Below are 288358 nucleotides of genomic sequence, written 5' to 3'. Positions count from 1 at the left end.
GAACAACAACGATGTATCTACATATGAATGAACGGCTCAACTGTGTAATTACAAGGCCGAACGTACGAGGACACAACACAAGGCTGCAACTCAAGTGAACTTAGTGTCAGACTTACTCGCTGCAATGATGATGCCCCATGAAAAGTTGTTCTCTCAGGCAACTTCTCCTCCTTGTTCTCCTTCTCCTTCTTCATCAGCTTAGACGTGCATTACCGCCACCAACTGGCTGGGCTGGACCGGAGTGTGGAACAACAGTTTGTGGGTGTTGAAAGTGACCAATCAATCAAGCGGAGAATTCAGGCACTGGCCCCGCCTCCAAAGTCTCAAAAGTCAACTTGACAAGCGAGCGAGCACAGGGAGGGCCGAGCAAGCGCCCGTCACACCCCCCGTGCTTGTACAACTGCAGTTGTGCACACTGAGCAGAAATGCTCCCTGACGAGGATGCTGTGCGCACGTGTCAAGTTCATGTGCATGGTTTTTAAGTGCGTGAGTTTTGACAATAAATATTGTTGGTGACTTTAAAGACACATCATAGAGAACTGGGAAGCCAGAGGCTGCTACAATTAGCTTCTCCTCTGTTGCGTTTAAAGTTCATTCCTGTGGGGCAAAGAGTTGTAGTGTCAAGCATCAACTTCTGAGGCTGAAAACTGAAGCCAACACGGACGTATCAAAACCTGCAGTTCCTCTAATGACCACTAGAGTCTGGCTCCAACAGGGAGTCAAGACTCACATGTAGCAGAAATAAACATGTTTACAGCCTGGTGCAAAAACAATTTTGGTCTCTAGAGCTAATTTCCTCCTTCATGACAACTTTATTGTTGAGTTTATATAACTCACCTGTTTACATTTATTAAGGCTTAAATTTATGTATAATTGAGGGCGTGGCCTCTTTGAGTGACAGGTGGGTGGGTGTATGATTGCCACAAAGCAGTATACACTCAAGTCTCAGCTCCACACACGCCCCTCCTCTTTGCCCATTCTTGGATTAGCTGGGAGTTAGGGGCGGAGTCAGGCACTGCCAAGATGGCAATGGTAGAGCAGCTCACTCAGAGCTTCAAAACTGCTCTTCAGAAACCTGTGGGTGACGTTGCAGAGGCTACGTCCATCTCTATTTACAATCTATGGTCTGGACACCAGCTCTAGAAGAGTCCTGGTTCCAGACTTGTTCCTCTTCAAAGTTCTTGTTCCCATTGTTCTCCTGGGAACACTCAGGGCTTTTTGTCCTGAGCTGTGTTTCACCTGATCAGAGAGGTCTGCAGAGAGTGCACTGAACTTCATGGTCTTTGTCCTGATCTGCAGGTTAATCGTGGGGCCTGATATACACAGGTGTGAGATCTTTCTAAACTATGTGCAGTCAACTCAGTCTGACACAAGGCTCAGTGCCAAAGAAAGGGTCTGAATACTTTTGTAAATGAGAAATTTCTTTTTCTGATTATTGATAATTTAGCAAAAACTTCTAAACACGTTTTCACTTTGTGCTGTGGATTTAATTTTAAATGTATATATTTTCCCATCAATCTACACACAATGACAAAGTGTGCAAGGGGTGTGGACACTTTCCGAAGCCGTATTTACTGTTAACCTGGTTAGTAACCATTGCTAGTTGTGTGTGATGTGTTGAGATGAATCATCACAGCTCAGACCATAAACTCATGTTTCATGAAATCTGCCATTAGACCAGACTCAACGTTGTTTTTTTTCACTGTGTGACTGCAATCTTCTACTGAAAGGCACATTCTTGCTAACGCTAACTTTGATGGATCTGGTGCATGAATTGAGAGGCAGCAAATGTTTTCCTCCTAAGCCTAAAATATGTGTTTGTGTGTGTGTGTGTGTGTGTGTGTGTGTGTGTTTGTGTATATATATACATGCAACATATATGTATAGATGTAACCAAATGTCTGAGACTTTCCCATCCATTTGACTGGGAATGTGGTCTTTTTTATAGACTTTATTTCCCCTGCTGTGGAGTAACTTCAAACCATCAAAGTGAAGTAATGTTTGATGAAAAACTCATTTTCAAGCTCATGAAGAAAAGCTCCAGTCTGCTGCAGAATCTGCATTTTATTCCACCATTTGATCAGAGTGGGAGCACTGGGGGGAAAATGACTGGCTGAACGGGCCAGGGAGTTGAAACCAGATCCCCTTTTATAGCCTTTTGCAAAACAACTTCTCTTTATAATATAATGCAATGTTGATCAGAGCCCCGCTGAGCCAGCAAGCTACAGAGGCATTTTTAATTGTTGCAGGTGGTCTGGCTCAGGGAACATAGCTGTGATACTCAGGGATCTGCAAATAAAACTCCAAAGCATGCATGTGTGAACGGGTACACAAACAATAGAGCTCCATCCAAGACAGCTGTGTCTGGGATCGCTGTGCTGAGGTTCAAGGCCTGAGGTAACAGCATGGCCTCCTTTTGCCTTATGTCATTTGTTCAGAGTCATCAGCAGATGGCATGTACTCTGTTGTCATGGAGATGGTTTAGTTATCAGGTTATCTAAGTGCAGACTTACAGCTGCTGTCTTTAGGAATTCACCATAATGTTACTGTTACTGTGATTTCAGATATCATATTTGAAAACATAAACAGTTTGCGAATTCAAAAGTTCAATAATCTGGGTTCAAGTGGATCTCTGAAAGGACGCACCTCTCCAGTTTATGTTTGTGGTGATAAACCAAAGTCATATGATTCCAGTTTTGAGTACACAGGTGAAACAGGAGCATAGTGACAGAACTTAGGATACTGGCCCTCACAACTACTGGGACAAATTCTGGTTGGCGTCTGCAGCAGTGTCTCTGTCCCGCCCCTCTCTATGTGTCTGTCACATGGGGTACGGGCCGGTCGCAGGGTCGCAAAGATTTATTAATGTTACAAGAAGTTCTTGCACCAAAGTCTCCATTCTTTTCCATCTGCTTCCCTATGAGATCACGTGAGTTGCTCCCTCTGGCACGATGATAATGTCCTGCAGAGTGTGATGCACCATTGTTTTGAAATCTTGCAGTGTGTTTGAGAGAGAGAGAAGAACAAACGTGAAGTTTCTCCTTATGATGCAACCCAATTCCATACATGTCCCTGTGGACGAGCATTTGTAAGAAAAAACAAAGAGAACTCAAAACAGCCTTTCACACAGGGAACATGCCACAGACAAGCACTGTCATGAACACCTCCTGCCAGAGGGGGCAATCTACCAACACCACTCCCTCAGAGACGTACTGGATCTCAACAGTCAACACAATGACACCTGCTGGACTGAATAATGATTTCAGCCTCATGGAAAGAGAATGTGTATCACAGAACCTGAAACCTCAGTTAAAACTGCTTCACCTGCTTTTATAAATTGGCAAATTATCAAGAAAAGATTAGGAATTCAATAACCATGTGATCATTTCAGCCAATCAGCTCCCAGCTCCTGTCTATATGATATGATTTCCAGTTTCCCCCATGCACTGATGAGGGCAACTATAGGCCCAATTCCAGTGCCCCCCTTAAGGCCTACGCCCAGAAACCCCACAGACTCAATTGACATCACCTGGTGGGTGATTGAGTGTGAGAGGCTGCAAGGGCTCAAAGTGGTATAAAGAGGAATAGGGCCGCACTTTGTGACATATCATGTAACCTTGACGACACCAAAACATGTTTTGTCGTATTGTGGGTTCAGGACTTTTGATTTTACATTTTTTACTCCTTCGCTGTAACATTCTTTTTTTTTTTTATGTTTCCGGGTGTACCCTGGTAACCAAGGTAACACAGTGTTTAACATCACAACGATATGAAATGTGGTTAATTCCCTCAGGCAACGTCTGCAGAAATGCTGACTTATGGAAAGTGTTCATGATGGGCCCAAAATGTCTGTGAGAAAGACCTCATGAACTTGATGGCTTCACAGCGGGACAGTCCCAAGACCTCATGGACTTGATGGCTTCACAGCGGGACAGTCCCAAGACCTCATGGATTTGATGGTTTGATAGTGGGACAGTCCTACTTTATGCTGTAACAGTGCTAATGTACATGTAGTTCACACTGAGTCAGAATGAACTCTTATAATAATGTATGTTCACGGGTGACATTTACTGCGGTCCCTGAATGCAGCACGCTTCCCAGTGTGCATGAGAGATGTACTTTGTCTTGACAACACACTGTATGGAAATGATTTGAAAGAGCCTAACCAAATGCATTAGTTCCACTGTGTCCCATACTGATGCTACAAGCTCACATGTGCATAAGAGCTCAACATCTGTGAAAGGGAGAAAAATAACCTTTCCACTCTGTATAGTATACTCTATAAGTTTTCCCTTCCAGGATGTGTGTTTACAAACTGGCTGCAGACAGGATTTACATCTAACCTCCACAATGTGATGATACTCCTTAAATTAAACATGTGCTCCTACTTGTTATTGCTCATGTTTGGGTGTGGGGACAATCATGTCATCGCCACACTGCTTTCTAAACCGAGCCATTTCACTGGCTCACCCTCCAGCTCCACCTTCCCTCCACACCACTCATCTCCACATCACCACCCCCCTGTAAGTATCCCCGTTGCAGGGGGAACGCAGAAATCTAACCTGCTTGTTAAGCGACTGAATTATTCTCCACTTGAATACAGAAAGAAGCTGTTTTAAGTCCCATGAAAATATTCCTCTGGCTGTTTATTGGGTGTAATTTGTAACAAAAAGCATTATTTTGCCACTTGTCATTAAGGTGAGGTTCAGGGGTCTGGCCTGCAGTAGGAGCATGGCAGCTATTGCTGATGAAATGCATGCTGCGTGATGAACAACTTCCCTTTCCTGCCGCTCTGCAGCTGTAGCAGGGCCCGCAGCTCCTCGGGGCTGTAAATCAGAGCCTTTGTACTCCAGAAGGATCCTATCAGCCACAGGTGTGGGCTCTGCCTGGGGAGTAACAGCCCAGCGCTGGAAATACAAAAAACTGGAGAGCAGCGACGAACCTCAGCCAAACACAGGAGGAGAGGTGGATAGTGAGACAAATGAGGCAAAATCCAAAAGAAGAAAGTGCCAAGTATGTCAGGCAGACTGGTGTTTCAGTTATACAAACAGTTCTCAGAGGCAGAGCTACTCAGGAGACACTGAGGCAAACATCAGTGTGTGGAACGAATCAACCACAGTTTCTCTCTAAAAGGTGTGGTCAGTGGTTGTACATGACTGATGTTTTCTGATTCACTCTGGTTAAGGCTTGGTGATGTTTAGATAAAACTACTAAAACTACTTCAGAAAGATCACGGTCATGGTTCAGGTCACTGTCATTGCCAAACAGCTTTTCTATTTGAATGAATGCAAACATGATACACATAGTGGTGCTGTCAGACAGTGGTTACAGTGCAACAACCTTCAGCTACTTAGAGTCTGCGCATTATGCTTTTTGGGTTTTTTACCTTACAGTTAATGTGTTATATGTATTTTTACGCCTCCGTGCTGGTGATAGCCTCTTCACATTTGGTACAAACATCCATTAGGACTTATGAACTGATTCAATTTTAGTAGTTAAAGGTCAAAGGTCAAAGGTCAAGGTCGCAGTGACCTCACGAAAAGCGGTTTTGGCCTTGGCTGTTGTAATCCAGGCTTCTGTTCTGTAACTCATCTACGTCACCGTGTAACACATTGATATAATAACCTGAAACAAAGCTAATCAGAGTGGAGGCCAGGAAGAGTTGGGTTAGTTTTAGCCTATTCCTATTCTATTCCATGCTGCAGGTTACTGTACAGGTGTTTGGTGACAGAAGAATAATATTTTACTAGCAGCTTTGTTGTGTCCTGACAGCAGCAGTCGGCATTTAGGCACATTTCCCACACATATAATTACTAATGGGAAAATATATAAATACCTTTCAAATACAGATTTTAACTGAGAGACTAACTCTACCCTGATGTGACACAATAATTACCAGAGACATCGTGCTGTGTGTCCACTCTCAGATTCAGGATCAGATTCAGCCTCTAACAGATGGATTTGAGAAGATGCCATTTCCAGTCAATTCTGTTCTGTTTCTTAGTTTTAGTTACTAGTTACTTAGTTTAGTTAGTTAGTTAGTGTCACAGTTTGCTTTCTGAACCTCCACACCAGGAAGAGTGTTGAGTGCTGCCCCTCAGCAGGCCTCCGGAAATTTGGCCAATCAGAAGAGAGTGGGCTTTTAAGGATCCCTGAGCTAATGTTGCCTGTTTCAGTCAGAGGCTCATGGGGCTGCATGACAGGCAATGAGAGATAAATAAGGACTTTTATTGAGCTGTGAATCATGCAGTCTCTATTGGAGTCCCAGAATAAAAAATATGGAGCAGGAAATGAGCATAAAAAGGAGAACAGATAAAAAAAAAGAAAAGTTTTTTAAAAAAGTTTATCTCTCCAGTTAAGTTAACGTAATTTTTTCTATCAAAGTCTTTGGTGTCAGTATGTTAAAGTAATTAAATGTTGGACTTAATTCCTGTAGTTATTCACAATCTGAACAACACAAATCCATCATGTCCTTTTCATTTAGATGAATGGAGTGAAAATTATGATGAGAGCACAGAGATTATCCTGGAGATCATCATCAATTCAACAAAGTATGAAGCTTCAGTGTCTTGATAAGAGGTGAAATGTGGCAGCTGTGGGGAACAGAGACAAACAACATCATCTGTCTGTGAACACCAGACCAAAGCCCCTCACAGCGTCACTGGGAAGAGGTCAGTGACCAGGAGAAAGATCAAGGTCGATGTTCACATCTGACACCAGAGACCGGAGCTGTCTCTCAGTCTGCGTTCGTCTCTGTTCTTGTGAGACGTCATCAGTCTCAGCGCATGTACTGTTCCAATTCAAACTCAGCATCCAGCCAAGTACAGATCAAAGATCCAGAACTGTTCTCACTGCATCCGTTTCATTGAGGATGCATCGATACGTGACTTGTGCGGACTTGGGACAGCTAAGTATCCCAGAATGCATTTCACACCAAATAGCAACAATGGCAGAGATTCTGAGCCAGGCTCCAAGCTGAAACAATTTTTTCACCCTAGAACTGTTATTATATCACTTACGTAAGTTTGCGACAAACCGGCATGAGCCGAAATCTAAGCTCCACACAGGCCCCACCAATTGACCAATCTTTGGATTACCTAGGAGTTAGGGGCGGAGTCAGACACCGCCAAGATGGCAATGGTAGAGCAGCTCACTCTGAGCTTCAACACTGCTCTTCAGAAACCTGAGGGTGACATCACGTCTTTATTTACAGTCTATGATATGGACCTTGAGGTGATGTTGAATGATGAAATACATGAGCAGTTTGTAGAATAGAAGCTTTGACAAACAACCTGTTTTATTGCTGGTATTTTGTTCATGAAGACACATGCCTCCATCCCCCTTAACCCCACACATCCACACAAACACAGCAGATTCGGTGTTGACCCCTCACTTGTTTAAATCAATTTTAATATGTTGCTTTATGGTGTGGAGGTTGCTGTATAACCTGATACCGCAGAAGCAACATGAACTGCAGAGCTTTCTACCTCAGAGGTTTAATGCTGGATTGCATTTTGTTGTAATGTAAAATAAAAAGTTATTGGCAGAAACATTCTTTAGCTTTCTCTTTGCCAAGTCAGTGAAGAAAACAACCCCACCCACTGAAGTTTAACTAAGTCATTATATCTGCCACCAGAGCAGCCCGGACACCCACAAACGTTGTAGAACTTTAACTTGAATCTACATACCAAATGGTGAGGGGAGAGTCTGAGGCAAGGTGGGGGTTATGAGGACTGTGTGTAGACATGCCTGCTTTCTGGACACCAGCGAGGGGAAAATTCACAGATGAAATGTGGCACAGGCCCAGGGAATGCAATTTCAAGCTTCCACATCTGCAGGAAAGATGAAACCAGGTTCCTAATTTTACAATGATGATGTCAGTGAGAATACATGACAGCATTGGGTCAGGGTGCCAAGTCCTGCTCCTCATGTTTTCTCCCCCTATTTTCCTTTTTTTCAATATATTTATTTATGTATTTCACCAGGAGTGGTTGCTGGGGAGGTATTACAACACACAGGATTTTCTCTCTCATGAGGGAAAACAGGAGCAATAATGAAAGACAGGATGAACTGCAATTTGTAAATCTTGAAACTCTCTACATTTGAATAAAAGTAATAGTAAGTAAAAGTAAGAAATGTGTAAAATGTTTTTTTTAACCAAGCATCAACCTCAACCTCAGAACCAAAAGCTGCAGTTCCTCTGATGACCACTAGAGTCTGGCTCCAACAGTGAGTCAGTCCCCACAGACTCCCATGTTCAAATGTCCAACTTTACAGCAGAAATAAACATGTTTACAGCCTGGTACAAGAACAGTTTTGGTCTCTAGAGCTAATTTCCTCTTTCATGACAACTGTTTATATAACTCACCTGTTTACATTTCAGCTCTTTCAGCTTTTCAGCTCTTCAGAAACCTGTGGGTTTATTTAGAGTCTATGGTTTTAACATATGCACAAAAATAATCACCAATCACCAAACAGTACAGTTTTTTCTCCAGCACCCTCTATATTGATGTTGTGGTGGTGAGTTTTTGGTACCACTGACAATGTCAGTACTGTAATGTGATCTGTGTTCTGAAAACTCACCTATCTCTGAGAGATTAAGCAAGCTCTTCATTGTCTATCACCACATATGGATCCAAGACAGAGAAACAGCTGACACTACCTAGTCTTTTACAAAGTCTTTGTGGATCACACTCATGAGGTTGTAAAGGGTTTGACATGTTTAGATGAAGAGGCATGACTGTCACAGTCTGACGAATAATTACAGAGTCAAACCACAAAATAATAAAATATACAACACAAATAAACAAATAGTCCATTTCAGTTTTCCCCACAACCGTAAATCAGTTTAGTTTAGTTCAATCAAGTTTCAAAGGGGGTTTTATTAGATTGACTTTATTGAAAATGATAGTGTAGCAAATTATGAACTAGAAATTACATGATAAAAACTATTATCCTTGTTTCAATGTGTAAATCAGTACAGTTTCCATATAGCCTTCTGACATGCAAACTGTAAAATTCCAACCTTTTATGTACAAACACATTTAGCGATTCCCACTGGAACCTGAGAGGATATCACTTATTCCTCTTTATACCAGAGGTTTTATCAAAATATTTCTGTAGGAGCCAAAATAATTTTTGCTTATGTTTATATTTGCTTGGGCTGCACGTATTGCATCACTTCCGTTGATTGACACATGGGTGTGGTTACCCCTTATTTTACCTGTTCACTTGGGTGGCGGCGGCAGATTTGGACAAAGGGAGTTGGTAGAGCTCCGATATGTTTTCTGTTGACCTTCACCATCGTCATCATTATCACCATCGTCTTTCATCACTTTATTCTCACAGTCGGATCACATCAGGTTTTATATTCTTGTGGAACAAATGCTTGTCAGTCCTTTTTGATTTTTTGATTCAATAAACTTCAGTAAAACGTCATTTGGATTTCAGTATGATTTTGTGGACGTGTCACAGACAAGAGCCTACTAAGTCTCTCAGCTGCCTTTTTGAAAAGTAGTAGTAATTTCTGTTATTTTCAATATCCAGGACCTTATTGGAGACACATATCCCATCCCAAATGTGCTCTATTCCAATGAACATACTGAAAATGTTTATCCTTTGTTTCTTACACTTCAAATGGCATAGGATTTCAACAATCACGAAATGACCTGCTCATAACACCCTAAAGTCAAGTCCTTAATCCTTTTAAAATCAAACTTCACTTCCAGTCACTGGGTTGAGACTCTTGAACTGGGACACCGAGGTGCTCCTTAAGGCTTGAGGACAGCATTACAAAGCTGGTGGTGATGTCTCCTCTTAGAAACATTTCCATCAGCGGAGTGTCTGAATTCCACCCTCGGTTTTTGGCAAACTTGTAAACACATCCAAAGAGATCAGGAAATATCGTCATCACATCAACTTGGGCTGCATCCTTAGCACTGCAAACAAAAAGGAACATTTTATAATTGGCTCTATTAGCTTAAGTAGTGGTTCTCAAACTTTTTCACATTAAGCACCACTAAACCGACACAAATTAGACTACAGATCCCCAAATCTATTTATCTTAAAGGCGTTTGAGCCCTGGAACCCCCTCAAGGACTCCTGGGGGTCCCCAGACCCCACTTTGAGAACCATTGAGCTAACGTACTTGTAAAATAAAAAAATTGACAAATTTAGAATCAAATTCAGTGCCATGATTTTCTTTTTGATTGTCTTCATTTAACTATAAAAAAAATCCCAAACTCTACTTTGTCAGGAAGGCTTTGTTATCAGAACAAGCAAACAGTGTAATGTAATCGTATGTGAAAAAATAGTATGTACACTATTCTTAATACTTATGTGTCTTAAAGCTGAACCACACAAATCTTGTAAAAAATTCAAGTGTATAGTTATTGCTTCTGTCTAGTGATATTTTAAGGCCTTGCATTATGTTTTGGTTTCACTCACTAATGCTCATGGAGGTTTCGTATGAAGCGCAGTAATCCCAAAGTGTTTTCATTGTAGGCTTTCTTCTTGCCATCCATCTTCCGGACCAACTCTGGTGGAAACTGCAAGACCACAGAAGTTAGACCTGAAGTTGTATTTAGGAACACGGATGTAATATTAGTTTTTCTCACCTTATTTTTCCACAGTTTGAAAGATCCATCCCCAGCCCATTCTTCCAGTGAACAAATCAGTTCCTGGTCGGCATTTCGATAGTTTGCCACCTCCTCCCTGTTGCCAATCCTTCGCAAGTAATCTACTCTCCTGAAAAAAAAAGTTTAAGTAAGCCAATGTAAATTGCAACAAAAAAAAAAAATCTCATGATACTACAAAATAGTGTTCAAAATGAAAACTGGTCTTTTACTAAACCCCTCCTCCAAATAGCAGTTGTTATTTAGCAGTCCTAACCAGGCATGACCGGCCCAGGCTCAGAACCAGGCAGAGTTCAGGGTTCAAATCTCTTAGAAAAGGAGGAATTATCGTTCAAAAAATAAATAAAGTTAGTTTAAAAAAAATCCCAATTCCATCGAGGTCGAGGAGAAGGGGTTAGAAAGGAGATTATTTTGACTTTTCGACCGCAGCCTGAACACACTAGGAGGTGAAGCCAATCAGTGTGGAGCAGACAATCACAGCAGCAGGAAACACACGAGGGCAGCAAGTGAGAGGGATCTGCACTGAGAGGACATGTGAGTGACCAAATGAAACAGGAAATAATGAAAATATATGAAACCAGGAAAACATGACCTTAAAGCACAGAGCTGGGCATAACAGAAGATAGCTTTACTCAGCAGTGTATCGCGTGATTCACTCCATGGCTTATGTCTCACGTTAGTTCAGACATGAACTAACGTAGGATGGATCCTACTGCTTTTGGTATTTCCCCAAGATGTCCTTGAGGATGCGCTAAATATGGTAAACATTATGCCGAACATCAGCATTAGTGCTAGCAGGCTCACATGTTCCTGTTCAGCATGTGAGCCTGCTGAATGTAGCACAACCTACCACTGAATATAGCCTTACAAAGCAGCTAACATGACTGTCCACTCTTAGGGCTCTGTTTTAACGGTCCAAAGCACATGGTCTGAAGCACGTGGCGCAAGTGCATTTAGGGCGTGTCCATGTCTTTTTTGTTAATTTTACTGCAGAAAAATCTGTTGCTTCTCCAGGCGCACAGCTCAAAAGGGTTGTCCCAATTGTTTATGGGAGTGTTTTGGGCGTAACACCCAATTAAACAATCACAGTGCATCTCCCATTCCCTTTAACCTCCTAGGACCTGGCGTCCACATATGTGGACCTAACATTTTGGGTTCTCTAGACCACAATACTAACTTTTTCTCAACAAGGGCCTGGTGACCACATATGAGGATATTATACTGCCACTCAGTAATCGAAATTAAAAACTAATGTCCTCATATGTGGACATCATTTTTCTCAGGTCCCAATCAGCCTAAATAGCAAAGAGAAATTAAAAATGCACGCCATGCAAGAGTTCGGGTCTTAGGAGGTTAAAAGCCAGGCATGCTGCACCTTGGCGTATTGCCAATGGCGATTCCTGTGGCCACCCCAGATCTGATAGGTAGTTGGTCAAGTTCGTCAACACTAGAAACAAGAGAAATGCTGTCAATCGATGATGACAGCTGATCAACTGATTTAGGGCCAGTTTTACATTTTTAAATAACACAGTAATGGTCGTACTGAAGCTTTCTGCTCAGTGGACGTTTGGCCATGCAGGTCAGGTGCAGGACCAGCTGCTGCTGCTGCTGGTCCGTGAAACAGGAGGACGGTCAAAGTGACAACGTCAACAATACAACAACGATAAAGACGCTGAAATCTGTCGATTGAGAGGTACGGTAATTTAATGTTTAGTTATATCGTAGTTCCCTCTGAATGTGTAGGAAAACTTTATCTAGCACTAAGTAGCAGCTAAAAGACGAACTACACTGCACTAACTGAACAGTCTAGATTTAAGTAGCTGTAACACAAGAACAAGCTGTGACTTATTTATTTGTTGCATTCAAATGCCACAAATGCTTGAGATGCAATATGTCTTAATTGTGTTATTGAAAGTGAGTGGTAAGAGTGGTAGTTATGTAAAAATAAACCTTTGTAGATCCTATAAATAGACATAATTAGGCACATTGTTGACACCTCCTTTCTTTTTGACATTTTAATGGAGTCAAAGCAGTTATTTAAGGGGTTCCAGAGCCCCACGAACACCTGTATTTTGCTCACTGATTCTAACCCAATTTGACAATGATCCTGCTTGATGTTTGTAGTTATAGCTATTACTTCAAAGTGAATAGACTGACTGATTGATTGATTGAATTACATTTCCCCCAGGGTGTGACATGCAGCAAAGGACTGGGATTCGAACCGCAGTTGGCTGCGTACGTATACGTATTAAACTTCGCTATGCCATGGCCACCCCACACTAGCTTTGTGTCCCATCTTGGCCACCCCAGTAAAAATTTCCTGGATACACCACTGCATATTGCTATTATAACGGTGCAGTGTTTCACACGGTTTCACATACATGTTGTGACTGGCCAGTGAGCCCAGCCCTGACCAGCAGGTGGCTATTGTAGCAGGCTTGCCTTTGAATATGTAACATATGTTGTATGAGAACCATGAATGTTTGTATCACATTTTGTGCCATTCAGTCGAGTAAATGAGTGAGTTATTTCGCTCTGGACCATCCCACTGAAAAAAAATCAATTGACAAGGATTTTAACTGGAATCAATTTGTCAGTCCATTTTATAGGTATTTCTTCCTCACCTTTCCTTGGTCCAGAAGAAGGGATGAATCAAGCATTGTTCCACTTCAGGTCTTTTCTTTGGTTCTTCATGGATCATCCACTCGATGAGATCCTTTGCCACCATGTCTTGAACGCGTTCCAAATTGTACTTCCCTTCATGAATGTTGTACTCATACTCATAGGGTTTATCTCCGAACGGATGGTGTCCTCCAGACAGGATATAATAAATCAGCATCCCTGCCACCTAAAGAGTTTACAGGACATATTAGCAATTAGGGAAGTATTTTTCACCTAGTCATCAATAAAGTTTGTGTAGCTGAAAAACTGACCTGTATATCAGTGCTTGACTTGTACGGTATGTCGGCTTCAACTGCTAAAGTCTCCCTGGCCATCCAGCATTTTGTTCCTGCACTGGCTGTGCGCAAAGTCGTTTGGCCTTGGAGTAATCGTCTACTTATGCCAAAATCAGCTAATCTTGCTCTTCCGGTCACATCTGCAGGACAAATCACGAAGGAAAAAAAAAAAATCTAAATATGCATGATAATTACAAGTTGAAATATTTTGCTTTTTTGAATTCAGTATATTTCTAACTTGTCTTACCAATCAAAACATTTTGTGGTTTGAGATCCCGGTGAAGAATTGGAGGATTCTGACAATGAAGCACACTTAAACTTTCGAGAACCTCCCTGACAAGTTTCTTTATCAACAGACTGTCATCAATTTTTCTGATATATTCTTCCAAGGTGTATTCACAGAGCTGAAGACAAAGATATCCAAAGTTCTCGTCCTCTGCAAAGTCAATGTATCGTACAATAAAATGGTGATCCAGCTCCGGAAGTCGTAGAAGTCCTTTCTCATTCTTCAGCACTTGATAGTTGCTTTTAGACATTCTCTTGATTGCAACTTCAGTGTCGTCATCTCTCAGCCCCAAGAAGACTTCCGTACCATCACTTCCCTTTGCTATGCGGAATTCTGCATCATTTACATAAATGATGCTTTTAATTTTGGTGACTCTACTTTCATCAGTGTTCATAAGCTTCTCTAGTTTTTCCCTCCACCTCTTGCTCACTGGTGGCCATGTTGGGGTAGTGGGATTAAATTCAGATGGCTTTACATCTGTAGTTGATTCCACAACAGGAGCTGCTTCTGGATCAGTTAAAGTACTGCAAACTTCATCATTTGGGTCTTCATGCTTTTCTGACTCCTCCCTTTTGTACTTTTTCCTGGCTTCAGGTGCGACTCTACCCTCGTCACATTCCACATTTCGTTTGCTGAAGTGATTTTTCAATCGTCTGAGAACTTCTTTCAGCTTGTCATTCATTTTCATTTCTGCAGATGTCAGTATGTCCTTGGGCACTGAAGTTATCCCCACTGTTGTAAAGATTTTAACAGCATTTTTAACTATAAGCAAGTTTGCAAATATGCCATATGTGTAGACTCTAATGTCAGAAGAGTATTGATTCTTCACATAAGGAGCAACTGTGTTGCATAACTTCTCAATGAAACTGGGATCCCATTCATTTGTTCCCTTTGTTTTCTGTGTTATCACATATATTGTTTGCTGAACAGCTTTCCACAAGTCAGGTCTGTTTTTTGTGTCAAGGCATTCTAGTAGTTGGGGGATTATAGCTAGTGCTTGCTCATTTGGTATCTCATCCATTGTGCAGAAAACTGCATGTAAACTATCGATTGTTAACTTTACATTTGGCACAGAGATGTGCGGAAAGCGACTGATGACACTATCAATGAAGGAGTTCACATTTTCAGTGTCCTTCAGCCATTCCATGCTTCTCCGGCTGTAGTTTTCTCTATCTGGCCCATTTACATTGAAGAGCATTTCAATCATGGTCATATGGTTCTGAGGATGCTCTCGCAACATGTGACTTTCAGCAATTCTTAACACTTCTTCATATGTTTTCTCTTGAATGGCAATGTGTATATCCAGAAAAATTGATATTTTGGAGCACAGTTCATCTCTTTTCAGTGCAAGGTTACGAATCATCTGAGCTATTTGTCTGTTGCAAATCTTATGGTCACTGTCTTTTACAGTTAACAATGTAACCAATGCACCAGCAGATACGAGCTCTTTCACAACATCCTCCCTGTGATTGACAACAGCAGTTTGCAGTGGTGTGAATCGCTGCGGTCCTTTAAATCCATCTGGATTAGCTTTTGCTTCAAGCAGTTTCCTGGCAAATATAGGTGGTGTTTTGAACAATGAGACATAATGCAAAGGTGTAAAGGTTTTTCGGGAAGCTGTATTTGGGTCTGCACATTGATTTAGAAGGTAAGTGAAAATATCCCATTTGTGATTTACAACAGCAGCAATCAGAGGGGTGATAAAATCATCGCACTTTCTGCATGGGAAGGTTTCATTAATGTCACAGTCTTTCAATAATTCTTTGAGGTCCTCAAGCTTTCCATCAATTATACACTGTATTATTGGATGCGTTTCTGTGGTGAATTTATTCATTTCTGTGCTTCAGATTAACTGTGGGAAAACAAAATGATATTATTGTTACAACATATTATTATATTGTAAACTTTAGACAAACAGCTAAAAAGCTATAATTAGAATTTGATCTCAAAGGATTGTTACATTCACAGCTGCTTCAGACAGCTTTTAAAGTAAAGTCTATATCAAAGTTGTCTGAATGCCGCTGTATTTTATTTTGATGTGCAATTTTTCATTGTGTTGAGAAGCTTAAAGCTAGGGTAGGTAATCTGTTTCAGAAACATTTTTGTTATATTTCTTTGAATTGTCTCGACATCCTGGTAGCAATGAATTAATTAAATGATCTGACAATAAACAGACAACAATCCACCCAATGTGAAAGTCACAGGACTGTAAAAAGTCCTTGTATGGAAGCCTATAGGGGAATATATTCAAATGATAATTTAATTCCACAATAGCATTTTCATTTTACATGTATGTGTTATTTGATTAAAAATTTAAAAAGAAAATGCAATAAATCAATTAGAATTTTCATTTTCACATACTTGTATGGGCATTCTAGGACCATATTAAAATTAAAATGAAAAAGCTGTATTTTCAAAGTCATACCCTGCTGCACAGTGGACAATATTCAAATGTTAATTCAAATTTGAAAATGAAAATGCAACATAAACAATTTAACCTCATTTTACAAATAGGCAAGCAATATTCAGGTCACAATTTGAAAATGAAATCGTCAAATGCTGTTTTCATTTTCATTTTCAAAGTCTTAACCTGGTTTACAGTGGACAATTTTCAAATGCAATACACAAAACAGCGCCCCCATTCCATTCCATTTTCATTTACATGTTACCACGCTACTTTGGGTTCAACATGAAAATGCAATCTGTAAGATTTACTCATGAAGGCAAGTCTTCAGTTAGGATGTCACTTTGTTGTCATTGCCTGTCACTGGGCAGTGGCTAATGGCTGGTTGTGCAGTGAATGGGCTTCGCCACTGCTTTTGTTGTTTTCTACCAAGTAGTGGCTGAAGCTTGCAGAATGTTGCTTCGCTCACTTCATTACACTCTTTGGGGTTGAAACTATGTGAAAGGAGCAGAGGAGACAGAACCAGACCTAGGATAATAAACACACGGTCATTTACAGGTGAGTGAGTTAACTCTTAAGTTATCTGTGTTTGTGGTTTTGTTGTGTGCTTGACATCATAGCATTTATGTTTAGTTTTCCTGCCCAAAAGCAATTGTTAGCCGGCTACAGAAGATAGCCAGTGTGAGTTAATCGATCTGGTTGACAGGCAAACTGGTAGATGACACATAGCTGTATGCTAACGTTAGTAGTTTATTATTACTGTCAGCTCTTCTACATCTCAGAGGGTATTCCCCAAAGGCTGTGTGAAATTACTTAATTTACTGTATGAGTTAATTAGCCTCATCATTAACATCGCAGCTGTAACGGCTGCACTGACTTTGACAGTTTAAAGTTATTGAGCTCTAGTGAGGGCTTTATGTTGACAAATGTGTATGTTACCAGCATCATGTGTGAGGATGAAGACTGTAACCAAAGAATTGTTTGGACTAATTCAATAAATTACCTGTGTTTCTGTTTGGTAGGTGTGGGTCCTACAAAGCTGATGTATAAAGTCAACCATGTCAAAGGCCGTCATCGATAACATGGATTACTGAGGCTACATACTGTACGACTGCACCTGGATAACTGGAGAGTGCAAGGCTGAAACTGGCAACATGTTAGCTGAGCACTGTAGAGCAGCTTATTACTTTGAAAATGAAATGTCAAATGCCATTTTCAGATTGTTTAAACATTGCATTTTCATTTTCATTTTCATTTTGCAAAAAAGTGTGAACATGTAAATGAAAATGCAGTGGTAATCCAATGTCCAATGTGGAATTACATTATCATTTGAATATAGTCCCCTATAGGCTTCTATAGTGGGGTGCCTAAAGGGAGGGGGTGGGATTCTTTCAGTTGGATGGTTTCAAAATTTGGTTAACTCATGCTAATATCTCCAGGATTACCTATTCCAGCGTTAAACAATATTCCATTTACCATTATTGTATTTAGGTGAATAATTCAAAACTGACACTTGCATTAGAAATCATCCACATTGTAACAAACCGTGATAAGTGCTGTGATTCACAGCCCCTTTGAAAAAGAACTGGCCTGTATGCAAAAATTCCCCAACTTGAGAACTATATTTACTCTATTTACAGAAAAAAGTTTGCAACAGGTCGAGCAGTAATTTAGATATGACTTAGATATGAATTTCTTTGCATGGAGAGTGTCACACCCTGCCCTCGCTGAGAACTTCCTGTGTTGTCGAAGTATGTCTCCCCCTTTGATATGTGTTTCTACTGCACTTAACTGGACTTTATCCTTAAACCCGATCACTTATTCGTGCTACACCAAACCATAACCTAACCTAGGCCCTAAGCCCAACTGTGGAAGGGGGTGCTCTGTGAAACACAGTATGAAACAGTATCTGAAGGCGGAACAGACTGCAACACTTCTAATAACACAATGAACTTACCGTGTTGAAGTGGAGTGTCGCTTGCAGTATGAATTGTATCTTTCAAAACTTAACATTCTGTGCTTTTCCTGTATTTGTCTCTTTGTCTCTCTGCCTTTGTCTTCTTGTCTTTCTTTCTTTCTTGCTCCTCCAGTGCAGCAAATGGCTATATTCTCTATACAGGAAGGAAGTGACTGTGAGAGCCCCCACCCCACCCCCCCACCCCCCCACCTTTGTTTTTCTGATGCTTTTTTCCAGAAGTTGCTATACACATACTACGTAAAATACAATATTGCCCCATTTTTTACACTTAAATTAGTTAATAAAAAAGTTGTGTTATTTGCATTTCAATTCTGCAAACATTACTGTATCTGCCTTTACACTAAGGTTTTGTGTTTGCACAATATTTATAAAAGTTTACACTGTGAAATGATGTGAGGATAATATGCTGTTCATTTTCCTCCAAAAGCTTTCTTTTTTTTTTTCATGGTCTCTCTGTCACACTCTGATGTTGGCCTATTGAACTCAGCTATGACAAAATGACCACTAGAGAAGCCTGTAGATGTGTGATAAAGAGATGGAGTTCATTTGTCAGCACTGACTGAAGTAAAATTTCTAACTTGAGAGATATCTATATATCTTATTTCTAAAAAAAAAAAATGGTAATAAAGCACTTCAAAGTTTAATTATGAATCTTAATACTAAAACAATGTTTTAAGTCATGATTTACCACAACCAGCACCCCACCCCTCTCTTGGGCCAGTGGTGATTGGCCCCCCACGGAGCTGTGCCCCTGCTGGGGGGCCGCCTTTATTTTTCTGCATGGAAGGTGGCAACGCTAGCTACAGACAAGCTGCTTTACCTTATTAGTGAAGGTTGTTGGGTCCGTCTGTAGCTTAAGAGGGCAGAAAAAAGGTAGTTTATAATTAATATTTCATAAGTGATATTTTCCTTCAAAGATGCATAGGCAATCACAACATAAGCTATATTTCTAATAAAGAAACAAAAAAACTTCATATTTGAATCATACTTTTACACATTTATTTTGATACAAAACTGAGTAAACTTACAGTATATTTTGAGAATAACATTCAATATGCTTAAAACATCTGGGTAGCTAGAGTCAGAAGAGACAGAGGCTGGGGCAAGAATTCTATGGTGATCAAGGATCCAATTTTTCCTCGCATTTGTTTGCACAGGTTTTACAGCAGCTGAACATCAAGCACAATCAGTCCTCTGCACACTTACACAAAGTCAGGGGACACTGGAGCAATTCCACCAGGCTTCAAAATCTTTGTTGTGTGTGTACTGTGTTGAGATGAATGCTGACTGGGAGGGTGGGTTACCGTGGTTGCTGCTGGCAGTGAGGGAGGTAACGTAGGAGAGCACAGGGAACATGATCGATTATGTGATTGGCTTTAGGCAGCGGCTTTACTCGGCTACAGACTTGGCACAGCAAAAATTGTCCTTGACAAGTGTGCTGAGCGTTATTCTCTCAGTCCAGGTGACAACATTCTTGCTTTATTGCCTATAATTGGGTCACCTTTTCAAGCCAGGTATTTGGGCCCTTTAACAGTAATGACCCAGCTTTCAGAACAGAACTGCCTCATTTTCACCCCTGAAAGTCGTAACCATCACCAGTTACATCATTTGAATCTCCCAAAGCCATATAATGTCCATGCGTGTAGGGAGCCGGGAGCTCTGGTGCATTTTCACTTGTCTGAGCCGCAGCAGGTAGAGTTGGCTGAACTGAAGTGCTTATCCCAGCTTGATTGGAAATGTTCTGTCGCACGCGTGTGATAAAACATGACATTGCAAAGGAAAAGCGAAGCCTATTCCGAAGCAATACTATTGGGTCAATCCTGAGAAATGCAAGTTTTTGGATTCAGAAATTGATTATACTTCTGAGCCATTCTCCTGGAGCTGGGCTTCGCCTTGTTTGATGGTGCTGAAATCAGATAATACCCCTTGTTGTTCTAATTGGAGGAAATATAAATAGTGTGACTAAACCTGACTCATTTCCTCTGCCTCTCATTGATGACTGTATTGATAAGGTTGGTGCTGCTAAATTTCGATCTATTGAAAAGGTATTGGCAGGTTCCTTTGTCTAAACAGGTGCGTGACATTACGGCTTTCACTACTCCAACTGGGCCGTATTTGTATACTGTCGTGCCTTTCGGGTTGCACAGTGAAATTGTAACGTTTCAACAGTTAATGAACCGATTTCTGGTGATTTTGACGGGTGTGAAGTATCATTTACTCTGATTCCTGGTCTTCCCATACGGAGTGCATCAAGGCAGTGATCCACTGTTTGACTGAGGCGCATCTGCCGATAAATCTGGCGAAGAGAGAGTTCGCCCGAGCGACTGCGATGTACCTTGGCAGGTTGGTCAGGGCATGGTGCAGCCTCTGTGGGTGAAGGTGCAGGCAATTGAGCAGTATCCACCACCAGCAACCAAGACCTAATGAGATTTTTGACAGAGCTGTTGGAGGCAAAGGAAAAGTATGTCTGGTTTCAGGCTTGTCAACAAGCTTTTGACAGTGTTAAGGCAATTCTTTGTTTTGATACTCTCTGCTCTTTCACCTGTCCACCTGGAGCCAGCAGGTGGTGGGCGGGGCATAAGGCCTGATCCAGATTTGCCAGATAAGCTTCAGACCCAGTTTTCCTTTTTTTCACTTTTTATGTGAGAAATTCATGTTTTGTTAAACAAAATATTAATCATAGCAGAGGTGTGATGTCTGAAGAGGAACATAAATATCTTTTTATGATGGCCAATGAAGATCTCATAAAATATATTGAGTGAGTTGATTTTGTAGTCTGGTGCTCCTCCTTGTGTTTCTTTTGTGCCTCCATGAGTATGTGAAATTTCATCCAGTTTAGCCACAGTGTTAGCCTCACTGAACTCAGTACTCCATCCAGACTGGAACGGCTCCCTATAGGGACAAGGGTAAAGCTGGCGGCTCTGAGACAGACAAAGAGATTCACACCGCATATGGTTTTTTTTTTGTTGACTTCAGAAACATTTGCTTACTTTTTAATCCACAAGGTTGTCATGACTTTTGACTTTGCAACAGTTTACAAGTGAGATGTCACTGCTGTTACGGTGGCTTGCGTTTACCTACAAATAGTGTTAGTCTATATAATAATTGAGGCATGAGCCTAGAAGTGCATGCAAAATCTGTAAGTTGTCATTTTTTTTGTACCATTCATGGGAAGCACCAGAGTTTTCCCTTTGGACTCTAGAATAATGCAATAAAACCACCAGGCACATGTGGTGAGAAGCTCAGAGATGACAGCATTGTTATCCCATGGTGTATCATTACACACCACAACAAAATAGAACAAGATGGCCAACAACATCCATAACAATACAACACAGAGGCAAATGAGTCATAGTTTAAGCAAACAAACAGGTGTGATACCATAAAATCCCTCCTTGAATACAAACAGCAGCAGGACCACAAGCTGAGACCTTCAGTCCAGTTAAGCCATGACCTCAGACAGAGCTTCACACACTGAGTCACTTCACAACTATGATGTCGTTATAGACACAAACACAGGGTTTCAGTGGACAGACCACGTGTCCATCATGAAGGTAGCTATCCAAACAACAGCGTGAGCAGTAAAGAATTACCTGTGATGTTGTTTTACAACCGGAATAAACACTTGTCTTTTGGTCCTGCTAAATGAATTACGGCTCCACAAGGCCGACACATCAAAGTATGTGAATAAAGTGGATGAAAACTACAGTGGCCCGGCAAAAAAGGGGCACACATTAGAGTGAAAGCAAAAACAGGGAAGGGAATTCACTCCAGATCCAGAAATACAAGAAAGTGGAAAACACAATCAAACAGGGAAAACGCACAAAGAACTGTGACACCGGAACAACTGGGCTCAATGTGGAGAAGCAGTAACATTGCAGATGCAGATGTTCTGCTCTGCAGCGTCTTATCAGGGCACTCATGGTCATTTCCTGCAGCATCTGTGGTTTGCAGCATTTTGAAATATAATTCCTTCTGGAAAAGTCTCATAGTTGAAATATAAATTTTTGTTGTTCAGCTGAATACAAGTCAAATACATGTTTTATTGGACAGTTTAACAACAGCACTGCCTCTGTGGACTTTGGGGTTATTATACGTATTTCAGTAAAAAGAAATAATGTTTATAGCTCATTAAGTAAAATGATTTTGTCACAGCTGGTATCTGGTAAAAACGTTTTTGGTTAAAAAAAAAAAGTTTTTCTGTGTTTTGTCCTTAAGGGCCACTGTACATAACTGTGCAATCCAAAAACATGCCTCATACAAGTATTTGATTTCAAGCATTGGTGCATTTTTAGCATTGTTGGTCAGTATTGATGCAGTGGTAGCAGTTTCTAGGAGCAGTTAACGTTTTTCATAATAATGAAAGAAATATGTCGGTTCAAGAGGTTTTAAAACTATAATTCAATTTACAACATCTGTAACATCTGTGTCGATGACTGTCATGCTCACCGCACATTCTCCGCTCACCATTTTTCATGTAGCCAGTTAGCTTAGCCTGCTATGAAGAACGATGACATCACATAGCCCTGCCTACAAAGATCTTATTGGTCAATCTAAACAAGGTAAAGCAGCAGCACCGGACCTGCAGACATCTCTGACCAAGGCTGATGCTGTCTCTAACAGTGTTTGTCCGCTCTAGTCTTCACATCTGTAGAAGTTATAATATGTTGACAATCATTACATTTTGACGGAGCGATTTTAAGCCTAACTCCCTGACCCCCACCCCCCACCCCACCCCACTGAAATAATGACAAGAATCTTTTGTCTCATCCCACTGTAAGAGTTAGTGTTTTTTTCTATAGTCTTTATAGTCTTTATGTGGAACATACTTGTTTATACCACTGGTACATGGAGTTAGTAGAGAAATCCCCCCCTGTGTTTGCTACCCATAAAACATTCCTCCCTCTCACTGACTTTACCACCACATGACTTGAAAACAGATGCAGTCATAAAAGCGTTTATTAGGGAGGCACTGGTCCCTCTTTAATGTGAAGGTTGCACCTGCTAGCCTGCTAGCCTGATATGATCCCTCCTTTGCTTTGCAGGAGAGGAATCCTGGTGTTTTAACACCTTCTGGGAGTCCCAGGTGCATGCTCCAGCACTTGGCCCTATTTTTACTCTTCGTGGTTTTTTCTCTTTCATTTGAAGATGGCAGATAACAGCGAGGAAGCAGTAGAGTGAAAGAGATATATGTTGCACAGGGCCTGTGTTAGAACATGAGTGAATGCCTTTTCTGTTCATTTACTGTCAGTTGAACTAATATTTCTGTGTTTTCAGTAAAACTTTTATGTTTTCAGTACCATACTAAAGACTTGTAGAGGCAATAAAAATTCACTATAACCCTAAATATGAAATGGAACTGGGCAAAAACAAACAGGTGATTTAGCTTTTCTCAGAGCCTAAATAATGTTGGAGCCCCTGTAGAGTGAGACTGAGGCTAATGGAGTTTACTACAAGTGAACATTTTTGTCCAGTTGTTGCTGTAGGGAAGACAGAGTCAGAAAAAGGAGTTTTCATCCTATTTGTACAGCACATTTTTCTGGTAATCTAGACAGTAGTTTGCAAGATACAGTACCTCATTGAGGACCAAGGTGAGACCATTCTAAATTTCATACCAATCAAAAATCCATCCATCAGTGTTCAGCCACCAGGTCCTGATGCTGCCAGCTTTACAGCAGACTACCTGAGACATCCCTGTATCTAGCAACTTTGTTCAGCTCCTTCTGGGGGATGCCAAGCTGAACCCAGGCCAGCTCTAGGCCTGCCTCAGGGTCTCTTTCCAGTTAGATGTGCCAGTATCCCTCCACCTCCAGATGTCCAAACCACATCAACTAGCTCCTTTAATGAGAAGGATCAGCAGTTGTAGCCCAAGCTTGTTCCAAATGTCTGAGCTCCTCACCCTGTTCCTGAGGCTGAGCCCAGACACTCTGCAAAGAAAACCGATGCTATGAGAAACAAAGCTCATGACCTCTGATGAGACAATAGAAACATAGATCTACTGGTAATCGAGATGTTTGCCTTCATTCTCAATTCATTAGATGCTGACTGAAATGCATCATAAAGCATCAGGATCACCACTCTACGTGTCGCCCTGCAGGTCACAGACTTCCTCCTGTGTTAGTTGGACTCTGGAGGACAGACAGAACATGATGCCAACCAGGCTGCCCAGTCACATGAGAGTAGCGTCATGGCATGTTAATGGTATATCACGGCATCAACACTCATTTCACCACAGAAGTGTTTTATGGGTAATATAACGATGTGCATGGATGTTGTTAATTAATAGGCAGAGGAGCCGAAGGAGCATGGGGGACAGGGGAAGGGGTGTTAGATAAGAGTTTAATAATAACTAATATAGTGGAAACTACAAGCTCATGACTGATTTAAGTGCCACATTTAACCCTCTGACACATGTTCTTGCAAAGTAAACAATGCTGTTCCCATTTTACGAGTCTGAGTCATAGCTTACTTAAAAAGCCTTCACTGTGCACTTAAATCCATAACTTCATCAGGGGCCATCTGGGGTGATTTGATGCTAACCATCTTTACCACTCATTACAGACAGTACACGTTTCTGTGCTGCAGGGAGACAAATCAGAGTACACTGAAATGATCTGTAAACCACGAGATGTCGCACTAAACCACCAGCATTACCATGATGGCAATGCTGACAATTAGCCAGCTAGCAATTGCAACATTTGCTGAACGAATTCATAATATAGGTAACATTAAGTTAACTTATGTTATTATGCCTGCTATAGCCATCACTAATGAAAACAGACATGCAGTATTGTGAACCATCAAGTTACTGACACATGGAGGAGAAGAAAAAACAGTTCTGAGACCAGGTGGACCCTTAAGCAGCTCGTAGGGTTTTCCTCTCCGTAAATCCAGACCAGTATGGACTCCACGGTCAGACTGGGAAAGAAATTCAGTCTTGGACTTATCTGCTGGGACCGGCCGTACAAATGACACTGATGGAGCCTGTAAAGACTTATTAAACTAAACTTTATAGATGTTTTGACAGTCTACAAGCCAACCAGAATTTGAGCTGGTAGTTCCATGGTCAGCCCACATGTGCTCTGGTTGAATCTTTCTTTTGTCTGAGGCCTTTTTAGATGAAAACATGGTTTCTTCTTCAGCGGAGGAAATTATGGAAGGTTGCATTCACCTGAACACTGCATACTGCACTGAGCCATCTCACCTGTGGGTTATTATAATAAATAATTTTAATATTAATGTTAGTAATGTTAAGGTCTCGTTTACAGAACCTTTAATCTTACATGACACTAAAAAGACAATTAGTGAATCTGCTTCATGTTTTTGCAAGACACATTCCTTTAGGAAACATTTTTTTAAAAATATATGTGAATATATAAAATGATTCTGGTCGGTGTTGATATCATTTCTGCAGATTTGTCAGCTGCACATTCAAGCAGTTTGAGACGACTTTAGCTTTGAGACATGGAGCATGATCCTGATGGAAGAAGCCATTAGAAGATGGTGAACTGTGGCCAGCAGCGATACTCAGAGAGACTGAGACATTCAGACCAGGATTGATTGGTATTAAGAAGAAAACATTCCCCACACCATCACACCACCACCACCAGCCTGGAGTGTTGACACAAGGCAGGTTGGGTCCATGGATTCAGATTCTGACTCTACCATCTGCTGCCTCAGCACAAATCCAGATCCATCAGACCAGGTCTTCAACTGTCTTTATTATTGTTTCACTCCCTGCTGAGCTTCCTGTTTCCTTGTGGGCAGCAGTTGAAGTGGAAGTGGTTGCTCGGACAGCACATTTGATTAATAGGTAAATATATCTGAGTTTCTAAACAAAGACCAAGACAGACGAGCACGCATACACACACACACACACATACATACAAACACACACACACACACACACAATTTGATTTCATTATCACGGCTTCTTTAGGCCTAATTTCAGTCCTGTTTATGGTGCTATGATGTCACCTAGTGATCTTGATGAGGTAATGCAGCCTTCACTGACCCAGCCTCACTGGTAACTCACACCCTTTCACACCAGCAGTGATTCCATAAACAAATATTCACCCCTTTTTCCACATGTTGCTGAGGGTTTTGTACAAAACTCTAAACACATCTGTTCATATAATTGTACAATGTGCTCATTAAGAAAGTACTACCAGTTCATAAGCTTCAATTCATCATCTCCAGCTGCAGTCTTGACTAACAATACCTTCTCCAGGTGCAAACAATCAGCAGCAGTGGTGGAATTTAACCAAGTACATTTACTCATGACCTTTACATTTACAATTTGAGGTACTGTCAGTGTTTACTTTTTATGCTACTTTTTTTTTTTAACTGCCCTACATGTAATGTTTGCAGGAATAACTGAACCCAATTGCAGGTTTAGGTTCCTTTTCATAACAGAACGAAGTTTACAAAACTGGTGACACTGCAGAGAACTGAAAATCATGAAGGTGAACAGGGGCAAAACGGGAGTACAACAGGATATAAACAGAAGGACTGACAAAGACAAGTGGGAGCACAGAGACTAAATACACACCAGGGATGCGAGGGTGATTGAACACAGGTGAAACACATTAGGGGGGGGCAGACAATCACAAAGGAGGGAAACGTAAGACAAAGACTGTCTGTGGACATTACATTTTTAGCTATAAATTAGAGCCTGATGATCACACTGAATTGGCTTTTCATTTCAATTCAGTCAGATTAAACTACCCAACATTATAATTAGAGTCTTGTTGTATTATTCTCTCTGAACTGGTTTATATTGGTTTCATCACATCATTAGCAACAAGTGTGAACATTTTTGAGTTGCTGTGTGTAAGCTATGGCATCTGTGTTGAAACTGTGTTTACCCTCCGCTACCTGTGTTTATCATTATGCATCAGAGTGCACAGTGTGTTTTAATGAGTGAAAATGTGTTCATAGTTTTGCAAAACGGTGAAATGAGATGTGTTTTATTACATATGAATCACTGATCTCTTGTGTCTAACCAGGTGGAACTTGTTTATGGTTTTGCAAAAACACTGAGGATCTGGTTCAGAGGATGGGATTTAGTGTTTTTGCAATTTAGAAAAAAGTGTAATCTGAGTGTAGATACTGCCCATGGTGTGAATACACAGTCAACTCTTGGACAAAAACCCTGTTATATATTTGGCTTGATGGTCTTTGTCATTTCTGATCATCACTTCATTGGTTTTACTGCATCTCACAGGGTTTGTGTGTGAAGATTGCAGTTCCCTGTATTCCTGCTGGAGGGGTCAGCTGCTCTCTAGTGGTCACTATGTGTCCTGTTCCAGCTGCTACACAGGATGCAGTGGTGGAAGCTACTGATCTCAAACTAAAAGGGAGCTCCTGTACACACAGGAGAACCAGGTTTACACACACACACACACACACACACACACACACACAAACATCCTGTATACCAGATAATAACCTTAATAACATTCATTCACCAGTACATGAAAAACTTGGCGTACAGTTCATGAATGTGTGCTTGTATATTCTGTGTGTGTGTGTGTGTGTGTGTGTGTGTGTGTGTGTGTGTGTGTGTGTGTGTGTATGTGTGTGTGTGTGTGTAGCTCTCCCAGGCAGGGGTGAGAAGCCTTGAACTCTTTAATGTCTCTGAATAAATCCTGTGCAAGAACGGCGATAATAAAGTTTAACTAGATGTGAAAATTGTCAGAACAACATTAAGATTGTAGACTTTAACATGCATTCATTTTTGTTTTTTACCACTTGGGGGCAGTGCAACAAGATGAAAACATAACCGACATGTAGTGTCCTTATTAAGCTGTTAAGAGGAATCTGTAAGCAGTTGCATCATTTACACATTATATTATATTTATTCAAATTATGTTGAAATATTATCATTCATTTAGAGCCCTGCTTGCATTCACCTCATGAACGCGGATGATCCAGTTTTCAGTCGGGGAAATATCTGGATCTTTAGCTGCTTAATGCTTCACTGTGTTCACCAGCTGATCTCTGCCTGTGTCTGTCTGTCTGTCTGTCTGTCTGTCTGTCTGCTGTCTGTCTGCTGTGGCCTTTAATGATGCAGCATGAGTTTGAAAACAGCTGCCTGCTGTGAATATATCACGGTTGGTGGGAGCAGTAAGACTGAACCACAACAATAAAGTTGCTGACTGTTAGACCACAACAATCAAAAACTAAAAAGATGCTCCGCAGATCTGAGAGTTCAGCAGTAACGAATCAGACGTGTTAATGATCTAAAGAGCCCCTCAAACAATGAAGACTGCATATTTACACACTTGAGCTTTATTTTACTGGCACACAAAACAGTATCAAGACACAGATTAGATTTGTGAATTATTCATATATCAATGATCATATAATAAATATAATTAAATAACAGTGCAGCTCATGAAACTATACGTCCTGCTTCACATTTTTTTTCTAAAATCAAGTAAAGTCAGTAAATCAATGTCATAATTAAACAGGATTAAAAAATAACCTTCATAATTAAACATTTATGTAAACAGTATTATAATATGTAAATACAGTATCACTTTTCTTAACAATACATTTTAAGGAAGCAGTTTAAAGGAACTCCACTATATTTTACATATGTTTATATGTCTTTATGTAAACTTGAAGATCATTGAGGGTAAAGCCCTTCTTTACCATAAAATAAAAATACCAGTTAAAAAAGAACAATTAAAACAAACATATGAATACAATGAGATTATAAAGTTAGAGATTAGGAATCTAAAATGACCAAAAAGGTACCAACAAATTCATTTTTCAAGAGCTTTGTAGTGAGTTCAGGGGCAAAGATCTTCCAAGCACAGTATGAACTCGAGGGACATGTTGGCGATATGTCTGTATATGTGAAAAGAAAAGTTGTAAAGAGCCTTTTGTGGCTCCAGAGGGAGCTGTGTGACGTCTGATGAGTCGTCTCATGTGCTGTTACCGAGTCAGCGTCAGTTTTGAGCTGAAGACGACAAGTTTGAAGATGATTAAAAAAAATCCGGGGGTGGAGTGAGGAGGAAATGAGCTCCCCAGACTTCTGTAGCTGCTCTTCAGCATGATAGACAGCCAGCACTAAATACTCTGTTAACACCTGGAGTACAGGCTGTGGGAAATTGTACCGTATAAGCTCCAAACGTCTTATAGGGTCCATTGCAGTGGCACCTGCAGCTGTAATCCTATATGCACTGTGTTTTTTTTAAAGGATTTTGTTTATCTTTAACGTAAAACTGTGACAGCAGGATATCCTGTCTTATTTCTGCTGCCCAGTGTTGACACTGCAGATGTGGAGCACTGATGAACATCCATCATCATATGTGAACTGATGTGGAGGCTGTTCTACATGAGTTTGATGTTGATGATGTTGATTGTTTATTGTAGCAGCTTGGTTTGGTCTTGATGTTGCATGTTGCTATTACTATCTTTAGTAGTTAGTTAGACAGCTGCTCTCATGATGATGATGATGATGATGATGATGCTAATGAGGGAATCTGTTGCTTAATGCCGACTTTTACTTTTACTGCACGTTTCTCTGGGATATTCAATATAGTGTAATAGAAAATTGTATCATGTTATTCAGCTGCTGCTGTTGTTTCTCAGGCTAATCAGAGTGTTATGGTGATGTTGTGTCCTCTGTCTATCTCTTGATCGCTCACTTGTTCGATGAGGAGACATTTGTGTGTGTGTGTGTGTGTGTGGGAAACACATAGGCAGCCTACAAGTGGACAGGCGGTTCTCGTGCGTACTATGAAATATACACCAATCCGCCATTACATTATGACCACGTGCCCAATATTGGGTAGGTCCCCCTTTGCCGCCAAAAGGGGCGGGTCCATGGATCAGACTTATTTGTCCAGCACATCCCACAGATGCTCGGATTGAGATTGGATTGAGTTCTGGGGAATTCGGAGGCGAAGTCATCAACTTGAACTCGTTGCTCCTCAAACCATTCCTGAAGCACTTTTGCAGTGTGGCAGGAGCATTATACTGCTGAGAGAGGCCACTGCCATTAGGGAATACCATTTCCATGAAGAAGTGGACTGGGTCTGCAACAATGTGTAGGTAGGTTGTACGTGTCAAAGTAACATCCACATGAATGGCAGGACCCAAGGTTTCCCAGCAGAACATCGCCCAAAGCATCACACTGCCTCCGCCTGCCTGCCTCTTTCCCATAATGCATCCTGGAGTCACTTTTTCCCCAGGTAAGCGACGCGACCATTGTGACCATTGTGACAATTGTAGGCGCTTTTGACGGTGGACAGGGGTCAGCATGGGCACTCTGACCTGTCTGCAGCTACACAGCCCCCCATACCCAGCAAGCTACACATGCACTGTGTGTTGTGACAATTTTCTGTCAGAACCAACAGAAACTTTTTCAGCAATTTGTGCTACAGTAGCTCTTCTGTTGGGATCGGACAACACCAATGATCCTTTACTCCCCACGCACATTAATGAGCCTCGGGCGCCTGTGACACTGTCGCTGGTTCACCGGTTGTCTCACCACTGCAGACCAAGAACACCCAATAAGACCTGCAGTTTTGGAGATGCTCTGACCCAGTTGTCTAGCCATCACAATTTGGCCCTTGTCATTTTGCTGCTTCCAACACATCAACTTCAAGGACTAAATGTTCACTTGCTGCCTAATATATCCCACCCACTGACAGGTGCCATCGTAACGAGATAACCAGTGTTATTTACCTCACCTATCAGTGGTCATGATGTTATGGCTGATCGGTGTAGTCCTGCCGGCACCACTGAACACACTGTGTAGAAGTGAGAGTGACAGTTCTCTCTATGTAACCTGTGAAAGCCACGTCGAGGACCAAAAGTGGTCAGAAAGTTCAGCAGTGGTGTAATTCTGTCGTCTGCACATGATGGTCGTTTGAATGTTGGCTCTTATCTGTATAAATGGAGAGGTGAAACCAGATAGAATTATCAGGAAATAACACATCAACCTTTATTTGTCAGTGATACATTCCTAGATTACGAGCACAGAGACACCAGGGACACTAGCTGCAATGTGAGAATGGGTCATTTAATCTTATTTTATCTTGATTATAAATGACTTAATAACAACTATTTGATCAGCATATACATTTTTAATCATCACTCACCAAACTACCACCTGTAAAGAAGTGTTTAACAGGTTACAGTCAGTATATGAGACGCTAAAATGCTCACTGTACAACCCTGCAGGTGCACTCTGGTGTGTTTTGGGATATGAAGTGGGAATACTGGTGACCTGCCCTTGGAGGTGGATGGTTTGACCTTTCACCCCACACATTCTGACATAATCACCAGACAACTGGAAGTCATCGTCAGCTCCAGCCCTGAAAACCCTTGATCAATTCCTCCATTGTATTTGGTATTTTAAAAAGTGAATTATCTAGCCCTTAATACAAATCACTTGGATGGCTGAAACCTTTTAGATGTTAATGCTTATTTGTGTCAGATACACACACACACAATCAATGTGCCAATGTGTGAAATTCTGTTTCCTCTCTATTTAGACTGATGAAAGGAAGTGAGAGACAAAGGAGAGAATATAAAGAGTGTAGCATGTGTGCGATTGTAGATGCTGCCGTGGTTACCTTTCAGCCCTCTCCCTTGACGACCACTGACAAAGTGAAGTAGACTCAAGTAAAAAAAGCTCTCTTTTCTCTCTCCCTCTCTCCTCAATTCTGTGCTCCCTCTGCAATGAATAAATCAGAGCTCTGATACTATTTTGATTCCTAAAAGGGGAATGAAAGTTTAAAAACACTTTGTAATGGTAGAGATGCATCATTGTGTTGTTGCTGACTGATGGTAGCTGCTGATGTGTGAACAGATATTACTATGAGGTGGTTTGGCAGTTCCCAGATTTATCTTGACACTGCTTGTTCTGTTGTAGCTCACAGCTGTAAATAATAATAATAATAATGATAATCATTTTTTGTAAAATACTTTCTAACTGCGTTTTGACAGGTGTTATAAATAAAGCTTGAGGACAAACAATAAAAATGAACTAGAAAATTCCACGAGAAATTTTGAATGTTCCTGCTGCTTGATGCATTTACTTCACTCCTCACGTTTCAATTTGACAAAGGACATTACTTTCAGTTTCATTCATGTCATACAGACTCATCCTGACGCTGACCTCAGTCACTGCAGATGTGCCTGAAAAAGCCTTCTGAAGCTGTCACGACTGGCCAAAATAACCTCACACTGATGTTTCAAACCCAAATTTGTCCCCACAACCATAGCAAGACATGTACACACACACGTACACGCCCTATCAGAAGTTGATCTGCAATAAAGCTATACCACTATATCCCCATCTAGACGATAGCTTCTAAGATCGAACTTTTATCACCTACCTTACCTCTTACCTTTTTGAAAGTGTCTGTGCTTCTGTGTTTGGCAGTATAAATTGCATAAGGTTTTGTATTACTAATTTATTTTGAAGCTTAATCCAAATCATGGAGATAGTGTTTGTGTGTTTTCTGTCAATATGTGTGTGTGTGTGTGTGTGTGTGTGTGTGTGTGAACCTCCAGTAAGTTCTTTTTACCTGGTTGAGACACTTATTTTGAAGGTGAATGTAGTAAGAATAGTAATATGGTGTATGTGTGTATTGTTGTGTGTGGCAGTAGAGCTGTATACCATAAGTGCCTCTAAAAAGCTTGTGTTACCGGGTTGAGACAATTATACAGTTAATATCCTTATGGTGGTGATAGTTTGTGTGTCTTTCAGTGTAAATGTTGTCAGAACCAGCCAACGTGACCTCAAAATAAAGGTTTTTTTGAACCAAAATTGTCCTCAAAATTATAGAAAGACATGTACACACATGCAAAGAACCACACACCCCATCATCTTACCACAGCGTGATATAGGCTGTTTGTGTGTGTTGTGTACTGACTTCTGGATGCATATGAGCTCATTGCGGTGGCATATTGTGCGCGTGTTTTTCATGGGTGTGGGTGTGTATTTCTGTTTCAGTGTAACAGGAAAGCGCCTGAAACGCAAGTGAGGACCGTCATTTTTAACAGCTACTACGCAAAACTTTCTTGTGAGCATGCGAAACCTGCATGTGCGCACGTGAAACTTTCTGGTGCACACCAGAAACTGGAAGATCCCCCCCCCCCCACAAGATTTTTTTCCTGTGCCTACATGCAATCAAAAAATGCCCCCCATAGCATTTAGTGCACTGAAAATAATTTTAAAAACAACTGTGGCATTATGTAAACAAAGTGGCATTTACATGCTGAATTTCACAATGTGCTTAACAGCTCTTGTGTTTCTTGTACATAACACACAGGGCACCCGAGGTCATCCTGGGCCATGTGGGGTCTTGGCTGTGCATTCATGTTCTTGTACTGCAGCAAACACCTGTTTTCAATACACTGTACCAGTAGTAAGTAACTAAGTACCAGTCAGTGAGTAACCAAATATGTATAGATTTAAATGCAAAGACAGTTACATTCTGCACCAAACACATGCTCAAACCCAATAAGGGGGCTTGATGCAGGATGAAGGCTGATGTGGTTCTTTATATTGTCTCCTCAGCTGAGAGGCGTTGTGGACTAAGGTGTCGCCTACTTTGTTTTTCAATCCAGCACTAACCAGACATCCAGGAACCCATTGAACTGGAGGATCTGTCAGCCTCCTGAGATGCCTTCTACACACAGATCCAGGGAGGAGGATCACTCCAGAGAAGGCTCTCACACACCTTCGTCACAATGGCCCATCTTGAGGATGAGAAAGACATCAGTTTGTAGTAAGTGACTGTGTGTTTTGGTTTGATTGGGGTTTGTGTCAGGATCCTAGTGTTTTTCTGTCTGGAGCTGGGCGGAGCTGAAGTCACCACTCACCTGCACACCTGCCAGCCATCAGGAATCAAGTCGCCTTCACTCCACTCTGCATATAACCCTGGTCCAGTTCACAGCTCTTCGCCAGATTGTCAGCTTACCTAGGTGGTATAGTGAATCGGCTCCCAGTATTTTTCAGTGCTCTCTTGCTAGTTTTATAGCTCAGTTTCTGATCGTGTGTTTTCCCTGTCTCCAGGTCCTGCTTTTTGCCGCTACCCTTCTGGTCCTCACACGCCACTCCACCTGACCCGGCCTCACTCCGCTTTCTGCAGACTCACCTGGATTACCTCTGGACACCTCCCAAGACCCAGCAACCCCTGCCCCCCTCCAGCTGCTCCAACCTTTGTATAATAAACTTTTGCTGTTGCTACAGCCATTCAGTGTCTTGTCTGCATTGTGGGTCCAGACCTCCATTCACCATGACAGTTTGATAGATACATGACTGGATTATTGGAGTAATTTGTTCACTGTTTGAGTGATCTGTTGTCATGTTTTATTCAGTGTCACAGATTCCTTTGAGAAAATGCTGGTGTGTCGAAAGAACGAGTTGGCGGAGGAGGCATCTCCACCATCTCCTGAGGGTGCCACTATTTAGTCTCCAGTTTTCCACACACTCACTGCCAGAATGTTCTTCACTGTTTCCCATGCAAGACTTTCCCACATTCACGTTTGGATCCCCCGTTGCCGACTCAGCCTGTCTTTGATTCTCCTTCATCACCTGTTCCCCGGTAAACGACCCAGCCTTCTGAACCCAACCTTGAGACTTTCCCCTGCGTTTTTTGGTTCAAGACGCTTCATTTCTTATTATTTCCTGTATTTGTGACACATGGGTTTGTCCTGCCCCTTTAGGTGACCAGAAGCAGGCCTGAGTCCATTCACTCCAATGGGCGAAGTGAACGAGATCACATAATTATGACAGATTCTTTCGCTCCGTAGTCACCGAAATAAATATTGGATCCATTTTTCACAAGCCACACGTCTTCCGAACATTCTGACATCAAAATGACATTTTTCAGATGAACAGATCAGAAGAACTTTATTGGAGACCTGCCTCTGTCTCAGTGCCATACTCTCACGAGATCTGTCAACTGCCGACATCGTTGGCCAACTGATAACCAGATGTTTAGATGGACCAGAGTTATTTTTGGATCGACTTACTGATGAGTGAAACCATGGATTAAATTTTAAAACTTAAATTAAACTTGTTTCATTGCTTAACAATTGTTAAAACAGAGTGTAAGCCTATTAAACTGACATGACTTTGTACTGGGCTGACCAGATGTCATTAGTAGATAAAAACAGCCAGACATAAATAGGAGACTTAGGTTGAGGATAGAAAGGAAACTTCAGGTCACTTGGCACCACTACTATGCCCTGGCATGCCTGGTTTGGGGAAATTCCATGAGGGCTGGACGCCATTGTTCCCATGGCATTGATAGGTTCGCTTTAGAAAATAGGTGGAGAATCCACCTAAGAAGGAACTATATATGATTGTGCACAGGCACTCTGTCTTCAGTTCAGATCCGGATCTGATCTCGCTTTTTGTTCTTGTGAAAGAATAAATTCTAATCGGTTTTGTAGAAAGTTAAGTCTTGGTAAAGAGGTCTAGACTTGAGCTGGGCCCATAAATTAGTGTTAAAAATGCCCGAGCTTTGTGCAGCAACAGGCTGTAATAACAAGAAAAACGTATCTGTCTTTTCTTTCCCAAAGGATGCAGAGAGGTAAGTTTAGACAGGGATAGATTTTCATATTAGCTACTGTCACATTTCATGCCGGTTGCCTTCGCTTGAGGGAGGGGTTGATGGACAACGCCCACTTAGGAGACCAGAACTGTGTCCCATTTCATACCAGTGGTGCTGCCTGTAATGCAGCATCTTCTGTATAGAGGATCTTTGGTATTACTGACAGCTCTTGAAGCTCACGGTTCTGCTCTCAAAGACAAGGGAGCTGATATAACATACGTTACCTTGTGAGATGTGACGTGACGTGATGGAGTACACTACTAGTGTGACGAAACAACTAACAGCTTTTGTTATTGAGAGGGACAGAGAAAAGGAGATGGAAAAAAGGAAAAGAAGAAAGAGAAAACAAACATACATGTTTTCTCTTTTCCTTTTCTTCTTCTTCCTTTCCCCTCCACTTCAGAAAACAGGTACTTGGGATAGGGGATGGGGGAGTCGGGACCATCCATTGGTGGGGGAAGTGTGCATTACTGGGGAGCTGGAAGTTTGTTTTTTATTATGGTCAGTGACGTAGGCGGGGAGGTGGAATGTGTTTGGCTGCCCTCTGCAGTGGTCACGCTCCTGACCCTTGTTCTGCTCTCAATTTGCTTAAGACGGACTGACGAGTGACAGTGACGTGCTCCGCTCAGACATCAACACAGACTGTCAACATGTTCAGCTACCACTGGCCTTTCATTTTCAAACTGGAAAAACTTGCTGCCTGATTTTGAATTGTCAAATCTCAGCTGAAATATCCAGAATAAGCAGTTTAGGTAGTGAGAAATAGACCGTGTCCCGTTTTTAAAGTTAGTGAAGTCATAAGAGACAGATTTTAAAAATGATCAAACATATTCTTGTACTGAACTCGTGCAGCGTAAAATTGTTGTACTGCACCTTTAAATATCTGTAACATGTAGTTAACATAGTTGTTCTTTGTGGTTCAGGGGTTTTCAGGAAGTGGTGTCGCGCCACCATCTGAACTGCTCTGGCTCAATCAATTCTCAGTAGATGTTTTCCACACTAAGACCTAGAGGCAAGCCACTCGTCATTCAGTCTAAACAGGAGGAGAAGGAGAAGCTGCCAGTTTTCTGCATCCATGTTTACTGGGGTCCCAAACAGAGGTTTTAAAAAGAACTAAATCTAAGGCCATGAAATGCTGCATTTATACACAACTCAGTTTGTCCTGGAGGCTTCCTCAGGCACGAGCATGACTCTGACTTCCCTGTGAGGGTGGCAGTTACTCTGTCTATGGAGGATTACAGCCAGAAAGATATACGTTATATTTATACACCCTGTATCTCTAGTGTTTAAGAAGTGCAGTATGAGACCCAACACCAGAAACAGATCGAAGGTGTCAGTCTGCAGAAAGTGAACTGACCTCACTTTTCAAAGGGTTTTTATTCTGAATTCAGACAAAAGCATCTCAACAATATAAAAAATATGTTGGTGCTACACTGATGATGTGGAGAGAAGAAACATTCCAGAGACTGATTAACAACTTCACGTTATGGATATATTCATTTTTATGAATTTTAATTTCACTTAATTATATTGATTTTATGTGACTATGATCCTCTGATGTACTGTATAAAGCTGACAATGGACTGCATGCAAACACGAAATAAACACATAACAAATGAGCTTTTTAAGCCTTTTTAAACCTAGTTACTGACTTAATTCAGGTGCTACTGTGTTGTTTTTACTAAGACCTGGTTAATTCATGAAATTTGATTGTAAATGCTTCTAAAAGCTTCTTAACAGAATCCACAGAGCGAACTGAATGGAAACTTGTAGTCCATCACATCAATTTATTATGACAACGAAACACATCACCAAAATGATGGACCAAAAGATGGAATTCAGAGTTCACTGGTCTGTTCAAGCCAACTCAAACAGACCTCTTCACTGTCCCATATAGTCCAAAGCAGCCGCTCAAAAATTTCAAAAACAGAAATGTAATTTAAATCGTCTCTTCACAATGCAACAAAAAAAAAAAAAAAAGAATCCAGGAACAGTAATGCACTGTAAAGGAAAAAGGAAAAAGGATCAAACTCACAGGATGCAGCACTGGGGTTTAGTACTGCAGAGTTGATCTCATCATGATCCTCAGCTTCAGTTATTAAACCCCTCCACTCACAGAATTCCCATGACCTCCATGAGGATGAGGCTTCAACACCAGAGAGCATCAAAGCCTTCTCAGAGCTCCCCTGTCTACCACCATACACATTCACCCACTCTCTGTCTTCCTTCACCAAGCACTTCACCCTTCCCTGTTCTCCTGGCCACACCCCCCCACCTGTGAAACCGCTTGCCACCTGTACCCTGGAAGGGAACCTTGCAAGGGTTTTCTTTAATATTAAACAGCCTAATTTATATTAGTTGAAACATGATGATACAATCTGCACTTTAATAACAGCTGGGTGGGATTCTGCTAATTGGTGCCAGCTGTTCTGACTGAATTACAAATGAAAAATCTGAGGTATGCAATGCATCCTCTCTTACTGATGTAATCAACCCAGTAGTAGTACCAGAGTTTCTTTGCGGTGCGAGTTCATGAGGAGCTGCCGACATATTCTTTGTAAAAGTCTGTACTCTGCACCGACTGTGCTGTGACCTTCATAATCACAAACACTAACACAAATCAATTTTGACTAAATGAATCTGACCTGCGAGTGTGTGGTGGTGGAGATTGCGCAGAAAAGCCCTGTGGACTAGGATAACTGCCATCTCTGTTAAACAAGACTAGGTCCAAACTTAGTACATGTCAAATCCTGACTTTGTAACTGTGACGTTGTCACCGAACACATCAGTTAATGACAAAGACATGTCATGTGATTTCAGTTGTATTTACTGTAACATGAGAAAGTTAGGAGACAGACTGGCTTCCTTATTTAGTCTCTGTCTGTGATCCACAATAGTTTATTCTTTATTTGCTTCAGCTCCAGAACGTGACAGACTTTTATTAGAGGCAGGTCTTTCTGTCTGACTCCCTCTGTTTGATATGTAGAGTTGGTCATAGTCGTTAGTACGAAGCCTCGTTACCAATGACTTCTCTCTCTCCCTCCCTCTCTCCTGCTCTCTCTGCTCGGTGTGTCTTATGTTTATTTCTTCCTCTGCCTCCTTTAGTAATAATGATACATGGAATCAAAGTAGTTTATTTGCTGTAATGGAGGAGAGGCTCAGTGTATTGGAAGTGCTAAACCTTAAGCCCTTGGGCAGCATCCATACATGGTCCAGACCTGAACCAGGTTTATACCCAGTCTGTTTGAAACAAAGTCTCTAAATCCAGAGGCAATGAGCTGAGTTGTTAACACTAAAGCTGTAAACACATAGAACCAGTTTGTACCAGAAACTCAAACTCAGTGACGAGGCACTCCGCTGACCACTAGTGGAAATATGATCACTCAGTCAGTCAGACACATTCCAGATTATAGGGCTGACCCTGCTGTTGCGTCCAGCCAAAAAGGACACAGGCTCACAGAGAAGTTTAAGTTATCAATAAAGACTAAGTTGTGTGAGGAGCATACAGACTGTGGCCATGTGTGGATGCTGAGAAAAACCTACTGAAATGTCTCACACCTCGTTGGAAAGATCAAGTTCAAGACGAGTCATCAGAGATTCATCAGAGAGGGAGTCTGAATGGAGTGTGAGATAGAGGAGCTGGAGTGTTAAACTTTCTTTTTTTTTCATCACATGTTCATCACAGCAACACAGACAGTTTGCTTTAGATCTGACCTGCACAGTTTGTGTCCGATGGTTGTGGTTTCCACTCCATCTACATTTGACCAACAAAACAGCATGTGCTTTCTAAAGGTGTGTTCAACAAATTGTTTTATCCTTTTCATCTTTTGTCTTTTTTTCTATTCACATGATTGTAACAGCTTGTAGCATTGTTTGAAGATATGGAAAGCTGAATGGAGCAAAGTACTGAGATATCCTTCATGAAAACCTGGTCCAGAGCAATCAGGACCTCAGACTGGGCAATGACCCGAAGCACAACGCAGGAGTGGCTTAGGGACAACTGTGTGAATGTGTGAGTGGTTCAGCCAGAGCCCTGACCTGAACCCATCTCTGAAAATGTCTGTCCACTGACAGAGCCTGAGAGGAACTGCAGAGGAGCAGGGAAGAAAATCCAGGTGTGCTAGTTAAAGTCAGGTTACATCCCTGTTTATCTAGAGTCATTTAAAATATGAAACATTTGTGTGAAATTTTGTCATAATTGCTGAGGGAAGTCTTGAGTTATGGCTAAAAAGTGTTTTGTGAGGTCACACTGACCTTGACCTTTGACCTTTAGCACCCAAAATCTAATCAGTTCATCCTTGAGTCCTAGTGAATGTTTGTGCCAAATCTGAAGAGGTTACATCAAGACGTTACTGACATATCGTGTCCAAGAGAATCCGAATACGAAGCGGTTTCTATATTCTGCAGCAGGAGGAGGTGTTGATGACAAGATGCTTATCAGGTGTGAAGGAAGACTCAGGAGCCGACGCCCAGCTGCGCAGACCAACACACACACACACAGACACAGACACAGAGGACAAACTGGGGACAAACAGACACAAGAGGGAAGGGAACACAGCAGGGAACACAGGAACAATCTCAACAACAGTGACTCAGTGACAAGTTTCCTGATTTCTTTAAAATAATTCAAGTTGATAACGTTCCTGTTGTATTTCTGTTACTGTTCTGCTGGGTTACAGTAAAATCACACTGGAAACATAAACACGTGTCACAGTTAGCTTGGCTGAATGGATCAGGAATTGAGGCAGTAGAAAAAGAAGCGAATCTAGTAAATATTTCATGATGTAACGAGGGCCAGTTTCAACAAACTTCTCTCTGCTTCTGTTTCGTCCTGCTGTTCTTCTCATCTCCCTTCATCTCCGTCTCTCAAGTTACCTCTGACCCTAATATTACCCAAGTTTAATGTGACTTCCTGCTTGGTGACAGCGGCAGCCAGGAGCAGCTGATATTGCCAAGATTAATACAAACACTCTCACACACGCATGCATTTTCTCCGCGACCACGCACACACATGCACGGACCTCTCAGTACACAAAATCCACACTATTTCAGAGCTTCTAAAAAACACATACACACACACATTTAAAGTCCTCTTGTGTCTGCACTGTTTACATACTTAGAGTAAACACACACACACACACACACACACACACACACACACACACACTACTTCATAAGTACCTCCAGAGGAAGGATGCTGTTACAAAAACAAATATGATGACACACAAAGAACATTCTTGTTTTCTCACACAGTCGTTTTCATTTTCACCTGACAACTGCATTTATTAATCTCCCAAAACCAATAAACACGGGTAACTCACATCCAGCCAACCATAACATCACACCACCAAGTGCTGAAATACAGAGACAGAACAGCTGTTAACAGAACCAGAGTCACTCAAGAAGGAAAGTACGGCGACTCAAAACCTTCACTCAAGCACAGAACCTAGAGGAAAAGTGTTTCCTTTGTGTGTGATTTTTCTACAACAATATAGCAGAGCAATGTTTCAACAGCAAATTGTAACATGTAATCTATTGATGAAAACTAGTAATAATATTAATAATAGTTACGACCTGGCTCGCTGTTGGGGAAGAGGGAAGCAACATAACCAGTTGGAACCGGTCAAAGTGTGAGGATAACTTAAACAGGGCAAGCAGATGTTGTCTAAATCAAAAGCTAAATACAACAGAAAGAGGACTCAAACATGAGTTGGCGGTTTTATATTCTAAGGTAAAAATAAAAGGAGAAATAAAAACCTTTCTGTACTCTATGAACACAAGAAGCAGCACCCCTGTTTCTAGTGGCACTAACAAGCCTTAGGCTACATGTGGGTGCAATGAAAACAGAGTGGCTTGGGTTTGAGACAGGCCAGTGGCCCTTTGCCTCGTTCTCTCGCTCTCTCTCTCTCTCTATGACTGTATAGAAGGCAAAAGCATGAAAAAAGAAAGGGTTAGGGGTTTTTTTTTTGCTAGTTTTGTTTTTATGAGGAGATATGGGGAGGGGGAATGGGGGACTGACATTGTTATATACTGTATGTAACCGTGCTCTCTGGGGGAGTGGTGGGTTTAAAGATGAGATAATGTTTGTAGTGCGATGTGTCTCTCTTGTGTTTTATAAATAAAGAATTGATTCAAAAAAAAAAATGCAGTTCAGACTTTTCTTTCAAGCTTCACTTTAACAGCATTTCCACACAATAACATACCGAAGTCATTAGGATTCACGCTCTGGAGATGTTCAATGTTTGTACAAAAATTTAATCGCATTTCATTTAAGATTTTTCAATCTGCACCGAAGCGACCGGCCAACACGTGTAGAGCTGTAAATACAAGAGCGAGAAGGACATGTAGACAAACAAGAAGTCACACCACACAGACAGCTCCGGGGCACCAGTGTACATCTGCGTAATCAGCAAGGGCCTGCACTATCGGTCCGCTGCATCACACTCTGCATGCGTCAAAACGTACACACACACTTCCTGCTGTTAGCCCTGCAAGCGTCAGAGTGAGAAGTCTTTTGGGTCACACTCAAACCACATGCACATAGACCACAGTCACAGATACACACACAGACACACACACACCACACACACACACCACACACACATGCACAGCAACAACAACACAATTAAAAGCTTTAGCTGTTCTTTTTAGCACACGTTTTCAAACTTTTATAAAAGAAATATAAAAAAAAATATTCCGTGTCACATTCATCACTGAAGATATTTCCTCTGACAAGATGATGTGATCATCACGTTGTAGTTCCACTACGACTGAAGCTTCGACAATAACATCATATCTATGTAACAATTTGAATTTATAATGTTGAAAATTATGACGATAAGAATATAGTGCCGTCCCCATGCATGCAAATAACAATATGTAAACACTGGAGATTGTTTTTCCTGATATTTATCCTTTCACAGAACAGAAGCAGACCAGGAAGAGCAGATACAAGCTAATATTAACAACCACACTGCCCTTTTCTTTTTAAAGCCCATCTTCATTCACTTACACCAGTATGGAAATTTAAAGTCACCCAAATGCAAATTATGCAAAGTATTTGTCAAAAATATTTAAGAATAAATAGTAACACTTTCTAAAAACAAATGCAAGGTGTTACAAACCTTCAAAGTTCAATTCAGGGTTAAAGTTGTGAAAGAAGCACAGAGGGAAGGTCAGTCGGGTCAAATGGTTCAAATGATGAAGAAAGAGTGTGTAGCTTTTGACAAAATAAACAACAATCTTCCTCTTCCAAATAAAAAGTGGAATTTATATCTAATGAAACATCCTTGCTCAGTTCAATAGACTATGGAGTTTTATACTTAAGTTATTATTTTCTTTATTTTTTTGCCTTGATTCAACAGCGACGGTGAGGAGTCAGGAGATGAGAGAGAGCAGCTGGTCAGGAGCAGAGCCGGGAACCTGCTGCTCAGGGCTTTCACACCCACCCAGCTCTCAGGGCACCCTGGACTGTTTCTGCACCCTGACTCGGTCTGGTATGAGCAGTAGCTTATGGTGGCTAACGGGAGCTACCCTGTAAGTAGCAAATACAAGGTAGATATTGCTGTGTAGCAGACATTACTGGGTCAGCTGGCTGACTTGATGACTGTTGTGTACATGTGCTGCTGTTACACTGTATAACAATTTGAATCGCAATTTTGAGAATAAAATCATAATATTTCAAGAAAAAAAAAGTCCTAATATAACAAGAATAAAGCTGTAATTTGAGGTTCAGTGTTGTCTTGGAGGGGAAATGTCAGAAGCTTTAAAATGAGGAACATGGAGCATCGTGTGAAGTTACTTTAGCAGAAGTTTCACAAAAATATGTATTTCTCAAAAACTTGGTGTCTCAAAATTTTACATTTTTAATTTTCGTAATAATACGACTTTTTTCTTGAAATATTAGGACTTTTTTTCTCATAAAATTATGACTTTATTCTTGAAATTTCTGATTTCTTTTTTTTCCTCAATGTGGCCCTAATACTCTGTTGTATGTGTATTACAGAACACTGAAAGAAACACTGTAGATGTTTGTAATTAAGACTTTTGTCCTGTTTTAAATGTTCACAGCAACAACAACTATACCATTCACCCACCTAATTTACATGATTCTTTCCCATCAGACTCAAACATCAGTAAATTCCTTAAATTTAATGTCAGTAATTTTACAGCTGCACGATCTGTATTTAACCTTTTAATTTAGCGCACTGTGTTCATGTATTGATCAAAACTATTAACCATGAAGCACACAACATGTGCACAACTTCAAGTTTTTATGAGATTTGTTCTGATATTGTTTGTTGTGTGCTGTCGCTGGGTTGAATGTCAGAAAGAGTTGTGTATGAATTAAGCCAGAAAATGAACTCATTTGTCAACACTATTAAAGGGTTTCTGCCTGCACTGACATCATTATAAATACAAGATAAATCACACCATTTAGCAGTGTAATTAGAAGATGACTGTGTCCCAGATTTGCAACATTATAAACGACTTGGACAGAATTATGGAAGCAGTCAGTGGCTTCAGAAACTATTCAAACCCTTTCATCTTTTGCACGTTATATTGCGACATTTCTGCCCATCAATCTACACTCAGTAACCAACAATGAGAATGTGAAAACTATTTTTGCAAATTCATTATAAATCAATCAATCTGGCAGCAAATACCAAATAGTTATTTTATCCATTCATAATTAAATGTACGACGCAATAAGGCGTGCAGAAAGGGAAGTGGTCTGAATACAGTGCTTTCTCTATTCATCTTGTAGATGTACATGCTGTATGGCAACATGGCTGTCGACATACTTGGAGTTCACTGACATCTTTTTAAAGGAACACTGATACAACTTTCTAGTAAGTCACTCTTTATTAAAAACTAGAATCACGTCCTGGCGGTCGTCTGCCTCCGCCACTCAGACTAGTTTCAGGTTACATCCCTGTTTATCCACAGTCAAGTTAAATATTTGTGTGAAATGTTGTCATAATTTTGATCACCAAAATCAAATCGGTTCCTCTTTGAGTCCAAGTGAATGTTTGTGCAAAATCTGAAGAAGTTCCATCAAGGTGTTACTGAGATAACGTGTCCACAAGAATGGGACAGACCTGAAAACAATACGCCTGTGGCCGCCGCCGCCGAGGCTTTAGAAGTTACACTTTCTAACTGATAATAACTAATAAACTTTACTTTTTACTCATTAATAAACCAGTAATAACAACAACCCAGAGTGTAAATAAATGTCTTGCCAAAATTTATTATTACCAATTCAGCCAGCTGCTACTTTAATCCAGCGGTGGACACCTGCTGGACATTAGGATAGAGCCCGGGTGATGTATGTTCCAACATGAATGAATACCCTGGTCACGTGACATGACAAGCTCAGTCCCATTCTCAGACTAAGATGTGGTGAGGGAGTCAGTCTGCCCGGAGGCCGGCTAGCACAGTTCCTGATCGCTTCCTGGATCCCTTCAGTTGATGCTTTTGTCAGTCTCCTCGGTCCTCTCTGTCTTTTGGCTCTGCTCCTCCATGGCTATCACACAGCTGGGCTTTCCATCACCGAGCACATATTTGTCATTTGTGTTAATTAAGGGCATTATAGTTTTTTCATCAGTCTGTGTGATTAAAAGTGTGTTATTGCAGGCGGGGTCTGCTTTTATGTTACTGAGCGTGCTGGTGTGTGTGAGCAGCGTCACAGTCGGCTGGCCGTTGTACTCGTCAACGGCGACCTCATGGGAATCTACGGCCGGATTGGCGGGGCTCACGTTGCCACGGCGACAGCAGCAACAGAATATCCTGGCAAAGGGTCGGATAACGGCTCTGTACAGGCCGCGGCGGGCGCTTTCGCTGACGAAGCAGTAGAGAGCAGGGTCAGCGACGCAGTTCAGGGTGGTCAGCAGCAACGACAGGTGGTAGTAGTTAAATACTCCTAGGAGATGAGAATACAGGCCGTGTGGTTAAAATGAGTTTTCATTCTTACTCACTGGAATACTTGTGGAAAACCGGAGAAAGCAGTACCTGCAATAAAGTTGCAGTCCCGCTCCAGCAGGGTGCGCACTAACAAGAAGACATGGTACGGTGAGAAAAAGACAAGGAAGATGAGAATGGTGCTGCTGACTAACTGCCTGATCCTTATCTTCTGAACCAGCTGTGTCCCGGCGCTCCGACCCACGGCCCGAAGGACGCACAGGTAGCTGATCTGGACAGGAAAAAGATAAGTCATCAGATCCATCGGGGTCATGCTCAAGAATACAACTCTGGAGTCCCCTGGAAACGCTGATGTTGTGTTGTGAGTCTTCGCCGCTCATGTGTTGTCAAACTTATGAAGATGTTTTCTGATGTCTTCTGTTTCGTCTGTTTGCATATAAGTGAATATGAAGTGTGGCATTTTGATTACAGACACAACCTAACACCAGTTACATGTGTCAGTAAAAATACTGACAGGCTTTGCACGCTCACACAGGTGTTCTCAGATCAGACCTGTAACCTCAAGTTAAAGGGGGTCGGAGCTATGTTTGTTTATTATGTGATGTCACAAACCTCTATGAACCAATCAGAATGATGCCCTGCCCTAGAAGGTGCTACATGAAAAATATGATTGCAAAATATTGATAAATGAACTCAAATGTGATTACAATGCAATAAAATGCCTCTGTGACTGTGTCAAAATCTTTACGATGAAATATGATCAAAAATATATTTGTAAAAATCTTATCCTACCGATAAAATGGCCAGTGGGAACATGAAGCCAATGGTGAAGCGGTAGTAGTTGATGGGGTACTCCCACGGCTGCATGGGGTAGTGCTCGAAACACACCGATTGGTTCTTGCGGTCTCTGCTCAGTTCTTTGTGGCGGAAGAAAACCACGCCGACTGCGATCTCCTTCAGCCAGATGATTGCGCTAACAATCCACGCTGCATTCATGGAGCGGAGAGAGCTGAACCTGGAGACATGGAGATTAGAAAAATAAAAGAACAAGTAATAAGTAATGAATAAGAAGCTTATGTAACACGCGCACACACACACACACACACACACACAGTTATTTATAATCTATGAAATTTGTTTTGATGTGTTGTTTACCCGTCAGTGAAAATAAAATAAAGGGTTAGGCGCCACCAATCAAAAGTTTTGTATTACCAAGAGAACTCTCGGATCTTATCTCAGAGATGCTTTTCAGCACAAATTATAATACTGATACTAATAAGACACATTGCATCAGCACAGAGTAACAGTGGTGAAAGGTTGAAGGAGCTGAGGAGTAAATAATCACAATGCTGTTTCAACATTACCTTAAAGGATGGACCACAGCCAGGTAGCGATCCAGACTGATGCAGCACAGGAAACCGATGCTGATGTAGATGTTCTCGTAGAGCAGGAAGCCACACAGCTTACACAACCATTCCCTGTGTTGCCAGTCATCATCCTGAAACAACAACACTTCCTAAGCTCAAAAAGCTATTCAATAGGAACACCGTGCTAATGATGGGTAGAGCCTCTCTGAACAACAAAGGGTTTCCATCCACAGATGTTTTTTTTCACACCACTCTGAGTAAGAACTCTTAGAGACTGTTGTGCACGACAATCCGAGGAGATCAGCAGTTCAAAAATAGTGAAACGAGCCTGTCTGCACCAACAATCATGCCATTGCCAAAATACTGAGATCACATTTTTTTCTCCCATTCAAATAGACAAAACAGAAACTTTCTCTCTCTCTCACTGTCTCTCGCTGTGAGTATTTGCAGCTCATGATCTTTCCTGAAGTTGTTTGTGTTTTGTCAATTTGCATGTTTTCTGCCGTTGCAGTGCGTTGAGCTCTCAGCGCCCCCCCGTATCGTTCTGATGTTTGAGGTGAACATTTAACATCATTCATTTAACATCGTTCTAAAAATTCGGACCATCCAATGCATTCAGCAAATCAAACATATGACAGAACTAATGGTTGCTTTTTTTTAGTTTACCTGAAAGATGTACTGGAGCCACATTGGTAACGACGCCAGGTATAACAGGTCAGACACGGTGAGATTCATTAAATAAACTCCCAGCTCATTCTTCTGCTTCAGCTGTACAGCAGCGTGGTACAGAGAGTACAAGTTGGAGGGAACACCGATCTAGAATCAAGAAGATCATTCATTGTGATTATTTTCATTCGCTGCTACAGGCAGTTTTCTTCCACATTACTCTTCCCTCTCCTGGAGCCTGTGTGACTCGCTGCTTCCTGCAGCACCACCGCCGGACATTGGCAACGGGTGTAAATTATGAGATGAAGAATCGTGCAATATGGATGTAATTCCCAAGCAAACCTGACTTGCGGAGCCTTTAGGGCTTTTTAGTGATATAATGCATCTTTTGGTGGACAGAGTGGAGGCTCACAGCTGAGGGTCACATGAGATATAAACGGCTAACTGCATTTAAAGGTAACACTTGCGAGTTGCAGAATGGCGAGTTTTCTAAACTGATTTTGGATCACAACCCCATCTCTTCATCCATCCACTTTCTCTACTTGCATATTCCCTGCAGTGTTGCAGAGGGCTGGAGAATAAACCCTTGACCCTTTGGTTAGCACAGCACTCTGTAGATTCTTCCATGATTTGATGAAATGTAAACTTAAAGAAAAAGAAATATCTTCAAAGGTATTTTTGTGAGTCTACCGCCTATAATGCTGCCATAATGAGGTTTTGACAAGGAAGAAGGATGCATTGAAATAACAAAGATTAGATCTTTGGTTCTGCTGCATGAATTTTGATCATTCTTTAAACATTTTTTTAAACTGTCCATTGTGAGTCTGATATTGTTAAAGGAGTGAAATGTTCATTTGGTGGAGTGCTCTCTTCTCTATTATATTTAATTTAAGTGTTGGAAACATTTAAATCTTCCCCGACATTCCTGACACCACTCCAGAAACAACCTGCTACTGAATAGCACATAAAAAAAAAGTGTTTTAACTTGTCCCCTATGGTTTGCATAGAGAGCGCTATGTTGAATCACAGTGTAACAGGTGCTGAGGTTCACACATGAGACCGGACACACCTCTGACAGTGACTCACTATCTCCTCTCGGGGAACAAAGTTGTATTACGAGGAAAGAGCCTGGAGCGACCTGTTTAGCATGCTAACTTCAGTAGATGCAACACACACAGTAGATGCAACGCACAGTAGATGCAACACATGCACAGTAGATGCAACACATGCACAGTAGATGCAACACACACACATTAGATGCAACACATGCACAGTAGATGCAACGAATGCACAGTCGATGCAACACACACACATTAGATGCAACACATGCACAGTCGATGCAACACACACACATTAGATGCAACACATGCACAGTAGATGCAACACACACACAGTAGATGCAACACATGCACAGTAGATGCAACACACACAGTAGATGCAACACATGCACAGTAGGTGCAACACACACACAGTAGATACAACACACGCACAGTAGATACAACACACGCATAGTAGATACAACACACGTACAGTAGATGCAACACACACACAGTAGATGCAACACACACACAGTAGATGCAACACACACACAGTAGATACAACACACGCACAGTAGATGCAACACAATCAGTTCAGGGGGGTTGAAATATTTTTACTACTTTCACCCTAAAGTGGACCATACTATTTCTAAACCTTGATATTAGCTGCACACCTTGTCTGCCCCCCCCCCCCCCCCCCACTGTCATTTCATAAATCGCACTCTGAACACAACACATAGACGTTTTTGACATCCTGTTGATAATTTTAGTTAATGTTGTGACATTTTAAACTACGAGACTTACATACAGCACCTTTTAGTGTCGGTGCTGTAATGTTGTGTTTTCGAGGAGGAGGAGGAGGAGGAAGGCTTTCTAGAGCCTGGGACATGATTGTGTCACACTGACTTCTATTTGGAAACAAGTCCTTCCCCTTTACAAACCTTTTTCACACTTACTATGCACATTTATAAAGTATTCAGATACCTCAACAGACTTACCAATAGTACAAGGATGTAGACACAGGAGAAGACGTACTGGTGGATCTCATGACTGATGGTGCAGTTAATCACTTCCTCCTCAGACATGTTGTAACCATCCATCACACTCACATTCATATTACTTCACCTTTAACATGGACTCTCTCTCATGAATGTTTTCCGACATGTTCACAGATACACACACACACACACAAATCTTCATGCTGGTTGGAGCGCTCATGTGGTTGAGTATTTGTGTGGTCAGATTGGGTAGTTTCATCAGGCCACTGTGGAACACAGGAGAATATGATTTAGTAGAGATTATGAACATGATTATGAACATCTGTTTATCAGACTCGGTGCTGTCACTGTGATGCTTCTTTGATACGACGGATGTGATGCAGCATAATTCCCATCAGAGCTTAACAAGACAACCACACTAGCAGCTGTGTGAAGCTGTCCTTAGGTACCGTGGTGCTTCCAACTAAGTGATAAATAAATAAATAACTTCACATTTAAATAACTTTAAACATCAACATGCTCATGATGACAACGCAAATTTATATATATTGTTCCATAATTTAACCCCAACAATAGAATCTTCTTTTAATCCCTTTGTTTGTTTGTTTTTTATCTTTTTGTACAGTAAACTTACAAACACCTCTCAGATCATATTTGCCCTCCTGTATTGTAAAAAAAACACTTAAGGCCACAGTCTGGGAATGACTTCGATTTAGCTCTGAACATTATGTAATTTTTTTATAATAAACTAAATCATTACTGATAATGAGAATGACTGATAATGATAGCGACTGATAATGACATCCGGAAAGCTATGCCATTGGAATGACTGAAAAACTAAAATTATCTGAATATAAAGAACAAAATCATGTTGCCATAACATCGCACAGTTCTCTGTGCCATGGTTGAGACATGGGAAATCTAAGATTAAGAAATACTTCAACTTCCTGTTAAGACCACATCTGCATCCTGTGCTTGTAAGTCATTAAAATGTGTTATAATGTAATAATATAATTCAAATGGTGAATGCAACAGTGATTAACATCTGTCAACAACTGTCATGACCGAGTTGGAGTTGGAGTCCATTTACATTTAGTTGCATGTTTTTGCTGATAGTAGAATGTTCACATGCAGACATCCACAGGTTGTGGCACAGTGTTGAAGTCTAGACGTTATTATCATATCAATAGATGTTTATCAGAGACACAGTGTGAAATGGCTTTTGCTTTGAAGATCATATTGTGAAGCAATATGCAAAAAATGAAACGACTAGAATTACCACCTCATGGTTGTAGGCCATCAACAACCAGCCAAGTTACAGTCACACTTCTCCTACCTGAGTTACAGCATTGAATGATGTTTTGAACATTGCACAACTTTATGATGTCACAGTGAACTTGACCTTTGACCATTAGTTTACAGTTATGGTCAAAAATGTGTTTTCTGAGGTCACAGTGACCTCGACCTTTGACCTTTTGACCACCAAAATCTAATCAATTCATCTTTCAGTCCTATTGAACATTTGTGTCAAATTTATAAGAAGTTCCTTCCAGGTGTTACTGAGATATCGCTCTCACAAGAATGGGACGGACTGACAACCGGACTCTGGCTGTTGCTGGAGCAGAGGCATAAAAATGACACCCTTCACCTTGGACCCTCAATGCGATCAACGCAAAACTACAAAACTCCGATAAATTATAACAAGAAATAATAAGAAAGGATTAGAAAGGCCCTCACACAGCAGTTTTACAAGCATCGTGGCAAAAAGAGGAAAACAAAGTCAGATTTACTCTTACAGGCAACAATACACTCCTTAACTTCACAACATCTCTACCAACAGAAAACACCCTCCTCAGTTCAGCAGTGCAGACCCCTCTGTATGGTCCATATACAGTATTGTATCCACACCGGTTACATCACTGAAGCAGAATATACAGTAGCTGTTTCACTTCCAGAGAGCCACGTGTGTCTTCTGGCTAAAAACCTGCACCAGTTCTACAGAGAGCAGCACCCGTTGTCAAGCCAGCATTATTACAGTAGAGACATCTCTTCACGATGCATCTATCTTACCGTGTCTATGTCAACGGGGGCCAATAGTCCTCCATCCTCTGTCTACACATACTACATCACTACTGTGAAATAGCTACTGCTGAGTGTTGCAGGTTATTTTGTAACATCACACAACAAGAGGAAGTTCAGATGTCAACCAATTCCTCCCATCCTCGCACTGCAGACGCTCTTTTAACTTGACAGCGCTCAGTCACTCACTGGTTAGAGTGACTACTGACATACGACAATGTGTCACCAATTAAGCAGATGATCTGCCCTAATATCACAGAACACACTGAAACAACAGAACACACCTTTTTTCTTTTTTTAGACTATACAACCGAAACAGCTGAAACTGTTATTGATGTAACCTGAACATAAATCAGTAGATTAACTGAAACGTTGGAGTGAAATGAATGATTGAACACACGGAAGACCCTGGTAGTGATGGAAAACACAGCGTGAAAAGGAGAGGAGCGACCTTTACACACAAGACAGGGCCTCGGGATGAGGTAATAATACAGGTCATGGCTCAAGGTCCATACAGTGTTAACCAACAAACTGAATCAAATTACCACACACTAATCGCCACACTGTGAAACTGGACACAGACCTTCAGTGTGCCCAAAGGCTGAAGCCGTGATTACGTATTGGTTCAGTCCATACATGGGGGAGTAACATTACTGACATTAATCATAGCTGCATTCACCCACACTGTAGATTTTGTAATATTGGATATTGTTCATATTATAAATACCGTTTTAGGTGTTGCCTTTATTTGGTAAAGTAGTTTAAAATATAACATATACCAACGCCAGCAGAGTTATCAGTATAACCTCAAAGTATTAAATGTGCAGTCTTTACATTTGTTTTCGTTGAAACACAGTTTACAGTTTTGCATCTTGCATCGTATCTTTCCACCCACCGCTCTGTTTTTCTGATGGTGGCATAAAGATAGACAGAGCGCACAATCGAATGGAAAACCGCTTTGTGGTGCACCTCAGTGGCTTAGCTGGTAGAGCATGTGCCGCATGGGCTTGGTCCCAGTCACAGCAGCCATCGGTTCAAAACCAACCTGTGGTCCTTTGCTGCATGGCATCCCCTCTCTCTCTCTTGCTGACTTTCCTGTCTGTCTCAATAAAAGCAAAAACTCCCAAAAAAATAACTTACACAAGAAAAAACTTTATATCCCTGACTTTGACATTTCATTTTTTTGACTGTGTTGTAGATGTTTTGAGTTACTTCCATTGATGCTGTGAGAATAAACCAGTGCAAACTGAATTTATAAAAAGCATCTACGGCCGCTTCAGAAAGTAGTCAGACTCCGCCACGCTTTGCACACTTCATTGTGTTGTAGATTTAACTTTAAATGGACAAAATTGCCATTGCCAACCTACTCTCAAAAGCCCATAATGCCAGGGTGAGATATTCCTGAGATATTGTGTCCACGAGAATGGGACGGAAGGACGGACAACCTGAAAACAATATGCCTCCGCTCCGGCTCTGGCTGTCACTGGAGTGGAGGCATAAAAACTCTTTGCTGTGTGACTCCAAATTGTGGTCAGGTGCATCCTGTTTGCATTAATTATCCTTGACTGGAGTCCACTTGTGGCAACTGAATTGATAATGATGTATGTAAGGTCGCACAATTCACACTGCCTGTCAGGACAAGAACTAAGCCATGAGGTCCAAGGATCTCTATAGTCCTTTGCATGTGGCATCGATAAAACACATTTCTAAAGAGTGTTGCCAGGAGCACAGTGGCCTCAATAATTTTAAAATGGAAGAAGTCTGGAACCACCAAGTCTCTTCCTGGAGTACAAAGAGCCTTGGTCAGGGAGTGTGGTAGGGTGTCCAAGAACCCAACATTTCACTAACAGAGCTGCAAAAGTCAGGTCCCATTCCCATAGTGTACAGCCAAGAAAACACTGGAGTGGCTTTGGGACAAGTCTCTGACTGTCCTTGAGTGGCCCAGCCAAAGCCCAGACTGACAGTTTTTGCCCGTTGCTTGAACACTATAGACCCATGCTTACACTAAAGTAACACAACTTGAAGCTTTTGTTACCATACGTCAAACACATGTACCCATACCTTAAACAAAAGCGCTGCTTTGCACTCTAGTTGCAATTCTGCAACACACTTACTCCTTTATGCAACACACTTGGTCCTGCATACTACACTCTATTTCATACATAAGACACTTTGTTCAAAAATGAAATCTCAGGGTGCCATTTGGAAAACACATGTATCCAAAATACAAAACACATTGGGTAATTGCAACCACTCAAATACACACCTGAAGGCACTTACTTGCAAAACTGAACACCAATCAGCCAGCTACAAAAAGCCCTCAGTTTAGCCATTTCAAGAACTTTGCAAGCATGGATGGAGGGAGAGCGAGAGGCAGAGGTAGAGCAAGAGCAAGAGCAAGAGGATGAGGAAGAGGAGGAGGAGGACAAGGTCCAGGTCCAGGTCGAAGAGGCCATCCACGGACCCCTATCTCTGATGATATAAGAGCAACTTTGGTGGACCATGTCATCAACCATGGCCTGACTATGAGGGAAGCTGTGCAGAGAGTCCACCCACATCTAAGCCGCTTCACAGTGGCATCTGTAATAAGAACATTCCGACTGGAAAACAGGTATGTCTTCACCTCTCTACCTTCTACTCTGCTCAGATGGTATTTACAGTACTGTACTACAGTATATCACATTACCACATCACGTGTACAGGGTATTGCAGGGTGCTAATCCTCCTTTTGCAGCCAAAGTGGTAGTTTTTGTGAAACATACCATGATTACTTATATTGAGATGTTTCAGTACAGTGGATGATACAGTATATACAGTAAAGTACAGTATATATAGTACTGTAAGAAAAAGAAGCAAACCAATGACAATGTGGTTGTATTGCTCTAGAAAGACTAGAAGACCTTCTGGGGGAGGACGCCAATGCCTGTTCACACAACAGCAGGAACTTGCCGTTGTGGACCTAGTGAGGGCAGACGATGCCGTCTCCACCAGCTACGACAGAAAATACTTGCAGACAGGCAAGTGTTCAACAACATTAACCATGTGAGCATCACCACCATCAGATGCATCTTGGGAAAACACAACATCACCATGAAGCAGCTCTACAGGGTCCCATTTGAGAGGAACAGTGTCAGGGTCAAAGGACTTCGACGTGAATATGTACGGGTAAGTGTAACTGTCCTTTACATTTACAATACAGTATTGGTGAAATCCAGTAGCAGCTGAATATGTACCATATCAGTGCCACATGGATCCATTCGGAGAGCTACACAGGTACCTGTGTGATGGGGTGGGGGTTCTGTATGTGTAGCACTGTAGTAATATGTTTTGTTTTTTTTTGTTACAGAGAATCTTGGCCATGGATGGAGCTGCACGGCCTCATGAATTCATTTTCATTGATGAAGCTGGATTCGACCTGAGCAAAACAAGACGACGGGGTCGTAATGTAATTGGCCAAAGGGCAATTGTGCACGTCCCGGGGCAGCGCGGGGGAAATATCACATTGTGTGCCGCCATAAGCCTTCGAGGGCTTCTGCATCATCATGCAAAACTAGGTCCACACAATACCCAACATATACTCACATTTCTAGATGCTCTCCATAATATAGTTGTACAGAACAGACCAGATCAGCCCAGGTTTGTGGTGGTATGGGATAATGTCAGTTTCCATCGGGCTGCTCTGGTCCAGGCCTGGTTCACCAACCACAACCAATTTGAAGTGATATACTTGCCCCCTTACTCCCCATTTTTAAACACTATAGAGGAATTCTTTTCGGCTTGGAGATGGCGTGTATATGACCGCCAACCACATGCCCGCATGCCTCTTCTGCAGGCAATGCAACCATCCATGGATGGTTTCGACATGCAAGGGGATATTTTCCCCGGTGCCTAGCGGGAGAAGACATTGCTTGCGATGTCGATGAGGTCCTGTGGCCAGACCCCAACAGACAGCGGGAGCCATGAGCCCACGTATGCACAATTGCCATGATTTTCTGTGTTTACATTATTAGTATTTATTCTATTTTTTTTTTTTTTTTTTTGCTTTATCTGAATTCATGTTGCTGCAATGTACAATATTGAGTAGGCCTATTTGCTTTTTTGGTTGTTTGAAAATGTGCCTTCTGAATAAACAGTGAAAATCAAAGACTGCAGTGTTTTATATAAAGTAGACTAGTGTGTTCCCCCTGATCTGAAAGTGTATGCATATGATGCAAGTGTGTGTCATTTTGTCATCAGAGTTACATTTTGACAAAGGATTGTTAAGTTTTGATAGTAGAGTTTCAATTTGACACAGATGTTTATGGTATATTTCCCAGTGTTGTGTCATGTTTACTTGTGTGTAGAGTTTTGGCACAATGAGCGAAGTTTTGCAAAATGTGTTCAAGCAACGGGCAAAAACTGTAAACCCCATAGATTAGAACCTCTGTGGAGAGACCTGGAGACGGCTGTTCACAGACGCTTCCCATCCAATCTGACAGAGCTTGAGAGGATCCTCTAGGAGGAATGGGATAAACTGCCCGAAATCCAGGTGTGTAAAGCTTCTACACACTTAGCCAAGAAGACCCAAAGCTGTAATTGCTGCCAAAGGTGCTTCAACTCAGAACTGGATTTAAGATTTCAATTTTAGATTTTGATTAAATTTGCAAGTTTCTAAAAACATGTTTTCACTTTGTCATTATATGTTATTAATTTATTAAGTTGGTGGGCAAAATGTTTCATCCATTATCCATTTCAAATTCATCTCTACAGAACAATAAAATGTGCGGAAGGAGAAGAAAGAATACTTCTAAAGCCACTGTAAATGCAGCATTGTGTGCGACAGAGTCAATGGACAGTGAAGCCTCTGAATATAACCTCTACTATATCCCTGCATTTTTAGAATGGCTCCATAATAACATACTGCAAAACCATTTAGAGCCACTAAACTCAACACACTTAGACCACAAGCATCATCTCTCTTTCCCTCTCTCTCAGTATGAATCTCTGTCTCTCTAATCTTCCTAAAGAAACCACTGTCAGATTAGGACACAGTTGAATATACTGTGCATTCCTTTACAGTCAAGCTAACCCACGCTTTTAACCCTTATTCAGCCAGGTGACGGGAATAATTACAATTTATACACATGCATAATACCAGATGTTCTATTTGTGAAATTTCATAAATATATATATATATATATATATATATATATAATGTTTACTGTATGTTCTCTACAAACCTGCACATTTTGATCTGTTGACCCAGCCTGTTTGCTGCAGCTGTAGGTCAATGGCAATAATGCATCATTAAACCTGGATCACCTGATCTCACTGGGAGACATTACACACACATACAATCTGACCACCAACTCCTAGCTGCTAAACTCAATGTTCCACTATGCAGCTCATTGCTAACTCTGCTGTTTGCTGCAGAGCAGGTAGGGTGCAGTGGGGCTTTTTCACTCAAAGCTCTGCGGAGTTGTGTGATAATTCTACTCATCACTGTCATGTGATCAATTTTTAATATAAAAATATTGACTGAACTGAATGCCAGTTTTGGTCTGCCACGATTCAGACATTAAAACAATTATTCTAAGGAAATCTTATACAATAAAAAATGTCCCATGCTGACCTGAATGTCCTACGGATGTAAGTTAATATTTCTTTCGCCTTAAAGTTACACTTTAGCTAACATATGATCTAATATTAGCAAACACTGGTGCAGTCATGAGCAGTGAGACAATGGAGGATTAGTTGTTGTAGAGATACGTTTTGACATCAATACACAGTTTATTATTTCATTTGTTGAGGTGGTTCAGTTAGACTTTTGCCTTTAACATTAGTTTTTTAATAATAGACACTCTCTTAGTTTTCACTCAGGAATGCAGGAGTTTTACCTGGTTGGGTAATTGAACAGAACAAAATACATGTGTGACCAACTACTCTGCGCTGCGTTTTAGGTTCCCTTTCGCCCTGGAGAAATATTAGACCCCCCTGATTGTCATTGTATAATTCGCACTCTGCAATCAGCCTAACATTAAACCCAAACCACTAAGCCTTGACTCTACAACCTCACTGTAACCTAAGCACCAGTCTTCACTCCTTACCCACTAAAAATCCAGGAGTTTTGCTAAAGACAAAGCAACTCATTCTGACTACAGAGGTTTCTCTTACTGATGTTGAGAGGACATTTAGTCCAGACACTTGCTGTCCACTGATCCATTGATAACAGAGAACAAGTGAGTGTGTCAGCCCTGCGAGAGAGGAGAGACTCCTATTGTTTACTTCAGTGCTTAAGTGCTTTTACATGTTGTGATGTACAATTTCACACTTCATGGGTTTTTCAGCTTTACTGTGGAGCCTGCACACAATCTGAGACGTCGAGATCGAGGTTCAGATCTCTGTTTAAAATCTCCTCTGACACGAGTTTGTTCAGTCATTAAGAGATAATACACAAATGCAAATTCTAGCTATTGGACGCAGCTAGCCCGAGTCCTACAAAAATCACAGTGACCCCAACTGAGTCACATGGACCTTGTACTGATTCTGTTATATGTGATTCATATTAAACTACAATAGTGCAGAGTGACAAGTATGCTCACGCCCGTTCATGAGAAAACAAGTCTGCAGGAGTAAAAAAACTGGACTGTATCCTTATCACAATGTCATAACAGGTGAATAGACCTGAGACCTGTACACAGACCGTCACTAAGAATATTGAATCATCTGCCTTTGGAGTGGGTTGCTTTTCCATCTGCTTTGGGCGACACTGACCTACACCGAGATTAGATTTTCATCCAACAGCACCCAAGTCACCATCGGTTTCCATGGATCCATAAGAAGACTGGATGTTACAATATCACTCCCCTGTGGGCGTCTGTCTCTCAGCTGTCAGTATTTGATTTATGTATCTGCTGCTATGTTTGATTTATGAAACACTCAGAAACAGGAGACAGACAGAAACAGAGAAAAACACAGAGGCACAAAGAAACAAGGCGAGTGTTCAGCTTCACTAAAAGATGGTTAGAGCTGGAGAAAAAGAAGTAAAAGGCCTCGGCATCAAATAAACTATTAACGACTGAGTAAACTTAGCAATGTGACCTCAGGGTGTTTGCATTTGGTCCGGACTGAAGGAAAGACATTGTTGCTGTTTACTTCTTGTGCAGTTTGTTTCCAGACAAACCAAGAGCTGTCAGCCTGAAGCCATATGGACTGACAGGTAACTCGGGTAATTAAGACTACAACTCACTCTCATTTTACGTTGATGAAAAGTATTAATATTGCAGGGGCAGATATTTACTGTGGCACCATGTTCCACTCACTTTATAATGAGGAAGTGCTTAAACGCACAGACACAAGCGCACGTGACTGGGCTAAGCCCCCGCTCTCCTCAAACCCTAGAAACGCCCCTGGGTGTTGGTGGACTACAATGTCAGCGCAACATTTCTATCACTATATAAACATCATCGTTTTAGCCAAACCACATGGTTGGTAATATTGATTATATTTCATTAAGATATTAAATCTTAAACAGAGTTACAACAAGTGTGTGCTGCTTAAATTACAGGATATGGACTTGATATCAATATAATGAGTTTCTTTACAGTTACTGGTTTAGGCACAAGGTCCATGTGTAACTGCAGCATCCCTGTCTGGGTTCTTGTTTTCTCCCCATGTTTCCTGTTTATCTTTATGGTAGGCAGATAGCATTAGCACAGTGTCTATTCAGATTATGCATATATCACCATATATTGTATGCTGAGTAACTGAAGTAAAACCTTCAGTTCAGGATTGATTAATGCTTCACTATCAGCATATCTTGATCCTTCACGACCAAAACATCATTTCTCAAATCAATTTCCCCCAAAACATTCTGCTTTCCCATTAACCTTCTAAAATCACCGTCGTATGTTAAAGAGCTCACAGTTCCCTGTTATCCTAACACAACACTCTGCTCTCTAAATACAGGTCTGCTTGTGGTTTCTTAGAGTTTCTAAGACCAGAACGGGAGGTAGAGCCTTCAGCTATCAGGCTCCTCTCCTGTGGAACCAGCTCCCAGTCTGGGTCCAGGAGGCAGACTCCCTTTCTACAGTTAAGATCAGGCTTCAAGCTGTGCTCTCTGATAAAGCTTATGGTTAGAGCTGGTTCAGGTGACCCTGACCCTCTGCTGCAGGTTTCTTCCTGTTAAAAAGGGAGTTTTCCTCCCCACTGTTGCCAAGTGCTGCTCACTGTGGGAACTGTTGGGTTTCTCTCTATAATATTGTAAGATGGTGACATTATTCTGTCAAGTGCCCTGACCATGTTATGATTTGGCACTATACAAATAAAATTGAATTGGATTAAAATTAACATTATCTCAACCCATGTCAGATTCAAACAGCTGATTAGTAATTACTTCATCACAGAGTATCATATCTGGACCACACAGTCTCGATCATCTGATTTCCCTCCCTTTATGATCATGAACAGTCAATATAGTAATCTGATTCCTTCTTTCCCAGGATTTACAGTCAATGTAAATAAACTGGTGTGATGTGTTTCTCTCCTAATAGCTCAGAGATTGGACCTTTGAGATGACATTCAGTATGATTTGATTATCATCTAGCTCCACTCACCCTTTCCACTTCGTTGTTGGCTAAGTGTGTTCACTCAGCAATGCTCACCCCTCGCAGCCAGACCTCTGCCTCCGAGGCTGGTGAAGCCATCACTCAGGAACATCAATACATTAACTCTGTTTGCATCTTAGATACAGACAAGGATGTACAAAGTCGGTCTTTGCAGTTTAGTGGCAGTTGGTTTCGGCAGTGGTCGCTGATTCAGTGATACAAGCTTCTACAAGCATCAAACTAAAGAGGGCATCAAAAATGGATGTTGGTATTATTATTAGCTTTCTTGAAATAACCATCTGTCCGCAACCACAACTGTCCACTTTGATGCTGAATTCCAGCTGATATGTTTTAAAAAAAAAAAAACAAATACAGACAGACATAATAAATACAGACATATTTTAGGACTTTCCATTTGCAAGAAGTGAAATACACTTGACTTCAGGTATCAAATGGCCATGCCATGGAGATGCACCAACAAGGTGCTCCACGCTAAATGCCAAATTTATATAATGGACTATATTTTGGATTGTATTTATATACCACATGCAGATATTTCAGAAACCACTTTAGACATCTAGGGATACGCAGTTAGTCATCACAGTCTTAAATCATAAAAGAAAATCTTGGCGTTAAAATTGGATCACAAACATCACAACAATGATACAGTCAGCTGTAATAAGAGATTTCCCTGCCAGTAATCACTATGTGGTGAACTACTTACTTCCATGAAACCCCCGTATGGCTTTTAGTCTTCATATTACCGCTAAGTGCTAATTGCTGTGGTGTTTTGCACTGCATTTCCCAAAGGTCACCTACCCTCAAAACAGCACTCTGACATATTTTCTTTTGAGTTTCTGAGTTTATGGATGGAGCTCTCTCCTTTTCTCTGATCAGCCAAGATGGCCGTCAACGCTCTTCCTAACTAGGCAGTCTTTATCTTGATAAAGTGAGAAGTAAGACGCATCACTTCTTTTATGAGAATGATATTTTTACTGTGCATTTAGTAGCAACTACTAAAGATAATCAACAAAGATAATACTAGTGTGTCTCATACTAGTGTTACTAGTGTTGCTAGTATAGGGGAATGAGTGTGTTTAGTTTGTAATGCAGATTGATGCATTAAATGTTGTATAAAAACAGTTTCATATTCAAAGTCTTGGCTAGATGAACCCACTTGGGGGCCATGCCCTCCATAGACACTACTGGGAAAACGTTTGAGGCCTGATGGAACTAAAGTCAAACTGTCTGGGAAGAACCTGCAACGCCACGTGTGGTTTATAAAGAGAACTGCACACCAACATGAAAACATCCCCCCCGAGGTGAAGCGGGGAATGAATCCTACAGGATCATGTCAGGGTGTCTGTCCACCTGATGAAGCTCAGCAGAGCAATGACACTTAACATTAACGTACATCTACGACTGAAGGACTTCAGACTAAAATCCACCTTCTGGAGTGGTCCGGTCAGAACCCAGACCTTAGTCCAGTATAGATGTTGTGGATGGACCTGAGGAGAGACACTGCCCGAGGAGATAAGACTGGCACAATCAGTGACTGCTTTCAAATCACATCTTAAAACCCATTTCTCTTTTATATTGCTTTTATGTGAAATCATCTTTTTATCGTTCTTCTACTGCTTTCATTGTGTGTGTGTGTGTGTGTGTGTGTGTGTGTGTGCATGTGCTTTTATTGCTTTTACCCAGCATCTCATCTCTCTGTCCTTTTTTTACATTGAAGTATATTGTATGTCTTCCCTCTTACCTTCACCTCATCTCTGTCCTGCGCTTGTTTAATATTGCCTTTGAGCCTCTTTCCATTCTTGCTTCTTCCTTATTATGCTTTATCATTGTTATTATTAGTCACACCAGACATCCTAAGAATCTGTCTGAGCTGAAGCGGTTCTTCTGAAGGAATGATCCAAACTTCCTCCTGAACATTGAGCAGGTCTGATCAGCAGCTACTGGAAGAGCTGGTTTGAGGTTATTGGAGCAGAATGAGGTTCAACCAGTTATTAAATCTTCCGCTTACTTTTTCCACCAGCTGGAAAAGTATTCTGGGAAAGTGTCTCCAAATTTTTGACTGGTAGTAATTTATACATCAACAACTCCTGAACAACCTGAATAACCATACAGTTTTATTTTAACCCTCTCATGCGACCCATATTTCAGGAGTTGTCATGGTGTCAACATGTGGACTGTACCGACAACAGCGTACCTACCTTTGTCGCCATGGTTACTATAATAACGATCAATAACGATCATGGCTTGGTTAGGTTTAGGAAAAGATTGTGATTTCGGTTAAAATAAGTACTTCCTTAACATTACATGGTTTTAGTTGTCATGGTTACAAAATAAACTGCTACTTAATATATACTGCTAATTTCACATGGGAATGGAACAGTGCTCTCCTGCATCGTATTCATCCATCCACCACAACCTCCTCCTGACGTGGACTTTGTCTCTCTTCATACTACATCACCGCATTTTTCCCTTTGCTCCTGTCATAATTACTACGACCACTAGATGTCGCCTAGCAACAAAACGTAACTATGGGACATAATAACCTGCTGCACAGACGACCTGTGGGCTCATTTTTTACAGGAGGACAGTCTCATACATACAGAGACGCTGTAACGGGGCAGACAACCCAGGCAATTGCATAGGGCCCTGAGCTGAAGGGGGCCCCCAAGGGACGGCTGACGTCAATGACAAAATAATGGAACTGCTTTAGACGCTGCAACGACAACGCATCGGAAATGCCCCGTACAGGGCCCTTTCCGAGTTGTCAATGGCTAGTTGCTAGTAGGGGGCACCGACAGGCGGCTGATATCGCTCCATATCAGCGACACAACTTGAAACCCCTGTAGACACTGCAATGACACGTCGGAAATCTCCCTAATGTGGCCCCCTTACTGGCCGGCATCGACGTGCGGTCCCAGTCAAACACACACATGAAAAAATGAAGCGATGAATGAAGCTCCCAGTCATCCACCAAGCACCTAATAAGTTTACTGACATTAAAGTCCGTGTAAAGTGAATTCAGCCATTTTCTTCTAAACACATTCATAGCCACACAATAAGTTAGTCCTTTACTGCCAATGCCAATTATATTTTCTCTCAGAATAAAGCATTTGTTGTCAAATGTTAAAACTGATACCAGCATCAATTCTGCTGTCAGTTTAGTCTGTCTAAACTGGTGCTAATTTGTATGTGGAATTATGTTTTTTAAATGTGAGCTGCTGGACAACTGAATTTCCCTTCCGGGATAAATAAAGTACATCCTATCCTATCCTATCCTATATATCCATACATTTTCTGCTATATCCTAAATGTTACATTAAATAAAGTGTTAACATGAAGGATTAAAGTTGTTACTGCAAATGGATGTTCATTATTTATTCCATACAGATCTCAACTGTTGTGTTTGTGTAGCATGCACAGTTTTTTACTTTACTTTACGCAAGCCAACCAAATACATTGTGCTCTTTTCTTTTTTCTTCCTCAAGGTGCTTTGTTGAAGTTTTTCGGCCCACAACAACAACAAGAACAGCAGCAGCAGCAAAGTCGGAACTTATTTAGTTTCCTTTTTAAAGTTAAGATTACAGTGACTTGCTCTCCCATTTTAAAATATATCATGGGATCTATCTGATTTAATATGACTACACAAATATTTTTCTTAAACAATTGTTTCTTATACTATTTTCGTTCTGGCAATATCAACCTCAGATCATGATGGGGACCTTGAGGAAGATGAGCAGGACATGATGGCAACTTCATGCAGCAGCAGCATGGCAGTACCTTTACAATTTGAGGCCACACCACATCTTTCCATCACCACCTCTTCACCGCCCCGTGGCACCACATCACCAGACGGTACTCAAATAATATCAAATCAAATAATATCAGATGATCCTGCGCTGTGGCCAAAAGCCATCAACGACAATGCTCGGTGTCAAATTGTGAGAAAAGGACCACTCCAAATAACAGACATGGACTTCCCCCAAAATTCAGAAAACCCACCTCGGAGATTTACCAAAGAAAATTACAAAATGACTATGAGAAATGGTGAGAAGATCCAACGTTCCAACGTGTGCATGGAAGAACCTAGCTCATCACCTCAAAGAACATGAATATCCAAAAATGCATTGTGAGAATATGAGAAGCTGGCATGACCTGCAGAAGAGATTGCAGACTAGGACAACCATAGACCAAACCCATCAGAATTTGTTGCAGATTGAGATTGAGCATTGGAAAGGTGTCATCAGAAGAGTGATTTCTATCATCTGCCATCTGGCTGAGCGCAATCAAGCTTTGAGAGGGCCTTCGAATATGCTCTATGACCAGCACAATGGGAATTTCTTCTCTTTAGTGGAACTGATGGCGCAGTGCGATCCAGTGCTGAGTGAGCACATTAGAAGAATTCAAAACAAAGAAACAAAGGTACACTATTTGAGTGGGGTCACTCAAAATGAAATAATAACCCTTGTTGGAGACAAAACTCTTCAAGAGATAGTGAGAAGCGTGACCAAAGCAAAGTACTTCTCTGTCATCATGGACTGCACACCTGACATCAGTCACAAAGAACAACTTTCCATTGTTCTGAGGATTGTGAATTGTGAACCATCAGTTGGCGTCTCTATTGCTGAGCATTTCATTGGATTCATTGACATTGAGGACACAACTGGTAGGGGTCTGACTGAAACTCTGCTGGAACATCTGCAGAAACATAACCTAAACATTTCTGACTGTCGTGGCCAGTCATATGACAATGGAAGCAACATGATGGGACAAAAACAAGGTGTTCAGGCAAGAATCTTGCAGAATAACAGCAAGGCATTGTGTGTCCCCTTCAGCAGTCACACTCTCAATCTTGTGGCAGATGCTGCAAAGTTATCAGTCCTGTCCATCTCGTTTTTTGGTGTGCTGCAAGGACTCTACAATCTCTCGGTTCACCTGTACAACGCTGGGCAATTCTGAAGGAGCATGTAAAGCAGTTGTCTCTTAAACCTTTGTCCACAACAAGCCGGGAGGCTCGTATTGAAAGTGTGAAGGCTGTGAGATACCAACTGCCACAGATTCTCCAAGCACTGTCGGCTCTCCACACATTTGCAGTGGAGAAGAGGGATTCGGAAACAATGTCCACTGCTAATGCTTCGCATGATGAGCTGAAGTCCTGGCGTTTTCTGTTGTGCACCATGATCTGGTACAATGTCTTGTACCAGGTTAACCTTGTGAGCAAGCTGCTGCAAAGTCCAGATGTTTCTCTGGAAACTCTTAGAACAGAAACACAGGGAGTGAGGCAGTGCCTGGAAAACTTCAGGGACAGTGGGCTTGCTTCATGTCAATCTGATGCAGTAGAAATTGCAGAAGAACTGGAAATTGAAATGGAGCTTCCAGAGAAAAGACAGAGAAAAGCAGCAAAACGCTTTCAGCATGAGGGAGCAGCAGAAACCCAGTCCAGTCCAGAGGAGTCCTTCAAAAGGGAGTTCTTTCTCCCTTTAGTAGACACAGCCCTTAGAAGCCTGAATGACAGATTTTCAAAAATGGAAGATATCTATCTTCTCTACAGTTTCCTGTTTTCAAAGAAAAGTATGCAACAGGTGCTAAAGAGTGGCAAGCTTCGTGCAAATTGCAAGAACTTGGAGCAAACAATGCATGACATTGAGGCAGATGATTTAGAATTGGAGATCAATTCTGCTGTCTACACTTTTCCAGACCACGCCTCCACCTGCCCAAATGACATGTTAAACTACATTTACAGTGAAAACCTTCTGGATCTGTACAGTAAGGTGTCACCAAGGTGTCACAGCAAGGTTTAAGTTCGTCCTTTCCACTTCAATTCCTTGTTTGTTTGTTTTTTTGCTTGGTTGCGTTTTTATCATTCTGAAAATTTTGCACATTTCAGTTATGTTTGTTTTTCTGTTATTTATATATTGTATGTAAAGTTTGCATTCAGATAGTTATGTTATTTATTATTTATCTTATACGTTAATTGTTTAACTATTGATCCGTAGTCCTGGACTTCATTCATCATGATTCTGGGGGCCCCGTGGTCCTTCTTGCCTAGGGCCCCCAGGGGGTCTAAAATGCCCCTGCATATATATATACATACATAGTTAGTATAAAAATATTGATTAGTGCTCCTTTAAAGCTTCTTTTGAGGTTGAGATCCACTTCATCAAATCATTCATCCATGAGTGAAGCACTGCAGGTGAAAGTCCATTCACCTCCATTGTTTGTGGTGATTGCAGAAGTATCAGCAGTGACCCACAGCCAATAACACTAACTGCACGGCTGGATCCTGAATGGGAATATACAGTAAGCTTGTTTTGTGCTTTTTGTGAAGTGATCCTTTAAGATATGGCCCAGTCATTTCACCAGTCACTAATTAGTCATTAGTTTGCCATCAAACTAATGACAGTATGTTTCTGCTCAGCCTCGTGTCAGTCAGGATGTGAGAGAGTGAGTGAAGCAGGGAGCGTTGTTGAGGTTAACCATCAGCCTGCCTCCAGGACAGGTGTCTGAGGCCGACTTCCTCCATATCACAGCAGCAGTCAGCACACTGATAAAATCAGCACACCCCTAAGATTAATACACGTGTGTGTGATGTCAATAGGGTTAGATATTCTTATTCCAGTGGCATCATCACTACAGTCCAGTGATATTAACGTGTGAATCTGCATTGTGCCTGTGTGTGAAATTTTATATTGAACTTAACTGGTTACAATCTTGTTTTTATGATTTTCTATGATTGTAAATTATCCGTGGAGCCTGGTTTGATCTGAGATTACTGCAGAGATGAACAGAGCACAACAGGTGCAGCTGAGGTACATGTGAGGCTGTGTGCCACACTTCTTTATCAGTCAGTGGTAACTCTATGAATATTACATGAAGCTCTGAGGTGCATCAAGCAGTGACAATAAGAAGTGCTGTGACTGTACTGTCTGCTGCTGCTGCAGCTTTCTCCCTGCAGCTTCACACCGTAAATGAAGTCCTGTCAGAGATGGAAAATGTTTCTTTGTCCCTGACTCCCAACACTGTTTGTCTCCCCCCCCCCCCGACAGCAGCCTATTAACTGACTGGACTTGTGATGGTAAAGATAAATAATTAATAACTCTGGACTGGGGAGAGTGTTCAGGCATTCACACCCTGTCCGAACCACATTTCACTCTCACAATAAACAAATATTCGACTGGACGTTTCACCCGCCTCATAATAACTCACATTCAACAGGATGTGTCACTTCAGCTGGAAATACGAAAAAAGACTTTTAACTGATATAGACTTGGAAGTCCAAACAACTCATTCCTTCATCAGGTAGAAAATACACTCACATGCTTCACTGTTGGAAACTGAAGTTCAACCGGGCAAAATATTTACATAATTAAATGAAATAAAGACGTTTTTCTTACCGAATCTTTCCGGTGTGGAGGTCCGCATCAAACTGACCGCTGCTCTCTCTCTCTCCGTCTCTCTCTCTCTCTGTCGTTCACACACAAGCGTGGTGTCTTGCTTCCGTAACGTCACATTCAGATGTGCAGCCTATGAACAGCCTACTGTGCGTCTCTGGCTGATTTAATATCTGACCTGCAAAAGATATTGGAAAATACCATGAATGAGTGGGATAGGAAACTGTTTATTTACATTTGACCTATAGTTAATTCACACTATGCAGCATGCGGGCAGCACGTGGGATGTGGAGCAGTAGATATTTATCCTTTGGAACAACCTGACTTCACCTCCACAACAGAAGTGGTCATCATGAAGATGTTAAAATGTTTTGGGTTTTTTTTTTTTGGGGGGGGGGGGGGTTCTTTGTTTTCTCAAGATAATAGCGGAATTATTCCATTGTCTGGAGATAACAAAGCTCCGTTATTTCGAGATAACGGAACAATTATCTTCTTATCATGAGAGAACATCGTTAGTCTCAGTATAACATAATGGAGCTTTGTTATCTCACTATAACCGGATAATTATTCTGTGATCCTGAAATAACAAAGCTCAGTTATCTCAACATGACGGGATCATCCCGTTATCTCGAGATAATGAGATAACCCGTAACTTTGAACCACAGAACAACAAGTTGTAAACACAATGTTGACATGATCTTGCCTGATGAAGTTGTTAAGATGAACACGTTAGGAAACGATTGCCTTTGTACACATCGAGCACGCGCAGGGATTCATTATATTTTGTTGTAGCTGCGCCGAGCCGAACAGCTGACAGTACTACCTTCATAGAGGCTGAACATTGTTTTCATTGTTTCAACTTTATTGTCATTTCGTGCTGCTGTTGAGTTGGACTGTTATTGTGAGATTTTTCCAGTATTTTGTCCATTTATATCAATGAGGCTAAACACCTCTCAGTATGTAAATAAAATTCCTTCGATGTTAAGACATACTTGGCCAGAGAAGTTGAACCTGGCTCTGATTGTGTGTGTGTGTGTGTGTGTGTGTGTGTGTGTGTGTGGGAGTGCCAGTGATTCAGATTTTCAAAGATCAGTTTCCTGTTGCAGTAACCTTTCTCTGAGACTAGGTGTTTCCCTCCCCGTCAGATAGAGAAATCTTATGACTGTCTCTTTTTTTTTTTTTCCCATGGTATTTTTATATTATGTGAAGAGCCTGGTTTGTGAACAGAGACCAACAGGTGCAGCTGAGGTACATGTGAGGCTGTGTGCCACACTTCTTTATCAGTCAGTGGCAACTCTATGAATATTACATGAAGCTCTGAAGTGCATCAAGCAGTGACAATAAGAAGTGCTGTGACTGTACTGTCTGCAGCTGCTGCAGCTTTCTCCCTGCAGCTTCACACCGTAAATGAAGTCCTGTCAGAGATGGAAAATGTTCCTTTGTCCCTGACTAATGGTTAAGATAAATAATTAACAACTCTGGAACTGAGGAGCCTGTTCAGGCATTCAAACCCTGTCCAAACTACATTTCCCTCCTCAGTATAAGCATGTTGATATATATTTGGGGCAGCAAGATATGCCCTGTCTCCTTGTCTACATGTTACATGGTTAAATGTTCTTTATTTCATTGGATAACATTTTAAGAGGAAGTCCATCTGTGTCTCGAACTCAACAGCGATCGCCATGTTGTTTCCTTTCAATTGTCTTTTTTTTGTTGTGTGCCTTCCTTCAGCTGTCAGCCTGTGGTCACTGAGGTTTCACTGTTCCTCTGACAGTTAAGAGATAGTTCTGCCAGTTCATTATCTGATAAAATAACAAATAAGGTTCTAATCTACTTTGGCTTTTAGTTTTTCTTCAGTGTTTGAAATAGGTTTCTTTACAGTGTTATAACTTGCTTTACTGCGGTTGGTGTTTGGAAAGCAGCGTTGAGAGAAGGCGGTTAGTCTCAGCTCCACCTGACATAACCGACTCTTTTCTGGGGGCAGCTCGTGGGTTTGGAGGGCATTGGAACAGAGGGAGTCTGGGGGGCTCGTTTAAGGTGATAAAAAAATCGTGAGTGCTCTGCTTTGAATGTTAATTATCAGCGGGAATCTGTATCATTCTTGCTCAAGAGGGATTTGTCTGTGTTTTTCTTTGTATCTGCAGATTAGAATTCTGCATGTTGAGATTATCCCCTATGATGACAGAGTGGACCTCATACCCCTAACCCCGACCTACCGTACAGTGTAATAAGCAAGTTAGGAAGTTTTCTTTTAATACCATTTAGAGCATGTTTTGCTTTTAGTGCACTCACTGCCGTGTTAGAAGTATCTGATGCTGTTATAGGGTCGCTACAGCTCATACCAGTGCTAGTCACTAAACCTCAAAGTCTGAGTCAAGTCTGAGTCAAGTCCTCATTACCTGAGTCCGAGTCATCGAGGTCAAATCTGGGTGGAGTTCCAAGACGGGCTCCAGCGCTGCTCTCCGGCAGAGTGGAGCACCTGGTGCTGAGAGGAGACAGGCTGAGTCAGATCTGTGCACACAGACAGGTGGAGACACAGTGATGTCAGAACGAAGCTCTTCACAAAAATGAAATGAAAATCTAAAACTTTCATTCCCTCTGTGACTAAAACGCAACACGTACTCGGAGAAAACAGTGTCGGCGCCGTAGAAGCAGCGAGATACGCGAGTGTGTGTCACAGCACAACAACACATGACAGCTGTAGTCAGTCTCCTCACACTCACACATCCCATACTCACCATTTTATATCAACATATTGTTGTTATTTGTTTGTTTTTTGATCCTAAAGAAACCTATAATACAATGATTACAAAAATTACTGTTCTTGTTACTTATTCATTCAATTTTGCTTCATAGATTATGTATTTTTTTCCTGATATCCTGATTATATTGTCTGTGATGCTTCCACCTGACATTCATGCCAATAAAACACTGAATTGAATTGAGCCAACACAATAAAAAAGGTTGACATTATTACGGCCAAATGACACAGTGTGGCAATTTTAAAGTTTATCTGTGTGGGACACAATTTTTACACATAAGTTTAACTTCATTAACTTTTCCTTTGAATGATGAATCAAAGTGCTTTCCCCTCCTGTCAGTGACATCAATGTCTCATCAATATTTTCACCACACACACACACAGTTTCATCCAATGTAACAATATGGTGGGGTACTCCATGATGTTGTGTGTATATATCTATACATATATGTATGTATGTATGTATATATTCAATTGCAAAATCATTGAAATCTGTCCAATGTGTAAAACTTTGTGGTAAAATATGTTTCCTACACCAGAAATAGCGGCCATCTTAGAGAAATTTCAAATGGCTAATGGGATATTTCAAATGAATGACCTCAGAGGAATAAACAAATCAATTTTGGTGCTTGTATCCACATTTGAAAAGAGTATTACAGTAATCTGCTGCACTAATGTTCTCAGAGTCCCTTAAATGCTGTGTGGGAAACCCCTGTCTGGGGTGTCATCTGCCTTTAACTCTAAGTGGCTTCTGTCTAACCACTCCACCATAAAGGTCTGACTGATGAAGAGCTGCTGACAGGGTCGTCCTTCCATTACACTGCTGAAGCTCTGATAGAGCGAATGTTCGCGGGCTCCTCTGCTGCCCTTTGTGCCGGTGACTCAATTTGAATTTGAATTCAAAGGAAGAGACCTGGTGGTTCTAAACTTCTGCCACTCTGTTCCTGGAAACAGAACAGTTTTAGAAGTGGTTTCATAAGTTTGCTCAAAAACCACATTTTCATTGCAGAGGTCTACAGAGAGTTCCCTGGGCTTTCTGGCTTGGTTTTTTGTCCTGTCATCCATCCATCCATTTTCTTCCGCTTATCCGGGGTCAGGTCTCGGTGGCAGCAGGCTAAGCAGGAAGTTCCAGACGTCCCTCTCTCCTACAACGCTTTCCAGCTCCTCCTGGGGGATCCTGAGGCGTTCCCAGGCCAGATAGGATATGTGATCCCTCCAGTGAGTTCTGGGTCTACTCTTGCCCGAAACCTCCCAGTTTCTATGGATGTGCCCAGAAAAACCTCCAAAGGAAGGTGCCTAGGAGAAATCCTAATCAGATGCTCAAACCGGCTCCTTTGGACTTGGAAGGATTCACTACATTCACTACAGATTTCATGACCAGAGGTGAGGGTTGGAACAAAGATCGACTGGTTAATCGAGAGCTTCCGGCTCAGCTTCATCTTCACCACAAAGGTAGTCGAGCTGTGACAAAGTTGTAGACAGATCTCACTGACAACTGCAGCAAACAGTTTGAGTGTCACAGTACAGGGTCTGAATACGTTTGTAAATCAGAGATTTCAGTTTTTATATTTTAATGAATTTGCAAAAATTACTAATAAGGTTTTCACTTTGTCATCATGGGTTATTGAGAGTAGACTGAAGGGACTCCCTTGAGAGGATCTCGACATGCCGCATTCACAAGGCTAAAACTGTGTTTTGTGATGTCAACATGACATTGACCTTTGACCACCAAAATCTAATCAGTTCATCCTTGAGTCCTAATGTTTGTGCCAAATTTGAAGAAGTTCCATCAAGGCGTTGCTGAGATATCGTGTCCGTGAGAATGGGATGGACGTACGTACGGACAACCTGAAAACAGCTCCGACTGTCAGCAGCGTGGAGACATTCAGGAATTTATCTACACAAAACTAAATCTACAACACATGTAAGAAAAGTCTGAAAACACTCTGAATGCACTGTAAGATAAAAGTTCATTTTTAACTAGTGAACACAGTCGAAAAAACACAGTGACCTTGAAATGATGAAATACTCCCAATTACACGTTCTTTAACTTCTGCTCATTACTGCTTTGCATTTGTTTTTCTCATATCTAGTCACATACTGATGACCTCTCACCCGCCAGGAGCACCTGCCCTGAGAGTCAAAGGTCAACTGAGAAAGTGAAGCGAGATCATGACTTTATCAATCTTTATTACAAAAAAGCTCTTGGTTGTAATAACATCAGTCTCCTCAGTTACAGTAGCAGTTGTTCCAGTTGCAGCAGGAAATGTCAGTGACATCAGCTCCACGTCACCTTCTGCTTTCACTTCTCTCCTGTGACGCTGAACTGCACTGCTGCTTTTTTTGCACTAATATTTTTCTAATTCAGTAAAAGGTTGCACAGCTGTGCTAAGACACGGAAACCACACACGAGATCGCAGAGGTTTCCATGAAGGAAGACGCCACATTTTTGGGACAGTAAGGCAGGTTGGCAGATACACACACACACACACACACGCAGAAAACACAGACAGGAAGCAAACATACACACACAGACAGACGCACACACCTTCAACAAAGCCAAGAACAGTAATAATGCAAGATGGTGTGATGGTGTTTTCAATAAAAGAGAAATGCTTGGGGAATCTTTTTCCCCACTGTGACATCAGGAAACTGCTGACTCACTCTCACACTCTCTCTCACACACACACACACACAGACACAAATGTCCTGAAGGGCTTTGGGAAATTATAATGCAGAGATGCCTTAAGTGCAGCAACAAAGACGACACACACCAACCCAGCACAGTTAACAGACGAACTACTGACAGCATCAACCTACAGTGTTTCACATCATGTCACTTCATCTCAGTTCTAACATTTCAAAAGGATTAAAAAACAAAAATCTATCTACACCTATTAAAGTTTTACAGTGGAATCACAGGGTTTTACCAGTTTACAGGAATTCATCTGGATCTGTTTTGGTATCAACATTTTCAAGGTCAAGTTTTTTTTAAATGTATCCCAGGTCTTCTAACATGTGACCAGTTTATAAAATCTAACATCATATACAAATGTTACAGGTAAAATAATTTAGTTCGTTGCATATTGACATGTGCTTTTTGCTCAAAAAGGTGAGCAGAAAGGTTAATGATGGATTCCAGTCAAAAAATCTTTCACAACTCCAGTGTTACATCTTGATCATCATCATCATCATCATCATCATCTTCTTCCAGGAATGTTTGTTGTCAGTTATTTCCAATGTAGGAAGCACAGATTTGCATTTACTACAAGCAGCACAGACTACATGTCAGTGGATAAGTGTCCTCATCTCTTTTTCATTAACATCATCATTTATCGTTAAAACAATACACCACATATTTGTAAACTCCCCCAAATGTCTTCTACCAGTGATGACAAAATCATTCATGTGTCTCCAGTGGACTCGTGACTCAGTGTATATGTCTCCCCTGTATGGGTGAGCTTCATACAAGAAGCGATAAACTTTAGGAAAAACAGATTCATACTAAGATCTTTTAGTGAGGAATCTCTAATGTGAGCAAGTGTTGACAAAAAAATTGCATAAGGTATAAGCAGGTTTTTTAAACAAGGGTAAACCCGCTAATAAAAGCCGATTGAAACCTTTTCCAATGTCAGACGAGTTTGTCTCTCTGTTCAGACTTTTCTTTTGACAGACACACACAACTGCAAGGAGTCATCACTTGCACTTACAGAGCGCACGCACGCACGCACGCACGCACGCACGCACGCACGCACACACACACACACACACACACACACACACACACACAGGGGAGGAAGAGTGAGCTGCTAGCCACCGTAAAACAGATCTTTTACATCTCATCCTCAGGTTGTTGCTTCTGTCAGTGTCGGCGCCTCTGTGGGAGACACTTCGCTTAGTGATTGTGTGTTTTTAAAACTTATTTCAGGGCTGCAGCTTCACTCTGTCATCACTGTGTGCAGCATCACTGTGTGGTGTAACAGCACCTGGACAGGTGACAGGTGTGTCTACAGCGTTTGTGCTGCCGAGGTGTTACAGCAGGAAAAGGGGAGAAAATTAGCGTGTTCACCCGGGTGTTGTATTTGGTGCTGATCGGAACCGGAGCAAATAAATACCTGCGTCTACTGCAGAGTCATGTGACCCGGGTGTGAATACCGATTGTTCCCTTTTCCATTGCCTACAAAAGCCTGATGTTGATGGATCTTAGTGGGTTTTTTGACCAGTGGATAATGTGCTGTAGACACATTAAAGACATAACTTATGACAAATTTCAGTTAAATGTGAGTGTAGAGGACTGAGCACCTTTTATCATAGACTGACATGGTAAATCTACATGAAGCTGTCACACCGTTATGCTATGGTGCTATGCAAAAGTTAATGTGCACCAAAGTCAGAGACTCACCAGAGACACTTGGATGATGTTGTTTTCATTACATAATTACAGCGAGGACAATCTGCCCAACTCTCAAATTCTGCTGCCGAGTTAATTCACTGCATGAACAACTCTAACGACTCGGATCACAGTGGCTCTGGATTCAAGCCGAGTCTCTCCCCATCGCTGTTGTGCAGTGTCTACAACTGTCTGGCTAACGTAGCGTGCAGCAGTACACCCCAACCAAAACACAGTGGTTTACCCAGCGGTGTGTGTATGTGTGTATGTGTGTGTGTGGATGTGAATTAAGTCCAGTTCAATGGTTTAGCGAAGCCACATCCAACCCCCTCAAGGACAATGCCTGTGTCTGTATATATCATTATATATATGTGTGTGTGACTGTGTTTTTGAAACTAGTGTTGGCTCGGGTAGAGCAACATTTCCAGTAAAGTGTCAGAGTGTTGCATGCTGGGATAGAATCTAAAGATGGAGGAAGAAAGACTGTAATTTAACTGGGAGGGGCCCTCCATCTCTGTCTTGTTTATCTATTCATCCTCACTCCATCACTCCATTCGCCTCTATATCTGTCCCTTCATCCTGTCCACCGCTCTCCACATCCCAGCATCCCTCTATTTATTCTAACTCACCCTTTTCTCCTTCACATGCTTTGTCTCTCTCTGCTTGAATCCCTCTATTTCCTCCTTTCCTCTCATCTTTTCCAGTGTGTTTGTTCTAGATAGTGGAGGAGAGGAAAAAAGGAAGGGAAATCTGATACATTCAGTCGCTCTGGTCGTCACTTCACTTCCAATCGTTCTTGGTGAGGGCTACTTCCTGGCATCCAGATAAACATGTGCAGGGCCAGACGGTGTCAGTCAGCAGTCACGGAGTTTCAAAGCCCGTTCTTAGTGTTCTGCTCCACAACCACGCTTTAAGTGTTATGGATTCTCAGACTTCAAGACATCGCAGCTTCCATATCCGTTTCTGTAGGTTTTTAAAATCCAAAATCGAAAAAAATTTTACATCTGAATTATCATCTGGTCAAAAACATCCACAATCCATCTTTCAGTCAACAGTCAGTAATAGCAACTCCATTTTCAAAAATTTGGTGGCTTTGAAATGAAAATCCCATCATATGGGCTGAGGCTATTTGCTGAATCACACTAAACATGGTGATAATAAAAGACGTGGTAATAGTGTTGTGGTGTTCAAGTTTCAATCCTTAAAAAAATCTATCAATCTACATTGCACCCGCCTCTGAGCGATTCAGCTCGGGTTGATGACGGTGAGTGGAAAACGGTGAGTCGAAAATTGACTGCATAGATCCGATACTTGGTGTGTGATGTGACGTTTGTGTTCAGCTCCTTCGCTTCAGAAAACTTCCTGAATGACTGTTTTCAGCAGCTGTATTGGCAGGTGGTGTGTTGAATCAGGTTTGGTTGTTCATCTACAAGTTCATTTCAGAAAATAGAAATTAAAGTTTATGCAGAGATGTTTTAAATGTGCTCGGCCTGTAGACAGTTCCAGTGGTTGATGCTGAATTAGAACAAAGCTTCAGTTTTACATTCTAACATTCATCCACAAGACAAAACGCTCAGCCCAAACACTGATGACTTGTGTCTGAGGCTTTGGACCATGAAGCTCCAGCAGACTGGTTCCTGGCTTTAGACACAGCCGTACTCATACCACACAGTCTGGGGGTCGTTGTTGGGGTCAGGGGAAGCCGGCGTGCTTTTCGGGTGTTCAACAGAGCCGCACCTCGCTCTCTCACTTTCTTTCTTTAAGAGGGAGGAGTCACCTGACTGTCCCTCCCGTAACACATCCCCATGCTCTGAGCCTTCGTTGGCTCGTGGGGTGGGCACAGCCCTGACCGGAGATACCATGGCGACCTCTCCACGGTGATGGTAGGAAGAGGAGGAGCACGGGCCGTTCTGAGAGACAGGAGTCCTCCCTCTTTCCCGCTCTGCGTATCTCTCCGTCTGCAGATTGAGAGAGGATGAGTGGTGGATGGGTGGGTTTATGAAGCTGGCATCTCCGAGCTGATTAGTTGGACCAGCCAGACGAGCAGAGAGCGGTCGTTCTCTAGCATTAGCCCCTCCTCCTTGCCGCCGAACCACCACATCTGATTGGCCAGAAGAACCCTCTTTTCCACGAAAACTGTCTGGTCCACTAGAGCGCAGTAGATCAGCTGAGGCCAGGCTGAAGGCCCGGCTCAGGGATTGGCTGGTTCTCTGGGCGAGGGGCTGGCCCGAGGATGGGGATTGGCCAATGGGCTGGCGAGGTGAAGGCTTCACACTCTGGCCTGGCCTCTGGTTGGATGGTTGTACAGTGGGTGTGACATAACTGGTGGGAGTCACCTGATCTCGACTAGTGGGACCAGAGGGGGCGGGGCTTCTGGTGAAATAGTCAGTCATCAAGTCCTCCCTGCTTCCTGTAGACACCTAGACAGAGAGAACCAAAAAATGGAAAGAATGAATTAGGACAGGAAATAAGAAAAATTAAGCTTTTTTAGGGTGTAGCAAACATCGATTACCTGAATGCTATTCTTTTGCTAAACACAGCTAACCACAGCTACATAATAACGCATCAAATACTTAAAGTGTATTTTATATGTGTTATTTCTATGGACTTGGTAATTAGGTGTATCACAGAATGCACAGTTAACTAATTGTGGCTAAGTTTGGGCAATGTTCTACTCTTACAATATACAAAGCCTCTTAATTAACTTGTTAAGCTTTAATTGCCTTGCTGGGATTTGAAAGGCAGGTCAAAAACTGTTCTTAGGAATTATCATCTTATGACTTTTCCACAGTAAATAAATTATCTGTCTCGACCTCTGGCTTGACCCCTTCTAAATAACTGATTCTGGAAATGGAGGATTGGAGAATCAAAATGAAAAGTGCTCTTAGCTTGAAATTTCCACATTCAGTAGTCATTGAGAAACGGCAGTTAGGGGAAATGTGGAAGTCGAAACAAGATCTTGTAGACTTTTGGGCAAAACTACACATCTGCGGGGCGTCGAGTAGCTCAGTTGGTTGAGCATCCACCCCATATGCAGAGGCTAAGGTCCTCGCTGCGGTTCGAGTCGCGCATCGGACGGCCCTTTGCTGCATGTCATTCCCCCTCTCTCTGCCTCCCCATTTCATGTCTCTCTACTGTCCTGTCAATAAAGGGCATAAAAGGCCCAAAAAATAAAAAATAAAAATAAAAATAAAAAAAAACTGCAGGACAGAAAGGACCTGGAAGGTGTAGCTGACACAGGAGGTGGTGCATCCTCTCACCGAGCAGCATTATTTTCACAAACAGGGTCTATGTAGCGTCATCAGAAGTAAAACTTACCTGTGACACAAAACACAACATCTGGAGTCTAAAAAGCAACATCTGGATAAACCAGAGTCATTTTGGAAACGTGCTGTCGACAGATGAGTCAAAACTTGCCTAAGAAAATAAGACTGGGTCATAACCTAGTGACCTAGGTGACTGTTTTCTATGGAAAGTAGGTAAGGTTTGTATGAAAAGTTTTGTTGCTGGGTGATTTTTTGAAAAAAGGTCTCTACATCTAGCAACAAATGCGCCACATTGGCAGCTCTGCAGGCTGTAAATGCCCCTTAATACAAACTGTTTGTGCCAATTCATTTTGAGCAACGGCCAATGGGGAAACTCCAGCATTCAGACGGCCGACCAATGGTGTACCTTGATCATTCAACTCTATCACTCACTCCATCTGTTCTTGATTTAGGAATTTTTTGACTGACTGACTGACACACTCTTAGATGACTAGAAAAAGCATTTGTAAGCTATGAGATCTGCCAAAGGGAGGGTTGCTAAGTACTGACTATACGTCACTTAGCTGAGGACAGTTATGTAGAAAAGTGGTTTTGACTCTGTGTGACCTTTCATCTCAAGTGACCGTGTATCTAATTCCATTTCACTTCATATCTACATGTAGCATATTTTACTTATTAATTCTGTCTATCTGTTCTGCACTTTGTGAGCAAGCGTGATTTAAATGATTATTTCTGATGGAATGACATCATGTGTGTCTAGTCTACAGTATTAATCACATTCATTAATTCTTTTGATTTAACAATGTGATCGTTATCTGAATCATCCTGTGTTTCATATTTTTATCATGGGAATGTGTTTTTGAAGGCCTCCTCTTTTGTGCAGGATCATCAATAACAATTATTAGGGGTGTTGTAATTCTTTTAGTAAGACTGGGTATCTGATGATTTCACACTCTGGCTCTCTGAGTACATATTTAGGTGACAGGGTGGACTGAAATAGCTGATTTGTAGGCAGGAGAAAAATCCCACAACAGATTAGAGGTGATAAGAAGCACTTCACACAAAATTGGATATGACTTGTAAGTGAGTGTCTGTTGCTCATCTGGAAATAGTCAGTAATTTCCCTTTCTGGCCACCTATGATAAGCAGATTAACCTGCGTTCATTAATAATGACGAAAGGCCAGCATAAATCAAATGTGCAACTCTATAATAAGACAAGTTTTGCTATTTAACAGAACATGTGTCACAGTTCCTTTCTTCATGTGATGTGCAATATGTTTCAGAATCAATACCAAAACATTTTAGAATTGGATTGGTTTCAAATAAAAGCATTAGACGACTGTTTATGGAGTTAATACACACCTCCCGTTTCTCCATTAGAAAACCTCACTTTCTTTTTTATTATCTACATTGAAAAAAAGTCAAATAACATGTCCATGGCTGGTCTCTGCAGCCATGCTATTGGTTTTGTTGACACTACTCTGAACTTGCAGTACAAAAAGTCAATCAAGGAAAACATCATTTTCCGTTCTTCTCTCATGACTGTGGTGAGTCATCTTTCTCCTTGATGAATCTTCTGCTTCATCTCAGAGCCAAACAAAAGCTTAAATCCATGGTAATATTTCTAAAGTTGCTTCCCCCAATCCGCAAAATGATCACTCAAAAAAGTCACTTTTACTCAGGGACAGATTCAGAGCATTAAGTGAAATGATCAACAGAAGCTGGCAAACAAGACAAATCCACTGCCAGGCGACTTACTGCCTCTGTTGTAACATGAACCTCAATCCATTACAAATGTTGAATGGTTCTTTTAAATGGTGTTGTTTACTGGGTGCTCCAGAATCAGCCCTTCAGCTTCAATGATTACAACTTGTAGTTTTTCTTTGTAGTTGTTTACAAGTGTTGATGAGGCTGATCTAAAGTGTGCATGTCTTTAAGGCCAAGTCAGAGCGACTCTATAACCTTGAATTGAATTTTTCTGGTTTGTTAAAGCTGTTTCTGGCGGTAGACCTGTCTGAAATTAGCTCCAGCTGGGCTTAAAACCAGCCTCAAATGCCATCAAGTAATGCTTCATGATTAAAAACCCAGTCTGCTGTTTTCTTGTAAGGAGACTAACATGTTATTTTAAATACTACAACTGACTTTCTCAGAAAATGCAATATATTATTTTCTCTGACTGCACCCTCTGTAGAAAATCAAAGACCAAGGGTTACACACATATGTTTCTTACCATAGGAGGTGACTGTATGTTGCTCTCTTGTAGAAACTGTTCCAGTGTCACCATCTCGCTTCCAGGTGAAGATGGGCGAGTCTTAGTCCTGACTCCGCCTCCACGCTGTGGTTGGGCCCTCTGGGGCGTGTGGTCATACGGGAGGGTGGAGCTACGTGACAGAGTCTGCTGTGAACGGCTGAGACCCGTGACATCATCACTCGAGAGGCTGGCTGAGTGAGCATGACAATCTATTGTGTCTAAAACAGATGAAAAATATTAGTGTTATTACCAACTGAATCTGGGAACCAGCTGATTACTGTATGTGAGACCTGAATGAACTGTATATAAACTGAGTCACTTGGGAGTAACGTTTGTCAGTAATAAACGATAACATTATTCATTGAAGGATGTTATCTTTATTTTTCTAATACTACATCAGATCCCTCTCATGTTTTACTGGAAGAACAGAAGAACAGAAGATTTAGAGTCCCACAGGTCAGACTGAACAGACCGCAGAACTCTTTTGTTCCTCGGTCTGTCAACCTGTTGAATGTGAGTTAGAGTTCAGGTTATAAGTAGGCGTCAGTGCTCCAAACCAAGCACAGAATGTAAAAGTGAGTGATTAAATTGACGTTACTGCAGTTACTTATTTGTAAAGTCTGGTGTAATATATGTTTTTAGTATTTGTTTTGTTTTGTGGTTAAATGTTATGTGTGTGCTGCACTCAGGTTCTGTAAGCGGCGCAACAGCACAACAGACTTACTTGCTGTCAAATTTGCCTTTTGCCTCATGGTGTTAGAACTCGGATGTTATATACTGTTGCCTGCTGCTACATTTTGTTCACCACTACCTATTTTGTATTTGATGGTCTCTTTATGCCAACGTCTTTTCCTGGTTCTCTCTGCTACGGGAGGGAGGGAGAGACGGAGGGGATGCTTGTGTACAATTCTTTGTGTTATGTTGGAAAAATTGTTCTAAAAAAGTCATGTGTGAAACGGTGTATGCCTTGACAAATTTTAGAAAACACTTTGACAATAAACTGAAATCAAATCTGCAAATTTATGAAGTATCAATGCAAATATCCTTTTAAATAAATATTGCTTTAAGCGGATTTACCTCTGCAGTTGACAGGTGAATTGGAGCTGGAGGTGTTGTGACTGAAGTCTGCTGATCCTGGACGACCTCCCTTGTTTCCATGGTGACCAAACATGGAGTCAGAGGTATTGTGGCAAGAGTCTTCATCAAATAACAGGCCTGAAATATTTTACAAACAGTCTTAATGCTTTCCAAACACACTTACTCTCTTGCTGACATCTGAATAAGGTCCTATGTATCAATAGCTCAGCCTACCTCTGGGCCTGCGGCCGGGGCCTTGTCCCATTCTGGAGCTAGAGTTGTTAATTAGGCCCAATGAGGATGACTGATGGCTTGGAGTGGAGCTCAAAGCTTTATGGTTCTGACCTGGGATTAAAAAACAGAGGAAAAACAACTAATTAATATAGAACTCGTTCATTCGAAGTTGAAGAAAATCAAAGTTAAGACCAACTGCCTGAACTCATCCCTCTTACGAAGCAGATGTTTCTTAATTTTCTCCTCTTTTCATTTCACTGTCTCCCTTTTATTTTGAGAAGCCAGAAGCGTAAAAGGGAACAACAGCAACTGACAAATATGCAGACATTAATTCAATTTACATATAACTGTACTCAGTGTCATAATACTCTGTTAATTAGCCCTTTGGAGTGTAATTTTCCATAAATATTATTATCATCAATCATTAACGTATTAATTACCTTGCCCATGTCCATCTTCTCCATTGACACTCTCACTGCTGCCTCCTGGAGTGCTGCTGCGATAAACTCCCCGGCCCCTGTCAGTCAAACCTGCAGACCAATAAGACTGTGATGAAGGACTGATGTGGGGCTTTAACCATAGTGTAAGTATGAGATATAAAACCACAGGAAACACAGTGCAGTGAGCGCGTAGGTATGAATAGTAATCTGTTATTATTCAGTGTACATCTCTGATTCTTATATCAATATTAGTGTTAATAGATTTTAGACTAGATTCCACCCAAGCATGCTCAAATACTTTACTTTTCTTATCACCATCATGGAAGAGGGATCACTGTGAAGGACAGAGCTGCCTCTACAATTCATCATCTAAACTGCAAGCCAATGTAGGTGTGAACATGGATGCATTGAACAGTAACGCAGCATCACTGATGCAAGATACTGAGCTTTTAAATTCAAGTGATGGTTTCCATGTATTTCTAGAAGTCAAGAAAAAATATCTGAACCAACCACTGAAACCCTGTAAATCTACTAAAATATTCAAATCAAAAGCTGCATTCTTCAGTTTCACATTGATGGCAGCAACAGGTACAGTTAGTGAGATTCATAATAGAAAATGTTCTGTGTGGTTTGGGTAGAAGTAGTTTTGATAATCAACAGCCACCATTCAGTAAAATTTCGCTATATATACTGTACATGTAAGACTCTCTTAAAAGACGGTCTAGTGTTTTGTTACACTTCACATGATTTGAAGTGAGACTATATAACTGTTGCTGAACAGCAGTTGTAAAAGGTAGCACTAAAAATTGCCATTACATTGTCATTAGCCACCACAAGCTTAGAAATGCTAATATCAGCATTAAAAAACTGATGTTTAAAAACCCACATAAGCTCATGGTGCTGGAAAAGAGAGAGGGAGGGTAGGAGATGAGTTATGGCAGCAGGCAGACAGTCATGTTGGACACAGAGGCTGTGGGTGACAAGTGTGCAGCAGTTGGTTGCTGTGGGGACCTGACATTGGTGAGTTAATAAGGAAAAGCTCTGGAGTAAAGCTTTGTGCAGCGGACAGCTCCACACTGCATTCACGTATTGAAGTATTCAGACCCCTGCTCTTTTTTAACATTTTGTTTTGTTGCAGCCTCGCTAAAATTATTTAAATCAATTGCCCCCCTCATTAATCTACATTCAATCCTCCATAATGACAAAAACAGAATTATAGAGATTTTTGCAAATTTATTAAAAAGGAAAAACTGAAATTTCACACTGACATAATTCAGACACTTTACTCAGAACTCAGTTGAAGAACCTTCGGCAGTGATCGCAGCCTCCGGTCCTCTCGGTGCGACGTGACAAGTTTGCACATCTGGATTTGGGGATTTTCAGCTGTTCTTCTTTGCAGATCCTCTAAAGCTCTGTGAGGCTGGATGAGGACACATGTTCAGGTCTGTCCAGAGATGTTAGATTTGGGTTCAGGTCAGGAGTCTGGGACATTCACAGAGTTGTCTCTAAGCCACTCCTGCGTTGTGCTTCAGGAAGGTGAACCTTCAGCCCAGTCTGAGGTCCTGAACTCTGGACCAGGTTTTCATTAAGGACATCTCTGTACTTTGTTCCATTCAGTTTTCCCTCAGCCCTGACCAGTCTCCCTGTTCCTGTTGTACAGGTGATGAACAGTGTCCCGCTTCCTCCAGACATGAAGCTTAAAACTGAGGCCAACCAGTTCAGAGAGTCCTGTAGGTGTTTTCATGCGTCTTTCACTGAGGAGAGGCTTTCAACTGGTCACTCTGTAAAAAGGCTCAGATCGGTGCTGCAGTGATGGTTGTCTCTCATCTCTACACAGGATCTCTGAGTCTCAGCCCGAGTGATCATCAGGTTCCCAGTCACCTCTCTTATCATGGACCTTCTCCCCCGACTGTTCAGTTTGGCTGAGAAGCCAGCTCTACAAGAGTCCTGGTTGTTCCAGACTTCTTCATGTCAGAATGATGGAGACCACTGTTCTTCTCAGGAACCTTCACTGCAGCAGAAATTTCTGAGCCTGGACACAGTCCTGTCTCTGCGCTCTGCAGCAGTTCCTTCCTCCTCATGGTTTCTGCTCTGATCTGCATTGTCAGCTGTGAGATCTTATATAGACAGGTGTGTGTCTTTCCACATAATGCCCAAACAATTGAATCAAGTATCATAGCAAAGAGTTTTTCTATTTTTCTATATTTCAGTTTTTCTAAAATTCTGTTTTTGATTTGTCATTATGGGATACTGATTGTAGAAAATGAATTTTCATCATCAAGCATGAGGCTGTAAAAAGTGAAGGGGTCTGAACACGTTGTGAATGCAATGCATCTTTAAGCAGAGACAAACTCACAAACACAGATTTCATTCATACAAATCAAAAACAAAGAACTGCAGACATATGAAGGCAAGCCTGGCTGGAAACAGGAGTCTGTGCACAAACTCACACACACACATAAACCATGTCTACACACACTACTTACTAGTAAAACTGGTTGGCTCGCAACAGCAACATGCACCTGTTTGTGTTCTGTATGTTTATTAGTCCTGAGGAGTGTGCAATGTTTGCATATATTAGTGTTCATGAAGAGAGTGCACAGATGATATGTGTGAAATCCTTAACAACAGTGGGTGCTGGGGGCGACAGTGACGATGATGATGATGATGTGTTGATTAGAAATGATGAGGAGGAGGGAGGAAGATGTTAGAAAACTCCATTGGCTGACATTGAATGGCTAGTGATGACGTCAGCTGTGATGTCAGAGGAAGACCAAAATCGCAGTCGTCTGTTGAGAGAGAAGGAGAGGCGAGAGGAGGAGGAGGAGGAAGAAGAAGGGGGGGGGGAGGGGAGGAGCTTGTCTTGACTTTTACTGCGGAGAAAAGAGAAGCGTTTTGAGGCAGGAGGAGCTGAGTGGGAGAGAAATGGACAGAGATGTGGAGAAATGTAGAGAGAATGATAAATAATGACAGTGAGTAAAATAGTTGGTTAAGAAGTTATAAAGTAAATGATGTCAGGATGTAAAATAACAGAGGCCATGCAAGAGAACCCACTAGAACAAAACATGAACATGGAATTCTGTTGTTAAGTAAAATCATGCATCAGACCCAGGACTGAGATCAACTCACTCTGATTTGAGCAAAGTGTGACGACTGGCAGAAAGCTCAGTGCACAGGAAACAACAGATAAACACAACAGAGACACACACTCAGATGTCAGTTTATTAGGAACACCTGGCTCAAACTAATGCAGTCTAAATGACAGTGCTGTAATAAAGCCTCCTTCATGAGGGCTCTTTCCGAGAGGTGTTGATTCAACTGTGTGAGCATTATACATCATTATCATATCGTATTACATTATACAGAGAGGCGTTTCTGTTATTTAGCCTACCATCATTGATATTACTGGGGTGGGCAAAATAATAGAAACACCCTTCTGATTGATTAACACAATGCAACTTGAGCAGCACCACAAACTGCAGACTATAAAGTTGAATCAACACTTCTCTAAAGCAGTTTCAACCAGAACTGAGCGTTATAACATCCATGGAGGAGGATTCATTGCAGGAATGTTGTTTAGTTTTGTGCCTAATAAACTGCCAGCTGAGTGTATGTAGCTGTACAATAGAGCAATTGGAAAGTTTTATTGTTTCAACTTTTTTCCTTAAGTTAGTTGAGTATGACAACTTCCACATGCCTGTGGACAAATGCTTGTAAAAGCCACTTGTTGTTGAACTGAGAGTGATTTGAGCTGAGCCGTGAGCAGAAGAGTAGAGCAGTTAAACAGAAAACCCATGGAAATAAAAACAGGACCATGCATTAGAACCCAGTTCTACTATTAGGATAGAATGATGAAAAGTATAGCTAGAGTGTAAGCAATGTCTAACACCTCTCGTCATAACTTGGATTAGAGGTAGACCAGTTTCACGATATATCGTAGTGAAACAACAACAATTTCTATTACTGTCATGGCTGTGACTTCATAATCTGCAATCATCCATAATCTGTTTATCTAAACCAGGGGTCTCCAACAGGTGGCTACCAGGAGCTCACCCAAAGGTTCAGAGGATATAGTCTGTAAAAACCATGGATGTATAGTTCAAACTTCAACACAACTTCACTCAGTAGATCTGCTCCAAACAAAGACACTCCCTCCTCTTCAACACCAGATCATTATCTGTCAGTTGTCAGTCACATGAGAAACTTTCTGGTTTGTAGGCAACATGCAATGATAACTCGTCTGATAACAGAACAGATATAAACGACAAAAAGGAAATGTGCCGCCACAGATAAAGTGAGTTAAATGAAGTGTAGTGAATTCTCTATTTTAAGTTCATGTTTGTTGTGTACTTTACTAACAACAACTATCACTGACTGAGGAGCTGATTTATAATCAGATTTAAGGAGGTTTATTTGTAGTGGTGTTCTCATGTCTGTGTGTTCAGGTCTAACTGAATCATGACTCACATTTTTGTCTCATGTGAGTTTCACATTTTTGGTGATATCCAATGTGAGTTTGGATATTGATATTTGATGACTTGTTAAATTATCTGATTCATCTGATTTCAGTTTGAGTGTATTGATCCGATATGTGAATAAATGTAACCAGTAATATAAGACACGAGGGGCTCTCAGCCAATTTTATTTTGTCGAAGTAGCTCACAGAGTAAAAAAGGTTGGAGACCCCTGATCTAAACCAACTATTTTTGTCTCCTCTCTGTTCTCAATGGAATTTCAGTATGCTCGACAGTTGTGTTGAGACAAAAATAAATGTCTATCACTGCGGTCTGGGAGGAATTTTTGTTGCCATGTCGGATTGCTATTATTGCAGTTATTGTTTAAGTGCAGCTGTCCTCTCTTTGTCTCACACTAAAAACATGACAGTCAGTGATGTCCATACATGAACCATGTGTCATGTTTGAAGAACTCTCGGGATGAAGTGTAAAAGTCTCATGATGATTTTACAAAGCCAAGGCACACAGGCACTGAGCACTGCACATAAAGTTGTTGACACTAAATCTAGAGATCCATTTAGGGACTGATATTTATTTTGTTGCCCAGACATAGGAAAAGATCAGTTTTAGGAAAGACAAAAGTTGGAGAAATTTATCTAAATTAATTGATTAATAATGTTTTTTTTCCTTTTTTGTTTGGCTAAAGTGAAAACATGATAATAATGATAATGGAAATATGTGTGAATTCACCTTTGAAAGAAGATTTTTTGTATTGTTTGTGTAAATACATACATTTAATTACCATGCCTGTCAAAAATTTAAATTAGAACTAATAGTCAAAACAAACTTTCACATGGGCTGTTAGTTCAGATAATGCCTGAAAATGTAAATGTAAAATAAATATATCTGAAAATTTCCTGATGTTCGGTCAGAACAGATCAGAAACCTGAAGAACAGGTTAGAGAGTTAAAAACGGACACAGTGGATGTTAACAGTGGTGAGAAACAGAGGTGTAAAGTTACTGTCAGTCATCCAGTCACTAATATGGTCAACAGCGCCCTGTGCAGGCTCAACATGGAGGTGCACCTCATCCAAAGTCCTGTTTATGTCATCAGCTTTGTGGCAAAACTATAATTAAAATGTTTTTAATAGATGCTGTATGTATTTCACAATAATAGACTTTATTTATACAGTTTTCAGCTCTACCATAACCCATAAAGAGAAGAAACCAGAGACACTGGTTTCTCCACCAGTGTCAATATGGAACAAATATTTATTCTGAATGTGTCTTTATCAAGTTAAATTTTCCTCAGATTAAAATGATCCACCTGCAGACAAGACTATAACAAGACTGTGTGTGCAGTGTGTTTACCTCGGCTGATGGGAGTCAGTGCTGGACTCTGGGGTCCCAGGCTTGGGCTGGTGATTAGGTTGTTATGGTTACTGTGAGCGTGGCCACCATCTTGCGAGTCACTTGCCGTCCGCTGGGGAAGAGGGGGAGGTGTCTCAGGGGGGAGGAGTGGGGGTGGAGCCGGTAGGGGAATGTCAGGGGCACTCTTTGCCCGTTCTCTCTCCTTGCCCCCGTCTTTGTCTCGGTCGCCCCCTCTCTCCCTGCTGCTCTCCTTTCGGGGTTTAATCAGTTTGGCTAAAGCTTTGGCTCCAGACCACTGACTCCTCCTGACAACACACAACAACATTATATGCTATGTAGTAACCATAAATAAGCGTATTTACAGTTATGGTAATAATTAATAGTTAGAGTAAAAAAAAATACTTAACAAATATTCCATATTTCATGCAAGCTTGGTGAAAAATGTTAATCACAATCTTTTTTTTCACATGAGTTAATACTGATATCAAGTCAATATTTCTGTTGAGCTTGAAAACTTTCAAACTTAAAATTCCATTGTGGTAGAATGTGAACAATGACTGAAAATCTATTTAAATACAGAAAATAATGTATTCAAAAATAAAAATCTTAAATCCTGTCAGTATAAATCTTTAAAAATCTTGCATATATATATACGGTATGTATAAAAAGTTTGCTGCATGTTTCTAAATCACATTCATCAGCGTGAATTCCATATGTTTGGCTTTGCAGATCAGTACAATCTTATGATCAGTACCATGTCTTGTGCAATACAAAAGAAGCAACAGCATGATGGGATACTAGTGTCTGTTGATTTGTTTGTTATAGGATATAAAGCTGGAAGAAGCTTCTTTTTTCTCTGTTCAGTTAAACGGGTTAAATTGCTGCTGTTAGAATCAATTGTGCTGCACCATGTGCTCTGTATCTGTCTGACTTTTGATACCATTACAAAAGCAAAAGCAAAAACTCAACCACTAGCATATGCTTGGTTAGAAATAGCTTCAATCCTGTGATGTGATCGACTGTTCGTATGTTGCCATGTAACAAATCACCTCTGTTGTTAAAAACAGCTCCTATCAGTTAAGAACTATTTCCAAACTTAAGCCGATTCTGTCCTTCCATGATGGAGAAAGTAATCCACGTCTTTATCAAAACTCCACTGGAATACTGTAATTCTTTGTATTCAGGCATTTCCCACTCTTCATTATCTCACTGACAGTTGGTCCATAATGCAGCTGAAGGATGTTGACTGGCACAAAAAAATTGCGAGCACATCACCCCCCGTATTACCTGGCTCCATATTAAGTCTAGAATTTAGTTTAAGACCTTGACCTCTTAATAGATCAGGCCCCACCTCACATCACAGATCTCATCTATTGGCACTCATGATTTTACTACATTTGTTCTACTTGCTTTTATTTATTTAACTGTCCTTTGTACAGAAGTTTGTTCAGCTCAAGCTGTGTTTAATGTGCTCTAGAAATAAAGTTGACTTGACTAATAAAACCTTTATCTTCATATCATTAAAAACCAAGTATTGAGATAAGTGAAGAGTGTATATTTCTTCTATATAGTGCTGTTAATGATGTATTACTTTTTAGGTGTAGGGTCGTAGAACTTGTACTGGTCCATGATCTTCTCCTCTAGTTTCTCTTTTTGCCGACGAAGAGAGTTCAGCTTATCACTAATTAGAGAGAGAGAGAGGCAGAGAGAAAGAAGGAGAGAAAGTGAGAAAACATCATTCAAATTTACAGTATTGTTCTTTCTGAATCTTTTGTTAAACTGTTTGGATATATATGTATCTATATACATATAACTCTCTCTCTCTATACATATATATTTTCTGACAGCATTTCTAGACAGTAGTGTAGATGGTAGTTTGTGTTGCATTGTGTGCAGTTACATGTATAGTTTCTGTTCCTGGTGATACAACTCTTTGCTCTCCATGCTCCTCTCCAGCAGAGTGTGGTTCTGCTGACTTAGCAGGTTGATCTGACTGAGGAGGTGGTGGTTCTCCTCCTCCAGGTTCCCTTTCAGTCGACTCAGCAGCTGCACACATACACACACACAGTCAGGTCAGGAAAGTAGTAAATAGATAGTGATCCAGAGCTGATGAGTTTGAGGTCAAACACAGCTCTGCTTGTTTCTCCCCGCTGCCTCGTGTGTTTACCTCACAGTGGTTGTCTAGTTTGGTCATGGTCAGGTCCAGGCCCTGGTGTTGCTCCATTAGTGAATCATATTGTGCCATCAATTGAGTCACTTCCTGCTGGGCAGAGCTTAATGAGCCCTTGAGTTCATTCACGCGCTGCTGGAGCCCTTCACTGTGCTCTAAGTGCTGTGATTGGCTCTCTGTCAATCTACAGGGGGAATAGACAAAGTCAAAAAGAGGGGACAGAAATGAGAAAAGTCAAGCATCAACTCATGTAGTCTTAAAATCAGTAGTTCTATGTGCTCCCAGATTCCTCTAACCTTAACCACACTATGGCTACACTGTACCTGAACCTGTCAATGCGTATACCTCAAGGAAATAACTTCTAAGTTGTTTTGGACCTGATACTGGACTAATATTCATTCACCAGACAGGATCAGATTACATGATTTAGGGATGCTGTGATTGATCAGCTGATCAGCTGATTATTAACAGCTGATTTTCATTAAAAATATGTGATAGTTAGATGGGAATTTATGTTTCTAGTCACCAATCACCTTAAAACCGATCAACTGTGGTTAATACTCTGCTGTCTGCGGCTGAGAGAAGCACTGTGTGCTGTGGAGTGGAGTCCTGCCTGGTACGCAACAGGACACCAAAACAAAACAACATGTTGGCCGTGTGGAACTTTTACAAAGTGTGTGAGACTGATATATAATGTATGGCATCTGCAATGTCTGCCAAAGATGATCGGGATCACACAGTATCTCACTCATGGGTGATCGGTACCAGTGGCAAAAAAATGTGATCGCCGGATTCCTAACATGATATTTTTCCAGCACATACAGTGCATGGACCCTAATAATAAAGTTTAGTTGTATATCACCTTTCAAAAACAATGTCACAAAGTGCTCTACAGAACATGAGACAGATATCAAGGGCGCAGCGTATAAAAGATGTCATACGAAAACATTAAAAGGCTAACTGATAAACTGAGATTTTGTAAGTGCTTTAAAAAAAGATAGTGGTCACTCCAGTGCTTAGGTGTTCCAACAGCAGAGCTACAATCCCCTCTAGTCTTAAATATGACGGTGCGACTGCGTGTGAAAATACGATACCTGTTCACTTCTGTTTTTAGCTCTCGGTTTTCTTGCTGTAGCAGACGATTCTTCTGGATCTCCTGGTTTAGTTCCTCCTTCTCTTTCTGGCCACGACCCTCCTGCTCCTCCCATTTCTCCTTCTGCTGCAGCAAAATACAATACCTGCACAAAGAAAGACAGACAGACAGACAGACAGACAGACAGACAGACGGCGCACAGGGGTTATCACAGGGTTGTCTACTTGACAGTGTTTATAATTACATCATGAGCAAGCCTCATGGTTGTGTGTGATTACTCTGTTTACATGAACTTGTGACTCCATGCATCTGTGTTACAGACTATACACTAGAAGTATAAGGAAAATCTGTTGTGCACTATAATGTAGTTACTCTGAGACAAAGTAAATTGCTTATCTACTATAACTATATATACTATATACTATAGCTATTAATTAAAACACAGTGCAACTAAAGGCTAAATTTAGTTATGACAAAAACATCGATTTATGGCTACTAAACAACAGCTTATGTCTCTGCTGAGACAATGGTACATATTAGTTAAAGTAAGTAAATACTACTTACTTTTCTAAACATTTCCTAACAAGTAGGAGCACAGCATCTTCCTGTACAGAGCTCTATATTCATTTGAGCTTCTCTCATTAAAAACTGTTGAAATGCCTTTAAAGCAACAGTTTATTTGTCATGTGACTCAACACAAAGTTTCTATCACTAAAACATAAGTAACATTATAAACACATTACACATCTTTGCCAGGAGCAACAGCATGAACGGTGCTGTTTTTATCTTGTGAGTCTGTATAAAATGGACTGCACTTATACAGCACTTTTCTAGTTTCTTATCGACCACTCAAAGCACTTTACACTACAAACCACATTCACCCATTATAATATTGTACTGATGATAATTGATGGCTGTCGCAGCTGGTGTGATCCCAATGTCCTAGTCATGCGTTCACCTGCGAGCTGAGGATTATCAAAGACCCTGCATCTCAACACTGTCAGCTGGGTTTGTATGGTATGAACTTACTTGCTGTGCAGCGTCCTGTGTTCGCTCTCTACCGCCCTCTGTTTGCACTTCAGTGCGGCGTGTTGACTGATCAACTGCTCGTACTCGTGAGCTTGCCTCTCATGAACGCTCAACAGGCGTTCGTGGTCGCTGAGCACACTCTCTCGACCTCGCCACGCCTCCTCACGCTGTCGCTGCCATGACTCCACCTCAGTCTCCAAGGCGGTGACTTGGCCCTGCAGTACCGCATTCTGGGCCATGAGAGATGCACTCTGAGACGAGAGTGTGGAGTTCTCCACCTGAGAAGTCCATTAGAAATTATTAGAAATCAAGAGTTTAAAAAAACAAACTGAATTTTTCTCAACTTTGTCTGAATGACGGACTTCATACCTGCACTTTAGCGGTCTGTGTGTGTAAGGATGAATTCTGTTCCTGCAGGGTGGTGATGTGTCGCTGCAGCGACACCATCTGGTTGTTAAGAGAAGTGTTCTGGTTCTCCAGCTGTTTGAGCTGCTCCTTCAACAGACTGCTCTCTGTCTGCAGGGAGGCGTTCTGGACAAAATAATGACACCATAAACATTTACTGGGAGAACATTCAAGTACGAACGGGAACATTTCTGTAGCATTAGGACACAGATAATATATAATGTAATACTATTAAATAAAGAGAAGTATGTACCATTAACACAACCATCAAATATAGCAGCAGGTCAAACGAAGTAGAAATGTAAAAATAAGAGGTAACAAATGTAAGTATTTATAGTAAGGTATTTAAGCACTGATGTTTTTTATTCAAGGGTTAAAGATGTATCTCTTACATTCTTTTCTACATCAATAAGATGATCTTTGATTCGTAGAAGCTCAGCAGTTGCTGACCCTTGACCCCGGCTGCCATTTGAGCGCTGCTGGTAGTGGTTTTCTTCCTCCTCCTGTTCCTGCCTCAGGGCAGTTTTATGAGCCTGTATATACATAAATATAAATTATTTATATATATTTTAACACACTCTAAAACACAAAGCATACCAATCTAAAGAACTCATAATCAACATGGCAGAATAATGCTGTTAACACAATGTTATTCTTTCACAATAAGACTTTAGACATTACTCGATTACACAGTGTCTATTTGATCTTTAAAATAACTAATTAATCAAGTAAGAAGCTTCACTACAAATATTTTAATTGCCGAGGACTTCGTGACAAATAAATAATGTTGTTGTGATTGGTCTGGTTTTAGAGGCAGAGAAAACAAGTCATGGGATTTGAGAGAGAGAGAGAGAGAGAGAGAGAGCATGTAAGTGGTCAACAGGGGCGGTAGAGACAGAGATGCACTTCCTCCTCCACTGTGACAAGTTCTCTCTAGTGAGAGACCTCCACCACAGGGAATTATCCAACAAGATACCAAACTTCCAGATGTTAACCCCAGAGGACAAACTTTCAGTTCTCCTGGGTGAAAGACCAGCAGCTCCTCTAACAGCTAAATATGTCTCTGCCGGACACAGCCTGAGGGACTCACAACACTACACATCCATATGATGTTAAGTGATTGTATTTAAATAAATGTATGAAATTGTGTTATATTGTATTTATGATATTATATGAAAATCTAAATCTGTATCAGTGTGCGACATATCTAATAATTGATGTATTATAATATTCTGCAAACTGCTTTGACAACAACATTTTTGTTCATACCAATAAAGCTATTTGAATTGAAAGAGAGAGGGAGAGAGAGTGAAAGAGCGAGAGAGAGGAAAAGAGAGAGGGAGTTAGAGAGAGGCAGGCAATGGTGATATTGTGACACACTGCCACAAATAAATCAGTGTACGAGAAACAGTTGAACTGCTGAAGCCATTTTTGGACAAGCGAACTACCTTCAGCTCAACTGTTTGGTGGAGCATTTGAATCAATCAATGAGAGTGAGCCTCTTAGTTTCTCATTAACCTGCTCTTACATTACATTGCATTTGCTTGTCAGTGTAACAATACAAGCTGTTTATTTCTTTCTTTATATTCTAATCTAGAGAACAGACTGGGAGAAGGCGGGGCATGTGTGTCCTTACAGTGACCAGCTCGGCACGCAGGGTAGTATTGAGTGTGTTGCTCTCCTCCAGCTTCTTTTCCAGGGTGGAGATTTTCTCCTCCTTAATCTTCATTGTCTGTTGGACAGTTTCCTCCAGCCGAGACTCCAGCAGCCTGTACCGGCTGACATCCACAAACAACAGACATCAGTGAATCAATGAATTACACACCTATTCATTCAGCAGATGTACTGCTGAAGTATTTTGGATGAGTGGTTCTCAAGAAAGCTTCAAACATCGCTTTTTACAGAAAAAATTAAATCAGATGAGCGCCATAAATAATGACATAAAATAATTCAAAATCTGCATAGAGCGAAAGATACCTGTCCTCCTGTGTGTATTCTTGTTGCAGTAGTTTCTCTCTGTTCAGTCCGATCTTCTCCAGCTCTTCGTTGAGTCTCTCCAACTTGACACTCTGTTGTTGAACACTCAGCTTCTCCGACACCAATTCCTGCACACACAAAAATGTGTGGTACAAAACTATGAAACTTTATAGTCTGGTTATCATCGGATAATCCATAGTTTAACAACGAAAGAAAATGTAAATCTCTTATTTGTTTTTAAATCAATAGAGAAAACCTTTTTTTGATGTCAGAATCAAAAGATGCCAAACAAATGAAAATGGTCCGTTTTTTTGGTTTTTGACAATTCCCTTTATCATCAAAAACCAAATTCATTTGGTTTAATTGGATTTTTGTTTCCAAAAAAAAAAAAAAAGAAGGTGAGAAAATCAAATTCAAACAAACGGTCCAATACTGGTTTTTGCAAATTCATTTTTACATTTCTCATTTGCAGACAGTAGATCGGTGGACAGACAGGAAGATGAAGAGAAGTGTAAAAAAGTCTAAATAAAAGTGTAACATAAAAGTGTAACATTAAGCACAGGATGTATACCAGGGTAATGTTAGTAGATTGATAAATGAGTAAATAAATAAATAAATGAATGAGTAAATAAATAAATAGTCTGGATATGAACCAGTTGGTGTTATCTACTTGATATGGTTCACTATGAGTGGTTGTATGTTTATCACAGTCTATTCAATACTTTTCTGTAAAGATTGTGAGTTTATTCTGGACCTTGGAAACTGTATCATCACAAGGTTTAGCTGTTCTGGAGCTTTTGATCATATCACATGAACTTCATCAGCAGTTGTCATGAAAATAAGTTCAAACTTTCTCTGATGGAGAAGATCATGTGATACAAGTGAACAAACAGTAAATGGACCTTGTTATGAGACTGTTTTGTCAAATGCGGTTTCCAAGGTGAGGAACTTTTAAGCCAACATGGCAGTCCTTAAAATGCTCAGAAAAAATGTAATATATCTACGATGACAAATGGGCTGAGAAAGATCCTGTGATACAACTGAATGCTCCAGCTAATAAATGGATCTTGTTTCAGCTCTGCCACGCTGACAAGAATAACATTCAGGGGTTAACACAAACATGTTCACTGTTGTTTTTCTTGTGGTGCACATTGTTTCCTCTCACCTCTCTCAGATTAGCTAGAGTCCTCTTGTCAATAGTCGCTTGTTTCTGCAGCTCCTTGTTCTCCCTCTCCAGCTCTTTGGCTTTGACGGCCACTTCCTTCAGCCTGTCCACTTCCTTATTTAGAGTCGTGCCCTCCTTCTCCACTGTAGCCAGTCGCCTGGTTTTCTCCTCCAGCTCTGTCTCTTTACCTTCGAGCAGCGTTCTGATCTTCAAGCTCTCCTTCTCCAGGTGTTTCCTGCCCTTCTCTGACTGCTCCAGGTCCAGTTGGAGCTTCCTCCTCTCCTTGTCTCCTTCCTCCCTTCGTTTCCGCTCCTCCTTCAGCTCTGCTACTTCCCTTCTCCATTCCTCCTCTCTGCTGTGTGTCTCTCGCCTCTCTCTCTCTACCTCTTCCCTCTCCTCTTTACTCCTCTCTATCTCCTCTTCTAAGCGATATTTCTCCTGATTCAGAGCTGCCGTGTTCAGCTCCAGCCTTTCGGCCCTCTTCCTCTCCGTCTGTGCCTCCTCTCTGACCTCCTCCACCCTCCTCTTTAACTCCTGTGCCTCTCTTTGCACCTCCTGATGCTCCTCCTGCAGGGTGGCTAGGCGGGCGGATGAGGCACGCAGGTTTTCCATTGAGCAGCGGAGGTCCAGGTTCTCCTTTGACAGCAAGCCATTGTCCACCTCATGCCTCCCGAGCTTCTGCTGGGCCTCCTCTGCCTCCCGCTTCAGCCTGCACACCTCCTGCTCCAGGGAGGACACCTGCTTCTCTAGAGCCTCTGACCGCTCGCTGCATGAACTCAGAGACGCCACCTAGAAGCGAAACAGGGACAACTGCATCTTATAGACTAATTTTTGTAGCTATCAGATTGGCTTTAAATCAGGAATACATCATAAATACATGAATTATTTTATGAATATTATTACTTCTTTGTTCAAAGAGTCCCTGCTCCGTTCCAGCCTTGCAGCCTCTCTTTCCGCCTCCTCGCACCGACCCGCCCTTTCCCTCAGCCTCTCTGCCTCCTCATTGGAGACTTTGAGTTGACTTTCCAAGCTGGCCACTCGGGAGCTGGTGTCGGTGATGTTCTGGTGCAGTAGACGGTTCTCTGCTTCCACTTCGCGGACCCTTGTCTCACTGTTAGACTGTGCGCGCTCCTGAAGGGACACCACTGCTTCAGACAAGTGCTGCTTGTCGCTCTCCAACTCTGAAATCTGAGTGGACAAGGAGAACAAAAGTACGACAACGTTAACAACAAAGAAAGTATTTAAGCGTCATATTTTATCTGAGTGTGTTAACTACCTGCCGATCCCTCTCTGCCCTCAGACCGTGCATTTCTCTCTCCAGACTCTGCTTTTCCTTCAATATTTCCTCTCCCAGAGATTCCATGTCCTGATTGGTCAGTCTCTCCTGGTCCAACAAGACCTGAAGGCGCTCCAGCTGACAGAAAGTAACAGAAAAATTATAATAATTTTTTCTCTGTAACAATTAAAAATGTGTTTTGTAGATTGTGTGCAACTCTTTTCTCCTCACTGTACAAATGGCTCTACAATATCCAGGTCTCCCACCTTCTTGCTGAGGCTCTGGTTCTCCCGGTCCAGCTCCTGGGTATGGAGCTGCTGCTCCTGCAGGAGGTGATTATCCCCTTTCAGTCTCTCTATAGAGGCCTGTAGCTCCCGGTTTTCCTTTTCCAGCTTCAAGACTCGACTGGAAACACACTCGTTCAGCTCATGGACCAATGACTTGCGAGCTGCAGCAGAGAGAAACACTTTGGTGAGGACAGAGTGTGGAGAATAACATTTCTGGACACAAACAGAGCAGTATATAATAGAAAATAATAGGAAAAAAAAGCAGGCATCTCACTCTCTGTGTTAGTGTTGTCGTGGTTCTTAGTCAGCTGTTCCAGCTCCCAGCCGAGATGAGCCGACTCGTTCATACTCTGTTTCTGTCCGATCTCCAGCAGCATGTTCTCCTCCACCAGCTCCTCCAGCCTCTGACGTTCATTGTCCCTCTCCTGCACAACACACACACACACACACAAAAGATATATAGACATAAGTATTCTCAACCCTTCAAAACACACAGGAGAAGAAAGGCAGTTACACACACAGAGACATCAATGATATCAACACGCATGAGCTAATGGCTGCTAACACTGACAAAAAGGTTAAAAACTTTGCAACTACATTAAGTCCTCAAAATACAGCTGCTTTTCTGACAAGAGCCAAATACCACAACAGATTTTGTTTAATTTATAACAATGTTTATGTCAAAAAAAACATCTGCAGGATGTTCAAGTTAAATTGTTTAGTTCTATTGCTTCTAACTTGCAGTTTGTTGTCTATCCGGTTGTGTATCTCAGTGCATATTTAAAAATATTTAAATGTACACTCTGATCGCTGTTTATATAAACACATGTCCATGTGTTACATATCTGAATGTATGTTTAAATCACTGAAAATTTGTATTTCTACTATCAATATTTCTTTTCTTGTTATTTATTTTATTTTTGTGTACTCAGGTCTCACTTGTAAATGAGCTCTTTATGTCAGTGTGACTTTCTGATTAAACACACACACACATGTATATATATATATATATATATATATACATACATACATACAAACACACACATGCCTTGTCTTTTTAAGTGAAAATCCCTTTAGAGAGCAGATTAAAGATGACATTCTGCTTTAGAATAATTGTTAATACCACAGAACAAATACATCTGTATATGACTAACACACAGGTGTAGTATAATACCATTTCCAGGTCATGTATCTTAGCTCGTAGTAACAGGTTGTCTTTCTCCAGTGTGTGGAGTTTCTCAAAGCGTCCCCTGGAGGCTGACAGCTGCTCCTCCAACAACATCTTCGTCTCCATGAGAGTCAGGTTGTCCTCACGAAGCTCCTAAATGACCCAACACACACACACACACGCGTTAAGTGGCCAGCCATCGCCAGATACAAGTCAGTCCGTGCTCATATTGTGTTTGTGTCTCCACTGTCAGTTGAAAGAGCAAAGCAAACAGATATAAAAAGCTCTACAACATGAAATTAAACATATCCAATGATAGAACATGTGGTAGTCTCTCATAATACACAAACTATATTATAGACCTATAGTGTCATAATGTGATGGGTATGTGTATATTGGTGTGTAGTGTGAAGCTGTGGTTGTACCTCCACTCTGCTCTTGTAGAAGTGAACATCGTTGAGTTTTTCTTTACATCTGGTCAGTTCAGTCTCCAGTCTGTCGACCCTGGCTGCTCTCTCCCTCAGTGAGTCCACCTCGTCCCGGTACGCTCGGACCGAACGAGCCTCACAAGACAGCGACTGGTTCTGAACCACACACACACGTGCATTATTGTCACCTTTTCTTCCCATAACCACACATTAAAAATAATAATAAATCTATTCATCATATACACACAGACAGAGAAAGTGGGAATCTGAATTTGCTGTTAAATTGAACATTTGGATGTAAGCTTGAATAACATGTAGAAGAAGTTATGGAACCAAAGTGAAAAGTGTAGACTCATGATGATGTTTACTGGGTTGATTTCCAAAAGAGACAGAAATCACACGTTAACATCTCTGAGACTGCAGTATGTGGTGTAGCAGTGTGCTCTGACACAGCAGCTTTGTTTCTGACTGTGTTTCGTGTACGCAACTAAAATGACAATAAGAGAAAACAATGAACTTCTAGCTCTGGCATGAAAAAACCGTCCAGTGCTGCTGTTGGATAATTAAACTACATTTGAGGTTCAGTGTTTTGTTCATGTCTGGGATGAAGAGAGTCTTTTCCTGTCAACATTCCTGCCACAGTGGGACATTTTTCATATAGATCTGGTTCAAGCTAAAGTGTCCATTCTGCAGCCGTGTTATATATTTAAATATATATATCAAATCAGCATTGAATGATAGTCAATATTCACATTTCTTAACTGGAACATCTCTAATACAAGTGACAGCAGAAATCAATGTCAATCCCTGTCTAGAGTCCAGACAATATGTGTAGTGTATCTCCAGCGTTAAGACAGAAACCACACAGTCACATACGATTCCAGTCGTACATATCTGACACTACTGTTATAAATGAGTCCTGACCTCTTGTTTCACTTTCTGTAACTCCTGATCCAGACGCTCCACCTCATGTTTTGAATCCAACAGCTGCTCTGTCTTCTCCTCCCTGTACATATGCACGCACACACACACACACACACACACACACACACACACACACACACACACACACACACACACACACACACACACACACACACACACACACACACACACACACACACACACACACACACACACACACCACATAAATAACTGAGTAGCTTCAATTAAAAGTTTTACAGTCATTATTCTGTATAATCAGCTCCACACGCTGGTAATTTCCAGATAGATTGAGAGTAACTGAAGAGATTAAGGACTCACAGTGATGTAATAAGACTGTCGAAACTTAGAGTAAACTGGTCTGACTGTAAGTCTTTATTTTACAGTGTTTGGTAAAAGAATCTAGATGGTATATTCTGCAGAATGACTGGACAGAAGTAGACAGCATAATGACCTATATGCTGGTAGTATAATGACTTCCAGCCCCTGCTTGTATCACCACTGCTCAGCCTTAAACCAGTGATTACTCTGATAGGGAACAGTGTGCAATGAGCTGCTGCTTCAGTCAAACTTGAAAAATGAACATTTTAGGACTGATTAGTAGCAAATGGAATATTTAGATTTTTTAAGTTACTTTTAAGCCAACATCAAGGTTTTGACTATTTTTTAACGAAAAGACCTACAGTTCTTGTCTGTTTCTGCGCAGCTTGGCCTTGGTGTCGGCGAGCTCCACAGACAGATGCTGCTTCTCTTCTTTGGTCAGCCCAGACACAGTTACAGACGTTCCTCCGTCATTTACTCCCACACCTCCAGAGCCCTGCCCACGCTCCAGGCTGCTCATGCCTAGAGTCCTGCACCCTTCTTGGGGCTGCTGACTGAACAGGTAATCCCTCTCCTGGGTCAGATCCACAATCACCTAAAGGGCACAAGTGTTTCTGCTGAATTCACATCAAAGTAATGCTACAAGAAGAATTCTGCCAACGTTTAATACTTCCAGATAAAATGTATTCATTAGTGTTTTACAGTGGAGAATCCTATAAGCAGCATGACATCATCTCAATAATCTGCTTTACGTTCTTCACATAAGAATGTCAACGACAATGACTGTACTGGGATTTTAATATTTGATACATAAATACAATTTTTATCATAATAAAATAATATTATCAGCCTGGCAGTGGTTCTTGTGTTTTTGTTTCTCAGTACCTCACTGGCTTTGTCTCTTTGGTCAATCAGTTGCCGTAGCGATGAAGCCATGTTACGGGAAAGAGGCTCCAGCTCTTCCTGCACAATCTCTGCTCCTTCCTCCAGCCACGACAGGTCGAGAACATTCAGCTGGTTGTGGGTGACCTGCAACAAACACACACACACACACCCCATATTTACTGTAGTGACACATTATTATATCTATTGGTTAGAATATTAAAACCCAAGATGTCACTTTGTACAGGTGCACTTATTAATTAAATGGAAATGTTTAAAATAATGTCTCTATCACTACTCCCATTATAATCCACTATATAGGGAGTCTGAATGTATAGTGTAGACTCATAGTATCCCACAATGCATTGTGAAAAGTAATGTACGACGAGGGGTGTAACGATTCGCAAAACTGACATTCCGGCATATACCTCAGTTTTGAGTTCACGGTTCAGTATGTTTTCAGCACAGTGAAAAACAGACATGAAAAACATCTTTTAATTTATCATGAATTGAACTTGTCAACATAAAGGTGTAATCGTAAAGTTGTAAACTTGTAACCCGGTTGCAAACTGGCCATAACTTCAAATTGGGTGACTTGTTTCCTAAACACAAGAAATGCACATAAAGGTACATTTCTTTAAAAAAATAAAAAAACAAAAAACTGATTAATCTAGGTATTATTGATATTGTTGCAATCTACTAACAAAACTTCAAGTGCTTCAGAAGTTTATCAATCAGATAAGAAATTAATAATATAATAATAAAATAAAGATCCATTAAAGTTTAGCATGTAGAAAATTATTGATACAGTCACTCTATTCAATTTTTTTTTCCAGAGAGATTAATGTATCCACATCGTCTGCAGAAAGGGCAGATTTATTTTAGCCTTTATTCTGATAGTCACAGTCAGAGAGAGACAAGAAAGTCAGGGGGAGGGAGAGAGAGAGAGAGAGAGAGAGAGGGAGAGAGAGAGAGAGAGAGAGAGAGAGAGAGGGAGAGAGAGAGAGAGAGGAGAGGACATGCAGCAAAGAGTCACAGGTCTGATATGAACCCGGGCTGCTGTGGTAATGACTAAGCCTTTACCAGGCGAGTGACCGGGAGATCTGCTGGCTCTAAAAATATCTCCTGCAGTTGTAGAAACCCTCTCGCTCACTTGTATGACTTTATTCACTACATGTCATAGACTGAAAATCAGAACACATAACATTATGCACATAACATGCATGGTTAAAGATAGATTATGTTCATTTGGATCACATTGCATACTGAACCAGACATCCTGTACCGAACGGCACAGCACGAATACGTGAACCGTTACACCCCTATGTACAACTGATGGTCTCTAACCAAGCAATATATACCATCATGCATTGCGCTTGCACTGAAAGAAAGAAAGACAGCACAGAGAAAATGATCCATGTACTGTCGAAAAGTGTTTTCTCTCACTGTATCATCCTCTAGAGCTCCTGGGATAGTGAGCAGGGAGTTTGAGTGAGTGCTTTCAGACACAACCTTCACAATTTTTATACTCATTACTGTTGTAATTGGGCTTGACCTGTTGGACATATTTGGAAACCTCGGGATCTGAGCTTAAAACAATGAAGGTCTGTGAGTTTGAACAATGCTCGTCCACACAGCGAGTGATGAGCGCTCTTCAAAGTGTCAGTGTGGCTGAAGAGGTTAACTAGCATGGTAACCTCATTAACCTGACCTCATCACCTGAGTCATCCAACAGAAAATAGTCTGTTTAATACAGCTGTAAATAAACAAGCTGAAAATAGGAAGCAGTTATGTTAAATATCACTTTCATAAAAAAATGTCGTGAAATTGATTACTGCTGACTAAGCTGTTGTTGTTCTTTGATGTCAGCTGATGTTGGACGTGTTTCATGCTGCGTGGAGATGAAACAATGCACATGGTGTGAGACATTAATGGGACATTTCTGGGTGGTTGTAATGAAGAGACATAAGGGAACAATTAGCTAATGAAACAACAGCTTCAACCTCACCTGACATCCGACACCGGTATGTAGATGACACAGCTCCAGTATCATCACAATTTTATTATTTATTATCATTTGATCTATCAATTATTTTCTTGATTAATCTATTAATAATTTATTCCATAAAATACATTCTAAAAAAAAGTAAAAAATGTCCATGTTAATATTGATATACAAAGATATTGAGAATCGAGAACCAGAGAAGACTAGCTCAAAAACTTAAATATTCTCATCTAAGAAGGTGGAACCAGAACAGTTTGGCTTGACAAATGATTTGTAAAGATGAATCGATTATCGAAATAGCTGCAGATTAAAACACTGTTGATCATCTAACTGTTTAATTGACTAAGCATTTCTGCTTTTAACATCTAATCAGTGAAGTGAGTAGGGAGAGACCAAGTCAGACACCTGGAGTATCCCAGACATCACAAGGAGTTAATACAGCCAAGAGGTCAGAGGCCATCGACCAGGAGCTGATGGAGAACACGAGATGTGTTTGACAGCCTTCGAAAAGCTAGTAAGTGGACCTTGAGTTAAGATTATTTCACCAAAAATGCTGTAAGGTTAGAAAACACCACAACAGTTTGAACTTCTGACCTACAGTGATCATCAGAGACAAACACCAGCATCTACTGACCTCCTGGATGTGAGAGACGATGGCGGCCTGGGTCTCAATGTCCAGCAGCTTGATCTTCTCTATCATCTCCTCCTTACGCTCACACTGAGCGCGCACACACACACACACACACACACACACACAAACACACACACACACACACACACACACACACAGTTGCATATAGTGTCATGAATGTGAGTTTGTTTGTTTGGAGAAAGAGTTATTTTTGAACAACATCAACTTCAACAACATTTGAATGTGGCTTTATCAGCCCCTCCCTCCCTCTGTGTTTCCATTCATCGCTCCTTCATGACCTTCTGCTTTCATGGAACCAGTAGAACCAGTACGGGGAGGGAGGGAGGGAGGGAGGGAGACAAAAGGGGGGAAGACAGAAAGAGAAGGAGGGAAATTAGGGATCAGGGAGTGAGGAGGAGAGGAACAGAGCAGCCATGAGCAAAGGAGAAAACAGTCTGGTGGGTTCAGAGCCATGGGGGAGGTGGACATGAGAGACAACAAAGTGCTGAATGAACAATCACACCTGCGCACCCACCTCCCACGCCTCTCCTTTTTACCTACATGTAACTTACAGTTTAACTCTCAACTCACCCTTCTGGTTAATTCTTAAATCAAATTTAGGGTTCCTCTGAGTAGATTTCAAAACTTGCTGGTTTGCACTCACAAACTTAATTATCTTATATTTAAACGACTGTCAGAGTGCCCCTGAGCAACATGTGACATTCAAATAGCCAATACACAGTTCCATCATCCTGATGACTGTTACTGTAGGAAACCATTGATATGACTCCATGTGTTTTTGAGTCCTGCAGTCCCGCCCTGCACCTTATCAGCAGACACACTGAGCGGCTGTGCTCAGACATGCAAAACTAAACACACACAAACCCATTTCCTGGGAGAGACTGGGTGGCACAGTGAACTGCTGTGTTTGGGCGTGTGTGTGTGTGTGTGTGTGTGTGTGTGTGTGTGTGTGTGTGTTACCTGTACAGCACAGCCTAGTATCAGTAACAACAGTCTTTTCAGTTCTTCCATGCTCTTGGCTGGAGGGGGAACAAAACACAGATGTACTGTAAATCACAAACATGAATATTCAGAGTTTACAAAGTGCTTCAGATACAAGAAATCATGATAAAAGTGAAAAGAATAAAGAAAAAAAAGGTTAATGAAAGTCACAGAGCGAGGCCTTGAACATTATAAAATGATCTAAAGGCTGATGGTGACTGAGGCTGCAGGACGCCTGAGGCAGCGTTAAAGTACACTACGTATACAAGAGCTAACCGTTCATTGACTACAGACTCTGTTGTTATTCATTGAACAACAATTTAACAGAAACCGTGCAGTTTTAAACTCTAAACAGATGCAGACAATATAACAAACACTTTTCCATTGTGCACTAATACATCAGCCATCAAGACTCAAATAACTAATACTAGTATTTTTCTCCCTTAGTTTGGTTTCTTGTTAAAGTAAGAATGATGTGATTTGAACTTAAGTTTATGAAACATGGACAGTGCACATGAATAAACATTGCAGGCTGCAGACTACAGTTCAATTAAAGGCTTTTTTCCATCGAATGACCACAACAAGATACATGAAATTCAGGAGGGTTGGAAAATAATTCCTTCATTATGAGAACAAGCTTAGCAGTAAACACAGTCTTGAATTTTGCTTATACTGAGCTATTTGGTGCCACTTGGCTCCCACAAATAAGATTCAATACAACTAAAATTCATGAGCTCTCCAACATTATATTGTTTCTGTCATTGCAGGTTTTTCCACCTTTATTTTACATTTACATTCTTTTTTTTTTTTAAACAGGAAAAAAACTCAAAATATGGCAAGTTGACAATGTTAATGTAATAAGATGTTACCATCGAGATGGCCTGTATTGTATGTAAAAATGTACGATGAATATTGCCTGCCCAATAAGGTGTTATCAGTATATGGGACAGATAGCAATGTGATGAGATGTTCTTATTTGTTATTAGTATTATTAGTTACAGCCATGTTGCCCTGGCAGATACTATTTGTTACTGCCATTTTGATACAGGAGTGATAATTATATTTACCTCTTATCCTACTGTACAGGATGGATAGCATTATGATAGGTGATGCCAATGCTTACCATGTGTATATATAGATTCGTATCTTTTATTGTTGTTTATTATACATATTTATTTTATTTTTTTCTGTCTTCTGTGCTCTCTTTTTATCATTATCATTGTTACCTCTTCTGTTTATGTCTCTCTGTGTGATGTTACTGGGGTTTTTTGTGTGTTTGAAAAGCAATAAAAAGTGAATTACAAAAAAAAAAAACAGAAACACTGAGTTTAAAATGTCTGCATCAGAGGTGAGCACATGTGAGACTATATAAAATATCTGTAATCAGATCCATAGAAATATATCATCAGGAATCTTTATCTTAATCAGTGGTTATGATCCAACTCACAACCTATCAAACAGTAAATCAATAAAGCATCTAATGACCTCATCCTGTGAATCATATCATCAGCAGCCAAGAGAAAATGCCTCCTGTTCATGCAGAGACCAGTGTTTGAAATGACGTCATGGCAACAGATTCAAGAACCAACAAAGTACAAAAAGAAACATAAATACTGTTTTTTATCCATTTCAGCGCAGGCCTGAAAATTACTACCAACATTAAGATGGTAATAAATAACACAACCAGTTTTTTGCATTTAGTGATTAATCCTGTGTGTATTATAGATTAAAGTACATGTAGGACGGTGGTGAAAATATGCAGGACGTGATAAACAACAGGGTGTACAGTACGTTGTGAAGCAGTTGGTGTTACCTGATATTGGATCCTTGGCGATGCAAAGGATGTTGGGGAGGGGCATGACTACTAACTGCTGTAAAGTCTCCTGAAACACAGGCGGGGAGGGTGAGAGAGAGAGAACAAATTAATTCTCAATTTTACACTGATGATGATAAATGTGCATAAGACCATGTTACTGACAAACACTGGCACACTACAAACTATCAATCAGTAGCCAAGTGGGTGCAATAAAAGCATTAAAGTGGGTCCTTGTCACAATTCAAACATCAGTATACTTCTATTAAACTTCTATCATTTACAAAATTGTATTACAGCCTGACCGATGCTGAGTTTTTGAGAAACAAGCTATGGGTATACAGTATATTTATTATCTTACATAAACACAACAAAATTTAGTTAAGGATCCCTTCAACTTGATTTTGAATTAAACTTGTCAGTGGACAAATATGTGATGGAGACACTGTATCTAAATTACTTCTAACATTTCTTAACTGATTTCTATAATGCAATTTTCTTGTAGCTTGTTAGCCAATTTATATACCTACACATCTTTGACAAGCTAAGTTCAGCCAACATTATAATATAATAAGAAATGCCAATACATCCATTGGGCTATTAAGTTTTTTTAATGCTTTTAAAAAGGGTAAATACTGCATAAAATCAGGACCAAAAACAGGTTACATAAACAGTAGGTATGGAAGCAGAAGTGACAGTGTATGTCTAGTGTTGTTCTTGTTTTTACAAGAGCTGCTCAACTTTGATCCGAACACAGCTTGTGTAGAAATGAATCAAAGTCCAGCCTCTGACTGACCCTGACTTGTGTGCTTCATGTTTGTGCGGGTGCATGTGTGTATAGGCAAGCAGCCAACAGGAAACACCCTCCTGTCGACAAAGAGAGAGAACGTGTGTGTGTGTGTGTATGTGTGTGTGTCAGTGTCAGGAAAGAAACACCCCACTAGGAGGGAATGCTTTCCATTCCACAATATCCTCTCCCGTCTCCCAAACACACCTGACTGTCGAAGCGGGCCAAGAAAATCTGTCTGCCACAGCAAGTTCTTTAGAGATGAGGAAACATGGCTGGGGAACGAGGTGACATGGGAAGATGTTAAATTTACTGTACTGATGGGAAATGTACTAATGGGAGTGTGTGTCAAATCCTGGTGTTTTGGGAGGAGGGAAGTAGCACACAGCTTCTTACAATAAGGAAAGACATCAAAATTCATATGTGCGGTGGTGCCGTTTCTATAGTAAATATTAGAGCTGCATGATATGAAAAAAAAAATCATATTGCGATTACTTTGGCAGATATTGTGATGGGATTGAGTTGGAATGGTTGTTTTGTCATCTGATTTTCACTGAAAAAAATATGAAAATGATGATGATGTTGTTGGTCTTGTACCAAACAAACATGTTCCTTTACGTCGTAACGACAATGTATGACCTATGCTGGTGTTTATATTTGGCCACAGTCAAACCTAATGAGATACAGGGCTGTGGTCTAGAGTGTCATCTGCTAACCAGGCAAATAAAAGCACTATCATCTTACACCACCATTACAGCTGAGCTGCAGGGACAGTGCTGAGGTACTGAGTGTAGAGGCAGAGCAGTACCTGCAGATACTGTTACACCGAACTATAAACCAGGATGTAATGAGAGACCAAACTAGTTTCTCTCACACACAGACACACAGTACAGTTTGAATAAAACATGAGAGCTGGCTACCAGATGACTCGGAAGAGGAGCTGGCCTTGGAAGCTTTGCCACAAAGTCAACGACAACCGTGAACTGAACACTGAACATACACACAAAGAGCAAGTGAAATGGTTTTCCAGTCCATCAATACAATTCACTGAAAATGTTGGTTTAAAAAGTATTTGCTGAACCAGAAAACAAAAGTGAATGCTCTTCTTAGATTTCCACCAGTACTGGGACAACACATCAGCTGCTACATTGGTGTTATCACAGTAAAACGTGTTGTAATCTGAAGAATCAAAAGGGTTAGGTCACATGCGACTGAACAACATTATACTCTAGGATTTCACATTAGCCAAGGCAGAGAGTTTGTGTGGCTCTGACAGCTTCGTCAGCAGAGGCTACAAAGCAGGAGGGCAGTATGGGACATAGATCGCTCCTCTGGGAATGACATACCAATCAGGTCATGGCCACAAGGTCACAAAAGTAGCGAAGAGCACTTGTGAAGAACAAAACAATGACACAAAAGAAATGGAGAATGTGTGTGGATCATCTTTGACTGTTACCCTCAGCTCCATAAATCAAATCTGCTCTCCCAAATCCTAAATGTAGCTTTAAATTAACTTTTTAGTGATGGTAGAGTGTCATTGGTCACTGATATCAAATGCCTCAAATCAAAATTAAATCATCACATCTTCAAAACAAATTTTAAACTCATGCAATGACTACACTGTTATTGAAGGAGAGACTGCGTAACAAACCATGATAGAGTTGTATTGATATTCTAGTTTTACTATATACTGTGGTTAAATAATCTGGTAGTGACAATGACGCCAACTATTTATTTTACAGTCATTCACATCATTTTCAGAGGGAACCCTGAAAATAAGTCAACTGCTGTATTTTGATAAACCATGGATTATAAATATGATATAGTCCAAGTTCTGCCTTTTCACACCCAGCTGTGTGTGTGTGTGTGTGTGTGTGTGTGTGTTTGTGAATACTAGTGATAGCTGAGATCTATAGATATTCTCCTGCAGCAACATCACCAGCAGGATCTAACACTTATAACTGACAAGGGATCAATACAGCATGCTATCCTGACCTATTTACACACACACACACACACACACACACACACGGCCTAAATCCATGTCCCACTAACACATTGGGCTCCTATTTCTAATCCCAGATCAATAAAATGGTGGCAGCTAACAGCAGATCTGACTTCAAATGAGCCACTAGGTTCTGTGAGCACAGCTCTCTCACCACTTTGACCACCTGAAAATTTAAATCTGCTCCTTGCTTCCTCAGAAGTTTTGTAATTGTTCCCTTTAGTTTTATGAAGTCACATTTAGTCACACAGCCCCATGTCACATGAGACATCTGAGTGGACTTCACAGGCCGACATCAGCAATGTTTCTTTCCAACCGGTTCAAAAAGTAATTCACAAGAAAGCCACCTGTATTTTAATTTGTACCGACATAGATAGTAACGACGGGTTGACTGTTGAGAATAGTCTTAAGTTTATCTGTTATATCCTTACTTTTGCAGGTTTTGTCAATTTCTCCTTAACATCTCTGACAATGACGAACAACGATCAAAGTGAAGGAGCAGGAGTATGTTTCCTGTTGCTCTTGAACAGGGGCGAGAACCTAATTTGCATCCAGCCTAGTGTCATCTGGTTTCAGTCCTTCATCTGTTCTCTTCTCTCCTCCTCTCTGTGCTCACATATACAGTATTCTAATACAGCTGAATTCACAATAAAGCTGTTCTCATTCACATGTTTTTCCTGTTTCTGTTAAAATAGTGACTGAAACACGTCCCATTAAGACGACACATTAACTTCAAAGCTTCTGATTTTATAACCAGGACATTGTCCACCAATATCACCAAACACACCAGTTAAAGACAAAGACTGAGCTGTGATTTCAGTTGGATTTACTGTAAAATCATCACTCACAAGTTAGAAGCGACAGAATAACTTTCTTATCCTGTTCTCACTGAACACAGCAGACACAGAGAGAGGGCGTTACTCTCTTCTACGTAGCCAAGGTTTGTGTAAAAAGACACTAGGATTTGTAAAAACTGTTTGAAACAATTCATTTTCAAAGAGGCCAATGGTGGAACTATGATCACTCTACTCTATCACTCAGTCAGGCCTGGATTTTGTGACTCTCCAGTTTTAAAAATAAAAACGTTTCTGTTTTTCTATCATATATTTTATATAAGTTTTCTATTAACACAGAGCACATTAGTACTCCATCTGTAAACCCCCAGTCACTCCACTCTACCCCAAAAGGATCAGGGGATGACAACACACACACACACACACACACACACACACACACACACACACACACACACACACACACACACACACACACACACACACACACACACACACACACACACACACACACACACACACACACACACACAGGTAAAACTTCTGTCTAGTAACCTCACCCCTTCAGTACACACACACACACCGGCAGTCTTTCCTGACAGTGGCTGGCAGTTACATTGAGCAATAAAACTCTGTCAACGGGTTTGACCAGGGTCACACACACACACACACACACACACACACACACAACACACACACACACACACCACACACACACACACACACAGAATATTACAATCCACCCTGCCAGGGCGTGTGTGTGTGTGTACGAAGTAGGCCAGAGGATATGAAGTTCAAAACATCCCATGAAGGCTCAGGGCTTTGTTCTTCAGTTCCCACGGTAACCAAGAAAGGGTAAAGTGGTGATAGAAAGAGAGAGGGGGAAAGTTCTGCACATTTAAATCAGTTTCAGAGCCAGAGAGTCTCACAGTTCTAACGACGCACAGATATTGTATAAACAAATTGCGGTGTGGAAACAAAAAGTGCTGATTTAAATGTTGAAGGAGACAGGATTAATCCAAGGACATATACTGTATTAGATTGACTGTATATAATAGCATATACATTTTCATTTGTGATTTCAATACAATAATTCACGTTTTGTTTGGGGCGCTAAAAAACCAGGGGTGTACTGACTCCAGAACGGAGACCGAAACCGTAACACAAACATCAACAGTCAGTACCAGAAGACAGAACCACAATACACCGCCCACACCCCACCACACAACAGACATTGACAAATAGATTTATGAATCTTTATGAAAGAAATATCTAGTAGAATGTGTTACATGTTGAAAAAATATTCATTACATTGTTATTTAAATACATGTTATAATCTATCTTCAGTGAGATTTTCCAGATTTAGAGCCGTCCACCGTTTTTCCAACAAAAGACTAAAGGCAAGCGTATCCTACATAAAATTAAATCCACTTTTATTCATCTTTATTGAATCCTTACATTTGAGCTCTGAACTGTATGACCAAGTGGATAACTGACCAGTCAAGGGCACACTTCAGCTGACTGCAAGGCAAGTTTGTTGATTTGTAATCATAAGCTAGCAAGTAGTGCCATTTATTGGGTTACAAAGCTTTTCAACATTGACACCAGAGGTTAATCATGTTTTTTCCTGTGTCATGACCGACTGCACACTGTTTTGAGACTAAATGAGGTTGTCCTCATTCACAAGCACCTATTTGTTCCAGCAATTGGCAAAAACATGATCAACCAAAACATACATGCCTTCAAAAAGAACTTGCTCAGTTCATTTCTCCCACCACGCTAATGGCATGGTTTCTAGAGAGCACAACAAACAAATCACCTGGTGGATTAGACTACATTCACCTGTGAGATTTAAGAAGTGGAGTTACAACTGAGAGTTATTTCCATTAGTGATTAATCTATTCTGTTTGAATAACTGATTAATCATTAGTCTGTAAATGATCTTAGTAGTATTAGCTTAGTTGGTCTGACCAACATTCAAACAGAGAAAAGCTGCTCCTCCTCACGTAGCTGTAACTAACAAATGGTGTTTCTATTGTCTAAATTTGCATAGGTTAATTTTCTGTTGATTAACTGATCAATTAACAATTCGTTGTTCCAGTACTTAGGTGGACTAGTTGGATGGAAAATCCAGCAAAAGGGAGAACAGAGTGAACAGCTTTGTATCCAAAGCTTGTGATATCAGGTTACTGTGCTTTGAACAATAGAGAGGGAACAGAAGGGAGACGACAGACACCCCTCCTCTTGCTCTCAAACACACACACACACACACACACACACACACATACAATTAGTGCTTTATCACTGGGGAGACTGGAGGGATTCACTGGACCAGCCTGCGTGTCTACTGGGACATCATCTAATTAAGAGAAAGCCAACGCCTAGCCCCAGTTGTGTGTGTGTGTGTGTGTGTGTGTGTGTGTGTGTGTGTACACACAGTGGCTTCAGAAAGTATTCAGACCCCTTCACTTATTGCCTATTTTATTGTGTTGGATGAGAAGCATCTGTGAGCTGCCATCTTCAGGTCTCTCCACAGATGTCCTGTAAAGTTTATGTCTAGGATTTGTCAGTCACAGACTTGTCCTGAAGCCACTCCAGTGTCCCGTAGTGCCTAACCACTCTAGCATAAAGGCCTGACTAACTGATGGAGTGCTGATGAGATGGTTCAGGGCTCGAAATTAAGGCTTGTCTGCCCAATTGGACAACTTAAAAGTCATGAATAAACGTCCTCACGTTAAGTGCCACTCAATCACAGCAGTGCCCACCGGTGAGGTCAGTCAGGTGTATATAATAAAAGTTGTATACAAATATAAATAATTGCCAAAACCTAACTCTACTTTGGTGCTGTGAAGATATTGTACAACGGCAAGATCACAAACTTTCTCATCTGATCACCATCACCATCAGTGCGTGTGGTTGTGTGTGTGTTGGTGGTTCCCATCATAGACTGTAAATAAAGATGGACGTAGCTTCTGTGACGTCACCCACATGTTTCTGAAGAGCAGTTTTGAGGCTCAGCATGGGCAAAACTTTTTTTTGTACCTGTTTATTTGTTTATACAGCTTATTAAGTTTATTTCTGCGGTAAAGTTGGACATTTGGACAAGCTGTATATATGTACACTACTTCTGTGGTGGGTACTAAGTCAAACTGCACGGTCCTCTTATCATATACAGTGATAATAACATTTCATATTTAAAATAATTTGATCAACTTTTATACAAGTGGTTTTATAGGGTAACCTTCTGAAATACTTTAAGTGGGCGAGCATTGAGTAACATTAAGTTTAGTAACATTTATGTCACTTTGACAGAGGGGATGACATTACACTGATATTTGACATTTAGCTACTCATTTACTTCATATTCACATAACTTGTACTGCATGAGCAGCTCTGCAAACCTTTTAACATGCGAGTCTATGAGGACTGACTCACTGTGGAGCCAGAAATGAAAGGAGTTTTTAGCACTTCCTGGAGGTTAATGCTTGGTTTTCCACCCAATCAGAATGCCTTGATTGACCAATCAGATTTTGATCCAAGTATTCCGCAGAGTTCAAACATTTTACTTTAGGAGAACAGCGCCGGTGTTATTGCTTCAGGCTCCTCCCAGCCCAGCGAAGTACCAGGGAAAGCCTGATTCTGTTTTATAAATGACTGATCTTTACAGCCAAATGAAGAGTCCTGGTGGTTACAAACTTCTTCTATTTCACAAGGGTTTTAATAAACCCTAAATTCTCATTTTGGTTTATTATGTGTAGACTGATGGGCAAAAAGGGCAATTCTATCGATTTAAAGTTAAATCTTCAACACAGTAAAGTGAAGGGGTCTGAATACTTTCTGAAGCCACTGCACTGTGTTTTGTTTATGCAGCTAAACCTGCACCAACTCACACTCTAAGGCTCATACCTCATTGACTTAAGGTTATGCTATGAGGTGTGTGTGTGCACGTGGGGCTGAGTGTGTTTTGCTGAGGCCAGGGTATTTGACTGTGGTTAGAGATTAACCATGGACAGATTAACCCCATACTACCTAGAATGACCCACTTCTCACACACACACACACACCAGCAGATGTGATCTTGTGTTATTGTGTTGGTTTTCCATTTTTCTCTGAAATGAGTAGCTATTTATCTGATTTATAATGATCAGGTCTCGATGTAATAAAAGCAGAACATCATGTACTGTATATAAAGCATGTATGTACTTCGCCCTAAATGTGCACTGGGCACTTTTTGAAATAATAACCTTGTTTATCACCGACTAAACCCAATAAAAGATTAAGGGATATCAGATATGCTGAGCATCACTTAAAAACTAAATACATCTGAAACCATTAAACTGTAATTTGTAGCTCACCGTGTTGAACACTAACCTCCAAACAATGTACAAACAATCAAAGAATCTTCCTAGAGATAAAAAATATTAAAACACCAACAACTACATGAACCACTACACTCCCACCACTGTGTGAGGTTAGAGCTTAAGAGTCAGCAGGACACAGCTGCAGCTCAACCCAATCAACTGCATCTGAGCTCCTTATCTCTGGTTTATACAAAAAACTCCCTGTCGCGCACACACACACACACACACACACACACACACGCACACACACACACACACACACACACACACACACACACACACACACACACACACACACACACACACACACACACACACACACACACACATTATTTATGCCTCTGATCATCAGCTATGATTAGCTTTGAGAGGATGGTCACATTGTTTAGTGATACCTCAACCTAAAAACTGAACCGGGCTCTGTTTTGTGGTGCCCATTATGAGGATAATCCACCTGTCCCGCTGTAAAGGGCATCAGCTTTCACAATTTTCTAAGGCTCTGCAAAACCCTTTGCATTTCTGAGATATGTTATTTTACATATTCTTCCCTTTGAACGCATCACTTCCTGTTTCCTATAAGTGTAAGGGTGCTTCTTTATGAGTGCTGTGTTTACAATGGATTCTGGTAGTGACACGTCTGATACACAATTTGGCGTCACATTTTACAGCTACAGCTGATATTTCTCAAGTGTCAACTATCAACAAACTGTCAGCTTTTAGTTTCCCCACATCAACAAATTTTTATTGTTACATGCTTCGACCCAAAAACTTTGTGAATTACAACTCACTGCACTTAAAAAGCTCTGCTGAAGCCAGACAGAGAAGAGTGAGTGAATGTCTAGTGTGACAAGGGGCAAGCTGCAATGACAAGCTTTCAGAGCCACTGAATGCTGCTTATCTTGTTACATCTTCCTGAGCAAACTCAATGATCACTGGTTCAACAAAGCTGCTATTTACCATTTCCTGATCATCTAAACCCAAAGTTGATTCATTCAACAGAGGGCAGAATTTCTAGTAACATTTTCCTTTATGACAACCATTTTGAGAAACATTTACTGTGCTTTATACAACACCCAAAACTGACTCAAACATTAGAGAATACATTCAAACATCCCCAAAAAAAATCTAAGAGTGTATGGACGACCAGGGTTGTGACAAGAAATGCAATAAAGCATTTCATTCATTTCATATTTTAATATGCAATCAAACAGCTCCTTACATCCCATGGCCAATTGTGATTGTTTCGCCTGGCTTTACCACTGAAGGTTCAGGGTGTCACAGAAAGGTTAGATTTAGCAATGTTTTATTCATGAATTAATAAATGTATTGTGTTTTATGCTGTTTCAAAAAATAAATTTTTAAATTTGAAGAATTTGTTGATGGATTCATTGTAAATTTATAAAATCTTTTTACAATTCCTATATTAATGCCTATTAAAATATGAGATTAAGTAAATGCTGTAGTACTTAGACATCAAAATGTCATATCAAAGTAGCAGAACGCCTCACAATGAGCACGACATTTGCATGAGATGTGTTACTTCCTGCTACTATTGATCACTGCAGATCATCAAGCAAGTACACTAAAGAATGATTGGTCAGCAAGTTCAACGGTGATCCATACTGATTTACTATCATCAATAATGCAGACACTGACACACACTGTGCTGTGGTTCAGGAATGTACTGAAAATGTTGCTGTGTGTGAGTGCCGGAAGGGAGTTTTTTGTTGTCACATCAAGCTGAAACAGACACGTTACAAAACGCACACATGACAATGATGATGGATAAAAGACAAACAGAACACACATACATTTACCCCTTAGGCAGATCAGCTGAAGATATAATAAACAGAAACTGAAAGACACACAGAGATTTAAACCAAGAAGAGGTCAATAATAAAGGCAAACATGCTACACAGTAGGTCTGATATACAACATGTGGAATATGAACAACTGATTGCAGAAATTAACTGATTGTAGTTGCTTCATTGCTGCTGGGATCAATGACGTCTATTAACTTGTTTTTAACATTATTTTTAATATTGAGCTACTGGACACTTTAATTTCATCTAGGGGGCGAATGAAGTATCTATCCATCTACCCATCCATAACACTGGACTCTGCTCAGTTCACTGTTGGCACTGTGTGTGTGTGTGTGTGTGTGTGTGTGTGTGTGTGTGTGTGTGTGTGTGTGTGTGTGTGTGTGTGTGTGTGTGTGTGTGTACCTGGTAGTACGTCCTGATGTGTCTGGTGAGAACAGTCAGGTTGTAAAGGCGAAGCGACACATCATTGTTGACATTCTTGTTCAGCCTCTGGTTGGTCGGGCTCGGGTCACTATGGAGACACAGACACACACCACAGGAGCATTTAGGTTGACGTTATTAGAGGCAGTTGAGACAAAGATCATTGCACTCACACATACTCACACGTCCCAGGTCCAGGGAAACTATTGTGCTGGAGAAGGATTTATGCTTTACGCACGCGAGGCTGTGCCAGACTGATATGCATATGAACAGGGGGTGTGTTATGTGGTCTGGCTGGACCTATTATGACTGTCATGACGTTAGATTGAGGATGGAGCTCAATTCACCTCCAATCTAAATATAAAGCGGCTAGAACAGATTTGGTGTGGCTTGGCCTCCACATGCCCAACAATGAGGCTAAACAATGATCAAACCTACAACTACTTCTTGCAAATAACTTTAATAAACTTTGTGTTCTTTGGCATCTCTACATTTATATCAATTTAACAAGTGTATGGAATGAAATTCACTTTGGAGTTTTGCCCTCATCTCTCTCTCTCCTATCTCTCCTATCCAGAAAACTATCCTGGGTGTGTGTGTGTGTGTGTGTGTGTGTGTGTTTGTGTGTGTGTGTGTGTGTGTGACGTAGGTGAGGCATCTGGAGAGAGTGAAAGAAGTGAAGCACCGAAGCGAGTTTATACGTGTTCAAGAACAGTAATTGAGGATGGAGGCGGATAAATTGGTTCAGAAAAGAAACAGCACTGGGTTAAACGTCTTTCTCAGGGATTCTTATTAAATGCACTTTTTTGTTGATTGAGCTAAAATCTAACTTGGTTGTGATTTCCCCATTTATTACAAATTTAAAATAGAGTAAAGAAGAATGTTTTAACGCCAACAAACGCTGCAGGGAGAAGAACCATCACACCACGCATCAACCTCCGAGGCTGGAAAATGAAGCCAACACTGTTCATTTTTGGATTAACTGGGAGTTAGGGGCGGAGTCAGGCACTGCCAAGATGGTGACGGTGGGTCAGCTCACTCTGAGCTTCAAAACCACTATTCAGAAACCTGTGGGGATGTCATGGAGGCTATGTCTTTATTTATAGTCTATGCATCATACTGGTGTGATTCTATGCATCAAAGGGTTAAACCACGTATTTATGAAGTGCTGCAGAGGAGATTTCAAAATATTGAGTTTTGTATTGTGTATCGCGATATAGCCAAAAATATTGCCTTATTATTTATATGTCCGCTGACAGTTTCACTGGTTTAATTTCTTTTGCTTTAACTAAACGTTCATCTGATTCTGTTAAACTCCACTTGACATTTCAGCTCTTTCACTGTTTACGCTTCAATTGACACTTAAGATGGTTTCAAGTTTCAGGTTACATCTTTGAACAAACATTTCAACTGCTGAATACAGGTCAGCTGAATCATCAACTTTTACATTCTTTCAGTTGATACACTAATTTGCCACCAATTTCGTTTTGGACTCATCAACTAACACTTACAGCTCAATTTATCTCTGACACTTCTTTTTCTGTTTCACCAACAGTCCAGACTAAAACAGCATTTTTCGCCCCTCAAAATGGAGTCATGAGGAGTCTTTTCCACAGCAGCCTCCAGAGTGTGTAAATCTCTGGTGTTTCAGCATTTATGAGGTAAAAGGAGCTTTTCCAAGCGAGTCCAGTGAAGATCTGAGGTTGTATGCCTGTAAATCAAGATGGCCTGTGGTCGCATCTAATTTTCTCTGTGGTTGCTCATTTTAAATGACAGTCTTCCTCAGGTCGGGGTTGGTGAAGTGAGCCCTGTCTGGAGCTGGCACGTGACACATCTTATGCATCCCCAAATGACAGTACAGAGTCCAGAGAGACTAACTGGGCCAGTAAAAACTTTTTGTTGCACCTATAAGCGTGCATAGTACACTGGCAGTCTCAATGAATATCAAAAAAATATATCTGACTTAATGTTAGCTTGTTAAATCTACCTTCTGCTGTCTTATCTTTCTTTTTCTCTTCTTTCTCCCTGTCATCTGTCAGATGTCCCCACATGTCTCCAGTTATAGATTAAAAGTCCTCTGTAGAGTTGTGTAATTGCAACTTCATGATATTATATATATATATATATGTGTGTACGTATATGTATATATGTACATATGTATAGAGTAGAAAGACTGGGTTTATAGACTGACTGATTTAACAGCTGACTGCTTCTCTGACTGACTGATTTACCAACTGTCTCTGAGTGCCTATCCTCTGATAGTCCTCATGGCCCTTCAATCCTGACCTCCTCCTCTGTAACCCACTTTCCTAAAAACCCCTATAAAATCCTACTAACCCCCCCCCACCCTCCCCAAACACCCCAAACACCCCACTCCCTCCCCCATCAGCCTACATTCGTTTGTGGGGAACAATAGCGTGATTATCACTGTTTCTGAAGACAATAACTAACATATGAACATGTGGTCTGATTGTGGACACAGGGCTGTCTGGGTGAGACAAGATTGAGATTCCACACAAGTAGATATGTTGATAGATAGGATATATATATAATATCTATACGATATTATTGATATATAAGATATTATACATATAAAAGATATTATTGTGGACAGTATTATTGTCCGGATTTTCCAGCTGATACTGAGGGATAAGTCTGGTGATAAGTCTGGTGGTTGCACTGGGGGACATGTTCCTTCATTACCATGAACACACACTGTAGTCTACTTTTATTCAAAGCAACATATACCATCCTGCTGCCAGAAATACTCCCTATAGGACTAAATGTGTATTAATCTCCAATTTAACAGAGTCCACAACAGATGCACATCTCCTCCTGTTTAGGTAACATTTGTATTCCCTGTGTATGTCCATTAGTTTGCGTTAACATGACTTTGATATTTGTGACCGATGTTCTTGCTCAGTGGCAGCTTTGTGATTTCTTCTAGAGCCACACAGATCAGAAACCAGTCCGTAAATGTGCTGAAACTCAATCTGTTCTACCTGTTACAAACCTGATTGTGTGATTCCTGACACTGAGTACAAACTGACTTCAGCTCAGCTCTGAAGGGACTGCAAATGATAAAACTCTCGTATACACCATTTCTCTTTGCAACCTTGAGCAGCACATCTGGCTGTGACGTTTACAACCTGATACCAGCAAGTCAGGATGTGGTTACATGAACACACTCACACAGACACACACAGGAAACACTGGATTAACTCACTTACTGCTCATATACCCACTTCAGACACACAAATACAAATGCACACCAAAAGACACTTCTTACTGACTCATGCAAACTCTCACTCTGTATGCTGAGACCTACATGTGTGTCATGATCTTGTGCAAGAAGACACCGTCCACCAGTTCCATGAACATGCTGACCCGCTCCTCTGAGCCCACACTGTCACATGAACCCAACGGGCCCAGCATCCGCACCTAGAGACAGACAGGTTACAGACAAAGACATGAAACAGTCAGGTACATGTAACACTATAGAGATGTACTCGCTTTAAAATGTTATATATGATACAGTGACATTTTTTTTCTCTTTATTTATTTATTCAGGGGTATTTTGTTTCTTTTTGAGAAAAAATACCCTGCTCAAACTCACATAATATTATACCTCAAAGGTGCCTAGTACAACCACAGTGTGGTCTGCAAGCACTGCTCTTTCCCTTTCCCCTCCCAGATCTAACCTAAAATCTGGTCCGGATTAAAACCTGGTCCAGAGACTGTACCGGCAATGTTTTGGTCACAAAATATATTTCATTAACGCATGGATGTGAACATTAAGAAAAACTGAGAACAAGAAAAAGAGAGAAACTGGTTGGGTGAAAGTTGCCCTGAGGCACTTTTCTACTGTCTGTCCATGTTAATCGTGTTTGTCTGCCCAACAAAGATGGGAACAACTGTTGGTTGACTGGTCAGGTCAACAGGATGTGAGGCCATGGGGAAACAGGAAGTACCACAGGGTTAATAACCTGTTGAGAGCTCTGCTGGTGGTCTAGTCTGGGCTGGGAGCCCATATTGGGCAGGAGGAAGATTACTCGTGTAGTAGAGTCTAATAGAAGACACTAGTATCTATCACTAGTATACTTGAGAGTTAATATAGCTTACCTTACAGTTTTTCTTACATTGTTTCTTTTTACTGTTGTGGAGCATCTTTAATTACACAAACAGCTGTTTTAAATCAAATGTTGTATTAATGAACCTGCCTGCAAATGAATATATGCACAGCAATAAGGCAGATGATACATGCTGGTCTGATGTTTGCAGTGGGTTATAGGATGCTGCTGTTTTACTCTGGATTTGGTTTCAGTTAGTTAAATCAGTCTCTGCTTAAAGCTTTTCGAGTTTAGTGAAATCAATTAAAGTGCTGTTTGCTATGATGAAGATAATGACTGTTTTTTTTTTTAAACACATTTACACCTTGAACATCAGCAACACATCTAAAATCACAAATCTGTGAGAATATTAGGGGGGACTGTAGGGATGTCACGAGAACTGATAGTTCGGTAACAAGTCGGAGCCAAAATTCTTCTGTAGGTACCATGGATGTGGTAGGTACAGGAGATATGATTCTTCCGGGACTGACCAGGGCAGTATAATAACCCTACAACGGTCTTAATGGGACATCAAGAGAGGAAGAAGGCAGGCACAGTAAACAATAACAATATGTATAGCACTTCTGTCTTCTTTATGTCTCATTAATCAGTCGTACACACAGTAGCTGTCCAACTTATACAGTGGTGGTTTAGAAGGAAATGAGGTAAATGGTGGTCACATAATTTTTTGATTCATGACTCTCCCCCTAAATCTGCACATCTGCAGCCTAAGTCATGTGAAATCCACCATTCCCTATCTAATAAATGTCTCTTTTCAATACAAAAATGCACATTTTAAAGTGGCTTTTTATTGTGACCAGCCCAGGGAAAAGTTGTGCAATAATCATGCTGTGAAATCAGCATCTTGGTATGTCGCACCTGTCAGGTGAATGGATGATCTTGGATCTTGGCTCACTAACACGGATTTAAACACATTTGTGAAGAAAATCTGAGAGAAAGAAGCCTTTTGTGGGCTTAGTAAAAGTCTTTAACATCTTTAATTCCACACTATTGGTCTGTTACCCCGTTAGTCAATTTAGTGTCCTGTTTCTTACTGGAATTTCAATCATTCATTGTACTGGGGGGGGGGGGGGTCTTGCATGCATCAGCATTTTAATAGCAAAAGGCAAAAGAAGAGGTAAATAAGTGAGAGAAGTGAGGTACACCAGCTGTTAGCAGTGAAGCAAAGCAGACAAAACTTCTGTTTGACAGTTTGGATGAGAAGCACACTTGGAAAGCCCCTGAGACACCAACCAAAAATCTCTCAATGGACCACTTAATCTGAGGCTTTTACACTACAAATCTTTCCCCTTTCACTTTAGTGTAGTTAATGAATAAAAACTATTAACTACAACAAAACTTCAATAGAAAGGTAGAATATGGATGACATGTTATATACATGTTATATTATATATATATATAATATGTTTGCTGCCAGCTACTAGTTTGTCAGTTGGCTGAGAGAAAGTAAAACACAGGCAGAGGTCACCATCACAACCGTGTGTGCGCGTGTTGCTCTCACTCACCCACACCACCAGCGGCGACTCCATGAAAGTGGCTAGTAACTCCGACAGAGTCACATCCATGGTTGCTCCCACGGCTTCCGACTCCGCTTATTAATCACGAACTAATCATTAATCCACCACTAAATCTGTCGATATCCGCGGTATGTCTCAACACGGGGCAGAACAAAGCCCCCGCGAGGCATCGACCCCCCTCCTCCTCCTCCCTTGCACGAGCTTTCTCTGTGTCTCTCACACACCACTATTGTCTCGCGCTGTCCGGTTTCCTTTAACACAAGGTTTAAAATTAAAAATAAAAATCGTTAAATGTGGATAAAGACAGTCTGAAGTACTTTCACAGACCCTCCTGTGACTCACGGAGTCAACTCCGTTAGTTTATCGGGTAGTTATCCAGTTTATTTTCCGGCCAAAGGTAAACCACTTGATCCAAACTTCGCAGGACAGTTACTGGCGTTGCCAAGGATACACAACTCGAACCGAAAAGCGGCAAAACAAGCGTAAAATAAGAAAACAGAAATAAACAAAGTAGAAAAAAGTAAAATGCACGATATAAGAGGAATGGAGAGCGTTAAAAAATTATAGTTTCCGTTGATTGCTACATCTCCACCACGTCTCTCTACCTCTTTCCCCTCCTTCTGCTCATCAACCGGACTCCGAGACCAGAGGCGGTGAGGCAGGAGAGGATTGACTGACAGGAGTATCGACCAATCCGCTGCAGCAAGAGGCGTGGGTCCCGCCCCCTACGATACATTACAGTGCCATCATTTGGTAGACGTTTCTATAAAACTGACGTCACAGCAACACAGACCGAACCAGCCAAAGAGTTTAGACGGAACAAGATAAAGAACGTCCCATAGCGGGATTTCAAAATTTGATTTTTTTTGTGACTTGTAGGCATAATGTTATGAGCTATGGGTAATTAAGTAATGCAATAATAAATGCTCATATAAAGTTTACTTTTTTACTTTTTGTAGGCTTTTAAGAATACAGAGTTTCTTCAAGCACTATATGCGATAAACGTAGCAAACCATGGCGGTATTATGATAATTATTGCCAATATATTGAATAAGTATGTATGAATGAACATTATCTTGATATGATATGATACTGCCATATTAATTACTGTTCCATATCTATAGTTTGTGCCCATGTCAGCTGGGAAAATAAACTAAATAAAATACCTGGGTCTTCTGCCCATGTTGGGCCTGGCCCATATACTTCCAAATCTGGGCAGATTCCAGCTGTTATCAGCCAGGCTGACAGCCTGAAGATTTTCTGTGTGTGCACCAGAATTGGTCCAGATGTGTACTCTGACAATCACGCTGTATATGGGCCAGATTCAGGCCTTGAAACCAGGTGTATACTGGGCCAGAAGAAAACAAGCATGGATTTATTTTGCTATCTGAGTAGTAAATTTACTAGTAAAGGAGCTATATTACCATATTGTATATAGGTACACTACCAATCAAGCAAAGCTTTATATAAAACACATTTCATTTCAGGTGGAAGCACAACTTGCTGCACAGAGTGTGAGCTGCCACGGAAGCTGCCACCAAAAGAACTATGTCGATAGCGTAAAGATAAAACATTAGACAGTAGACACAAACACACTAAGTTTATCTGACCAGATAGGTTAGTAACTAACCGGCGAACATTACCCAAACACTTAAAGCACAGGTTTAATTAATAAAATGAATAGCTGTTGTGCAGGGCTAAGCACTGTGTCTCGTGACCATTCTCACAACAGACATTTTGCTTGTGTAACTAATAAATTGATGGTTCATTTCCATTTAAATGTCCCAGTAAGACATGTGTGAGCCATCATGCAGACAGCAAGGTGTATGTTTGTTACACCTGTGCTTTTCTTGTCATGAAATGTCAAAGTTACTACGATGAAAAATGTCTACCATTATTATTGAAGGACACTTATTTTTCTCTGTTCAAACAGGTTGAAACAGAAATCAAAGAAGCACCTCAAAAGGACACATAGACCAAATGTAAATTTAGGAGTAATGTAATGAAATAAATGAATTTGCACTTTAAAAGTAAAACATTAAGTGAACATGTTCTTCTTGCCCAGTCAAAGTCTACTGACCTCTACATAGGACTTTATTGGGACAGTAAGTGTGAGGTGTTTTGATGCTGAACACAGTGCAGTACATGTGGAGGAGAGGAGGGTGGAGAGTAAATTCTGTGGAAATCCTGAGGTTGCGTTTCGTTTGGCATGACCAGACAGGAGACGGCAGGTTTACCAGCTGCGTGTCCAGAACCATGTCCCAGAAACAGACTTTGCGAAACACCCATGCATGGCGATCAGCTTAGGGAAACAGTTGACACAATGTTATTGGCAAACTCTTCTCTGAATATTCTCACACATGGCATCAACAATCTGGAAAACGCTGCCACCTCTTGGTCTCCTCATATTACTACATCTTCTGGAGAGACCTGTTTCACACTGGAGGGGCATGAAAGGGTGTGGTGGCCTACTCAGGGTTTTATTACCCCAGACTAATTGGTTATAATTATTATATCATTATATATTAAACCCAAAGTCAGAAAAACCACAAGGTATATTTTTATAACTCTGGTCCATGTCCTTGCAGCAGCCAATTATGTCTACTTTTATTTCTGGTTTTACTCACTTTAATACATCTCCTCTGTTTTAGTATTTTATTTTTTATCTTTTTCACTCTATCGTTATCTTTGTTTTCCAGTTTTCTGTGTTTCCTCAGTTCTTATTTTTATTGTTTGTACTGATTACTTTGTCATTTATTGTTTTGTGTGTAAATGGTGAGTAAGTGAGTGAGTGAGTGAGCGAGTGAGTGTGTGTGTGTGTGTGTTTGTGTGTGTGGGGGGGGGTGTTATTGCTTTTATTCTGTACAGCAGTTTGTGTCACATTGTTTGTATGAAAAGTGCTACACAAATAAAGTCTGATTGATTGATTGATTGATTGATTGATGTATCAGTTATCCTTTTTAATTACAGTATTGCTCACTGTAATTGGACAGTTTAGGTAACACTTTACTATGAAGTAGGTTTGAGCAGATATAAGTGCTTATTAAGTTACAACTGCTACTGGCAGTCATAGGTGGAGGCTGGTGTATTAATAGAAAATGAATGAAAATATAGTAAAATTACATTTTAATAATACGATGTATGTCTTCGTACGACACGTCTCATATGTTTTCATCATAATATGACTGTTTCTGAATTTAGTTCATGTGATGATACTCAGCCAGTTCTTTTCACTGATGAAGACCCTGAAATGCAGTTGAAAGCTCCAAAAAAAGTTGATTTATTTGAGTTATTTTAAGATGTATGTCGCTTCCTTCTTTTGGCTGTCTTCTTGGATTTGGAAAAAACTGTATATGAAGAAACATTAAACAAAAACACAAGGTCAGTTATTTTATATCAATCATCTATTATTTATTCATTGTGAATATTCATACAAAAAGCAGATTTTCTCAGGAAGATGTGATGTCTGATACACAGGAACTGGTATCAATTAACTTTACATTCAATACAGTTCATTTCCCTGCCCCCCTCTTCCTCCTGGACCAATGGCAGGGAGGCAAGGGGGTGAAACCTGCAATTCTATTGGTGCATTCTGGACTTCTATTTTCAGCATTACATATATATAAAAGCTCTACACAATGATAACAGTGATATTGTGTCAGGTCTACTTCAGGTCATAATAATACTTCACTGTCTTCAAAGACAGCCGCACACACACACGCACACGCACACGCACACACGCACACACACACACACACACACACACCCATTCACACACATATGAACACACACACACATACACACTAAATATATAATAAATTCAGCACTGTGTGCCGATCAGGAACACAACTAAAAACTACAACTTTCCTTCACCCACTCGCCCCTCAGGGCTCAGGCTCAGAGGTCTACTTAAATGTGATCAGACAGGACAGGAAGAGTCAGCTGACACGGTCTTCTGTGATTGGTCAGTCAGAAAAAACAGGCAGAAAATAAAACAGTCAGCCGAGATCAAGTGCTGTGTCCTTTATTTTAGTGTTTATTGCCATTGTGTGCACTTTAACAGGAGAGCCAGGTATAAACCAGCCGTTCAACAAAGTCAGTCAGTCAGTCAGTCAGTCAGTCAGGGTCCAGAGGGCTCAAGACCTCCAGTACAGGGGAAAGTCAGAAGCTAATGCACTGTTGTGGTGTGTACAATTAGGACGTGTGAGTGTTCTTCATAGCAATACAGGCGGTGGCTCAGTGTGAATTTTAATTTGTACTGAATGTGTGTGTGTATGTGTGTGTGTGTGTGTTCTTCACATTTACTCCTTACCAGGGGCATCTGGGTCCAAGGCCAAGTTATTTAACAAAAACACTAAGAAGCTCTTGAATTCAAAATCAAATGTTTACATTGATCCTCTGCACTGTCCAAGTTAAAATGATTTGGGCATCATAATTCAAATGAACACAGGATAAAGTCAAAGGATGCATCATAAAAGAGGCCCAGCATCTCTGAGAAAAAAACAACTCTTAAAGGAAAAAAAATAACAACAACAAAAGTCTCAGTACTCTAAGAAAGAACAACTCTTAAAAGGAAAAACAACAACCAAAAGAAAAAAAAAAATCTCTGTATATTAGGTACTGTGATGATGCCAGAAATCTCTGTCTTAAAAATGTCTGATGAATAAAAACATCATTGATCAGTTCAGCACCATCCAAGATCAGTTTGTTGAGGATTTCCTCCCTTTCAGGACGGTCAATACACAAACGTTTATATATCATGTATTTATAATTACCAGTGCCACCAGGTCAATACATTCTAGATGATGCGGATTGTGTGCAGAGTATCTACGCTCTACAAAACAAGTATTAGGGCCAATGTTAGGAGAAAATGTCTTAATGTTATGAGAATGAAGTGAAGAAAAAAAATCATATTTCAATAAAGCTGTTATTTTAAATAAAAATAAAGTCATGGTTTTATGTTTTAAAGTCTTAATATAATAAAATTCTGTAAATAAAGTCATATAGAAAATGTTATTTTCAAGATAAAATGTTATGTTAGGATTAAAGACCCAGAATTAAGTTGTAGTTTTATGAGAGACTGTCTTAATTTTACAAGAAAAAGTAATAAAATTACAAGAATAACGTCCTTTATGAGTTAGAATATTTTGAGACAAAGTCAAAATATACAAAAAAGTTGTTATTTTAAGAATAAAATAAATACAGTGTGTCATGATCACAGTTGAATCAAGTTTACAAAACTTATGGTTGTCATTTTATGAGTAAAGAGAAGTGAGAGAGTTGTAATATTTTAAAGTAAAATTGTAATGTTGTGAGAAAAGGTCATGATATTATGAGACACAGTTCTAATTTTACTAGAAAAAAGTTGGAATATTTTGAGGACAAAGTTTTACAAAAAAACATGATCGTATTTTCAAGAACAATATGTCCCATGTTATGATTAAAGTCTTAGAATAGAGTCCTAGATTTGCAGGAACATTCCTAATATTATGAGATAATGTGAATTTATTAAAAAAAAAAAAAAGTAATATTTTAAAAATGAAGTTGGAAAAGTATGAGACATTTATTTTAATGCTGCATCTTATTTAACAGTTGAGGGAGGTTTGTTTGCTTTTACATTTAAAATGAGGGAATGTGGATGAATAATACCCTTTATATTCTTTATATAACCTTTATATCATAGGACATTGAAATGAAATGAACACAGTGGTGACTCAGCCAGAATCAACTATGAAGTGGTGAACTGTGCATTGAGTGAAAGTTAATGCTCTGCTGATGTGTTGCTAACTAATCTCATTCTGACAGACCATAATACCATTACTGGTCATGGAAAAGTCTGGTGTCAGAGGAGTCAGAATTATCCTTTTAAAATTCCAACTTTGTCAATGTAATTTTTGCAAAAAAAAAAAAAAAATCCTAATTTCTTTTCTATTAAAATACTCTTTTATTCTTGTAATATTTAGACTTGTTTCCTTGTAAAACTACAACTCTTGTAATATTATGGTCAATATACTGCGATACTATTATGATTATCATCCTGCAATATTGTGACTTATTACATTTCAACTTGGTTCTTATAATATTACAACTTCATTCTTAAAATCATTAGCTTTTTCCTAACATCAACCCTAATATTCTGTTATAACCTCACCACAGCACACTGTGTAAAAACCACACCAGTGTTTCAGGGTCCAGTTTGTTACATCTGTAGAAATGGGCTCCATGGGCTGTGTGTGTCTACTATGTGAGTAATGTGTAAGTGTGTGTGTGAGAGAGAGAGAGAGAGAGAGAGAGTGTGTTCAGCGCAGCCACGAGCAGGGCACCCACTGAGGTTCAGTGTCCAGTTTGTTGATGAGTCGTAGCAGCTCGTTGTAGGCTTTGTCCTGGTCTGTGTTGACGATGACGGCGTCAAACAGGTGACCGCAGCTCTGCTCCATCTCCCGGGCTTTCTCTATGATGTCCCGCAGCTCCTCAGGCTGTACACACACAGACACACACAGACACACACACACATATTACTGAGGCAAACATTGCAGAGATGTAAACACCAGTGATATTTATCTTTGACTGAGTGTAAACAGACAGTGGAGACAGTTGGACAGGAACCTTGGGGTTCTTGTTCTCTTTAGCCAATAGGGCTCGAAGTCTTTCCTGGGAGGGCGGAGCTATGAAGATGATGTAAGGCTTCAAGTCTGAACTCCTCAGCACCTTTAGAGCCTGTACACACACACACACACACACACACACACACACACACACACACACACACACACACACACACACACACACACACACACAAAGGATTTAATCAACAAACTTCTGAATGTGAGTTCTGTAGTTGAAACTCACTTTGCCACCCAGCTCTGTCTTGTATGTGTATGTGTGTGTGTGTTTGTGTGTGTGTGTGTGTGTGTGTGTGTGTGTGTGTGTGTGTGTGTGTGTGTGTACCAACCTGCGTGTGCAGACAGAGCACACAGATTTTTCCAGTGTTGATGACCTGTCTCACCGAGTCTGTACTGGTCCCATACAGGTTCTTCTCAAACTCACCAGATTCGATCAGCTTTCCTGAGAAAAGTAACAAAGCGGTTGAGTGAAAAACACTTTTATCCATTTGAAACAGTAAAGTATTTTCAGTTCATAACAAATTGTGTTGGGACTAATCACACTGTCAGAGCACGTCAGTAGACACATTCACACTGCTAAAAGAATGTGGACACGTGTGAGTGATCGGCTCTCTGGGTTTTCATTGCGTCTTGGCTGCGTTCACACCTGAACTTAGAGCTGACCACCTGTGATCAGATCACCTGAGATGGATGTTAATACCAGGTCTGAACGGGACAAGATCTGAGGTCGTCTCATTTTAGAATTGATAAATGAAAGTTTATCCTCATATTTGATATTGGACAAAAGGCTGTGACTGGAATGTTGGCTGTCATGCTCTGATTCCGATGAACCCCTCAGTTGTGAGATGTCATCATTTACTGTAGTAAGGTTTGGTTATCATTACATAACTTATCTATCAGTTCACCACTGAGGTAGCTGCTGTAAATCCTCTCCATCCGGAGCTCCGGCAAGAAAAAGCAAGACATGCCTGACACTGACTGAAGGGTGTCAAAAACATGAAATCTTACCAGCTGCCAGTTCTGCCTCAAAGGTCTGACGAGACACAAAGTGGTAGTCTCGACCACCCACCTCGCTGTCTCGCCGGCTCCGCGTGGTGTCTGCAGAAAAACCCACAAAAGAAAAAACACAATTTGTTCATCCACAAACACATAGAAGAGTGTGTCCTGTGTGTGTGTGTGTGTGTGTGTGTATAGGTCTTACGAGGGACAGCGCCAGCGAACCGCTCTGGTTGGTTGTTGAGAAGTCTCTGCCTAAGTTCTCCCTGTCCACAGCTGGTTGGACCAATCAGTGCAATCGGCCGCTTCCTATTGGCCGGCTGGTGGTACAGAGCCATCTCTTCATAGGTGAGAATCTCCTCATTATCAAGATCTGGACCAGTGGAGAGGACAGAATAAGCAAGTGACGGCTCGGTCCAAAGGTCTTGACATCATGTGCTGTATTTTAGAAAACCGCCCACTCTCTAAAAATAGAGTACACACATCCTGGATATTTATTGTTACATACACGCTTATTATGTTTATTGCATCTTTCTCTTCTCATGTGTGCGTCATATTCAGATTCAGTCTACACAATGAAACTATAATAGAAGGTGTCAGTTTTATGTGATGTTGCTGCTATGATCAACATGACGGACAGATCTTCTCGTTCTTGTCTCCTTTCGCTGGGAGCCGGCGAGATGCCGCGACTCTAGATGAGCCTTGAGCTACACACATGAAACACAGGTGGTGCGTCCTGGCCACACAGACAGGTAAACGGGTCATACCATCGTTCCTGTGAGTGTTGTACAGCAGCTTCTTTCTCTTCCTCTTGTTCTTCTTTGCACACCACAGCTTCCCTGTAAACAAACAGACACCTTAAAGCTCTCTGTTGGGGCTACAGGGCTTATTGCACTTACTGTATAGGGACACAAATTTTACTCAATCAATTATTGGCTTGGATGTTAAAATTACTGTCCAATTTCATCTTATTGTCTTGTTTGGATTTATGTATGTGAGCTGGGGGAGAACACACATTTTAGGGGCTGAAATGTTGAAATGAAATGAAACGCCCGTTTCCACAAAACATTTTATCTTACCACTAAGAGTATTCCTAAGTCACGCTAAAAGTAAAAGTTTTCACCTGAATCATCTTCACAAAGCTGTGCCGCTAAAAACACACGCACGTTTGTTGTTCGACATCTAAAGGAAATGGTATGAATTGTCCTATAATGTGGTTCTATAGAGACATTTATCGTTTGGTGAACAGATCTGCTTACGGGCAGCTCGGAGATCTCCACGTCGTCAGCATTGTAAAGTTGCATTTTCCTGTTGCCAACTAGCGCAGCGTTGCCAAACACTGATCAGGTTGTTTCAGTTGGTAGGAGATGTTGTTGCATCCCTCACAAACCCCACAGCGATCATTATTCCCTCATTATTGAGTCGTGTGTTTTCAGTGATTCAGCATCGTGTAAGGTTTCCAAAACAAAACTGCGTCGTGGAGTGACAGCCGCCATTTAAGATTCTTCTCTGTGACTTGGTCTTAGTGAGTTAGGAGTCCTCTCCACTGCTTGTGACTACTCCTAGTTTTAGGTGCTACTTTAGTGCTAAGTGACTTTGTAAATTGCTTTTAGAAATTAGGAGTCCTAAAGTTCGGACTGACATGCCCATTATTTTTAGGAGTATCAGCAAATTAAGAGCTACTTTTAGCCTTAAGATGCTTTGTGAATATGACTGGACAACAACACATTTTTATTCTCTTATATTGTGATAATGTAAACTCAGGTTACTGGGGGCACTCTAAAATGTTTTATTCGCAGCAATAAGGTTAGATGGTGTAGGAACTGACCAGGCTTCTCAGGCTCCTTGTCTTCTTCTATGGTCTGTTTCATGGCTTCTCTCTGCTGCTGAAAACTCTTGCCTGTGGAAAAAATTCAAGAATATTTACCCACAAGAGTCTGACTAAGCATTCTTCACAAACACATAATATCAAAACCCCAGCCACAGGCAGGCAGGCAGGCAGGCAGGCAGACAGACAGACAGACAGACAGACAGACAGACAGACAGACAGACAGACAGACAGACAGACAGACAGGCAGACAGGCAGACAGACCTGGTACCAGTCCAGCTAGCGGCTGGTTATCCTCGTCTCCGTCCCTGTAAGCCTGCCACCAGTTGGGGTCTGACTGACTGATAATGTGGAGGATGTCTCCCTTCTGAAAGGACAGGCCCAGCTCTCTGCACGGTACATAAGGGTCATCTGAGGGGTCATAGTCAAAATGAGACTTCACATGGACCTGGAGGAGAGAAGGGAGAGAGACAGCAGACGCATCCAGAGACGTTAGGACGTTTCCAACAGTGAAGATGAGGATGTTTACATCATGGATATTTTAAATCATTTTAATCAACATTTTCCAACTAAAGGCAACTGTTCATTAGTCCGTTCGGTGAAGGTAAAAAAACTAATTGTGTTTCTTCCAGACTTAAGATAAATTAAAATAAAGCAGTCATGTTGAGGACTCAGCACTCACCACAGTCTCTTTGACAGGAGGAGGTTTGCTCTGGCTGCTGGGAATCAGCACAAAGGTCAGAAGGCCATGCATGTCCGCCTGACACACACACACACACACACACACACACACACACACACACACACACACACACACACACACACACACACACACACACACACACACACACACACACACACACACACACACACACACACACACACACACACACACACACACAGAGAAATGTTGTTATCCATCAGCTTGCCTTCATCATCTCAACTGACATTTATTTAAATTTTGTATTTAACCTGTCGGCAGCCTCACTGCTGAGTGAAACTGAGTGAAATGAGCTGAAGTGTCTGAGCAGCATCATGATCAGAGCTGCTCCACTTCTCTACATGAGGAGGAAAGGAGCTTCAGTGCTTCCTATCTCATCTCCTTTAGCATAGGAAACACTGGAGCTTCCTTTACCAAAGGAAAGGAGAAATGCCGTCCCACAATTCCTTGCTGCAGCAACATTTAAAGCGACCCCAGAGCATCTATTTTAGAGTTTAAATATATATATCTATTTAAATATAGATTTATTCTCTTTAAATCCAGTCAGGAATCATCATGAAAAACAAGCGGATTGAACTGATAGTCAACTATATCATCATCATTATTATCATTTCTATGTAATTATTATTTTAATGGGTCAACTTTCCCTACTTGTATTTTCCTTTCTTGTCATCTTATTTCAACATTTGAGTCCTGTTTGTTTTGTGTTTGTGGTTAGAGAAGGAGGATTTATCATCCATGTGTTATAAATAGAGTTGTTTTTTAAAAAGAAAATCCAGTGTAAGTGCAGTCAGATTCTCTGTGGTTGTCTTTTCATAACTCCTTATGAATTCTCCTTCACGTCCCTCTTTGACCTCATGAAGTTTTCCATCGAGGTCGAGGAAAAGTGGTTAGAAAGGGAGATTTTTTTGTTTTTGCTTTTCGACCGCAGCCAAAGTATCAGTTCATACTGCCATCAACTCACATCACAGATCAGTGAGTGGAGGAACAATCTAAATGTAGGTCAGTAAAATGAACATATAGATAGGCTCAAAATCCATGTCAACACCTTGATTGTAACAGGTAATTGTAATATAATTTGTGAAACTGACAGTAGAATAACAGTGACAGTAATAGTAATAGATTACTCATTAATAATCATTCTTTCTTACCGTTTATCACTGCATCTAAGAAGTGTGTTAAATATTTGGAGATAAGAATATACTCACAAGAATGTCAAAGACTTGGTTGACATCTTTCCCTCTGATTTCGATGCCATTTATCTCCAGGATTTCATCTCCCTCTGATAAAAGTCCACTGCGCTCAGCCGCTCCACCTCGTACAATACGGCTGATCACAACACTGTCCATTTCATTACGAACAGTGGCTCCCTGCACAACACACACACACACACGCGCACACACACACACACACACACACACACACACACACACACACACACACACACACACACACACAACACACAGTGAGTTACAGTGACTGTGTGAGTTGAAGTCTATTATTTACAGTGTAAATACCCATGGAAACAAGCTAATCCTGAAATATAATAAAATTCTTTTAGCAGACACATTAATTATATGTATATAAAATGTATATATATATAAAACATAATTCATATATATCCAAATGACAGCAAACATTCAGACTTCCAATGGAATGGGCCTGAATAGTGGATTTGCTCAGAAAGGCCTGGTATATCTGCATGGTCATTTTGTTGCACACAATCCAGCAACCAAAATAAGTGGTCGTTAATGAAAAGGTATGCCAATTACGTTAGCCAGTGCAGTGGTAGATCTCCATTTACACTGGAGTATGAACAGACTCACTGTAGATGGATGCATGGTTTTGTTTACCAAACCTCTCCAGTGGAGTTTAAATGTTGCACAGAGTTAAAACTAAAAGATAAGTCCACCGAACACTGCACTCCTAACGCTGATAGACTCACAATTATAAAGTCAAATAAAACATAAAAAAACAAAATTGATGCAGCAGAACCAGAAATATAATGTTTTTTTATGTCATGCATTTTTCTTCTTGTTAAAACCTGGCCCCTACATGACCCACACTGGAGAGACAAAAGAGTAACTTTTTTCACTTATGCTGGAGTTCCTGTTCAGAGCTGGCGGAACACAAGCTAAACTACAAGCGAGGTCAGCTCTGTGTTCAGCTGTCTCCCCCCCTGATTTAGAGTTTAGGAATACGTGTCTTACCAGCGGTATATCTTGGGCCTTCTCTATGCGAACTATCTTCACAGTCTCTCCTCCCCACTGGGTCAGTGTTTCTCCTTGGGCAGGCGGAGGTTCAGGCTGCATTTCCGTCTCTGCTATGCTGTCATGCGCCAGGAGCAATGACTGGAACACACACACACACACACTCAGCTATAGGACTGTATCAGTGACGGTCACTACAGGAATCTTTTGTTTTTGCTCAGGTTTGTTATCAATTTTCTGCCAGATTTGCTCAAATTGCCATGAGTCCAATCGGCCACATGGTGGCGCTGTAATTAAAGCCAGTTTTGGAAAGTCCACATCCCTCACACCGTCTGTCTGACTGATTTGAAATCGGACACACAGGTCCAGCATCTTGGACTGAATTAGTCTGCCATGATGGATTTTTTGCTAATTGGCTTGATGTGAAAAATAGTCAAATGAATAGAACTTTATGGATTTTTACTTTAGCAACACCAAATTTCGTATACGGCCTTAGGAGACTGAGGTACATATTTCTATGATAAATGAGGAAAAATCATTCAAAAAACATGGCCGCCATCTATCAAAATATCTTCAAAAAGGGCGGGGCTTAGCGAATAATGCCCATAAATCATTAACCATTTGTCCAACATCATAAAACTTGGTAGTTATCTTCCGGCCGTGATAGGGAACCGGCCTACCAAGAACATTTTGAGCCCTAACCATATGTGTACCTCAAAACCTGGTTGACAGAATTTCACCAAAATCGTCAATATGTGCCATCTCAAGCCTTTGCTCAATTTGCAAAGAGCTGGAAGGAGTCAGAGACACGAAAGTTGGAATCATAACTACAAATGATGTGTAAATGCTTAATAAAAAATCTGATCCTAATCGGACACATAGTGACGCTATAATTAACAGGAAAAAAAAAAAAAGGGAAAAATTCTTTACTTCACACCTACAGGTCAATAAAAAAGCCTTTAATGACAGTAATGGCTTTTTAGTTTATTCACATAATTAGCAAAAGTTTGGCTGCTTCTCTCTGTTGAACACAGATGATCCAAATCAAGGGGCTCAAACCTGTGAATTGCAGCTTGCGGCTATCATTTTTACTTGCTAATAAAGCTTTGAGCGTGTGCGTGTGTCTGTACCTGGATGTGTGTGTCTGACAGCAGGCTGTGGAGCTCGAGTCCCTCTTTGTTCTGACTTGACTGGATGGTATTCCTGACCTGAAACCAGGGCAACAACACAAAACATCATCACCCATCATCACAATAGCTATTATATAGTACATTATCGCTGTAGCACATGCAAGTGAACTGAGCAGAACTCAGTCTTTATATAGTAATAGAGACAAGTTTCACAAGGAGGAGGACAGGAGAGAACTTTTAAAATACTGCTGGCAAAGAGACGTGGGAAAACAAATTGATTGGAAAGCTTTATGACACATGGATAGAATTACCTGGGCTCTGAAAAATATATTTTCTACTATTTCATAATTTTGTAGTATGAGAATGAGAGAAGACAAACTGTGAAATGTGCCGCCGGGTGCACAATGTAACTGAACTTTAAAATGGGTAAGGATTTAAATGTCTTTCAATCCAAAACTAAAATGAAAATAGTTCTGAGCTGGACCTCAACTAAAGGTGGCTTGAGTTCTTGTCTTTGACACTGTGGCCGTTCCAATTCTTCTTATTTCGTTTCCACTTCTTTCACAACGACAAAGGAACATGCTTATAGGAGTGCAGTGTGAACCAAAGATGTGGGTGGAGATGCCAACACAAAGCAGAAATAATGCGTTGTTGTGAAATGAGCCATGAATAGCTCTATCAGCTAGCCAACTCAACAATGTAGCAGGGAAATAATTGGAGCACTGATAGAGCTAGCAACATGTTTATCAGTCGTAAAATAATTTACCATCACAGAGTTTGATTCTTTATGTCGCTCAGTCCAAAAGTTCGGCCTTAAAATAAAGTTTGAGCCGAAACTGACAGTGGTATCACAGAATAAAAGAGTTTGGCTCTGTGTGTATGTAGCAGCGTGCAGAGGAGTGTGTGTGTGTGTGTGTGTGTGTGTGTGTGTGTGTGTGTGTGTGTGTGTGTGTGTGTGTGTACGTACTGTAAGCACTAGTGTTTCATCTCTAATTGATCTGGAACAGAGCTGCTCTGTCTCCAAGCCCATTATTACACTCATTGACCTGGACTGTCATCTTGTGTGTGTGTGTGTGTGTGTGTGGTGTGTGTGTGTGTGTGTGTGTGTGTGTTGTGTGTGTGTGTGTGTACGTACTGTAAGCACTAGTGTTTCATCTCTAATTGATCTGGAACAGAGCTGCTCTGTCTCCAAGCCCATTATTACACTCATTGACCTGGACTGTCATCTTGTGTGTGTGTGTGTGTGTGTGTGTGTGTGTGTGTGTGTGTGTAGCTTTGTGTCAGTTGAACATGATGCAATAAAGACTGTCAAGGAATGGGAAATAAATGATCATTTGAAATACATGTAATTTGGATAAGCATGTGTTACCTCCATGGCCAGCTGCAGTGCCTGCTGTGTGTGTGGGTATGGAGGAGAGGGTCGATGCATGCTGGTGGCCACCGCATTATGGATCTTCAGCGCTGACTGGAAATCAGACTGAAGGAAGAAAAAGACAGCAGGAAGTTCCATCAGGATCCACTCAACTGGGGCTCACACATGAAGCACATCTAGGCTGTCCTTTCACCACACTCTACCTGTTTTTACATCAATTTAAAGTGAAATGAAAGTGCAACTAAAAACAGCTTCTATCACAGTATTACTACTGTTGTGAAGCCGATTCCGAAAATGCTTGAATTTGTGTCCATACAGATCTTTTTCAGATCAGTTTGCAAAATTCTCTAGCCCCACTGAACAGAATAACCAAAAATCATATAAAATTATAATAAAAGAAAAAGAACTTTTCTTCACAAACATCACCTAGTACAGAATGGGACACATACAGGCTGGTAAGTGGGAATACAGCTCTGCATTAAGAAACACAAGGGGCTGTGTGGGTGTGGCAGGTTGCTTCAGGCACGGTGAGACATTTAGCGGAGCAGACAGGCAAACCAACTGTGCATTTTATGACTAAAGCATGAAGGTTTCAGCATATGATCTACACACCCCAAAGTTTTATTTCAGACGTGGAGGCAATTTGTATCTGACCTCTGGTGACCTTGAGAGGTCATTGACCTCAGCATTACATTTTTCCAGTTTTTGGTCCCATCCCTCCACTATAATCAGGTGTATCTTTGCCAAAATTGCATTTTTGTTCTAATAAAGATGTTTATTTGCTGCTATATCTGTGCGCCATAATTTTGCTTAGAGCATCATATTTTCCAGGGGACTGCAGACCCCACCGTTTCCAGGTGTTAAGGTAGCTATAATAGCTCGTTAAAAACACTGACAACTTCTGCTGTGTTCTGTGGAATTACATGACTAGCTAGCACATTAGCAATCATTCTAAACAGAAGCCAACATGCTAATTTGGTCTGGACCACACTCGTTACTCCAGGGGGCCCTGCCCTGTCCCGGAGGTGACATCTGGGATGCCTCCACATCTGAAAACAAACTAAAGTTTCACGATTTAGTCTCTAAATGCACCAAACCTTCCACAGCTTATCTGCTGCACTAAATGAAGTAGAATTCAGGACAGCCAATCAGAGTAATAGATCCATGAGTCTGAAGACGTATTTGAAGAAGACAATTATTAATCCTTAGTTATACTGCTATAAGCCTATACAGCTGGGGGAACTCCCATGATGCACTGAGCACCTCTTCTCTTTCTCTCTCTTCTGAATATACAGAAAGTTTGAGAAAGAAGACACTCATTAACTATGTGTCTTATCTCTCTCTCTCTCTGTCCTCGTTCTGCAGATATCTCTGACTCTGGAGCTGCAGGATCCAGATCTCTCCCTCTCTCAGTTTGGCTCTGTTGGAGGTTTCTGTTGGAGGCCAAGTGCTGCTCACTGTGGCAACTGTTGGGTTTGTAAGGTCTTGACCTTCCTCTACAAAGTGCCTTTAGTTAATGTTTGTTGTGATTTTGCGCTACGCAAGTAAAATTGAATTGAACTGGATTACTTTACTGCAAGAGTCACCAGCTACACAGCACAATGAAGCCATTATTGTTACAAAGTAATCTACTAGGAATGTGTGCTTGCATGTTTTTGACTGACTAATGCATTTAAGACAGAAGTAACTAATGGTTTAAGACAGAGTGGTAACTTGACAGTTTTTTGGTTTACAAGTATATTAGCAATGACCTTCCAAAAGAATACAGGACCATCAAATGACAGCAGCAATTCTGGTCTTAAATACAGTGGTGAACTGCAGCTGCAGCAGTTTTGCAACCAATCATACATTTGGGGTGAAATAGAGATATCTTATTTTTCATGTTTGACTAGTCAGCAACATTCCGCAGTGTAAATTCCACCCAGACAGTTCCTGGGTCATTAAAAATTTGGACCCCAGGAGCAGGAACAATTCCTCAGAAACCCAAACTAAAACTCGGTTCCTCTGGGTTTCTGAGCTCCTAAAAGGTTCCTGGGTTCCTGGAAAGATTCCTGTGGTTTAACAGGGGCCATTTAAGGCTTTTTGACTCTGACCAGGAGAAACACTCCATTTTTTATTTTTTATTTTTTTTGCAATGAAAGTCATCCAATTTAATAAAATGTGATACTGGTACAAAAGGGGCTCATCACTTCCAAAAATAGTGTAATTGTCCAACTGTAGTCTCCACCCTCCTCCTCCCAAAGCGAAGCCTTCGTTGCAGCTGCAGGAGTCTTGTGAGGCCCCCCCATTGTCACGGATACTGCAGCTCAGACGACACTGCTAACCCTTTTTAAATCTCTTTTTACCTTGGAGGTCAGAAAGTATTGAAAAATACCACAATTACATATTCACCCAAGGCTCTTTCCATCTAATTCCCTTCATATTACCTTGTTTAGTAGTGCAAGTACCAGTTCGATGTCATTCTGACTCTGCTGGTCGGACAGACAGCCCCGGACCTGCTTCAGTGACAGCAACAACTCCTCCAACTCTGCAAGAAACACACACACACACACACACACACACACACACACACACACACACACACACACACACACACACACACACACACACACACGCACACACATTCACGTCAATATCCAAATCAAACGCATCTTTAAAATCACTCTTATTTCAAATGATGTGAGGCGACAACTTGCTTGTTCTGGCTTCAGAGTAACGTGTGTCTGAATGAGCTTCTCATTTCCTAGTCGAGACTTCGCTTCTACAGTGTGTGTTCCTGTTTGTGTGATTACGTGAGTGTGTAAACAATACCACCCCTGACAACGTTTTAATTAAGTCGCCCTCAAGAGCCTCTCACGTCCTTCTCTCCCTCCGTAAGGAATTCCCTCCCTGACAGCAGACATGTCTTCCTTACATTCCTTTCCCTCCCAGCTTCCTCACTCCATCTCTTTATTTTTACCCTCCTCTTGCCCCCCCCCTCCCTCTTCTCCGTGGCTCTTTGAATTATCTGTCCAACATCTCTTTCACCTCAACCTCTTTATTATTTCCTTTCCCTCTGAGATCTTTGCTGAAATGCTGTTGTGCTGTTGTGCTGTTAGCTGTGCGTGTATGTTGTACCCAGCGGTGCTTGTGTGTGCTGGCTGCCGAGCGCTGGCTGCTGCGGTATGTATGTGTCTTCCAGGAATGTGGGGTTGTCGATGCCGATGTGGGGATTCTGGGAGAGCTTCCTGAGCCTGAGTGAGGCGTTCAGGTCCAGCTGCCGACCCTCCTCCTCTCTACGACGTCGGAGGTCCTCCTAACACACACACACACACACACACACACACACGGACAGGAAAACATATCATTGTAGCTCCACTTCACATTGTAACTCAATGTACAATACATTGTACAATATATTCTTACATTGAATAATCGGCCAATCTAAAATCAACTTGTTTATCAAGTGGCCCAATAATAAAATCAACCTAACATCCCCCTGGAAATGAGGAGTTTCATCTTCTCTCGGTTAAACAGAAGCTATCTGAGATCTGTACATGCTGACATGTGATCGGCTACAAAGCTCTTTTACAGATCTTTTACTTAATGCCAATTACGCAATAGGGCTGAACAGTTAATTGTTTTTATATTAAAATTTAGAAAGAGTGCGATGTTCAAACTGCAAGAGCTCAATGATAATTCACAGTGCATCTTAACAAGTTCTAGAAAGTGAAAGTCTAAGTCAGTAACTGCTGATTTCACCAGATACAATGACGACTGCCACCAGTAAATTTACCCTGCTGTAATTAATTAGTGTCAATTCTGTGAGTTAATGAAACAACAACAAAAAAGGAATCTCCTCTGTTGTCTGGTTAACACGCTCCCTGCCAGTGTTCATATAGCTCAGAGATGGTTTGCTGTGTCTCTTTGCTGTTCATAAGGGACCAACAGGGGGAAATTCAAAGGCGTAGGTTTGCATATGGACAGTAGAGACATGTCACTACCAATATTTGAGGGAACTCGCTGTTTGAAGTTAAATTAGATCATTCTGATGTCCCCTCCCAGAGGTTACTTCTCCAAGACAACCGATTTAGGCATGCTAGCATTTGATTGGCTGAAAGGGCGGAGGCTACCTGGAGGCTCGCATCATGTACAAATATCACACTTACAGACTTACATTATTAGATCGTTAATACTGATGCATCACTGGATCAGAAGCATTTTACTGTGGTTTTAAATGTTAAATCAAGGGGGGAGGGGGAACTACAACACTGGTAGGTTTAATGAATATAAACACTTTGATGTTGGATCTGTTACTGTGTATAGTTTTAATTTAAATGTAAATACAGATCTTCATTTGAATACAGATGATATGTTAAGATACTGTATGTAAGAACAAGATATGTTTTTGATAATGTTTTGTTACAATCATATCTAGTTTAAAACTATGTAGCACAAATACAAATACATACCTATTGGCTAATAACTGCAATTGTAAGTGCAATTGGATATTTTTCTGAAACCTGTCAGGCCTACTACACAATATTCTTATGTTTCACGATGAGTCAGAACAGGTGATCATGAGCCCTTTTATAATATGAACTCTCCAGAGTTTTGGTTCACAACAGCAGATTGTCCATGTCAGACACACTCTCACCTGCTGGAAAAACTCAGTTTGGGTGTTTAGGTGACGGGTGGTGCCTGGGTAGAGCGTGCAGTCATCAACACGTCCACACACTGATGATGTCACTGTCACCAGCATTGAATGTTTACGTATATAAACATGTATTTTTGAACGGCCGTGAAGCTGGAACCATTCCTTGTCACTACGCAGTGCAGGGGGCTTTATCATATGTGCAGAGGGCGGAGACCGACCCACAGGGGAGGTTCATTTAGTTCACACAGAACTAAATTAACGACGCTATTGTGCAGCATTATGGGAAATGTAAGTGCCTCTTTCTCTTTGCCGTGTTAACATCCTTCTGGTCACTGTCATAGAGACCATTGGTGTCAGAAATGCACTGGAGTAAAAATTCAAATGTTTCATTGTAGAATTTAGTTCAGTGGAAATGTAAAAATAACATAAAATAGAAAGGATAAAGTATAAGCGCCTCAGAGCTCTTGTGAAGTCAGCTCATGCAAAGATACGCTGACGGACTCTGGCTAGTGATTGAGACGTAGCACACTATCTGTTTTGTATTCTGTTTCCATTCTTGTTTTGCACTTTCTAGTACAGCAACCCCGAGTAAAAGAGTGATGAACAGCTGTGTAACTGAGTAACAACTGTGTGTGTGTGTGTGTGTGTGTGTGTATACCTGGTGTTGTCGTATCCTCTCCAGTTGTGCAGATCGTCGGAGTGGCAGCATTCGACCACCCAGCTCTCCTGGACAGTCGACGGCCATTTCTCGGTGCTGCTGTCCTCCCCTCAGCTCTTCATCTCCTCCTCCTCCTCCTCCTCCTCCTCCTCCCTCCCCAGCAACGTGGCCGTTCAAATGGGAGGTCGTCATCCCTCACGCACACACACACAAAAGTCAACAGTGTGTGCGTTTGTGTATATTCCAGGGATGTTTAGGTATATGTATGTCTATATATCACGGAAGTCTAGGAGGGTAGCTCGGTAAACAGGGCAGCCATGATTCACCTGTGGAGAGAGCAAGAAAATGTAATTAATCTAGTTTGATTCTGTAACCCAACGTTCCTCCAAAACCAACACGAGGCATTTTCATAGTCATTTAGCTGCCATGTTTCCTGAAGTAACCCCATCAGACCCAGGTCTCATGGGAATGGTGACTATCAGATGCTTATTTACCTGTGACCAACAGTCTGGTATGACTGGTCAAACATAGGCTGGATGAGTGTTCAATAACAGAGGGGTTTGTGTGAAAAAGTGGCTTGAGAAAGTCACAATTGACACCATACAGCAAACCACACAACTGACCTGTGTAATCTCTGCATCACTAATCAACTTGTGTATAAACTAGTTTACCATCTGGTTACGTTTTCTGACTGGAACACTTAAAAAAGGATAAAATCTTGTTGGATCTGATAGTGGTCAAGATAACACTGAATAACACTGATATCACCTCCAGTGAGGCTAGAAACTCAGGCTGTTTGATAATCAGGCACGCTGATCAGGCTTGTAGGCTTTACCTTTAAGAGTCATGTCAATGTCACATCTCTCCATGTCCTCGATGGGAAACTTCATGAGGTCATGGAAAGATGTGAAGGAGAATTCATAAGGACGTAGGAAAAGACTAACGCAGTGAGGACAAAATCCAACTGCACTTACACATAAGCGTTCATTTATAACACTTGGATGATAAATCCTCCTTTCCTAACCACAAACACAAAGCAAACATGATGTTGAAATGTTAAAAGTAATATAACATGACGGAAAATACAAATACAGAAAGTTGAGCCGTTGACATAATAATTAAATAAAAACAAAGAACTACAAGATCAGAATAAATTCAGACATTCAGACAGACATTATATTCAGACATAAGTTTATAGATCCGTGAGGCACGTTTGACATTTCTATATAATTGTTAACTACAGGAAATTCATTTCTAGTGTTCGACACAATGGGAGGGGATTTTGTGCAACAACATGTATGTATAGGCTGTAGTATTTTGATATGATGATGATATTGTTGACTATAGATTCAAGCTGCTTGTTCTTCATGACGACTCCTGACTGGATTTAAAGAGAATAAATCTATATATTGGGCTTCAGTCGATCAGACAGGGATTTCCATCAGTTCTGGATCCAGTCACTCCCATCAGACTTATTCTTAGGTTTCTTTTCGCTATGCTCCCAGAGCTTAACATTAAAGTTGACTATGAGATACATTCACCGAGCACTTCAACAGGAAGTCCTTTACACCTGCTTATTCATGCCATTATTCAGTCAACCAATATATAACATCATGCAGATACAGGTGATAGGTATTACTTTAAGAGCACAACATGATCATGTCATCATCTGCCTCTATAATGACATTGTTTATTTCCTGTTTTATTCTAAAATTACTTCCTTGTGTGTCTGCTTGTTATTTTACTACCTGTGCTTTTCTAGTTTTGTGATTGGCTGCCCTGCCCTGCCCTGATGTATTTCACCTGTGTCCAATTACCCATGCCTCCCCTGTGTATTTAAGTCTCTGTCAGTTCATCTGTTTTGTTTCTGTTGAGTTTTTCCAGGTTCAGTTTCCTTCATTACTTCCTGTGTTTTGTCAGTTAGACTTGGCGTTCCTAACTTTTGGCCTTTAGACTCCTTGCCACCCCTGATTGCATTTTGGTTTCTTCATCTAAGTAAGACTTTTGTGTTTTTCTTTGTTGAATAAATCTTTGACCTCGACCACTCCAGCCTTTGAGCCTGAATTTGGGTCCAGATATTCTTTAACCTATGACAAACACAAGATACAACTTGGTCACTTTGTACCTCTCTCTACTAATCTCTCTCTCCTCAGCACTTCAGAGACAACAATGTCATGACAGTCCCCCACTCTCCACACATATAACCATGACAACAGCTTTGTCAGCCACCGGGTGGTCTCACACACACACACACACACACACACACACACTGAACAGAGTACTATGTAGGGAGGAGGTGGGAGAGAACAGTGGATGGATGGAGAGAGAGACAGAGAGAGAGATAGAGAAAGGAGGTAAAAATAAACACAGAGATGGATGGATGCCTTATCTTTGAGTTCCACAATAACAACTATCTCTTACAAGCAGAGAGAGAGAGAGAGAGAGAGAGAGAGAGAGAGAGAGACACACACACACACACACACACACGTAGAGAGAGAGAGAGAGAGCAGAGGTCCCATGATGCAGCAGTGAGGAATGCCGAGCAGCCCTGGGAACAAAATTCCATAGATGGGGGAGGGGAGTATGTGTCATGTATGCTGTGTGTGTGAGTGATCACAACACACCACGCTTTATAGGTCAAAGTAGCTCCAACCCACACCTCCAGTGTTGTTTCACTGACTGGACTCCAGGTTTGATAGCGCCTGACTCCAGCTAGCTGTTCTTGATGCCATTGGCTGCAGGGTTCTCATCCTTTTTCCAGCGTCACTGTCAATGTCTGAATGATGTTTTTTTATTATGGACAAGAACAATACAGTGATTTTTGTGTTATTAGTTCAAATATATTGTGTTTGTTCATAATTGTGACTTGGATGAAGATCTGAACATATTTAAGAGGAAGATTTATTTCTGTTTGTTCCAACCCAAAATTAATGATAAAAAAAAGACCAACAAGGATACAATCAAAGTTTTGAATGGAGAATATTTAAAATTACAGATTTGGAATATTGACAACAAATATCACTTACTAATTACTTCAATTAAAAAAGATACAAGTGTGTGCCTTCAAGCAGTTTACACCTGTTTCTTTTTTCAAGTTCATATGGCCTCAAAAGATATATATATATATATATATATATATATATATAAATTCCCAATACCTGCAACTCACAAATACCAGTTGGAGGTTAATGTGAATGGGTTTTCCCACCCAGCTGTTTTTTGTAATTACAGTTTAAATGATATGACATGAACACTGCATTACTTACACCTGTGCATTTCCTGCTATGAAAAGTAATATCTCACAGAATCCAAGGAGTCTTTAATATCTGTGCTGGCATTAGAGTATCCTTAATGTTGTCATAATTCAACCGTGAACACAGTACAGACCTAAAACATACTCAGAATTGGTACGTAGTATGGATTAGGGACACAGCTTTGGTATCATGCTGCCAAATTTACTTTTTAGAAGGTTTTTATTATTATTGAAGGTTCCCAACAACACCGTAGGAAATTGGGCATGCAGCCTTTGAAAGTTGCAGCCTGAAGCTGTGGAACACACTACCTATAGATATCAGAGAGGCCGGCTCACTAAGTATTTTTAAAAGAAAACTCAAAACTTATTTCTTCACCTTAGCTTTTAACTAAATTTTGTACTTTGCTTTGCACCGATTTTCTGCTTTCTATGTAATCACTTATTTTAATGATTTGTTATTAAGTCAAATTAAATATGAAATATTTTAATTTTATTATTCTATCTAATATTACATGTTTTTTAATGTTTTTCATTTTACATTATTATTTATAACATGTTTTTGTGCTACATTTCTTATATGAAAGGTGCTATACAAATAAAGTTTATCATCATCATTATTATAATTATTATTATTATTATTATTATTATTATTATTATTGCTAGAGATGTAACACTTCTTGGAGATGTCTCACCTCAATTATTTATTTATTTTCCTCAAATCAACTCTCAAAACTTGATTTTAGTGTGGAGTGTTTGACCACTGGTAGTGCTCGTGTCAGGCAGTTGTACAGATGGTGAAAAGCTGTTTGCATTGTCAATACTACAACTGGAATATGAGATTTCCTATGATATTTCTTTTCCAGTTACAATGTTGACATGAGCTGTTACCTGAGTAACCAGGTCAGGGCCTAACATTAACACAAATTACATTAACATAAGAATGGCATGGCTCAGTTATATGAAGCCTTTGGTGTGTCTCAGCTACCCACCATGCACTCTCTCTCTGAGTTAGAGAAAATCACATAAAACAGAATGGCTATGAAAAAGGCATCTGATTGGCTGCATGTCACACCTGACAAAATGCAGTATTAATTATTAAACTGTCAAACCTTCTTTTTTAAATAGTGTGTGTGTGTGTGTGTGTGTGTGTGTGTGTGTGTGTGTGTGTGTGTGTGTGTGTGTGTGTGTGTGTGTGTTAAAGTTTCATTTAAGGGTTTTATGCCTGTTGGAAGATGTGTTTATTGATTACACTGGCTTTCAAAGTTAATTCTCAGCAGTTCTGTGATTCACTAACCATTGGCAGATGAGTCAGAGCGTTGATGTTGGATACTGAGACAGGTCAGTACTGCTAACAGGTGCCCAAACTGAGTACATGTATTCTGTCCTACCCATTTAAATACTATTGTTGTGGAAAGCTATTAGGAAACAGATCCATTAGGAAACCGATCCATGAGCTGCTCTGAGTAGTGATCCATACATTCTCATTGAAAGCTGTGTTTGAAGATCAGTGTTTCTGGCTGATGATGTGGGATTTGGTGTTGACACCCAGTTTGGCTGGAAAAGCCTGTACTATGGCTTATGAAGACCTGCAGCTGTTTCCAACTCAGACTATAGTGACTTGGTTAAATCAGACTGTATCTGCCTGGACTGCACTGCTGAAGAAACACACACAGGATTGATCAGCTATAACCTAAAGCAAGGACTCCCCCATCACACAAACACACACACACAACACCATCTGTCACCACAGCTTACCCCCTGGTGTGTATGCATGAATGTGTCTAAGCATGCGTGTCGTGCTGAGGCAACAGTTCAAGGCAAAGCTATGGGAAACAAAAAAGCTCTTCCAATAAAGAGTTGGGGGCTGCGGCTGCGATGTGGACAAGATTTCATAACTCTGTATTTATGCCAAATATCTCGATAGCAATACTATTCACATTTGAACAATGAAAATTAAGGATTCTTCAAAAAACAGCAAATAGACGAAGGAAATGCAGATACTTCACCAAATATTTTATCGATCATAGCAGATTAATCACTGTCTTCAGCTGCAGTAAAAAAAAAAAAAAAAAAAAAGAAATGTGTTAACATGTAATTTCACCAGCTGTGTTTCCATTAACCTACTTTTTACACAATTTGAAATAACAAACTTACAAATGAGTAATAGAAAGCCATGAATCTTTTGAAAAAACTCCTAAATAATGCAAAAAAAAAAAAAAAAAATTACTATTATGTCACATTCTGTTTTGCAACAAGTTTCATCCTCCCTACAAAAACCCTCCCCCCATCCACTTCCTAGTTACGTTTCGGCGTATGTTACCAACATACGTGGCAGTGCGTCATCTTGAGCAGTTTGCTAGTTCAGAGACTTTCCATATATAGTCGGGCCAGTTACTGAGCGGAATATGTTGAATATAGTTTACCAATGAGTTTTCAATTTGTTGGTGCAGTGCACTACAACACATTTGATCTACCTTATTTTGGTCTAATTTATTTTTATTTATTATTTTTATATACTGAATATATGTTAGTAGGTTGTGGAAGTACACTAATGTCACAACATAGTTGATCTTATTCATTTTGATCTCATTTATTTATTTTTATATTTAATTGTATATATTTAGATATATATTATGTTATTTATTTATATAATTTTTTTAATTAATTGTTTTATTAAATTTTCCGTTCAAATCTATTTAAAGTTCAAGAAAGTCCACTGTTAAAAATACTAATTTTTTTTAAGTTCAATAAATGCGTGGTGTTTCCAAAGTCAATGAGTAATCGTGTTAAATAATCGTGATCTCAATATTGATCAAAATAATTGTGATTATGATTTTTGCCATATTCAAGCAGGCCTCTGCTCCCATGAGGTGTTTCTTTAGACTATTTGACAAAGCAATATTTTGCAAAAGTGAGATGGAAACACTTTTTTCGCATTCAAGTCACGGCTCCTGTCATATCAGGTCTCGGGGAGTCAGTTCCAACCAAGAGGCGGACTGCTGGAAATCTGTCGTCATGTTTAATTAGAACAATATCACAAGAGGAGAAAACCCAGCCTTATCTGCAAAACATCACTCAATGGAAACACAGACCATCCACTATTGTGTTATGTTGACATTTCTAATAAAATTCACTTCTATTTTGCGCAAAAATGTGATGGAAACCCAGTTACTGATACTGTGTAAAGATATTTTAAGAAAAATGCTCTCTGTACTCTTCAAACATTGTAATTTCATGATTTCCTGCAACCGAAATTATGTAAACAACTCACATTATTTTTTTTAAGACTTGCAACTATTGGTCAACTGATAAATTAGTTAATCAAAAGAAGCTATTTTGATAATAGATCTTTGAATGCATTCAGGATCAGTTTAGCAAGACCCCAGAACTGATTTGCAGGCAAGGAAGCTAAAGTGTTAAAAGTCAAATCAGTAGCACTACAACATGATGAGGATGAGAAAAGTTCAACTTTATGCAAATGTCATGAATGAATGACAACCTGGAGACAACCAGTTAACTTTATTTTGATTTTCTTGCAAAGCGGAGGATCTGAGTTGTTTTTTTATCCACTGAACTCAAAAGCTGATGGCTACAGTCAACAGCTTCCTCCTCCTCTACGATAATAAATGAGCTTCTGAAAAAAAGAAATCCACGTGTGGAAACATCACTTGGGAAAAGAAAGTAGCTATTTCGTCATACACTGGTATAGTGAGATGCGAGAAAATATGAATCAGTGTGTTATAATTGAATCCATGCATGTGAAAAAGAGGTTAAATACTCCAATGACATTCCAGAGCAGCAGCTTACAGAGAGATATTAGTTAAAATCCCATAACCACTTCCTATACCAAGTATACACTCCCAAACGTTTTGCAGTGTTTGCTTTTGGTTACTAGATTTTTAACTTTAATGTTTAATTGACAAATTTCATGGTGTTCAACTTAAAATAAACATATAAAGACACAAAATAAACACACTGACGTGACAATAAATGACACGTGGCAACATATTATGTCATAAGCTCATTATTTCATCAAAGATGCTTCTATTTCCTCCTTAGGGCGGCAGGTGATGACATGAAGCAGAGTTTTTATAAACTCAAAGTCTGATGTTTACTGTAGGATTATCTCTGTGTTACTTGTTTATTTAAGATGTGTAACAATGACAAACAGCGACTGGCTCCTCTTGAGGGTATTAAAACAAAACCTTGTATACTCAGCTAAAACAACAGGTGCAGTGCACTGTTAGTTCTGGCAAAAGCACAGCATCAGCAACAAAGGCGACTTCACCGATTTCTAGTTTGGAGAGTACATGTATATGAATGGCAGTAAATGTCCCTTTGCCTTCCATATATGAAATTATCTCTCTGCTTATAGCTGTTAAATTCCCTCAGGTGATGTCATCAGGAGGAGTTTTGCAACCTGTTTAGATTGCGAGCTGTACTTCCTCATTCTTTGTAGGTCTGCCTCCAAGAACAGTCACAGGGCATGTCCGAGCCAAAACAAGCCCCCGCCATGTGGTTCTCTTGCTATAGCAACAGCAAAACGCTGACAGTAAAATACCCGTGTATTTACTAAAGCGGTAGTTTCATGAAAAAATGTTGGATACAGATGTAAAGACACAGCAGCGTATGGAAGAGGAGGTGGCCACCTTCATTCCAACTGCTGCTGAAAGAGACGCCCTACAGCTGGGGTAGCTCAGTTAGCTACACCCACCGGTGCTCTGTGATGAGTGGTGTGACGTCGGTGTGGCAGATGCACACCCATGGAGGAAGTATCTACTCACTATCCTCACTACAACAAACTTCACTGTGTTCAGCTTCTTTCTCTTTTATTTATCTATTTTTAAGATGAAGAGCACAACAGTGAGCCTCGTGTGGACAGGTGTATCTCTAAAACAAACAATAAACAGGACCAGGTCAAAACCTAGTACATGGCTGCACCACGTAGTATTTGCATTCAGCCTAGTGTCAACTGGTTTCTGCCCTTTGTCTGTTTGCTTCTCTCCTCCTCTCTGTGTTCTCATTTATATGTTTTACTGTTTCTGTTGTCAGACAACAGAACAATAGTGACCATATTTTCAAACCCCTAAACCGGGAGCATTAAGTGTTCTGCACATTCATGCACTTATGCCCTCACCATAGACGTTCTCATCAGGAGAGGGGACAATTATTTCACATACATGTAATTTGTCAGATTATTAGAAAGCCAACAAAAATATGTCGCAGGACAATCGTCGACTTGCATTGATCTATTTTTAACAAATGTTGCTGAAATGTTCTCAAAAACATCAATTCCAGTAGGCTGTAGAAATCATTATTTAAATTGCAATTGGAGAGAGGACTAATGTTCCAAAATCTGGTCAAAAATAATATTAAAGAGGATTGTTAATACCAGTTAATGACAACATGCCCCTGAAACACAACAAACTGTGGGAAATGAAATGGCTCCATGGCTGTATCAAGAACTCAAAGAATATATGGTGCAAAGAAACTGAGCCAATGTATTAATGTTAATGTTCTATCACTGAAGGATTATTTAAAAACCTGTGGTGACCACAGAAGAGCAGCCACTATTACACTGTGGCTAATGGGGATCTAAATAAATCTCAATCCAAACCTCCCGAGTACATCTTTCAACACCACGGGCGCCATGAACACAGCATTTTCGTTGCCTGGTACCTTACAAGGGAAGGAGTGAACCTCCTGGAGCTTTTCTTCAGAATGACAGCTAACTGCATACTGTCAGAAAGACCCACCAGCGTCATAGCCTATGATGCTTACCTATGACTCATTGGATATCAGCCCTGAATTCAGAGGTGTGGTGCATTTTTATATTGGGTTAGGTAATAATGATAATTGTGGTGAATAGTACACAATTTGGTAGCCAATATTGAAATCCATGACATTTAACATTTCATATTTGTCAGGACTCGGGACACACAGCTTGAAACTGGAAACTGGGACGTCTGGTGACCACACAGAACAAGTTTGAAATACAAACTGAAAAGTGGCCTATTAAGACAACATGTTAGCAGTGATCACTTCCAAGCAGCTGCTGCTAACATCCAGATTTTATAACCGCAATGTTGTCTGACAAAATAGACACAAGTTAAAGACAACAGCTGTGCTTTTGGTTATATGTACTTGTAAAATGATCACTCAGAGAGAAAGTAAGAAGCTCATTCACGTCAGCTGCCGTGCAGTCAGCATAGAGAGGTGTGACTGCAGAAGGAAAGCCCAACTCATGGGGCAATACTGACGACCCTCTGCTACAGAAAGTAGCTACGGTTTATCCAAAGTATGTAACACACGTTTTTTTTCTGTCGCTACAATTTACGTATGTACCTTAAACGCCTCAAATGCAGGGTGTAGGTAGATGCTAGCTAGGAGGCTACACACAGAAGCCTCTAGTCCCCACTAAGTAACTGCAGCACATGCAACTCAAATGGTGTTTGGCAAAAAATGATTTAGTTTGAAAAGTGAAATGAGGCGTTCTAATGTAAGATTGACCTAAGTTGTAACTGAGTGATTTTGTCTACTTGGATGGGTCTTAATCTAGCTAAGCGGGCCAACCAAGTACAGTCTATGTATGGAAATGCTGTCTTTTCAAATGAAATAAAGCATTGACTGAGTTATTTGTATTGTACAAGTTGCAAGTGCACAAAACATAGTACCATGATACTCAAGTGTATCAATATTCTTTTACACCCCTACTGTGAGGCTGCTTATACAACCTTTTTTTGCTTTTTTTCTCTGGCTATATGGTACCAGTTTCAAAAATAACTGCATACTACAAAGGTGACCTAGTTTTAAGAAACGGTCCCTTTTCCAGCAGTGAAATTCCTCCTTTATTCTACAAGCGGTTTATGTTCTGTTGCTCATCAACTCTTTAAATACAGCTATAAACAATACAATGATCATCACAGCAGTATAAAGTAAAGCAGCACAGCTCTAAGGAACCCTAGCAAGAGTGATATTCACCTGTTGGTACATATTAAAACATTTGGCCCTGGTAAAGAGACATAGAGAGAGTGGCAGAAAGAGAGGGATTAAAGGAGGGCAAACACTGTAGAGTTCAATTACATACCGTATCAGTCACAAAATGTGTCCTTACTCTGAACATAAAGACTGAGCCGATTTTGTCCCTTGATAATTCCAATTAGGTTTATTCAAAAAAGACAACGACATCCTCAACAATGTTGACGAAAAGAGAAAAGCACTATTACTTTGTGCTGTTCTACTGAGTGGAAAAAGCAAGACAAAAAGTTGTGCAGAAAAGTTCTCAGTCTCAGTCAGGATCACCATTATAGCCACAACATGTAAATAATGTTGGAAATCTCGCTGTGACTAACACACAGTGAGTAAAGCAGCAGGTCTGTGTGTGTGTTGTGAATGTCACTGGGAGCAGAAGCAGAGCCGACTCTTATCTTGTGTTTAACAGTACACACTGAAACATACACGCACATTCTTAAAAAGGGCTGTACCACCTTGTACCAGACAAAGAGGAAAAGAGCCAAAATGAAGGAGAAAATAGGGAACGCGGACGTAAACTTAATGATGAGAGAAGATGAACAGCTGTCAAAAAGCTTAGTTTTCAACTAGGAATTGATATTTCAATGAATAGTTGTGGAAAGATTTAACAGATATTTCTCTAATATTTGTCAACCACGTGCTTACAATTAAACATATACAAATATATATCGTGGAATAGCCTCAGAAACATTAAGTTTTTACAATATTTAAACTGTACTGACAGTCAGAATTAAGCACATTGATTAACCAAGGCTGGAGAAACCTAACCTTCATTATATCTGAGGTGGGCAACACTGACCAGGTGACAAGACTAGGCCTAGTGGAAGTGGCTACATCAGTCTAACCCTGATTTGGTGACCCATGTTGATTTGGCAACAGCCTAACTGTGGGTCCCAATCAGGTCAGAGAACCAGAGCGAGAACGAGAGTGAGAGAGTGAGCGAGAGAGCATTCCAGAGAACAGAGGACTTCTGTTTTTTGGGTGGTTTTTTCGCTGCCCTCACCTCACTGCTTCACCAGCTCTCTCTCTGTGTGTTCATGTGTGTCCGTAAAAGTCAGCCTTGACTTTATCACCATAGCCATGTGACCTCATTCCTGCCTGTAGAGCCAAGTTTCAAAGCATCAGAGTTCACATACTGTCCTATACAGTATTCTATACAGCTGCAGGTAACTGGCTGGGCTGACAGCCAATAACTAGGGCTGAACAATTAATCACAATATTATCAAAATTGCAATATAGCTAAATGCAACATCCAGATCGCAGGAGTTGACACCCCAGCAAAAATCGCACCATCATTTTATATTTCTTTCAGTTATAATGAAATGAAAAATTACCATTCCCACTAAAATCGTAACTCATACCACAATCGCAATATCTGTCAAAATAGTTGTGATCTTTTTTTTTTTTTGGCATATTGTTCAGCCCTACCTATAACACAGACTATAACTGAAGGTAAGGTACCTTCTGTCGACTAGCTACACATTCCTCCTATGTTTTAAATATAGTCCAATCCTATGAAAACCTATTAATTTTGTAACAACACATACTGAATTATTCTTTTACTGTACTAACTTGTGAATTATGATACATAAAAATGGCTTCTTAGCTGCTGTTAAGTCCAGACCTGTCAGTAATGTATCAATCGTTAATATTTATGCCAATATGCAACATCAGAAACAAGACTATTTGAAATGGCTGGACCACATCGTAGGCTATTTGCATTCAGCCTAGTGTCAGCTGGTTTCAGCCCCTTATCTGTGTGCTTCTCTCTTACTTTCATTGACAACATCGGCAGTATTGTAATACAGATGAATTCCCAGGAAAACTGTTGTCATTTACTTGTTTTTCTGTTTATGTTGTCCCATTAAGACTTCGTGTTAACCAGCAGTCACTTCCAAGCCATCTGCTGCTCCTCACGGCTAAAATCCTTAATTTATAACCGCAATGTCGTCCGACAGAATCCCCATACACAAAGGTTCAAGACAATGGCTGTGCTGTGAAATCGCCTATATTTACTTGTAAACTGATCACTCACAGAGAAAGTTAGAAACTCATTCATGTCAGCTGTTGTGTGGTCAGCATAGAAAGGTGTGCCCAACCTTACGTTCACAGGGCAATACTGGAACCTCGCAAGCTTTATTCAAAAAGTAGCTGGATTTGTTGCTTTTTTTAATTATTATTATTAAAAAAAAGCTGCTAAAGGGTTCTGAAAAGTCAGTAAATCTAGCAACAAAGGTGCTAAGTTGGCAACATTGCTTGATGGTGCCAAATTATTTTGAAAGAGTGGAGACCAGTGTTGAAACCTTATCATTTAGTCAGTCAGTCAGCCAGCAACATTCACTTCTGTAGGCCTCGCCCCGCTGTTCTGGTCCAACCAAAACCCCACCTACACATAGCATACAGAACCAACATACAAACTCTACACACTACACAATACATTTAAAAATAAATACATTTAAAATCAACACTCTTTGCCACAGCAACATTTTTGCATTCTATTGATCCAACTTGAATATAATGGTCAAGCCTTCACCAAAAAACTATCCATAACAACAGCAGCATGCTGGACTGGTTTGGTACTTGACAAGCCCAAGTTTCATCAGGATCTTTTTGGTATAAATCACATTTCAATGTATACAGTGCATATAACCACATGTTAAACTTTTAGAGAAGTGTATCCCACTGCCTGGAATTCAGTGAAATAACCAAACAATTCTGTATTGAATGCAAAAAATGAAGGTTGTATTCCAAAACTGTTTTTAAGTCCCAAGTTTGTGTGCCTAAAGCTGACCAGTTATTGGGTGTGTTTCAAATCCAACTAGTCATTAAGTGTTTGTTCCCTAGAGCCAATGGATTATAAGGAACACAAAACACTAAGCCATGACAATGTGTCAGATAAACTGCCAAAGCAGCATAATGTTATCATCAACGCCACACAGACAGCCTCAGGCACACAGCATGACACTGCAAAGGAAGAATCATTCACTGACATTAGGTGATTTCAATGTCAGTGTTTTTCAAGACAGCGCCTTGTCACTGATAACATTCACTAGGTAACATGTTTGCCTTTCTCTGCTGTCTTTACATATCTGTGTCTGCATTTCTTCAAACCTATCCTCCAAAGGTTTTGTATCTGACAAACACAACATAGGCTTTTCACCCTGAATCATTGACACAATATATTACAATATATCTGACAACCACAATCCTGAATCTTAAGATTGCAAATCAGATGAAGATATAAAGAAAGAAAATCGTGTTAAATACTGTTTTAAATAGCATTGGTAAAATCTTATGTTGGCACAACCCAATCCATACCGTTCTCTAACAGAGATAAGATTACTCCATTTAAAAAAATACGGCAGTTATTATCTCTTCTTCTTTTCCTGTAGGCACACAGCAGGTAAGACCTATGAGTAAGACTTTTTGTATGCATATGAAAGAGCTACGTCTCGATTCATTCACTATCTTAACTTCTTAATTCAACAGAAGTGAATCTGTTCTGATAACCACAGAAAAACACACACGCTGTAATATTACAATAACTTACAACATTAGCCAATGCTACGGGGTGAAAACACCAACCTCAGATGACAAAACGACACTAAACACAGTCCTCTGCTGTTAACAATTACATAACGTCAGCATGAATGGTGCTAAAATGGTGAGTTAGTTTCTTTCTGTGTTTGACAGAGTGACAGCTAACTAGCAACTTACTGAAAGAGAACTACAAATCATGCTAGGTGAGTAACGTTAGCTAAGAGAAATTACTGTTTTGTTTAGCCAGGTCTACTATCAAAGTCATACATAAGTAACTTCGTGAGAAGCTAATTAGCTTCATGTTCAGCAGAAATATGGTGGCTTCGGCTGATACTAACCTTTCCCATCAGTTTAGCGAGTAGCCACGGCCATTATAACTTACTTTATTGGCAACTGTGGGTCAATTTTATTTAACGTTATCAGGCTAACGTTAGCAGCTAGCTAGCTAACTTGCTCCTTCCTGCAGCAGCACCTGTTGATAACAAAGCCACTTCAGACCAGACCGAAAACACTGTAATACTCACTGTGTCCGAGCCGTCTACGCACTCATTTAACTGCTAAATCCAACCGGGAACTGTTGAATAAGTGTTAGTTTTAATCCAAGCACTTTTATTTCTGGCTTTATTTTCTCTAATTCACAGTTTCACTCTGACAGCCCTGCTACTCGTTTATTGGACCCAGCAGCGCAGACCTCTGTCCTGCTCCTCCTCCTCAGACTGTCATTTCCACCTCCAGACAGGGGGAGGAGCCAACATGCCAACAACTAGATAAAACAATGACGCGAGGTGCTACAATGCAATGTAGTGTGTGAACCCTGTACAGTGGAATTATTCCCTTTCTTACATTTTTATAAAAAAGAAAAAAAGCCAAAATTTACCACAAACATGGGTAGTAACAAAAATGCATCTGAAAATGTGTTGGCTACCTTAATATTTCTGATGTTTTTGTAAATTTACCATGTATGCTTATTAAAGCCAAGTGTATCCCAAATTTTAATAATAATAATAATAAACTTTATTCATAGAGCATTATTCATACAAGCAATGTAGTTCAAAGTGCTTTATTAATACAAAAACACCCACTTAATATATCTTAAATAACTGCATCACACAATATGCCAAACCTCAAAATGGTGATTACTGCTTTAGTATCATTTGTTGAGTTTACAACCTGAGTGAAAGACTGGGTCATGGATTGAGTCATGTGTGTAGCTCTTTGTCTACTTTGTATCATACAGATTTTCCTTTTGAATAAATCTATTTCAGAGACAAATCGACATCACTGACGATCATTTTTGTCATTACATACTGACTACCTGAGAAAAAACAACTTGCCCAAACACAAGGTACAGAATAATCAGGATTATTTTTATTAATTCATCTTCAGTTTCAATGATATCATTACAGAAAAAACATCCTCTTCATCATATTTATACAGTAGTAGTAGAATGCTGTGTCATTGCTTCATTACAAGTGCTGGTCATAGTTTATAGTATGTGCAGTGTGACACTGAGTTCAGTCCAGTGTTACGAATCACTCAGTACAAAGGCAGTTTAACAATAACCTGCTTCTTCTTATTCAAATGAATCTATCTGGGTTTGATTGGTCCTCCTTGGGCAGGTGCCAGGATATGCTCTGATGCTGCGTTCACGTCATAATGGGTTAACTGTAAATATGAGCTGCTGAATGTGGAAAAAAAAACAAATATGGTATGTGTTTCAATTTAATACTTTTTTGTTTAATTTGGATGTGGGCCTTCCAGTCAATTGATCCTTGCCTTTAAACTCTTGCACAAAATTGTCACCCACTCTGTATCACATGGCATGAACCCAGCATGAGCCACGTATAGATATATATGGTGCATTTGAGGTAACTGGGAAGTTTCTGACATCTGAGCCAAAGGAATAAATGAGAAGACAGTGTTGGTACCAGAGCCAGGACTTTGGAAAACTCTTCTTACGCACCAATAATCACATCAAGAATTATCGTAAGTGTACCATTTAGTCAGATCAGAAGCCACGCCCAGGTGCTGCACCCTGGTCTCACACCTGGAATTAGTCCTGCCCAAAGAGAAAGACACGCCCCCCTTTATGGGCATGCAAGTGTGAAGTCGGTGGGGAGGAAAAGAGAAATATGAGGAGAGGGAGGAACGAGGGGAGAGGTGGAGGCATCAGCCTATAAGGAGAGGGGTCAAAGGTCAGAAACACTGAAAAGTGCAGTATTCAGGTCATAGAGGAAAGATAGAGAGGAGCTTCTTATCTGGAAATAATGTTCACTTTACATTTCTTGGAGTAACTGAAACAAGAAGATCAGCAGCAGAGAAAAACATATCAATGATGTCATCTTGGTGTCATGAAGTACCATTAAAGTAAGTGTCACAGCTTTGTACCAGTCATTCCAACATGACCTGAATGCAGCATTAGACTTTTGACCATGTGGGTTTGTTTGGCACTGACCACACTGATAGGAAGAATCAGAGGAACTAGAGAGGTTAAGGTATGGTGCACTGGTGAATGCTTGGGACACACAGACTGCATATGATGCATTTGAATTGTCCTTGTTAATTGGTAAACAATTTATGGTCAGTGTTTAATCAGCAGGATACTGCAACCAACAGTTTCTACTTTTAGTTAATGCTAGGCGTAAACTAAGCTCTTGTCGTGGGCTAAATATCACACAAGGTTTTCTATGTTCCTCAGTGTTGCTCAGACTACATACAGTACATCGAAAGAGAAGCAGTCAAATGATGTCGTTTGATTTACAGCCTTGAAGTGAATTGATATTTTTGACTTTAACAAGCACCTTAACACTGTCATGGTAGAAATACACCAGTTGTATAGTTTATGAGCACCTGAATGCGACACCCTGCTTTCAAGTGATGTCAGGTCAGAGTTTCTCTGAGTTAGGAATATAGTACGGCACGACTCATTCAAGCTCCTGTGTTCACGTTCGTGTGGTTTATGGGTACAAACTGGAAAAAAGATGGAGGCCAAAAAACGAAGCCAGCCTTCGAGACCAGCTGTAAGTATAGTTAGTAATCTTTGGCTACTGAAAGAATGATAATATTCTACATTTTTCTTAGTGTTACCAAATCCTGTGAAAAGACCAAAACCAACATTAAATTATCCCACTGACAATTACTGTGTGTGAATCCAAAGCCTGATATTCCTCCCTGTTGCACTGGGTGACATATTCTTTCACTACCATGAACACACACACACACACACACACACACAGTAGTTTATCAATCTGCCACTAAAGGTAGTCCACAATAAATGCACTATTCCGTTATGTTGGAGTAACACCGCCCAGCTGTTTTAGGAAATGACTGAGCCTTTAAAAAAGTTGGCGCTATATGTTTCTGACCCGTTCTGAATGAGTAGGTGGTGGAGATAGGTGGATTTAGTCACCTTTTGGACGGAGCCTGACTAGCTGTTTTTTTTCCCCCCTGCTTCTAGTGTTTAACATGAAGAGTCAATCTTCTTATCTCACTCTCAGCAAGAAAGTGAATTAAAGTATTTCCTTAAATGTCAAACTATCCCTTTAAAAATCTTCATCTTCAGTAGGAACCAATTGGGTTGTGATTGTGATTGAGAGCCACAGACAAGGTGGGAAAGAGAAACACTAACAAGTTGTTGGTTTCAGTCTTTTTTGCAGGAATTTTATGACCATATGAAAAATATAGAGTAAAGTCAGCCTTAATCTTTTAATAGTAAAAAAAAGAAAGAAAAAAACAAGAAAAAAGGATTTTAATTTCGTAATGTAGTATTATGGTGTAAACCTTAAACTCATGTAAATCAAACAGCACTTGAATGCAGGGTTAGCGTAATACTAATACTGCCAGTGTGGCCCACCTCTGATATAACTACAGATCATAAAAGTCATTATGTATTGTATTATAATGATCTTGTTCATATTTCATGTCGGAGCAGACCGTACCAGTGTGGTGAGGGAGGATTTAAGTCCTGCCTCAAGCTGAGCCAATAACCCACTCACAAGAGTTTGATGGCTTTCACTGAGAGTGATGATGAGCTGTAGTGTCTCAGTATGGTTTGAAATTGACAAAAAAACCCAAAACAAAACAAACAAAAAAAAAAAACAATACAAAGGATCCTTGTATTTTTTCCTTTTTTTGGCAAAAAAAAGTCATATTTACTGTACCGGCACAAACTATATCAGCAGCTTCAAAACGATATCAGCAGCTTGAATCAAAAGATGTCTTTATAATGTCTTTAGTTCATATCTGTCAATGTTGATGATAGGGTCAGTGTGTTACAGGAGAAGATGTAGTAATACTGCAGGGACGGGTTCTCAAGGAGTATCTGGAAAAAGGACGCCAGAGCAGAGGAAGAAGTAGAAAAAGAAGAAGTAGAAGAAGAAGAAGAAGAAGAAGAAGAATAAGAAGAGGAAGAAAAAGAAGAGAGAGGAGGGGGAGAGAGATGGAAGAAGTAAGGGGAAATCTCTACATCTCTATATCTACCAGGGAAACATGTTAAACGCACAAAGCAAATGAACAGGAGAGACGAGGGCATGATTACTACTAAGATGATAATATTCAATCAATAATAATAAATAGAATATTAATTAAGAATATTAATAATAATTATCATCAGGATAGTAATAATATTACAGAATAAATCTCATATTTTATATATTTCTTTTCTCTTTTTTTCTCCATTGAAATACAGTGATCTCCTCAGAGCAGACCAATGAGGATTCAGCCTGCGCTGGCTCCAATTGGCTGTTGCATATGACATCACAGCTAATGGTGACCAGGTAGACATGCATCACTTCCTGCCCCCCGCCCATTTCCTGTCCAGACAGGAAGTTCTGGCACTGCCATGGTAACTGTTGGCGACTGACACTGAAGTCTGGGGAGAGAAACAGTTTGGAGGGTCGTTACTGTCTGTGTTTTTCTCACCTTTATGACAAAGTCAAACATATGTACAGGACGAGAGCTTGATGTACCTGCATCATAGCCGTCCGATTACCATGACGTCCACGACCTCTCCCTTATGTAGCTCCACATACTGCTCTGTTTTAGGAGGTAACATCAGCAGGCCGTTGGCGCTACGCATTGACATTAGCCTGCTGGATACCTGGTTGCCTGGAGACACAGGGACAGAGATCATGCATGTGAGTAAGTCGTATACAATGTGTGTGTGTGTGTGTGTGTGTGTGTGTGTGTGTGTGTGTGTGTGTGTGTGTGTGTGTGTGTGTGTGTGTGTGTGTGTGTGTGGTGTGTGTGTGTGTGTGTGTGTGTGTGTGTGTGTGTGTGTGTGTGTGTGCACGCGCGGACCTGTGCTCTGTGCCCAGGGCAGGGGCTCCTGGTGATGCCAGGTGAGAATACAGCGGTGGTACTCTGGTCTGGGATCCAACTTAACATCACAGGAAAGCTGTAATACACACACACACACACACACACACACACCCACACACACACACACACACACACACACACACACACACACATATACACACACACACAAAACGTTACTGAGTTACTAACATGTTAAATACTTATTAAAACCACTGCTTCTCATTTTAAAGAATAGTCATGTCCACACCCTAAATATGAAGCACTTCAATCAAACAATATATGACATGTTGATTAATAGAGCTTCAGAGGTGCTGGTGAGTGGGTTTTGCTCTTTTTTCCTTCCTGTCTTTATGCTAAGCTGACCGTCTGCTGGCTCCTGCTACATATTTACAATAATATTAGAATTTCTTCTTGTATAGAGCCGAGATAGAGTGTCTAATAATGTGGCTTTAAAATAACATCAACGTCAGAACATTACAAGAAGATAAAACAGGATACAGGCTTCAACAGCATTTAAGTTACTGTTAAAAGGGTTAGGGTTAGGTGTTTGGTTCTGAAGTGTGTGTCTGTGTGTGTGTGTGTGCGTGTGTGCTCGTGTCTTACCCTAGCTTTAATAATAGTAGGCCTTGGATCCAGAATGCCTTGCATCTTCCTCAGAGCCGGAATCACAAACAGGTTACATGTCACCACTGCAGACACTGGGTTACCTTTACAACAACACAACACTCGGTTACTAAGGAGGAAAACAATTGAGTTACATAACTAGTAGATAATTACTACAATCTATATATTAGTGCATATATACAGTGCGCAGTGTGTAATCAGTGTCTGCACTGTCTCTGTTTCCATTCAACATGTTTCTGTACTGTACGTGCCTGATATAACCCAAACAGATCCCGATGCATTTATTGTACTTGGTGAATAAATGTATCTTCAAGTCACAGTCATAACCACTGCTGCAGACCTTGTGCAAAGACAACAGGACTCTGTGTCAGCAAAACCTTCCAATTCAAGAGCATAACAAGTCTGACTGAGCTGCTATTCTTAAGTCTGTTTTGACTACAAATCAATTGTTTCTGTCTGACAGAATTTTTACAAATGTTTTCAGCTCAGTAACACACAGGAGAGCAAATATGATCTGAAAGGTGTTTGTAAGGTTAGTATACAAAAAGATAAAAATCATGTTTCCATCGTCAGGGTTAAATTTAAATTTAAAAATGTGTAGTTCTCTTTTCAAAAGAATGATCTGTAGAAGCTATTTTTGAGGGTTGTAAATGTGGATGATTTCCTTTCCTCAAATTATGGAACAATGCTAATATAAATTTGAAAATGTGTAATTTCCTTTTGGTTCACAGAGCTGTTTCTGAGGGTTACAAGTGTGATTAATTTTCTTTAGTTTTTGGTGGGCAGCTTATATTGATAAGAATGTAGACAGCATTTTGCTTCAGCCTGAGCCTGTTCAGTCACTACTTAGACCACTTTTTTTCAGTCTATATTGTTTATATTTACTGTATTATGTGTGATGACTGAATAAAAAACTACTACTACTATATACTGTCCGCGTGCTAGTGGAGAGCGACAGTTAAATGTTTGTACAGTCAGAACGATGTGATAGGTGATAAACATTTGAGGAAGGAGAAGAAGTCGGCTTTCACTGTGCATCCTGGATATGCATTTTAATTTAATTGAAGTGTAAACGTACAATAAGCCAAGGTACAAACAAGACTGCTGACTACGTGGAGCTTCCCACTCCTCAGTTTAGCCTTTTCACTGATGAAGAAGAGAAAGCAGAGGAACAAAGGACCGTCTGCAAACCTAACTTATAACAACAGTTTCCCATAGCAGTACCGAATATGCCTCTTCTTCTGGTAATTATGAAAGTAGTAACAAAGCAACTATTTGCCCTTCAGGCCGTCCAATTTGGAGATCAGAGAAGAACAAGAAACACAGCTAAAACTTTGGCGTCTCAGCTACACCAGTTTGAGCTCAAGCATACCAAAAAAAATAGGAGCTGGTCAAGACGGTGTCCTGTACATGTACACATCTCTGTGGGTCTAGGTAGCGACGGGTGTTATGGGTAACCGTAGTCCAAAGAGGCTTGCAAGTTGAGTTAAGTTAAGTTGATGACACTAATCCCAAATATGAACAAAAACAAGTTGTGTAGACCTGTGTGACTGTATAAGTGCCAAAATAATTAAGTGTTTGTGATGGTGCCGATGATTTTGGCCCCCTCTTGACCACAGTGTGAATGCAGCATGAAGTGAGTTGTGGATAAGCAGGTAGTGACAGAGATGACTGAGGGTCAGCTCACAAGGACGAGGACCAGGACAAGTGGCTGAAGAATATTCCAGGTCAGTATGGGAATCACAATGTTTTCATTCAGCATATTTTCAATCAGCTGAGGGTCAAAGTTTTGGTGACGGACTTGGGCAGAGAGGGTTGACGAGTGTCCTGTAGGCAGTGATTTGTATGGCGGTACATTTGAGGTCATTTCTGGTGTGTGTCAATTTTGTTTTGCAGGGTATTAGTTTATTTCAGTGACAACTCAAATTTTATCACAGAAATATCTGCTGTCACACACCAGCGAGTCAGCCATAATGTGCAGTACTGTTTGGGGTAGAGGTAATTCAGAAAGGCATCTGGGAATCAAAGTTAGGATGTCTTTCTTCCAAGCAGGATGAAAGGGGATCTGTGCGGTCAGAGGTTGATTATGGGTCATTTTGGGTTCAGGACCTACTTCCTCTAGGTGCAGGGCTTTGTGGCTGTCTGCCCTCGGTCTCACTCGGGGCCACGACCTCCAGCAGGGAGGGCCCAGTTTCTCTGAAGCTGAAGTTTCCTTTAATAACAACAGCAATACATATACAATGCTAGACTGGAGCACAGACCAACACACTCCACATTACAAGGCCACAGGACATACTACACTCTAGGATTCCAGCAACACAGTTTTAATCAGCACAACACACAGACTGGGGTTTCTAGAGGGGCTTTTTAAACCTGTGATTCTTGCAGATATTCAATCATTTAAATTTCATTCAACACTGCATACTAATCACTTAACTGTAGCAGCTCTTTAAAGGACAGTTCTACCCATTTCTAACCCGTTATTTACCATGTTATCAGTTGGTCCAAACAAAATCAATATCAGTTGCTTCACAGTAGAGCAGAGGTTTTTAAACTGGGTGAAGGAGAGTTGCAGGGAGGGACACGGAGGGAGGGGCAAAGGGCAGATACACTACAAGAGGTGAAAAGGACAGTGCTGCAGTCGAAAAGTCTTTTTTTTCTTATGAAGGTTGAAACTGAGTGAAATGAGCTGAAGTGTCTGAGCAGCATCATGATCAGAGCTGCTCCACTTCTCTACATGAGGAGGAAAGGAGCTTCAGTGCTTCCTATCTCATCTCCTTCAGCATAGGAAACACTGGAGCTTCCTTTATCAAAGGAAAGGAGAAATGCCGTCCCACAATTCCTTGCTGCAGCAACATTTAAAGCGACGCAGCGTTAGTTTCACCACAGCAGAGCCACATACATGTAGAAACAGCAGAGAAACAGTTTAATATTTGTGACTGGATCCAGAACTGAAGGAAATCCCTGTCTGATCCACTGAAGCCCAAATCCATGAATATAGATTTATTCTCTTTAAATCCAGTCAGGAGTCGTCATGAAGAACAAGCAGCTTGAATTTAGAGTCAACAATATCATCATCATATCAAAATACTACAGCCTATACATAAATGTTGTTGCACTAAATCCCCTCCCACTGTGTCGAACACTAGAAATGAATTTCCTCTACTTAACAAATGTAGAAATGTCAAAATGTCTATGACAGGAAACTATAAACTTATGTCTGAATATAATTCATTCTGATCTCTTGCTCAGTTCTTATTTCTAAATAATTATTATTTTAATGGCTCAACTTCCTTTACTTGTGTATTACTTTCATCTTATTTCCACATTTCAGTCCTGTTTTGTTTTTGTGGTTAGAAAAGGAGGATTTATCGTCCATGTGTAAATAAAGTTAGTTTTCAAAAAAAATATCTCCTTGACCTTGTGACATTTTCCATCAAGGTCAAGGAAAAGTGCTTAGAAAAGGAGATTATTTTGACTTTTCGACCTCAGCCCTGGTTTCCTGAAAACAGGACCTTACCACGACACAAAGTTACCAAGGGTCAGGAAGTTACTTGGAATCATAAAATGAGGTGATTTTTTTTTTGAGCACTGCGACAACTAAACTAAAAAAAAACAAAAAGTATTGATGAAATGTTAGGAACTTTATACATCAAGTTCAGTTTTACTTGGCTCAAGTGACTCACCATGGCCCCAGTGTGTGATATGTAAAGGATGCAACCTGCAACTTTAAGCATGAGTTAGCATGTAAACCTCCAGGTCTGTTCAGATGGAGACTGGGTGGCGTTTGTGTAGTAGTTCAGCAAGATTCACCTGAAGGTAACCCTAATCAAGCTGCACTGTGTATTACAAAGGCACATTAGATGCACAGCACTGGGGAAACATTCATAAAGATATAACAAACATGGTGATAGCACAGTGTTACTGTGTGTGTGCGTGTGTGTGTGCATGTCACACACCTGCTATAGAGCTTCCAGAGAGTCACTTGAAATGTTGCATGTCTCTCCAAACTGAGAGTAAAGAGCAACACACACTGGCAATACACATATATGATGCACATTAACACAGCTGAGCCTCCTGTTTTTCTGTGTAAGTCCACACACCAGTGGCGTTTTGACCCAGTGGGTTATGCTGCTGTGATTTCTCAGTGTCAGTGTGCGTCAACGCTCCAGAGAAGTAATCACATACGATCCCCAGTCAGGCACATCCAGGCTACTGTATGAACTCTGAGTGTGAAGAGCATGCAGTGTGTGTTAAGAGATGCATACACAACGCAGATGTAGAGCTATTCTAGTCTTACTGACCACTCAAAGTGCTTTACAATACATCCCACATTCACACACACATTCAAACACATACGTACTGTAGGAGCCGCAGATCGAACCACTGGCCTTCTGGTTAGTGGGCAACCCGCTCTACCTCCTGAGCCACAGTCGCCTTAAACTGGTATTTAGGTCGAAATATGCTGAAAAAGACCTACATTCAATGTTTGTTTTTTTTATTGTATTCAAAAATGAATCAACTGACCAGATTAGACCTGAAATTACTTGTATGCCAGAAAATGATCAAGAGACACAAGGGAAGAATTTTCTTTCTTGTAAAGTTACGACTTTATTCTCATATACTGGAGGTCTAGCTGCCTCCATGCTATGACAACGTTTATCCAGAACAACAGGACCATCGCTCCACTGACTCCCGCTTCTGCCTTGGCATTGCCTCACTGTGGCCAATCAAATTCAAGCTGCAACTGTCATCAGTACGTGCATGTCTGTTACCAAGTGCTTCAGGCTTTAAACTGCTGTTATTGATTTATTTGTAGCAGCCAGTCACAATTACCTGTCATATATTTATTTTCTATTTATCATTTATGGTTGCACTGCTTCTCTGTCTTCTGCTCTCTAGCGGTGGCGGGGCTGCAGGTACACACACACGCACACACACGCAGGCACTCGCACGCGCACACACACACACACAGAGCGAACAGCAGAGCGAGGCTGTGCTGGAGACAGCACCAGGTGAAGTAAAGATAACTGAAGATTACTGGAGTTACTGAAGACAACTATCACCGAACTTTACTGTAAGTGCAATAAAACGTAAAAGGCCAATAAGAACTTCATCCAATCACCTGTTCAACAAGCAACAAACACAAAAGAGATATTTTCATCTATTTCCTCCGCCGAGTCCCGCTGTCTTTTACACAACAACATGGCGCTGGTTAAGCTAATAACAAACTGTTAGCAAATGCTACAACGATAGCTGTCTGTGAATCTTAAAACGTGGCAGACTGTTGTAAACCGAGCGACTGGTTGAAACAAACCAGAACAATCAATTCAGATCCTGTTCTGAATTTACTCTTTTTAAAAAAAGAACCATTAATAGTCTGAGCTGGATCAATAAGTGTATGGATAAGATAAAGATAAGATCAGCTGGTTAGCGTCTGACTTTGGGAGGATGAGCACATCACAGTTCAAATCCCCTCACTCTAAGTCTTGTTTAACCAGCGTTATTTTGTGATTATTATTTTTTACGGCACAGTGAGATCAGTCACAAACATGAAGGATTACTTCATCTGTAAGTGTCTGTTCATTAGTAGACAAGCTTTTTAATATCTTTGGTCCTTGTAGCTGATAAATTTAGATCATTTAGATTTTCTGGAGGAAAATGAATCGTTTAGATTAATCGACTAATCGATAAAATAGTCGATAGAGTAATCGATAGAAACACGGTCATTAGTGGCAGCCCTAGCCTGGATCATCACATACTGTACATGATTTTTAAACAACCATGGTTCTTTGCACACAAACTGCATCTTGTCATGTGCTATCATTGTCCTTTGCTCCTCTTCTACAGTGTACCTACTGTTCTGGTGCCAGATTGAAGCTCACATATAGTGAATGGGACACGACATGAATAATCTTTAGTGGGTGTTGAACCAGAGAAACACTGATCAGAGAGGGTCCAGGTGATACCACAACAAAGAGACAACACCCAGACAACACAGTTACTTCACACGTAGTACCTGGCAGAGCAAAGATGAGTTTCCGTGCACCGTCAATGTCAACTGTGGCAAAGGTAGTAGGAAGACTGAGGAACAGAAACACACAGGTCAATTGTTTCACCTTCAGTAGCTGTGATAGTATGGAGGACCAGGGAAGTCACAGGAAAGCATTTCATCTTTTAATAAACGTTAAAAATAGAAATGGTAAAAGAATTTCTAAGTGAACGTTTTATCTATCAATAAATACATTTAATACATTTTTGATGGCATTTTAAACATGTGAATAAATAATTGGACACTCTTCTGTGACACTCTGGACCTTCAGTGGTAAAACCAGGCTAAACAATCCCAACTGGCCATGGGATGTAACAAGCTCTCTGATGGGTTGGAGAGCTAACCAGTAGGTTTTACCAGCACTGAAGGCCAGAGTGTCAGGAAGCAAATCGATCAGGCAATAGGAAAAGTAAAATCAGCAGGAAAAAGGAAATGGAAACTGAAGAGGAAATCCAGGAAAGTTTTTCAAATTCTACTATTTATTCATGAATCAATACATGTATGTATAAATGGTTTATTTAATGATTTTTTTTTAATACATTTTTAAATCACAAGAATTTATAGATGGATTAATTGTTCATTTATAAATTCTTTTTACAATTCCTATTTTTAATGCCAATTAAAATATCAAATTAAGGAAATGCTTTATTACTTTTCCTGTGACATCCCTGGTCCTCCACATCAGTAATAGTGCATCTACCATCAATATTAACAGCAGCAGTAGTAGTACTGTTATCAGCAGTGATACTGTGATAGTATCAATATAATTTGTAGTAAAGGTAACAGGAACAGTACAACAAAATTGTGGCAGTTGAAATAATAGTAATAGCAGCGACAGAAGTAGTGTTAGTACTAATGATAGCAGTGGTAGTATAAGCAGTTCTCACAGTTGCAGAGACAGTAGTAGAAGTGGCAGTAGTAGATGTATAATGAGCAGAAGCAGAAGTTGTAGTGAAATCAGCACCATAAGCAGAATGATTAATATGAACAGGGAAGAGGATAAATCTTATTTCTCACCAGAAACCAAAACCATGTTTCCCTCATTTCAAACTCTTACCCTGGCTTCATGAAGACTCGTCCAAAGTGGATCTGAGCATGAAGGTCAATATCCAGCACCTGCTTTAGGTAGTCCTGATAGGCACACAAACACAGACACATGGAGAGTAGTAATACTGTCAAACTGTTCAAAAATGAACACAATACTGTGAAAAAGAAAATCTGTCTTTTTCTTCATTCAATATCAGAACATCTGCTCAACGTGTCAGTGAATTCTTTACTTAGTTAGAAGAGGTGGGTTATTAGTTAGTGATACCTTCTCGCCCATGGACACACCTCCTGAGGTGATGATTACATCGGCACGACTGATTCCCTCATGGAGAGCTGACAGCAGGTCATCAGGGCTGCAGACACAAGCGTGAAACATCAAACTCACGAGGGCTGCTACTCAGCTGTATGATGTCTAAGAGAACAAACCTGGTGATGTCGCAGTGATGTCATCAGGGTTATGTTGGATTGGGCTTGAAAACTACACATTACTGATGGAAGAGACGTGGGCATTTACCAGACAAGACTTGAAAAGACGTCTATCAAGTGGCATTATGGGAAAGTGCAGGATCCAGCCATGGTAGGGACAACTAGTCTGGATATCTCTGCATCTGCTGCTTCAGTTCCGACCCTTGTTTTTATCATTACTTCTAAATTTAAGTCTCTTGTTGGTCATCTAGCTTCATGGATTAGCTTTTTTAAATTGCATAAGAATCATTTTAAATAGACTCACATCAATTGGTAAGACTAGTCAAAAAAGAAATATAAAACATTTAAAATTTGGTCCTAATTTCTGTGTGAAGTCTTGAATTATGGCTATAAACTGTTTTGTGAGGTCACTGTGACCTTTGATCTTTGACCACCAAAATCTAATCAGTTTGTCCTTGAGTCCAGGTGAAGCTTTGTGCCAAATCTGTAGAAATTCCTGCAAGGTGTTACTGAGATATCACGTTCACAAGGCCAAAACTGTGTTTTGAGAGGTCAGCATGCCCATGACCTTTGACCCCCAAAATGTAATCAGTTCATCCTTGAGACCTAGTGAATGTTTGTACCAAATTTGAAGAAGTTCCGTGTCTGTGTCCGGCTCTGACTGACGCCGGCGCAGAGGCAGAAAAATCATCCCAATCAAAAGATGAAGAATTTATTTCATTTGGAATAAAATAGTTTTTTTCCACTGACTCGTTATTGCTCAGAACTATAAAGGGTTGAATACTTTTGCCTGAATCTATGTGCTTTGTCACAATATAAAGACTGACAGTAGGAGGTGCAGAGGAACGTCTTACTTGTCTCCAACGATGCCCAGGTTGATGGTGGGGTATCCATGCTCCTGGATGGTGGCCAGAAGAGTGGAGCGGTTAGAGTCTCTGATCTTCCCTGGGTGGAGGTCATCCTCTGGATTCAACAGCTGCACACACACACACACACACACACACACACACACACACACACACACACACACACACACACACACACACACACACACACACACACACACACACACACACACACACACACACACACACACACACACACACACAAATTCAACTGGCATCTTGATTCAATATAAAACCAAAAAGTCTAAATGCAGTTATTAAAAGAAAAGTCTGTGAGTGTATTTGCGTTTTTTTTGTGTATGTACCTCATTTCCAGTGGACATGACGGCCACCACAGGAAACTTGTGCACGCTGACCTCAGTCACTCCCACTGTAGCCAGCAGGCCGATCTCTGATGGGCCCATGTGTGTTCCTTTAGCCAACACACACTCCCCTCGCCTGATGTCATGACCTATTGGCCTGTGCACACACACAAACACGTTACATTCATAATCAACGGACGGCAGCTTCTACAGAAATGAGCGACCACTTGGTTCTTTTTTCTTTTACCTGATGTCCTGTCCGGGCCGGGCCTGGACCATAATCCTCACCTCCAGCTCCTCTGTGCCCTGCAACAGACACGTTGTCAGTGTCACCTGCTGAACAAAACACAGACTGTCCATGCAGTGATCAAGACAGCATCCTAAGTGGTGTAGTTACATCCGCAGACTCCCTTAGCAGCTCAGTGTCTTCAACTTGGACCACAGCGTCGGCTCCACAAGGAATCGGAGCCCCGGTCGTCACCCTCAACACCTGACCTGGCATCACTGTGTGGGTGGGCTGCATACACACACAGACAAAGATTATTGAGTCTAATAGCTGTCAATGTATTTCAGTCATGAATATTTACTTCAGAAGTCATAGTGGAACCTAGTGCATGGTAAAATATCGACACAACACAATGGGATAATAAGGAGCAGTAGTAGCAGTATCAGTAGCAGATGTGGCAGTAAAGTTATCACTGAAAGTAGCACTAGTGGTAGTAATGGTCATAGCTTCAGGCCCTAGTAACCATAGACACCACACTGATCGTACAGGAGGAGCTGCAGTTTTTCTGGATAAAAAGCTCTATAACATTTATACTGAAATATTGCAAATCAAAGTGGAAAAAATAGAGTGTTGAAATTGTAGAATAAACTCCCTAAGTAAGAAGATGGTCAGGATGTATGTGCCCGTGCCTGGTTTTTGATTGCTCTAAGCATGGATATGCATTTCCATCCACAACTGAAAGAGCCCGTTGGATCTTCAGCACCAGGCGAAGCATGAACTCAAGCAAACTGAGAACATTGATTTTGAGGGTTTTGGACTGTAGATATAAGGATCCTGACGGCTGCCAGTGCTAAATGGAATGAGACATTCAAAGACAAAATCCCCAGTTTCCTTCCAGATTTCTTCAAGTCTGAACTCGTAGCTTCTCGGTTGGATGGACTCTGCTGGGGGGGCATGGGAAGGTTCTTCCCCACTGAATGGATCGACCGTGAAGCTAGCCCAGGAGGAACGTACTCAGGCTGATTTGACTATTTATTTCTAAGGATAACCTAATAATTCTTGCACAGTTATGATGTAAGTTTTACTGAGGTTTGTGATCCAATTAAGGTTAAATATACAGCCAGAAAAATGTATCCTAAAGCCACCATCTGCCTCTGGGTGCAGATCTGTAGAGCTGTGTGTTCACGTCTTGTCACTTTGCATCTTCCATAGAACAACAGGATTTTCTGGAGAAGCTCTCTCCATGTGTTGAATTGATGTTGTCATGCTTAAATGTGAGTGGATGAGCTGATTCAGAGCAGTGACACCAGTGATGTAACTGGTTTAGAGCAGTGGTGCACCATCAGGACAAGCAAGGCGAGTAGTGCTCGACCAGCTAAAGCTAAAAATAGACTTATCAATTAGAAAGACACCAAAGTGGAAGCGATATCTCTCCTCACATCTCAAAACAGCATTCTGTCCCATAAAGCATTGCATTCATCTTGCAATTTACAGTCCTCTTGTGGCCACAGGAGGCTGTTGTCTCTGGAGGGTTGACTATCAGCCGTTGCATCTATTATTGCTGTCATTTTTGTGGATGTGGTCGTGACAGAGGCTGAGGTTTGTCAAGCAGAGAGGGGAGCACCATTTTATGGAAATTTGATCACAGTGAATAATCCTGGGATCTTTGATGAGTGACTAGCCAGAGCTAGCTCCAGACAAATGTGCCTGTCAAGCTGCCCCTTGACTCAGCCTCCACCGTTCTGAGATCAGTTATTGTACTGCATGCATTGTTATAACCATGCGCAGATGCATGTGGAAACTATGGAAGCCAAGAAAGGCCATACTCAAAAATATTTTTTTATCCCCTTATCTCGAGATAACAAGATAATTATTGCGTCTTTTCGAAATAACAAAGCTTGTTTTCTCATATAATGACTTTGTTAATCAGAGATCAGATGCAGATGGAAACTTCTTGAAAATGTCAGGACAACATATTGAACAACGCATCACAGAATATTTCAATCAAAGGCACGAATCACACTGTGTCTTTTCATACAAGGTCATTTTCAGATCGTCGTCAGCTAACGAGTTACTAAGGATTGTTGCTAAGGTTAGGGTTACTGTGACTTAGTGTATGAGGTTTAGTCAAACTCATTTTGTTAATATCTCGTTATCTTGGGCGAACAAGCTTTGTTATCTTAAGAAAACGGGATAAAAAAATATTTGCGAGTATGGCCTTTCTCAGCTTCCGTAGCTTTCCTGGCCTGTCTAGACTTTTTGTTAATTACATCACCTTGATGTTTCATATTCACATATTTACAGCTGACCATGTAGCATAAAACCCAAGCCTTTTCATTTTTTCTGCTTTTTTGTTATCATATTAATGTGTGCACTTGGTTCTAATAAAGGTATAGAAAGTATTTATTAATCACCACAACTTTTGAACTATATTCAACCTCATGCAGCTCTCTTCCACTTTCTGCTGCTGCACATACATGAACCAAAATGGCAGGTGTGCCAAACAGTCACACATCCAAGACGTCAGTATTGTGTTTGCACCATTAAAATAGGACCTGTAGTATTTCTAATAACAGCATTAGAATTAGTAATAGTAGTGCTTCTGCTCGTGAAGTTAATATATTTATTCAGTATTGTTACTTTCAGTCTTTGTGGTAATGGTCAGACTTAAGTAACTGGTAATGTTTATCTGAGTAGAGGTGCTAACAGTTGTGTTGTTGACAGTGTGAGTAGCTGCATTTCTAAATGAATGGTTCCAGGGGGGTATTCCATCAACGCTTACTTGAATTAACGTGGACTTTCACTTTAGACTCAAGCTGTTGCATTAACACAATTTAGCCGAGCCTAGTCAACGTTAACTCAAACCAGGCTTGAATAAGCTGCAAGATGCGCATGCACGGACTATACAAGCAGCCCAGAATGGTCGATTGTCAGAAAGAAGATCATGTCACAGAAAGAAGAGAAAACAAGAGTCGCCTTCGCAATGAGACACTTGATGGAACTTTCTTTTGAGATTCTGTTTCCGCTCGGATATTAATCTAAACACAGCTAAGTTAAGCTTGACAGTTAGCATGCTATGGGGCAGGCTAGTTCTGCAGCATCGGTTACCATGGTTACTGAGCAGGGAATCCTATAAGCAACAGTGATGGAACAGAACTCTGACTTCTATTGGTGAGACTTAACAAAATAAGCCAGAATTTTCCTTTATCTGCCTTGATGGAACAGGACTCATGTACTAAATGCCACTCAGGATTTTATCTCTACAGTGGTGTTAGTGTATTAGAGCTGACCTGTTGTCCAGCCTGTGATTCTCCCATGATGAAGCGATCTCCTGGGCCATCAGCAGCTACAGGTCAATGATAATGATGTTAATCAAGTTAATTATGGACATTAGACCATGACTTCTGATTTCTAATCTTCAAGAGGCAGCCATGGTGACAGTTTATAAACATCCATTAAATGCCAACAAATGAATAAACATAAATGAATAGATTAATGCATATGTTTAACAGCATTTTCATGGATCCTGTTTTACATTTGTGTCTCTGATGTGATGTTTATCGGGTGTAAAATATCAGACGATATTAGTGCTCTCACCTCGTACAGCGTAGCCATCTTTAACGGAGGCGGGGAACGGAGGAAGGTTGTCTTTGGCGTAGATGTCCTGAGCGAGCACCCGACCTAAACCGTCTGCAGAGAACAAGGCAAACCAGTTAGATTGTGTTCCAACCGTATTGTGACAATAAAGATTTCATTAGATACACAGTAATAATGACTATAATCAGTGTATAGTTGACCGTTTGAGCATCAAACTGCAGCAGACTACTGATGCGTTTATATTCTTCTCTGTGTCCTAAAAATAGCACCAGACAACAAAGTCTAACAGCAACAAAGGCAGATTGTTCAATTTAATGCAGTGGTCGTCACTAAAACTTGCAGGAACCATCATAGTCATCCTAGACTCAACCAAGCCTTCGATAAGGCAAACTGGAAGTTTCTATTTGCCGGTGTAAGGTTGGTTAAGGCACAAAAACCAAGGCCAAAACCTAGTTATGCAGTCGAGTGCTGGGGTCGAAAAGTCAAAATAATCTCCTTTCCTAAGCACATTTCCTTTTGCACTAACACTAAGCTTTTTTTTTTAAACTAACTTTATCTATAACACATGGACAATAAATCCTCCTTTCTTAACCACAAACACAAAACAAACGTTGAAGTAATAAACATGAAAGAAATATACAAATAGAGAAATTTGGGCCAATAAAATAATAATGAAATAAAAACAAGGAAATGAGCAAGAGAGATCAGAATGATATTCAGACATGTTTATAGCTTCCTGGCATAGGAGCTTTTGAGATTTCTATACAATTGTTAAGTAGAAAAAATACATTTTTATTGGAGGGGATTTAGGGAAAGTTTATGTATATATAGCCTTTATGTATAGGCTACAGTATTTTGTTATGATGTTGATATTGTTAACTATAAATTCAATATACTTGTCCTCCTCATCGGACAGATTTGAAAGAGAATAAATCTTTAGGGATGCCATGATCAGGTTTTTCTGCCACCGATACCAATACTGATATCGATCACCAATGAGTGAGATCGCCGATCCCGATCATCTTTGGCAGACATTGCAGATGGTGTACATTATATCAGTTTCACACACTTTGTGAAAGTTCCACACGGCCGACACGTTGTATTGTTTTGGTGTCCTGTCGCGAGCCAGCACAGTGAACAAGGCGGGACTACACTCCACAGCGCACAGTGCTTCTCTCAGCCACAGACAGCAGAGTATTAACCACAGGTGATCGATTTTAAGGTGATCAGTGACTAGAAAACATTAATGCCGATCTACCTATCATGAATTTTTAATGAAAATCGGCCGATAATGATCAGTGACCAATCAATTGGGGCATCCCTAATAACAGCTGTAATGATATTTGGCAGGAGTTGTTAAGACTGAAAAGACTGACCTCTGTAGTTAATGACTTCAATTCCCAGAATAGGCGTCATCTCTAGAACAGTGATGAAGGCTTTGTCCATTGACGTCAGTGGGAAAGGAGACATGCGATGACGACGTGCCACTTTACTGATGTCCACCGCACTGTGGCCTACACACACACACACACACACACACACACACACACACACACACACACACACACAAATACAAAATTTAAGAAATTGGGTGTGAGTTAATGCTACTATAAACACTACCATACAGTTTCTAAATTTTCCACAGTGATGCAAGTTGATGTTGCCGGGCTGGCAGGTTAACGACGTATTAGGACTGTCCCTGAGTGAGGATTTTCACAGTCGGCACTTCTAACTGATAAATCAACTCTGGGGTGGGTTGGTTCGCTGGCTCATGCTATTTTCTAGTTTTTGTACACACTCACGTTTGATTCATGACTCATGTTTTACCTGAAAACTAAAGTTGTAATGTCTGGAATGTGAAAACATCAGATTTCCACGTGTCAACATTAAGTAAAAGTTGGCGTCTTGGTCATGGCTGAAATCATCCTGTTGTCAGTCAGACACTGCAGCAGTACTGCGCGGTCTGGCGTTGCGCTGCCCTCTTTTCCTTTCACCTGTGTCTACTTCCATCACTGTTAGTTTTTTTGCTTTGGTTCATTTTAAAGACGAGATTCAGTTTACAAGTTTACAGCCTGTCACACTGTTGCTCCTGCCTCGCTCTGTGTGCTGTGGAGCAGCTCAAAAAACATTCAGTCAACTTATAGGACACACACACACACACACACACACACACACACACACACACACTCTCTCTCTCTCTCTCTCTTGCTCTCTCTCTCTCTCTCTCTCGCTCTCTCTCTCTCTCAACTTACTGGCTCTCAGAATGTTCTCATTACTGCCACATCGTGACTGAACCTGCAGAGAGACAAACAGATATTCTATATTTGGTCATATGTAAGAAATGAGTTAAATACTTCTCCTTCATGACAGGACAGTCTGGCAAAAGCTTTCATGTTGAGTAGTGTCTAATACACAGTCAGGACATGGACACATAAATAACATGAATTCTAGCTGATATTCAAAACCAGCACGACAGCAGGTCTTTGGGTTTTTCTAATTCCCTGATTGCACAGTACAACACAGGATCATTAGAAACAGGAATGAGAGGAATCCTGTTCTTTAATCACACATCAACCCGTGTGTGTTGTCCATCTCTGCTATAACGGAAGTCCCTTTCCTTACAAGCTTTATCAAAACAGTTTGTAAAACCTGCCGTGACATTTGACTTTACTCTACTTCTTCTCACGTTTGTTCATTTGTTCTTGACATTAACACGTGATCTGCCAAACGGAGCATCTTTTAAAAACTGCCTCTTTGTCTTCATTTAAATGTAAAACAACTACACTTACCATTCAATGAAAAACAAATACCACAAATTCTTAAACAAAGCCAGTATTCAAATGATGGCAGTGTCAAAGGCCGGCTGACAACAGAAGACAATTCATTACAATGGATACTGAGGATGTGGAAATTCCTGTACTATGTCAACTACTTCAGTAATTTCAGTCAATTTGAGTCATTTCATACTCACTTTGGAGATGTACTTTATCAAGACAACAGGTAAACACGGACAATGTAACAGCAAATTAAAACAGGACAAGAGAAGAAAACAGTTTGGTTTCTTCATTCTGAAAAATACTTATAAAAATGTGAACATAAGAGTGGCTATTAGAAATATGACCGTCTATTATATAAGCATATTTCAAATAAAGGTCTGGATTTCTCTGCAACTGTGGCAAATAAAATGATGGACTAATTTAAAATTTACCTTTGAGACAATTCCGGCATAATTTTGAGAGTTTTTGCAGCTTTTCCTATTAACAATGACATCCATTGATTGGGACAATGTTTTACGTGAATGTACCACAACTGAAGATATTTATATTTCAGTTTTGCCAAACCTCACAGTCCCATTCACTCCCATTCAGTTCCAAACATCACACAAGTCCCAAGACTTTTAATTTGTTAAGTAAAGGACATCCCTCACTGTGAGCAAGAGGCCGACAATCACATTTTGTGTTTCAGGATTGTAACATCCAGCTACTAACTTCTGTGTGCAGTTTCATATTGCTATTGCACGAGTGCCAAATAGAGACAGGCTTGGGTTTGTCACATTTAATAAACCCATCCATAACACTTTTAACTTTTTGTAAGTGACTTCAATTGTTATCCAAACAATTAATAATATGAATGAATTGTTGCTTTTTAAGTCAGGAAATCGAATTAACAATTAGCAATTAGCAATTAGCAATGTCTTCTTGTCACTTGTTATAATAAGTGATAAAACATTAGAGAAGGGTTTGGGAATCCAGGAAATAAGCAGAAACTCCAATCATGCAGGAACTGTCTATTATTGTTTTTTTTTCATTTGTATGTACATATATAGTGGCACGAAAAAGTAAGTGCACCCTTTGGAATTACCTCGATATATGTATGATTTAATTTGTCCTAAAATATCATCAGATCTTCATCCATGGACTGATGAAACTAGGGCTGAATTCTTTAAGAAGAACATGCAGCACTATGTAGAGTGTAGGCCAGGGGGTTTCCAAAGTCAACCCACTTTGGTCTAGTTGCCTTTTTCATTCAATTCCTGGCTGCCTATAGGATCATGATTATGTTATTTGATCCCATAGACACTCAACAATTGAGCCAAGAGAACCTGATACTTTCTGTTTGACATAAACTGAGACTAAACCAAATAAATAAAAAAGGTCTGTCTTAAGGCTTTTATTAATTTCTGACAATGGGAAAGTGAGAAAAACATTAAAATTCCCTAAAACAGCTGCATCTCTTTAACCAACTCACATTTAGGCTCATTTACCTGATCTCCTTTTGGTAACTAATGCATTATTTTTTCCATTCCGTGCACTGAGCCCCCCCTGAAAGAGGTGAAGCAGGGTGGAGGGAGCATCATGATTTGGGGCTGATTTGCTGCCTCTGGTCCTGGACAGCTCCACATCATCGAGGGGGAAATGAATTCCCAGTTTTATAAAGGAATCCTACAGGATCATGTCAGTGTGTCTGTCCTCCTGCTGAAGTTCAAGACAAGCTGCTGATGCAGCACGACAATGACCCCAAACATACGGATGTTTAGGGTCATTGTTCTACTACAGAAGGACATCAGACAAAGAAAATCCACCTTCCGGAGTGGTCCAGTCAGAGCCCAGACATTAATCCAGTAGAGATGTTGGGGATGGACCTCAAGATCCTGACAATATGACTGAGCTGAAGCAGCTCTACGAGGAAGAATGATCCAAAGTTACTCTTGAACACTGAGCAGCTCCGACTGACGTTATTGGTGTCGAAGTAGGTTCGGCCAGTTATTACATTCAAGGGTTCACTTACTTTTTCCACCAGCACTGTGAATGATTAATGGCTGTGTTCAATAAAGACACAAAAGATTTTAATTGCTGAGCTTAGGGACACTGTTTGTGTAATTTTCAGGACTTCTGATTTGTTAGTGCTGTTAGTGTGTGTGCGTGAACAAAGGTTAGGGTGTACCTTGGGTGTCGGGCATGACGCGGTGGAAAGGCGGGAGGTTGCCTGTGTTGCCCGTGGTGACTCGGAAGGGGTGGAGCTTAAAGAGGCCGAATCTCGAGGAAGCACCTGAATGCCCCGAGAAATGATCGAGTCCGGGATCTACATACACCCACGTGCGCGCACACACGCACACACACACACACACGCACACGCACACTTAATTCTACTGAAAGAAGTTCCTTCAGTTGTTTTACTGTCAGCTAAAGTTGACACTTTTTTTTGAATGCAAATGATGCAAGTTTCACCTCTAATTTGGTGAAGCAGAAAACCCAAATGTTGGAATGGTAGCCTACATGTTTCTTTTGCATACATGTCCACAGGTTTTGAGAACACAGACACTAAAATCATCTGTCTAAAAGATCACTGGTCCTGATGCTTCAGCTAACACTTGAGCATTTTTACTTAGTAGCAACAGTAACAGTGATGGTGCTGACAAATCTGCTGACTTCATTTGATTTCATCACTTATGAGAGCATGGGTAAACAAACTATAGTTATAGTAGGTAGCCAGCCTGTGTTACTTTATGGCCTTATATCCTCACAGTATATTGTGAATAATCTGTATACTGCTTGCCCTCATAATCAAATGTGATTCAACTCCAGTACACGACACTGGGATAGTAAGTATTTGAGTTCAAGTTATTATCAGTTAAATATTAATATATATATATATATATATTATAGTGGTTGTGGGGGCACAGTAATGATGTTAGCATGTCTTTCAACTGTTGGCTCTTCTCAGTGATAGGGACCGGGAACTTCATGTGATATAAGAATTAAAAACCAGACCTGAAGCCAGTGGCTGTCTGGGAGGTAGAAAATCCTTTGAGTTTATGGTTTGCTTTGGAAAATTGTCAGAATACACTATTTTCCTGGGTTGCAATTAAATGGCAAACACATGCAAAACCACCTTAAATGAGGGAAATATTTAAAAATTCTAGCTGATTTAGACAAGATTATTTGTAGAGGAACTACTTGAGGGTCAACCATTGGTTGACAGGGAGACGGAAAGTAATCTGGCCATGCATACTACAGTATGCAGCATGTTTAAGATATATAGCCAACAGGACAAATTACACAAAATCTCTTATTTTTAACACGTAGAAGCTTTTTCCCATATGTTTTACTGTAAGGAAAATAACCATCACACTTACAAACTGCTGCTTTCAACCATTAAGTTTAGGGCCCCATTCTTTATATCTATCTTAAATAATCTAGGCAAACATGATGTTAGCAAGCTAAAACAATTCTGTTATAGCCATGATTGGCACTTTTATACTGCAACTTGCATAGTAGTTATCTTAAGAGCGAAGAAACTACTGTACTACTACACTACTTCTGATGCAAGTACATTTCATCCATTTTGAGTGTTTAAAGCTGCATCATTTGATTTTTGGAGCCACCTGAGGTCAGTGTGCGCCTATTCACATCAAGCTGACATACAGAAATATTAGTATCTATTTCGAGTCCTGTTTATGGTGACCTAAGGAATTTAAGACCAATGTTCACTCTTCTTATAGCTCTGTTTTGGTCTCCATCTACAGTCAACTTCAGAAAACATGTGTAAAGTGTAATCAAAGCTTTTTCGACAGTCTTCTGATGCTGTAAATGAGACCGATGAACCAAAACACTAAAGCTGTGAGATCAAAACAATGACCTGAAAGATGATAAAGCTCTACAGAGCTGAAGGAAACAACAAAGTTGGGGGTTAATTATCTGTAGGTTCATCACTACATGCAACCAACCACATTTAACATGAGCTCATTTGATTAATTGTTAATATTAAAATATTGATTAAGTGCACATTTAAGTGTACAAATTACACTTACTACTGTATATTTCAGCATGTAAAAGTACAATGGAGTATTAGGGCCACATTGAGGAAAAATAAAATCTGAAATTTCGAGAATAAAGTCGTAATATTACAAGAATAAAGTCAGAATTTTATGAGAATAAAGTTGTAATTTTAGGTTGCGTGTTGTTTTAGAGGGAAATATCAGAAGCTTTAAAATGAGGAACGTGGAGCATCCTGTGAAAATCATCATCATCATCATCATCATCATCATCAGGACACATGAAAGCTCGTGAAGAAACTGAGTCTATTCTATGGTTAAACTGACAAACTGCAGCTGCCAGAAGCAGCTCATGCTGACACTGACTGTTCTTTCGTCTGTTTGATTGGTCACTATTCTTAAAAATTGTTTTTTTTCATTCAAAATTTTGAATTTTCAATTCTCGTAATATTACGACTTTATTCTCGAAATTTCATATTTCTTTTTCTCCTCAATCTGGCCCTAATATTCCGTCATATAAAAGGTATTTAACATTTAGCGATTGTTAGAATTCCATCAAGTGATCTCAGTTTTCTCAATAACCTAGATGCTCTCATCTGAAACCATAATCATATCAACATTTATATATCGCCTCATATCTGAAAATGTTAAGCTAGTGTATGGGCTTCATCTTGAAAAGGCTTTGTGGGCCCAACAGTGTGTGGTACTGACAGACATGATCAACTGATCAATGGCAGGAGGAGGATGGTTTGTGTGTGAGCGTCTCACCTGCTGGTCATGAGTACAGGAACAGGTGTAATGAGTGGGTGGGGTGGGTGTGCTGCCAGGCAGATAGGGACCCCCCTTAGCCATGACCACAGCATGGCTTGTCTGATGGACACACACATGCGTACGGGCACACACAAACACAAACACAAACACACACACAGACAGACAGACAGATGCAAGCCGGCATAGACAGACAGGTGAATGAGGTGAAATGGTGTGTAATTACAAAAAACATTCACATTTTAATGAAATACCAGCTGCTCCTTTAGATGCTTGTAGCTATTATCTAAACTGTGGATACTCCTGACTCAAACAACAGCTATACATGTTCTATAAATCAAGATCCCAATTACTCCAGGTGTCAACATTTGATCTGTACCTGAATTTGTTAACTTGATAATGACATGTCATCAAGACTTTGCATTTATACCTGGTAATAATGAGCATTGTCATAATGTAAATTCAGCTAGCACTGAATTGGACGTCAATATGCAGATGGTGCAGGCAGAGCTGCAGATTTTTCATCAATCAAAGTGTATGCCACATCAAGAGAATAATGTGGGTTACTCTTGAAGGACTGACACAGCATGCAGATCAAGCCTCTCCTCAGCACCTAAAGGACTGTCAGAGTGTGAGGAACAAGATTCTCTGGTCTGATGAAACCAAGATTCAACCGTTTAGCCTCAATTCTAAAAACAGGTTTTCCTTCTGGAAGTCTCTCCCATCTCCACACAGGATCTCTGGAGCTCATCAGATTCTTGGTCACCTCGGAAACCAAGGCTCTTCTCATCCGTCTGTTCAGTGTCACTGGGCGGCTAGTTGTAGGAAGAGTCCTGGTTGTTCCAAGCTTCTTCCATTTAAGAATAATGAAGCCCACTGTTCTCCTCAGGAACCTTCAATGCAGCAGAAATGTTTCTGAGCCTTGACACAGTCCTGTCTCTGCGCTCTGCAGCAGCTCCATCACCTCATGGTTTCTGGTCTGATCTGCACTGTCAGCTATGAGACCTTTTATATACAGGTGTGTGTCTTTACACATCTCACAGTAATAGAGTAATAGCAAAGTGTCTGAATACTAATATTAATGTGATCTTTCAGTTTTTACTTTTTCATAAATTTGCAAAAAATTCAAAAATTCTGTTTTGGGTTTGTCGTTACGGAGGATTGAGCGTAGACTGATGAGGGGGGAGATTCATTTAAAAGACTCCAGCATGAGGCTGCAACATAACAAAATGTGAAAAAAAAATGGAAGGGGTCTGAAGACTTTCTGGATGCACTGCACATGGTCACCGCAAGAGTACCCAAGAGTACAGCAGGGTCATCAGATACATTACCAAAATTTATCACAACCCAATGTGACATCAGCTGGCAACGTGCTCTGTTGTCTGACAATAATAATGCTGTAAAACCTATGAAAATAAAAAAATAACAGCATATCTCTACTATTCATCTGGAAGCATGACAGTAGATTTTTACTAGGGGTGTAACGGTTCACATATTTGTCGTTCGGTACAGGATGTCCGGTTTGGTTTGCGTTGTGATGCAAATGAATATAATCTATCTTTAACCATGAACATTACGTGCATAACCATAAAGTGCCATAAAGGCTTAGTCCTAACCACAGCAGCCTAGGTTCTCTCTCTCTCTCTCTCTCTCTCTCTCTCTCTCTCTCTCTCTCTCTCTCTCTCTCTCTCTCTCTCTCTCTCTCTCTCTCTCTCTCTCTCTCTCTCTCTCTCTCTCTCTCTCTCTCTCTCTCTCTCTCTCTCTCTCTCTCTCCCCCTGACTTTCCTGTCTCTCTCTCACTGTGACCATCAGAATAAAGGCAAAAATAACACAATAATACATTAATCTTTCTGAAAAAAAAAAAAAAATCTACTGAAAATAGAGTGAATGTATCAATAATTTTCTACATGCTAAACTTTAATGGATCTTTATTTTATTATTATATTATTAATTTCTTATCTGATTGATAAACTTCTGAAGCACTTGAAGTTTTGTTAGTAGATTGCAACAATATCAATAATACCTAGATTAATCAGTTTTTTTATTTTTTTATTTTGTTTAAAGAAATGTACCTTTATGTGCATTTCTTGTGTTTAGGAAAAAAGTCACCCAATTTGAAGTTATGGCCAGTTTTCAACCGGGTTACAACTTTACAACTTTACGATTACACCTTTATGTTGACAAGTTCAATTCATGATAAATTAAAAGATGTTTTTCATGTCTATTTTTCACTGTGCTGAAAACATACTGAACCGTGAACTCAAAACTGAGGTATATGCCGGAACGTGAGTTTTGCGAATCGTTACAACCCCAGTTTTTACCATGATAACTTTTTAGTGCTGCAGAATCCTTTCTCATGGTGCTGTAATCCACTCTGTGTCTCATAAAGATACAATTACCAGGTGTAAATTAGGTCTAGATGTCATGTGAAAGGGTCTCGATTTAGTTTGCATCACTCTACCTCCCAAACTCCAAGGAAATGTTTCCAAAAATGACTTATATTTATAATATTTCATCAACCAGCACCTTTCCTCAGTTTAAATTAGACTAAACTAACATTTTATTTGAAATTTGAAGACAAACATCCTGAAATGCTCTGTTGTCTATCTATTTTATCACTACTAATATCCATTTTCTGCCTATAACATTTGAGTAGTATCTATAGTGCAGGAGCTTGCAGCTGCAATGACCCAATTTTCACACAGTAAAGTGATCATTAAAGTTTCATCTATCTAGTTTTGAGCAGCGCTGGTTTTCACGCGTCCTGTTGACCAGTTACCTTGGCAGCGATAGCAGCTGCAGTGATGTGGGAAGAGCCATGCTGGGGATGGTGGTGGTTGTGCACATGTTGAACTCTCCTCCGGTCGTCCTCCTCGTCTTCCTCTTCCTCACACTGGGTGCCACGCTCCATGGTGTGGGTGTCGGCGTGAGTGTTGGCGTGCGTGTTGGCCAGCAGAGGGGTAGGGGACGGCAGCTGCTCCAGGGCGGCGTGTGTGGATTTAACTCTGACCGTGGCCTCGCGCAGCAGGTCGATGGCATGGGGCAGAGCGGGCAAGATGAACTGAAAACACTCCTGGAGAAAACAGAATTTAATTTAAGACCATCTTTAACATTCAACAAGACATAATTTCATCAGTTAGAGTTATAATACAAGTCACTGATGAATACGTCACCTTTTAAACCCCCATAGGTCAAGTAGTTTAATTTGAAAACTCTGAAAGACTTGACTGAGATGCATCAAGTCAATATTTAACAAGTGTAATGTGGGTGTGACTTATCTGTGTATTTTTTGACTGAATCAAGCCATTAAGCCGTGGAAAATAATTCAAACTACAAATTAAGTTTTAAAACAAATTACTAATGGTTCAGAATGAACTCTTAAAACAGGCCCACAGCTACTTGTTTTAATGTTGTGGCTGATTGGTGTATTATTACCTTTGAAAGACAACATTGGCATGCATTTGGAGTCATGTTTGTGTCCACCTGACACATGTTAAGACTAATATTCACTCTTCTTTTAGCTCTGCTTTGGTCTCCACCAGCTCCTAAGTAAAACATCTGAGTCTTTAGACGCTAATTGCTCCACTATGGTCACCAGCTAGTGGCTAACTGTGTCTGTCTGTTGTCTGGTGCAGGAAGTGGTAATGGGAATTTAGCACAAGGTCAAGTGTCAAAGAATTGTACCTGAGAGCCCTTCTTGCTCCCTGGCAGGTTGATGATCAAAGTTTTACCACGAATACCACACACCGGCCTGGAAACAGCAGTAGAGAGCAGATTAGAGCAGGAGAGGACACCACACACATTAATCTGGTTATGTAGATGTTATGTATGATGTAGGGAGCACGTCAAAAAGCAAAAAGAGAGCAAAAATATGAAGTCTTCACCTGGACAGCATGCCAAGTGGTGTAACGTTGAGTGACCCCATCAGCATGGCCAGAGCCATACCTGGGGCTTCCCGCTCTATCACCTCTCTGGTGGCCTACAACACAAACACAGGGGCTCAGTCAGTTAAGACATTTCAGGCACTTATTTATCCATTTTTGGACAGAGCTCGCTTGTTTAGTCTCTAATAGCCCTTTTCCACAGCATGGTATCGGCTAAACTCCACTCGACTTTACTCACCTTTTCTGGTTTTCCATTGGGCAAAAATTGTGGTTAGTACCTGGTACTTTTTTTGATATTACCTCCACCGAGGTGCCAAGTGAGCTGATGTGATACCAAAAGGTGACGTAAAAACACTGGAGGCTAGTGATTGGTCAGAGAGAATCGTCAGTACTGTGTCATCATTAGCTGTGTCCCAGTTCAGGGGCCGCATCCTTCAGAGGCGGCATATGAAGACCGACTGAGTCACAGCGGCGCAACTAGACTGTGACCATTTCAAAGGCTCCCTCCGCGGCCGATTAACGTAGTCTTCTGTTCCTGGGCAATGAAGGCTACAACCGTTGGATCCTTCGTGGTCCAACCTATCCCGAGGTTCATTGCGCACCGGTAATGAAAGCACCGTGTCCTCCAAAGGACGCGGCTCCTGAATTGGGACACAGCTACACCGCTAACTTTAGCCTGTTACATTTCTGTTAGTTATTGTGGTCTACTTCTGGTATGGCAACCCGCAAAAACCATGCTGTGGTAGTAGACATTTCGTAGACGTTTGGTGTCCCTTCGATATCCTTCATTTTTCATGCATTTGTCACGTTGAAGGTGACATCACGATAGCTTCATACGTCCTTGCTATAGTAACGACGCCACAATAAGGGGGTACTATGTGCAGTGAAAAAAGAAGTACCTGGTTCTACAAGCAAGTAAAGTGAAATCAAGTTGAGTCGGTGAAAAAATGCTACAAATTTCTTGTTTTTAATCAGTTACAACTTTTTTTTCATTTATTCATTTTATTTAAACTCTTGCAGTCAGTGTGTGCATGTGTGTACCTCAGGTGTAACATCTCGTGGTGCAAAGCCAGTTCCTCCAGTAGTAAGAATGAGATTCAGCTCCTGTTCATCGCACCACTCCAAAAGAGTTTCCTGTACACATGTAAACACACACAAAGTTAATAAGTATAACATGCATCTTCACATGGAATTCTATGGGCACTACATGTAGCTATAATGGATAAAGACACTTTCCATTCAAACAAGGAACCTGGGTTCAAATTCCAGTGATGACAAATACCGGTCCTGCTCAAGTGTCCTTAAGCATCCATAAAGCCCTTATTGGACATTCACCACCCTATATAACATCTTTACTGGCCCGACCAAACTCGCTCTACTAAGTGTCTTATGCTTCAAATCCCACAGGTTTACTCTGAACTGAATCTGTGTTTCTGTTCATTAAAACACATGGAATTATCTACAACTCACTCTCAAGATTGACATACACACTCAAACCACTTCACCTCAGAGTGTAAATGCTTTCACTAAGTATCATCTTCTTTTGAATTTTTAACTGTGTATTTCTATGTAACTTGACATCATTGCAAATGAGGGAATCCGCAATGATCTTTGAGGCTTAAATAAATAAACGGGAGAGTCGCTGCAAGGTCTAAGGTGATCCTCTGTACCTCAAGGGAGAATTTCCCCATTGGGTTCAACACATTCAGGGACTAGAGGAGTGCTGAATTGAGAAATCATAACTGGCTAGATGTTGGATGATGGACAGATGGCCCCTGCCAACTGCTAAGAAAACTTATGAGCTAGACAGGCAAAGATTCAGGAAGTATGCAGGGAACAATTTGCCACTGTTTTCATTCAGTGTTGTGGCACCAGAGCTTGTATCTGACTTATCAAGTGTGTTTTCTTCTATGACAGATTAAAACATTTTTGAGTACCAATGGGAAAGTGTGTTAAGTCCAGTCTGTTTTCATAGCATATTGTTATGTGTCTCAGTGTCTGTGAGTGATATTGTTGACAGTGAGCTCAAAGCAAAGACACGTACTTTGATTTCATTGATCTCATCTGGAACGATCTTGTAGGCTGATATGACTCCTCCTAGCCTGCAGGAGGTGACAGAGACACAGTTATTGGAATGTGAGCATGTGTGTGTGTCAGCATGTGTGTGTAGACCATAGACTTCATGTATAGTCTCACAGTGAGGGATCATGGACCAGGTCCTTCAGGTTGACGCCACTCCTGTCCTCAGCCAAGTTCTTGAAGCAGCTGTCACTGACTGAAGAGGAGAGAAGTTCAGGTTACAGAAAAGAACAACAGAGTTGACATCAGTGAGGTACTTCAATGAAATTTCACACATATACACACAATTAATGTTATTAGCGTTTTTATCCAGACTTCTAACTGTTTTTTTTTGCATCTCTTGTATCTTGCATCTTTTGTGTCTAATTACAACTTGACAAGCCTTTTCTCACTGAATAAAGGAAGTTTGTCAAATTTTCAAGGGAAACTGGATGGTACTGTTTTCAAAGAGGAAATAGTACTTGGACATTATTGTTAAAAAACATTACATGGCGTTATGGTTGTATTCCTGTATTCCTTGATCTTTATTATTCATGATTTATATTTAAATTTAAAAAAACACTTGAATTGCTGACGTAAAAACTTGTAACTGCTTACAAACAGGGTGAAACAGCAAGCATGGCTCTGTCTAAAGGCATGGAAGGTAGAGATTTAACAAAGAATAATTAATGTTTCCATTAGTGAGCTTTAAAGGTGCTGTTACGCCATTTTATTACCTTTGGACAGAGCCAGGCTAGCTGTTAGCCTCAGGTTCTAGTCTTTGTATTATAAGACTGGAAAGAAAGATGGACCTAGCCTCCATGGCTTCACCCACAGGTTTCTGAAGAGCAGTTTTGAAGTTCAGAGTGAGCTGCTCCACCTCTACTACATTGGCAGTGTCTGACTCCGCCCCGAACTCCCAGCTAATCCAAACATGTGCAAAGAAGAGGGGCGCGTGTGGAGCCAAGAGATTGGTGCATGCCAGTTTGTGGCAAGCATGCGCTCATCCAACTGTCACTCAAAGAGACCACGCCCTCAATTATACATAACTTTAAGCTTTAATAAAATGTAAAGAAGTGAGTTATAATCCTTGTCCATGGTTTACAAGGATTGCAAATCATGCAGATATATATTTTTTCAAGTGCAGTTGCTCTATTAATTTGTGCTTTAGTGTATTTTTCTGACTCAGCTGATAAGCTTGTTGAAAAATTAACAGACAGGGTGAGATTCTATCTGTCAGACTTGCCACGATGTGCTGATTTAATGCAGTGAAAACACCCAAACTCACCCTATTACATATGTCACCAACTGATATATAAGCTCTCTAGGATAATTAAAAATAAAGAAAAGCTAAATTAGGTAAATGTTGAGAAGTCTATTGGCTTTGACATACAAACTTCATTTATTCACGATTTAGTACAAAATATTACCAATTAATTTTACAGCACAACCATTACTGGAGTTTTGAGGCCAATATCAATAATGATATTGGAGAATTAAAAAGAAATTTGACAATATATCTGTCATTATTTTTTTACTATTAGTTGCATACATTTAGTGTGTAACTCAATCAAAAAAAAAAAAAAAATATATGGCATTTGATAACTTCCTGAAGTAGCATAGGATCATGGGAATTATTGTCTTCACCACCATTTCTAACAGCTTCTCCAGGTTTCCTTCAGTGTCAGTTGTTCAGGAGGTTTTTACCAGGAGCCAGATTATCCACAGAGGTGTCCTCCTCTCCAAAACAAACAGACCAGGTGATTACCGGTAAAAACACTGAATAAAGCAGTTCCATGTTAGAAATCTGTGTTTTACCGACACTGTACCGCGGACATGGGATGTCAGGGAGAGGGTGGGAGCGGAGATTGATGCTAACCTTTGTTTTGATTGTTTCTCTGATAATTTATGAACCAGACATTTGGGAGGTTTTTACTGGCAGCGAAATTATCCACAGAGGTGTCCTCCTCTCCATGACAAACGGACCAGAAAAAAAAGTTATGTGAAAAATGTGACTTAAAACTGGATAAAAAGTCAATCTTGAGCCTCTGGCAGACAATCACAACACTGACACATGCACATAGGGGACCAAATGAAATGAACCGTTACCATGATTAAAATCACAGATTTCTCTGGTTTGAAAATTGCTGGAAATATTTGGGATAATATAAGGAAACAGCTCAAAAAATATATAACACAGGTCTAGTCATTAGACATTCTTAAAATAAGTGACCAAATTCTGTATTGAGTGGGACATTTTGCAGTTGAAAAATAAACTTGAGTGCTCAGTGGAGGATAAACTTTCTGATGGAGACAGTGTTTCTAAATGACGTTTAAGTATCTTCAATATTTCTGCACTGCTGTTTCTTGTTCATTACAACATACATGCTGATACTGATGTATCTGTGTTAATATCAGTTGCTATATCAGCCGGGCCAATTTATTGGTCTCTAATAAAAACCAATATTGGTATCATGTAATGTAATGTAATCGCTGGTACATAAAGTAAGTGCTATGTAGTAATAAACGCATATATTATTTCACAATTTTCTGAGCTCATTTCTGACATCATCAACTAGTAACATTAGAAAACAATTAGCATGTCTGGGCCTATCACACCTGAAACAGGTTTGGCTGGATTATTGCAAAATGGATTGCAACATACCCAGAAGTATATGAAAGAGTGCAATCATTTTTAATTTCATCATTAAGCAGTACGATATGATAATGAGAACGGCAGCCCTGCTCTATTGGAAACACCCGGAACAAGATAACATCATCTAGTATGCAACAAACAAAACCATTACGAGCTGTAACTCACAAATGTCCTGAACCCAATAAAAAAAACAGGCTCAGTAGGGATATTGATGGAAAGAAACTTGCTGGCAGCCAAAATCAAAATTAGCATGTCAGAAAAAAAAAAAAAAAAACAGAAATTGAAATCACCCCTAAAAATTGTAATCAGTGCATCTTTACTAGTGGGTATTTACGGCAACGGTACAGTGTGTCATCAAAATAACTACAATGGCCTTTACCCTGTGCAACGCTGTGGCTGTCTGGTGTGTTTGACAGTTTTGGTGGATTAAAATATATCAGGCTTTGAATGCATAGACAATATTTGTTGTTAGAATCAACTGATTGCTGAGTTCAGCCTTATCATGGAATATGTTGACAATAACAAAATTATATATCATATATTATTATTAAGACCTTTTTTTTCATTTAAGGGGTTTCCTCTTTGGACACAGCTCTTTAGTAAAGTGATGATCTGCGTTTGAAGTTTTTCCTAGGGTATTTAAATGTATACATAACATAACACCTGTGTAGTTTTATGGAAGCTCCTTCTTCCTAGTAATCACAAGTGGCAGCATTAGTTTTTTAATATCACAGCTGGCCAAATCTCCTATTTTAAGTTTCTCTTGTGCTAATTTAACAATTAGCCTATGTGCAACTTGGCTAGTGAACCCACCAGCTCTAATATGTTCACTGTCAATATTATTTCACCTTTTCAGAACGTTTTGCTCCATATCCTCAATGTAAAACAGTTAAAATGTCTTCTCCATGGTAGATGTGTAAACGAATACACACACACACACACACACACACACACACACACACACACACACACATATTCCCACACACATCACATGAATTGGTTGGGAAGATCTGTAAACAAGTGACAGCAGATTGTGGCAGTCAGGTGAATGGATAGCAGGGTTAACTGCTGTTTAGCCGAAATGCTAGCTCATGAAACCACGACAGACTTCCCAGCCCAGCTGCTGGCTCGTATCCTCTTAGCATTATTCTCACGTCTCCCCCTGCCTAGGCAAGTAGGCACCAGGACTACTGGTGACTGTCATACGACTGTATACTAGTCCCAGTTCTCCTCTGCACGACTCAGGGATGAGCATCCGCTGAACAAATTAGAGAAGCGAAATCAGCCTGAATTCATGTCGCCTAAGCGCTGCCCTTTGCTTTCTAACTTGCTTTTAATAGGTAACTAAACGCACGATTTATTTACTTTTCTGCGTTAAATAAACACACACACACACACACACACACACACACACACACACACACACACACACACACACACACACTGAGCCCAAATGAAATGGCTGTCAGAAGAACCATAAAAGATATGTTAATTAAAAGCACCATTACTATCGGCCAACATATCGGATCTGCAAAGGGACATGAATAATGCAACTGATATAGGCTCGGTAACGCTATATTGATAGAAAAAATAAGGTTCCGTTGCGTCAAGGTTGCAACATACAACACAACAAGATCGGAAGAATGCTGGGTTTGCTTTCAAAATAAAAGCGCAATTTTTGTGAAAAACCCATTGCAGTACATGCACGCCTGGGAATAGCGCCCTAATTTTGAAAGTCTTTGCCTGTCGTTCTTATTCCTTCTTGACGCTACATAAAATAGCCCACTGTTCTGTCGTGTAAGCTATCTAGTATAACACTGAATATGACAGCTAGTCTTCACACGGTAATATAAACGTTTCAGATTTCAACACAGAATTGCAAATAATGTCGATTCAAAAGCAAATTCCACATCTGTCCGACCTGTCAAAACGCAGGCACCAACCGTTAGTGCAATGACAGTCAACGGAACCGGTTAGCTTACTGGCAAACATTAGCTAGCTCTGCAGCGAAGACAACTCGTATCGTGAACACGACTGTTCATAAGCAGCCTACGGCAAAACGGCACAGAGGTGTACTATAAAGAAGCATTTTATCGCATTTCATCAAATGGTCTCCTTACCCGTCAGAATCCCCACTCGGGTCTGATGGTCGTGGTTGGTGAGCACCATCCCGTCCGCCGCCATGTTTACAACCTCTGTCTGCACTGTGACGGCACGTACATAGAAACAATGTGGTGTGCGGGCTGCTGCACCTCTGGAGGACGACTCTGAGTGTGTATGTGAGTGCGTGTACGTGTGTCTGTGTGAATGTGTACTTGTGTCCTTTAGTGTAAATGTCCTCCAACTAATGAGTGAAAATTTGGGGCCACCCCCAAAAAAACGATGATAGAGACTTGAGCCTTTGAACTAGTATTTTTGAAACAGCCCCAGATAGGAGTTAGGTGTAAAATATAGCTATAACACATGTCTGGTTAGTCATCAGTCATTGCTCCATTTATTACCAAATGTAGTCTTAACTTAAGTAGGAAATAATTCTCACAAGGTATGCACAACATCAGCAAAAGGTCTTCACCATAAAAGATGTTCATTTTCATGACATTTGTCACTTTATGAGGACAGACTAATTGGCATGTTCTCACACACCAGAGCTGGATTATTAACTGGGCAACACAGGTAAATTGGATCTTTTTGGCATCCTACAACACAATATAAACTGAAGTGATAATCTATTAAAGCGTTTTTGATGTCGCCGATTTTGTACAAAAGTGTCTGCCAAATGAGTAAATGTAATTATAAAGCATAGGGGTCTAAAAGTGTCCGAGGGTTATTGCCATTTTGTCCTGTCATGTATGGATGGCTCTGTGTTGAAATACAATTTTAATATCTTTAATTTTTCTGTTTATATTACACTTGTGCATGTCCTTGAATAAATGTGTCTGAAATATAATATCACAGACTAACTGTTAAACCATATTCCAGTAGTATTCCAGCTGGCCTGATGGGAGGAGGGGATGGACAGTAGGAAGCAACTGTGACTCCATGTCAGTTCATTCTGTCACAAGAGGTTGTAGTTAGTTGGATGGATGTTTATAACCTCCTTTAATTCTTTTCATTTTGGAAACTTAAGTCTGAAAAATTATTTCTATTTCTATAGAGATGAACCTCCTGAAATATTTAATAGTGTCACAAACGAGGGCCCTGGGGGGCTTTTGCCCTCATAAACCCTAACAGTGAGATCAGGTTGGGGGACAAAGTGATAGTGTTACATGCCTTGGGGTGAGGAACTACAGAATGTGTCATGTGATGGATGTGTGACAGAACATGGTGACTGGCTGTAAATCAGCCTGCTGTTGGCTGTTGTGACCGCTACAAAAAATGATTACCATGTGATGGGGGGGGGGGGTTGCTGTGCATCTGGAACATCCTGCCCCACCATCGAGCTGGGACACATCCTCCACATGACCTGTGATAAGTCTTTTGACATTTTGACCTGAATGAGAAGAGTTTTTAAAGACCAAAATGACATTTTTCAACTGTGTTTTTGTTGTGTGTAAATGTATTTGTTTTTTGGTCAGTGTATTTGTGTTTATGATGTGTTTGGTTTTGTATTCTAAAATGAAAATCAATCACATTATTGTAATGAGATGATTCGGGGTCCCCCATGTTTTTTAACGTGACCTCTTTTTCTCTTTTCATTCAATCAAAAACATTAGAGAAGTTTGTACATCAGTGAGTTAGCTAGAATTACTCTAGCTCAGCATGATATTACCTCACAGGGGTCCTGGAAAGGGAAAGAGTTCAAGAAAAATCAGCATAACACTTCTCCAACCCCCTGATGTTGCATAATCAAATCTTTTTGTTGAAAAAATCTTTTTTTATCAAGCCAAAGAAATACAGATATATGTAATGCAAAATCTGAATTATGTTGCCTTTGTTTTATTTTGGTTTCTTTATTATTTAGTTAATTAATTATATATATTTTTTTTTCTTTAATATCTTATTGAGGTTGTAATGTTGTAATGTTATGTGTCTGTGTTCATTATTCGGTTTGTTTAGTGTGACCCAGTGTAATAATAATAGTATAATAATAGTGTAATAGTTGTAAATGTTGACAAATTTGTCCTAAATCTTGATAAATGTTGTGTAATAATTATCTCAGTTTTAAATATTTTAGATTACCTTTAAAAAAAATGACCCAGCATACTTTAAATTATGAAACATGCTAATAACATTTGCCTAAATGAGTAAATGTCAATTAGGTTAGCATGAATCACTCTATTGCACAATATAAAAAGAGCATAGTCATATAATTCTAAACTGTAGGAATACCACTCTGAGGCACACGTCTCCATGTATGCAGACATAAAGAAAACAAAGTAATTCCTACATTTACAAAATATACATCTTTGGGCCTTTGGTTATGCTAGTTTGTGATGCTTTAGTGACTTCCTGTTTACATAGTATATTGCATTTGATTGGACTGTTTCCTAGTAACCAATTTACATATTGTTGAAGTCATTACCACTTGTCACATTTCTTATATTTGAGCGGTGAATCCAACTTTAGTAAATCACTAGTTTGAAACAAGGTAGTACTTACTAGGAACTTAGGAAAAACTTTTTGCTAATTCTATTTGTCATGTCCATACTTGCTGTGACACAGAAAAAATATCTGGACCCTGGATGTCCAGTCCCAAGTTTGCTAAGATATCAGTTGATTACTCATCTTGCAAGGATAGGGTGAGTTCATACCTTACAAGAACTCCCAGCAGGAGTTACTTGATGGCTGTCCATGAGGGGGCAGCATTGTACAACTGTTTGGTTAATGAATGACAGCCATCACCTCCACTGGGCCATCCAGAGTTGCGACAGAGCAGCAAACTCAAGACAAGCACCGGCTATAGTGTTCTTCTGGGCCCTTTGTAGGTCCCTGTGAAGTAACAGGTAAACCTTCACAAATGTTTATTATAGAAATGGTTTCTCCTAACCTTTCTGGAACTACATTCAATTTAATGCTCAAATTATAAATATCATCGCCTGAATGCTATGGCATTACAGACAAAGGTGACAATGTGGTGAAACCAGGACATTGAATAGCAGGATGACATACCAACAAACTGTTTGTTTGACCTGACTGTGGCTCCTCCCTGCATTCAGGATTTACAGCAGAGTGTGCAAAAGCAACACTGGAATAGCAATGAAGGCAGAACATGTTTCAGTTGCCCTGGTGTCCATTTACATCAAAGGATATGTGACAGGATACTCTGTCCCTATAGGTGCTGATGGTGGAGCCTAGCCAGGAAAACATTCTGGATAAACAAGTTGAAATCTTGATTATTTTAAGAAGAATTTATCATTTATTCAGAATGAAGCATTTTTCATGCTGAAAGGAAATCAAATATGTGTTTTAAAAGTCATGACATTCAAATACATTGTTTTAGAAGCTTGGTGCCGTAGCGACTACTCAAACTACTGTAGCTGGCAAGCTAACTGCTACACACTAGACAGCCCAGGAAATGCAAGTGTTACTGAGTTACAAGGAGGAGAGTTAATTAGAAGTTGATGGTGCATATCTAATAAGCTGCGATAGCTTCCTCCATTTTTGACTCTATGGCTCTCTGCTGCCTCAAAGGTCAGCACTCTCAGGACAGCTTGCTATTGGTCAATGCTACAAATGTGATGTGAAATATTTGGATAGAAGCTATCAATTAGCTAGCAACATATGGTGCCTGTGGAGTGTGTTTGCGTTCTCAAACTGGTCTCAGAAAACATAGGAACTCCCCTTCTTTCTGTTATTTTCCTTTAATCTCTCTCCTTTTTCCCCTCATGTCTGTATTTTATGAAGTTATAAAGCCCTGGGATAAGTGTGAATTGTCTGAACACACCTTAAAGCTGGCCTATTCAACCGGTTGCCTGCGGGCCAACTCCAGCCCATCAATCAAGTCTGACCGGCATGCCGATCAATTGTTTAATTACAATACATTTTTGGTACAGTAAATCTTCTAAACCACAGAGGCTCTAATATTGCAGCAGCCTTCTTGGTAAACACCAGTCCCAGGCAGTAACAACAGTGTCTGTTCCAAACTTTCAACTATAATCTTTGGCATCAAATTCACAGACAAGTTCAGTTCATCCTGAACTTTTTCACTGTTCTTGCTCTCTTCTGTTGTTTGCCTCTTTTTAAAAAATGCTGTGACGAAGAAGAGATGTCAGAATTAACCATATGATTTGCCAGACATCAGCTGACATGATGTGTTGTAGAAAACTATGTGTTTACTTTTATTAATATGACAGCTTGTGTTGCACAGAAAATCAAATGAACCACTTGGCCTGATTACTTGAAGGAGGCCTTTTTGTTTTTTTCTTTAGGTAATGATTAGGCTGCTTTTACAATTTGGCAAAATTATAGTTTTGTAAATGTGGTGTCATGGTGTGTCAGGTGTACATACAGAATGAGAATAGCTCAGGGAAATGTCTGCCCCCAGGGCCCTTAGCTTTTAGGAAATGTGGCCCCCTGAATATCATAGCTGAATAGCCCTGCTTTAAAGGTTGTATAGACGAGATGTAACAAGTCCTCCAATCCATACGAGCATGTCGGCCGTTTGTTCCTACCTTCTGATATGACCCATAGGAGTGTCTCCTAAAATAGCACCCCTACGACGGCATGCGTTTTCATGGTTACCATAATAAACACCAACCGTACCACGAGCGGTGTACCGAACGTTGCCGTGGTTACTTTAGTAACAGTAATGGCTTGGTTAGGTTTAAGCATTAAAACTACTTGGTTAGGTTTAGGAAAAGATCATGATTTGGGTTACAATAACTACTTCCTCAACATCAGAAGATCTTTGTTGTCATGGTTACAATAATAACAACGAACGGTCATGGATAACAGGAACAATATAAACAACTGGGTTCACATGGGAATCAAACATCAATCTCCTGTGTCATATTCCTGTGTTTTGTTTGTCGCTCTTTCTCCTACGTCACTGCATTTTTCCCTTTGCTCCTTTCATAATTACTACAACCACTAGATGTCGCCTAGCAACAAAACGTAACTATGGGTCATAATAAACTGGTGAACAAACGACCTGTCTGCTCGTTTTTCACAGGAGGACAGTCTCGATTCTCAACAATAATAACTGTGTGTGTTGTAATTCAGGCTTCTCTCCTCCACTGAAGAAACCACGATTTACATAACTGCACAAAGTACATGAACTTAAATAAATTACAATATTATATGATTATTTTTTATAAATAAATTAAATGAATTTAATATTTAGAATATTGTTAAAGTTGCAGGCATTAAACATGCGCAGGAAAGTTCATTCGTGAGCTTGTAAATAGTAGTTCAGCAAAACTATCTTCACTTGAAGTCCAAGATACTTGTGATATGTGATAATCATGTGACAGGTGTTAACACAACTAGAAAGTGGAACTTGAGTTAAAATGATTTCATCAGAAAGGAAATACTAATCTAATTCTATATTAGTTCAGTCTCCAGTATAGATTATCTTCATGGTTGCCACATCCTGCTCCTCTGCAGGTTTTAAATGCTTTAGCTCATCATTTCCTGGTGTGAAGAGGCTGGAGTTGACTTTAAGGACCCATTCTGTGATCCTCTGGCCAGTGTAGTACTCATCATCATCGTCTTCCTTCAGCCTTTCTGAATGACCTTTGTCTTCAGAGCCCTCAGATTCTGTTTCAATAGCTGAGTCACTGGAGCAGAAACCTCTTTGTTTCCTTGCTTCACACAGACTGGCATCGTGTTTAACCCTGACTGCTGTCATTGTACTACTGTCACTGGCACCAGGATCACTAGTGTCGTTCTTCTTTTGAGATACTGGAGGGTGCACTGGTGCTGGAGTCAATGTTGCAGCTGACTGTCCAACAAAGGTCCGTTTAATCAGTCTCCCATTGGACTCTGAATCAAGGTATTCTACTTTGTTTCCTGTTACAAGAGCAGCACTGATTTTGTTACATTTGTTGGACTCCTGATTTACTTTTCCACATTGTGTATCCAACACTGTATTTTCCGTCATCACATTTCCAGTTGGTAAATGGGTTTTGTATCCTTTTGGTTTGGATGACTCCTTTCTATGTTCTGGTAGAGCAGCCGTGCGTCCCACTTTGCCATAGATGGCATTTGATCTGGTGATAGGTGGTAGATAGGTGCCTCTTATTTGTCTTGGTTTAGACCCCATGAGACGTTTTGACCTGGTCATGACACGTGCAGTGTTGACTACTGTTGAAGCTGTTTGGAGATAAATGGACGATCGCATTTTGATGTCTCCAGCAATTGGTCTGTCAATCCGTTGGACGCTGATCTCCAAAGTTCGACTTTTACTTTCAATAACGTTCAATCCCCATCGTCCCGACCTTCTACTCCTATTCAAATCTGACTGCTCCTGCTTGTTGGGAACGACTGCGTGTGAACTTTTCATTGCTTCAGCAGCTTGTTGCATCCTCAGTCAGGCAAACTGATCCATCTTTGATGCACTTGGACCAATCTGACTGTCAACCTTCTTTTATACTGCTTAGCCCTTCAAGGCCCCACCCACTCCACACACACAGCAGTCACTTGATCTGTAACAGTACCCTTTCTTTGTTACCTGTCCAGACCCAAACCTTTTCGCAGCTGATGAGGAACCAAACATCCAACCTCACAGAGGAGAACCATTCTTGAATCTTTCATGTCACTGTAAATTTCTGATGTCAGTGGAGAGGTTTATGTTTGATGGTTAAATGACTTCATTTTACTGGAAGTATCACAGCTAGAGGAAAGGTCAGGGGCAACACCTCTTCCCTGTATGACTCCACCTACTTTTGATGCTCTATTTCGAAGTTACATGAGTTTATTGATTTCTGCATAAATACACCATGTAAAGGAATATTTATAAATTGGTAAAAATGCTAAAACACTTTCTTTCTAAGAGTGAGATGAAAACATTGACATTGACTTTATGTTTGTGTATATTAGGAGTTGGTTCATTGACATTGAGAAAGGTGGTGCAATTAAAGAACAAGAGGGAGAATGAGATGGTGTTATTCAAAGAGCAGTAATGATAAGTCAAATGAATAAAAACCTTAGAAAACACAAAAATATGGAATTTCTGTTTCATGTAGTAATTTGAGGGAGGTTACATTCTCCTCATCGTGATATAATAATGATGTTTTGTCTGCCACTTTGTTGTGATTTATGCACTAAGTCTGTTTCCATTGAGTTTCCCATCTCCACTCTGAATGTCATTGTTTGTTCTGTGCATACTTTTTAACCTCAGACAGAGCCCTGCTAGTTGTTTCCCCTGCCTTTCTTCCAGCCTGTTTTAATCACTTCCTTCTGAGTCCAGCTCTGTACTTAAGACAGACATGTCTCACTCCTGAAAAAAATGTGTATTCACAAAATTGTCATTCATCATCCCTGTTGTCTTTGATACATTTCATTCACGTGACCTGAACAACAGTCACTCTCCCAGACGAAGCCTCCTGTAAAATATTGACCACAGAGAGTATTTGATATCTATGCACATATAGGACAAGGTCGCCAGAGCAGGAAACATGTGGTACGCACTGCAAACCTAAACCTCAGGTTTCAGTTACATGTCACGTTCTCTGTTTAAGAGCTCTTTGAGACTCTAAATCCACCTTATTTGTTCATTTGTACAGCTATTTATTCATTTATTTATATACCCCCCTATATATATATTTATATATTCTTTTATTTACATATTTCTATATGTATCGCCTAATTTATTCATTTCAGGATTTATTTTATAGCTGTATTTATTTATTAATTTATTTATTCAATATTGACAGATGGTATTCCATACCTGTGCAGTTATTGCAGTATACAGCTGGAATGAATGACAGACTGTATTTGTATCTATAGTGCTGGATGTTAGTAACCTACATCATTATTGCTATCAAATATTATACGCCACAAATGCTATTCAGTTAAGATAATATCTCTCCCTTCAGTTTGTTTAGACGTGGACATCAGCAAACGTTGTACACAACAACGTCTCTGAGACAGGTGTCAGCTCTAGAGATGCAGTGGACGTACTGTGAGCTGTGTGGTTTGGTCTGTGACACTGTGACACCCTGCACATGCCGGCTACCCGACTGGCCACAGTGAGCTCATTTCTTCCACTGACAGTGAGCGATGTGTACGTGCGCGCGTGTGTGTGTGTGTGTGTGTGTGTGTGTGTGTGTGTGTGTGTGTGTGTGTGTGTGTGTGTGCGTGTGTGTAATAGGAGTAGGGTTCAAATTTCAGATTCAGGTCATGAGCTTTGGGAAGTGACCAAAAGAGACCCTGGGGTGTAGACCCAGACTATTTATCTCATCTGAGCAGGTAATGTCTCAGGATCTCCTCCCAGGACATCTGGGCTGCTGTTGGGAGAGGTTTACCTTCAGGGCTTTCTGCCAAAAAGCCATGCTGGAGGTAAAGACTTTCTGGCTCCAGAGTTGCAGTTTGGTTGAGTTTAGTTAAAGTTATGAGTATCCAATTTTATTTTTCTCTGCGTGTTTTCCTTCAGGTCTCCCTGCAAATGAAAATCTGTTATTATTCATCTAAAAATAATAATGATATATAAGGAATACATAAGGACCTGTGACTCAAAACCCTTCCTTTCCTTCTTCTCTAAAGTCCATAAAGGTCAACAAGTCTCATCTTAGCATGATTCATGAGCCTGTTGGGACTTACAGAGGCACACAGGTCACTCTCTTTCTCCTCTCTCTCTCTCTCTCTCTCACACACACACACAAACACACACACACACACACACACACACACACACACACACACACACACTTATTGTTTAATGGAAGCCATTGTAAGAACTGATTATATGTTGGATAAGATATATTATTTGCCTGTTGAATATAAAAAGGTCAGAGCTATTCTTAGAAAGTATACTATGATTTGGATGTAGTGACTCTTTGGCACAGAACGTATTTAATCGTGAGAATGTAGTAGGCTACTATTATGCTACAACCCTAGTGTGACATTACAGAGATAGCAATAACAAATAATCAATTGTAAAATTCTTGCTCTATTTATCTATTTATCCATGGCTCCTTCAAATTTTTCAGCTGCTATACAGAAACATTAGACCATCTAGTGAAACTAAACCTTCTCATCTTAGTGTCTCTTGATCTACCATTGTGAGTGTTTTTTTTTAATTATTATTGTTTAATACTACCTCAGGGGGCATCACAGTTGGAAACTTTCAAACTCTATGCAGTGGCTTTAAACAAATTTCGGAGACTATGATGGACAGAAAGAAAGAGAAAGTGCTGGATGGTATAAATATGTATTATATGAAACAATCAGGGTTAGGGTTAGAGTTAGTGTTAGGGTATGCTACATTACCAGAAGTAACAGCTATTTACTAACTACTGGACAGCTTATTTGCAATATACTCTGTGATTTTCCACATAAACATATGCTATACAAAACAATATGATTCATCATCACAACAGCACAAATAAAGCAAACTACAGCAGAGTTGAGGCCTATTCCAAAATGTTTTTGTAAATATGCTGGTTATTGCAGAATTATTGTATTTGCACACACTATATTGTTCAGTTGTTGTTTTCTTTATTTAACATAAGAATGGTGTAGGACACATCTAAAAGTTTAGATACCAATGTTAAAAAAATCTGTGTACAATAAGTTATTATATATTTATATTCATTATTTATTTTCTATTGCCATAGTTATGTGTCATGGATAGGCACCGTTTATAGAAAATGAATTACAGAATTTTCACGTTCACAGCTGAAAAGGAAAGTTACTGTAATTCAAGGTTAAAATCGAGGCCTCATTACAGATTTTGATGCAATACTATAATTTCATCACTGGGGGGCGATATTTACCCACTATACGCATCAACCGCAGTAAAGCATAAACACTCCAAAGTCCTGTCTCCATGTACAACCAAACTTGACCAGAATCATTTCACATAGCTAGGTACAGGTACCAAAAAAGGTCAGTATATGACACCTTTGCTGCAGGTTGTCAGATTTGTAGGAAAAGATCCTTTGAGAAAAGGAGTGAGGAGTCACAGATTAAAACATTGAAACACCTTGTAACAGCTATGGCCGCAGTATGTTTTTATTATTTATTATTATTTATTATTATTATGTTTTTATGCAATCATACATCACTTTTATATTCATAAAGACAGGCATATGATTGTGGATACTAGTATGCATCTGAAAGGGCATTCAAATGGACAATGGCATGCATTATTTTATTTATTCATTTTTAATTTTGCCATTTTCATCCCCTTTATTTGCATAATATCCTACTTCTGTAAGCTTCACAGATCCATATTAGCTTAACCCCTAGATGGTTAGAATGTGCAAATGAGGTTATAATTATTATATAACATTATATAATATGCATATTATCCATGTTCATATTCATATTATTGTTATTATTACAATTGAATATTCTGTCTATCCATCTATCTATCTATCTATTTATCTATCTATCTATCTATCTATCTATCTATCTATCTATCTATCTATCTATCTATCTATCTATCTATCTATCTATCTATCTATCTATCTATCTATCATCACCACACAGCTGGTAATAACAAAAGCAGCCCTTTGCTATCTGCAGTTACATTTTATTTTCTGCGCAGGCGCAGCTTGTCGGCTCCCCGTCAGTGCCATAGCAACCAGTGCATGCATCAACCATCAACATGGTGAGTGTTTGTGTGTTTTCGGCTCATTTTTCGTCGCTTTTTTGTGTTTTTTAACTAACTTATATGGTTTTAAGTGCGACCACCTAACCAAACATGCAGTGACTCTGTTTCTGAGTGCCATATTTGACCTTACATGCAACATTGCTGTCGCTGTGAGCTAATATGGGCTAACTTTAATTAGCCATTTAGCTAACCCTGAATGTCAATTACTGTAATCTAGCATTAACTAGCTGGCAAACATAAACTCTGCCTTGAATGCGTGTGAATGTGTGTGTCATTTTGTCGTTTTTCCCACTCTTGTACTGGGGGTGGGGGTGAACTAATTGATCGACACTCAATCAGAACTAAGATTGTAGCAGCCAAAAGCCTAACATGAAAATGATAGGAAGACAGTGTACGTTCTAAGCCAATACTTTAGTAAAAATGTGTGTTTGATGTAACGGTTTTGCTAGCTTGTCAGAACAGTATCTATCTGCTATTTTGTCATCACAATATAGCCCAGCCTCTCCCTGTCTAATTTAATGTTATGTAATGTCTCCAGGCCAGCAAAGCAACGACTGTGAGAGAAGCACTGGCCAAATGGGTGAGTGACATACAGGCACAGCTGAAACACAGAATACCATGCAATACTGTGTGTAGAAGTTCATTTTGTAGTTGCATAATTGTAACATAGTTGTTGTAATTGGATCTTTTGATGATCTCTCTCTATCTGTGTGTGTGTGTGTGTGTGTGTGTGTGTGTGTGTGTGTGTGTGTGTGTGTGTAGGAAGAAAAGTCAGAGACTAAAGCGAGTGAAGCTAAAGCAATAAAACTGTATGGTCAGGTTCCTCCTATAGAGAAGATGGATGCTTCTCTCTCCACTCTCACCAACTGCGAGTAAGTCCTGTGATACAGTTGCTTATTTCAGTAACTTATTATTCATATTTTGATATGTTGCATATTATAATTATCATGATTATTTTTTTTAAAACAACTTCTATTCTGAAAAAATCATGGATGCCTTTCTTATGTTTCTAATGTGATGAGATTAGTCCATCTGAGCTCATTAAAGATGTTTTTCCAATGAATAATAAATGTTTCATAACAGACACATGAGTGTCTGACACTTAATCATTTGATCCACTATAAAATTATAAAGGTGTTACCTTCTGGTAAAGCTACAAATTTGGACCAATTCACCCTGAACCAAATCAACAATAAGAATGTTCCAACATGCAGAATATATGGTAGTAGACTACCTGTTAAAGTTGACTATTTGACACTTTCTCCACAGAAAGCTGTCTCTGTCTACAAACTGCATTGAGAAAATAACCAATCTCAACGGCCTGAGTGAGTACTGACTTCATAAACACATATAGCAACATACAGTACACACAATCAATGTTCATGGATGGAAATGTGGTGTTGTAATGTGGTGTTGTATTGTGTCCGTCCAGAGAACCTGAAAATACTGTCATTAGGAAGAAATAATATTAAGGCGCTCACTGGTCTGGTAAGTTACATATGAGGCAGAAATGACCAACTAGTTTGAAAAAAAAAATAGTATGGTAAAACTAGTGTTTTTTTATTTTCCTCTTTTCCTTATGTTGTGTGTGGGTGCAGGATGCAGTAGGGGAGACATTAGAAGAGTTATGGATTTCCTATAACTTGATAGAGAAACTGAAGGGAATCCAATGCATGAAGAAACTGAAAGTCCTCTACATGTCCAATAACCTGGTGAAAGAATGGGGTAAGCTACATTCATAAATATAATCAACACATGAAACAGACAAAGCTTATTATAATACAAATGACTATGTTCGTACTTTCAAGGAATCTTTATGAGGTTAAGTGACCTGTTGCAGAAAATTCAAACTCCACTTGCCTAACAACTTTTGTTTTATCAAAGAGGATACAAATGTCAGTAGTAATTTGTTAAATTCAGACATTTAACCCACTGTCTGACACTGAATGCTTTAACTGCAGTTGCTGGAAGCACAGTACCCTCATATTTTTTGGGGATGAAAATTCTTATCAAAACCTAATGTGTCACACAATGTAAAATGCTTAAATGAGTCCAGTAAAGCTTTCATTAATCTTATTTTTAAAGTTAATGTGCTGAAAATTTTGCTGGTGTTGAAATCCTCATGTGTCACTCTTTAATTTGATATACAGGTATGATATTGTCTTCTCTGTTCTGTGTAGGAGAGTTTGTGAGGATAGCTGACCTACCATGCCTTGTAGACCTGGTGTTTGTTGGAAATCCTCTGGAGGAGAAGCATTCGGCTGAGGGAACCTGGATGGATGAAGCCTCTAAAAGACTTCCTAATCTGAAGAAACTAGATGGTAAGAGTATTTCATCAGCAACGTCCACTCATATTCTATAATCTTACATCTACTGTCATAGCTTGACAGTACAGACAATGGTGAATAAATAACATAAAAGTAGAAATAACACTTTACCCCCCATAATTTCCCAATGATTTGCAATAATTTCATTAATTAAAATTCATTGTCAACATAACATAGGGAGTCTTTTTGTCAGTCCACAGAAGGTTATCTGAACACGACTAATGTACAATTTAGCAATGAATAAAATACATTCTCCAATAATAAATTAATAATAAAGGCATATTTACTTGGTATAAAATGGAAAATTCTAAAGAAATTATTGACCCATAAATATTATTGAAATTGCTTGTGGTTTGTAAAATGAAACTTTTACAACTTTTACATTGTCAGTTACAAGGTACATGTAGGTAAAAAATTCTTTGCTTTGAAGATTGATCATCTCTTGTTCTGCTCTTACTAGGAACCCCAGTCATCAAACAGGAAGAGGATGAAGGAGATGGAGAGAGTTGAGAAGCATGACGATCTGCAAAATCCAACCCTCTTCCCTAAGAATCTTCCCTTTTTTAAGTTTTGTATGGTTTGTCATGTCGCTTTTCTTTATATAAAATGTGATTTTCACAACAGCATAGACTATGTTGTAGACCTGTAAACTGACAGTACTGCAGGCTTAATGGGTTCTGGACCAGAAAAAGGTTTTGACAAATCCCTATAAGTAGAAGTACATGATAAGCACAATTCCTAATGCCATTTACAGCATTAGGATTTTTTACTGTCAAAAAGTATGAAAGATATTGAAGTGAATACTAATGTGTTTTTATAGTGTCCTTGATTTTATATGCCTCTTAAGTTTTTCAAGCACAGTGTAGCACAGGCTAGTGAGCAGAGACATTTGTGTGGACCAGATGTTGATCGGGTAATACCATTAACTCCATGCTGCTTGACCTCCTGTAGCCTATTAGGAGTCGGCTGCTACATTTACATCACATTGGACTAAGAAGTGGAGCACCTGGTTAGATAGAGTGACTTAGAGTGATACATTTTGGTGTCAACCACAAATGAAATATCCAGCAAATATTTGCATCTTACCATGTTACTAAAACAGCACACTGTTTTTCATGGTTGTTATTAGAATTCTGGACTTGCTGAAATCAGGGTTTACCACCAAACTGACTTCTCAGGTAGTAAGCAGTAGTACCGTTCAAATAGGAGGTTAAGTTAGTGTGTACTTTCCTTCTCATGGGACTTTAGGGTACCATCTACACCTACATTGAAACAGCCTTTGGACAGGACTGTGGAGCCATCAGAGCTGAGTGTAAAACGTACATGACCAAAATAAATCCTCAGCTCTGTTTGGCACTGTGTTGTTTCAGATAGTCCAGGCTGACATAATTATAATAACATTTGTGTGTGTGAAATGATTTTTATATTTTAAATTATTTTAGGAACGTCTGTACTTACAGTTGTGAGATATTTATGATTTTACATGATTTTGTTATTTCAAATAAATAAAACTGATGTGATATGTTGTCCTCTTTTTTTTAGCCTTGTTACCTGAAGCATAATCAATCTTTGCCTTAAACTAAAAGTTCAACATTTAGAATTTTGATTATAGTAGCCTATATGTAAGTGGGCAAAATGCATTTTAAATACTATAAAATTTGAAGTGCTTTTAAGAATTGAATTGCATTGATCGGATATATCAGGTAGAGTCGACCGATGGCCTGCATAGGTCTGGAACAACTGCAGTACTATAGGAGTGGTTGGTTTGAAAGGTGAAATAGATGTTAATTTTAGGAGATGGAAATTTGTTGACTGGGTGTAATAGTGAAAGACAGAAAAGTTAAAGAAGCTGACTGATGTAGGGAAAGTGAAGGTGGTTAGAGTAACAACAGTCTAGCAAAAGTGTTACAGCTTTTGAGGTTGATTATTGGGGATGAGAAGCAATGACGTGAAGTAGAGGTCCTAAGAAAGATGTGGATAGATAAGAGGAAAATTATTACTTTTATACAAGGAGTGATTAATGCAACATCTGATTTTAAATCTAAAACAAAGAATTCAAATTGTTGTTAAAGTGGTTCTTCATCTGGATATGGTAGGCATAATTGATAAAACTAAAAAACTTCTCAATCAGTGGCTCCAAAGGGCCCTAAGTCTGAAGGATATATTTTGCTGTCAAAGGCAGGGGGGATATCTCAACATAACCTGCCCTATCTTTATACTTAGATAACCAGACACTCATCCACTAACCACCTTTTATTTAACTTCATTTGCAAGAATCGAACACACTACCTAAGGAAATCAGTAGAAGTAAATTCTTATGAAAAAAGAGGCTTAAATTTCCTAGATTTAAACCTTGAATGACACTTTAAAAATAAATTGGATCAGGTCATATTTTTTTTTTAAAAACGAAAAAAAACCTCTCTTTGCATTATTCTTATTTTCAAAATTTTTTGCTCTAAATTTAATTCTTCTTTGTAATTATAATGTTGATAGAATACCAGCGAAATATAATACGATATTTCCTAAACAGATACTTCTCTTGTGGTTATTAATCTAGAGAAACAATTTACTATGTTCAAGCCTGTTCATATGTACAATGTTCTTACTGTTTTATGTCTTTTTCAATAAAGCAATGGGAAAAAAACTGGCAACGGCTGCGTACCCGGAAGTTACAACCTCTATAACTTCATTTAGCCACATGTTAGCAACCGTCTATTTTAAGACGTGTAAGAGGTTAAAAAAGGACTGGGGTGTTTACTGACGTATTTTATGTAGGAGACTTAAACGTGAAAATGTCTTGGGCTTGTGTTATTCACAGACTATATTTTAGTCATCTAACCAAAAAACAAATTCAGGAAACCCATCGACTTTTGGTGCAAAGATGCTAACTTATAACTGTGCAGCACACAGTTCAACTTCCTAGCGGTTGAAAGGGAGTGAAAATGTCTACCGGACTAAGTACATAGTGGTGGATGGACAGTTTGGTTTCGAGTGTGTAGTGTTCAGTGGTCGTAATGCAGCGGAGTAAAGCGTCTGTGAGTGTGGAGGTGAAGCAGGTGATAGGAGCTCTGTGCAGACTGCTAACGGCCACCGGTCTGGAGGCTGTCCCCGCACCGGAGACATTCAGACGGGCTAAATTCGGTGGAAACGAGGTGGTACGTTCATCATCTGTTGTCGGGACGGGAATAACCAGGGGTGGACAGTAATTAAGGACAATTACTTGAGTACTGTGCTTAAGTATATTTTTTCGAGTATCTGTACTTGAGTATTTTTTCAGAAACTTATGACTTTTACTCTACTACAGTTGAAAGATAAATGTTTACTTCACTATATTTCTATGAAGTGCTCTTACTTTGAAAAGCAGCTTTCAGTCAATGGAAATAAAGCGGTGCATGTCATTCTCCTGTGCTTTCAGAATGCTTCCTAATAGACTCATCATACAGAAAAACTATGTGAACCCTTTGGAATTATCTGGTTTCTGCATTGATTGGTCATGAAGTGTGATCTGAGTCACCTTAGCAGGACGACCAATTCTAGTGTAGCCATAGAACTAAATCATCTCGATTTACAGACAGTTTGTAAACTGTTTAAACTCTTTGAGATAACTTTGCTATCCTTTCACCTTTATGCAAATCAACTATTCTTGACCCCAAGTCTTCTGAGATCTTTTTTGTGAGGCAGGTGAGGCGCTTAGCCACACCTCCAGTGTTCAGTGACTGAACACTGGCTCCAGTTCAGTATTCAGTAGTCGAGAGGTACACATACTTGTTCTATATTGTGAATGTCTGAATGATGTTTTCAATATGGACAAGAACTATACAGTGATTTATTTGATTTGCTGTGTTATTTGTTAAAATAGATTGTGTTTGTTCATAAATGGATGAAATTCCACAGGATTCACTTATTTTTTTCTTGCCACAGATTATAGTAATCTTTGTGTTTGCTGTTGTTTTCCAGGAAGGTCAATTTTGGCAGCTCCTTGCCAACATCCTTCAGAGGACTGACATTGTTTCCTCTGAAGCCAGCGCACAGCCTAGAGGAGGTCAGTTGAATTTTTGTTCTTGTTATTGTAGCACATTGATTCTCTCAGCTCAGCTGAGCGTTTGAAGAAGCGTTTCAAATGCTGGTTAGTTTGGATTTTCTGGTACATTTTTATTTCAAAACCTTCTCTGTCAAGCATGACATATCCACCCTGTCACTCAAAAGACAAGGAAAACATTTTTTAAATAAAGGTTCTCTATACAATCGATGTCACACTACCAACATCTCAGACCAAAGCAAGCGTTTCATCGGCCCGACTCCCTTCTCCCTGAGTGTTCTCACAAAGGTCTTACAAAGCCCAGTGAAAGTGACCTTTAAACACATGAGAAGCACAACTGAATAAAGTTTCCTTGTGTACATGAGAGCCATGAGAAAAACACAATCCAGCCACAACCATTAGCCCAAGCTGCCACTGCTGCGATGCCTTCAACACTGGCATCAAACTAACTAGCGAGCTTATATATACAATCTTTACATTTTCAAAATGTGTTTGTATAAAACAAACCTACAAAGGGATCTGTGCAGTGATACAAATCTGTTCAGCATTTTCTACATGTTGTGACTTCTTTGCTAACTTAATGCACCATCATGTACCCATGGTTTAGATGCTGTGCTGCTCCTGGCCCTTACCTCATGAATTTCCCCTGGGGGATAAATAAAGTATCTATCTATCTATCTATCTATCTATCTATCTATCTATCTATCTATCTATCTATCTATCTCTCTATCTCTCTACCTGTCTCCCTGTCTCCCTGTCTCATGAGGGGTGAAAAAGTGCTGACTTGCTGAGTGACAGAATGTGTTGTCCTCTGTCTGTGTACAGACTTGGAGCTCAGGAAGCTGGTGGCTGCTGGCCTGTGGCAGACTGGTTGCCATGCTGACTGGATGTATGGGAGTGAGGGAGGAGAGGAGGGAAGGAGTTTCTCCAGCAGAGATCTCCTCCTAGCTCTAGGCTGGTTGCTCGCTACAGGAGCAATAGAGAAACTGCTGACACAGCGAGTGCAACAACTAGACAAAACACTACTTGCATCTATACCTGTAAGTATCACACATATACCATTAACACCATCATAGAGTAATGGACCTAATTTAGTATTTCTATATTTGTATTTTTATACTTTTATATCCCTAACCTCGGTCCCTGTGTGTTAGGTGAACACTCAGGTCTCTCATGAGCTCCAGTTAGACTCGGCCTCCCTGCGGAGACTTCAGTGGCTCGTCGGCTGTCTGAGACACCAAGGGCGGATCCTGCTGTGCATGCTAGAGGAGCGGACTCGGTTGCTTCATGCTGTGAGAAAATCCCTCATTTTTGATGTCCACACGCTGCTGTTTATGGAGGACCAGGGATGTCACAGGAAAAGTAATAAAGCATTTCCTTACTTTCCTATTTTAATAAATGATAAAAATAGGAATTGTAAAAAGAATTTATAAATGAATGATTAATCCATCAATAAATATTTGGTATTGTTGAAACCCAGTCTATGGATATGATATGATTGGTTAGCTGTCCAACCAGTCGGAGAGCTTGTTACAGTTGGGATTGTTTAGTCTGGTTTTACCACTGAAGGTCCAGGAAGGAAGTAATGGGAAAAGGGGCCGGAAGAAGGAAATGGAAATTGAAAAGGGAAACCAGGAATGTATTCCCATTTTAAAATGCTTTTTCAATTACTTTTTCAAATCGGATTACTTATTCGTGAACATGTATTTATAAATAGTTTATTTAATGAGGGTTTTATGCTGTTTTCGTAAATTCATTTTTAAATCTTAAGTATTTATTGATGGATTAACAGTTCATTTATACATTTTTTTTTTTTACAATTCCTATTTTTAATGCCTATTAAATTATGAAATAGGAAATGCTTTATTACTTTTTCTGTGACATCCCTGATCCTCCACAGCTGTTCTGTATTTCCATGTAAAACACTGTTCAAAGTTCAACAAACTAGAGGTTTTGGAGACATACTTGAGACATTAGTGTCCATAACAAACGATAGCAAGTTGACCTTTTGACCTCAGCAATTTAAACTCCCCATAAGACCGAACTGGCACATTTACACTCATCTGAATGATTGATAGGGACAAAGATCTTTGCAATACTGAACGGTGAAAACTTTAAGTCACACAATAACACAAACAAGCCGACCAATCGAGGCAGTGGTACACCAGCAACTCCTGTGTTCTCCGAGGTAAAATGACTGGCTTTGTTAAAGGAGTCTGGCGGTGGAGGGATATAACAGCGGTTTCTGGTTGAACAAAAAGGATCTTACTCTTTTAGAAAAAGGTCTATCTCTGCAGGAATCCTGTCCACAATGTTGTCAGACATACAATAACAATCTGAAACTGTCAGCGGAAAAAAACAAGTACTTTTAGTGCATGGTACTTTGGCATGGATAAACGCTCCGTTTGATTACACTACAGGTATAACGTTTCACAGTTGCCAGGTGTGCTGTTCAGGTGTACTGTTCTTGCTTAAGATTGCATCAATTGTAAAGATTTTTTATTCATTTACGCCCAAAAACATGTGGAAATATGGTTCAAGAGTCCTGGAGTTATTCTTTAAATCTCTTTGATTACTGCCACGACCCATGTTTCTGTCCCAACTACTTTTATGTATGAAATCATAGAAGTATACTAAGTGACTATCTGTTGAACAAATGGTGATGTTTAACTCTAACTAAGCAATAAACCTCTCCTCAGGTTTTTTCTGCCAGTCTCCCCTCCACTGTATCTGCCTCCTCTGATCGAAGCTCTACAGCGATGAACGGTGTAAGTGTGTGTGTTGTTATAAAAATGAATTAATATAATAATAAAGTTATAGTCAGATAACTACACAGTTTTCTGCTGTTTACACATTGGTGCCTTCTAGGCAGAAAATAAATATGGTTTTAGTAATTGCTGAGAAAATAACATGTTATTTTATTGTTGTCTTTGTTGTTCATTTAATATTTTATACCCAGATTTTTGATATTAGTCAGAGGACGAGCTGTGACATTTCATTTGACAGTGAAAACTTAGTTTAAGTGATATTAAACAGTTTAGTGAGAATTGTCTATCCAATAATTTACAGCTTTACACCTAGAGACTAATATAAATAATATACTATATTTTGTACCAGTAAGGTGAATTTACTCTGTTATTTTTAATAGTTGCAAGCCTATGTTGTTAATTTTTAATGCCAAATTTCACATCCATAAATATGTCTACTTTCTGCCTTTACGCAATGCGTGTGTCTTTTAAAATATATTGTGACGTGTGTATGTGTCTCTATGTTAAATAGGACTGTGTGCGTATGCAGCAGCTCTCTGACCTCCTAGAAGCATATCTGAACTGGAAACAGGTGGAGAAAGTCTTCTGGACCTGGATGGTGAGTTAGAAACAACAGCGTACAAGAAAACAGGAGCATGATTCACCACTGAAGTGATTTCCAAAATTGTGGGTTGTAATTCCAAAAGATTAGGTGCACATTCCTTGATGTGGCAAAGTATCCTGCCCAAACAAAAGGATGGAAATCTGTGCATTTTTCATTATCAAAAATCTGCACTTTCACACTGACATATTTCTCTCTCTGACCCAGGTTTACAGTTTCTACAGCCAGTGAATGCTAGCAGCCATGTGTGTAAAGAAATGTGATGATCATTTTGTGTGTGTGTGTGTGTGTGTGTGTGTGTGTGTGCAGGACAGTGTGATGGACTGCCATCTGAAAGATCCTGTTGTCAAGAAGCCAACACATACACCCAACGTGTGTCACCATGGAAACGAGGGGCTTGAGAAATTGGATGACATGCTATTGAGACTGCCCACAACAAAGGTGTGTGACGCACACATGCAGACACATGTTCGTGTAAAATAAAATAAAAAGATTGTCCAGCATTTTGGTAAACACACTAACTTGCTTCCCTTCCCAGAAAGAGATGAGAGGGTTGATATGAACTCCATATGTGTGTTCAGCAGTGCGCTGGAGTCAGGACATGGTTAGCCCTGCTAGCATGAAGAATGGAAATGGGAGGAAACGCCTATTTTAGCTCTTATCTACAGTTTAAAAGTGTACGCAACCTAAAATTATCGCTTCAATCTTGAAATATTATGATTTTGTTCTGAAAATTACAACTTTATTCTCCTAATATTATGACTTTATTCACGAAATTCCAGACTGGAATGGGCCAGATGTGGCCCTTATACTCCTACACTCCGTCATACAAAACAGCCTTATTCCACAAGGTTTTGTAAACATTCCTTTTGAGACTCTACTCCATGTTGACCATAATTTCTGCACATTCACACTTTTTTTTCATCAATACAGATGATCTTTGATCAGACCAATATCATAATGATAGTTGTGTGATCCTACTCATTGTTTCTGTGTAATTTTCTTCATCTTATGTACCAGAAAGGACAGAGGAGAGAAGGAGGGGATACTGAGGACAGAGGAGTCTTTCCTCTCCCCTCCCTGCCTTCCCTCCTCCAGGCCCACCGAGTCAGGCTCCAGGTTGAGAGGCCTGTCAGACACAGCAGCTACCCAGCAGAGAGGCACCGTGGCAGGGCTGAGGCTCCACATGAACTCCCAGCGTCTCAGGCTGCACAGCTGCTTCTTCAGACAGAGGCTCTGCTGCTGGAGAGGAGGGACAAGCAGAGACTTGCCAACAGGATGCAGCTGCAGGAAATGATTGGTGGACTGGATGAAGTGGTGTTGATACCACCGTAGATTTTTATTTTTTAATTGGACAATTAAATTTTGCAATAGTACATGAGATGCTCTTGTCAAATTTATAAGGACCTGTCTATGAGACAGTGTCTATGCTTCTAACGTTCTCTCTGAGTGATCGTTTTACATGTAACTAGAGACAAAATCACAGCTCTTATAAAATAAGGATTTTAGCGACAGAGCAGCAGCTTCAAAGTGACTGCTGGTTAACTTTTCTCTTAATGGACCATGTTATGGTGCATAATACATTCACACACCCATATCAAAAAATTTAACTTGAATACAACTGTTACAGCTTCGATGTGCCTCAATCTTATTTTACGCATCACAAATTAAGAAACTCATCAGCTCACATGTTCGGAATAACTTGAGAGAACTTCTGTTGTGATTTGGGGCTATTTAAAAAAAAATTGACTTGACTTTTTCTAGAGTTGCTGCAGTGAAATGAGGTGCAGAACACATTCACACACCTGTATCAAATAATGTGAAGTTATGGACAAAAATGTGCACATCTGCAAATTGGGATGTGAATTCATGCAATGAGAGTTGCACACCTGTGGAATATTTTCTCTCAAATGCAGACACTTACATCCAGATTTTTGGTTGGAGTGTGTAAAAGAAGAAGAGAGATTATTAGAATAATAAATTCAAACACAAGCTACAGTGATTGGAAACATTTTCTGCGTCTTTATTTATTCATCAAATTGAATAACACCAAGTGTTTGTGTAACCATCCTTTGGGAAATCAGGAGGATTGGAATAAAATAGTGAAAGTACCACAAGAAATTGAAACAGAATTTAAATTTCAGAGGCTAGACTGAAGCACTAATGATACAGAAGTTAGTTTTAATGTCTACCCAATCTTCTTGTCTTGTAAGTTGACTGACTGAGCAATCACGCAGAGACTTGGTGTATCCCTGTAAAAGGCTTTTTGCCAGTGTACGCTTCAGAGAGTGGTTCCATTTAATGGGAAAAGGACTGTAAAGACTAAATCATCATGAAGAATTAACCACTAACAGTTTCTGCATGTAGGAGTTGAGCCACTTCTGCCTCTCCATGGAGGTGAGCAGCTTACTCTTCTCTCTGAAGGCGGCATCATCAGCCACCACCATGTTCCTCTTCACCATCCCGGCTCCCTGAGACGACCACTCAGCAGGCCACGCTCTCTCCATGCTGGTAATAATAATGATAATAATAAACTTTATTTGTATAGCACCTTTCAAAACCAAGTTAAAAAGTGCTTCACAATTAAAATGAATAGTACAGCAATAAGCAAATAATTAAGATGCCAAACATTGACAAAAACAGGGTAAAAGTTACAGAAAGCCAGCGGTTAAGAAAAAGCCAAATGCTAAAAGTAAGTTTTAAGAAGAGATTTAAAAGAGGCAACTGAGTTTGATTAGATTCATTAATAGTTTAATAGATAGTCCAGGACCTCCTGATTAGTGACAAGAAAACAATCCAGGTACCACACTAATACATCGCTCTCAGAAAGTATTCAGACCCCTTCACTCTTTGATTTGCGTTCCATTTTAAATGGATCAAATTGCTGTTTTTCGGTCAGCCCATCAGTCTACACCCAATAACCCACAATGATAAAGTGAAACATGTTTTTAGAATCTTTTGCAAATTTATTAAAAATCAAAAACTGAAATCAACAAAAGCATCAGACCCTTTGCTGTGTTACTCCAAACAGTGGTCAGGCACATCCTGTTTACTTTAATTAGGCGTCCAAGTAGAGTCGCCCGCTGCTGGGGCCTTATTATTATTTTTTTTTCTGCTAAAAAATCGGCAGGTGGGTTGCAAATGCCATCCACAAATCTGAATTGGCTGCATGTGTTTGGATGCTAGGTCCTAGCTGCAAGATATTGAATATGCATATTTCCAAAATTGTCAAACTATGATTTTAACTTAAACGGTCTAATCATTTACCAGAGAATATGAAACAAGAGATTGGTTTTTATAACATGTGATGTGACGTTGCACTTCTGCACTGTTCAGTTCTATTTGATTGGAACTTCATATTAGCTTTCTCCCTCACTGCACAGACAGTTACCTCGCCGCTGCCCTCTCTGGGGCAAAGAGCCACGCCTCCCTCATCACTCCCGCCTTGCTGTCGGCTGCTGCTCCGAGGCTGGGCGCTGACATCATTTGAATGCTCCAATCACGGAGAGAGATGGAGGGGAAGAGGACATCCCAGTCGTCTCGCTTAGGTTCCTCTGAGTCGTCAGTACGTCTGGAAACAGATAAGACGACACACGCTGATTTCTTGGGGGATCCTACAATATTTCCAGTCCAGCAGAGAAAGTTCAATTTTAAATACAAAATCTGAAGTATGTTAATCCACATTTATCATATTAGATTATATGATTCAGAAATATATAAATAAGGAAGGAAATAAATAGAAGAAATAAAAATCAGACTTTCAGTGAGGTCTTTGGTCTGTTAGTTCAGGTCTTGGTTACCCAGAACCAGTTTACCAATAACAGCTACAGGGAGTAACCACCTGAGAGGTAGTCGAGGCTGAGGGAAGCCGGATGTCACCAAAGTCATACCCAGAATGCAAAGCAACAGGAAGGACGTATGGGGGAAAGCTGGTTGTTCAGACATCCTAAAAAAAAAGATAGATGCATAGATAAATAAATATATAAATAACATCCTTTCTAGTTCTCAGTATGACTGTCAAATGTGGTCTTTTCTATTTAATTTATTTATTTGGATCCCCATCAGCCACTACAAAGGTAGCAACTACTCTTCCTGGGGTCCGCTCAAATAAACATGATGTCATAATGCAAAACAATAACATAATAATAATAATAGTAATAATGATAACACAATATTAAAAACTAAGACAAAGGGAAAAAGAAAATAACCACAAATACAAACAACAGTAAAACTACTAATAACGATAATAACAACAATGACAAGTCACACTTTATCTAAACAGTTGGTAAATATTTAAACTCCTTTTAAAAACACTTTTAGTTGTTAAGTGGGAAATATTTGATGGCAAACCATTCCATGTTTTCATTCCTTTGTACAGAACGGACGAATACCTCGCATCCGTTTTTGAGACAGGAAGTGAGAAACAACCTCTCGATGCCTCGCATTAAAGTTGTGGCCGTTACTCCAATATAAAAACTGATGGTACAGGACATTCGGGTATTTATAAAATTAAATATTTCCTATAAAATAAAGCAGAGGTCTTCCCACCACATGTGAGTGTGAAATGATGGATATACATTCTAAACATAAAGCTCCTTTCACACATGCACTGCCACCCTGAACCTTTCCAGACTTTAGCAGGAGGAGCTGTGTGTGAGAACGCAAAGGTCCACATCAGACTTTACCCTTCCATCTCCCTAGTGCAAGGCTGTGTGTGAAAGGGACAACTCTTTGCTCAATTTATATTAAAAAGAAACTGCAAACCAGCAAAATGTCCATTAAGTGCTGAAATATATTTCTTTAAATGTCTTCCATTTCATTTTCTCCCATAAACCTGCACATTACCAAATACCGCCAGATAGATAAAGACAAGGTCGTGACCCTGATTGGTGTCTGCACTCACTTTTTAAGGCCATATAGGTTGTTTTTTTTTTACCACTAGCATTTATAAAGAGAATTCCCTCCATTAGAATAAAGTTTCTTGTCTTATTTCTCAGCAGAACACTTTATGAAATGTTCTGTATAATTCATTTTTAAGGGGTTTCTCAAACACATGTAATCACATAATATACTTACCATGCAATATATATATATATATATATATATATATATAAAAATATAGTTTGTTTTTGTATATTTAACACATTAATTGTATAGAGTAAAAACAATTGACATAAAGTATTTCATAATTTCTGTGTAATTCAGTTTTTTTTTTAACATTTGTGATTTGTTCAAACATTTTCATGGGAAACGTTAGTGCACATACACAGCCTGTTTGTCCAGTACATGCTCAGTCATAGTCACAGTGTTATTCTTCATTAACAAATGAAAAATCTGTAAATGCTTTCTTGAGTCACTTGGAAAAAACAATTTACTGATGTATTTTACACAAATATTTTTTAACTCATTATCTCAAGATAACAAAGGTCGTTATCCCGAAATAACGAGGAAATTAGTTTGACTGAACCTCATACACTAAGTTGCAAGTAACACTTCTTAGCAACATTCTTCATTACCAACAATCCTTAGTAACTCGTTAGCTGATGAGGATCTGAAAATGACCTTGTATGAAAAGACACAGTCAGATTTCTGCTGTTGATTGAAATGTTTTCTGAAGCGTTGATCAATGTGTCGTCCTGACGTTTTCACTTTACAGCTGCAGAAGTTTCCATCTGCATCTGACCTCTGATTAACAAAGTCATTATATGAGAAAACAAGCGTTGTTATCTGGAGATAACGGGATAATTATCTCGTTATCTCGGGATAACGAGCTTTGTTATCTTGAGATGGCGAGATGAAAAAAAATATTTGTGATTATGGCCTCTCTCGGCTTCTGAACGAAACAGTTTGATACGCAGAGTTTTTTTTCAAGTTGTTAGTGGGCCAGCAGTTGGCTGGATTCTTACCTGCTTCTCAGGCGGATGCGTTGGTCTGTCTGTTGATAGTTTACACCAGGAAGCAGACTATCAAGTTGGACTTCTGAGGTCAGAGGTCAGCCGTCATCCAAGCAGAGAAATGTTGCCCGAAGAACCACCAAGGAACTAACCACAGCAGCAGAAATGACTCTCTGAAGTCAGGTATTTGCTTTTTGTTGCTACTATATTTTTTTCTATTTTTGTCTCTAAACACAAAAAAGTTTCGATAAAAACTTGGATTTCCACTTTTTTGTGTTGCTGTTCTGCGTGCACATCTACAGTGGTTGAAAACCACCAGTTTCTTGTCTTACATACTTATATATACCCTGCACTGGAGAGCTTCAACCCTCCATCCACCTAAACGCCCCCACCCCCCCTAACTCGCTTACACACACACACACACACACACACACACACACACACACAGGCGTACACACCCTGCACCAGATCAAACCAACTTTGAGTTTGCATGTGAGCATGCGAGAGGGAAAACCCTAGTGGAAGTGTTGTTAGCTTGTTAGTGTCCCATTTCAAAGACTATCAGTCATGGTGCTGAGGTAGAGAGCCCCGCATCTTATTACTGAAAATCATTATAGTGTTTGTGTGGGGGAGTGTGTGTGTGTGTGTGAGTGAGTTCATTCATACCTGGTGAGAGATGAACCAAACACTGGATGTTTCTCTTTAAGACTAAAGCATCACTATCTCACTTTGTCTGCGCAGAGAAAAAAAAAATCCATGTGTGTTTGATGATAAATAATCTGACTTGACTTACCTGACTTGTCCATAATAAAAAATCATGTGAAATCAATAGATTATTCAGCCTGCAGTGAGTGATTTGACTGACTTGGGGACAGTGGAAACCAGCTGCAAACAATAACACTGATCAATAACACTGATACTATCTGACATCCTCGCCTTGATCACTTGATATGGCAGATTGACTATTTGTAGAATTATTATGGAGTCATGTTTGTGTTGGACTGGGACTTTTAACTACATGTATCACTCCGCTTCACAGGTGTTCTATTAACCAGAAGAGGGTGAAGGGAAGAAGCCTGGATACTTCAGTGCACACCAAAGGACAAAGACAAAGTAGCAAGCTAGTGTGCACTGTGCAGGTCAGGAAAATGTTTATGTGTTGCTTAGCAACAGTCCAGTATCAGTCCAGTTGAAGAACTATTTGTGTTGGCATTGCCAAATAAATGATGAAAAAAACAAACAAATCATAATCTGTTGTTGCTAATTTAACTAACATGGTGCTCAGAGAACTGTTGTGCAAAGGGTCGTGATGTTGTACTGAATATCAGCTGTGAATGTCTTCGGAAAATAATGAATTGTAAATAAATGATCTATCCCACTGACATCAGTATCAGCAGACATCCATGCTCGTTGCCACTTTCATGGCAGTTTTTCAGGACTTCTCCATCCTTGATCGCACCTACACTGTTTTCCATTGTAGCAGCAGTCAGTTAACACAACACCAGACCTGTTTGAATTGATATGGTTGGAGATTGAGAGACTTGAAAGCAGGGACAGTAGCCTGTGACTTAATAATGTGTCTAAGATGAGAGATTCATAACAAAGAATAGACTTGGAGGTCAGTTGGTGTTCCATCATGTCGTCTTCATCAGCTCAGCTTCATTTCGAATGAGGTAGAGAGGTTTCATCAGAGCATGATGCTCTGAAGTGGGGCAGTGCTGTGCTTTAAACGTTTCCTGGACAATCCGTTTTAGTGGCGTATAAAGACACTTTGTTAGTGTGTCAGAATCAAGAATCCGTCCACGTCCACACATCAGCTTTACAGGAAGTGGTTAAAACAAAATTGGATGTGTCCATTGATGTGTATATTTGATACTTTGGCCCTAGGTCATGAAACACTCTCTCCGCGTGGATGCCTACTGAAATTGAAACCAGACGAGAGGTGAATTCGTGGAGGGATTCTGCGGAGTTTGTTAGCGTACAGGATGCTTGTTACCATTAAAGGACCTCATTACGGTTCTTCTCGGAAATAATGTCGTGCAGACAGGAAGCGGCTGGTGTTAACAATGGCTCTGCAGCGCTCTGATTTTTAAAGAGGATAACAAGCTTCAGACACAAAGTCTGAGTCACCACACACTGCAAACATGGTCAACTCCCATCTCTGCCCTCATCACCGGATAGTTTACGTTTTCATTTGGAAATGACGTTAAAGCTTGTCGACACCCCCGACCATCAGTACTGTCCGCTGCTGCGTGATAGAGACATTGGTGTAGTGAGCAAAAGCTTCAGCTTTACATTTGAGTAAAACTCTATTTTAGTCATGGGATTAGGGGTGTAGCATGTTTGTGGCTAGCTCGTATGACGTCTATATATATATACATATATATGTCTTTATTTAAACTGGAAGATCATTGATGGTAAAGCACCTCTTTCACAATGATATGGAGTAGATAAAATACCAGTTAAAAAGAACATCAATTAAAACAAGTACAAAGAGATTAAAAGGTCAGAGATTAAGAATCTAAAATGACCAAGAAACACCAATGAATTCATTTTAAATGCTTTTTAGTGAGTCCAGGTTGAACTGGAGGGACATGAAGCGTGAGACAGTTATTAGTCCTGGTGTCATGTGGTCCAGTGGTACAGACTAACATGGATGTAATATATGACTGCAGTGGCAGCGCTTGTGATGTAGGGGTGAAAAGCTTGCCGTCATAGTTTTCCGTCATGTTTTCCTTTCACAACGGTCCCCAGGCCTTAGTGTTTTATGTCTGTCTTGTCATTTCCTGTTTTATTTTGGTAGTTTCCCTCTTGTGTCTTTACTTCCTCCCGTGTGATTACCTGCGTTCTCCCTAATGTGTTTCACCTGTGTCTCGTTATTCCCAACAGTATTTACGTCGTGTGTCCCTTTGCACTTTGCCAGTTTGTTTTCTTCCCCAGTGAGTTACTTACCAGCATTTACCTGACTGCCATTCAGAGAGAGACTGTTTCTGTTACCTGTTTCCTGAGATCTGCCTGTTCCCTGTCGGTACCGTTGCCTTCTTCTGCCTGTCTGTGACAGTCTATAATTTCAGACTCTGTCTACCAAACACTTCATCTGAAGCCTGTTGATGCCTTTAAAGCCAATGTGCACGGCGGTCATCTGGATCATTCTTGTGGCTGACTTTTCCTTCTTGTACATAGAGCTTGTGTAATGTCGACATGTTTTCCTTCTATACTTCTAAACCACATCCTGGTCTGTCGGGTCTCATAAAACCTTCAGCTGACACACACTGTCATGGCCACCACCACTAATATTATTCCAATCCTTCTAATTAACCTCATTGGTTTGTTATCAACATCTGCAGTCAACACATTGTTGGAGTGCACACATTTTAACACTGTCAGGTTACAGAGGCAGTTTTCTGTTCTGTTGATCATTTGTTTTTGAGTTGCTGTGGCTGGAGGCTGAGGCTGGGGTTTAGTTAATTCTGCTTAACATTTAGTTATAGCTGGTGTCCATCTTGTGTGTAATTAGGTTTTTATTATGTTTTTATCATGTTCCCTCATGTGTCATTGAGTTGGGTCAGTTTGTTCAATTAACATCTGCTTGGTTGTTATCTTGAGTATAGTTGTGTATCATTGACTTCTTTTATAGGCTGAGTTATTATAATCTTTTACATTGTTTAGGTAAATAACAACCCTGTTTTTTTTTTTTTTCCAACAGTTCCTGTGTTCAGTGAGTGTGGTTTCCTTGACATTCGCTTTATTTAATTATGTCTTAGGAATGTCCCATCATTCCTGTAGGTCACATTCTTGTTATCACATACCCATCTATTCATTTCCCTCCTTTAGTTTAGAGACGTCAGGGCAAAAAAGAATCAGCGTCAGCAAAGTGTGCAAACTGTTTATTTACAACACAGTCACTTCCTGTATATAGAAGACATATGAGGAATTAAACCTCTTGACCTTTACTGGGGTTTTTGGAATGAAAATGAAGGTTTTGGTCCATGTAGCACCTACCATACCTCTGCTTTGAAAAAAAAACATTAGCCTTTTAAACAAGTGTGGCTGCTTCTTCTAGAAATGACAGATTCATCTTGTTAATGTAATCCCGAAGCAAGTCGACAGTCATTTACAGTCTGGCCCAGTTTGAAGCAGAGGTTTTGAGGATAGAATAGCATCAAGTTTCAGAGAGTATAAACAGTATAAACATGATCATTTTAGAATTACATGCATTTTTAAAAACAGTCCTCGGGGTTCCAGACCCCTTCTGAAGATATAAAACCATCTCTTTGTTGTCTCCTCTGCCCTCTTTGGTGATGAATGAAGCATGTGGCATCAGACCAGTCAGAGACTTGTTAATTAAAAACACCAAATATGTTTCATCACATTCAATTCTGTGACATATCTCGCATGCACTAATCCACATATTTTTCAATTTGAAGTCTGAATTACATTAATATTTCAGGTGAGGCCTGGGACTAAAAACCTTTCCTAAATGTGGTTATCTTCTTTTGAATTAGCACGTTGCTGATGCAGTCGCCGCAGCGATGTAGTTGCCATAGTGATAACAGCAGCTGCCACTGTGATGCTGGAGCAGTTACAGGCTAATCAAACTCTTCTCTTCCGCCTCTGCCTCTGCCTCTGCCTCTGCCTCTGGCTCTGGCTCTGGCTCTGGCTCTGGCTCTGGCTCTGGCTCTGGCTGTGCAGCGTCGACAGCTGCTGTGTCAGCTGGGAGGAAGCTCTCTGCAGGTGGAGCCGGCGGCGGGTCAGTGGGGCAGCTGCGGACGGGCTGGTGGTTGGATTGGTCGATAGGGTGATAGACAAAACAGTAGGCTCCAGGTTGGCAGCTGTTCTTAACACTGAGGGCCAGCTCTGTAGAGGCCAGGGGCCGGGGAACACCATCCATATACACACTGAGAGTGTAGGAGTCTGGAGGGAGAGGAAGAAGGAGGCATGACACAATAATAACAGCGTAGTGATCATAAAACAGCAGACAGGGGTGGACAGTAATGAAGTACATTTGCTTGAGTACTGTACTTAGGTATATTTTATAGTTTTGTTTTTTTGTTGTTTTTTTGTTTTTTTTTTACAAACTTTTATACTTTTAACTACTTTAACTACATTTTTATGAAGTACTCTCACTTTTAGTCAGAGGAATGAATATTCTTTTATTTTGAAAGTGTGATAGACCATACACTGTTAATCACAGAGAAAACCCAATCATAGCCAACTCCTCCACTCTGTCATGTGCTGCTGCATTGCAACAACCCAGAGTTGTCTTCAGGACACTCACCTTGTTCAAAGCGTGAAGCACACTGCTCAGACAGCTGCTCGACTGTCGTGGTGGGGAGGACACCCAGAGTCTTTGGGTTGGTTCCAATCTCCGGACAACACACTGTCAGAAAGTCCTGCACACATGCAAGCACACACACACACACACACACACACACACACACACACACACACACACACACACACACACACACACACACACACACACACACACACACACACACACACACATTAATTACACAGAGATAGCTGTATGGACACATCTCAGCTTGTTTCACAATGAATGGCAGTATTGAATACAAATTGTCAATGTCTCTTTCACTCTAACCTTTCCAGAACATACATTGTTGATGATGTCTTGTGTGTGCGTGCGTGTGTGTACCCGGACAGATCCTTGGGCCGTGCGCTCCTGGTTGAGTGTGCGTCGTCTCTCCCAGCGATGGATGGAGTCCTGAACCTCTCTGCTGAGCTGCCGTGTTGCTGACCTCTGCTGGTCGAACGTCTTAATGTGCTCCAGAGCCCCGTAGGTGGTGGTCAGATAATAGGAACCTACAGAACAAACACTTGTGCATCATCAGTCATGTAATAAACACAGATACAGCAGGTCAAACTGTTGATGTATTTACAGGGTTAGTAAATCATGATTCACAGACAAGACCAAGTTCAGGTTCCCAGGTTGTGGGAGCTCCCAGTGACTAGACTGGACTGCATGAGCATATACGTGTGTGTGTGTGCGCACGCATATCTGTACACATATAGATATGCGTATGTGTCTTTACCTTCTCCTATTGTTAGTGATGGATCCATCAGCTCCATCATATATTCAACATCCAGCTGCAAGGCAGACAGATTGGATCTAGCCAGGACGTACATCATTACAGGCAGGAAGTCATCAGCACCATGGGCCCGCCCTGAACACACACACACACACGCACGCACGCACACACACACACACGCACGCACACACACACACACACACACACACACAAATATATAAATATTATGACATTCCAGAGAGGAACCACATTGTCACACCGCATTGAGGTCTAGTTGGGGTTTTGTCCTGTCTCCCTGTTTTGTCTTGTCATTTCCTGTTTTAGTTTGAAAAGTAACTCTCCTCTCGTTTCAGGTCACTTGCCCTTCCTCATGCAGCTCAGTCTGATTGCCCTCTGAGTGTTTTCACCTGTTCCCCTTGCCCAGTGTTTAAATAGTCTGTGTCTCCCTTTGTCTTGTGCCAGTGTGTTTCGTCTGCGTGCGTGCACCCCAGCTCTTCCTCACAGCCCTTGTCACAGCGTTCCTGAAGTTTTGTTCTTCTTCCACATGTGTGACACACATTTTGATTTGAGCCACCCCTAACCCCCCTGAATTTGACTATGTTCTGAAATGCAAACTGTTATCCACTATTGTTGGAGTGAGTGTAAAAGCCGCTGGTCTGTGTGTAGTTTGTATTATATGTAGTATTTAAATATGACCAACTGAGAAATGATTAGAGTAAAAAAAAAAAAGCCTATTTCTCATAGACAATCATTATCGAGGAAACAGCTATAGAACAAAATTAAATGAATAAATCAATGAATCCTCTTTCCGAAATAAATCTTATATTATCACATTTTGAACTCTGAGCAAGACAACAAACATATCTAGTAGTTCCTCTTGAAGCTAAAATGTGCCTACTCCACATTGATTTTCCAGTGAATGTAAGGAAACACAAGCCAAACGTGTAATTGCTCTAAAATGGAAGAGACTGAAATCTAGTCAGTGGATTAGCGAGATGTCTTGTAGCCTAGCATTAGAAACACTGACCCTCGTAGTATGAGACAAAGCTGAAGATTTTTACAGGATGTGGACACTTTTTTTTTTTTTTTTTTTTTTTTAACGTTTCATGAATGACCTGACTGCAGACGCCTGTGATTGGGGAGAGACCGGTGCTACCAATAGGACGCTAACTGAATGATATACTTCAGTTTTTACATTTTTTTAAATTGATCTTTAATTACAATGATCCTATGATATGACTTATGTATACATGTATATACATGCATGTTTTTTAATGACCTTGTATGTAATTTATTTTATATTTTTTATTTATTTTTATTTTATATTTATTTTATATTTTTATCAATATTTAGGTTATTTTATTTTATATAGTTTTACTTGTGCATGTTACTGAACTTATTTAGATTCTTGTCTATATCAACCATTATGTATAACTCAACATTTGAAGTTATGTTTATTGAGTTTTATTCTTTAATCTTGATAGACGGTTGTGTTTGTGGCGGGAGGGAGGGTCTTGAATGCAATGAATGCTTGAATGTTCCATTTTACTAAATTTGAAATGAACAAAAGCTAATAGACTAAGAAAAACAAAAGTGAGAGGAGCATTAGGGGTCAGAGGTTAAAGGAGTGTTCGGGGCTCTGACCTGGAGAGCTGATAGACATAGAGTCATAAATGATCTTGCAGGCCTTCAGCAGCAGGTCGATCTTCTTCTGAGGAGAGTACTCCAGATGGAGGTTGTTCAGTTTGATGCTGATCTTCTCCATAGCAGTGGCCTCGGGGACAGATGTGGTCACTCCCAATGCTGTGGTGGTGCTGCCTAGGACAATAGACTGACACAACAACACACACACACACCATCAACATCACTGCTGCTGCTGCTGCTGCTGCCTTCCTGCAGCTGTGGTGCACTTGTAATGTTGGTCATGATTTCACAGCTCATGTTGTACCTGGTTCTGTGTCAGCTGTTTCAGGCTGTTGTCTTTGTTGTGCAGCTTCTCCAGACTCTGGTAGATTGGCTCCCTCAGTGGCTTCAGTACACTCTTACACAGAGCAGCTTCCACTATGCTCTCTGCAAGGACACACACATGCATGAAGTGAAAAAGATGTTTCTGATGGACGACAAATTCAAAACAACCCAGCTAACTACAAAACCTTGTTGAAAGCAGTCACCGATCTCAGCCATGACCCAAGCCCCGCTCACCCGGACCCAGCATCCAAACTTGCAGGATTTGGTTTCTCTGAGTGTCTTAAGTGAAATCTGCTATATTTTTAATTTGATCACTCAGAAAAGAGTCAGCCAATCAGAAGAGAGGCTCAGAGCCTCTTTAAAATATTGACCTCTTTAAAATATTGACCTTTAAAGGCTCTTTAAGGTGACCCTCCAGCAGTGTATTATCTTATTCTCATGACATGGTGCGACTCACAAGCAACAGATTGAAATCGGAGCAGCAGAGGACAAGGTATCTATAGTTTTAGACCCATGTATGTGTCAAGCTCCAAAAATCTAGGTTCCTGAATTTCCCATAATGCAACACAATAGTATCTTTTCATTAAATTGCTCCACCTGACAAATGCCTGTATACTTAAAATTCTAAACCTCAGTCTTTCAGTCTTGTATTTGTAGCTTTCTAAACCCAAAGTGAAAGACATTATGTAACTGTTTTCACAGGCTGTCAAAGGAAAAGTAAGTTTTATAAAAGCATGAACAGTTTTACAAAATTGCCCTTATAGAGCAGCTGGTCCCACATCACACGTTAGGAACTCTACTGAGAACAATGAGTAACACATGGTAAATAAAAGGTAATATGGTGATCAAGTTACCTATTTTGTCCTGTACATTCTGATGCTGTGGCTCCAGCATGGCCTGCAGCTCTGCGCTCTGCAGCAGATAACTCTTCAGCTGAGTCATCATCTGCCTGATCTCCTGTAACAGCTCGGTGGAGGTGGAGTGGTTCGACATGGTCTCCAACGTGAACGCACGATGCTCTTTCACCTGAATATACAAGATGAAAGCTAAACTTGATTCCATTTGCATTTTACACTTCTTGGTTGATGTTGAAATCCAAATATATCAGATGGATATTAAAACGGACGAGGATCTTTCTTCCTCGGTTTACTCACCAGGTTACCAAAGTAGCTCAGAGGGTCCCTGGCCAGCTCTACTATGCGCTGTGTGAGGCGGCGGTCCTGGCTGATGAGGCCGGTGATGACGGTGGACAGGCGGTGGCGGGCTCGGCCCAAAATAACGGTTGTGGGGGTCCTCCTCACCGCTGCCTTGGGATTACGGGTCTCTGCAGGGCGACTGCAGGGAAATATACAGCAAGTTTATTCCTTTAGTTTTAGTCTAGTAAACCTCTTCACTTCAGTGTTTGATTTAGTTTCCTTCACTGAAACAGCGGTGCCAGTTAATCATGAAGTCCAGTCTTCACACCTCCTCATGGTGTCATACAGAGTTTTGATCATTTCAAGTCTAGACAAAGTTTCTCTCTTTCTTATTAATAAACAGCAACAATCTTTGTACATTTTTTCATATTTAATAAAACTAATCTATGTGTTTGAGACTTTAGCTTTGAGACATGGAGCATGATCCTGATGGAAGGAGCCATTAGAAGATGGTGAACTGAGGTCGTAAAGGGATGAACATGATCAGCAGCAACACTCAAGAGAGAAATAATTCTATGTTATCAGACTCCTTCCTTTTTTAACTTTATTTTTCTATCATAAGAGCTAGACAGACATGTGTAGGGTTGTTTGGCATTGGCGGAGGTATGTGCCATCACCCTGAATGAAAACTCTAGAGACTGCTGTGTGTGAAAATCCCAGGAGATCTGCAGTTTCACAAACACTCACACCTGCCCGTCTCGCACCAACAATCACTGCACGGTCACGGTCACGGTCACTGAGACACATGTTTTTCCTCTTGTAAACATTGACTGAAGCTCCTGGCCGGTATCTGCATGATTTTATGCATTGCACTGCAGCCACATGATTGGCTGAATGGCACGAAACAGGTGTACATATATATATATATATATATATATATATATATATATATATATATTCTATATATAGAACACTATTTGGACATAATATTTCTACCTGACTCTCCCACAAAAACCACACTGCAAAACCTACTGCGATACTGTAAACACATTACTGACACACTATTACCACTATTATGACTTTCATTGTTTTAATTTAATATGAGAGAAAGACGTGCCCTTTATTTCCTACACCAATATTTTAACTGGAAAAGTTCCCTCCTGTAGTTCAACTTTTACAGTTTGTAGTTTTACATCTTTAAAAAGATGCAAAGCTGAGACCATGTGCTGTGTCACACACTGGTTCAGTTTAATATCATTCATTTGTTGATTACATTTTGTAATGCAATAGTTAAAATAATGTATGAATTATATGAATAGCCAACTGTCTAACAATATGTCAGTCTTTATCATGATACCATTGTTAATACAGGCAATGTATCATGATAGTATTGGGTGTTTTTTTTTGGTTATGATTATTTTAATTATTATATATTATTATTATTATAACTGTGTATATGAAATAAGCTGTATAAAGTCTTTTTTGGTTTCCCATCCACTCAATCCTATACTAGCCACTGCTACTAGCATAGTAGTGTAATTTCAAATCGTGGGGGGGGGGCAGCGGGGACATGTCCCACCCTTCTTGAGGGCTGTCCCCCTCAGTATATCAATGTAAACCTAACTATGTAAATGTAAGTAATATAATAAAGTGCAAAACAATTTTGTTTGTGCATTTATTGCATTTTGGGTTAAGTCCCCCCCCTCTGCCTCACAGTGGTTCGGTCCACTGTCTGTCATCTCACGCTGTGTTTGGAACCGCCTACTAACGTACTATTCAAACCAAGTGTGACATCAACAGGACGTTACAGTTACAGCACAGTGCACCAACCGGCTGCTCTCCGAAATCGGATTTCCAATGATTTACAAACACACGTTACTTATATAAACAGACCAAAACTTGTGAGTCCAAACACTCACATTCTCACCTGAAAAAATGTTCAAACTTTAAAAAATGACCTATAAACAGCGTTATTAGTGAATATTACTACAACTTTCAGCCTTCTTTCAAATCCCCGCCAGTCGTCGCTGTCACTGCCGATTCGTGCGAAAAGCATTCTGGGATACTGCCTGTATACTTCAGTGTGAACAGTCAGCTTGGTAATGCCATACTAATGTGTTCATTCAGTAGGTAGTATGCAGTACATACTCACTGAGTATGCAGTAGACAGTGGGTCACACACACATTGGCCCAGTGCGAGCGGCTGTGGCTCAGAGAAAAGGAAAACTCCCATACTCTTGTTTTGCAGTGCAGCAAAACACCAGTAATATCAAAGACAATGTCATTATGGAATCATTATTACCGATTATAGAAATGTTAACATAAAGGTGTGCGAGGGCTTGAGTCCGACCCGTGGCCCCTTGCTGCATGTCATCCCCTCTCTCTCTCCCTGACTTTCATGTCTCTCTCTCACTGCTACCACAATAAAGACAAAAATGCCAAAATAAAATAAACTCCGCTACAAAACTCCAAAACACCTTGATGAAGCCAGCTTTGAGACTTAAGATTCATGCCCAGAACACAAGACATCCCAAAATCGAACAAGTAGTTGATCATAATTAGTTTTCCTCTGGTATGAGATTCAGGCCACTAAAGATCGACGGGTTCATGCTCTCCAGACAAACACATTTGATTGATCAACATGGCTTTTCCTCTGACCCCAGCCTCAACATGAACTAATAGTAAGAATCTAAGAAGAGCAAAGTCTGGCCCTGAAGCTAAATAAGCATTTTTCTGCTGTGTAGAGGGGAGGCAGGAAAACTGATCTTGATGCTACAGATTACACAGTGACTCACCTCTTATCTAAGAGATGTTTTTCCTGTGTGCGACTCTATGTCACTCTCTGTTCGCGTGAAAGTTGGTGTACCACAAGGGGCTATTCTGGAAGCCGTCTTCCTCTTAAGCCACTGTACATGCATCTACACAGTCACATGATTTATAAAAACAAGACCTCATTCCACTGGTTACACTCAGACCTGCATGCAGTGCATTAATTGGCTGTTACATAATAAGACGACTGACAACAACTCCTCCACACAGAGAAACTTAGAGAGAGGACAGGATTAAACTTATTTCATAACGTATATGTTTTTATCATATTTGTCTACTAAACTATAAGCTTACCATGAGCATGTCCATCTTACTACCTACAGTAGTAACTGTAGTTACTTTTACATAAAAAATCCTATTTAGGATAACAGCATCGTCACCCAAGGGCAAGGGTGAGAGAGAAAGAGGAGTGACCAACAAAAGCGAGTGTGATTTGCTCGCCTCTCTCTCTTTCTCTCTCTCTCTTTCACCTGAATGATGACAAATATATTTTATGGGCATGTTAAAACAAAATCGTCATCAAAAAATAAAGTGTTATCGTAAAAAGCAGCAGGATAAGACACCAAACTAAATGATGTGTTCTGTATGTATGGATGGTCTCCTCCGCTCTTAACTCACAGCGCAGCTCCTAAACACTACAAGCAGCTTCATTACAGTCAGCTGATTAGAGTGTGTGTGTGTGTGCATGTTGCAATCATGATTATATGCCATTATATACGTTTAAGTGTGGCAGGCAAATTAAATTTAGTATTCATTTAATACTTCAAATAATAAGTTACTACATTAATGGGAAAACAATAGTGAATAGTTAATCATACCAACACTTTGCCTCTCTACACCAGCCAACCCAGACCTACCTGTGGTTCTGCTCCGGTTCCTGGGTCGCCTCTCCCTCTTCTTCTGTGCTGCTGGTGGAGCAGGAGTCAGGGTCGGTGGCCAGAACGGCGCCCCCTTGTGGCGAGTACAGCGACACATCCGGCCGCCGCGCTGGTGAGGGAGGGGGGCCTTTCGTCCCAGCACTCTGATTGGCTAATCCTCCTCCAGGCTGATTGGGGCAGACAGGTGCGTCCGGGGAACATGGTTTCCTCCTGGGTGGAGGGACTGGACGGGACGGTCTCTTCACTAATGACGGACACTGGGAACTGGATTTTTGTTGGTCCTCCTCTTTATCCAGTTTCACCTCTTTTTCCTCCTTCTCATCCTCTTTGTCTCTCTTCTCTCTGTCCTTTTTAATCTCCTCCTCTTGAGTTTGGCTCTTGCTCTCTTGTTCAACCGCTTCACCCAACAGACCTGATTTCCCTCCTGTTTTCTCCTCTCCTTTGTCTCCTCCCCCACTTTTCTTTGCGGGTTTTTGTCCCTTCTCTCTCTCCGTCCCCTCTCCTACCTCTCGGTCAGCGTTCTTCCTGGAGGAGGTGCGACGGAGAGGAGCAGGAGGCAGAGGGGGAGCTGCTCGGCTCTGCAGCGGGGCAGGAGGTCTTGACGGAGAAGGTGATGTTGACATTGACTTCCTCTCTTCTCTCTCCCCTCCTCCTCCCTTTCCTTCCTCTTTTCTCGCAGCTGCTGGAGTTGCAGAAGATGAAGTGTGAGGTGAGGGTGGAGAAGAGAAGAGAAGACCCATCCCAGACCCTGAGCCCACGCCGGGGGGTCGGGGTGGAGGGCGCTTGTATTTAATTTCCTGGTTGGGCGTGGCCTTAGTCTGACCTTTGTCCTCTGGGCTAATCTGTGGAGCTTCTCCATTCTGCAGGGAGGAGGTGATGCTTTGATTGGTGATGATATCAAGTTTGGAGACAGAGGAGGGGTTCAGGTCTTTGTTGGGGAACTCTTCTACTGTGACTGGGTTGACGTACAAATACGGGCTGTTGTGGTTCTGATCCAAAACCAGGTCCTGGGTCTTTGCCTGCTGGTTCACATCAGATGTCCAGAAATCTGTAACACACGCAGACAGTGTTAAAAAGCTGCTTGGTGCTCATTCATCAGATCACTTACTGGCTTTCTCATTTTTTCATGTTGTGTAGAATTGTTCTTTGTTCTCCTATAATTATTTGTCTCACATCATATTATCATTTAATTGCATGAACGTTCATTATTCATGACTGAGTATTAGGGCCACATTGACGAAAAAAAATCTGAAATTTGATCAAAATCTAAATTCTATGAGAAAACGTCATAATTTAATGAGAAGTGTCATTTTATGCTCCGTGTTGTTTTAGAGGGAAATATCAGAAGCTTTGAAATGAGGAACGTGGAGCGTCCTGTGAAGTTCTACTTTAGGTTTCACAAAAAAGGAGAAACTTCATCTTTAGGCTCATCATCATCATCATCATCATCATCATCATCATCATCATCATCATCACCAGCATCATCATCACCAGCATCATCATCATCATCTTCAGCATCAGCACATTGAAAACATTTTGAAGAAACTGAGTCTATTGTTAGACAGACAAACAGCAGCTGCCAGAAGCAGCTCAGGCTGACACTGACACTGACTTTTATCTGGTTCATTGGTTGCTTCTAATATTCATAAAAAATATGTTTTTTTCTCTCGAAATGTTTACATTTTTTTATTCTCATAATATTACTATTTTTTTCTTGAAGTATTATGCCTTGTTTTTGGAATGTTATGATTTTATTCTCAAAATTATGACTGAATAATATGTGTAATATTACAACTTTATTCTTTAAATTTCAGATTTCTTTTTTTCCTCAATGTGACCCCAATACACCATCGTAATTATTATCTTTGAAACAGACAAATAAATTAGATAAAGTCCATTTTCCAGAATTTTTAATTTTCAAAAGTGTGGCTGAAAACATGTTCAATAAATTAACCTTGCGCCAACACTTTTATGCCAATTTGTTTTGTTTTGATCAACAACATGATTAAATTAATATTTCAACATTCTGAGAAAAATAACCTTTATCATTTCTTGCTAAGAGTTAGATTTAAAAGAAATCATTATTTCCAGGTTATGTGAGGGACTACATCTTGGTTGTGTGCAGTGACTGAAGTGGAGTCATTCTGCCCATCAACAAACAGTCCTGCACATAACACTCCATAAAAACACAAATTTACACTTAGTTTTTTGCACAGATTAAACAAACAAATTATAACATATTAATTAGTGAGCTTTAAATGTGCCAGATTTTTTCATCCTTGGACAGAGCCCAGCTGAATGTTTCCGCCTGTTTTCAGTCTTTATGCTAAAATAAGATAATCCAAATTAATTTAGGAAAATATGAGAAAAGTGTCAATATTGGTTAAGTATTACTCTAACTCTTTAACTCAACAAAGGTTGAACTATTGTTTGAGGGAATCTGTCTTGAAAGTTAAAATATTACACAGAAGACATATTAATTCTTTTACAATGTACCAAGGAACCGTTTTGTGTCCAAGAAGACCTGTAAATGTGATATAATACATACATTATACATCATATATGTTCACGCTGTTTTCTCTTCTTTACATTGTTTGTCTCATTTCTTCATATTTTTCATATTCACTGTGTTCTTCAAAGTGTACATTCATTCTGTGTCTGGACATTTTCATATATGTTGCCAGTCATATACATTCACATAGATTTTTACTCTAAATTTCCCATGATCCATCTCTGTTAAATTAATGCAACTTATTTTTATCTTCTTTCATTGCTGTATCCAGTTTCTTTGCTGCAGCAATGACCCAATTTCATTGCACTAATGATGTAGATTTATCTACCTGCGCCCATTGCAGAGATGACCTCCAGCTCCTCTTTCTTGGTTGCCGTGGTAATGGCCCGGGGTAACCTCAGTGGGGTGGTCAGGATGTCCCTGATTGGTGGATTCAGTTAGTAAACATTAAGTGTAAGTGAGTAGTTTCAATATTGTGACCTATCACATTCTTTCTCTTATCGTGGCTCCGCGTGTGTGTGTGTGTGTGTGTGTAAATGTGTTAAATCATTTCCTGTGTGTTTTGTGTAGATGCGTACCGTATGTATAGGTGAACCATATATATATAAATGAATGCTTATATACAATGGCAGGAGCTGGTGTTCAGCATTAATTATTTGTGGAAGGTGATGTGATCTTTATCGAAGTCACAGGTAGAGACAAACACAATGTGCTTAAGCTGATAACACAAACAGTTATAATCTTTTGTGCGTTTATTGAAAAGGGCCATATATTATATAGTCACAGTGCTGGTGGAAAAAGTAAGTGAACTCTTGGATTTAAAAAAAAAACGGTCGAACCTCCAAGCTCTTCCAGTAGCTGCTGGTCAGACCTGCTCAGTGTTCAGGAGTAGTACGTTTGGAGCATTCTGCCTACAGAGATGCTTCAGCTCAGACAGATTCTTAGGATGTCTGGTGTGAACGTTTCTCTTAAGGTCCATGCTCAGCATCTTTAGTGGATTGAGGTCTGGGCTCAGACTGGACCACTCCAGAAGGTGGATCTTCTCTGTCTGAGGTCATTCTGTGGTAGATCTGTCATTGTCCTGCTGCATCACCAGCTTCTTGTGGTGAGCTGTCCAGGACCAGAGCCTCAAATCATGATGAGCTCTTTGGAGTGTCAAGGCGCTCTATGTCATCTTAGTTTGGCATCCATTTCTAGTGAGAGTAGCTACAGAACTAAATCATCTTCATATACACTGCCAGCTCTATCTCTATACATGAGCTTGCAGATTACTGGAATCTTGGATTTCTATACATTATAAATTAATTTCTTATTTATTTGTGACAGAAAATGTCAGTAATGTGCCACTGTTCAAAACATAACATATTTATTTAATATAATAATATTATGTCTGTGTCATATTCAGATTCAGCCTAGACAGAGAACTATAGAGAAAGGTGTCAGTTTTATGTGTTTTATGTCTATTTTTGCACGTGTTCTTTGCCTTATGGACATTTTGTCTAAGTGGACTGATGAATATCTGGAACCCGCCAGATGTGTGGTGGCTGCAGAAAGTTTTGGTTTTCATTTTGGTGCACAAGTTAACGGGTTAGAGCAACACACTGCCTGTGTGACACGTGCGTCATGTCATCTAGATCTAGAGATTCTGTGCCTCGTCTAAAATAGAAATAGACAGAAAAAAGACCTGCGGATATCATACCAGCAACATTGAATAAAACTGACACACTATAGTTCTCTGTGTCTAGGCTGAATCTGATAATGACACAGTCATGAAAAAATATAAATATTTTTTTTAACCTTCTTTGCAGCTGCATGTGGAGACAGTGGCACTTTAGTGACTAATAACTCAGACATGTATTTATAATGAAAAGAAATCCAACATTGGAGTAACCTGTAAACTCTATGTAGAGAGATAGAGCTGCAGCAGCAGCGACATGCAGCCATCTCTTCTCACACGCAACACAGGCAGTGTGTTGTAAACTCTTTGAGATGACTTTGTAACCCTCTCAGCTTCATGCAAATACAACAATTCTTCATTGTAGATTGTCCGAGATCTCTCTTTTTGTGACGTAAGGATCACATCAGCAGAAGGTTTGTGAGAATATCCAGGTTAAACTCTCAGTGTGTTTTCATAAAGCAGCCTAAACCCACCCCTCCAGTCTTGTTTGATAGCTCCTGACTCCAATTAGCTTCTGTTGATGTCAGTAGCCGAGGGGTTCACGTACTTTTTCCAGCTAAACTGTGAATGTTTAAGTGATGTTTTCAATATGGACAAGAACAAAGGCTGCACTTACTTTTCATGTATGAGTGTACACGTGCTGTAACATGATATTGTTTTTTGCATGTACATATATACACGTGTATATAGAGTATGTTTTACCTGCTGGCACAGTAGAAAGAGATCAGTTTGAAGATGTCATCAAAAACCAGAGAGGAGCCGTCTAAGTGGACAACTGAGACAGAAAACATGTTGTCATTATCGTGTTATCTTTCCAGCATCTGAAGCTTTAATAGTAACTCTCAGATCCAACAGCTGCACTAATGTGTAACACATACATGTCTTGTGTTGTTTGACCATCAGACTGCGTACAAGCGGCACCCCCTGTTCAGCAGGCAGGCGTACTGACAGCGTCATCCCCTTGTCCTCTGCGCTGTGAACAAGGAAGGCCTGCGAATGTCAGCACGAGTGGTTAAGGTCAGAATGGAGAACATGGAAAATACAGTTAGTACACAAACAGCATGCAACGACACAAACGTAAATTCCTTATTAATAACAATTTGAGAATGGTTGTAGCAAATTTTCATATACACCACAGCCTGTATTAAAATTCAACCAATATGGGTATTGGTTGAGCTGATTCTAATGTTTTTGAGCTCTACCTGCCAATATTATGTGATGCTATCTGGCAACACTTTATTTTACAGGTCCCATAGTTTCCTATAATTTCCTACAGAGAAAATGATATGTCTGTAGATTCATAAGAGAGAGAAAGAGAGAACAGAAGAGGAAGAGAATAAACTCAAACTTGTCCGGCCGAGGCAGGAAGATTGTCTTTGGTCTCACCCAGGGAAATAAAAAAGTAGAATAAAATTAAATAAAACATATCCACAAGCTACATCACATCACATTAACAACAGAGATCAAACGTCCCAGAGTGGAGGGGACCCTAAGTTTGCTGGGGTTTGTTACATTAATCACATTTGGAACAAACAAGTCTTTGCCATTAGTATCCTACAGTGTCGCCCAGAGGGGAAGCAGCTCAGACTCGGGGTGGAGGGGGTGTGTTTTGTCGTTGGTTATTGTCAGAGCTTTCCTGTGCACAGCTGTGATGATGTAGAGGTCATCTAACAGCCTACCATCTTCCCTGCTGTCCTAACAATCCTGGTCAGCTTTAGTACTGCCAAATGGCCTCGCAGACAGAGATGTTAAACAGATGTCTCTATCCGGCTGACATATACTGTTTCCAAAACGTCAAGACTGATCCCCAGACCCCTTCAGTTTCCTAACTGCCTGGCTTTCTTACATATCATATCATCATTGTCTGTGAAACTGACACTTGTTATCTGTGTGTGTTCATAGATAATTAAAACAGTTGACAGTTTCTACAGTTTGGTCACACAGTATCAATGATAACAGTGACTCTGCTTGGTTTAAAATAAGGTTCCTTGTTTGAATTGAATTTGAAGAAGCGTCACAGAGATATCATATCCATGAGAATGATGGGACGTATGGACGCATGGACAACCTGACAACAATATGCCTCCAGCTCTGACTGTTGCCAGCGTGGAGACATAGAAACAGTGTCATCAGCATCTTCATATGGGCCTACTTTAACATTGCTGTCGTGCAGTTAATGTAGTTTCATTAGTGTACAGGTCGGATCAGTGGCAGGTCTGAACACAGTCTTTGTGACTGAGGCTCTTGTCTTCTGTGTCTCAACAATGAACCTTCTTTCAAATTCACTTAGATCTTTTCTTCTGGTGCAGAGAATGTGGAAGCTCAGGCATGGCTACGAGTTCAGTGTCCAGCAGATAGTGCCGCTCGTTTACAGTAACATGTCAGGCAGCATGGGGTGTGACATGGTCTCTGTAAAACACATAATACTGTAGTCCTGATATTCCCGCTGGGTCTTAGTCAATGCACCGAGGTTGTCCATTTCATTCAGTGAAAACATCACATCTCCTGTAACGATAGAAGGAAGACGGGTTCGTACTCTCTCCTGTTGCTCTCCGTTTGGCTCCCCCGTCGTCTTCTACTGAACTCATCAATTTTGCTTCTACCGCTCGGGGCAGTCGTGTAGGTTTGGAGAGCACAATCAGCTTTTTGTGGGCGATAAACAATGTTTTCACTTCTGTTGCCATGGCGTCTCCAAAAAGCACAGAAAAAAACCAAGAAAAGTCCGTTCAGTGGAACAATATCCATATTAGGATGAATATGCTGAGCAAAGATGGTGTATTAAGGCAGGAAAAGCGAAGTGAATTAAACACCAAGTAGGAAACCCAACAACATTAAGGGGAATTACTGTAACAGGCTGCAACTAGAGAGGTGTCATCTTGCCATCCACTTCCTGGATGGAGGATGTGGCCTGGGTGTGTAAGTTGTTGAGGGAAGAAGCCATTGCAGGGCCTGGTAGAGGAGGTCCTGATGCTCCAGGACTTCAGGCTGGACAGTAGGAGGATGAAGAGGCTGTGGCTGTGGGGTGGGGTCCTTCACAATGCCGAGAGCCATGTGGGTCACTGTGCCCTTGCAACGTTGCAGTTCCCAGTTACCAGACAGTGATATCAGAATGCTCTCAATGGTGTCTCTGTAGGACACAGCAAGGACGGGTGGAGGGAGACTCACTTAATTCAGTTGATACAGTCCTGTCACATGTGAGGACCAGCAGAGGACTATACCCCCAGGAACTTCGTGCTGCTGACCCTCTCCACAGTATCTTTCTCCTTAATTTCCTCTGTGTCTAGGGGAAAGGTTGTTGGTCTTACACCGCACTGCTAGAAGGACCAGTGGGGAAGCCGTTTCATCATCGCTGCTGATGAGGCCCACCACTGTTGTATCATTAGAAAACTTAACATTGTGGCTGAAGCTGGATGATGCCGGGCGGTTGTATGTTCAGCAGTTCAACAGGAGTGGGCTGAACACACAGCCCTGGGGGAGTGCTGGCGCTGAGGTGTAGCTGCCGATCAGGACTGATAACTACATCCACACTACTACATTTTCATTTTAAAATGGCGTTTTCAAACTAAAACAATCTCCGTCTAGACGAATCAGAAACCTCGCCATCCATACTACCACATATGAAAACGCATACATACATGACCATGCGTGTACACAGGATATATGCGAGCTGGTGTAAACAGGAAGCAGATTGTCTACTCTGCAGTTGATTCGTTGAAAAAAAAATACTCTGAACGAGGAACAGCAAAGACAGCTGCGGAGAATTTAACGCCTCAACAGCTGCTAGCAAAAACATCAAGGTCAGTAACACTTATAATTCGGATTTCATGTTGTATTCACCACTGGTACTCGAGGCTGATAAGACCAAAACAGGGAGTGAACGTGGGTGTCTTTGTCATTGTTTACAAAGGTCTCTGTTTTCACCCGTCCAGACAACCACACAACCCAGGAGTTTTCATGCAGAGCGAGGGGCTGAGGTTTAACTGGCTCAGTTTCACTCAGGTGTTGTGGGATGGTTGTGCTGAAGGCTGAGCTAAAGTTGGTGAATAGCATTCTGACATAAGTGTTCTGTCATTCATGGTGGGACAGGTCTGGGTGGAGGGCAGAGTGTGTTGGGGAGACTGGACTTAGGCATGTCTTAGCATGTGGCTGGTGGGACCAGTGCATTCCCAGGTCCTGCCTGTGCAAAATAGAACAAAGTTTGTGACAAATGTGTAATAAATAAATAATGTTTTTATATGTTTTACAACAAAATGATCTTAAAAAAACTCCCTTCATTGTTTTTCTTCTCATATTAAGGCCTGTCACGTTAAAAGATTACATCTACAGCAATAACTGGAAAATGACAAAGATAGCTGGTTAGCAAGAGGAAGTGAAAGAGTCAAGAGGCAGATGGCGAATCAACAAGTGATCTCTCCTCTGTCAGATGTGAGCCGCCAACGTCTTTGAGATTTTCTAGTGGGCCGTGAGGTGGAAAAGGGAACTGCTGCTTTAGATGAGTCAGATCTGTTGGGAAGAACTATGTTTGGATTTTCTCTATAATTAGTCCAAAATGACACTGTCATTACCAGGAAACTTTCACAGACGTTATCAGAGAATTATGGAAACATAAAATAAAGTGTTACCCAATAGGTGTTAATTTGATCATTTTAACTGTTATTACCACTGATGTATAGTTATATAAGTCCAAGCCCTCCAGATGATTGCCAGAAGGCTCAGAGAGACATTACTTTAAACTTTAACAGTGTGTACATGTGTGTGTGTCTCACCCCAGCTGTCTCTTTCTCCATTATACTAGTAGTTTGGTCTTGGCTGAGTCCTTTGGGCTGCCATACCGAGGTGCTCCCAACCAGGCGATCTATAGCACTCAGCGATAGAGGAGTTGGAGAGAATGGTGGGATGACAGGGGGAGGTGGAGGGAGGACTGAGGAGGAGGATGAGACTGTAGGAGATAATGGAGGAGGATAGGGAAGACAAGGAGTAAAAGAAGGAGCAAGATCAGAGGAAACAGTTGACGGGAGAGAAGGCAGGGGAGAAGGAGAGACAGGAGTAGGGGAGAGAGGAGGTGGAAGAGATGGGGGAGGGTAGTTTGAGGAGAGAGGGGGAAGGACAGAGGGAGGAGGAGGATTGGAGGAGAGAGCTGGAGGAGGTTTAGAGACAGGAGGGAGAGGAGGGGGAAGGGACGGGGGAGTGGATGGAGGTAGAGGAGGTCGAGAGGGGAGCTGAGTGAACTTTGCTGCAGGAGGCAGCGGCTTGGGTCGACATGGGCGGGCTGGAAGGTGTGACGGCAGGGAAGGTGGAGAGAGAGGAGAGGATGATTGGATGGATGGAGTTTCCAGTGCTCCTGTCAGAGGGGTTGTGTGGCTGTGAAGAAAGGAGAGGCTAAAGGTCAGGGACGGAAACATGTGGAGGACTTGTTTATGTCTCGTCTTGGCTTCAGTTTGCTCCAGAACAAACATGTGGTCACCAGACTCATGTTTTGTGACTGCATAAACATTGGCTGGAGTTGAAGTTTACTTTGTGTACTGGATGAGATTAGTGACACATGTCCTGTTTCATCATTGTGGGTAATTGAAACTGTAGCTGAGAGGTTTAACAGCCACCAGTTAGCTTCTGATTGTCAAGTAATTCCATGAAAAGACATAAACCAAGTGTTAGTTTATCTCTTCCCTAACCTGTCTGTGGCTCTCTGCCCAACTGGCTCCTATTGAACATGTAAATCTTTAAAGCTTCATTAATGGATTTTTTTCCTTGTTGTTTCCATGTTCACCTTTTATAGCTGTTACGGTGAACATGTTAGCAAACAGTTAGCAGTTATTCTCTAACTTTATCCGCCTGTTCTTTGGAGCTGCACTGAAAACAGCTGCTGAAAGTGATGGTGAAAACCAAAACGAGCTAAAAGACGATAAAAAATTGTGTAGAACTGAGGGGAAATGCAGAACTGGGGATTATTTTCTGTGGGTTCGTTGACTACTTCAAGCAACACATTTCATGCAACCTCAAAATTGGGTCACATATATGTCATTTCATTTTTTTTTTTTTAGAAAAGGCTATTGAATTCTAAATACTAAAACAGCTCTGTAGCATTTAGCTAACATTAGTCAAATAAATAGTAATTGTTTGGGACTATTTTCAGTTTTGGATTAACACATAGGAGTGAATGAGTATTTATGGCAGCAAAACTGTGTATGTGGGATTGATTAAAAATAAATTACATTCATCACCCAGTGCAATGGCGTGACTCATTGATGTGTTTCTAATAGAGGAAGACACACACACACACACTTGTGTATATATTCACACACGTAATACTTGTTAGCAGGATCAATTCATTATTGGTACTGATCTTTTTATGAGATTCAACAACAAGAATCCTTATTTTTTATCATTTAACTGGTAGAAATGTTGCCTGTGTGTAGCTGTGTCTTAAAAAACAATCAGCTAACACCAGGGGCTGGTTTCACAGAGATGTGTCAGACTGGTCTGTAGTGTTGGTCCAGTCTTATTTTGCTCATAGATCAGTCACAAAAATAATTTTAAGCAAAAAAGATTAGATACTCGGGCCTAAAATCAATGTTACCATGGTAACAATCAATGACACCTGCGCTGACCAGTAGCACCCAAGAACAAGGAATAGGAAAACAAGGCTCATATTTTGTGGTTTGCAAACATTGTTGTGGAGAGAGCAAAGAGAAGAGAAAGAGTTTTCTTTCCAAATCAGATTTGATCTTTTTATTGTTTCACTCCTTAAGTAAACCTTGTAATGGTTGAATTCTTCCAATAGACAAAGATTTACGGTTCCTTGGTCGGTCACTTTTTTATTTTGAAAAAAAAGTCTTAATTTACCCAGAATTCAGCGTAAGATAGTCCAGAACTGAACTGCTTTGTGCAACGCATGAATTCAGACTTCTATCTGTCGACACAGTCAAAGTTTATCTTTGTGAAACCAGCAGCAGGAAGGGAGAAGAGGGTCAAATGCACCATCATTATAAGAGGAAGCAGTGGGTTTATGTGGGAATAGGAAAAAGGAGCTTTATCTTTGAGCGATAACAATACTGGCAGGAGATCGTAGCTACAATCATGATAGTTTGACATTGATGTCTACTGTTTACCTTCAGATGGCAGAGAAACACCGCTCTTGTGGTCTGGTGGTTTTGCTTTAAATAGCTCAGAGATACGACAACATGGTCTATGTTTGTTTGATCTCTAAGCCATTTCCACTTAGGGTAAGCAGCACTGAATTAAATACAACAGCATGTTGATATTAACTCTCAACACTTCCTGTGTCAGTTGAAATGCTGTGTTGGCAGTTAGTACAATGTACAGACTTTTAATGAGAAAACAATGCACATTAGTTCAATTTTAATTTTAATGCAGTGGCTTCCAGCATTAGTCCGACTGCTAACTTCCTGGTTTGTAGGCTTAAGTTAGCTAGCTAACACAAGCTGCAGTTGGTAGTGTCAGAGACAGTAGAAAACAAGACGCTTCATTTCTGTTTATTTGCTGTATCTGTTTCACGTGGGTTTGTCCACCTCCCTGCCCCTTTAGGTGACCAGAAGCAGGTCTGAGTCTATTCATTCCAATGTGCGAAGTGAACGAGATCACAGATTATCACAGATTCTTTCGCTCCATAGTCACAAAATAAATATTGGATCCGTTTTTCACAAGCGACACGTCTTCCGAACATTCTGACATCAAAATGACATATTTCAGATGAACAGATCAGAAGAACTTTTTTGAAGACCTGCCTCTGTCTCAGCGCCATACTCTCACGAGATCTGTCAACTGCCGACATCGTTGGCCAACTGATAACCAGAGTTATTTTTGGATTGACTAAATTATACGTGAAACCATGGATTAAAACAGTATTAGCCAATTAAACTGACATGACTTGGTACTGGGCTGACCAGATGTTGTTAGTAGATAAAAACAGCAAAAAAGGCGCAAATTTGCACTTTATCCGTGTTGTATCTTCTATTGTATTATTTTGGCAGGGACAAGTAATCCATAAATTAGTGTTAAAAATGCCCGAGCTTTGTGCAGCAACAGGCTGTAATAACAAGAAAAACGTATCTGTCTTTTCTTTCCCAAAGGATGCAGAGAGGTAAGTTTAGACAGGGATAGATTTTCATATTAGCTACTGTCACATTTCATGCCAGTTGCCTTCGCTTGAGGGAGGGGTTGATGGACAACGCCCACTTAGGAGACCAGAACTGTGTCCCATTTCATACCAATGGTGCTGCCTGTAATGCAGCATCTTCTGTATAGAGGATCTTTGGTAGTTTTCAAGTTTTGTGTTGCATCACAAGCAGAATGTCATGGTTTGATGGCTCTCAGCTTCTGCTTTATACTGACAACTGAGCTTTGTGTTGAGCAAGAGAAAAGGAATACTCCCTTACACCACAGTCAGTCCCATGGTTCATTTCAGGCCGTAATAGCCAACAGCTAATAACTGGTATTAAAGGACAGTGAAGTAATGACTGAATTTTGGCTTGAATTTTTACTGATTGATACCTTAAGCTATGTGAACCTGTGACCTCTGAAATAAAATATATTTTTTCTCATATCTCAAGTCATCGCTAAACATGAAATTATTTTGATTTTTAATTGGGCCAGTTTTTTTTTTATCCATCTCTTATATTACTGCCTCCACCCCAATGCACCATCTCTGTTCTCAGGATAATTCAAAGACCTCACAGTTTTCATTGGAAGTACCTCCTTTCCAGGCAAACTGTTTCTTTAACACGTTAGTGCTATTTTATTTTCATAAAAAAATTCAATGCCTTCAGCGGTACAAACAAACGTCATTGACCGCCATTGTTTTGGGATGGTGGCAGGAATCCCAGGGACAGACATCTCAACACCTAAACAAATAAAACAGACACTATCTGCATGGATAGATAACACTAGAGGGAAGTAGAATAATGTGGGTTTTTTTTTGTAATTTGGGAGAACTGTTTAAAGTGTTCATTAAAAGAATAGATAGGCTATGTGTGTTACTTTAACCACTTTCTTTTTGTTCAATAGTTCAAAAGCCACCCCAAGTGTCCAGTCTGACGCAAACATGCCATGCTGGCTCACATGAAAGGGATAGAATAACTGTTGGGTCAGCTAAATCTTAAAGCCCGGATAGCAACATCTTGGAACATACTTACTGAATAACATCTTCATTTGGTAACATCATGCACTCATATTCATCACGTACATATTATCTGCCACAATTTACAGATAAATATCGTTTTTACTCCACTATATACACTTGTGAGTTTTAGTTACGAGTTGCTTTACAGATTAAGATTGTAAAATATGATGTTTTGTCGTAAACTACCCGACCGTATCTGAAAAGCCAGCAATAACAGTAAAATGCTACTTACACATTAATACACTGCACAGCACTCAGAGGGGTTGTATTTGTGCATTACTTTTACCTACTGTTACTTTTGATACTTCAAGTGCATTTAGTTGATAATGATTTAGTGCTTTTACGTAAGTAAGATTTTTTAAAGCAGAACGTTTAACTTGCCATTGAGTATGTTTATAGTTGTATTGATACTGTTACTTAAGTAAACCACTTGAACTAACACAAACAATTGAGAGTGTTTTTTATCTAATAGTCTTGTCCTTAAGGGTGGAAATATTGTAAAAAAAAAAAAAAAAAAAACAGAACTTAAAAAATGATGTGTTACGGTGGTAACAAAGTTTCATCATAGTGACTGACACCAAGTTCAATCAAGTCCAACAAGTCAGAGCAGCACCAACCACCATCACTGAACAAATTGTAAAGTTTAAACTCGAGTTTTACTGTAAAAGCAGAAATATTCCTCTGACGTCATATTCACGCTTTCAAAATCCCACACACCCTATAACAGTCTTCTAACAGTACAACTTTCAACCATTTGCATTCTTCCACATAAATGGGACCAAACACACAGCAAACATCAGCATTTCTGTAACAAACTGAAAATAGATTCCTGTATTTCATCTTGCAGTTCATATATCAGAAGTTTGATTTGCTGCGACAACATGAGATCAGGATATTCCAAAAACTCCTGAGAAGCCAATGACCTATATATTATGAAGTGAGTCATCACATCTGTTTTCCCTGCTCTGGCTGTCGGACTTTCAACCCCCCCCCCCCCCCAAAAAAAAAAAACTCCCCCTCTCCTCCGTGACAGTTACAACGTCCGAATGCTTCAACAGAATACAGTTCCTGCCCTGTGATTTCACTCAGCTACATTGTCACAGACCCCTCACAAACTCACCCAGCGTCCTGGGAAACGAGGCTGGCTTCCATCATATTTCCACAGACCGAGTGTTCGACCGCTCTCTGTCACTCTCCCAGCTCCATCGGAAAAAACCCCGCCTCCTCTCTTTGCCCCCCTCCTTTTCTTCCTCCTGTTGATCGTAGCAGGACTGAATAAGGAAAAACTAAAACGCAAAGGGAAAATGTTTGTCTCTGTGTCACCCCTCCCCTCTGTTTCTGCCTCAACTTCCTGAGCTGATCGTTAGGCAGGAAGAACCAGAGAACTTGGTCAGACTTCCCCTCCTCTCTGTCTTTTTTTTTTTGTTGTCTCTGACACAACTTCTGTCTCACGCTCTAATACTTTCTTATTCTACAGTCAGTTCTCCTACCATAGCAGTGTTACTCTTTTTGGAGCAGTTAAGTTAACCAGTCATTCAAATGACTTGATCAGATCTTCGAATTTTTGCAATTTTTTTCTCAAAATGTCGACCCTGCAGAAATACGACCCTGCTGACAACCCGTATGGGCTAAGTATTATGCAGATGCTCTTTTATCCTCCTCCTTCTCCCTTCCCCTCTAGTTCTAAAACTTTCCAGATGCTGCCCAGTTCAAGCCGTGGAATGCACAACTTCATGTTTCCTGCAAGCTTCACTCTTTTTTGACCCCCCCCCCTCCATTTTTCCTCTTCACTTCCTGCCTCATCTCACCTCCCCCCTTCTACATTCACAACAAAAACTCACTGCTTTATAACAGGGGTCGTCCTTTTTCACCAGAAACCAGTAGATTACTGTTAGAGCTGGACTGAAACGGAGTGGAAAGTGGCTTTTCCAACGTGAGAAGGATCAAAATGAGGAAGACTAAATTCTTAAAACAGTGTAAACTATGGACAAAATTTAAAGTTCACATTCCCATTTCAGAAATACTCTACACATTTTTTTGCATTTTATTTTGAAATTAAAGCTTAAAATCAAAAACATAGTTCCCCCTGTCTGCTCTGCTCTAGGTCCAAGAGTTCTCATATTGCATTTGCTGTAAAGCCTACAGATTTAAAAGGTGCATGGACATGCATCTGTGGTCAAAGACACACACCCCTGCAGCCAAGTGTGGTGACTGTGCAGCTGCTTCCTGTGCAAACACCAGTGGTCACACAAGCCTGACTCAGTAGACTTTCATGCACCTTTTCAACAGCGGTTAATGACCAGTAGAGGGAGCTATGCTACAGAGCATTGCTGTATAGTTAGAGTCGTGGTAGCCATTGGGGTACCTTGGAGAAGAACAACAAATCCTGTTACACACATGAAGTCATGGTCAGTCATTTTCAAGACATGCCATCAGAAAGGAACTTACGTCATCCATATATAACTGTGGTCAGAACAGTGCAGAGAAATGGTCATCTAGGCTGCCTCATACAGTCACAGTCACTCAGATTACTCTCTTATATCACTCTTTACAACTGTGGTGAGCAGAAAAGCATCTCAGACTGCACAGCATGTCTGACTGTGAGGCGCAGGGACTACAGCAGCAGAAGACCATGTCTTTTGAATCTTGATGAATGTAGTGCTGAGGCAGCAGATGGTAGGGTCAGAGTTTGGCTTGAACAGCATGAATCCATGGACCTAGCCTGCTTTGTATCAACACTCCAGCCTGGTGGTGGTGGTGGTGTGACGCTGTGGGGAATGTTTCCTTCTAAATAGCAATCAAACATCATTTGAATGCCACAGTCTCTCTGAGTATTGTTGCTGACCATGTTCATCCCTTCATTCCAACAGTTCACCACCTTCTAATAGCTCCTTCCAGCAGGATCATGCTCCATGTCACAAACTGGTTTCATCAACATGACAGTGAGTTCAGCCAACTTCAGTGACCCCCCCCTCCCCAGTCTCCAGACCTGGATCCAGTAGAACACCTTTGGGGTGTGGTAGAACAGGAGATTGGCAGCTTGAGTGAAATGATGTGATGCAGTCATGTCAACACGGAGCGGAATCTCAAAAGGAATATTTCCAATATCTTGTTCCGCAGAATGCGTTCTATTGTCTACACATCCAGCATATGAGGAAAATACTGCGATGACGATATGACTTATAAATAAACAAATATTGATGTGTGTATATACAGTTCCCATGTCTTCCTCCACCATTGTGCTAGCAAACCTCACAGTCACCATGACCCCTGTACGCAGGTTCCAGCTGACAAGTCACATGTTCACTGAGTGTGAATGCAGGTTTTCTCTAAGTCTCAGGAGGCTGATGTTGAGGTTGTAGAGGTGAGACAGTGAATTTTCTCATTGGGTGTAGCTATATAATGTTACATTTATCTTATCTTATCAATAAAGTACATCCTCTTTATTGATCTTTAAAAAATTTCAAACAAGATCAGAATAAAAAACATGAGTTTAAGAGCGGCAACAATGTCTACAGCAGAAAACTCACTGTGTATAAACTTAATAATGTCTCTATGGAAACAATAAATAATATTCCTGACATGAAAACACTGAGTGAAGCTGAATTAGGAACACGGACCAGTTTTTTTAATTCAACAAGTTTCTCTCAGTCTTTTGCGATGTATTTATCACACATGTTCATTTTGTGATGATGATGAAAATACAGTTTATCTCAGCACTACTAGGCACTATCTTTATCTGCTGATTGGTGTTGGGTATGTGGCGTACTATCCACTACATAGGACAAAATTACAAGACTTGATCAGCCATTTCAGCAGGTTTTTGATCCATACCAGTCACTGCAAAGAAGCAACTTAGAAGACTAGTGCTAAAAATCTATCAGTGGTCCCATTGCGGTTGCCATTATGGTACACACTGTATGTATAATGTTAAATAATTTACCAGACATTTCTGTTGCTTCTCCTCTCGACTTGGCAACTGTTACTGTGAAAATGTGATTTGTGGTATTTGTGTCAGTTTGAGGCCACCATATGCCATGGCAGAAGTCTACTGTGAATACCAGTACCCGGTACTTTATCTGTTATCTTTCTAGCTTTCTGAACACAGACACTCTTCTCTGTTTTAGCTGAAATAGACAGTGAACATTTGGTTTTGATGATTCATTTGTTTACCAGGAGCTGGGTGTGGGATTTGACAGTCTTTCAATATTTCTTACTGATTACCATAAATGGGGAGTGATGAATGAGTGAGAGGAGCAGTTATCTGAGGCTTGTTCCTGATGGACATGACTGATAGACGAGGCTGCATATTATTACAGTAATATTTAACATACTGCACATAACTGAACATACATTTTTGAAACACTAACATACATAATGAAATGCTTTATGTTCATAACACAACTGAAACCCTATTACACAGACCACTGAAAACCGATTTTATCAGCCGCTATTGGCCTATCACAGATATATCGGTATCGGCGCATATGTTCTCTGATAATATATGCTGATATGAATACTTTTATTAATAAGCAATAATGCAGTGGAAATGCTCAGTATGTATATTTGATCCATTGTTTTCATTAAAGTTAAATATATATATATATAAACATATTTGTTCTTATGTTTTTTATTCATAGTTATTTATTTATAGTTATTTTAGTCAATGAAAGTCCCAGTGAAGTCCCAGTGTCATTTTGGACAATAAAGTTTATTGTTAAACAGTAAAATATCCTGCTTTCATTACATATCTTTTTCACAAGTTTTTATATATATTGGAATTTTCTATTTTCTATCTACATACACTGAGAACAGGGAGGTGCTGAGATTACAATTTACACAGAGAAAGTAAAATTAATATTTAGCATGTCAATTCAAGAGAGACTGTGAAAGTTAACAAAGCTGTCCATGTAAATAAAACTTATCATTGTAGCGTACATACCTGGCATCAGTCACAAGCCATTAAAGGTCATTGTAAGGACATGCAGAGTTACAATTGACACTTTGTTACTATCAAATTGATAGGAAACAGAGACAAAGGACCCCTCTTCCACAAACAGACCATGGTTTTAGCATGTCAGAGAGACACAGAATCAGACCAAAGGTCAAAGGGTCAGCTCCAGAGGATCAACCAATGGACACCAGACAACTGGAGAATATAGGCAAAATCTCCAGTTCGTAACAATAAGACTCTGTCTAATGATATCTGACTGTTTCTTGTATAGGACAAGTAACAACAAAAGGACTGATTTAACACTAAGGTGTGAATCCTGGCCTGTCTGTGCCATGCATGAACACACACACACACATGCACACACACACACACCAACCTGCCTTCCTCTGTCCCTCTCTAGATAAGAGTCATAAACTACAACCCACATTCCAGTCCTGGGTAGTGACCAGCAGAACACTCTTCACAAACACAGATCAAAGGATGAATGTAAAATTAAATATCTAACTGTTCTGTAACTCATGAGATGTTCCTATGCAATAGTTTAACCCCAAACTTCTATCCCACAGAATGTTTGAAATGTAACATGTAGATTTTAAGACAATGTCCTTCATGTGACCATACTGTCAGTGTGGAAGACGGATGTGCGAGTCAGACTTGAGTGGACTGAAATACTTGAAATTGTCAGTTGAACCAACTTCAGTTTAGATGAATGTGTTGAATAGATGAATAGATAAATATTTGCAGGACACACATGTGGAGTGACCTTTTCTTTAAGGAGGTAGTTGGGGTAAATGGTTAGGTGTACAAAGAGCCAACATTGAGAGCTGAGACTGTTCTTCCCACCAAGCGTCAACCTTATTTTTTTATCAATTACCACAATCCCTTTCCCTAACCTTAACCATGTACTTTAAATGCAGTCTCTAATTTCTGCCTCTGGGGGTCTCTCAATCAAAACAACAATAAAAAACGGCATTGGGTGACATCATGAAGTAACGTGCGATGATGGGAGTTGTTGTCTTCACCACTATTACCATAAGCTCCTCCCGGTTTGGATTCCTTCAGTGTCAGTGGTTTGGGAAATCAAACAGACCTGGTGATTCTTACCGTTAAAAACACTGAATAAAGCAGTTTGACATTTAAAGTCAGAGTTTGAGCGACGCTGTACGGAGGACAGAGACTCAGGGAAGAGTTGGAGCTGAGATTAATGCTAACTTTTGTTTTGATTGTTTATCTGATAACAAGGTTTTTTGATGGATCTGAATTGTCCACAGAGGTGTCCTTTTGTCCATAACTAACAGACCAGGGGCTTAAAACTGTGAGAAACACAGAATAAAGCAGTTTGACGTTAAAAAACAGTGATTCACCAACTGCTGTTCGGTGGACACAGGATGTCTCAGTTCCCTGATAACTTAAGATCCAGATGTCTAATGACTAAAATCCTTCATCCAAAATACATAGGTGTAAAAAATGTATCTTAAAAATGTGGCTTAAAACTGGATAAAAGTCAACGTTGAGCTTCTGTTAGACAAACACGCTGACACATGATCATACCAGAACAAAAGAAACTGACTGTTACCATGATTAAAATCACAGGTTTCTCTGGTTTGAAAATTGATGGAAATATTTGGGAGAATGTAAGAACACAACAACAACAACATATAGAACATAGGTCTAGTTGTCTTTAGATTTTAATGTGAACAAGTTACATATTCAACTTTAAGTTGGCTAAACTTGAGTAAACTTTAAGCATAGATCAGGAATAATGTCTAACAGGATCAGAGCAAGGCCTTTAGATTATCCAGGAATAGAAAGGATGTAGCTGCAGCTCAGCATCAAATTCCTCTTATACCACTGTAAACTCCTCACCCTGCCCCACAGAGTGAGGCCAACCAGTCTGTAGATAAACTGCATGTCCGCTGCTTGTATCTTTGGATGTATGGCCTCAAAGCTCAGGGCCTTAGATTGAGGTCAAACTTTCACCCTCATTAGCAAATAACACTTCAGGAAACAAAACAGAAACATAAACATAAAGTTCAAACTTAATTACTGCCAGGCTTCATGCTCTCACAGCTGTTGGTCTTATCAAACACAACATGATCAGCTGTCTAGTGTGGACACACCAGGCTGTGCAGTCTGAAAGAAAAATGCAGCTATCGATATTCAGGCAAATTCTTCCCTTTTTTCAGACATGCTGTTGACTGAGATCTTTCTCCCCGTCTCTGCTTGCCTCTCTCTGTCTGCTGTCACACACACATTCACAGAGTCAACACCACTTGAGCTCACATCACGAACAAGCATAATAAAGGGGAGTGAGAGTCTTTTTCTTTTTCTCTGTCAGTCACCCAAGACATGAAAAGGACTGGCCCCATTTTAACAAGACTGTGGTGAACGGCAAAGCTTGAAATTGAAATTTAAGATATTAAATACAACACATACATACAATCTTCATGATATTTCCCTGTGTTTATATCAATATCACTTATTTTAAAGCATATTGACTAGGCTGTGTTACTGTACAGTGAACCACTTATATAACCAAATGTGTGCTAACTACCTTAGCAATCCTGCTTTTTAGTTGGCTAAAATATTAGTCTGTTGTCTTATAGTTTTTTTTTGTCCCCTTCAGATTTAATCCAAATTGGCCTGAAAAAGGAGTCAAATCCTGGCTGTCAGCTGTATATACACCATCATCTTAACAATCATCATCTTTCATGATTATCATTTAGGACTGCTGGAAGGCTTTTTAGTCCTGTTGTTATCTTTATGTCTGTTTCTATCTGTAATTAGCTAGTTAAGAGAATTCAGTGACATTTTATGGAAGATAGGCCATGGGCCACGGTGAAAGGATTCATTTTTGGTGCAAACTCCTCACCCATTTCCATTAAAACACATTTCTTTAGTTTTTTTGTTTATATAACATTTTACAAAACCCCTCCACTTACAAATTCATTCCAGGTGTCCCCTAATTGGAACATTACATATTTGGATGATCCTGTTTGTTTTTTTTGACAGTCCACATGATTGCCAATTCTTGGAGGCATGGTCTATTTGAAATTAACTCTTTTATTATTTTTCATAATTGCAGAATACGAAAACACAACTGTCTCTAACTAGCATTAAACAGAGGAGAAAGTAAAAACAAGCAACAAAGAGAAAAAGATAGAATAGAATGTCCAATAAACCTGAAAGGAACTCTTGAACATATTGTGTGATTGTACCCAAATTTAAACACATGAACCAACCTCAACCCTTCGAATAAATAAAAAAGTAATCAAAATGTGCCTCCAGGAGGTGTAACAGCAATATTATCAATGTCAATGGTGGTTGTGATACTGATTCATTAGAAATTACGTTCATTTCATGCATTTCATGCAAGGCCCTAATATTTCTCATAGTCACCATAAGATAATCAGCATGACTGTCTGTCTCATTGTATATTTTGAACAAAGCAAACATATTGGCTAATATTACACATCACAGATATATTGGTACCAGAGTATATGTCAGTTGACTGTTAAACGGCAGAAAAACTGCCACTTAGTGGCTCTTCTGTAGTTTTCGGTCATATCACACCATCATCCCAGGCAGATGGAGTGTGCCCAGTTGTCATGGAAATGTAGATGTTCAGCAGCATGATTGTACATGTGATGTTGCTCAGGTCAAGAATGAATTCAATCTCAACTATACTTGAGGATATTTACATACAATGTTTAAAGGATCCTCCTGATAAATATTTGTTTAAATCATGTTCATGTAAAAAACATGTCTGACATAAAAAACTGTTATAAAAATGTTCATGTTTGTATCAGCCTGATAAATCCAGTTTTGCTAGAGCTTTATTTTTGATGCAAATTCTAATATTAAGATAAATATTACCAGATTAAAATAATATGGAATATTGTGCAGCCTTTGCTGCAGTGTTTTTTCACTGTATTTCAAATCCCTTGAGACTACATGTCAGTCAAACCATGTGGGCAGCACTGTGCCATTTTCATACTTACATACTAGACTGTTTTCCCATTTTTTCTTTGTTGAAGTTTATGGTTCTGTAGGTAGAACTACTCTGTCCTTCTTCCTTTTCTGCTCATTCAACACATAATGAAAAGAAAACTGCGTGAACAGTGTCTGTGAGTGTTTGGAACAGCAGATATAAAAGCTGTCATATCATTCAGATATAAAGGAACACAAAAACTAAATGTACATAATGATGCTACTGTCCATTAGTTTAACATCTCCTAATGATAAAAAATAGATCCTGTTTTTCCAAAAAGCTGTATGTGGTCGAATGATGGTGCTGATGACGATCCTTTTAAATTGCACTGTACAGTATACGAGTATCCATTGTTGCTTTTTCTTTCTCCGTTTCGCTCACTCTCCCTGCCGCCTCCACAGAGATGCGCGTTGCATTAACGCTGAGGTGAAGAGTGGGAGGTAGAGGGCAAACTGAGAGGGCTACAAGAGGGATGGAGAGAGCTGGAGAAGAAATATAGTGTACGTGTGGGAGAATGAAACATGGATAGATGGATGGATGGATGGATAGATATATATTTAGATAAATAGATAGATAGATAGATAGATAGATAGATAGATAGATAGATAGATAGATAGATAGATAGATGATAGATAGATAGATAGATCTGTCTCTCTTTCATACTTCTCTTTCGTTACCTCATTTCTAAAATGTCTGATGGTGATGATTTCCCTTGGGTAACCCACTCAGGTCAACTAAATCTAGATGGGATTGAGAGACGGGGGAGAGAAAGATACAAAGACAGCAACACAGAGAGATGACGGGTGAGAGATAAGAATGAGAGATGAGCTGGAGAAAGAAAGAAAAGAGAGGCAGATGGAGAGGAGAGGAGAAGTTGGTCTCTTTGCAGCTCCAAAGCTCTTAAAGCCCTGAAGCTGTGTAGAGTGTAAATGGGAGGGAGAAAGAGAGATAGAGGAAGAGAAGGAGAGACCGAGAGGTAGAGGGAGGCTATATCGAGGAGAAGAAAGGCCAGAAGGGAGAGAGAGTGAAAGGGAGAGGAGGGGGGGGGGGTTTGCGTTGGTGTGCTGGTTGGCAGAGAGAGCGCTTGTCAAAAAAACCTTCCTCTGACAGAAGGCATGATTCACAGCAGAGAGAGAGAGAGAGAGAGAGAGAGAGAGAGAGAGAGAGGGGAGAGAGAGAGGGAGAGAGAGGGAGACAAGCGACAGAAAAAGAGAAAAACGGCAGAGATAAAGAGAGAGAGACAGAGAGAAACGACAGGGGCAGAGATGCCGGTAAGAAAAAATAAATGAGGATGCTGATTTGAGGCAGGATGACAACACATTACCGGGATGGGACTGAGTTCGATGGACTGGATTGACTGATGCCTTTTAATGACTGTGACCATGTTGATAAGGTTTTGGCTTTTCTATTGATCGGGGTAAAATAGAGCAGGTGGCAGCAGCAGTGATGAAAGGCAGGGTGGGGGTGGTGGTGGTGGTGGTGGTGGTGGGGTAGTGGTGGGATGCTTAAGAATGAAGGCAGACTACGAATGATTCTCAACTATCAATAGAGTCCTTTGATGGAGCTTAACTAATTTGTGCAGAAGGCATCACTAATACATGCAATTTAGACAGTTCTGACTCTTTTATCTTACAGAGATGGATATTAGCAGGGATACTTCAGGACTAATGTGGAAAGATGTCTAAAGATGTTTTTCAGTATGTGACTATCTGGTGTTTTCTTTATGTGGCAAAAAAATGTACTAAATCAAAAGTTTTTTGAATCAGTCAGTGATTTTTAATACTTGCCCCCCCCCCCTGAACTGGCTCAAGTGTGATGAAATTAGTCAGTGTTGTGCTGAGGTTACCACACAGTATGTAGGGTGGGTGCTACATTTCAGTGGTCAAAATTTGTTTTAAATGCCTTTTCTTGTGCTGTCAGTGACTTTCTGTGAGATGTTTTGAGCTAATCATCATATAAGAGTTGGCTAGTTGCTGTAGTTGAACCAGTTTGCTACATTCAACATCAAACCAAATTTTCACAATGTCATACTAGGACATGTTGAAACATTCAGCTTCAGATTTCCCATATTGATGTAGGGAACAGCTTTGAAGAAATATTGACGTCATCTTGACTTTATTTTTGGCACCAAGTTTGCATGGTGCTTTAAGGCTGCTTGGTGCAGGCTGTCGCAATAACATCGCGCCAACTTCAAAATGTTTGCCGAGTTGTTTGAGGATTTTATCTTTTGTTGTGTTGGCTGTGAAGACTTTTTCACCCTTTTGGTTGTGAGAGCTGTTGGTATTTTTTATGTCCAAGGACATATAACTTATATGAAACTGACCACAGAGATTAGCCACATAGGACTTCAGTATTTATCTTAGGGTTTAGCCCGGTAACATATACTAATATCATGAAGAACATCTATCGTTCGTTGCTTTTGCTATGAAGTGTTCTCACCCTTAAGGTTGTGAAAACCGTTGTTCCATGTCATAATATATAGCTTCTACAAAATGGCATAGCAATGAAGTTACGATATTTAGCTTAGTCTTCAGCCCAAACTCCTTCAAAATGTACTTAAAGACTTATACAACTGGTAGTTTATCCTGTCCTTTGGAGAAAAACATTTAGGTCTAAAAATATACATTTTGTTTATATCTTTTGCTGTCTTGCCTCAGAAGTGTTTGTCATCTTTATGAAGTGCTAAAGAAAATTAAACTTAAGGGTTAGCCAACTAGGACTACTGTTTCTGACTCAGTGTTCAGGGTGCTTGGAAGAAAAACAGTATTGTGTACAATACATTCGTACTCAGTGTTTTTGAAATGATGGCATCACAACTACATTATAAAAGTGAATACCTGTTGAAAAAAGAAAAATTCTGAAAGACGGTTTAAGCATGCAATGTTGTTTCCATATGGTCCTCTCCTAATCAAAGCAAAGGGCTTCTCTTCTCAGCCTTATCGACAACCCACTGACGGATGGAGGTCCTTGGGTTGGTGTTTCTAGCTGTAATCAGTCGTTGGATTGAAATTAAAGAGGCACTCAGCAATTTTACATTACAGCTTCATTAAGTTGTGGGGGCTCACAAGAGAAAGAATGACTTGACTCGACACTTCAAGTTTGTAGCACAGGCATTCTGTTAAAAATCCCATGGCAAAAAAACATTTAGGTGAGACTGCGTAGGGATGGATTATTAAATGTACAAATTGCTAAACAATACTTGTACATAACCTCTGTCGAGTTTCTCAGTGTTGATAAATGATCTGTCTAGTGTCTAGCATATGAACATTTAGAGTCATCAGTGTTTAAGAAGTAGCATTAATTTAATAGGATTGATCTGAATTTGCAACTTTTCCTCAATTAATCACTTAATGTCTCTAAACGCAAACTCTTCGCTATTGATTATTGATGTGTTTTTAACAACAGCATTTCAGACAGTTATATTAAAGTGTTATTGTAAAATGCAGTTTAAATGCGAAAAAACGCTCTCTCTTCCTTACTTTGCTGTTGAGTGAATGCATTGTTCGGTAGAACTGACTGAAACTGCCATGTAATGCATCCCCTGTTATTTCAGCTTAGGTCATTATTAAATAGTATAAGATTGAGTCAAGCCAAAATGGCCCAAAATATGTACAGATAAAGCCATACCTGATGAAAATTGCGTCTCTTTCTTTCTTAGACTGTGTTGCGTGTATGAAATTCACAGTTTGCCAGCCTGCTGTTTACTAATCAGTGTACTTGGTTTATTAATCTGTTCCCATTTTTTCATTCAACATTATTTTCTACCACGTGACCTGTGGGGGAGCTACATACTGATGACATCATCAGGGTTATTTTCTCAGTCGTAAGAAAGCTCCATTCAGAGCCACAGAGTACATTATACAACTGTTTTCACAGGCTGAGTAGAACTTCTTGTGACAAGTAAAGAGACATGTTTAAGATTGCTAATCGGAGATCGAAGATCTTAATACTGAATATGCTAATAACAACTCACTTTGATATTTATGGACAGACATTTTCAAACTGTTTTATGTTCAAATCTTTTTTGTTGCTTGCTTTGTTTTCCACAGACAGATGACGGTAATCAACAAACGCAGCCAGAATGAGCGGAGAAACTTTGACTGGATTCAGTCCTCAATCCACTGTCCTCTGTCTTTCTGTTGCTCTGTGTCTGACTGACTAATGCTCAGCTTGATAAAGACGTAACTGGCTCTTAACAGACAGCCTGAAAAATAAACAACAAGAACAAATTCAATGCAGTCATGTCGGGAAAGAGTGGGAAAGAAGATGAGCTAAGAACAGTAACCCTGTGGACATAAAAACTGGACATATTTTGTCTTAACTTTTCATGTGTTTCTCTGGAATCTGGATGGAATTTTTCTTCAAGTAGGACACAATTTCCAAATATAATTTGGACATTATGTTTTTTACATCGTCTTTATGTCATGGAGATTTTGACAAGAAGATTTTCTTATCGCAAAATTTTCCTGACCTCTCATTACAAGAGAAGGAATATACTTCAGTACATTACAGTGAATGTAACGTTTTTCCAATTCATTTATTTTTCCATGGCCCTCTCAAAGCCAGCTGCCATGTGTTCTGAAGGTCACTTTTCAAGCAATTCTTTTCCAATTTAGTGAATTTAACAACTTCACAATTCGCTCTTCAAACTTCACGCGTGCCTCCCATCAACCCCTCCCACCATCAGCCATCCAACCAATCATGGGCAAGCCTCTTAGCCGTCCTGGGTGTTTCAGGAAGAGCTCCTGTTGCCTGGAGAAACATGGACCTGGGGATGGGAGAGTGGGAGGGCGAGATGGGGGAATGGAAGGGGGATACGGAGATGGCTACGTACCCCAGCGATCCATTTATGATACCATGTGCATCAATCAACAGATTGACAGCCATCACCACCACCCTGGATCGATACGGCGAGATGGTGGAGGTGAGGGGAGTTTTAGCTACTCTGCAAGTGGCTCCCTTAGAGTTAGCCGGTCCCCAGCTGACATGTTCGATTCGCAACCCCGCTCTTTAACTCCAAACCCCTCATTTGTGCGACGACTGGATGAAAGAGCCATTTATGATTCATTGAAGCTTGGGGCTCAAGATGCCGATGGTGGTGGCTGCCACTCACCAGGCCATTTCAACCGATCAGTTTCTCCCTCTGTGTCCTCGTTCTCAGCGCCGGGAGTTTCCTCATCCAAGAAACATCACCATCATCACCACCATCACCATGGAGACAGCACAAAGAGCAGAGATGGACGACATTCCTGGAAAGTCTTGACACCTCCAAAACACCTGGAGTGTCTGGAGCTTACTACAACTGAAATGATGGACCGAGGAGGGGGATATCTGAACCCAGGGCACTACCCTCCCCCTGGGGGCCAGTCCTCCTCTCTTACCTCCCCCCTCATTTCCCCTTTCTCCGGCTCACCTCTTTCTTCAGGTTACCATACTCCAGTCTTTTTTTCTCCTGCTAAACCTCGCCCCAGTCAGACTCAGAGTTTGCGCTGTTCCCCTCCTCATGTAATTCAGCCTAGGCATTATTCCCAAACCCAGAGTCTGAGGTTGTCACCACCCCAAGAGCTTAGAAGATCACCCTACCGTGCCCAGCTGGTCCAACTGTCTGCTCATGACCTTGAGCAGGACCTGAGGGATCGAGGAGGAGGATGGGGCCGCAGTGAGCGAGAAAGGGAGTGGGAGAGGGAGAGAGAAAGGGAGATGGAGCGAGGGTGGGCCCAGCGAGAGTGGGAAAGAGAGAGAGAGAGGGGGAGGTTGGAGAGAGAAAGGGCAAGAGAAAGAGAGAGGAGGGATACATCAACTTTTGGAACCTTTGGCTATGGTCGACCAGTTCCTCTGCATTCAGAGAGAGACTCTGTGTTTTTAGAACCCGAACAAGTTTTAGACACAACACCCCTGTTGCTCCCCCAGCCCTCACCTTCACCCTCCCCCAGTGCTGCCCCAAGAATGGGCACTGGTGCTGTGGGTAGGAATAGAGCTGGGTCAAAGGTGGGCCCCGAAAGTGGAGGTGGGGGAATGGTTTCAAAGTTTGACAATGGGAGTGTCGGTTTGGTGTTAGTTGACAGCAAATCTGGGTGTGGGCCAAGGTTAGTAAGTGAAGTTTGTGTTGCAAACATGTCAGAGGCTGAAATCAGGGCTGGAATACAAGAACACCACAGAACTGAAAGTTGGAACAAATATGACAAAGGATCCAGGGCTATCATTAAAAATGGGTCTGAAACAAGAATGGGCTCGCAGGTGAAAACAAGACCAGGGGGACGGGATTTGGAAGGAAAAGTGCAATCTGGGGTGGAGATAGAAAATATGGCTCCAGCTGTGAAGGACGGACATAGGGGAGGGACAAGGAGTGGAGAAAAAACTGGAAGGGGTGTGGCTAAACCAGAACCTATTGCTGAGGTGATACATTCAACTGTGATTGAGATTGAGGACAGGGTTGGGCCTAGAGATAAAGTTGAAATTAGAGATGGATCTGATCCAGGAATGAAGCCAGAGCTTAAGGCAGGGATTGAGGCTAAAGCTAGTTCAAAGCAGATGGAGAACAGGACTGGAACAGAAGCTGGAGTTGTAGCTGAAGTTAATAATGAGGCTGGTTCAGCAGCAGAGTCCAGAGTAGAATCTAAAGTTGAGACAGAAATTAACATTGCTTTTACATCTGAGCCTGAGGCAGCACTGGAAGCTAAGGTTGAAAATGAGACCATAACTCAGAGTAACAGTGAAATTGGGGTTGTCAGGGAAGCCCAGAATAGCACCAAGACTACAGATAAAGCTCAGAGTTTTGGACATAAAGCAGAAATAGACCCTGCAGATCAGGCTGAGAAAATGCCTTTGGACATTGATAGGATTGAATCTAGCCATATAGAGAAAGGTTCCAGATCCAAGAAGTCCAAATCATCCAAGGCCAGCTCCAGGACTCGACCTGGCACGGCCACAGGGCTGCGACCAGGCGTGGCCAGCCCACAGTTAAGCAGAGCGCTTGGAGACCTTGAGTCACCAGGCCCCTCTGAAGGCATTGAGTCCACCTGGCCTCGCCGAATCATTGTCAGAAAGAGGACAGTTCGGCAGGGAGGGGCACTTCACAACCTCCCTATTCTACCCCCACTCCCTTCTGTCCTCTCAGCATTGGAGAAGAGGCGCCCACATGCACACCTCCACCCCCGGCCAGGCCACTTCTCTGACAAACCGCCAACAGGCATTATTAATGCTACGAGTATGGTGGGACGATGCTCACTTAAAGAGCCCTCCAATCCAGAAACAGCACAGGTGGCCAGTTTAGTGGGCAGGGCTTCCTTGAAAGAGCAGAACTTGGAGCACTGGAGGGTCTGCAGAGAGCAGGAGGAACCCAGGAGTTCCCAGAGCAAGGAGAAACAAGGAGAGCAGAGTAAGGAGAAGACTGAAAGGGAGGAGCAGAACGGTAAGAAAGAGAAGAGAGAGAAGGAAAGGAGAGACGACAAAGACAAAAAGGATGAAAAAGTGGGTAAGGAGAAAGAGCAGGTTGCTGTCAGTGAGGGGCTGTTAGAAGAAACCAAACAAGAGACGAGACGGGTTGAACAAAAAGTCCAAGTAAATATAAACAAAGCTAAGGAAGTGAAAAAGGAGAAAGATTTAGAAATAATATCTGAAAAGTTGGAGGGTAGAGGTATGAGGATTAAGGACAGAATACAAGAGCAGCATGAACAAGAGTTGGAGGTAGTGGTAACTAAATTACAGAAAGAAGAAGGTGAAGTAGAGGGAGGGGTAGGAGGGACACTAGAGGAAGAGGGGATGGAGAGTTGGGATGCTGTCCTTGAGATGGTCAACACATTGTGGGATGATGGTTGGGACAAAGGTGGAGCGGGAGGAGGATGTGATACTGATTCCTTCTCAGGCTCCCTGCAGCGTTGGCCTCTCCTCCGGCCCCCGGTTGGCTTTGGGGGATCCCACCCTCCCTCCTCGGCAGCCTCGGAGCTCAGCCTTACAGAGTTAGAAAGGAGAGCTAGGGAGCTGGACTCTGACCTGGAGCACTTAGACCTGTCTCAGCCTCATAGGGATAACCAGGATTTATACCAAACACTGCTGGAGCCACAGAGGGAACGAGCTGACATGTATCAAACTCATCCAGGGCCACAGAGAGAGAAAGCTGCTCTCTTGACAGGTAGATATTTATTTGATTTTCTGTATGTCTGTTTTCATTCTTCCCATGTTTTTTCATTCATGTGCCTGCAATGATATACTGGATTTGGAAAGTTCCATAACTATTATGTTAAAGGGGAACTCTATTGATTTTACTCAAAAAAAAAAAAGGTCAGTTTATTTGTCATGGAGAAAATCTCTGTAATATCTGTGGCTCTGAAGGAGGTTAGTCATGTTTGAAAAAACATTGTGTGATGTCATTGGGGTTGTTGTGGCTTTTGCATGGAGACTTCAAATTTATAACAGAAAGCTTGGCTTAGCATGGGGTACCATGGAAGGATGGCTGAGAAAAGATGCTATTGTAGGATCCAGGGTTTTTAGAGCTTCACCCATACTAGGGGCTAAAGTTTTATCTTGGCCTCTGCTGCTTTGACCCATAGACTGTAAATAAAGATGGATGTAGCCTCCGTGATGTCACCCATAGCTTTCTGAAGAGTGGTTTTGAAGCTTAGTCAACTGTTCAACCGTTGCCATCTTGCGAGTTCTTTCATCAAAATTCATCCCCCATACAGTTGTCATGAAGGATGAGATAAGCTATAAAGTGTTTTAAAACAGTTTTTTGTACCAGGCTGTAAACATGTTTATTTGTTTTAAAGTTGGACATTTTAACATGGCAGTCTATGGGGATTCAAAGAAATGCAGTTTTTGTAATCTACAATTTGTAACATATTAGCAACTAACCAAATCATCAAAACCCATTTGGCACACAGTAGTCCACTTTACTTGATTGGTAATCTAGCCTTGCCCACAAAATTTATGCACACTGTCGTTACACACTGTCATCTACACAAAGTTGACAAATATCAACCATCACATCATCATATTCACAGACCTATTCTTTTTTATGTCTCTAGTATATAGATAATTAAGAAATATTAGCATTTATATTTTAAGCGGCATGGATGAAAATTAATCTATGGCAAATTACTGATATTTATAGATAAAGTAAAATGAAAAGTGAGAACTTGAGCTACAAAAATTTTAGACAATGTAATAATAAGTGTTTTGTATTTATGTGTCATTTTGAGCAATTAACATGTCTTCTTCTTTTAAAACTTTTCTTCAGAAAAAAAGCAGTAATATTATAGTGTATACACTGAATAGTTTCCTGAATTCAGCAGTTGCTTGTTTGTGACTGTCAAGAGTTTGGCTGGGATGTTGACTGTGAATTATTTCATTTCCATGGACCAAAATAAAACGTGGTGAATCAGTGCCAGCAAAGTGCAACTGTTCATTGAACTGAACTGATTAATCAGTTGCCATACACAGACATGGTTTCCCAGTATTTTCTCCTCATTAATATCAGGACAGTCCTTTAATATGACTTGAGAAAGGAGTAGTGAGGCAGGTAAATGAGAACCTCTGACAGGATCACAGAAACCTGAATCTCTGCAACTTTATAAATACAGTATAGCACTCTATTACCGTTTTGTCCATTAAAAAAATAATTTAGTGAGAACAAATCATTCCCCAGGTGAGCAAGACTTCAGAACATGTCAAACCTCAGTGCATTATTTCTTACCAATGCAATCCAGTTTTGTCTTGCATTTCTAAATATAATTTTAGATTTCAGTGTTCTCGTCTCCATGGACACACAGGTCAATCTCACTATGCATATAATTCTATACAGAGACCATAATGGGAAAATTCTAAAGTCTAATATAGCCACAATATCAATAAAACATAAAATACATAATATTATATGGGTATATGAAATCCTTTTCAATAACACAATGGCTTTCTCAGATAGGTCATTGATCATGTCAGCAAGATTCTTTTCAGTAATTGGGCCCAGATCAAGACTTAGACCAATTTTAATGCTGAAATAATTGGTAACATGCTTACAGCTGAAATACTCAACTGAGATCTACCTGTAAGACGTCTTTGCCAAGGTTGTACCAAGTACCAAGCTTGAATCCCTTGAATTGGTTGTAGTGTGATGGCGACGTTTAGGTACTAATTGCTAACAAATACTATTAAATACTAATACTACTAAAACTAATAAAAGTAAAAATAACACAGTTCAGTCATCCAGATGTAGTGGCATGGATTGTTATGTGAATGTACAATATGTATGTTGAAGTTTAGCATTTAGAGTCTGACTTCATAACTCCCCTCAGAGAAATACAGGGCTCAGCACAGCAGGGAATTGGGAGGGGAGTGACCAAGCGTTTAGGAGAACCTATGGTGGCCTTAAGGTAATGTAAAAATTAGAAATGCCCTCTCGAGAGCCAGTGTTTAGTTTGTCTGATCTGGGCTACTGTAGAAAACATAGTGTGTAACGTGGCAAGGCCCGTGGAAGAGGACCCACTCTGTATTTAGATATGAATGGCTCATTCTAACCTAGGGATAACACAATGATTCTTAGTTTCATGTGAATTTACACCAATGAAAACCTTTATGAACATTATATTCCATTTCTGCGAGTAGATCCCCTAAATCTTACACACTGGTCCTTTAAAGAGAAATTTGGATTAGGGCTTGTTTGCATGATTGTCATGTGTCTGAGGCATGGTGGGTGATGTTTGCTCATCCTATCTCAGCTCTATCCGTAGTCCACCATATTACCTAAATGTGATTTGTTGGCTCCAGTACTGTACTGACAAAATTATCCTCTCAGAAACCTATACATGTGGCACTTTTCAAATCCTGAAGAAATGAAAGAATGAATAAATATTGCAACAGCGACCAGAACATGGCGAATATTGACCGACTGGCTCTGATTAAATATCCAAAGGCTTGGCCAGGAGGAGGATGAATGGTGGAATGTACTGCTTATATCTCCTGTTCTTCTTGTTAAATTTTCCAGGAGTGGGGAGCAGATCCCAGGTCAGTTTGGAGCTTAGTGCTATGGCCTCACCAGCTACAGACACAGACAGACCTCCTGTTGACTGGTCAAACAAATCTGCTGTGACTTCCACTGTTGGCACAAGGTAACTCAACGAACATGGTTATTGCAGGCACTCTCTCCTCCAGATGTTGACATACATGTATACAAGGCGAGAACAAATCCAGGTTTGAAGACATACTGAAGATCTGATCAAAGTCAAGGCCATAATGTTGTATTATATTTTGGTATTTGCTGTTTTTTGGGATTAGGTTCGTGAACGTATGACTTTTGTAGGGATATTTGGATATTTTAAATTCATTTTCTGGGCGCCACAATCACCACATCGATGTTAAGCATGGCAAATGTAACACAGTTACATAGTGGTATAGTAATATAGTTCAAAATTGATTGTGTTTGGATTCTATTTGTAAATAACCACTAAATGCAAATTTAATACATAAAACTTCTTGAGGTTGAGCAGTGAATGATATTAACAAACAAAATGGCAGTGGCAACTTCAGCATTGAGTGCTATTTCTTTAGTTTAGTACTGCTGACTTCCAATTGCAACAATTCAAGCAATTTGTTTATTAAGTGATATGTGTGTACATGTGAGTTATTTGTTCAGAGATTCGACAGCACATTCACACATTTGTTGCATTTGTCTACCAAATACATTGCGTTGCCATTTCATTGCTTTTCGCTTGTCATTATTATGAACACCTCATACTGGTAGAACAGCAGGAGTGTCTACCCATAGTTTAGGATGAGAAAAGGCACATCAGTACAAGCAAGCAGTACAGTGTTGATGAGCTGCTAGAGAAAGGAAACAAGAACTGAAGTTGTTTTGTTTTGTTTTTTTTTTAAATCGGTAGTGACACGGATTTAGCACTAAGAAAGGCTGGCTTTCAGTGTAATTCCAATACACTAGACCAATAAGTGGTTCTTATGAAAGCCCCAAACTGCTATTGGTGTACAGCAGTATGTGTACCAAAGTCCATGTGGTCAAATATGGACTGTGATGCCTGTACAGTAACGGCTGGTTTTTGAATGTGGACCATCTGGTCTTGACAGGCTGAAGTGGTGCTGTACAACATTTGCTTTTACTAGCAGGGCATAGAGTGCAGTAAGCTTAATATCTTTTTAACTTATTATTTTTCAAACTCTCATTAAATTTACTTTTGTATGTTTTTCTTTATTTTTACAGTATTTAACACTGGACAGTTATAATTTTGCTGGATAATATTTTTAGTCTGGACCATTATATAACTAAGGGCTATTATAAAAATGATTAGTAGGTGAATACAGGTGTTGTGTGCATATTACACAGCACATCACATGTCAAAATGAATTGTAGTTCATTTGGTCTCACACAAATAAAGTAGGTGTGCAAGCAAAACTATCAAAGTGCCTTTTCCTTAATCTGGCTTTAGTAGATCATCATAACAATCTACTGACCATTAATATGACCATTGTACCTGACTAATAAGTGAAGACATCAGCCAAACCATGCCATGGCCCCAGCCAAATTAGTGCGCTAATGTATTTATAATGATGTGGTAGGTTGGCAGGTTGTGGTAACCAGTGGTAGACAGAGACCATTAGGAGTCAAAGTCACAATCGCTTAATAGACACATGGGGATGTAGCAGTCATTTGACTGCCTTTTCTTTTTTCTAGCTCTACTAAGGAGGACAGCTCTCCAGACTCCAACTTAACGCTTGAGTCAGACTCCAGTGGCGTCTTCCTCTCATTATCCAATCAGAGCCAGGAGGAAGCTGGCTCTGACAGCGACCAGCCAGTGAGTGGCTCCGACTTAGGCAGCAGCAGCACGTCACTGGAGAAGGACGGGGACGATGGAGGATTAAAAGAATGGGGAAGGGAGGAGAGTGCAGAGCTACAGTGGTGCTACCCGTCCCTCCTTAACACCTCCTTGCATGAAGACATAGAAGGAGATATCGAAAAAGAGCAAGCAAGACATGGAATGATGGGGGATGAAGAGAGAGGGAATGATGAGAATGGAAGGAAAGATGGTAAGATAGGAGTATTTTCAATCATTAGGTCCACACTCAACCATTCAGATATTGAGGACTCCCCGACTCACAACCCTCAAAATGAAGCAAGGAAAAAAGTGACCCTCATGGGAACCGACTCCCCTCTTCCCCTGTCTCCCTCAAAACAAACAGTCAAGCACTTTCTAGATCCTAATCAGAAACCAATCAGAAGCTCAGGACTGGACTGTGGTGACTTAGATCCCTTTGTCCAATCGGATAGCTTTGTTTACCTTGCCGTGTCTGCAAGACCTGCCTCCAGGGGTGAAGTCACCACAGTGACAGAAGTTCCCACCCATGATACAAAACAAGACTTGATGCAAATAAGACTTGATGACACAAGACAACATTTGGATAGCATTAAAACACACTTGGACCAGACAAGTCCAGAACATGATGCCAAGCCATCTCACCTTGCCCTACAAAAACCAGAGGAAGGAGATTTTCTGTGCACGGACAGCTTTGTCTATCTGGCTGCTCCAGCCTGCCTCCTGCTGGGCCCTGCAGGAACCTCACCCTACAGTGGCAGGTATGTGCATCTTTGTGTATTTAGCTGTAGTGCATTTTATTGTTAAAGAAATTTAGCTATAGATCCATCCATCAATTTTCTGCTTCACCTACCCTGTGTCGGGTCATGGAAGCAGTCAGCTAAATAGCCCAAGTGTCTTTGTCCCTTGCCATTTCTTACTGGTCTCCCTGGGGGATACAGAGAAGGTCCTAGCCAAGGTGGGATATGTGATCACTCCAGTATGTCAAGTTCAGTCAAGTTAAATTTTATTTATCCAGCCCAATATCACAAATCTGCTTTAAGGGGCTTAACAATCTGTACAACAATGTCTTCTGGGTCTTTCACGAGGTAACCTTCCGGCTGGGTGTGCCTGCGATACTTTCACAGGGAGGCGTCCAGGAGGCTTCCTAGTCAGATGCCCAAACCACCTCAACTGGCTCCTTTCGACACACTGGAATAGTAGTGCAACTTCTTCAAAGGGACTTAGCTCCTCACTCTAGCTCTTAGGATACCCCCACCAGCCTTTGACAATCTGGTCATTTGCTTTGGTCATTACCCAAAGCTCATAGCCATTTGATAGTATTGGAATATAGACCAGTAAATTGAGTGTCCGCTTCAACCTTAGTTGCCTCTTCATCATAACAGTCAAGTACAGCATCCACATCACTGCCAATGTAATCCATATGTTGTTCTCACATTCCATTTTCCATTCAAGTAATGTCTAGTTGAGGTTCCTGTTCGCAAGGTTTTCAATTCCCACCACCAGAGGACTTTTTCTGTCATCTCAGGGAAGGATAGGCAAATGGAATCCAAGTAGCCTATGTTCAAAGGCCCCATTGTAGCAGCAGCTGCTTAGAGTGGTGCCCAGAATGTTATTTGTCCCTTATATGGTTGCAATGACCTTGTCAATGGACTATCTTAGGAGGACGTCTATGGATTCTTTTTGAGCTTGTTTGATTCAGCAGACTGGGGAAGCAGCACATACTGTAGGCATCAGGAGGCCAAAGGAGCCCTGGAGAAGGTTCTGTAAGATGTCTCAGGAAAGGGTGAAGGTCGTTGCTCCAGCTGTGTTGTGAGTGGGGGTGGGTGGGATCGTGGGGTGGGGGTGGGGTGGGGGGGTCGGTTGACCAGGACTGGGGGCACTGTCAAATGTGGGACTATTAAAGAAACATGTGAATCTGAATACAATAATTCCGAATTTAGCACAATGTGATGTGATGTGGAATTCCATTTCCATGCAAAGGCTTGCTTTGATTCATTATCATTCTTTTTCATCTAATTTTTGTTACAAAATCATTGTAAAGTTATAATATGTTGGGTGCTCACCGTGAATGATTGGTCCTAACTGCAGCGGCCCAGGTTCGAGTCCGACCTGCGGCCCTTTGCTGCATGTCAGCATGTCATCCCCTCTCTCTCTCTCTCCCCGACTTTCCTGTCCCTTTATCGCTATCAGATTAAAGGCAAAAATGCCCTAAAAGCTTTAGAAGTAATAGGTTTAATACATGACTTAAATGTCTAAAAATGACTAGACCTGTTATACATTTTGTTGAGTTGTGTGCTTACATTATCCCAAATGTTTCAAGTAATTTTCAAACCTAGAGAAATCCGTAGACTAATTTCAAACAAGGTAATGGTCCATTTCATTTGGTTGCCTGTCAATGACGTCATATCTCCTTTGCTCATTCATCAGCATTGTGGTCGTCTGCCAGTTGTTTGTCAAAATGAACTTTTTATACAGTTTTAAGCCACAGTTTTATTACGCACTTTTAGATCTTGGTAGTTTAAAACTATATATTTCAATCGGATGAAAGATTTTTGTCATTGGTCATCTAGATCATTATTAAAGAAACAAGCTGAGCAAACAGTGGCAGCTCAGTTCCCAGCCCCTCCGAGATGTGATGTGTCCGCTGAACAGTGTCGTGAAAGACGCTAACTTTTAATGTGGAACTGCTTAACTCAGTGTTTTTAACGGATTTAATCACAGGCTCCATTTGTTTTGGAACGGAGGAGACCCCTGCCGATAATTTGACTTCCGGGAAAATCCTCCTGAATGTCTGGAAACGTTAGTGGCTGCTAGGCTCACAGTCCCTTTGACACTTGTGTCTGCTGTACAGCGTCAGAGAAGACCTCTGCAGATAATTTGGCTCCTGGTAAAAACCTCCTGAATGATTGACACTGAAGGAATCCTATGACTACAATGATGGCAATAGTCGTGAAGACAACTCCCATGATCCCACATCACTTCACGACATCACCAAACTCTGTCTTTTGTTATTGTTTTGATTGCGAGACTCCTAACAGATTAAAATTACATACTGTGCATTTAAATAGTAGCGTGTTTATGGTTCCCTCCTCTCTCTGTTTAAAATTCAGCACTACTTATAATACTGTGTCATTCAAGGTTGCTTTTGTCTTCTTGCAGTAGTTTTAAAAGCAGTGCGTTAGTACTATTCAAATCAGAATGAACATACTAGACAAATATTTTGAATCATTTTAAATAAAGATGCGTGATACACTCAATATTACCATAGTGCAATTTTACTCAAATTCTGTATATCATGTTTTTCCAGGGACTCTGACTCAGAGAGTTCAGGCTCTGGCCCTGTTGATCTCTCATTGCTGGGTTGTGGCTCAGTGGCGGGAGACAGTGACTGGGACTCAGACCTATCCGACTCCGATCCCAGTCGCTCCTCCAGAATCTCTGCTACTGGAAGCAAATCTGCGGCTGTTGCACGACCCAAGCGACTGCCTGCTGAGCCTGGTTGGGACTTGTTTGGAGAAACCACTGAACCTGAAGTGCTGAGTGAGCTGTTCACCGAACAGGACAGAAACAACAATGGCAAAGCAAGAAAGGTTACCGGGGTTACCACCAGCATGGCAGTGACACCAGGCATTCCAATGCCAACTCAGCCTGTTGCTACACCAGTGAGGCAGACGACAACAGTAGAGCAGGTGTCAACAACAAAGAAAGTGACATGGCAGTTTAAACCAGCCCAGAGGTCAGTGTGCACAGGAAGCAGAAAGGAGAAAGAGAAGGAAGTGGTAAGGTTCACAGAACTGGGCGGAGGCGAGACCCACAGACCCCCACCTTCGTCTTCATCATCTTCATCATCCTCACCGTCGTCATCATCTTCTGGTTGACTTGTGATCAAAATGGTTTTTGTTTGACAGTGACGATGGTTTTTGAAGCTGAATTGGTTGCAGAAAGGTTGAAAAGATGTTCAACTTGTTTTGTAGAAACTGAGAGTTTGAACAACTACAGCTTTTTTTGTCTGTAAATTTTGAATTCTGCATCTAGCTGCTGCCATTGCCTTCTTATGACCTTATAAAGGCTGCATAAAAGACTAATTACTTGTCGCATTTTCTTAGATTAGCCTATACAATATCATATATAATCAGTTTTAGTTTGAGACAGTATGAGACTCAGGCTAAACAGAAACCTTCAGGTTGAGATTTTGTGAAAATATGACCAATGATTGAACAATTAGGTAAGATATGCACAGTATCATTCCGAATGGGTTTTTATCAACAGTCAACTTTTGAAACAGAGGATTGATTTATTAGTTACATATTATCTATCTAAATAATACATATGAATAGCTCTGTGTTTTTTTTTTATTATTATTTTATTCTACTGAATGTACTGTACAGTATATACACAACTATAAGGATCCACCCTCAAACAGAATACACACATCAGGTATTCTCAATAATTTGGTTAGGTAACCTGTATTTAAACGTTATCACAATAATTGGAATTCAGTTACAATAAAACGTGTTGAATGTGTTATGATTACAGTTTTTATAGAGATTACACTTCCTCCCCTATATAAAGCCTCAATTATACACCTGATCATTTATGTACTTAAAACCTGACTTTTAAAAACTGGCTGAAGTCGAACTTTACAGTGTACAAGGTATTTTATAATCACATCGAACTCTACAGTGTATTTAACAGTGTGTTGATAATATATTTTGAACATTGAGATAATTATAGAGCAAAATATATATGTGATGAATGTGAAAAGATGAACAAATAATGGAAGGATTTACGGTATCACCTTACATCATTACACAGTAATAACATGGTAATTCTGGGGTAATAGTTTGATAATAAAGAGGTAACAATTGAGTAGTAGCATGTAATTACCAAAGTAATAACCAGTTAATAGCTTGGTATTAACAATGGGTATATCTGGTTAATATTAGACACAAATTTATGTAACACAGTGATAACGGGCCAAAACAAAGAGTAATAATGGGGAAACATATAAGATAGCAAAGATGCAAAACTATATAGTAATAGTATAGTAGTATTTTTGGTAACAATATACCGGGTAACAATAAAATTCTTTTATCAGTCCAAAAGTGTTTCCAGGTAAACATATATTATATTAAACATGTATTTTGTTATGTAATACCTCAAAATTAAAGGAAAAGTTTGGAACGCAAGAGAGGATAAGTTTTAGCATTGCAATATGGTAATTACCAATTTTGACTTCCAAGAATTTTCATGTGATTTTGAAGGTATTACACTGATAGTAGCCTATACAATTGTGAAAACAGCAACCTATATTACCTCATTATTATTGGGTTATAACCCCATTTATGTCATCATATTAGCATATTTTCAGCCAAATATTGCACCGATATAATCATTTTATTGTTAGCAGGTTATTATATTGTTACCAAAATATTACTATACCATTACTATATAGGTTTGCCTTGTTATCTATAAATGTGCTTCCCATTATTACCCTTTGTTTTTGGCCCCTTTTCACCCTGTTACATACATTTTAATATTACCCAGATACACCCATACCAAGCAATTCCAAGTTATTACCTGGCTATTACTTTGGCAATTATATCACTCAATTATTACCTCTTTATTATCAATTAATTACCCCAGTATTACCATATTATTACCAAACTGTAATGTAAAGTGCTACCGGATTTAGTAATAACATTTAATTTAAATGTTTTATTTATCAATTAGATTTGAAATTGTGAATGTAATAATTGAGCAATATGCTTACAGATTCATGCTATACTCTATGTTTCATATGTGGAAATGTTGCCTGTGTGATGTGTATAATAATTAATGAGATTAATTTTATTTATACAACCAAATATTAATTGTAAATGCAGTTATTAAACACAAATACACTAATTTAGAGATTCTATGTGTAACATTTTTAAACATCAATTTATCATTGGGTAACTCGGTACAATTGCCATAAACAATAAGACCATGGTTGAGATGACTGATAGTCTCACACAAGTGTTGTTTTTAGTGCTAGTGTTTCTCAAAATAAAGACTTCATCTCCCATAATCCCCTTTGCACCAATTTCTCCTTCTGTGGCATCTCTGAAGAGGATAAACATGTTGGAGACATTTTTTTTCCATTTGCCTCTCGCTCCCATTTGTCACAGTTAGAAAATTTGACAGCTTTAGCTCTGTTGGTGCTGAAAGTATAGCCCCCCAGACAATTTCCCTCCAAATCAAAGTCGGAGGCACACAATGTAAAACACAGTGTGGAGGCTGGTAGAGCTGCCAGTCACCTCAGCAGTGGTCTTGTTGTTGAGTAATTATAAGTACTAATGTCTCAAAATGAATGTGGTTATGATTTACTGATGTTAAAAATTATACACATAGCACCTTTAAAAGAGCACAAAATGCTATCAGATTTGTTACCCTATTACAAATATGACAAAGGAAAGGTTGAAGGTTAACAAATTATTGTCAGTTACACAATAATAATTCTTGTTACACTATGATGTCATTATGAAAGCCTGCGTGGGAAGTGATAACAGGCAAATCAGATCCTGGTTTAATTTGTTTGAAATTTGCACTTGAATTTCACATTGGTTAGTGAAAGGCAACTGTTTGAATTTTGATAAACTCCGAGTCAATTAATCTATTGAGGGGATGCTGCAGCAATATTTCTTGACTGAGACTGATGACATAAGAAGTTTTTTTTTTTATGTGAAATGAAAACTCTTTCTGTGTGCAGCTTTAAATGCTCTGCCATTCCTTATTCTTGAAGATGAATCAACAGGATTTGGGAGAGTCCTAATTGCACCTGTCAGGTTCAATTTCTTTCTGGTGCTTTTGAGCAGATGTACAAGCACATCCACAGAGGAATTCAGCAGTTGATTAGCATATCTGTATTTTTAAATCTGCAGGTCTCTGTTGTTGAAAGTTAATGTTAATCACAGCTAAACTAATGACTGGTGAAGGTTTAAAATGACCACAGCCTGTGGCTCCTTGTGATTTTCTTAACTATGTTAAAATGCGTTCAGTGTACATTTCTTGATATTGTCATAACACCCAACAGCACCCCAAATCCTGTTGAAAGTCAGGAGTTTCAAAACATGAAAAGTGAGAGCTGTGAGGACATTTTGGCATGGCTGGATAAAGCAGCTAGGTGGCCTCCCATAGCGAAGAAACCAAGCTGGAATAATAATACTTAACTCAGGTTCTTTGTGTGTCAATTTGTGGTAAATTGATTAAACACAAAGTTACATAGGAATAGGCACCATGTAAACACAAAAGGGTGTTTTAACCTCTCCATTACAATCAAAATGGAGTGTTCAGAATGTTATCCAAAAGCTGTAATCAATTACTCAATACTAATTGAAAAAGTAATTACATTACTTATCCATTACTCAGCAGCAAAAGTGATGCTTCATATTACTTGAAACTTTATTTTGGTACTCAGCCCAGCACAGTCAACGGTGCCTTTAAAACGACTCAAAATCCTCCACAAAAACACACACACACACACACACACACACACACACACACACACACACACACCACATCTTTTGTATTTTTTGACCATCCATCAACAAGTTTAGCCTCAGTGACAGTGCTCCATAAAGTCACACACCCTCCATATCTACACATAAGTAGGTGATATCTAAATTAGGGCTGGGACGATTATCCGACGTAATCGACGTTGTCGATTATAAAAATTATTCGACGTGGAATTTTAGTGTTGACGCGTCGTGTAAAACCACACAGGGTAAATGTTCATAGAACAAAACCGGAACTTTCTAATGGGACCGTTTATATCCATGGTCTTTGGTTTACCCGGATACAAGCGCAGCGCACGGACTGGGACAACGCGGTGACGTAATTGAAGTCATTGACTACGTGAATGATTTGCGTCTGTGTAATCTATTTGAACAACATGGCGGCGTCTACCAGCAGTACGACGGAGTGTGTGGAGCAACACGCGGCAAAAAAGGCTCGCACACGGTCTTCCAAAGTTTGGGAATACTTTAATCTTGACTCTGTGTGTGTTGGACGGGGCAAATTGTTATATTAAATGGAAAATAACTGTAAAATAAGTGCAATAAAATTACTGTTAGGTTAATAAAAAAAATAATCGTTAGATTAGTCGAATAATCAAAAAAATAATCGCTAGATTAATCGTTTAAAGAATAATCGTTTGGGACAGCCCTAATCTAAATGCTGGCCTACCCCCTGGCTACCTTTAGCAAACCAGTTTAGAACATACAACATGTGAGACAAGTCTCTCCAATGAAAGAGACCAAAATGATATAACACTTCATCTAACTATTGCAAACAAACCCATTCCCATTGTCAAAGCAATAGTAACACCAGGATTAGTAATTCGACACCCTCTTAAAATAATGGCCTAAGTCATTTTTTCAGGTTTTTCAGGAAACACAAAAAACTCAACAAAAGAGTCACACTTTTGACATAGGCCATTATACAACCGGGGGTAGAATTGCATGTTCCCCTCAACTGAGGATTCAGGCGATTTTACCAGAGGTGGCCAGCATCATGAGGGGGTGATTTAGGCAAAAAAAACATTTTTGTCAAAACATGACTTAGGCCATTATTTTAGGAAGGTGACGAATTGTAATATTACTCTCAATTAGTGAATTTCAAATTGTACACATGGCAGTAATGCGTTACAAAAGCTGTGTCTCAATTCACGGACCATATCCTTCAGAGGCTGCATTTGAAGACCAACTGCGTCCCAGCAGGGAGACTAGGTTGTCCCATTTCAGAGGCTCCTTCAAATGCAGCCAAGGAATGTGTCCTCTATCCCAAGATTCATTGCGCGCCGGTAATGAAAGCAAACAACACTGACAAAGAGCCTGAGGATTACACTATTATTGGTTTTCAGCTCAGTTCACCAGTCAATAGTACAACTGTTAAAGCCATGGGCCTTAAACCTCATGTTTTCGTGAAAAAAAGTTATGTCTCGCACTTTGTGACTCAACGGTAAGGGCGGGCACAGCTGGTGACACACAGCGAAAATCCTCCATGGACCACACCGTCTCATTTCAGTTAATGAAGGACCACACCTTCATAGACCATGTCCTCCGAAGGATGCGGCCCCTGAATTAGGACACAGCCAAAGAAATTCTCTAAGAATCCCTGCCATTTGTGTTGCTAGGCAACATCTTGTAAAATCCGAGTATGCTTCACAAAGTTAAGTTTAGAGTTTTGAAATTAGGAGAGAAAGAGATTTTACTGATTGCCCTAAAGTCCAAAACATACTCAATCTACAATCATCATCGAATCACTAACATATACATGCCTTTCTCCCGCTCCCCTGTCACACTCACACACACACACACACACACACACACACACACACACACACACACACACACACACACCACACACACACACACACACACACACACACACACACACACACACACACACACACACACACACACACACACACACACACACACTCTATCTCTGTCTTTCAAGTTCTCCACACATCTTCATTTTTAGCTAATTTTAAAAATATTCTCTTTCCTCCACCCTCAAAGCCATTAGTTCATTTGGCATTTGTGCATGTTTAAAAATTCCATTAGGTATACAAATAACACTAAGCTCTTCAGCTAAGCCTCATAAAGTCTTGTTTTAACCTAATTCTGAGACAATGGAGAATTCTTATTGGCCATGGTATAAATTTAAAAAAAAGTAAAGTATTTTAACCAGATTTTGGGTCACAAAATAAGATAATAAAGCAGGACCCTTTATTTGATATTCTACTTCTGTGGGGCCAATTAATCAAATTACCAAACTAAAAACAAAAACCTTTGACATACAGTGAACCTGAAACTTTTGGGGTCCCAGGTCATATAATAGTTTTGTTAGTAATCCAGCCTTGCATTTTAAGATCTGAGAGGGCAACATTAAAATCAGGGAGTGTATCTTATAGAAATACAACAGAAATAGCTCACATTGTGATATTCCACATAGTTTGGACACATTCCATGTACATTTCACACATGAGCAATATAAAGATATTGGAGCGGCTGTTATGAGAGAAATCCTTTTCACTGATGTAATCTAAGACCTCCTTCTTTTTATCCTAAATGAAGGGGTGCATTGGACCATGGTCGTAATCCAGTTTAACAGAGCCAGTTTTCCACTGCAGCTCCACCGTTGAGCTCCAGGCAGTTTCTTGATGATTCTCTGCCAGCTCTGGCATCCTGATACGATCATGTATGGAGAGCTGTGCTGTTTATTTGAAGTTGACTGTTTCTTGTTGAAGAAATGGGATATTTTGCATTTATAAACTACCTGGACAAACTGTCTGGTGGTCCACACTGCCTATTTTTACACGCATTTATGTCACACCAGCCCTACGTTCTGGCTGAGGACTCATTCTATACAGGATGTTTACATGACACTGTTCATTACAAGTAATGTGTTGGATTTTCTCAAATATATCAAACAATTGGCATTATGCTGTGTAGCACCGAAAGCCTGCTTTCTATTGGAATAATGACATATTTTCTAACCCTGCTGCTTTAATAGTTAGCTGGAAGTGACTTTTGTCTCAATGCTCACAAAATGGGCAAATGAGCGAGTGAGCCAGACAGTTGTATGGACTATTTTTGTTATCAGTGAAGTAATCTTTTCCGCTTGCGTTAAACTGTGGCAAAACATCTAGTTTCACTGTGATATATTAAGGATAAATTATGTTACACATCCTACACTGACTTTTGTAAAAACCAGTAATATCAGGCCATACAAGTAATATTTTGCTGTTCATGTAAACTCTGGTTACTGTTAAAGCTTAGTGGTGATTAAGAACTAAGACCTGAGAGGGTTAGTGGAAAAAGATGATTAATGTGAAATCTTATTGTGTGCCGTATTCCCAAGCCTTGCTGAAATGCATTAATTTACAAATAAAGACTAACCTTAATGGTGGAATGTGACTCATTTGGCCTGTTTGCTTTGTGTTTCAGCTGTTTTCAATCTGTTCTACACTGGGCATGTTACTCAGAGAAGTAGTAAGTCAGTGCTTGGACTATACTACGCAGGTTCACCAATTCCAGATAGCAAAATGAAACTTCTGGCCCAACATACTTCCATGTCTGGGCGAACTCTGTTATCAATCAGTTCTGGCTGACAGGCAGAAGATTTTCTGTGTGTGCACCAGAATTGGTCGAGATGTGGAAGTGGCATCTGACAATCATGCTGTATATGGGTCAGATTCAGGCCGAGGAACTGGGCGTATACTGGTCCAGAAGAAAATTAGAATGTGGCCCAAGAACGGGCCGGATTTACTGTCTTGGAGGTTGTCCTGGCCAATCTCAACAAACACTCGGTTGACATGAGAGGGTCGTCAGATGATGTAGTTCACCTGGGCCTTCCAGAATATAAAAACTGGCCCATGTGCTCACTTGCTCTCTCTTCCAAGGGCCTGCACATACAACACCTCCAAAGCACACATGCCACTCATCCATATGATGCCTTCATGGCTAAACTTAGTGATTTCCACACTCAATTGTTTATTTGTGTTACCTTTAGTTATAATGAATTGTTTTTAGTATAGCGTTTACTTGGACTCCCATCTTGTCACTTTCAATAAGCCGGTCTGTGAATCAAATCATGCATCAAAAAGAACCCGAAGAAAACAACCCTGAACAAAACGGCACTGCTGTGATTATCAGCGTTTTTATATTAACAATGCATCAAACACCTATGTGTAATGAGAAAATGATTTGCTAATAGTCAGAAACCAACAGAAAATTACCACTAAATATGCATTCTCCATCAGATCTACTGAGTGTTTTAGTGACTTCCAGTATTTTAACAGTATTGTGGTTTTAAAGCCTGAACCTTTTGATTGGTTTTCAGCCAAAAAACTGATAAACCCACTTTGCACTGTCCATCACCAAACAGCAGAGAGAAAAAGTTATTGACTAGCTGGTGAACATAGTGGAGGATTTAGCAGCTAAAGAGATATATTTTTCTCAGGAGTTGGTGGCCAACATAGAGCTGAGTGAGTATTAGACTTAACATTCATAAGGTGGCCGCAAACACTATTAATGCAGCGTTAATCTTTGGATAGTAACTTTTTTTTTTTTTTTTTACATTTTTTCAGTGAGAAAGAAATTATCATTCTAATCTAATCTATCAGCTGTGTTTGTGATGTTAATGCTTTTTGGGAGGATTTTACATGCAAATATTGACAAGATGGTGATGGCGGAGCAGCTCACTCTGGGCTCCAAAACCTCTCTTCAGAAACCTTTGGGTGATATCACGGAGCATACATCCACCTATATAGTTTATGGTTCCTGTCGTAATAATGATATTGATGATCTGGTAGCATTGCTAAAAAGAAGTCAGAACAAGAAACACACAATTTTAAATAAATCCCCAGGTTAGCTAAATTTACTTGTAAAAGGAAACTAGGCTGAAAGATAAAATAATGACATGAACTGTTCATTACATCCATTGGTTGACAGATTGGTATACATGCTTTCACCATCAGCCTTTCTCAAAGAGTGGTCCACAGACCAAGCAACCTCTTGTTTTGCTTGGTCTGTTAAAATATTATGTTTAAATGTAGTGTTTCTCAAACTGTCAGTGAGGGACCACAGAGTGTAGTTTTCCATGTTAAATTAACTCATATTTAAATTCAAACAATATTACTTGGATTGTATTTGAAGTGTTGTTTGACTGATTTGCGACAGTGTCTATTCACGTAGCAATGACAGTTTACAGTTTTTTTTTTTTATAATTTATGTGGATGAAATTTATGGTAAGCCAACCCTGGGATTGTGCTAAATTTCATGGACAACAGACAAGATCATGGACCAGCATCTTACGACCCCGTCTACCAAAAGAAAATGAAACCTTCGACATCATGGACACAACAGGCAAGTGTTGAGTGTGAGTTTGGTGACCATCAGCAATATGTGTGTGATAATTTTAATGCAACATAACTAGCACCACTTGTTGCTGTGCAGTGTGTGAGGCGCAGGGGTTGCCAATAATTAAAACTCTCTCCCAGTTAGGGGTGACCCGATAGCTGAGTGGTTAGGGTACATGCCACATGGGTGCAAATGCCCTGAGCAGCGAGTCCCCGGTGCAGTCTGACTGGACTCTTTACTGCCTGTCATTCCTCTACTCTCTATCCTGCGTTTTCCTGTTTCTCTTCACTGTTCTATCCATTATTGCCTTCTTGGTTTTGGGGATGTTTGGGGAGTTAGGTGTTCCATATACAGTTTTCTGTGCAGTGAGGGGTTATTAGCGAGATTTCAGGTGCGTTCACTTTAAGTTTTACCTCCAAATAAAGTGGTTTAGAAATGTCTTGGCTGTTTATAACCTGTCTGATTGTCTGACTGCTCATGATTCTTACCGTAACAGATAAATGTGTTCCTATATCTCAGCAATGACCTTTGTGAGCACATTGTTTTCATGACTGATAGAGATCATGGCAAAAACTGTGAATTTAAGACCCAAGTTGTAAATACCTGGAATGAGCCTAAGCTGTCATTTGGGAAATGTAATACCAATTTCGGGGTTTACCAAATTTAAAAAAATTGGGCTACTTGTTTTTAAAGATAAAGTAATTCCAGTGATATCAAAGTTGAATGGGGCTTTATCTATGATTACACACACAACAACAACACACACACACACACACACACACACAGAGCCAACGATGCCATCTGTGTATTAAGCAGTACATGGTGTATAAGGACTTGTGTCAGTAATGTAGGTCTGTCCATCTATTTAAGGCTGATTAATTAGAGCACTTTGAATAAGGCCAGAGAGAAAAAGAGAGAAGGAGAGAGAGACTACCATTATGAATAGTTAATCTATGTGCCAGTTCCACAGCCACCACAGGGACTATGGTGATTTATTGGGCCAGATGACACAGTCTGTTTGTCACACAGTCTGTAAAAATATACGACCAGATTTACAATCATTCTTGAACTAATTTGAACAGACTTTTCAGGATCAGTGCATGTTGAAAAAGACGGGAGACTTATTTTAAAAAAGTTTTGTACAGCTGCTATATTTCACCGTTTCCACTCTCATCATAGTGAGGCAGCAATACCTCCATAACACAAAACAACCATAATATGTCTTCAGGGACTGATGGGGTTGTTGATCTATAGAGGCTATAAATGGAGGTCATTATTTTTCTCATCTTGTAGCCCAAAAATTATCATGATGTATGCACTCCAGCATCCCTATGGGAAATAAGAACAAGCTTTTTCAAAAACCCTAACCCTAACTAAAAGCTGTTCTGAACAAATGCCCAGGAGTTATATTATGTTTTGTACCAGATTTGAAACTTTTTGTTACTTTTTCTGTTACAGTGGATGTTTATTCAGTTGTGTTGCTACATTTCTTATTTTTTCATGTGTTATGTTTTAACCATAAGGTTAACCAATATTGTTAAAACATGCAGTGTACGGAAAGTAGCGTATCAGACCTTTGTTGCCATGGTTACAATAATAAACGGTCATGGCTTGGTTAGAATTTATGAAAAGATCATGGTTTGGGATAAAATAAGTACTTCCTTTGTTGGCATGGTTACAATAACAACTAAGTGGTTAAGGTTGTCGAATGGGGATGGATTAAAGAAACAACAATGCACACAGCTAGTTTCACACATTTTGTTGATTCATCCATCCAACACAACCTCCTCTAAAAATTGACTTTTTTGATCCATATAACACATCTTACTTCTTCCGTTGCTCCTGTCAGAATTACTACAACGAACAGATGTCACCTAACAACAAAACTTATCTATGGGTCTTAATAACCTGCTGCACAGACGACCTGTGGGCTAGTTTTTTACAGGAGGACAGTCTCCAGATGATTGTGTTTATCAACTCCTCTCTTCTCTAATCAGGATTTCAATAGCTGAAGAGGAAGAAAATGTTCAGAGCAGCGCTTCGCTTTTCACCAGGTGCTTCTTGACCTGGTCTGAGCAGGTGGGTGGATGCACTACACTGCCTGATTATCCACAGCAGGTCTGCTGAGATTGAAGATTCTTGTTTTTTTCATATTCATGGTGATTTACCAAATTATCAAAATGATGAAAACAGATGAGAACAAATTCTGCATGTGCCAAATGAAAACCATGCACAGCCATGCAGTGTCATAAGAACACTTTTCTGTATCTTCCCACAGACAAGATGATGATGTTGATTGCTTTGTGTGTCTGCAGTGACCATAATGTCCACACGTACTGCAGGGAAACCCAGCAAATAATTGAGTTTTGCCCTGTGCTGCACTTTTGACTATAGCTAACATCTTCATTCTATATGTGATTCTCTTACATACACGTTAATGTTAACAGATGGAGTGCAGATTATGCAAACACTCACTATCCATCAGTACTTCTCACTGCCCCTCTCTCTCAGTTAGGTGTCTTTCTCCTTCATATTGTTGTTGTGTGTTGTACTGTGTGTGGGCGTGTGTCTATGTGTGTGGGTGCCTGCTGGCTTTTTTTATTGTCTATGTGTGTGTGTGCTGTTCTCTGTGGGTGTTAGCTTTTTGTTTTCACTGCATGTGTGAAGAGAGGAGGACGAAACGAGCTGCTGAATTTCAGCAGAATCTAACAGACACACACGCACACAGACACACACGCACGCACGCACGCACACACACACACACACACACACAAACAAGTGTGCAAGAATATAAAGTGGAAGGCATTGGGATTCAAGGTTGTATCTCAGGCTGTACAGCAGAGTCATGCGTACTGTAAGCTTATCTGGGCTTATCACTAAATAAAAACACTCACAAATCGCATTCATGATAATAACAATAAAATTAACCATAATCATCATCATTATCATTATTTGTGATACCTACAAATGTTCTAAATTTGTCAGGATGAAATAGGATAAAGAAATGAGAAAATACAGTATATATTTCAGTATATACAGTATATTTCTTCTATATACACACACATTAGGGATGTGCACTTGAAGAAATTTCCTTCATTGATCATCAGGAAAATCAACGATCAATTATCAATTCATTATTCATTTTTTATCTTAAAAAATGCTATGGCAGAAAATACTAAACAAAGCATCTTTTTCCTCAATAAATCTTTATTCTAAGAAGAAATTATAGTCCAACAACAATCCTCTTAAACAAGGGAGTTAAAGTTTAATTGTTTAACTATTAAACAGATAAGCGACGCTCCTAATGACAGAGTAGCACGAGGCTCTGAGCCAAACCTCTTCACAAATAACAAGCCAAAGCTACGGCGCTTATAAGCGGCATTGCAATGTTTATAATGAGCTTTGTTATTTTTGCCTGCGATGCCTACAGCAGCCCGCGCGCCGGCAGCTGAGTATTCATTTTTCTCTGTTGAAAATTTAAGTTGTGCACCAGCTGGTTGCTGCCACGTAGTGAAATTCATTGCGTCAAGACACACTACATAACACAACCTTGTTGATACACACGTTAGATTGATCAGATTCTACGTGATCCACAAAATCCTTCACGATCAATTATCGATCATAGATTAATCATGCTCACCCCTAGTATATATACAAGATGCTTCTTTTTTTTAAATAAATGTCATAAAATTGATTAGCCTGCAATCGCTAAGCAGGACGGGAAGAGAAAACGTAACATATTTTGATATCTTTTGTCATGGATGTTCAGAGATGCTAGATGTTAGCTGGACTGATGCGAGCTAATCACAGGATTAGTCAACAGATAAAAGCTAACTTGACAGAATTTCACATGCATTTTCAAATAGTATAGTATTATAAATGTAAAATTACTTTTTAGTTCTGGGTTAGCTATAGGGAAAAGGAACCACTGAATTTTACTGAAATAATCACTAGCAATTATGTTTTTTACAAATGTATCTTTTTTCTTTTTCTTTTGAAAGGAGGCTGTCTTGCTGAATTAACAGCTACCTCAGTTACCTGACCTAAAATATTAAAACTGCATTAATTGATTTTTTTGGCCACAATCTGTACATGTTATCACCTGATGAAGTTGTTATTGCTAAACTGTTTGCACACAGTTGTCTATTTGGACATTCAACAGACGTAGAGTAACATTAGCAGTAATTTGGAGACATGATTCTGGTCGCCTTATGAATGTTAGTCCAACACTTCACATCAACATGACTGATAACATCCATCCATGGAGTCCAAGTGTTCTGTGGTGTCTAATGTTACTCGTCTTTTTGGTTTTGTCTTTGGAACAAAAGCCCTTACCTACTACAGCTGTGATGGACCAAACACAGTCAGTTTCAGCATTGACAAGTATTAGTGGTAAAATATCTTCAGACTGTACAGACAGCTCCACAGTATGCAAGTAATTGATTAGCAGCTGACAGGTAACGGCAAGAAAATGAAGTTGTCACAAAATAAACAGGCTCTTTGGTACATGTAAAATGAATGTCCAGGACTATTAGCATATTGACATCCTCAAACTACCACATGACAAAAGCAGCAACAGATGCTGAAAACAGGAGGATTTTGATGTTTGCCAGTCTGTCTGGGCAGGAGCAGACCAGCTACTTTTGCCATGAAAATTACTCTGACAATTCTTTTTTGTGTTCCCTCTGTCAAAACTACTGAAGAGAGAGAGCGAAACAGATACAGGCAGGCAGAATGGGATACAAGCACTAGGATGAAGAGGAAGAGAAGATCAGGAGGTGCAGATTATGTAAGACCATCACAAATATCATGGTAAAGACCTGAGAGGGAGCGGAGCTATTTTAAACCTGGGCTAGAGCTCAGAGAAAGAAGCAGTGTGGGCTGATATGTTGGCCATCACAGCAAACTGTGCTCGTGTGAGTAAAGAGTGTGTTGCCCGCCCTGCAGAAACCTGGCAGATAGCGGACTGGGGCTTTAAAGACATATTACATAATGCCGACTGGGGCATTTATCACATCGACCAAATTTGTCTCCTGTTCAAGTCATTCCTCAAAAAATCCTGATTGATTTTTTTTTTTTTTTTTCAGAAAATGGGCATCCTGGACAAATCCTGCCTTAACTGCCAAGGCTCATAGAGCCATTGACACTATAGAGGGTGTATGTATCTTGATGGACGATGGAGATGATAAAAAATTCCCCCCTGGGATTTTGACATGGAACCAACTCAAAGATAAAGAAGCTGCTATTTCTTTTATAAAAAGCATAATTGAAAAAAGCTTTGTTGCTGCCAGCTTGAAACGCCTCTCCATGTTCACTAGCTTCACATGAAAGAGTACATATGAAGGAAAAGGTGGAGATGTGATGTGGGTTTAGCTACCCTTAATTTGACGCTAATTTAAAATGTCCTCAAAATAAGACATTTTTATTAATTATTAATATTTTTTGATTATCCCCACCCCGATATATGTCATCTATTTGCAAAACTTGAAGCTGCATTAATTGTTTTAACTGGGGGCTCTGCAACAACATTTTAACACATTATTATCATATAGTTGCTATGGTGAATGTGTCAGGAAACAGTTTCTTATTTACACATACAGAGCAACATTAGCAATAATTAAAAGTCATGTTTCTGGCCACTTGATGGATGTAAGTCTGATTTTCCAAAGCAGAATGTCTGACACTCCATTTACACATGTCTTGGGTGGCTCAGATGGCCAAGTGTAAATTACAACCAAAAAAGTATTGATTGCTTTTCAAACATCGATCATGCATTAAGTAACACACAAGAAAACATTCCACCTTAAAAGTTGCCGGTAGCTGCCAGTAGCCTCTGAGCTGCTCAGTGAATTGAATCGGTAATTAGTACAGACACATGACAAAGTCAACCTCTTAAACCTGGACAGCTTGTGCTGCTTCCACAGTGCTGCTGGAAATGAAAGCTAGCTTAGCTTAATTTTCATGGCCTAGCCTATTAGCTTAGCTTGACCACTGCCTGCTTTAACTTTTCCTCCACTCATTACAACCTACAACATTCATGCTATGGTCTAATATTACCAAGCTGGTTGTCTGTCTGATGCTGCCTCATATTCTCAATATGATGAAACTGTTCATAAAGTCAGTCTAACATTTGATCATGAGATAATAGTTGACTGATCTTTGTAAACTTGTCACAATAGGAACAGTGGTTACCTAACCTTTGAAACCATGCGCACGCCACAGGTGCACTCCAGATAACATTACACCTCTGACCATATAACTATGTTATTGAATATAGTACAGCAAAGAGTTCATATTGCCCTGTCTCATTGCTTTTCAACTCCGCAAACTACATGTAATATGAGTGGCCTATCCCTTAAAGAGAAAAAACTAAATGAGGTAAGTGAACAGAAACATTACACCCTCTCTTACAGTTACAGTATGCTGTATAAATTATACCAAGCCTGCAGCTGATATGGTTTAAACTGGGTCTGCATTACCACAACCAATAAAGAGGTGATATTCTCCTGGCTGTCGAAAGTTGAAACCAGGAGGGGAAACAATTAATTTGAAACACCAGAAGAAGATTCTTTGGTAAATCTCGTCCTTCAACGTTAGGATTACTTAATCTGATGGGAGGACTTGTCACCCAAGTATTGCTACACACACGTTGTGCACCCTAAACTAGGCACACTCTAAGCCAAGACACTATGCCCACAATCCCACCATAACCAAATCTCGTTATCTCACAATAAGAACCAAGTGTTCACTCCTGTGTGTGTCTTGGAACAGAACTGTTTGTGTTTGGGGTGATGCCTCTTGTCTAACTGACTCCTCCTCTTACTTCGATCTTTGAAGCCTGCCTTCTTTTTATGGTTACTCCTGTCTTATTGTGTTTCTTTCCAGGTGGCTCAAGATGGGTCCAAATGCAGAATCAGGTACCCACCATTGAGGTGCATCACTTGCTTTATTTTTTCACCAAAAATTCCATTTTAAAAGATTTAAAAAGTAGCATTAACACAATGTTGTTTGTAACAGACAAGCTCCAAATCCAAAAGATAGTTACTGTAAATATTCATTTTAACTTGATTTCTTCTAGAACTCTCTACGTTCTGTTGTTACTATTTCCTAAAGAATAAATCTTCACTAAACTGTGAATGCCTATTTAAACCTTTTCCATTGCAGAAAAAAGCCAGATATTAGCGAGTGTTAGTAGTTTTTTTAACAAGTGGAGAAGGGGCTTAATGTAGCCGGTAAAAACACAGATGGACCTGTGGTTTCCTCGTCCCAAAGTCTATGGATTCTTTGAATGGGTGTTTGGTTAGATGGTTGAACTAAGGTCTGTGGTTAACACAAGTTCAACACATTTTCACATTTTATTCTATGACATAAAATACATCAATTGATTCCTCAGTCCTGATTCCTTTAAGCTTTTATGTCTTTTAAAAAAGGGCGGTTGCTAAAAAGTGTCTAAATGAGACTACAGAGATTGTCTGGGATTTTAAACATCAACACGCCGAACATAAACACCAATCTACTCGCCAGTCCACCTTTACAGCCTTGTTGTGTTTAAACAAATTGTTACTAACTTTGTAAGAGGAAAGGTTTTTATAGAAGAGGTAAGAGCTCAATGAAACTACAAGTTGGAAGTTTAGTAGTGCTGACGTTGAAGTCATGCAATGGTGGTTTAGTTAGTTAATAGCCAAACATTACCTTTTTATTTGTGGCTATTATATTAAGGCTTCAAAAATCATAAAAGTGGTGTTCATCAGTGAAGATTAGCCTGCTGAACAATACATGTAAATACCATAAACTTTTGTTTGTCACAGAGTTTATTTTCTGCAGTAATCCAAAAGCCCATGTTAAATCCCATTGGCTTTTTGTCCAGTGAGTCAGATCACACATCACCTTTGGGATAGGTTCATTTGACATGGACATTTT

The 288358-nt window shown here is 40.2% G+C and overlaps 10 protein-coding genes and 1 long non-coding RNA gene across 24 annotated transcripts; 4 read left to right on the top strand and 7 right to left on the bottom strand.

Moving 5' to 3' along the window:
• Window positions 1-8884: 8884 nt before the first annotated feature.
• On the bottom strand, window positions 8885-18418 carry LOC130179735 (uncharacterized). 5 transcript variants are annotated; one of them, XM_056392735.1, is made up of 8 exons: window positions 18239-18418; window positions 16593-16809; window positions 13839-15729; window positions 13568-13731; window positions 13259-13482; window positions 10617-10746; window positions 10447-10547; window positions 8885-9938 (listed from the first exon to the last, which is right to left on the bottom strand). In XM_056392735.1, the coding sequence occupies exons 3-8, from the start codon at window positions 15709-15711 to the stop codon at window positions 9719-9721; spliced, it is 2712 nt and encodes a 903-aa protein (XP_056248710.1). In that variant the 5' UTR covers window positions 15712-15729; window positions 16593-16809; window positions 18239-18418; the 3' UTR covers window positions 8885-9718. The 5 variants fall into 5 exon arrangements, with proteins under 5 accessions (XP_056248710.1, XP_056248712.1, XP_056248711.1 ...); XM_056392737.1 differs by having other exon boundaries at window positions 16593-16775; XM_056392736.1 differs by lacking the exon at window positions 16593-16809.
• Window positions 18419-44696: 26278 nt separating this feature from the next.
• LOC130179657 (ovarian cancer G-protein coupled receptor 1) lies at window positions 44697-68056 on the bottom strand. Of its 2 annotated transcripts, none has more exons than XM_056392612.1 (7): window positions 67916-68056; window positions 49840-50105; window positions 47805-47954; window positions 47136-47269; window positions 46564-46786; window positions 45862-46042; window positions 44697-45772 (listed from the first exon to the last, which is right to left on the bottom strand). In XM_056392612.1, exons 2-7 carry the CDS (start codon window positions 49954-49956, stop codon window positions 45315-45317), a joined length of 1263 nt encoding a protein of 420 aa, XP_056248587.1. In that variant the 5' UTR covers window positions 49957-50105; window positions 67916-68056; the 3' UTR covers window positions 44697-45314. The 2 variants fall into 2 exon arrangements, with proteins under 2 accessions (XP_056248587.1, XP_056248588.1); XM_056392613.1 differs by lacking the exon at window positions 67916-68056 and adding an exon at window positions 51910-51976.
• A 4790-nt stretch (window positions 68057-72846) lies between these two features.
• ccdc88c (coiled-coil domain containing 88C) lies at window positions 72847-123195 on the bottom strand. Of its 2 annotated transcripts, XM_056393439.1 has the most exons (31): window positions 122578-123195; window positions 120271-120383; window positions 116925-117033; window positions 106753-106822; window positions 104919-104977; window positions 103941-104024; window positions 101305-101448; window positions 100782-101014; window positions 100081-100162; window positions 99154-99312; window positions 98735-98881; window positions 97835-97985; window positions 97540-97721; window positions 97274-97411; window positions 96901-97185; window positions 95998-96786; window positions 94833-94960; window positions 94492-94633; window positions 93248-93388; window positions 92820-92981; window positions 92451-92728; window positions 91423-91566; window positions 90326-90512; window positions 90059-90204; window positions 89750-89839; window positions 88159-88463; window positions 82333-82422; window positions 81893-82003; window positions 81659-81796; window positions 80561-80799; window positions 72847-77483 (listed from the first exon to the last, which is right to left on the bottom strand). In XM_056393439.1, exons 1-31 carry the CDS (start codon window positions 122635-122637, stop codon window positions 76707-76709), a joined length of 5883 nt encoding a protein of 1960 aa, XP_056249414.1. In that variant the 5' UTR covers window positions 122638-123195; the 3' UTR covers window positions 72847-76706. The 2 variants fall into 2 exon arrangements, 1 of the variants encoding a protein (XP_056249414.1); XR_008829361.1 differs by lacking the exons at window positions 72847-77483; window positions 80561-80799; window positions 81659-81796; window positions 81893-82003 and adding an exon at window positions 84819-85242 and having other exon boundaries at window positions 82337-82422.
• A 4534-nt stretch (window positions 123196-127729) lies between these two features.
• On the bottom strand, window positions 127730-157357 carry pals1a (protein associated with LIN7 1, MAGUK p55 family member a). Of its 2 annotated transcripts, none has more exons than XM_056392879.1 (17): window positions 157113-157357; window positions 142764-143089; window positions 140587-140764; window positions 139896-139996; window positions 137467-137574; window positions 136098-136175; window positions 134968-135108; window positions 133966-134127; window positions 132719-132796; window positions 132301-132484; window positions 132037-132108; window positions 130976-131047; window positions 130414-130581; window positions 130221-130310; window positions 129542-129654; window positions 129196-129306; window positions 127730-129065 (listed from the first exon to the last, which is right to left on the bottom strand). In XM_056392879.1, exons 2-17 carry the CDS (start codon window positions 142953-142955, stop codon window positions 128889-128891), a joined length of 2025 nt encoding a protein of 674 aa, XP_056248854.1. In that variant the 5' UTR covers window positions 142956-143089; window positions 157113-157357; the 3' UTR covers window positions 127730-128888. The 2 variants fall into 2 exon arrangements, with proteins under 2 accessions (XP_056248854.1, XP_056248855.1); XM_056392880.1 differs by lacking the exon at window positions 157113-157357 and adding an exon at window positions 153104-153272.
• A 577-nt stretch (window positions 157358-157934) lies between these two features.
• Window positions 157935-193484, bottom strand: gphna (gephyrin a). Of its 4 annotated transcripts, XM_056392874.1 has the most exons (24): window positions 193348-193484; window positions 188710-188788; window positions 188558-188615; window positions 187555-187647; window positions 186514-186608; window positions 186314-186380; window positions 185409-185702; window positions 182630-182731; window positions 180031-180168; window positions 177339-177381; window positions 176463-176600; window positions 175087-175179; window positions 174780-174835; window positions 171661-171780; window positions 171511-171569; window positions 171267-171420; window positions 170911-171032; window positions 169896-169983; window positions 169641-169714; window positions 168551-168615; window positions 162511-162614; window positions 161887-161983; window positions 161556-161694; window positions 157935-161458 (listed from the first exon to the last, which is right to left on the bottom strand). In XM_056392874.1, the coding sequence occupies exons 1-23, from the start codon at window positions 193409-193411 to the stop codon at window positions 161561-161563; spliced, it is 2337 nt and encodes a 778-aa protein (XP_056248849.1). In that variant the 5' UTR covers window positions 193412-193484; the 3' UTR covers window positions 157935-161458; window positions 161556-161560. The 4 variants fall into 4 exon arrangements, with proteins under 4 accessions (XP_056248849.1, XP_056248851.1, XP_056248850.1 ...); XM_056392876.1 differs by lacking the exon at window positions 180031-180168; XM_056392875.1 differs by lacking the exon at window positions 182630-182731.
• Window positions 193485-203893: 10409 nt separating this feature from the next.
• Window positions 203894-207794, top strand: dnal1 (dynein, axonemal, light chain 1). Its single transcript, XM_056393584.1, has 8 exons — window positions 203894-203942; window positions 204484-204525; window positions 204708-204817; window positions 205215-205270; window positions 205378-205433; window positions 205544-205670; window positions 206126-206266; window positions 206733-207794. The coding sequence occupies exons 1-8, from the start codon at window positions 203940-203942 to the stop codon at window positions 206780-206782; spliced, it is 585 nt and encodes a 194-aa protein (XP_056249559.1). The 5' UTR covers window positions 203894-203939; the 3' UTR covers window positions 206783-207794.
• A 1148-nt stretch (window positions 207795-208942) lies between these two features.
• tedc1 (tubulin epsilon and delta complex 1) lies at window positions 208943-215682 on the top strand. The gene is made up of 8 exons (XM_056394498.1): window positions 208943-209427; window positions 210230-210314; window positions 211137-211351; window positions 211466-211603; window positions 213011-213079; window positions 213591-213677; window positions 213990-214121; window positions 214701-215682. Exons 1-8 carry the CDS (start codon window positions 209287-209289, stop codon window positions 215013-215015), a joined length of 1182 nt encoding a protein of 393 aa, XP_056250473.1. The 5' UTR covers window positions 208943-209286; the 3' UTR covers window positions 215016-215682.
• On the bottom strand, window positions 215679-219725 carry pth2 (parathyroid hormone 2). Its single transcript, XM_056394499.1, has 4 exons — window positions 219587-219725; window positions 217522-217626; window positions 217072-217251; window positions 215679-216188 (listed from the first exon to the last, which is right to left on the bottom strand). The coding sequence occupies exons 2-4, from the start codon at window positions 217623-217625 to the stop codon at window positions 216011-216013; spliced, it is 462 nt and encodes a 153-aa protein (XP_056250474.1). The 5' UTR covers window position 217626; window positions 219587-219725; the 3' UTR covers window positions 215679-216010.
• On the top strand, window positions 216062-220943 carry LOC130180766 (uncharacterized). The gene is made up of 4 exons (XR_008829453.1): window positions 216062-216191; window positions 217064-217245; window positions 219626-219757; window positions 220614-220943. It is a non-coding gene; the product is annotated as an uncharacterized LOC130180766 (long non-coding RNA).
• A 2503-nt stretch (window positions 220944-223446) lies between these two features.
• rin3 (Ras and Rab interactor 3) lies at window positions 223447-247059 on the bottom strand. 2 transcript variants are annotated; one of them, XM_056393660.1, is made up of 14 exons: window positions 246888-247059; window positions 241395-241989; window positions 237507-237618; window positions 237331-237403; window positions 235279-235370; window positions 232418-233486; window positions 228750-228930; window positions 228450-228621; window positions 227576-227697; window positions 227272-227458; window positions 225631-225762; window positions 225195-225400; window positions 224853-224967; window positions 223447-224488 (listed from the first exon to the last, which is right to left on the bottom strand). In XM_056393660.1, the coding sequence occupies exons 1-14, from the start codon at window positions 246920-246922 to the stop codon at window positions 224157-224159; spliced, it is 3423 nt and encodes a 1140-aa protein (XP_056249635.1). In that variant the 5' UTR covers window positions 246923-247059; the 3' UTR covers window positions 223447-224156. The 2 variants fall into 2 exon arrangements, with proteins under 2 accessions (XP_056249635.1, XP_056249636.1); XM_056393661.1 differs by having other exon boundaries at window positions 225234-225400.
• An 8698-nt stretch (window positions 247060-255757) lies between these two features.
• LOC130180419 (uncharacterized) lies at window positions 255758-274192 on the top strand. Of its 3 annotated transcripts, none has more exons than XM_056393927.1 (5): window positions 255760-255983; window positions 258762-262843; window positions 265691-265814; window positions 267389-268288; window positions 270838-274192. In XM_056393927.1, exons 2-5 carry the CDS (start codon window positions 259414-259416, stop codon window positions 271406-271408), a joined length of 5025 nt encoding a protein of 1674 aa, XP_056249902.1. In that variant the 5' UTR covers window positions 255760-255983; window positions 258762-259413; the 3' UTR covers window positions 271409-274192. The 3 variants fall into 3 exon arrangements, with proteins under 3 accessions (XP_056249905.1, XP_056249902.1, XP_056249903.1); XM_056393928.1 differs by having other exon boundaries at window positions 255973-256105; XM_056393930.1 differs by lacking the exon at window positions 267389-268288 and having other exon boundaries at window positions 255758-255983.
• Window positions 274193-288358: the final 14166 nt, after the last annotated feature.

Source organism: Seriola aureovittata, chromosome 13, assembly GCF_021018895.1.
Source record: "Seriola aureovittata isolate HTS-2021-v1 ecotype China chromosome 13, ASM2101889v1, whole genome shotgun sequence".
NCBI classification, from domain to species: domain Eukaryota; kingdom Metazoa; phylum Chordata; class Actinopteri; order Carangiformes; family Carangidae; genus Seriola; species Seriola aureovittata.
This window is presented reverse-complemented; position numbering and strand designations above follow the sequence as displayed.

What these genes read in the sequence shown, in the direction of transcription:
- LOC130179735 (XM_056392735.1), bottom strand. Translation starts at nt 15,711, where the DNA reads ATGAATAAATTCACCACAGAAACGCATCCAATAATACAGTGTATAATT. An exon ending in TTCTTCTGGACCAAGGAAAG is followed by an intron (nt 10,747 to 13,258) that starts GTGAGGAAGAAA and finishes TTTTTTTTTCAG; the next exon opens with GAGAGTAGATTACTTGCGAA. An exon ending in TCAAACTGTGGAAAAATAAG is followed by an intron (nt 10,548 to 10,616) that starts GTGAGAAAAACT and finishes GTGGTCTTGCAG; the next exon opens with TTTCCACCAGAGTTGGTCCG.
- LOC130179657 (XM_056392612.1), bottom strand. Translation starts at nt 49,956, where the DNA reads ATGAATGTGAGTGTGATGGATGGTTACAACATGTCTGAGGAGGAAGTG. An exon ending in TCTACATCCTTGTACTATTG is followed by an intron (nt 47,955 to 49,839) that starts GTAAGTCTGTTG and finishes TCTTGATTCTAG; the next exon opens with ATCGGTGTTCCCTCCAACTT. An exon ending in GGCTCCAGTACATCTTTCAG is followed by an intron (nt 47,270 to 47,804) that starts GTAAACTAAAAA and finishes TTGTTGTTTCAG; the next exon opens with GATGATGACTGGCAACACAG.
- ccdc88c (XM_056393439.1), bottom strand. Translation starts at nt 122,637, where the DNA reads ATGGATGTGACTCTGTCGGAGTTACTAGCCACTTTCATGGAGTCGCCG. An exon ending in TACTAGGCTGTGCTGTACAG is followed by an intron (nt 104,025 to 104,918) that starts GTAACACACACA and finishes GTGCGCGCTCAG; the next exon opens with TGTGAGCGTAAGGAGGAGAT. An exon ending in CGCAGAAACAGACAAGAACT is followed by an intron (nt 100,163 to 100,781) that starts GTAGGTCTTTTC and finishes GCATATGTACAG; the next exon opens with GGAGGAGAAGACAGAGCAGC.
- pals1a (XM_056392879.1), bottom strand. Translation starts at nt 142,955, where the DNA reads ATGACGACCTCCCATTTGAACGGCCACGTTGCTGGGGAGGGAGGAGGA. An exon ending in GCACACACAAGCACCGCTGG is followed by an intron (nt 139,997 to 140,586) that starts GTACAACATACA and finishes TGTTTCTTGCAG; the next exon opens with AGTTGGAGGAGTTGTTGCTG. An exon ending in ACCAAGTCTTTGACATTCTT is followed by an intron (nt 132,797 to 133,965) that starts GTGAGTATATTC and finishes TGTGTGTGTCAG; the next exon opens with GCGGACATGCATGGCCTTCT.
- gphna (XM_056392874.1), bottom strand. Translation starts at nt 193,411, where the DNA reads ATGGCGGCGGACGGGATGGTGCTCACCAACCACGACCATCAGACCCGA. An exon ending in CCGAGTGGGGATTCTGACGG is followed by an intron (nt 188,789 to 193,347) that starts GTAAGGAGACCA and finishes TCTCCTCTTCAG; the next exon opens with TCAGTGACAGCTGCTTCAAG. An exon ending in CAGCTGCTATCGCTGCCAAG is followed by an intron (nt 182,732 to 185,408) that starts GTAACTGGTCAA and finishes TGTGTCCATCAG; the next exon opens with ACAAGCCATGCTGTGGTCAT.
- dnal1 (XM_056393584.1), top strand. An exon ending in GAGAAGCACTGGCCAAATGG is followed by an intron (nt 204,526 to 204,707) that starts GTGAGTGACATA and finishes GTGTGTGTGTAG; the next exon opens with GAAGAAAAGTCAGAGACTAA. An exon ending in TCCACTCTCACCAACTGCGA is followed by an intron (nt 204,818 to 205,214) that starts GTAAGTCCTGTG and finishes CTTTCTCCACAG; the next exon opens with AAAGCTGTCTCTGTCTACAA.
- tedc1 (XM_056394498.1), top strand. Translation starts at nt 209,287, where the DNA reads ATGCAGCGGAGTAAAGCGTCTGTGAGTGTGGAGGTGAAGCAGGTGATA. An exon ending in AATTCGGTGGAAACGAGGTG is followed by an intron (nt 209,428 to 210,229) that starts GTACGTTCATCA and finishes GTTGTTTTCCAG; the next exon opens with GAAGGTCAATTTTGGCAGCT. An exon ending in AAGTCTTCTGGACCTGGATG is followed by an intron (nt 213,678 to 213,989) that starts GTGAGTTAGAAA and finishes GTGTGTGTGCAG; the next exon opens with GACAGTGTGATGGACTGCCA.
- pth2 (XM_056394499.1), bottom strand. Translation starts at nt 217,625, where the DNA reads ATGTCTGAACAACCAGCTTTCCCCCATACGTCCTTCCTGTTGCTTTGC. An exon ending in CAGCCTCGACTACCTCTCAG is followed by an intron (nt 217,252 to 217,521) that starts GTGGTTACTCCC and finishes ATCTGTTTCCAG; the next exon opens with ACGTACTGACGACTCAGAGG. An exon ending in CCAGAGAGGGCAGCGGCGAG is followed by an intron (nt 216,189 to 217,071) that starts GTAACTGTCTGT and finishes TATTATTACCAG; the next exon opens with CATGGAGAGAGCGTGGCCTG.
- rin3 (XM_056393660.1), bottom strand. Translation starts at nt 246,922, where the DNA reads ATGATGGAAGCCAGCCTCGTTTCCCAGGACGCTGG. An exon ending in CATCTCTGCAATGGGCGCAG is followed by an intron (nt 233,487 to 235,278) that starts GTAGATAAATCT and finishes CGTGTGTTACAG; the next exon opens with ATTTCTGGACATCTGATGTG. An exon ending in AACAGCTGACACAGAACCAG is followed by an intron (nt 227,459 to 227,575) that starts GTACAACATGAG and finishes TTGTTGTGTCAG; the next exon opens with TCTATTGTCCTAGGCAGCAC.
- LOC130180419 (XM_056393927.1), top strand. Translation starts at nt 259,414, where the DNA reads ATGGGCAAGCCTCTTAGCCGTCCTGGGTGTTTCAGGAAGAGCTCCTGT. An exon ending in ACTTCCACTGTTGGCACAAG is followed by an intron (nt 265,815 to 267,388) that starts GTAACTCAACGA and finishes TCTTTTTTCTAG; the next exon opens with CTCTACTAAGGAGGACAGCT. An exon ending in ACCTCACCCTACAGTGGCAG is followed by an intron (nt 268,289 to 270,837) that starts GTATGTGCATCT and finishes ATGTTTTTCCAG; the next exon opens with GGACTCTGACTCAGAGAGTT.